The sequence below is a fragment of the Triturus cristatus genome, chromosome 7 (genome assembly GCF_964204655.1).
Source record: "Triturus cristatus chromosome 7, aTriCri1.1, whole genome shotgun sequence".
Taxonomy (NCBI): domain Eukaryota; kingdom Metazoa; phylum Chordata; class Amphibia; order Caudata; family Salamandridae; genus Triturus; species Triturus cristatus.
The window spans coordinates 595711150-595999507 of NC_140590.1; positions in this window are offsets into that span (position 1 = coordinate 595711150).

Sequence of the window (288358 nt, forward strand, 5' to 3'; positions counted from 1 at the left end):
CTGGGGATGACAGACACACAAGAAGTCAGGAAAAAGATAGTCATCCGCATGCATGGTAATGTACTCTACATGAATAAGGTTGACACCATGCTAGTTGAAAACTGAGTGTGTCAGCTAAAATGTGTGGAATGACATCATCACTCGAGTGACACATCAGAACACACCTCTAAGTCACTTAGTATACAGTCAGCTGGACACACACATTGCAACACATGCCACACAAGGCTCCAAGCGTGCACACTCAGACCCAGGGACTCACCATTATGAGAAGAAGTTGCGTATGAGCTGACTCCGGATGCCCTCCTCCTCCTCCTCCTCCTCCTCCTCCTCCTCACTTGCCTCGTGACCAAGGCCTTCATCCTCCACAGGTGGATGTTCCTGCTCATCGGGATCCAGGATGAGTGGCACAGCTTTCTCCACTGCCATGTTGTGCAGCATGCAGCACACAAGGAAGATTTTTCAGACCTTCACCGGTGCATATGGGAGGGACCAGCCTGTCTTCTGGAGGCACCGAAATCGGCTCTTCAGGAGATCAAACGTCCTCTCAATCACTCGCCTGGTCTGCCCATGGGCATTGTTGTAACGGTGATCTGCAGCTGTTCTGGGGTTGCGGAGAGGCGTCACCAGCCATGGCATGTTGGGATAGCCAGAGTCCCCTACATGGAAACATCATGTAAAGAAGTGGGTCAGGAGATGCCGGAACATACAAAGATACCGCTAAATACAGGACAAACAGAGTATACCCACCAACAAGACATTCTCGTTCGTTGTGCAGCCGCAGCATCATTTCTGGCACCCTGCTACGCCTCATGATGTAGGCATCGTGTGCTGACCCTGGAAAACGTGCACAGACATGGGAAATCAGCATGTTAGCAAGACACACCACAAGGGCATTGATGGAGTGATAATGTTTTCGGTTTCGATAGGCTACCTCCTGTGCCTGTGGTGGTACCAAAGCCACATGTGTCCCATCAATGGACCCAATTACATGGGACATCCCTCCAGGGCATAGAACTCACCATTGATACCTGTCAACTGCTCACGAGTTGGAAAATGGATGAATTCATCCAGGTGCTCCAACATGACTTCTAAAACATCATGCAGGACACGGCTGAACATGGTCTGGGACATGCCACCCACATCAGCTATGGTGAATTGAAACGTACCGGTGGCAAAAAAATGTAGGGCTGCCATCACCTTCATCTTGTTGGTCAGTGCAGTAGGATAACTGTGTCGCGGCTGGAGGTGTGGTGCCAGCCTGTTTGTCAGGTCCTCAATTAACTGTTGGGTGAATCTGTAACGGCGTATGCAGTCACGTTCCCTCATGACACCCAAGTCTGGCATTGGTCGGGGGAGAGGCGGTGTCCTGCGCTCTCTGGGGAACCAGAGGGTGTCGGACTGACCACCCCGAGAGCCACCGTTCCGTAGGAAAGTAGCCGAGCGCCGCTGAGAAGCCTCCTGGGTGAGGTCCTTCTCCTATGATCGTACCAGCCAAGCAACCCCACCACCACAAAGGGACACAACAAGGGTATCAATTCTCACAAGTCTTTATCGGTATGCAAAAGGCAGGTTTCTGTGGCAATATTTACAGGTGGATCGAGGGATCCCAAAGAGTCTCAGGATCGTTCAGGGACGGGGTAGCGGGACAGTCTCAGTACCAGCCTGGTACGGGAACACCCTGCGCCCAGCTCTCAATCCTCGAATAGGGGGGGTTTCCGGGAGCCGGGGCGTCGTCCGCAGGGCTCGGAGGGTTGCCTTGGTGAGGTCGAGCCGCGACGAGGTCAGCAGGGCTCTGATGGTTACTTATGCGAGGTCGAGCCGCGACGAGGTCAGCAGGGCTCCGATGGTTACTTCTGAGAGGTCGAGCTGCGACGAGGTCAGCAGGGCTCCGATGGTTACTTCTGCGAGGTCGAGCCGCGACGAGGTCAGCAGGGCTCCGATGTTCCGTGAGGGTCTTCTTCTCAGCAAGGGGGAGCCACGACGCAGTCAGCAGGGCTCGAGTTCCAAGTTCCAGGCAATGAGTCTCTCTCCGTAGGGTCAGCCGCGATCCGATCAGCAGGGCTCTCGACTCCAGGATACAACTGCCGTCCTGGTTTTGGGCTGCCCCAGATATAGGTCTGGAGCCCTTTGATGTCCGGACCCTCGCGCCTGGGGAGGTCGGAGGGGCCGGGAGAAGAGCGTCCAGACACCCAGCGGGGGGTGGAGCCAGCGCCCAGGGAGGCCGGAGGGCGATCGCAACCAGGCGTCGGACGACGGCTGGAGGCCCCATCGAAACTCTCCTCCTCCGGAATCTGTGGAGTGGCCACTCGACCCCCTCCGGTCAGGTCTTGGCGCCTTGAGGTCAGGGCTTCGCGGGGACCGAGGCCGGGGGCGGGTCGCGCCACAACGGCTGAAGGGTAGCGGGGTACAATCCAGGGGGACCCCGAAGGGTTCGGGTAGCCCCCGTTTTAGTCTGGTAGGAGGGTTCGGGACCACGCCACGAGGCAGGGTCCAACAGGCGTCCCCCCCAGCTGAAGGCAGGGAGAGTCACCCATCGTCTTGGGGGTTCTCCTCGCCGAGGCGGAAGAAGCGGGACAGGCCGTCGGCGTTGGCGTGGTCGTTGCCGGGCCGATGGTCTACAGTGAAGTCCATCCCCTGCAGAGAGATGGACCATCGCAACAACTTCGGGTTCTCGCCTCTCATCTGCATTAACCACCGCAAGGGTCGGTGGTCGGTTTGGACCCTGTCGAAGAGGTAGGGCCGGAGTTTCTTGAGGGCCCACACCACGGCAAAGGCCTCCTGCTCAATGGTGCTCCATCTCTGCTCCCGGGGCAGCAGGCGCCGGCTGATGAAGGCCACCGGCTGGTCAATCCCCTCAGAGTTCACTTGGGACAAGACAGCCCGACTCCGTACTCCAAGGCATCCTTCTGTACCACGAACTCTTTGCTGTAGTCGGGGGCTCGTAGCACGGGGGCGGTACACATCGCTGTCTTGAGGGTCTCGAAGGCTGCCTGACAGAGGGGCGTCCAGTGAACCTTCTTTGGTTGCTTCTTTGACGTGAGCTCCGTGAGGAGGCCCACAATGCTTCCATAGTTCTGAATGAACCGCCTGTAATAGCCCATGAGTCCCAGGAAGGCCCTCACAGCGGTTTGGGTGGTTGGGGGCTCCCAGGCCACGATGGCATCGATCTTTGGCTGGAGGGGAGCCACATGGCCGCTCCCCACTTGATGTCCCAGATAGGTTACGGATCCTTGGCCTATCTGACACTTGCTGGCTTTTATGGTGAGTCCGTCCCTTTGGAGGGCGGTCAGGACCTCCCCGAGGTGCCTTAGTGCTCGGCCCAGTGGCTGCTTAACACCGCAATATCGTCGAGGTAGGCGGCGCTGAACGCTTCTAGACCGGCCAGTACCTTATTCACCAGTCTTTGGAAGGTCGCCGGGGCATTTTTCATGCCGAAGGGCATCACTCGGAAGTGGTAATGGCCATCGGGGGTGGAGAAAGCGGAACGCTCTTGGGCGCCTGGGGTGAGCCCGATCTGCCAGTATCCGGCGGTGAGGTCAAAGGTGCTAAGGTAGCGGGCTGCTCCTAGGCGGTCGATCAGTTCATCTGCCCGAGGAATGGGATGGGCTTCGGTTTTGGTGACGGCATTCAATCCCCGATAGTCCACGCAAAACCGGAGCTCCGGGGTGGTGCCGGGGGCGGCAGCTTTCGGCACCAGGACCACAGGGCTAGCTCAGGGACTGTCGGAGGGTTTGATGACCCCCGGGGCCAACATCTTGGTGACCTCGGCGTGGATGCAGGCCCGCACCCGTTCGGGGACCCGGTAGGCTCGGTGTCGCACGGGGGGGCTGTTCCCGGTGTCGGCGTCGTGGACGCACCATCGGGTGACTCCGGGAGTAAGAGAGAAGAGAGCAGCAGTGATGCAGCAGTCCTTGACAATCTTGGCACTGCTCTGGAGTCAGGGTGGCGGAGACGATGACTCCCTCTACGGAGCCGTCCTTTTCTGAGGTTTTCAGGAGGTCGGGCAGGGGCTCGGAGTCGTCTTCGGCCCCATCGTCTGTAGCCATCAGCAGGCTACGTTCCGTTCGGGCAAAGTGGTGTTTGAGCCTGTTGGCGTGGAGGACCCGGAGGGGGTTCCTGGGGGACTCCAGGTCGACCAGGTAGGTGACGGGGCTCTTCTTCTCGACCACCTTGAAGGGCACGGTCCACTTGTCTTGGAGGGCACAGGGGTCGACGGGCGACATGACCCAGACCTGCTGGCCTGGCTCGAACTCGATGGAGGAGGTGTTCTGGTCATACCGGAGTTTCATTTCCTCCTGGCTGGCCTCGAGGTTGGCTTCGGCCAGTTCCTTGAATTTCCGGGTTTGGTTTCGCAGGGTCAGGAGGTACCGGTAGACGTCGGGGGGAGCATCTTGGATGGTGGTCTCCCAGCCTTCTTTGACCAGGCTGAGGGGGCCTCGGACAGGGTGTCCGTACAAGAATTCGAAGGGCTGAACCCCATAGATTTTTGCGGGACTTCCCGATAGGCAAACAGGAGGCAGGGCAGCAGGACGTCCCATTTGCATCTCAGGGGCTCCTCCAGGCCTTTGATCATTCCCTTCAATGTCCGGTTAAATCGTTCGACTAGTCCTTTCCCCTGGGGGTGGTACGGGGTGGTGAACTTGTAGGTGACCCCGCATTGTTGCCACAGGGACCGCATATACTTGGAGATAAAGTTTGTGCCTCGGTCGCTCACCACCTCCCGGGGGAAACCTACTCTGGAGAAGATTCCCATCAAGGCCCGGCCCACCATGGGGGCCGTCACTGTTTGGAGAGGGATGGCCTCGGGGTATCGGGTGGCATGATCGACCAGGACGAGGATGAAGCGATGTCCTTGGGAGGTTCGGGGGTCCAGGGGCCCCACGATGTCGATCCCCACTCGCTCGAACGGGGTGTTTACTATTGGAAAGGGCTGGAGAGGGGCTTTGACCCTTCCCCCACTCTTCCCGCTGGCTTGGCAGGTCGGGCAGGTTCGGCAATGATTGTCCACGTACTTCCGCATTCGGGGCCAGTAGAAGTGAGTCACCAGGCGGTTGTATGTTTTGTCTTGCCCCAGGTGCCCGGCGAGGGGTAAATCATGCGCCAGATTGAGGAGGAAGTCCCGGAATCGGAGGGGGACCACCAGCACTCGGCTGGCCCCCAATTCTGCGGTATTCTGCTCGCTGTAGAGGAGTTCATTGTCCCAATAGACCCAGTGGGTCCCTGTCTGATCTCCGGCGGCCTGGGCGGCTGCTTGCTGTCGGGTCCCTTCGAGGGAGGGGCAGGTCTTCTGTTCTTGGCGGAACTGCTCCCTTGTGGGGCCACCTTCTTGGCGTCATTGGGCGAGTTCGGGGAGATCGCCGAGCGCGGCGACCTCGTCCAGGGCAAGTTCTGGCGGCCCGGACTCGGCGTCGGCTTCTTCTTCGATGGAGGGAGGTGGTGGCTCGGGCCACTCCGGCTCTTCGGGGGGAGCAGCTACGCTCGGTCGGATGGCCCGGGCGGTCGTGGACCGGGTGGTTGCGCAGACCCACTCGGGCAGTCCCAGCATCCCCAGATGCTCGCGGCGCTCGACGTGGGCCCAGGGGGAACTCTCCAGGTCGTTCCCAAGGAGGCAGTCTATGGGGGCGTCGTCGCGGACAGTCACCTTCAGCATGCCCGACACTCTCCCCCACTCGAAGGGGATCCGAGCCATCTGGCACAAGCTCTCGGTGTTGTCTGCCGACCGGACGGGGCACAGTACATCCGGCATGGTCTGTTCGGGGGTCACCAAGTGGCAGCGGACGGCTGTCACGCTGGCTCCGGTGTCGAGGAGGGCTTCGGCCCGGCGTCCATTAATGGTGACCCACTGTTGGTACTTCTGGGTGTTGGTCGGGATGGGAGCCCGGGGTACCATTTCCCGGCTGCCCAGGCATACCAAGGTCATGGCGGCGGGTTCCCACTCGGTTGGCCCGGCGTCGTAGTTCTCTTCCTCTTCTCCCCCTTCCCCCAGGGCAGCGGCTGCCAACTGGCGGGGGGGTGGCCCGGTGGTCCCAGCTCATCGGTTCACGGGGCAGGTTGGGTCACTGGCATAGTGCCCTGGCTGTTGGCAGTTGTAGCACGTTACCGTCGGTCGAGGTCCTGGTCGGACTAGGGGGGCCCCTCTTCGGGCGAGGGTCGGGGACGTGCGGTTCGGGGGCGGTCCCCGGGGGGGACTCCGGGGCGGCCCTGCTGGGAAGTCTCTGTTCCTGTTCGATCCTCCTCCTCCGCCACGCTGGCGGGGGGGCCCCGTGGTGTTCCGTTGGTACTCCCCCATCGAGTTCCGAGGGACCTGGGTGTTCACCCATCGATCAGCCTCGGCGGCAAGCTTCCGCGGCTCGGTCAGCTTGCTGTCGAGGAGGTGCTGTCTCAGCTCGATGAAGCAGTTGTTGGAGAGGTGTTCCCATACAATGAGGTCGAACAGCTGTTCGTAGGAGGTGACCTTGCTGCCCTTGATCCAACCTTCCAGGGCTCTGCTGAAAAAGTCTACGTATTCCACCCAGGTGGTACCGGGGAGCTTCTTGCAGTCCCGGAAGCGCTGGCGGTACATCTCTGAGGTGAGACCATAGCGGGTGAGCAGGGCCTCCTTCATATGGTCATAAGAGGTCATCACCGCGTCTGGGAGCTGTAGCAGGGTGTCTCTGCCTTCGCTGAGGAACCGTCCCCATAGGCCGGCACCCCAATCTTTTCGGGGTCCCCGATGGGCGGTCATGGCGACCTCGTTGGCCTTGAACCATTGTTGGATGTCGTCGTTCTTGTAGTACTCTTTGACAACATCCTTGGGGATATGTACTTTCGCCTCGGCCGGCGGGGGGGTGTCCCTGTTTCTGGGGGTGCCGGTCTCCCCATTCTTGGACTTAATTTCAAGTTCTTTGAGGCCCCGCTCATGCTCGAGGGTTAGCCTCCTCTCCTCCAGTTCTCGGTGCCGCTTTTTCTCCTCTATTTCTTCTTGCAGCCGCAGTTGCTCTAGGGCCAATTTCTTTTCGGCTAGTAGGTGTTCGCCGTCCAGGCGGAGTCGGGCGAGCTCCAACTCGTGGATCCTGACCCTATCCCGTTCTCGTATCTCTTCCGGGGAGAGGCCGGTCTCCATGCTGGTTCTTCTCCCATCTGCCGGGGCTGCGGTTGGTTGCCGGTGCACGTTTGGCACCGGGTTTTCTTCGGTTTGGGGGAGGCCGCTTCGGACTCTACCCAGGCCTTTAGGGCTTTTTGCAGGTCCTCTTTTGTGTTTAATCCGGTGGTCGCGATGCCTTTGCCTTTAGAAAACTGTTTTAGCTCCTTATGGGTCTATTCCTCCAACCGTTCTTGTTGGAACTCCGCGGTTGGGGTGGTCTCTTGGTTGCTCATGGTTACTCTGTGTCTGGGTAGGTAGTGGGTGAGTTACTCGCTGTACGATCTGCGTCGGGCTCGGATCCCACTGCTGCCACCAATGTTAGAAGGGCGCTCTCTGGGGAACCAGAGGGTGTCGGACTGACTACCCCGAGAGCCACCGTTCCGTAGGAAAGTAGCCGAGCGCCGCTGAGAAGCCTCCTGGGCGAGGTCCTTCTCCTATGATCGTACCAGCCAAGCAACCCCACCACCACAAAGGGACACAACAAGGGTATCATTTCTCACAAGTCTTTATCGGTATGCAAAAGGCAGGTTTCTGTGGCAATATTTACAGGTGGATCGAGGGATCCCAAAGAGTCTCAGGGTCGTTCAGGGACGGGGTAGCGGGACAGTCTCAGTACCAGCCTGGTACGGGAACACCCTGCGCCCAGCTCTCAATCCTCGAGCTGGGGGGGTTTCCGGGAGCCGGGGCGTCGTCCGCAGGGCTCGGAGGGTTGCCTTGGTGAGGTCGAGCCGCGACGAGGTCAGCAGGGCTCTGATGGTTACTTCTGCGAGGTCGAGCCGCGACGAGGTTAGCAGGGCTCCGATGGTTACTTCTGCGAGGTCGAGCCGCGACGAAGTCAGCAGGGCTCCGATGGTTACTTCTGCGAGGTCGAGCCGCGACGAGGTCAGCAGGGCTCCGATGTTCCGTGAGGGTCTTCTTCTCAGCAAGGGGGAGCCGCAACGCAGTCAGCAGGGCTCGAGTTCCAAGTTCCAGGCAATGAGTCTCTCTCCGTTGGGTCAGCCGCGATCCGATCAGCAGGGCTCTCGACTCCAGGATACAACTGCCGTCCTGGTTTTGGGCTGCCCCAGATATAGGGCTGGAGCCCTTTGATGTCCGGACCCTCACGCCTGGGGAGGTCAGAGGGGCCGGGAGAAGAGCGTCCAGACACCCAGCGGGGGGTGGAGCCAGCGCCCAGGGAGGCCGGAGGGCGATCGCAACCAGGCGTCGGGGGACGGCTGGAGGCCCCATCGAAACTCTCCTCTTCCGGAATCCGTGGAGTGGCCACTCGACCCCCTCCAGTCAGGTCTTGGCGCCTTGAGGTCAGGGCTTCGCGGGGACCGAGGCTGGGGGCGGGTCGTGCCGCAACGGCTGAAGGGTAGCGGGGTACAATCCAGGGGGACCCCGAAGGGTTCGGGTAGCCCCCGTTTTAGTCTGGTAGGAGGGTTCGGGACCACGCCACGAGGCCGGGTCCAACACCTGTCAACTGCTCACGAGTTGGAAAATGGATGAATTCATCCAGGTGCTCCAACATGGCTTCTAAAATATCATGCAGGACACGGCTGAACATGGTCTGAGACATGCCACCCACATCAGCTATGGTGATTTGAAACGTACCGGTGGCAAAAAAATGTAGGGCTGCCATCACCTTCATCTTGTGGGGTAAGTGCAGTAGGATAACTGTGTCGCGGTTGGAGGTGTGGTGCCAGCCTGTTTGTCAGGTCCTCAATTAACTGTTGGGTGAATCTGTAACGGCGTATGCAGTTACGTTCCCTCATGGCACCCAAGTCTGGCATTGGTCGGGGGAGAGGCGGTGCCCTGCAGAAATTTGGAAGGAATAATGAAGATTGAGTACATTACAACACCAATGTCAATGAACTGAGCACATGTTAAACAGTGAATACACATCTGCTAAATACAGAGTCTGGTCTGTGCAATACATCCATGACACGTATGCCAGCCAGGTGATACTCCTACTAAGAGGCAGCTACAAACGTTGATTGTCAAGGTCTACATGACATGCCATGAAACTAGCTGTGGCACAGTGCAAGTGAACAGCCAGACACACTACAGGAGTGACATACATCCACATATCTGCATTGGAAGGATGTTATCTCATTCAGACAGCTTGCGGCAAGCTAGACGCACAGGTCACATGTCATTTAAAAATTACAGATCACACACATTGCCATGAAGGGGTACATGTCAAAACTCATAACACAGACATTGAGACAACGCAGATATGTCCTCAGGTCGAAATACCATGTTCGATGCATACAGACACAAGTTACGTGGGATTCCACATGTGGCATGATGTGCGTAATTGTGTGCCATGCCCATCTACACACAGACACATGTTGGATGCATCAACAGCAGATGCAGTTGACGGAACACCAACAGCAAGCTCATGGGAACACATGACACACACATGACATAGTCACATAGTGGCACGATGGTAGTTATATGTCAGGTGTAATTATCCGTGTACCTGGCATCAGGGGACAGTTGCGGGTGTTGGGGACTGTGCCATACCAGTGATGCAGTGCTTGACACGTTTGTACTACATGCAGACATGTGCAAAGTGTGAAGGGGAAGTGTGCAACATAGTGCCCCATCACACATGACATGTGTACACAGGTCACCACACATCTATTGTGCAAAAACATGAGGAGACATGTGCCACATCACTGCCTGACACACCTAGGCCCTGCACATGAAGGACTGCACTGACAATGACATGATGTACAGCCTTGTGTGAGTCTGACACCTCCATTCCTTTCCTGTGCGCCTCCTATCACCAGTGTAAGCTGTGAAACGCACCATGCACACGCTCTGAGGGCATGTGTACGGTCGTATCACTATATTGGGTTTGGGTAGGAGTACGGTGTGTGTACGGACCGTACACACGTATGTGTACGACCAGTGTGTACACGTACGTGTAATACGGTAGTACACGTACGTGTACGACCAGTGTGTACACCTAGGTGTACACACTGGTCGTACACGTACATGTACACACTGGTCGTATCCCTATAGTAGTGTTGGCGTAGGTGTACGCCATAGTGATACGACCCGTACACCTATAGTAGTGTTGGCGTAGGTGTACGCCATAGTGATACGACCCGTACACGCACGTGTATGGGCCTTATCACTATGGCGTACACCTACGCCAACACTACTATAGGGATACGACCAGTGTGTACACGTACGTGTACGACCAGTGTGTACAGCTAGGTAAACACTGGTCGTACACGTATGTGTACTACCGTAGTACACGTATGTGTACACACTGGTTGTATCCCTATAGTAGTGTTGGCGTAGGTGTACGCCATAGTGATATGACCCGTACACACGCGTGTAGGGGCCGTATCACTATGGCGTACACCTACGCCAACACTACTATAGGGATACGACCCGTACACGCGCGTGTACGGGCCGTATCACTATGGCGTACACCTATGCCAATGCTACTATAGGGATACGACCCGTACTCGCACGTGTACGGGCCGTATCACTATGGCGTACACCTACGCCAACACTACTATAGGGATACGACACGTGCACATGCGTGTACGGGCCGTATCACTATAGTAGTGGTGCCCTAGGGATACGTGTGAAACACACCGTACCTGTGTGGGGATTTTAAAATTACAATGGGGACACATAAGGGACAAGTATTAGGGCCTCAATGCATGCTGGTTGTCATGGATACCGAGTTCCAAGATCAAAATTTTCCATCACGTGGGCTGGAAAAAGCAGTTGGCCACATTATACATTGTTGCAAAGTGGTTGTTGACTTGATATGCTGCTGCAAACTTGAAAGATGCTAATGCTGTCACTGGTGTATGTTTAAAGGGATTGGAGGAAACGTAGGATGCAAATGAGTCTGACCAATCACTCTGTACTCCTGTAAATGAAATAGGCCAGCAAGGCAGATATAAGACAGCCAGAACCCATGAGAGGGCACTTGCCTGCACAACAAGTCATTGGACACCACTGCTGCTGTCATTGCATCCTCTGTCAACATGTCCAGGTCTGTGGAGAGGGCTCAGCCATTCACCCAGGAGGAGAATGAGGCGTTGCTGGACGGCATCCTCCCACAGTACCCCAGCCTGTATGGGAGACCAGGGGAGCAGGTGAGTGCTGACTCCACTAGCTTTGACTGTGCCCCTTTTTTGTGACTGTCACTTCTGGCATTGTGTCCAGGTGTGACAGACATGCAATGTTGTTTAGAGTGGGTCCCGGGGGGGGAATGCCTTATGTCTCCCATGCAGAGCATGATGTAGTTCATGTCTGCACTCCTCCCTTGCATTGTGCTTACTGTGACAATCACTGCATGGTGCATGGCACATTCAGCCTGGCTAATCCTTTTGGGCATTTTTGTTCTATTGTCCTGATGCGATTCTGTGGTCCCCCCGGTGTGACAGGTGACTGTACCCACAGATGTGTGTGAGTTGAGTGGAGCTGTGGTCAGAGTGTCCAAATGATGTGTACGCCCCCTGGACATTGATGTGTGTGAATGTTCCTTGTCATGTGGGTGAGTATCTATGTGGAGTGTAGCACCACAGCTGCATGGAGGAGGCATATGCTCTACCCATCTGATGTGAGAAGGAAGCCGTGCTGTGTGTCTGACTTGCTGGGCTAGCCCCACGCCTGTGACACCCACCAGGAAAGTGGCACATGTGCAGAGTGAGGTTTGTATCCGCTGTTGCCAATGGCAGGTGAAAGATCTGTGCCTGTGTGTGTCTGTGTACTCTGCTGAGGTTGCGTCAGTGGCCTGGGGCATGTGACTGCTTGGAGGTGCTGTCCATCAGCCGCGTGTTGCTTGTGATGCACAGTGTGTGCCATGATCAGGGAGTGTGTCGAACCCCTCATGCCACCTGTGTACTTTCAATGCCATGTAGTGCATTGGCGCTTACACAGAGGCGAATGTCCCTATGACAAAGGTGCTATTAGTTGGCAGCATACTATGCCCTGTTCAACAAATCAATGATGTTAAAATGTGTGTCTCTGTGACATGGAGCAGGTGTAGTGATGTAGTCTCACTTTGTCATCCTCACAGGTAACCGCCTACCAGAAGGGGAGAATTTGGAAGACGGCTGTCAGGGCTGTGAATACGGTGGAGGGTCGCAGTCGGCGCCTGCCCCAAGTGAGGAAACGCTGGCAGGACATCCGGTGCTGGACCAGGAGGATCGCCCGGGTCCTGCTGGGGGACTCACCACCACGCCCCCACGGCCGGTGCCGGCGCCTGACCTACCAAATGAAGCGTGTCCTGGCTAACCCTGGGCGTAGTTCGCGAAGTAGCACTTCGCGAAGCTACGCAAAGTGCAGTTCGCACTACGCGAGCTACGCGTAGAACTTCGCGAACTGCGTAGTACCTTGTTCACATTGTGCCAGATGTCGTTTTGAATGATTGCACAGTGCGGACAAGCAACCGGCACTGTGCAATCATTGAAAATGGCATCTTGCACAGTGCGAGCTGTAGTTTTCTGCTGCTCGAGTAGATTTTTACTCGAGCAGCAGTTTTCTCAACGCGAACTGGTAGTTTCTCATCGCGAGCGGTCGCGAGCATACGCGACCACTCGCAATGAGAAACCTGACCTCCTCGCATTGGGAATCTCGCCGGGAGGTTTATTTTCCATGCTCGCGATCACCAACTTGATTTTGCTGATCGCGAACAAGGAAAAAGTCTCGCTGGGATGTCATTTTGCTTGCTCGCGGTCGCCAACTTGACGTTGAGGACCGCGAGCAAGCAAAAAATGACCACAGCACTACGCAACACTGCGCTACGCGTGTTCGCACACTTCTCGTGGAGAAGTGTGGCTCAATGAGTGGAGAAGTGTGGCTCAATGATTAGAGCGGCAGACCCTGATGCAGAGGTCTAGCCCGGGACCAGGGTTCAATTCCCCGCCTCGGCGGGTCTTGGGCTCATAAATTCCACGGACATGATAATTCTCGCCTCGGTGCCATTCCAATCATGGAGTCCCACTCTGCAACTCTGGGCAATAGCTTGCTTAATATCCACAACGGCCCCCACAACGCTAAGGATGCCTGGCCTCCACCTTGGGGGTGCCCAGGAGTGGACGCCTCACAGGGAAAGCCAGGATGGGTTCCACAGCGGTATTCGTACAAGCGCCATGAGACCCTTGCGGGTGAGTAGTGCACTATACAAGTATCAATTTTCGCACTGTGCTACGTGCAATTCGCGTAGTGCGAAGTAGCGCGGACTTCGCAAACTACGCGAGCGTAGCGTAGTGCTTTGCTCAGGCTTAGTCCTGGCGGTGGTCTTCCCTGAGATGGATAGGCGGTTGCAGGAGAGACAGCAGCAGGTAGGGGGTAGGTACATGTGTGTTTGTTGTGTGTCACCAGCTTTTGGAAGTGCTCATTCGCCTGGATACAGTGCCAGAGTTTATATGTGCAGTGCATATCCTGCTCCCCCAAGTCAACCGGTGCTATTCTTCCTCCCTTCTCCTCCTTGACATGTGTTGCCTGGTCTGTGTGTAATCACTATTGCACATGGTCATCTAGGCTGCAAGTTAATCAAGGTGCACACTGCTTTCAGCATCATGGGTGGGGGTGGTCTGTGACATGTGTTGGTACCTTGCCTGTGCCCTGTCCTGTTCACTCATTTGGGGGTCCATTATTGTTGGCACTGTCCTGAGTCTCAACATAGGATTGTGAGGTTTCAAATAAACAGACTTGCAGCATGCATGACCGATGTAGTGGCCTCAGACATGATGTGCATGAGTGGGAGATATGCATAGTGCCGGGACGGTTGCTCCTGTTACAGTCAGATCATTCCAGGACCATGGAGCGGTGTGCCCACTCCAGTCCCCTGAGACACCTTTTCCTTGGAATCATATGTGGCATCAAACACTGTGCCCATTCACTGTGTGTTCAGCATAGGTTGACCTGTGTGGCATTGTTCCATGGCCTCATTTGTATTTACGTAAAGTGTGATACATGTCTCCACTGTCCATGCTGATCCCATTAGGCTTGTGCATCCTCACACTGGGCAGTGCCTGTGTGTCTATGTACAACTATCTGTTGATGGTTGTTTGTCACAAATGTGTGTGGTCAGTCTCACAAGGTGATGTTGAGTACATATAGGAGTTCTTGATGCACATTTTGTTCATCCCAGATTAAGAGGTGTAAGTACTTGCTCTGTCTCAATCACATTGTCTCAGGTAGGGGTGGTTTGTGCAGGCAAGGCCTACATGTCCAAACCCTATGTCTCCTTGCCAGGTCTGACCTGTGTGTGATAATTGTCTGGACAGACACTCTACGTGCAGTGACCCAGGCATGTTGTGCAGGGGGTAATGTATGTGCTTTGCAGCATGTGTCAGAAGTTAAAAGACATGTTTCCTGCTCATCCATTTTTGGCACCGGTGTGTGCTCCAGATGCTACGTAGTTTGGTATGTGTGTGCTGACATCTGTGTGGACATTCTTGGTTCCCATGAGGGTGTCTCCTCAGTGCAGGAGCTCCTTATTCCAACACAATTGCAGGGCCATTAGCTAATGCATTGTCCTGTGTCTGGACATGTGTGCCACTCCACATGACAGGTAGTGGTTCAGATGTGTTGCCAACTGTGTCATCATGGTACGGATGGCCATGTGACAGGTGGCATGATTCAAGTTGTTAGTCAAGATGTCTTGTACCTTGGCACTGACTACACTTGTCAACATTTCCCAATAGTTTATATGCTTGACATTGATATTTTGTTGTGAAGGACAATAATGTGCCTGCATGACAGATGTCTCCCAAGGAAGTGCACAAGAAACCACCTTTACACTTTTAGGGGACACGCTGGCACATTTAAAACAAAGGTACAGTTCTGTAATGAAATTGATTAGAGATTATCCATATACATGTTCCCACAGTGTGGTTGCATTTGGGTTAGTCCTCGGTTATTACTGATACCAACTTACGGGTGTCAAGTCATCCAGACCACATTTCTTCTTAACAGTGGCTTATTTGCATTAGGCTGGCAGCTCATACAATGACTGTGTAAAACTAGCTTTGTGTGCACCTCCTTGTGTGACTTCTGTTATCCAGGCACATGTGTGTTCTGTTCCAAAAGTGGCACATTCACACATTCCAAACATGTTGATTGTGTAAAGTGTTGTGATTCCCAAGGGATCACAATGTATTTCTTTAGGATTTACAAAGTACTCACAGGTCTCTGAGTGTGGGGACATCTTCAGCATTGGCGTCTGTCATTTGTCCTTGGGTGCACCAATACTGTTTCTTTCACAGTGAACAAGAGGTGGCATGCCTTCATAGTCTGGCTGTGCTCCACTGTTCACAGACACTAGCTTCTCTGTATAATTGGATATCGAGTTATTTGCAGTTGTGTCCTGATGTTCATTTTATCAGGTGGCATGGTGGGTGAACCAACTGGGGAGTGCATGGCTTACATATGTGCGGAGTATTCTAGATGTTACTCATGATGCATTTCCTGATAGGCACTGTGACCTATTTTGTTTGGACTCATGTGTCAGATGTACACAGGTGACTGATTATTTCATGTCTCTTCACCTTGCACACAGCATCATCGGGGGACACCGAGGGAGACACCTGCACGGACCAGGAGGAGGGATCGAGCACCGGTGCCACCACTGCTGGGGAGTCGGCGGAATCAAGTGGCACGGAGGGTGAGGGGAGTCAGGCGGAGGACCTGTCTAGTACCAACACCGACTACGACACTGACGGGTCCGAGGCTGAGCTCCCTGAGGGAGCAGAGGCTGCTCCAACAGCTGGCAGCAGCACTACAACTGTCACCGCCCCCTCCATTCCCATCACCGCTCTCCCACTTGCTCGGGTCCCTTCTGTCCGTGTAGGGCAACAACGTGTCTCCTTCGTGCCAGGCACCGCACCCCCTGCCCCTGTCTCCCCTGCTGCCCTCACTGCCGAGTCTGTCGACATTCAGCGGCAGTTGCAGGTTGGGCAGACATCGATCCTGACTGTCCTCCATGGCCACAACAGGCTGCTGACACAGATGGTGTTGTACATGGAGGGCATGTCATCAGCGATGTCTGACCAACGGATGTTGCTGAGGTCCATGTACTCGTCACTGACGGCAGCAGTGAGTCTCCTGCAGCGCTTCGTCCCACCCCTACCCCTGCACCATCCACACTTCCCACTCCCATGCCTGTCCCAAGCACACCCAGACATTCCCAGCCATGCACCAGACACAGGCAGTACACCAACAGGGTAGGGCAAGTGCACACCTCCTGTTATCCACACTCAGGGGTAAGAAGGCACACCCACTGGGTCTAGGGCCCACAGGCAGACACGCAGCCACAGTCCAAGTCTGCATGCCTCAATCCCCAGTCCCTCCAATGTCACTCCCCTCCCCCACAGTCTGAGAAGGAGACATACTTGGCTGTGCTGGGCCTCAGCCCCACTGGTTCACCATCACGCAAACGGGCAAGGCACTCCACGGGCGGGGGAGTTGAGCCCCCCCCTGTCCACCACCTCCCCCAGTAGCGCTGCAACCCATCGCTCCAACCCCCCCTCCTTGGGGCCTGTGGTTCCTTCGGGTGCAGGGGAGACGCTGGCCGAGCTTGCGGACATGTGCAGCGCCATGCTAACCGCCACCTTTGGCGCTGACCCACCCCCTGTGGTGGAGTCGTCCGTCCCTGCACCCACAACACCTACCCTTCCCCCTCCTGTCCCTGCGGTGCCTGGTCCTTCCCCACATGATGCCCCCCCAGTCGCTGAACCAGAGGTTTAGTATGTGCAGGCAAGCTCTGGGAGACGCGTGCATATGTGTCCCCCCCAGGACTTCACATCTGGACTGGCCTATGGCTTTTGTAAATATTGTCCTTTTATACCTTTTAATTTAATGCTGAATAAGGCATTTTGTTTTTCCTTTGACCAGGATTGGTTTTCAGGTATTGGTGTTGGTGCTGATGCTCCATGAGTTGGGGTGGTGATCATGTGTTAGGTGTCTGGGAAATGTTGCAGTCTGCTGCTCATGGGGTGGACCCTGCTATCTGCATGCCATCACAAGGTATCAGAAAAGAATATTTGGTCGTGTATGCTCTTTGTAGTTGGAGACATTGTCCCAAGGAGTGTTCCTTCCTCTGTGGCACCTGACATCTTCCCTGCAGGGAGTTGCACATTGTTGTGCTGAACCTGTGTCTACATTTCCTTTGTGGGTGACGGATCCCTTCAACTATGGCCATGCCTGCTCATCAATGTCTCCGGCTGCATTGTCTGTGCCATCCTTGGTAGTCACTGTACTTGTGTATGGAGTATGTTGCCATGCCATCATGTAGAAATTGTCCCTTTTTCGCACTATGCATGTGTGTACTCCCAGCCTGGCACACATATGGTACTTGTTCAGCAGGGTATTTGTTCACCTGACTCACAATTGTGGGCATTGTATCTGTGGGAAGTCCTCCCTATTCCTTTCATGGGAGACAACAACTTGGTGGCTGTCTCAGCACCTGTACATTCCTATCAGTCCTGGAATGTGCGTGACAGTGTGTGTTCCCTTTGGCTCTCTTAGTTTAGTAGGTTTTAACATGACTATACAGTCATGTGTGTATTGTGCTGCATCTGCCAGGGGTGGGTATGCATGTGTCATTTGTCCTCACACCCACATGTGGTGTGTCATGCAGTGGGGGAAGACATCCATCCTCATGGGAGTGGGACACTGCTGTCAGTGATGTGTTGTTATGGCACTCTCAACATAGTCGCACATTGGGGATGCGTTCATACACCCATGGAGTTGTGGTCATCTGAGGATGATGTACACCCCCCCATGTCTCTGTCCACTGCTGGTAGTGATATGCACCCACTCCTCATATGTCTGGACACTGCTGGGAGTGATGTGCACCCACCCCTCATATGTCTGGGCACTGCTGGGAGTGATATGCACCCACCCCTCACATGTCTGGGCACTGCTGGGAGTGATATGCACCCACCCCTCATATGTCTGGACACTGCTGGGAGACCTCTGCACCCACCCCTCATATGTCTGGGCACTGCTGGAAGTGATATGCACCCACCCCTCATATGTCTGGGCACTGCTGGGAGTGATATGCACCCACCCCTCATATGTCTGGGCACTGCTGGGAGTGATATGCACCCACCCCTCATATGTGCACCCAACCCTCATATGTCTGGGCACTGCTGGGAGTGATATGCACCCACCCCTCATATGTCTGGGCACTGCTGGGAGTGATATGCACCCACCCCTCATATGTCTGGACACTGCTGGTAGTCCTCTGCACCCACCTCTCATATGTCTGGGCAATGCTGGTAGTGATATGCACCCACCCCTCATATGTCTGGGCACTGCTGGGAGTGATATGCACCCACCCCTCATATGTCTGGGCACTGCTGGGAGTGATATGCACCCACCCCTCATATGTCTGGGCACTGCTGGGAGTGATATGCACCCACCCCTCATATGTCTGGGCACTGCTGGTAGTCCTCTGCACCCACCCCTCATATGTCTGGACACTGCTGGTAGTGAAATGCACCCACCCCTCATATGCCTGGGCACTGCCGGGAGTGATATGCACCCACCCCTCATATGTCTGGGCACTGCTGCGAGTGATATGCACCCACCCCTCATATGTCTGGGCACTGCCGGGAGTGATATGCACCCACCCCTCATATGTCTGGACACTGCTGGGAGTCCTCTGCACCCACCCCTAATAAGTCTGGGCACTGCTGGGAGTGATATGCACCCACCCCTCATATGTCTGGGCACTGCTGGTAGTGATATGCACCCACCCCTCATATGTCTGGGCACTGCTGAGAGTGATATGCACCCACCCCTCATATGTCTGGGCACTGCTGGGAGTGATATGCACCCACCCCTCATATGTCTGGGCACTGCTGGGAGTGATATGCACCCACCCCTCATATGTCTGGACACTGCTAGAGTCCTCTGCAGCCACCCACCCCCTTGGTGCAGTACACTGCTGTCCTGGCCATACACCCCCCCCCCCAAATGTACAGCTAATATGCTGCACCAGGCCGTAGTCCGACATTTGTGGCGTGTGTACGCCTTGTATCCATAATGTACTGGTGCCGTAGGGGTATGGGTGAGACGGACCGTACCCCTGCATTCATAGGGTGTGTACGGTCTGTACCACCATTGGAGTGGTGACATAGGGGTACACGTGGCACGGACCGTACCCACGCCCCCCAGAGCGTGGGTATGGTCCGTACCACCATTGGTCCGTACTTGCTGGTCCATAAAACGCTGCCTGACTCCGTCCGGACGTCACGTACGCGATGTCCCGGATCGGAATTGTGGGTATTTTTTAGCCGGTCTGTGTTTTGTACGACTCGTACGGAAATGGTACTTCTGTACGAATCGTACTTGCGGGTTTGTAAGGTGGTTTTCCTGGGTACGAGTCGGACGGAGAATACACTCTGTACGACCATTCGTACCCGGGTTTTACAGGATCGGAATCGGAATCGGCACCCAGTTGTGTAGAATTTTAGAAATTTGTTGTTCAAGACTTGGTGCTTGCCCCCTAAATGTACCCCACATTGTTAAATACTGTACGACGGGGAATCTGAGTTTGCACAGGGTACGGTCCCAGTCTACTCATTGGAAGTGCATGAGTTGTTGATATTGGCAGACATGGCTAGATGTCTAATCAAATTCAGAACATACTGTCTGTAAGTTTTTTTAATTTTGTCTTCTCAAAGAAAGTATTGGACTTAGACATTCCTGTGGCCTCAAAGTCCACTCAGTAAACTGTTGTTCCCCCAATCTCAAAGCCCACAGTGTGCCTTGTGACTCGTGAGGGATGATTATTTTATAATATAATTTGCTATAATAGCCCTGATTACGAGGCTGTCGAGCAAGGGTGGGATAGACCTATTTTTCTGGTCAATTTAGTAAGCCACACATCTCCTACTTTTCCAACTGTGTCGGTAACAGAGTCCCTCTGGCATGTAAGTTGAAATATACTAGACGGGAATGTTAGTAGGTCCTGCAGTAGGATTCAGTATGTTAGAATGTAGGTCCTCCTGATTCCGTATGGACTTGAAAGTCAACGTGCCCATTATAAAGTAGGCAGAGAGAAATTAACACATGATTTTATAAATTAATTTCACACCACCTGATTATGAGTCTGGTTTTTCATCACCCACTTTTACTAAGTGCAGGAGAACCAAACACAACTATTCCAGCTGGAAAAATCCCCTGGAAATTCACATGAGTAAACCCAATTAATCAGGCAATCAATCAGGATTTGTAAAGTGCGAGTAATCACCCATGAGGGTATCTAGGTGCTAATATCACTGCTGCAGGGGAGGGTTCAGTTGTGCAGCCAGGTCTTGAGTCCTTTCCTGAATTCCAGCAGAGGTGAAAGGTGAGGTCTGGAGTTGAAGTGGGAGGTCTTTCCAGGACTTTGTGGTGAGATAGGAGAAGGAGCGCCCTCCACTGTTGCTTGAGGGGATTCAGGGGTTGGGAGTGCGAGGGAGGGAGACTGAGTACAGGTGTCTGGAGGGTAGGCGGAAGTTCAGGCAGTGGTTGATGTATGCTGTTACATGATTGTGTAGGGTTTTGAAGGTGTTGATCAAAATCTTGAACTAACATCTTTTCTGAATGGAGAGCCGGTGGGGCTTCTTGAAGTGGAGGATGATGTGGGTCTGCTTAGGGAGGTCCAGGATGGGTCTGGCTGCTGAATTCTGTATGGTTTGCAGTCTCTTGAGGAGGTGCGAGGTGATTCATATGTAGAGTGCAGTGCTGTAGTCCGGTCACCCGGTGAAAAAGGGTTTGGGTGACTGTCCGTCTGGAGTCTATGGGGACCCACTTGAAAATCTTGCGGAGCATGCGAAGGGTGAAGAGACAGGCAGATGAGACTGCATTGATCTTTCTTTTCATGGTGAGCCTATTGTCCAGGATGATGCCAAGGTTGGCAGGGTGGTCAGTTGGAGTGGGGGAGGGTCCTAGTTTGGGTGGTCAGCATGAGTCATTCCATGGAGATATGTTGTCTTGTCTGCGTTGAGTTTTAGGCAGTTGTTCGTCATCTAGTCGGAAACGCTTATCACCTGCGGAAGATGGTCTGCATGGTGGAGGAGTCTTTTGACAGTGTGAGGATGAGCTGGGCATCATCCGCATAGGATATGATGTTTAGTCTGTCTGTTCTGATGACATTGGCCAGGGGGGTCATGTAGGTGTTAAACAGAGTAGGGCTGAGGGATGAACCTTGAGGGACAGTGCAGATGGTATTCTTGGGTTCCGAAGTGAAGGGACATAGGCATCTCCTTCCATTTTTTTTCAACACGTGTAATAATTAACGTGTAGACAAATTTTGCCTTCCTTCTCCTAATCTCCACCTGTGAAACAGCGTTTACAACGCTGTCATCACATTGCAGTGCCTTTACAACATGGTCGGTACAACGACCGCATTGTGAGCACGCAAAACCTTTACATCGCAAGTCATTAGAACGACTTGCTGTGGGGGGCTCTAAGGTATTGGATATGAAATCCAACACCTTCCCTGCTGTTGCGCAAACTGGGGTAGGAATAGTAAATAATACTATTCCTAAGTCCAGCTCACCCCTACAGCAAGTCATTCTAATGACTTGCGATGTAAAGGTATCACGTAGTAACAACGCGGTCGTTTTACCAACCACGTTGGAAAAGCATTTGATGTAATAGCATGCGTTTCAACATGGTATATTCTCTCCACCTCCACCCTCTCCCTCGCCCCTGCCCCTCACACCCACCCTTACATATATTTGCCACCTTCTCAGAGGAGATGTCTTGGCTGCACGAATCACTGATATGGCATGCTTAAGTCTCAACAGAAGGCTGTTATCGGGAGCGCATAGAAATGTTGTTAGATGCCAGCTGCCCAAATCTATGAGCCCCCTGGCATTTTAACAGCTCTGAAAATTGATCATGCATTAGTTTAGGACTTAAATTAGCTTAAAGTCCAGTCATGTAATCTTTTTCTGGGATCACTGACATAATATCAACGACAACAATATCAGAATATCGTGTCAAGAATGTCGATGTCCAGAATATCGACATCCTATCTACAGCACTGTTGGACCTGTCAGCCCTAGAATGGTCTCCCCATTTATTTTTCATCATGCCTCATTTTTTCCACCCTCATTTTGATGTTGGACTTAGGTCTCCGAGCGCCTTTTCATTGCCAATCAGTGTTAAGGTGCAGGTGCTCCCTTCTCCCAAGATGGCTGCCACAGACCCCTGCTACTGCAGAGTGGTCCTTATTAGTAGCACCCTAGCTTCCAGGAGCTGGCTGGAACCCCACAACAATGTTGCAACACCAGCCCGCCTTTTTTGTCCCATATGTAGAATGGGGAAGCTCCTGGAATGTGCTGGAACCTTCTAGAAGGGAGGTGTGGTTTTACTTTTGCCGCCTTGGCTAGAGGTCAAACAGAGGTCCGAGCTTTCCTCGGCCTCACTGGGTATTACCGCCGGTTCGTCAAGGGATATGGTACCATCGTAACCCCCTTGACGGAATTGACCTCGAAGAAGCAACCTCGCAAGGTCATATGGACAGCTGCATGCCAAGAAGCCTTTGACACGCTGAAACATGCGATGTGTACCGCTCCAGTACTAGCAACACCAGATTTCAGCAAGGAATTTATTGTGCAGACCGACGCCTCAGAGCACGGCATAGGTGCGGTGCTCTCGCAACTCAACACCGAGGGCCAAGATCAACCAGTGGCCTTCATATCCAGAAAACTCCTCCCTCGGGAACGGCGATGGAGCACCATTGAGAGAGAAGCCTTCGCGGTGGTCTGGGCTCTGAAGAAGTTGAGGCCATACCTCTTTGGAACTCACTTCCTTATCCAGACCGACCACCGCCCCCTTCGCTGGCTCATGCAGATGAGAGGCGAAAACCCCAAGTTGTTGAGGTGGTCCATTTCTCTACAGGGGATGGACTTTCGGGTGGAACATCGGCCCGAAGTTGACCATGCCAATGCTGACGGTCTCTCCAGGTTTTTCCGCCTTAGCGATGAGAACTCCCTAGAGGTTGGGTAGCTCTCCCCTCTTTTGGCTGGGGGGGATGCGTGTTGGACCTGTCAGCCATAGGATGGTCTCCCCATTTATTTTTCATCATGCCTCATTTTTTCCACCCTCATTTTGATGTTGGACTTAGGTCTCCGAGCGCCTTTTCATTGCCAATCAGTGTTAAGGTGCAGGTGCTCCCTTCTCCCAAGATGGCTGCCACAGACCCCTGCTACTGCAGAGTGGTCTTTATTAGTAGCACCCTAGCTGCCAGGAGCTGGCTGGAACCCCACAACAATGTTGCAACACCAGCCCGCCTTTTTTGTCCCATAGGTAGAATGGGGAAGCTCCTGGAATGTGCTGGAACCTTCTAGAAGGGAGGTGTGGTTTTACTTTTGCCGCCTTGGCTAGGGGTCACCTGACCTAGGGATACATAAGTGAGAGGGGGAACTTTTTCTAGTCAGTTGGCCAGTGGGGTAAAGCAGAGCTGGAGAATCCATGCAGGAGTGTAGGCGGTAGGGCCTAGCCAGGGACTTATGCCTCTGAGAGTGACAGGATTTAGGTGCTGCCTATTAAGTGAGTGAGGGATCCTGTGAAACCCACTGATCTTGCCCAGCAGTAGGAGGACCCAGGGAACCTCTGCCCAGCCTGACTAGGAAGGACCTAGTCGCCAACTCACCCCCTACCCCCCTGTAACAGAAGCCTTAAGGGCGCCAGATACATCTGCGCCATCAAGACTTTCAAGAGCAACTGATTGCCAGAACTGAATGCTGAGACTGCGTGTCCAGACTGAACCTTGAAACTACCTACCTAACCGATTGTGGTATCGCTGAGGATCAACCAGGTCTTAGCGCTGTGACCCCTGCGCCGCCTGACCTGGCCTGGGATCCCTGGCAGCGTGCTCCGTTAAGCGCGGAGCCCCCAGCTTAATTTGAGCCCCCCCCCCTGTGGCGTGGAGGCTGAAGCGCGCTCACCGCTGCGGCCCGGAGGCCGGAAGAGTGCCCCTCATCGTCGCGAGGCCCGAGGAGAAGCCCGGGGCCCCGTCGCTGCCGTCGCAGCTGTGGTGGAGGTGCGTGAGGCCGTGACCGACCCCCGTCGCAACAGGATCGCCTGCGGACTTCGGAGCTGGTTGGACGCCTTCCCGACGTCGAGCTAGGTAAGCCCAGAGGCTTGGGACTGACCCAGGTGTGCCACCTACAGGCTGGGAGCCACACCGCACCCTGAGCCCGGGTTCCCTCTCCGTGGGAGTCCCCTGGTCACCACGACAGAGAGACCCCTCCGAGGGATTCGCCCCTTGCTCCCCACTGACTCTCCCGGAACTTTGTGTCTCCCGAACTGCACCGGAGTACGAGAGGCTCGCTTCGCACAGCTCGTTGTGCTCCGTGAACTGCTCCGTTCTGAAGTACTCATTGCTACTGATTACGAGTAGCGCTATATTCTAAATGCTCCGTTCTGAAGTATACATTGCTAGTGATTACGAGAAGCGCTATGTTCTAAATGCTCCGTTCTGAAGTATACATTGCTATTGGTTACGAGAAGCGTTATGTTCGAATGCTCAGTGCTGGCGTATTCACTGCTTACTGATTACGAGTAGCGTCATGTTCCCATGCTTAGGGCTGACGTATACACTGCTTACTGATTACGAGTAGCGTTATGTTCTAATGCTCAGTGCTGAAGTATTCGCCGCTTCCTGGTTACGAGTGGCGCTATGTTCTAATGCTCTGCTCTGAAGGTGTTCGTCAGATTTGTCCCAAGGTAACGGTAGGCCCGCAAGGTCTGCCCTGGGTCCCTGCACGCCCCCAGGAGTGGCGCTACAATCCCCAAACCCTAACACAGGGAGTAAGATATACAGGGTACTGGTGAATATCATACTGGTGAATATCATAATGGTGAATATCATACTGGTGAATATCATACTAGTGAATATGGTGCTGGCGGATCAAACGCTGACATAAGTGAATTGCCATTGTCATCTCCTTAACTGAATTTATATCTCATGAAGTGCATATATATGTTATGAACTGCATGTATCTCGAACTGCTTGGATAAAACTTGAGTTATTTGCATAAATCTCTACAGGGTGGCGTCCCTTATTGTGTGCGTTCCTTGCTTCAGTGGATGCGTGTGTTGTATGGTCGCTTTACACACAAGCCTTTGGGTGCCCAGCCGCTCGTGTCACGTTACCCCCTTAGGGCCTGGAGACTCCAGGTCTTACATTGTTGGCGAGCGGTGGGATATTAGGACCTGTGACCATACAGCACCCTTCTGTGAAGCGAAGGGCGCCACAATTAAACGCCTGTTGTTTCAAAGCTCTGCAACTATTATTTGCTGTATTTATTGATTCCACTGTCCAGGCTGAGAGGGTAAAAGAATCCTGGTTAGCTGGTAACTGTCACCCATATCCTAGGAATTTCTTCCTTAGTATCTAGGTCCCCACCTGTCAAGATGGAATTCCGGTTAGCTGACCTCGAAGGGAACTCGGTGAAGCAACTGAGAGAGTTCGGGCAGGGGATGGGGGTGCCTGGGGTGCGGAGGGCCAAAGGACCGGAATTCCGTACCGCCATAAGGGCATGGGTAGAGGCCCACCCAGAAGGGAGAGAGGATGAGGGACAGGAGGCGCCAGATGCACCTCAGGAGGAGAGTGCCCAGGAAGTACTAGACATACTTAATTTGGATAGGTCTGAAAATGTGCCCCCAGGGAGACGTTCTGGGGCCAGTAGTAGGACAGGGTCTAGGAGGAGCGCGTCTCCAGAGGAGTACAGGGACAGAAGGGAAGAGAGGCAATTAAAGTGGGAGCTAGCGAAATTGGAACATGAAAGAGAGAACAAGAGATGGGCAATGGAGGAAAAGAAGCTGGCGCACGAGCTTCAGCTGAAAGAGTTGGAGCTGCACACCCTCCAATTGAATGCGTCCAATAAGGACAATGGTGGCAGCATACCTAAGGAGTCTCACGAGTCCAAATTCTACCTACCTAAGGAATTCATTGCCAATTACACAGTGGGGGACGACATTGCTAAATGGTTGGAGGCATACGAGGTAGCCTTGACTGCCCATGGGGTACCCGAGAGTAATTGGGGAGGTGGTTTATATCGGTATATACCTCCCAACGTCAGGGACACCCTGTTATATTTGGCCAAGGCGGATCAGGTCAGGTATGCCCCCATGAAAGAGGCTTTACTGAAAAAGTTTGGTCTTAACCCCGAGAGGTACAGGCAGAAGTTCCGTGGCAGCCATAAGCTGTCCACACAGACGTGGGTGGATTTTTTTGATTATGCGAGAAAGGCACTTGATGGTTGGGTGTGTGGCAGCGAGGTGAAGGACTACCAGGGGGTGTACAATCTTTTTTTACGGGAGCACCTCTTGGATAAGTGCTTTCCGGAGCTGCGCCAACATCTGGTGGACCGCAAGTTGATGGATCCCCGTGAGCTTGCGGAGGAGGCAGATATTTGGGTGAGCACCCGGGTGTCTCACAAGGGCCCTGGGGGAGATGGCTCGAAAGGCGGACAGGGTTTCCCCCAGAAGAAAGAGGGGGGAGATAAAAAGGTGGAGTTCTCTAAAGGCCCCCAAAATAAGTTTGGTAAGGGAGTAGGAACCCCACCCCCATCCAATTCCACAAGACCCACTTACCCTGACAGGAGTCAGCAGCCAAGGATTGTGCGGTGCTACGAATGTGGAGAGATTGGACACTACAAGGGAGATCCCAAGTGTCGCAAGCGACCCCCAGCTCCAACGGGCGGGAAAAGTCCCGGGGTGAGTAGTATAGCACTTGGGGTGGAGCTGCCCTTAGATAGGGAAGGGGAGTGGACAGGCCTGACCCTGGTTTCACTCGGGGATAGAGAGGTGGTCTCCGTAGTGTCCCTGCCCCCGAACACTGCTAAATATCAGCAGAGGGTGAGAATTAACGGGGAGGAGGTGGAGGCTCTGAGGGACACAGGAGCCAGCATGACCACTGTAGTGAGGCGGCTGGTGACCCCAGACCAAGTAGTCCCCGAGGAGCTCCATCCGGCCGTATTGGCTGACGCCAGTGTGAGTCACTATCCAGTGGCTCGTGTTCCATTTGAGTGGGGAGGAGTCAAAGGCCTACTAAGAGTTGCGGTGAGCCCTGCTTTGCCTGTGGGGTGCTTGCTAGGGAACGACCTGGAGCACACCAAGTGGAAAGATGTTGAGTTTCGAGCTCACACCGAGATGCTGGGATTACCAGGGTGGACTTGCGTAGTCACGCGGTCCATGGCTGCCCAGCATGGAACTCACCCGGGGTTGGAGCCTGGAATCAGGGCCCAACCCAACACCAGAAGAGGAAAGAAGAAGTTGGTAGAGGACACGCCCCGTGAGATGGATGGGGAGGCTGCAGAGGTGCCCCCGGAGTCCGTGGAGGTGGATGTCATTCCCGTGGAGGACTTGCCGACTCTTGCTGACTGGCAGGTGGGAGGAGGCCCTACCCGGGAGGAATTTTGTCAGGCACAAAGGGCGTGCCCCACGCTTGAAGGCATGCGGCAACAGGCCGAAGCCCAAGTGGCCAGTCAGGAGATGGGAGGATATCATGTGTATTGGGAGGATGATCTCCTATACAGTGAGCCCAGGGTGCCGGTACATGGATCTTCGAGGGCCATAGTGGTCCCCCAATGTTACCGGGCCTTCCTGCTGGAGTTAGCGCATGAGATACCCTTAGCCGGACATCTGGGTCAGGACAAAACCTTTGCACGGTTGGTCCCTCATTTTTATTGGCCCAGGATGAGAATCGCCTCAGACACCTTTTGTAAGACCTGTAAGTCTTGTCAGGCAAGTGGCAAGACTGGGACTAAATTGAAAGTCCCATTGGAACCGCTCCCCGTGATCGGGACCCCTTTTGAGAGGGTCGGTATTGATATTGTTGGGCCATTGGACCCTCCGACCGCAGTGGGACACCGGTTCATTCTGGTTTTGGTGGACCACGCCACAAGGTACCCAGAGGCTATTCCTCTGAGGACCATCACTGCACCGGTGGTGGCGCAGGCACTATTGGGGATTTTTATCCGAGTGGGATTCCCCAAGGTCGTGGTGTCGGACAGGGGCACCAATTTCATGTCGGCCTACATGCAGGCCATGTGGAAGGAGTGTGGGGTGACCTACCAGTTCTCCACTCCTTACCACCCCCAGACTAACGGACTTGTAGAGCGCTTCAATAAGACATTGAAGGGAATGATCCGGAGCCTGCCAGAGGGCTTGAGGCGTAAATGGGACGTCCTCCTCCCCTGCTTGTTATTCTCCTACCGGGAGGAACCGCAGAAGGGAGTCGGGTTCAGCCCGTTTGAGTTGCTCTATGGCCATCCCGTTAAGGGTCCCCTCAGTTTAGTGAAAGAGGGGTGGGAGAAGACTTCGCAGAAGCTTCCCCGTGACATTGTCAGCTACATGCTGGCATTCCGCAGCCAGATGGCCAAGCTGTGGAAGGCGGCCTCGGAGAACCTAGAGGCTAGCCAGACCGTGATGAAGGAGTGGTATGACCGCAACGCTCGGACGGTCGAGTTGGACGTTGGACAGAAGGTGTGGGTCATGGAACCTGGGGAGCTTTGCGCCCTCCAGGACCGGTGGACTGGTCCGTACGACATTGTGGAGCGACGAGGCCAGACCACATACGTAGTGGATTTGAAGACCCCCCGACAGCCCCTCAGGGTGCTCCACGTCAACCGCCTGAAACCGCACCATGAGCGATCAGAGCTTGCTCTCCTGATGGTGACGGATGGGAGCGAAGAGAGTGAAGCTCTTCCTGACCTTCTAGCGGTGCAAGAGAAGGATGGTTCGGTGGAAGGTGTAGTCCTCTCCCCATCCTTGACCACAGAGCAACAGAGGGACTGTCGCCATGTCCTGGGACGGTTCGCCTCGTTGTTCTCCCTCACGCCTGGAATCACTCATCTGTGTACCCATGATGTGGACACAGGGGACAGCCCCCCGGTGAAGAACAAGTCTTACCGGCTCTCTGACCGAGTGAGGGATAGCATCCAGCGTGAGGTAGCCAAAATGTTGGAGCTGGGGGTGATAGAACCTTCCAGCAGCCCGTGGGCTAGTCCAGTGGTGTTGGTGCCGAAAGCGGCCCCACCGGGTACGACGCCGGAGCTTCGGTTCTGTGTGGACTACCGGGGGTTGAACTCTGTCACGAAGACAGATGCTCACCCCATCCCACGTGCAGACGAGCTGGTGGACCGGCTGAGAGCAGCCCGGTACCTCAGCACCATTGATCTGACATCCAGATATTGGCAGATTGCCATGGCCGAAAGAGCAAGGGAGAAGACAGCGTTCTCCACCCCCGAGGGCCACTACCAGTTCCGAGTGATGCCCTTTGGGCTCAAAAATGCTCCGGCCACATTCCAGCGGTTAGTGAATCAGGTACTATCTGGTCTGGAGTCCTTCTCAGCGGCCTACTTGGATGACATAGCTGTCTTCAGTAGCTCCTGGGAGGACCATCTGCAACACCTCCAGGAGGTATTGCAGGCGCTGCAACGTGCTGGCCTAACAATTAAAGCCAGCAAGTGCCAGATTGGACAGGGATCTGTCGTGTACCTGGGACACCTGGTGGGCGGAGGTAAGGTGCAACCCCTCCAGGCCAAACTAGAGACCATCTTGGCTTGGGAGCCCCCCATGACCCAAACAGAGGTCCGAGCTTTCCTCGGCCTCACTGGGTATTACCGCCGGTTCGTCAAGGGATATGGTACCATCGTAACCCCCTTGACGGAATTGACCTCGAAGAAGCAACCTCGCAAGGTCATATGGACAGCTGCATGCCAAGAAGCCTTTGACACGCTGAAACATGCGATGTGTACCGCTCCAGTACTAGCAACACCAGATTTCAGCAAGGAATTTATTGTGCAGACTGACGCCTCAGAGCACGGCATAGGTGCGGTGCTCTCGCAACTCAACACCGAGGGCCAAGATCAACCAGTGGCCTTCATATCCAGAAAACTCCTCCCTCGGGAACGGCGATGGAGCACCATTGAGAGAGAAGCCTTCGCGGTGGTCTGGGCTCTGAAGAAGTTGAGGCCATACCTCTTTGGAACTCACTTCCTTATCCAGACCGACCACCGCCCCCTTCGCTGGCTCATGCAGATGAGAGGCGAAAACCCCAAGTTGTTGAGGTGGTCCATTTCTCTACAGGGGATGGACTTTCTGGTGGAACATCGGCCCGAAGTTGACCATGCCAATGCTGACGGTCTCTCCAGGTTTTTCCGCCTTAGCGATGAGAACTCCCTAGAGGTTGGGTAGCTCTCCCCTCTTTTGGCTGGGGGGGATGCGTGTTGGACCTGTCAGCCCTAGGATGGTCTCCCCATTTATTTTTCATCGTGCCTCATTTTTTCCACCCTCATTTTGATGTTGGACTTAGGTCTCCGAGCGCCTTTTCATTGCCAATCAGTGTTAAGGTGCAGGTGCTCCCTTCTCGCAAGATGGCTGCCACAGACCCCTGCTACTGCAGAGTGGTCTTTATTAGTAGCACCCTAGATGCCAGGAGCTGGCTGGAACCCCACAACAATGTTGCAACACCAGCCCGCCTTTTTTGTCCCATAGGTAGAATGGGGAAGCTCCTGGAATGTGCTGGAACCTTCTAGAAGGGAGGTGTGGTTTTACTTTTGCCGCCTTGGCTAGAGGTCACCTGACCTAGGGATACATAAGTGAGAGGGGGAACTTTTTCTAGTCAGTTGGCCAGTGGGGTAAAGCAGAGCTGGAGAATCCATGCAGGAGTGTAGGCGGTAGGCCCTAGCCAGGGACTTATGCCTCTGAGAGTGACAGGATTTAGGTGCTGCCTCTCAAGTGAGTGAGGGATCCTGTGAAACCCACTGATCTTGCCCAGCAGTAGGAGGACCCAGGGAACCTCTGCCCAGCCTGACTAGGAAGGACCTAGTCGCCAACTCACCCCCTAACCCCCTGTAACAGAACCCCTTTAGGGCGCCAGATACATCTGCGCCATCAAGACTTTCAAGAGCAACTGATTGCCAGAACTGAATGCTGAGACTGCGTGTCCAGACTGAACCTTGAAACTACCTACCTAACCGATTGTGGTATCGCTGAGGATCAACCAGGTCTTACCGCTGTTACCCCTGCGCCCCCTGACCTGGCCTGGGATCCCTGGCAGCGTGCTCCGTTAAACGCGGAGCCCCCAGCTTAATTTGAGCCCCCCCCGTGGCGTGGAGGCTGAAGCATGCTCACCGCTGTGGCCCGGAGGCCGGAAGAGTGCCCCTCATCGTCGCGAGGCCCGAGGAGAAGCCCGGGGCCCCGTCGCTGCCGTCGCAGCTGTGTTGGAGGTGCGTGAGGCCGTGACCGACCCCCGTCGCAACAGGATCGCCTGCGGACTTCGGAGCTGGTTGGACGCCTTCCCGACGTCGAGCAAGGTAAGCCCGGAGGCTTGGGACTGACCCCGGTGTGCCCCCTACAGGCTGGGAGCCACACCGCACCCTGAGCCCGGGTTCCCTCTCCGTGGGAGTCCCCTGGTCACCACGACAGAGAGACTCCTCCGAGGGATTCGCCCCTTGCTCCCCACTGACTCTCCCGGAACTTTTTGTCTCCCGAACTGCACCGGAGTACGAGAGGCTCGCTTCGCGCGGCTCGTTGTGCTCCGTGAACTGCTCCGTTCTGAAGTACTCATTGCTACTGATTACGAGTAGCGCGCTGTTCTAAATGCTCCGTTCTGAAGTATACATTGCTAGTGATTACGAGAAGCGCTATATTCTAAATGCTCCGTTCGGAAGTATACATTGCTAGTGATTACAAGAACCGCTATGTTCTAAATGCTCCGTTCTGAAGTATACATTGCTAGTGATTACGAGAAGCGCTATATTTTAAATGCTCCGTTCTGAAGTATACATTGCTAGTGATTACGAGAAGCGCTATGTTCTAAATGCTCCATTCTGAAGTATACATTGCTATTGGTTACGAGAAGCGTTATGTTCGAATGCTCAGTGCTGGCGTATTCACTGCTTACTGATTACGAGTAGCGTTATGTTCTAATGCTCAGTGCTGAAGTATTCGCCGCTTCCTGGTTACGAGTGGCGCTATGTTCTAATGCCCTGCTCTGAAGTATGCACTGCGTGCTGGTTACGAGTGGCGCTATGTTCTAATGCTCTGCTCTGAAGGTGTTCGTCAGATTTGTCCCAAGGTAACGGTAGGCCCGCGAGGTCTGCCCTGGGTCCCTGCACGCCCCCAGGAGTGGCGCTACAATCCCCAAACCCTAACACGGGGAGTAAGATATACAGGGTACTGGTGAATATCATACTGGTGAATATCATAATGGTGAATATCATACTGGTGAATATCATACTGGTGAATATGGTGCTGGCGGATCAAACGCTGACATAAGTGAATCGCCATTGTCATCTCGTTAACTGAATTTATATCTCATGAAGTGCATATATATGATATGAACTGCATGTATCTCGAACTGCTTGGATAAAACTTGAGTTATTTGCATAAATCTCTACAGGGTGGCGTCCCTTATTGTGTGCGTTCCTTGCTTCAGTGGATGCGTGTGTTGTATGGCCGCTTTACACACAAGCCTTTGGGTGCCCAGCCGCTCGTGTCACGTTACCCCCTTAGGGCCTGGAGACTCCAGGTCTTACAAGCACGGTAAGTACAAACATTATGAAAAAAATATATTGTTGTATAAAATATCGAAGGTAAATATATCGGGTTTTTTTCATGTTAAAATTTTTTGTAAAATAAGGAAAAAAATACTATTAACTTAAAAATAAATTCTTTTTATTTATTTGTAAATGTAAAAATGTATAAATATTAAATTTAATTAAAAAAATAAACATACATATTTACAATGTAATATATATATTTACCTTAAAATAATTAATACAATTCTTTTTTATTTAATTATAACATATTACAAATATATAAAAATATAATTAAATATATACACAAACACCTGTAACATAAATATTATAAATGCAAAATATATATTAAAATTTTAATATATAAAATATTAATTACATTTTAAATAATAATTTAGTACGAAAGTAGGGAAAGTGTTGTATAGCGGAGGAGTAAAAATTACTATTCCCACTCCAGTAAGTGCAACAGTAAGGAAAGTGTTGGATAGCGGGAGTGTAAAAATTACTATTCCCACTCCAGTGAGTGCAACAGTAGGGAAAGTGTTGGATAGCGGGTGGATAAAAATTACTATTCCCACTCCAGCGGGTGCAACAGTAGGGAAAGTGTTGGATAGCGGGTGGGTAAAAATTACTATTCCCACTCCAATGAGTGCAACAGTAGCGAAAGTGTTGGATAGCTGGGAAGTAAAAATAAATATTCCCACTCCAACAAGCGTAACAGTAGGGAAACTGTTGGATAGTGGAGGGGTAAAAATTACTATTCCCACTCCAGTATGTGAAACAGTAGGGAAAGTGTTGGATAGCGGGTGGGTAAAAATAAATATTCCTACTCCAACAAGTGCAAATGTAGTGAAAGTGTGGATAGCGGAGGGGTAAAAATTACTATTCTCACTCCAGTAAGTGCAACAGTAAGGAAAGTGATGGATAGTGGGGGGGGTGTTAAAAATTACTATTCCCACTCCAGTGAGTGCAACAGTAGGGAAAGTGTTGGATAGCGGGTAGGTAAAAATTACTATTCCCACTCCAGTGAGTGTAACACTAGGGAAAGTGTTGGATAGAGGAGGGGAATAATTTACTATTCCCACTCCAGTTAAATAATCAACATTAATTAACAAATAATTCATTATTCAAAAATAATTTGCCTCCCACCATATTCCTCTTTAAACAACACCACCAGTATTGTAAAACATGACAAAATTACCATCAATAACTGACAATTAAATAATTAACTAATAACAATTAACAAGCAAATTAAAACAATCACTAATAAATTAGTTCACACAATTAACTCTATAAAATAACTTTAAATTAATACTATATATTTTTTTAAATTAAAATTAAAGTACTCCCCACCCTAGTCCACTAGCAACGCACAACAAACTCTTAAAAGAACGACACAATTAACTTAATTATTAATTATCAATAATTATTAATATCCAAATAATAAATAATGAAAATAAATTAATAACCACATTTAACAATATAAAATATTAAAAACATAAATATTAATTGATAAAAAACATTAATTAATTGTAATTAAATTACTTCCCACCCCACTCCCCTATAAACCCACAACCCACTCCTAAAAAATGAAAATATTTACATATTTAACAATTAATTAATAATTAATCATAACCAATTAATAAATAATTAATATCAAATTAATTAACACAATTAATAATATAAATTATTAAATACATAAATATTAATTAATACAAATTATGAATTAGTTCATGATAATTAAATTACTTCCCACCCTATTCCCCTATAAACCGACAAACCGCTGCGGAAATAAAATGCAATAAAACGCAAAATGTCATTAGGAAAGAACTAATAACTTCTAAAAATTATTATTACATTTATTATAATTAAATTACATCCCACCCTATTCCCCTATAAACCCACAACCTGCTATGGAACTAAAAAGCAAAATGTTGCTAATTTTTTTTAACTTTAGTTATAAAAATGTAACATATATATTAAAACACAAAAGCAATACTTACACAAAAATATAGAACACATACATTTAAATTAAATACTAACATACATAACACTGACTAAAAAAATCATATTTTTAACATCGATATTTAAGAAAAAAAAGATATTTCTTACCTTCAACCCAATATTCTTGTCAACGATATTCTGACTGTCGATATTCTGGCATGACAATATTCCAACATCAATATTCTGGTAAATCGATAATTTTAACTCGATATTTTGTCTGTTTACCCTTTTTTTGGGATGTAATAAGATGAGGTATTGTTCTGAAAAGAACAATCCAGATACTATCCATAATCTGTGCATGGATTGACTCTATCTTTCACATCTGTTAGTCTGTGCTCTTGCCTCTTGTAGAAAGTTGTAAACCTATCCCTTACTGAATTAAAGGCATCAGGCATTCCTGAGATTTTGAAGTCCATTTTACTTATTAAAGTCTCAATGAGGGAAATCTTCATACTCATGTGCAGTGTTGCATCAGCAATCATTGACAATGGCAAGTTATGTGTTTGTTTACCGGTAGAGTCTGCTCCATATAACAAGAGCTGAAGTGATGTGTGTGGGAGGTGCAATCGACCCATCAAATGTTTGAAGACAGGGCAGTGTAACAAGGATTGATGTTCAGCCACAAATGAGAACCATCATGAGGAGTCATATCTATATTTAACGCAGCTGTTACCATTCCTGTTCAACTAGACCACCTCCCTTGTCATAGAATGCACTGGGTTTTTGTCAAGGCCACGTACTTATTCAAAGCGGTTATGTTGTCTTATTCTTGATTTGATTATATTTTCAGTACTATTTTGAACCCGCACTTTGCAAAATCACCTCATTATCCTTCCCAATCCATGCAATATGTGCCCATAGCCCACAAGTCAACATCCTCATACATGATGGCCTCTGTTTTGAGACTCTGGTGAGAATAAATACCTTTGCAGCCTCTGGACCTCTGTCATCTCCATTGGTGTTCTACATCTTCTGACTTGCTTATTTCTGGGCAGCCACATTTGATCTTCCCCACTGGCTATAATACAACCTAATTCCACAGAACGATCACTGATCCATCACTTGAGATCTCAACACAGAGACAAATTTCCATTAAAACTGCTTCCATCTGATGTCCGACCTCTAGTCAGTACCAGTTTTCCCCGGTTCTCATCCAGGTACTGTCCCTTCACCACTCTAAACCAAACCTGGAAGCTGATGTTGATACAGAAGCAGAGGCATAGTAAACCACACTGTTTGTCTGCCCCTGTTTGAAATTCTATGGTTGTCTATAAGTGCTAGGCCTGGGCGGTGGACTTCGCTTCATTCGCGGAGTTTGCGGAGTTTCTGCACGCCGCGGAGCTCGCGGAGTGCAGAAAACTCCATTTCGCGATGTGCAGTGGAGTTTTTTCCCCACTCGTGATCGCAAATGGTAAGTTCGAGAATGGTAAGTTTGCGAGCATGAGCTGTCGCTCGGATAGAATTTCTACACGAGAAGCAGGAATACCAGCACAAACTGCAGTTTGCACTGCACTCCGCCACTTGCAGAACTTTGCAGAGTTCTTTTGTAACTTCGCGGAGTTCCGCATAAAAAAAATTCCACGAACTACGCCCAGGCCTAATAAGTGCAGGAAGTAGAGGTATAGGGGATGCTTCTGCACCCCAAACATAGCAATGCTGGAAGTCTGAAAGTGAATGATCAATAAAAATGCCTTTAAAATTTGTTCTTATCTTGTCACATTTGCAGTGTGTTCAAAGTTATTGCTCAGATGTCAGACTATGGGGTCTATTAGGATGGCGGGCGTAAAATCACCCCGACCGCCATGGTAGCGGCAATCAACCGCCCGCCGGTACCACAGAAAAACCGGCGGCACAATTAGGATCAACCGGCCAAAAAATACCACCGTGGCGGAACGAGGCAACGAAAAAATGCCCTTAGCGGGCGGAGAAGGCTGAAATCCGGCCACGGTAGTCGGATTCACAGCGGAAAATCACCAAACCGTCACCATGACAGTGGAGACACCGCCCTGAAAATTAGGATATCCCCAATGTGACCGGGGTATGTTCCGCTGTTTCCAACCGCCGCGGTTGCTAACAGTGATGAACGGGAGAGCTGGCGGAAGAGCTGTAGCATAGCCACCACTGTGGACGCTCCGTGACAATTATGGCGGTCGACAGAAAAAACTCACTAGAAGGCCACAAAGTGCACATAGCAAACTAGCCATGCCCCCAAAAACACATAACACACCCCAATGACACAACCACATGGCAACTACAAAAATACAAATCCCAGGACAACCCACACAACACACCTGACAGCAATACCTAATGTGACACACCTACAAAGCTGAGTATAAAACCAGCCCCTTCCCTGACCAGAATCCTTTGCAATACTCCACAACTGAAGGTCCCAACACCAGAGTACAAAGGAGAGGCAAATCAACACACCAGCACTACTCACACCACACACAGCACCACCACCACTTACACCCCTGCACCTCTAGCCCCTTTCCATATCACACACCATGGCAACACAGAAAATGCCCAAATTCACAGAGAGTGAGTTGACAGTCATGGTAGATGAGATAATCTGAGTAGAACCACAAGTGTTTGGTATCCTGGTCCAACAGACACCATTAGCCACAAGAGCACAAATGTGGTAAAGGATAGTCAATAAGGTCAAAGAAGTAGGGACCACCCCGTGAACAAAAAAGGAAATCATGAAGCGGTGGAATGTCTTGAAGAGGGTTGTGAAAGAAAAGAGGAACAAGAACCGTGAGCTGGCTCAGAGTACTGGCGGTGGCCCTTCGATTGCCGCCAAAACATTCACTGCATGGGAGGAGAAGGTGCTTGCCATACCTCATCCAGAGAGTCTCACGGGAATAGCCGGGGGTGCAGGCTGGTAAGTACAAACAAATGTAGACTATTGCACAGCTATGTACTGTCCAGGACAACTACAAAGCTACATCTCAGAGGCCCAAGTATATCCATATGCACCACAATATCCAGCACATGCCCACAGATGTAACATTCACTCCATCTGAATCACCCCAAAGGTACCCAACATTTACAGGGTTGTATGTGTCCAGGCAAACAGATCTACAACTCCCATCATGCCCCCTGTCCCACCCCTGAGCAGGATGTAGCACTCAACACCAACCCAGGAGCAGTTAGCAGCCATTGTAAGGTTCACCCTCCCCTAACAGGTAGGTAGCCATCTTCCCAGGGAGGGGTGTTTGAGGGTGGGAGGCCAGCACAACAACTCCCACAAGGCCCCCTGTCCCACCCCTGAGCAGGATGGAGCACTCCCCCCACCCAGAAGCAGTTGGAAGCCATTGTATCACTACAAACAAACTTACAGGTAGGTAGCCATCTTCACAGGTTGGGGTGGGAAGACTGCACTACAACTCCCACCAAGCCCCCTGTCACACCCCTGAGCAGGATTTAGCACTCCCCCCACCCAGAAGCATGTGCCAGCTGCTGTATGGTTCCCACTCATCTAACAAATAGGTAGCCATCTCCCCTGGGAGGGCTGTTGGGGGAGGGGAGGCCAGCACAACAATTCCCACCAGGCCCCCTGTCACACACCTGAGCAGGATGGAGAACTCCCCCCACCCAGCCATTGTATTGTTTCCCACTCACCTAACAGATAGATAGCCATCTTCCCTGGGAGGGCTGTTTGGGGGTGGAAGGCATGTACAACAACTTTCACCGGGCCCCCTGACACTCACCTGTGCAGGATGGAGCACTCCCCCCCCCCACTCAGAAGCATGTGCCAGCCATTGTATGGTTCCCACTCACCTAACAGATGGGTAGCCATCTTCCCTGGGAGGGCTGTTTGGGGATGGGAGGCCTGCACAAAAACTCCCACCATGCCCCCTGTCCCACACCTCAACAGGATGGAGCACCCCCCCCCCCCCCGAAGCAGTTGGAAGCCATTCTATCACTGCAAACAAACTTACAGGTAGGTAGCCATCTTCACATGTTGGGGTGTTTGGGGTGGATGTAGCACTCCCCCCACCCATAAGCATGTGCCAGCCATTGTATGGTTCCCACTCACCTAAACAGATAGGTAGCCATCTCCCCTGGGAGGGCTGTTTGGGGGTGGGAGAACAGCACAACAACTCCCACCAGGCCCCCTGTCACACACCTGAGTAGGATGGAGCACTTCCCCCCACTCAGAAGCATGTGCCAGCCATTGCATGGTTCCCACTCACCTAACAGATAGGTAGCCATCTTCCCTGGTAGGGCTGTTTGGGGATGGGAGTCCTGCAAAACAACTCCCACCAGGCACCCTTGTCCCAAAGCTAAGCAGTATGGAGCACTCCCCCCGAGGAATGTGGCAGAGACTGAATTGCTCACATCAAACTAACAGGTAGGTAGCCATCTTAACAGGGAGGGGGTTTGCTCACATCAAACTTACAGGTAGGTAACCATCTTCACAGGTTGGGGTGTTTGGGTTGGGAAGACTGCACTACAACTCCCACCAGGCCCCCTGTAACACACCTGAGCAGGATGGAGCACTCCCCTCCCCAGAAGCAGTTGGAAGCCATTGTATCACTACAAACAAACAGGTAGGTAGCCATCTTAACATCATGGAATGCTCTACCACTAGCCCTTAGAAAGATGCCCAATCTTTTGCCTTTCAGAAAAGCATTAAAAACATGACTGTTCTCTAACTGATCCGGTGTCTCTTCCTTCCGCCACCCAAGCCTTCAGCAGGTCTTCACATAGCGCCGGGACACTCTCGGGTATCAGTTCGCACTCTATAAGCATAATTAACATTAACATTAAGAGGGAGGGGGGTTAGGGGGTGGGAAGACTGCAGTACTACTCCCACCATGCCCCCTTGTTCCCCAGCTCATCAAGATGGAAAACTCCCTCCCACCCAGATGCACGTGTCAGTCATTGCACTGTCCACTTCAAACTAACAGGTAGGTAGACATATTATGCTTTCTTGTCCCACCCCTGAGCAAGATGGAAGCCTCCACCACACACACACAGAGATGTGTCACAAATCCAAGCCAAATATGAAAATATAACTGGTAATTAGCCAGTACATGCACCAGCCATTCCTCTCAAGAAGCATGGTGCCATATGACAACACCAGCCCTCTCATCGCACAAAAATACACACAGATCCTATTGCCACTCACAGTGTGCAGACAGCCAAGCAAATTAAACTGTCACAGCAACCAAAGTGTGACACACCAATTCACATGGGAATACATGTAGAAGAAAGTCTGTGCACAATCATGCACAGCACTGAATGCCATGTGTAAGTGCCATGGGGCCAGAGCAGAAAGGACCATATGAAAACAAAGAAAGCACGGTTGGTGGTAAAAATTCAGATATGCACATGACATGACAAAGATATGCGTTAGATGACAATGGCCATTTCAGGCTCAGATGTAACGTCTGCCAGAGTAATCAACAAAGAGGCTTCACAGAAATTCTTTGTTGCTCTAGTCCTTAGATGCCAAAATGTCCCCGTAATCACAAAATATGTGTGAGACCGGCCTCACGACGTATGCCCTCCCGATCATCCAGCCAACCTACAACCACCCCCAAGACACGGCAACTCCGACTCCGGCCGCCCCAGCCACACAGACCCGAGGGCCGGCCAGAGCTCCCGACAGACTCAACACCCTACCACGCATGTCCGACCGAGGGAGCGGGAACCCCCGAGCCAGACCAAGAGGCCCCAGCCCAGTCACACCTCGGATCGCCTTCCCCCGGGAGGACTCAATCTGCCACCAGGCCCCTGGGGAGCAGGCGCCTCGCCTGCCGAGCGTCTGGGGTCCCTCCCAGACCCACCTGAAAAGACCCAAGAAACGAGCGGCAGGAAGTCCCGCCGAACCCCCTCAGTCACCAAGGGCCCCTCTCTGCGAGGACTCCGGACTTCAAAGGGCAGGGGGAGTATAATAAGGGGTGCCGGAGGGACAAATGGCAGAGAAGACCTGGAACCATCGAAGCCTGCTGACGCTGTCGCGGCTCCCGAATACCGAACCGCCTGCTGAGTGACTCGCGGCCTCCGACCCGCGAACCACCTGAGCCCTGCTGACAAGATCGCGGCTCCCGAACTCCGACTACCTGTGCCTGCTGAGTGACTCGCGGCGCTCCCCCTCGAAGAAGAATTGGTAAAAGATCGCCAAGAGCAACAACACCCTCCAGCTCGAGGATTGTGAGCTATCCGCAGGGACCTTTGCAGAGACACTACATTCAAAGACTGTCCCGCTACCCCCATTCCCCTATCACCGATTTGTAGTCTTTTGTGCCGCTGATGTACTACTTATAGCTTGGATCATAAAGATCCCTTGAAACCTTCGATAAAGAACCTACGAAGAATACGTGTGGTGTCCCTCTGTTCGTAGTGTAAGCTCAGGGTGTGCGCGCCTGGTTCGGCCTACTTAGGAGAGGTGGGTCAAAGGAGTGGGCCAGACGTGTATCGAACCTCCCCTCCAGCGAACGCCTTTCCAACAATATGCACGTGGTGCATGGTATGTTTTGAGACCTCACACCATGGACAAGTAATGCATGTACCTCAACATCATGTCAGGAGGCACAGTAGTGCATATACAAACAATGTGATGATTAGTCAAATGTGTGGTGTACAAACAGTGAATAATACACAGCTAACACAAAGCTTTCAAGGTGCACTACAATGACCATTTCCCATCTGACCCATAGGTGACCAAGAACTGACTGCAGAGGACCACACCAGCAACCTGCAGAGTCAGTCTCTCCCCCCTCCCCCCCGAACATGGACTCTTGGCTTTTGACTCCCGGGATTCAGAGGACCAGGAGCTCGGAGCTGACCCATCTGGTGTGCCAGGGCACAACAGGTCCCAGGACCCCATTATCCCCCACCACATCTGCAGCAACACCAACCTATCCGCAGACCCCCGCTGTTATGGCCTGTGCGTCCTCCACCACCACCACCAGTGCTGCCTGCAACAGTCTCCCTGTCCCAGAGGATGACCACTCCACACCCACAACTGAGGAGGGCAGGGAGAGGATGCGGGGGCCCACAATGGTGAGGCAACAGGTCCGTGGCAGCAGGACAGGTGGGAGGGGCCGGGTCAGTCACAGACAACCAGACTCTGGGACAGAAGCCCTGGAAAACATAAACAGAGACCTTGGGGCCTATGAACGGGCCCAGGGACAAACGGACCGGTCAGAAGAAGATTCCCGTGAGCTCTTCCTGCTGATGACATCCATGGACACCCACTTGGGCCAAATTGTGGACCTCTTGGGCCAGCTAGTGGCGGTATTGCGGGACAGGCCTGCGTCACAACCAACACCTCCACCTCCCTCTGGTGGGCCGCAGGATGACAGTTCAACATCCTCCCCTGCGGCCACAGGGAGGGGGCTGTCCCAAGAAATCCCTGGGAGTATCCCGTGTCAAAGCCCCTGCCAAACATCAGTTACGGAGCCAGCCATGATGGCAACCCTCTTCACTACTGCATTGACTATTTGGACTGTCCTTCCCCACACTGCCTTGTGAATGGCAGCTGTCTATTGGACTGGGTCACCACATCAATGTGGTGACTACTCGATTCTCTCATTTACCATAACTGTCAACTCACTGCTTCACTAATCACCTCAATGTAAATGTTCCCCCCTTACATGTCACCAATGTAAATAAATCTTCCTTACACACATGTCATTGTTTCTGCTCCGTGTTTATTCCAGGATGTGCAGGCTTCACCATAATTACAATTTACCAGGAGTATGGAATGTATGTAGGCAAGGAGAGGCTGAAGGGACCTAGGAAATCACAAGAGAACAATATTCACTAGTCTGGGTGTGGCATCACAGACATCACACAACACTTACCATCAAGCTAATTCATCATGCACACATCACAATGAGCAACAGTGCCAACATACACATCTTGTAGATGTTCCTAACTACCCTGTCCCAGAAACATTGTCAGCCACCACTGAGTCAACAACCGGCTGCAGTCACAAACCTCACATACACCTTGACAACAACAGCAATATCATCAGACAATGGGTCCGTTGTACATCGTTATTCACCTTCAAGTGAAGTAGCGGATGATGAGCTGTTGACGCAGGTCGACACCTTCCTCCTCTCCACTATCCTTGTCACTGGACACAGGTTGGTTTGCAGGTGGGGGCCTTGGCTGCTCATCAGCATCCAGGATCAGGGGGATCTCCTTGAGAATGGCCAGGTTGTGGAGCATGCAGCATGCCACTACAATTTGACACACCTTCCTGGGCGAGGTACATCAGTGCACCTCCGATCTTGTCCAGGCAGCGAAATCGTGACTTCAGGAGACCAAAAGTAAACCACACAACGTGTCCTCCCATGGGCATAATTGTAGCGGACTTCAGCTGGTGTCCTGGGATTCCGCAGTGGGCTCAACAACCAAGTATGGTTGGGATATGCAGAATCACCTAGGTGTGAGAAACACAGAGAAACCTTGTAATGTTACTGTGGCAGAGGACAGCATGTCACACACACAGCATGCTATTCGACTATGCATACTCATCCACAATCCATGCACGCTCAAGAAGAAGATTAGCCATCAGCTGTGGTACAATGCTGTACCGCATGATGTATGAGTCATGGGCTGAGCCTGGAAATTTGGCACACACGTGCGAGATGATCATATCCACCTGGCACACTACTTGCACGTTTATGGAGTGTAAATGTTTACAATTCCTGTAGATGTGCTCACGTGCCTGTGGTGGAACAAGCCCAACATGGGTGCAATCAATGGCACCAACAACATGGGGGATGTGTCCAAGTGCATAAAAATCTCCCTTCACAGCCGCCAATTCACGCCCCCTGGGGAAATGGATATATCTGTCCTTGTTGATAGCGGACAGGACATCACGCAGCACCATGCTGAACATAGGTTGCGACATCCCACCTGCGCTGGACAATGTGTACTGGAAAGATTCAGAAGCAAAAAAATGCAGGGCCGCCATTACCATAGATGTTGGTGTGAAAGCACCTGGATATGTCCTGCGAGGCTGCAGATGGGGCTCCAACATAGCACATAGGTCTTTGAGGGTGTCTCTATCTAGATGGAATTTCCATATGACATCCTCATACTCCATGTCAGCACATTTGGTCTCCTCCTAGGTGAGATGAGAGAGGACACACGTCAATGCAATTCACAAGGAGATGTGTCTGACATCTTACGTTTTGACTGACAGAACGTAAACAATGACTGTCATCATAGTTGAGCTTACAGCACACCTTACATGTAGGGATACCTTCAGCTACACTACTCGTACACTTGTCCGCCTTTCACACAGCAAGTACCTCAAAAACAATATCAGACTATGAGAATGCCAAAAGGGATATGGCCACATCTTGCATGAGCAGCCCTGAGAGTACCTCACACAGCATATGTGTGAAACAGTAACACGACTGTCTCATACCTAGCTGCAGTACCTGCTACACCCTCAGGCGTAAGTCAAACAGGTCACACATCAACAACACAATGAGCACAGTCTGTGCGAGATAAACAGGTGTGTGCATGAGCCAGAAAAAGTAGACACTCAAATCAGCTCATTGTTCAGTAAGACAATCATCACTGTGAGTTGCTCAGCACTTACACACATTGCCATGTGTATCCATTGGAGGGTCCATCACAACACTGTTCTAAGGGCATGCCCAGCAATATCACAAGTTACATGTGAGGGAGTACATGCCAATGTTCCAAAGCATAAACACAAACATTGCATGTGTAGTCAGCAGTGAGGTAAATGTGACATTTGCATTGTGTGCAGAATCATGTGCCATTGATCATGTGGCCACTGTGCACTGTTGAGAACTGCACATTGGCCTTTCACATATGTCAATAGGTGCTGTCAAAGTGCTCCGCCACCCAAATCACGGTCATACATAGCAATGTATGGCACACATATCGCAGTTGCAGCCGCCTGGCACCTGTGGTGTGTCACCGCCAATGCCCAAGAAATAATTGCGGTAGTGATAGGTATATACACATGGTCAAATGGTGGTTGGCATGCTCTGCCACCCAAATCACGGTCATACATAGCAATGTATGGCATACAAATCGCGGTGTGTCAGTGCCATGCACCATGCCCTTCCTGCCAATGGGAACCGCAAACAAGGTAGCACAATGCAAGTTTTGAAAATCGCGGTAGGCGTGCCCCGCCACTGCGGGGCCAGTCATTAGATGCAATTAAAAGATGCACCACTGCGGTAGCGCCCGCCTGGCCCCTGCTGTGTGTCACCGCCATGGACCATGCCCTTACAGCCAATGGGAACCGCAATCGCGGTAGCACAATGCAAGTTTTGAAAATCGTGGTAGGCGTGCTCCACCACCGCGGAGCCGGTCATTGGATGCATTTGAAAAAGGCAGACCTGGAACACCAATTGCAGCAGCTTAGCACCACTGAAACGGCCCCAGGGGGCTATACATGTGTGGGAGAGAGCCTCACATTTCCACAGCTCACAGAGCCTGCTGCCTGCCACCTCTCACCACCAACTGCTGCTGCTGCTGCTGACTCCAGGGCCTGCTGCCTGCCAGCCCTCACCACCAACTGCTGCTGCTGCTGACTCCAGGGCCTGCTGCCTGCCACCCCTCACCATCAACTGTTGCTGCTGCTGTCTCCATGGCCTGCTGCCTGCCACCCCTCACCACCAACTGCTGCTGCTGCTGTCTCCAGGGCCTGCTGCCCGCCACCCCTCACCACCAACTGCTGCTGACTCCAGAGCCTGCTGCCTGCCACCCCTCAACACCAGCTGCTGCTGCGGCTGACTCCAGGGCCTGGTGCCTGCCACCCCTCACCAACTGCTGCTGCTGTCTCCAGGGCCTGCTGCCTTCCACCCCTCACCACCAACTGCTGCTGACTCCAGGGCCTGATGAATGCCACCCCTCAACACCAACTGCTGCTGTCTCCTGGCCACAGTGATGGCGAGGACTGAGAAGGTCCGTGCCAGTCCCTTCACCACCGAGGAGATGGAGGTCCTGGTGGACAAGGTGCTCACACAGTATCCGAGGCTATATGGTGCTCCAAATGTCATGGCAAGTCTCTCAGAGTGGGAGTGAGAGTGCACGGGGGCACACGTGAAATTGATCTGTTGTAGTATGTGCCTGAGAGTGTGAGGTTGTGTCATGCACTACCTAGCATGCTGTCTCCAGGGGAAAGGGGTGTTTAGCCTATTTCACACGTTTCCCTGCCTGCACATAAAGATTTGAGGAACATGTATTGTCTTGTCAGCCATACAATGAGGCAGCATGTTGGTAATGCAGGAGTCAGGACAGTGATTGCTTGGGTGAATGGCTGTGTGGGTCCCTGATGTCCTTCACAGCCCATCTGTGGCCTTAGCTGGGGTTTTCGTCCAGAGGGTAGTGATGGAATTGTGTCTGGCTAAAAATGTACATCATCTCCAGTTCAGCACTATGCTCCGGACTACATCACCCAAGATTGACACTCTTGGTGGGCAGGCACCTACGACACAGCATGTTGGCATACTATTGTGCGCAACACCCTACATTTCCACCAGCATGTGTACGTACTTGCATGTGTATGCACTGTTTCCGCTCACAAATTGTCCCTTCATGTAACATTTCTGATGCACCATGTTGGACCTCAGTGTGAGCCCACCTGGCCTGCACAGTCACTGCCCAATCTGACAAGGACACATCACTGAATGTACAGAGTGTTAATGTGTGTTTTTTGCTGGACTCTCCATCAATGAGCCATCTCAGCTCTGTAGATTGCACACAACAGGCCTTTGTGAGAAGGGTGTGGATTTGTGAGATCATGTCCATCAATGTAACATTAATGACACACTGAGCCACTCAAGGGCAAGGACATTGAGAGCTGCGCATTGTTGGACACAGTGAGTCTTCCCCAAACATATATTGATATGTAATGTATGTCTTCCTCAACCTAAAAATGGACAGTAGATGTGGGCAGACTACACAGAGCTTTATGTGCTGGCACCCTGCATGTGTATGAGATGGGCAGGTACTGTGTTCACCCTCATTCCTGCATGCACTTTCGTGTGATTCTCCCATGCTGATGTTCCATCTAAGATGCATTCTTGCCTCTGTTAGGCATATCTGTGAATTTGGCCTGAGTTAGTATTATGCTCCTGTACTGAGAGATATTGGTACATAACACTGTCACTTATTTTTCACCCTCTTGTCTCCCATGCCTGCAGCTCAAAGTCCACCAGCGTAAGGCCGTGTAGAGGTCCATTGCATGCAAGGTGCGGGCTCTGGGTGTCTCCAACTGACGGCGCACACACTGCCACAAGAGGTGGAATGACATCTGCCGGCTGAGCAAGAACGTGGCGGAGATGACCATGGGGCTGCTCCCTCAGACTGGCAGGTTGGCGCGGCGGAGCATGACACCACTAACGGCCCACATCTTGGCCATGACACAGCCTGAGCTGGATGCATGTTTGAAGGAGCATCAGCAGCAAGCTAGGGGTGAGTATTCTTGGAAGGGTGACTTTGGCTGTGAATGGCTGCATGTGTTCACAGCCTGGCCAAGCGCTGGGCTATGTGATGTTGGTAGTGTGATGCAGTGGCTTGTAAGTGGCCTCTGTGCTGGGTGCAGCTGTCATGCATTTGCCCTATGTGTACTTCCTAATGTCATTTGAGTAATGGGCTGTGACATTGCATTCCGAGTCGTGTGAATCAGGTATCATCTGCATTGGAGTACTCTGGGAAATCCCATGGAAGGGAATGGAAGTGTGCATCATCTGAATGTGCTTTCATCAATGTGTGCATTGCCTGACCTCAGAATTGTGAGGATGAGACATCTGACACCAATGTGCAACAGTTGTTGTGCCCCAAAGTACAACATGGTGGATGGCATTAGCTCATGGCCATTGTGAACTGTTATATTGTAGTCTGTATCTGCGTTGTCCCCTTCTGCTCCCTCCAGATGTGACAGTGGCAACATGTTGTGGGGTACATCTTTACCCCCAACAGGGCCCTAGGTGTGCTCAGAGCTATTTGTGTGTCTGGTTGAAAGGAGCCACCGGCAGGATATTGTGCTGTGTGGGCATCACATGGCTCACTATGCCCCGTTTGCTTGTTGACACGCAAAATTTGATTTAAAAATTGAGGTTGCACAATGTTATTGCACATGGTGGTGTGCAACATGAAGATTTCATCATCTTTAGTGATGCTTTGCTTGCATATGATTGTTCTGTTGATGCCAATGAACTGACCCTACATCTCTCTCTCTCATGCAGTATCTCCCGTGGACATGGAAGGTTAGGGGACGGACACCAGGGGTGAGGCATCAAGCACAACTGCTGCCCACGAGCACAGTGACACAGATGTGACCAGCGTCTCGGAGGGGGTCAGGAATCTGCTTGAGGAATCACAGCCAGAGACGCAAACCTCTATGTCATCTGACACCAGCGGTGACGCATCTATGTTGGCGGGCACAGGGAACGGGGACGCTGCCTCCTCTTCCACCACACAGCGTGCAGTGCCGACCCTCCCAGCTACTTCCACCGTTGCTGCCCGTGTTTGCACCAGTAAGAAGGGAAGAGTGTCCTTCACCCCAGGCACCGCTGCCCCTGTCCCCCCTGCCATCAGTGCTGAGTCTGTGGACCTTTTGCGCCAGCTGTGTGTGGGCCAGACAGCTCTTCTCAATGCCTTCCTAGACCACGACAAAAAGTTGGCACAGGTGTTTGCTTTCATGGTGGGCATACATTAAGACGTCGGTGGGCTACACTGGACTGTCCAGTCTTTATCCTCTGCAGTGACGGCAGCCATTCAGCTGGCACAATCTCGGAGTCCAGCTCCAGTCCCTTTGTCCACCCCACGGCAAGTGTCCACATCTGATGATAGTGACCACACACCACATACCTCAAGGGCAAGATACAGCACACGCAGCACACAGCAGCAGCAGCCCAAGCGGTCCACAGCACAGACACCATCCCTACAGAAAACGCAAGCCACCCCAGAATGCAAAGACAAAAGCCCATCATGCGACACCAAGGGCCACAAAGCCAAGAAGCAGGCCTCAGGGTCACATGCCGCAGAGGCATCCCCAGCCAAGGACTCTCCTGTTCCAAAAGCGTCTCTCAAAGACAAGCAGACAGTTTCCATGCCCGCTGAGAAGGTGGTGAGTGCTAGAAGTCCACATAAGAAGAGCTCCAAGGCAGATTCACCCACAACCTCAACTCCCATCCAAAGACCTGTGAAGCAGGGAAAGGAGGGCACTGTAGGGGGTACACTTGGTAAACAAGGGATGGAGGGGCAAAAGCAAGGCCAGGCCAAGCATTCTGCTGGATCCAGCATGTCCCCAGAGGGAGGGCCATCGTCCGCACCTGATACAGCTTTGGTGGTGAGTGTGCCTGTTGTGTCCACACCACTTTCCATTAATCCAAAGATAGGGAAGCCATTTAGAGTCCCCAAGAAGTGGAAAGGCACCTCTCCACAATCTCCCACCCACAATGTGTCTCATGGCAGCATGACACTACACCACCTGGTCCAAGCAGCCCTCTGGCTTCCCAAGCCACTGAAACCTCTACCTCAGCTGGGCCTCTCTCTCCCCAGTCCAGTCCTCCAACTGTTCCCGACACAGAGCCACCTCCCAGTCCAACTGACAGCCAAGTCTGAGTGGAAATCCCCCTCACACACCTGTCTCGCCCACAGTAGTGCCTGTACTGCCCATTGTTAGCCCCTGACTGTGTTGCTGACCATGGCAGGGTACAGTCACACACATTCCCTGTGCAGCTTCTCATGGACTCACTCTGCACATTGGACTGGCCACTGGCCTTATTGCTCCCTGCTGTTTGCCCCTTGCCTGTGCAGGATCTCATGTAACTGCTCTGCACCTTGGACTGGCCACTGGATTTGTTGTTCCCTGCTGTGTGCCACTTGCCTGTGCAGCTTCTCATGGATTTACTCTGCACTTTGTGCTGCCACTGACCTTGTTGTTCCCTGCTGTTTGCACCTTGCCTGTGCATCTTCTCATGGACTTACTCTGCACTTTGTGCTGGCCACTGGCCTTGTTTGTCCCTGCTATTTACCACTTGCCTGTGCAGGATCTCATGTAACTGCTCTGCACCTCGGACTGGCCACTGGCCTTGTTGTTCCCTGCTGTTTGCCACTTGCCTGTGCAGCTTCTCATGGACTTACTCTGCACCTTGGACTGGCCACTGGCCTTGTTGTTCCCTACTGTTTGCCCTTTGCCTGTGCAGGATCTCATGTAACTGCTCTGCACCTTGGACTGACCACTGGCCTTGTTGTTCCCTACTGTTTGCCCCTTGCCTGTGCGGCTTCTCATGGACATACTCTGCACTTTGTGCTGGCCACTGGCCTTGTTGTTCCCTGCTGATTGCCCCTTGCATGTGCAGCTTCTCATGGACTTACTCTGTACTTTGTGCTGGCCACTGGCCTTGTTGTTCCCTGCTGTTTGCCCCTTGCATGTGCAGGATCTCATGCAACTGCTCTGCACCTTGGACTGGCCACTGACCTTGTTGTTCCCTGTTGTTTGTCACTTGCCTGTGCAGGATCTCATGTAACTGCTCTGCACCTTGGACTGGCCACTGGGCTTGTTGTTCCCTGCTGTTTGCCACTTGCCTGTGCAGGATCTCATGTAACTACTCTGCACATTGTGCTGGCCACTGGCCTTGCTCTTGTCTACTTGTTGTGCCTATCTGTGCAAAATGTGAATAAAGACAGTTTCTCCTGTTGTCTGTTTTGTCAGTGCCCTTACTGATTAAAGTGTTTTGTGTGTGGGTATGGTTTACTCTGACACATGCTCTGGATGCCCCTTCAACATTGTCAATGGCTTGTCTCACTCTTTCAAGTTTTTTACAGGGGTGACATATACTTCAGTTCTTCCTGACTCTGAAGCTTGTGGGTGCAATGATGGTGGTTTTAGATGGACTGCTGTTTTCATTATCATTCTTTGTTAATGTTAGCTATATTGTACACATGTCAAGTTTGGAGGCACTGCCAGCACGGAGTGGGATTCTATCCACAGGATTGCAGGCAGGCTGGCCAGGAACATCACGTCTGTGTGATCTTACTTTATGTGTGCCCAGCAGTGTTGGTGTTTGGTCATCTTGTGATGGGCAGTCATCCTAGTCACATGGGTGGATTTCAATGTGCAATGTGAAGGGGGTGACTTTGTTGGGAGTGTTGATGTGTGTGTGCTCCTGCAATGTTAGCTGCACACATGTGTCACCCAGGATGTGTGTGCCTGTTTGTCTGATTGTTCAGCCCTGTGCTTGTGATTGTGTGCACATTTGTGAGTAATATGTTGTGCACTGTGCAGTGTGTTGTTGCCTCCTTGAAGTTCTGGCTGACTTTTACTTGTTGTTGGTGCCTTTCGTGAGTATGCAGAGTGTGTGACTGTCTATTCAGTGTTGTGTTTTGTTGATCAGCCATGTGTCTTGATACTGTTTGTGGTGGCTGTGCAGACCTGCTTAGCCAGATTGATATTGTGCGTGTGTTTTCTCATGCATTGATGTCACATGGGGCTTTATTGCCTCCAGTATGGGATGTGGTGTGTGGTGTCATACCATCCCTATCTGTGCTTCTGATGCCTAGCCATTGTGAGTCTGCCCTCCATCTATTTGTGTATGGTACACTCCTGCCATGTCCACTACTGACATACACAAGACTTCACTTTCGTGTCAGCTGTCCCCTTGGGTGGCCTGTGTGTGTGCCTCCCCATCACTTCATTTGTGACACTATGCTTTGTGTTGCAGATCTGTGCACAGGAGCAATGTGGCACTCAGGACATTTTCCCAATTGGTTATATGTTATTTTCTGCTACTGTTTTTCAGTCATGTTTGCTCATATGCAGTACAACTGTTTGTGCTGCACAGTCCTCTGGTCATGTTGCTTTCACTTTGGGGTCCCAGGCTTGGGCATCTGTGGGTATTGGGTTAGGTGTGTGTGTGTTTGCTGCGGTACTGCTTGACTTCCTGGGTGTGGTGTTGTCTGTATGCTGTTTTGATTGTTGTTGTGGGTGTTCATGGTGTGTCACTCATATCTGTGTGGAACTGGTATGTTTGGTGTGCACACACTGCTTGTTGTGCATGCAGTGCTGTGAGTGTATGTTTCCCTGTCCTTGCCTGGTGTGCATCCACTGATGTCCTGCTGTGTTTGCAATGTGATTTACTGGCATGTGCATCTGTTGTGTGTTTGATGTGGCAGTGTGCAGTGTTTGGGCTGTGTTGGCTCTTTCAGATGACAGTTGCTCTGAGTGTGATGTTCTATTTGCGTGTCATTGTGTGAGAGTTGTTTTTGCATTGTGATACATTCTGATGTGTGTTGCAAGTGTGGTGTCCATTACTTGTGTGTCTGTCACATGCAGTAAGGTGTATTAATCTTACTGGGCTTGTTTTGGGTGCACACTCGTGCTATGTCCTCTCATATTTGAGCTGTCACTTGTCAGGATTGTGCATGTGCAAGCATGTGGCACACTATGACACCATGTTGACTTGATGGGTGGTGTGGTATGTCTGTCTGTGTTTTCTTATTGGCTCATTGCTACCAGTTTGTGTCCATGATTGGTTTGTGATGATGCACTTCTTGTCTGTGTTGTGGTATGTTGTCTGTGCATTGTTCCTGACTGATGAGGTTGTGTACTCCTGTTCCGTCCCATTGCCTTTCCACAGTTTTGCTGCACAGGTCATGTCTGGTCTTGTTGTAGTTCTGTGTGTGTTTTTATTGAGTTATGTGTTTGGCTGTTGTTTTTGTGCAAACATTGTTTCAGGCATCCCTGAGTGTGTGTGATGTTTGTGGATACCCCCCCGGGAGTTTGATTGTTTGTCAGTGTATTGACTTCACATTATTGGCACCCTTCTGTGTGTTTGACACTGGTGTTGTGTGCTGCAGGTGTGAGGGGGGAGGGGTATGTGTGAAGGTGCCTACTTGTGTTTGACAGTCATGGGGTGTGTCAATGTGCCCTGTGTGTGGTGCTGCTGACATACTCCTGTCAAGTAGTTGGACACAGATGTGTGGCTGTTCACTGTTTGACTTCAGAGTCTTCCTTTCATCCCTGTGCCTATACATGGATTGCCTTGCTGTCTCCCTGAGTTGTTGCACTGAGGTGACTGTGGTTTGACTTCACTCACTGTGCCAGCCATGTGTGATTTGATGGGCTGAAGGTGTTGTCATATGTTCCTTCTCTTACATGTGATGTACACTTGCTTGGTGGTTATCTCCTTGGCCTTCCATTTGTGTGCACCTCACTTTAGGTTTCCTATTTGTTGTCCTCCATTGCTGCTGGCATGTGGTCTGTGTATGTGGCTGTGTGTCAGTGTGGGTATGTCTGTGTGACTTGGTAGGCTGTGTGTCCAGTTGAGTGATTGTTCCTCATCTGTGTGTGTGTTCATTTTGTGCTTGGACTCAGTTGTGCTCATGTTTTGCTGCGTCTTCACCGCTGTGGTGACGTGACCGGGACATTACTTCAAGATCGCAGTAGATGGGTGACCTGGATGCGGAGGGGTGATTTGGTGACAGGTAAGGCATGTGTAGGTATACTTGTGGATGTGTTCCTGTCCCCACCAGGGGTCTGGTGTGGACAGGAACCCTATATCAGCCCATGGATTATGTGTCGTTGTAGTGTGTGGAGTTGTGTGATTGTGTACCTGTGGTGACGTCTGCGACGGTGCATGAGTTGCTGGTAGTGTATCAGGTACAGCACCGGGAAGACGTGTAGAGCTGGATCCATTGCGGTCGGGACTGGGTGGAGTGAAACGGGAATCAGGATTTGCTTCCGCTGTCTCTGGTTGGGCGGTTTCTGCGCTGCGGTGCGACTGGCTGTTTGGGGCAATCTGATTTGTACAGCAGACGGGACGTCATTCCGCATGGTGGTGTGTCTCCATTGGCTCTCACCGCCATGGTGGCAGGTGCACTTTGATGGCGGTTCGCGTCACACGCGGCGGATGGGAAATGGTCTATGTTTGGCCATACTAATATGGCGGGCATGAGGACCGCTGCTGGTGTGCGGAAAAAAGCATTTTCCGCAACCGCCAGCACCAGGGTGGTGCCTCCGCCCGCCATTCTAATGGGCCCCTATGTCTTCAGACAAATTGCTGCTTATTCTTTTAACATTGAGATTTGTGTTTTCTTTCTCTGACTCCAAAGTGAGAGGATTTTGTAAAGTGAACTATGTCCCAATCTTGCTTGCTTGAAAGGAAAGGCTAGAAGATGTATTTTTTGTCTAACTCACAACAAAATTCAAATACCTATAAATGAACCGTACAAATATATCAAAATATATAAAAATATATCAACAGTTAGGAAAGCAGTGGAGAGGTTTGGCGCAGCAGCCATGGCAGCAGATTTTGGAGTACAGGGCTCACGGTTCGATCCCTGGCGGCAGCTCAGCCCAGCACCATGTGCCTCTGGGCAATAGCTCACTTAATTTCCACGATGGCCCCCAGCGCCTTGAGACCCATAGGGGTGAGTTGTTCGCGCTTTACAAATTCCGGATTTATTTATTTGTGAACCTAAAGTGTGAAGTAAACAAATATTTAATAAGTACAAACAAATCAAGACATTTAGACATTTCAATTGGTGATGCACAAATGACAAATATGTGGTTAAACCCAGTTGAGAATATCATGGGGGTAAGTTTCAATGGGTACGCAATGTTTTACTATACTTAACTCCAAATATACATACCTTAATGATATATATGTATCTTTGATGGACGTAGATATGGAGTTAAGAATAGTAAATCTATACCTAACGTTTTCACACTTACCTTCTTTATATTTTGATCCTCGATATTTTTGACTCAGCATTCTGTCCTCACAATATTTTTGTCCCTAATATTTGGTCAGTAATTTAAGCTCACCCAACCCAGACAGAATTTCTTCTCCTTGCTACGGCACCAAAAACACACAGATTCAAGAGAGGTTATCCTAAATAAAACTGCATGCTGCCAGTAATGTAAAGTAATGTAAAGTCACTTAGAACCACCCTTGACACAGATCGCTACTTTAAAGAACACATCTCCAAGAAATGTAAGACATTATAATACACTTTTCCACCCTGGAGACATTGAAAACCATCCTTCCTGAATCCAACTTTGGAAAAAGTGTACAACCCTTCCCACTCTCCTGGATGGAGATAGTGCTCAAATTAAAACCACATTTATATGTTACAAATAAATCCTTCTTTGAAGTACTCTTGATCAAGGGCTTTACTAATTCAATCACATCACCCTAACTTTAAAGGGAATGCATTGGCTCACCCTCAAGGCACACATGATGTTCACTCACAGCATCACTCGTAAGGCCAGCAGAAATCACACCTTTGGGACAGAGATGCTCCCTGAACGATATACTAGTGTTCCCCCTTCCTTGAGTGCCCAGCTGCATGTGTTTCTGGTATACTGAGTTTTATTTTTGGTCTTGGTGTCATGCTAACCTAACGTGCACAGATCACTAGTCATGGCCATGATAATGGGAGGTTCAGGATCTGTTCTGTGACCTGGCGTGGCTCTAAAAGAATACAATCTGAGTGAACATAGGACTACTGTATCTGTCTTGGAATTAGCACATAACCTGGTGTTGGCACTGTTGTGTATTTTGTGATCTCATATACTTAACTAGACCTTTTTATTTGTGTCAGTGAGACTGTGATCAACTGGCCCCTTTCAAGTATAGATCTGCTGTTATGTAAAAACCCAGAAATTTGTAATGACATCCTGTGCAAATGTTGAGTGAGTGTGGTTGTGTAGTATGCATGTGGCACCTGTGCAGTAGTAGGACGCTGTGTGTATAAGTCTGAATACTGACCACCGTGGGATTGATTTCTGAGGCCCTTGGTTTACCATGGAACAAAGTGGCAGGAAAAGACAGCTTCCCAAGACAGTGGAAGGGTATTACCTGCATTCTCATGACTTGAAGGGTGGAAATCCAGACAATAAAGTAAGGAGGATGAAGATATGGTTACCTTTACAAATTCCAAGAAGACTTTGTAAATAAGGAGCTGCCTGTTAGTTCTTCCTTGTTCACTAACCAACCACATAATAAAGCTATCTAATAAAAAAAATACTTATTAATAATAATTACTGCTCAAATATACTGTTATCTATGTGTTTGTTGCCCATGGTAATTACACATTGAATATATCAAACTGACAAGTGTGTTTACATACACAAACAAACATCTTGCCTACTGTGAAAGGGAAGGAGTCTGTATAGCCCAGCACGAGGGGAGACTTTCCAGGAGAGGAAACAGATGCATTCCTAGCATGAGGAACATCCATACAAAGCAGACTGACCTCGGAGAGGGAATCCAGGAGCAACCCATGCTGCAGAACAGTTCCTGTTCTTTTTGCAGTTCCCAGAGAGAACTTCAAAAGTATTCATACATGTGCACATTGAACTAAGGCATGTAGCATCTGTCTTGCTGTGTGGGTCGGCTCAGCTCGGGCTGCATCTACCTTGCCATATGTATTAGCCCTGGACAGGTCTGCATCTACCTTGCAATGTATGTCAGCCCAGGTAGAGCGGCATCTGCCCTGCCACATGTACTGGCCTGGATTGGACTTTAACTGCTTGATTGTGTGGTAACGACCTGGGGTGCTCTAGAATTGCCTCATATGGGGGCATCAGCCAGGGTTGGAACTGCAATTATTGCGACAAACATCTGCACCAGCCTAGAAGTGGGCTATGACTGCCAGCAGCACCTGCATGGTGGTGCCAGGCCCTTTCATATGACGTCATTCAATACAGGACAGCGGCGCTCAGAGAAGAATTAAGTTGTGCCCATTCTCTTGGGGCCGCCACTGAAGCTGCACACATTTTCTGGAGGCCTTCACCTCTGATGACATAGAGCCACTGTGCCCGGGGTGAAGGAAGCATGGAGGAGAAAAGCCTGATTTCCTACCTACTTCAACACCAGGACTAAGAACCGAGGTAAACAGGGGCTGGTTGTGCATTCTACTTAACCTGTACCTGAGTCTTATTCATGCTACAATCATAGATTTACTGGGGGTCTGATCCAACTAGGGACACACAAATGGGAGACAGCATGGAAAGTGGGGACAAGAGGTGTATCACCTACAAGATAACTCTGTGATCAGCATTGCCACCTAGTATGGTGGATTGAAATCTATTGTATTCATTACTGCTTAGTAGCAAAAAAAATACGTTCTTTTTTTCCAAAAGATAAGCACTAGGCTGTATATTAACCTTATTGTGTCAGTTGGTTGATTGTTGAGTTCTGAGCTTGCTCCCTCCTTCTGTCTCCTTGAGAAGCCTGTTACTGCTCGCCCTGGATACCCTGAGAGTCAAGTGCTAGAAGCGTTTACCGGGCTCTGCTGCAGAGCATTAATATTGTTGTGTTTCCGGGGGCGTTGGACTGTTCCATCCATGCCTCCCGAACAAGGGGTTTCAAGGGAACACCCCGATATGTATGACCATGGTGTCCAGTGGCCATGACATAATGGGGCGAGAGAATAAATGACCCTGGGCCCGAGTCTTATAAAACTATCCATACTGTGTGGGCTTTGTCATTGATTTTAAAACCAACACTTTCCCATGCTAGGCCAACCGTCCAGACTCAACAAGCAGGACAGACCTCAAGTCGCAATTGGCAAACAACCTTAACCACCACATATGAGGCCCATTAGGCCATGCAAAGAGCAAAATCGGCTTTGGAATATGAACTTGGGGGCATATTATCAAGAACGGCGTTAAAATATTACCATGTTCTGGTGTCAACATGGGCTTCTATTGGAATTCTCACAGGCAAATTATCAAGCCCATTATCGCTGCTTTAGCGGCAGTTTTCAGCCGCCAAAGCGGCGATAATTTTAACGCCGTGCTTGATAATATGCCCCATAATGTTCATTGCATTGTTGTAAATCATCTTGAATCATATTCCAGTTCTTATATCCACTGTGCTAAACTGTCCTGCCCATTAGCAAGGATTGAAGTACATATATGTAGCCTTTCATATATCGTTCACAGCCTCACAGGTCCCAAGGATACAAGGCAGTGTTTGAAGCACAATCTCTGCACAGAACTTTCCAATGCCGATTGAAACCCTTCAATAAGCAGAACATGTTGACTTTCTAGTTTGGTTCCAGTCCTCTCTATGCTGATTGCCAAAAAGTCAAATGAACAGCTCAACCACTGTGTGATCTACAATGAATTCTAAGCAACAACAAAAAAATCTTCATTTCTTCAGCCAAGGTTTGCAACAAGGCAACTCAGTTTCTGGTCCAGATAAATGTATTGTCAGAGCGATCACAGACCCATTGGAAAAAATGGTAAATTATACAATCTTGGTTCATCCGTTTGTCATCCTCTCCAGGGCGGCCTAGTCTCTACCATCAAGGTAAATCCCCACCCCATGATGGTTTTGCCTCCGTGAGCCGGGAAAAGGCACCTTTTCCCAGGAAATCATAGTGTTGCAAGAGCTATCACCAAGAGATGAGACCTGAAACTTATTAGCATATCTCCCTCAAATGATGGCAGCCTCAGCTCTAGAGATGATGCGTGCAAAGGTGAGAATATGTGTGATAGACAAGAATACAGCCTCGGATGTAAATGCGTTCTAGAGAATCTGCAGTTCAGCTCCAAAATGATTTTATTTACTACTTGGAAAAATAAAAATAATAACATAGGTATTCATCATCAGCAATTATTCCTTATTTCAGTTATAATTAGGCCGTAAAAGAACCAGACAAAGATATGAAACATGATACAAACATTCCAGATTAACTGAGAATAAAAAGCCATACAATGGGAAAATATATATAAAATTGAACGCAAGAATTGTATATAAATCATGGCTTGCCTACAATGTTTACAGTTCGCCTCCTTCACGCGTGGTAATAAAAATCGTTTCCCACTATGTACGTAACATGTACAAAAAAACAGCGAAAGAGAGAATTTAATAGGCACACGGCAGGCTAGTGGCACGTGAAACTGGTTCAGCGAAGGCAACAGTAAGTAGAGGCCTATGATGGTTACTATAGACCCATTATAAAAGCCTGAAGTGCGATTCCATGCGTTTGACACGTTAGGCGTTGTCCCTATTATTTCCCACCTGGCCAGAAAATGGACCATTAATGTTTGTTTGCAAGTAAGTAGGAGGGCTTCCTGATTGCTAAACAATTCTGCAATATCCAGTCTGTAAATAATGGGGCAGATCTACAAGAAACTAACGCAGCGCGGTGCTGCAAGTCATTTTGCTGTGCCGCGCTGCGTTAGTTTCGAAGCACAGGGATGCAATATATTTAAAACAATATGTCACATCTCTGTGCTTCCCCCGAGCTGGCGCACAAACTGCTGCCATGCGCCGGCGCAGTCACCCTTGCACCTTGGTGCAAGGATGCCTGCATCATGGGGAGATTGTTTTTGTGCAGGAAGGGGCACCTTCTTGCACAAAAACAATCAATTGAGGTGATTTCCTCTTCCAATGTGTGCTGTAGAATGCAGCACGCATTGAAAGAGAAAAAAAACGAGGAGAAATTAAAACATTCCCCCTCGTTGCGCCTCGCTACGCCACCCCTAGGTTGGCGTAGCATTCTGACACATTTCCAGAGTTATGATTTCTCGTAAATCTGGAAATGCATCAGAGGACCTGGGTGTTGCGTGGGAACACTCACAGCAACACCCATGTCACGCCCCTAACACACAAAGGGGCTTATTTACAAGCCTCTTGCGCCACTTTTGCGTCACTTTTCCCATGTTAAAAGTGACGCAAAAGTGGCGCAAGGGGCTTGTAAATCTGTCCCAAAGTGTTTCATGAACAGGGGCAATATTTACAAGCACAGGGTAAGTCAAGCAGGGTGACAATACCTGTTCTTGTAAATATCACTTAGCAGGCTGTGCCACGGGTGCGTCAGGCAATGTGATGCACCGGCGGTGTAAGGGGCTTGTAAATCTGCCCCAATGTTTTCTATGTTGGCTAGCCATGGGGTCCTCATCGCCTTGTCAAGTTTCCTACAATCCACAATGCTCTTCGATTTAAACTGCTTTCTGGTTTAGTCAAAAATGGCAGCCAAAAAGGAGTAGGCTGAGTTTAATATAATCTGTAATGTAATCAAGCCCTTATTCTGTGTGGCATACATTTCTGGGAGACTGCCAGGAGTCTTTCCCATAACCCAGAGCCGTAAATTGCAATTGCTGAAATGTTGCTTTATAAACCTCCACCAACTCTTTGGGAGATTTTAGGCCTACATTTGATGCAATCCTAAAGAGTGTCACTACATTTCTCATACAATTTGCTGTCATAATACATCCCAGCCTCTTCCAGGTGCAGCTGCGTTCAAATAGGATCTTCAAGATATGAAAAGGTTGAAACAGGCGTCATTTTTGATGTTTTTATCACAGAGGACCTATCTCTGTTCCTCCATGGGCTGTATACCACTATGTAGGACTTTGAGTGATTGACCTATATCTCTAGATCTGCCCTAAAGATTGCAAATTAAATAAGCAATTTTCTTGAGTGCAATTGGGGTTCCGGAAATAAGCACTACGTCATCTGCGTAGAGTAGAACGAAAAATCCACATTCAGGTTCTTTAGGTCTCTTTAAAGGTCATTTATATAAAGGGTACACAAAAATTATAAGCAGCACACAGCCCTAACGTACTCCTCTTGAGAGGTTAAATGAATATGATGTCTCACCCTTAGTGCCATACCTCACACTTGCTCGTGTGAGCACCTCATTATGTAGCTGTCTTAAAAAAACTGAAAAACTGACAATGTTACCCTCCCCCCATGCCAGTCATAATATGCCAGAACTTCAGGTGGTTCACATGGTCAAATGCCCATGCGTCCATAACGGCTAGATAAACACTCCCAGCCTTGGCTACAGAGTATTTATTTATCAACAAGTGAAGATTAAGGCACTGCTCAACTGAGCTCAGACCAGCAGGAAAGCTGAGCTGTAGGTCTGAAATGATACTATTATCAAGGGCCGAAAGATCTAAACGTCCTAAGAAAATCCTGTACAGAATTTGAGTTAATGAGTGATATAGGGCAATACCATTCTGGGTCAAATTTAATTCCCTTTTTGAAGATGGGTACTAATGTAGCATGTGACCACGGCTTGTTTTACAGGAAGCTTTCAAGGCATTTTTTAAGAGCCCTGCGCATAATGTAATGTTCTCTTTAAATAAATTGGCAGGGTCCCCATCCGGTTCGGAGCTTTACCTTTAGGGCACCTATTTTTGGCAGCTCTTACTTCATGCAGCTCCACAAGAAGCATTTTCTGTTGTCCCATAGTGACTTCCCCCTAGCAGCTGATAATTCATCCGAGGGCGGAGTATCATCATAGACCATGGTTCACTGAAGTGTCAGGCAGAATCACAGACTCAAGGCCTGTCTCTGTGAAATTGCTAAAATATGGATGGGTAATTACTGCCTGAATACTCAAGTGTCTTTCCTGGAGCTGGGAACTAATTAAGATTCACCTGCATCGTCTCTAATAGCCTTTTTCCTACTTGCAAGTGCCTTCTTATAGGCCACCTGACATTTACGACCATTGTGGTATCCTGTTGGTATCATTTTGACGGCTTTTATTAAATCAGTGTGTGTTTGTGAATGGTGTGAGTCAAACCATCTACGAAGTTTCAACTTGCGCAATGGTTCAGGGGCAATCTGAAGCTCCCTAATTGAATGACATACCATTGCCTTAGAGCCCCACCTAGCGGCCTCTACCAGCCATTAAAGGCCCGCTCCAGCCTTTAACAAGGAAGTGGGCCCTTGATGGCCGGTAGAGCCCGCTAGGAGGGCTCTTATGCTAATAGAGCATTCAGCCCCTAGAGGGCAGAATGTTCTAATTACTAAAAAACAAAAGCCTCTCGGAGCCAGAGGAAGTTTAAATCCCGTCGGTTCTGCAAGGCCTTTGTTCACAGCAGCAGCTGTGAACAAAAACAACATTGGAATATTGCTCTGCGGGCTTCTACGGCCCTGTAGAAGCCCTGAGCACTCCATTGTATTCAATGGAGTGCTCCACATTCCAATGTTCTAATATACTATAGCACCTTGAGTTTTAGCAGACACCATTCCACTTTTAAACAATTCTGGTTTGATACATGCAATGATATTCTGAAGTAATTTGGGGGCATATTATCAAGCACAGCGTTAAAATTATCGCCGCTTTAGTGGCAGAAAACTGCCGCTAAAGCAGCGATAATGGGCTTGATAATATGCTGCAGAGATTTCCAATAGAAGCCCATGTTGACACCAGAACATGGGCTTCTATGGGAATTCTCAAGGGCATATTATCAAGCCCATTATCGCCGCTTTAGCGGCAGTTTTCTGCTGCTAAAGCGGCGATAATTTTAACGCCGTTTCTTGATAATATGCCCCGTGGATTTAATTACTTACTCCCATTTCCGCAAAACAACTATATTATTTTGTGGCAACTAAAGAGACAGGATTACATTGGAGTTCTAGAAAGGATGAGCATTTGTTGGCTAGGGTATGCACCGTAGTCAGGCAAACCCACCACTGTAGTCAGGGTAGGGGACTTACACACCCAAGATAACCCCTGCTCACCCCCTTGGTTGCTTGGCACAAGCAATCAGGCTTATCCCAGAGGCAATACGTAAAGCGTTTGTACAACTTACACACACACTAGTGACACAATAAAAACACCACAAAAGAGACATCAAACAGTAGTATGTAAAAATGCATATCTATATTGCACATAAACATAGACCAAAACAACATAAACCAATAATTATTTTGCCAACTAGGCAATTGTCATAACATGACAGTCAGCGCAATAACATAAAAACATATGTGTTGCAGATATCATAAAAAACACCATCACTGTACATATGGAGCTCCTGAAATATTACTCATTATCCTGTTCCTGCAAGGCATACAACGACACATATCATAACATCAGGGCATAAAAAGCAGCAGCTAGGTTAACGCGATCACATAGAATCATAAATGCGGTACCTACTAGGCAATCCTGCATTAGTATCCATTATCCTGACTGTGCAAGGCATAAACGCAACATAGTTCCTCATATCAGGGCCCAAAAATGCAACAGATTATGAAATAAATCCCACAAATCATCACCTGTCACCTTAACAGCATGGATCACCAAAAATCCCCATAAGAATATAGGTTGCAGCACACTTGCACGCCAAATATGGGCTGTATAGTTAACAATCACCAAGAGTACGGGCCCGAGCACCAGTGTGTCTATTCCATAGGATACAGTACTTTTCAACTTCTTTACTCAATGATGAAGGGTCCTCCGTCGAGGACCCTCCCTGGAATTGCCATCACTGCCAAACAAATGCCCAAAGGTAGGAGCTAATACGTGGGCACACCCATACTGTAGAGATACAAGAGGCCTCGCTTGGTCCTCCCCGCGAAGAGTGGTCAAAGGCAACTGCCCGCAAATGCACAGTGCAGCTGCTGCCAAATGCAGCTTTCACAGAAACAAAGCTGCTCACCTGGGCATAGTTTCTTGCAATGGAGCGTGGCACTTCCTAATGCCTCTTACAATGGGGCAGGGGAAAGCTACATAGGTCCGGGAGCTCCTTAGAGCCATGCACGAAGCATCAATGCGTCAGGCGGCCACAGGAGATGCAGGCCCAAAGTCATGGCGAAAGCTTTTGGAGTCGTGAATGCGATAATGGGGCCACCTAGCAGGTGCTGCGGCATCAATAATCTCTGCTCAAAGCAGAGTCTCACGAGCAGCGCTGGGCTTGATCAGGAGTCATCTGAGCATACTGCACACGTGCTGGCCAGGGCACCCTCCACTGCCAAGGAACTGCAAAGCGCTGGGGCACACGCTGCTCCAGTGCACTATGAAATGCCTAGCTTTGAGCAGATGGCCACCAATGAAGCAATTCACACGCACTGATTGCATGGAAAGTATAAAGGGCTCTCCATGCACTGATCGTGGCATAAGTAGAGTTATCAAATGCAGCTCTCACAGTGTGCTGATGTAGCAAGCGCCAACATGACCTTGAGAGCTCTGGGGGCACAAGTAGAGGGCAGGCAGCAGGCCAGCACATAAGGCAAAAAGTGCAAAGTGGCTGTCCCTTCTGCAGCTCAACGATCAGTAGGCAGCAGACAGTTCAACAAGGCAAGCAGTTCAAATGGCGGTTCCTCCTGACAGCACAGCAATCCGCTGGTGCAGTATGCAGAGCCAGCAGTTTCTGGTTACAAGTCCCAAGCAGTGCCAGAGCCCATGCACTTATACTCAAAATGTCTTTGATGTGGAAGTAACTTCAAACAAACTATAGAAGTGCACAATACCCCAATTCAATCACAGCCCTGGCTCCAGACCCATTACAGGGGGGTTGGAGACAGCACTGTAAGAAGACAGGCACAGCCATTTTCAGGTGTCAGTTCCAACTCCTCCCACCACTCTAGCTCAGGAAGGCCCTTTCAGCCGGGTGATGGGTCATCAGGATATGCAGGGCATATCTCAACTCCCTTTGTGTGACTGTCTAGAATGAATGCACATTAACATATAAAGAACACTTGGACACACTGAAATACAATGGGTGCGGGCAAAGTAATTCTGGAACTGAGACGTTAATGAAAACAATGATTATCGTGACTAATATCAATTAAACTTGTTTATTTTTCATAGAGAGGTAAAACATTTTTTTGTATTTGATCAGTTTTTGTCAATAATATTTTATATAAATAAGTGTTTATACTTGATACATATGATGAATAATTCAGACATAATACATTATCCACATCTGTCTTTGTTGTCATACTTCACATTGGATACATATGTAAAGACAAACATAAATGTATTGTTAAAAATTCATTACAAAAGAAGTTACATGATCCATAATTCAAAATTACAATGGTCAAATGATGTGCAGAGACTGGCGGTATGTTGTCAGACTACTCATGATTTAGCATGGCCTTCGTCGGGGCTCCGTCACAGAAATGGCTGAATAAAGTAATAGACAACATCAGGACTACAAGTTAAAATGCTCGCTATTTACAGCAAAATTAAATATTAGGGACAGGTAACATATAGGATAATTAAAGATGAAGACTTGTGTCAATCGTTGATGGTAGAGATTAAGTGGTAAAGGTCCAAGTAACCGAGAAGGGGTTTCGTGAGATAAGCATGCGTCAATGTGAGAATACCTAAAAGGCATGTAAACATATACACCATATGCACCTAAACCATAAGGGAATAGTGTATATCAATAGATAGAGTGCAGCACAGAAGCATCGTGTGTGAGGCAGATGGAGAAAACACTTAGATGCATGCAGGTGACAGAACACATTGATTCAATGTCCTTAAGATGTTACAGGAGTGAACCATACCTTTAAAATGAACAATGCTTATGAGCTCAGCAGGAATGGAGGGAGCATGAGACAGGAGATTTTCAAATATATATGGAAAGGAAAGACCCTTTCTGAAAATATGGCAGAAAGAGGGAATTAATATGAATAATACTTGTTCTATTTTTACTGGGGAATTCATGTGAAATGGTAAATTCACTGCAAAATTACCTTATAAATCTAAATATAATTGTGAGTTGTAGAGGACCCGTACTGTCGTGATTATCTTGATAGAAACACTGTATGTTGAATTACGGAAGTTAAGGCCAACAAATACCCCTACCCTGTTGTCGATGAAGCAATCAAGAAATGCACAAACAGTCCCTGTCAGTTTAAAGCAGACGTTGATTGGAGTCAGGCTGCATAGCACAAAGACTTGTAAGCACAGAGAAATGCCCACTTTCTAAAAGTTAGAAATATAAACTAGAGCAATGTGTTCTAGACAGGACATGTACAACCTAATACACTCGTGTGAGTGTGCATTATCAATTTCTCAAAAACGTAATTGCTTAACGTACTGATAAAACTAATGGAAAACCAATGTTGTACACTGTTAACAAACTATCAAAACAATGTTAATGTTCAAACAATAAAACCATGTACAGTATTCTTCTTCTTGATGTGCTTCTTTTATTGGCACGTCTGTTGAAGATCCAAATCCAAATCAATTTCAATAGTCCATACGACGAGTCAAAAACAATATGGAGAAACTCATTTCTCAATCCCAATGCATTTCGGGTGGATCCACCACCCTTCGTCAGGGGAAATCTACAAACAAAATTGATCTCATTCATTACATTCAAGAAACACTAAAGTACGAAGCTCAAACAAAGAAAAGAAGTAAGGTGATAAGCCTCTATTGTCCAGGAGGGTTAAAAGCTACAGCCTGAGTGAGCTGAAATAAGCTAGCTGGTAATTAGCCACAAAATGAGGTTTCTGTGAGAAAAGACGATACTGGGGCTCGAAGGAAATTCAAAAGTCCCAAATCACCACATGTGCAAAATGTGTAAAAGACGTTGTGCTTAATGTCATGCAAAAAAACGTATCTACCTAATAAAAAGGTCCAAATATGGAGATGAGTCTAAGCCCAGAACTGATATCCAAGCGGGTCAATGCAGACCTGTGAGATCAAAAAATGAAAATGAGCAAACACCATGAGATCGTGTCAAAATGTGAGGGAAGTGAAACGAGAGAAAAAAAAACTCACCAGGCGTCTAGGACGCCGAGAAAATCCAGCTTCCTGCTGTATAGCGAGAGCAATGAGGCACTGTAGGTGCATCAAATAATGTGATACCGAAGTTGTGGTATTGTTACTTAATAATAAAAAAGCTCCACGATCAAAATGGCAATTATTCACAATTATGTTCACATGACATATTCCTAAAATGGCAAGATATTAGATAACATACGTGATGAAATATTGGCAAGATATTAGATAAAAGCCTTTATACAGATGGCTAAGGCTTTCATCACGTAGGTTATCTTACTTTTAGGCGGCATCTCTTATCGGGTGGTCACACTTAGCGTTCGGGTTAATTTGGAGCAGACACCGCAAGACGGCATCTGTAAGTTTTTAAATGTTGTGATTTATCAATTCAGTATTTGCGAGGGCAGGCCAGCATTCTTATCAATTCAAATGCATTTTACAGATACACCTTTACATGTACCAGTGGCGTTCGTGAATAATTAACTGGAGTTAATTTTCTAATTGTTTTCCAGAACTTTGGTATCACGTTATTTGATGCACCGACAGTGCCTCATTGCTCTCGCTATACAACAGGAAGCTGGATTTTCTCGGCGTCCTAGACGCCTGGTGAGTTTTTTTCTCTCTCGTTTCACTTCCCTCTCATTTTGACACAATCTCATAGTGTTTGCATCATGCGGACACCTCTAGTTCATTTTTATTTTTTGATCTCACAGGTCTGCATTGACCCGCTTGGATATCAGTTCTGGGCTTAGACTCATCTCCATATTTGGACCTTTTTATTAGGTAGATACGTTTTTTTGCATGACATTAAGCACAACGTCTTTTGCACATGTTGCACATGTGGTGATTTGGGACTTTTGAATTTCCTTCAAGCCCCAGTATCGTCTTTTCTCACAGAAACCTCACTTTGTGGCTAATTACCAGCTAGCTTATTTCAGCTCACTCAGGTTGTAGCTTTTAACCCTCCTGGACAATAGAGGCTTATCACCTTACTTCTTTTCTTTGTTTGAGCTTCGTACTTTAGTGTTTCTTGAATGTAATGAATGAGATCAATTTTGTTTGTGGATTTCCCCTGACGAAGGGTGGTGGATCCACCCGAAATGCATTGGGATTGAGAAATGAGTTTCTCCATATTGTTTTTGACTTGTCGTATGGACTATTGAAATTGATTTTGATTTGGATCTTCAACAGACGTGCCAATAAAAGAAGCACATCAAGAAGAAGAATACTGTTCATGGTTTTATTGTTTGAACATTAACATTGTTTTGATAGTTTGTTAACAGTGTACAACATTGGTTTTCCATTTGTTTTATCAGTACGTTAAGCAATTACGTTTTTGAAAAATTGATAATGCACACTCACACATGAGTGTATTAGGTTGTGCATGTCCTGTCTAGAACACATTGCTCTAGTTTATATTTCTTATTTGAATTGGTGGTAGCGTGGAACCACCACAGGTATTGCACACCAAGTTAGAATAGTTGCAGTATAACAAGTTTAGTTGGAGCAACAGTTAAGTAGAGTGCACGCCAGCTGTTATTATTTCTTCACTTTTTAAAAGTGGCATTTCTAAAACATCAATGAAAAATCCACCTTCACCAATAAGCTGGATTTATCACCACTATTCCATACATATTAAACATGGCAGAGCTACTCCTTCCTTTCAAATCAGAACTTTGCACTGAACACCTATCATAGAATTTCCAATGCTAACCTATGAGAGGAGCAGCCTCACAGCAATGAAAACCAAATAGACTGTTTGTCACTACCAGGACACGCCACACAATGAAGCCATATGCACTACTTTTTGCCTACACAGCACCCTGCTCATAGGGCTACTGACTGAGGGCCTGCCTTAGGGGTGACCTATATGAAGTAAAAGGGGAGTTTCAGGCATGGCAAGTAGCTTTAAATGCCAAGTCACTGTGGCAGTAAACTGTGCATGCAGGCCCTGCAATAGCAGAGACCTGAGACAGGTTTGAAAGGCTACATCTGTGGGTGGCACAAACAGTGCTACAGGCCCACTAGTATCATTTAATTTACAGACACTGGGTATATAGGATTCAACTGTAAACGGGACATTATAGGTAAATCAAATATGCCAAACAGGTGTAGACCAAGCAAACCAAGTTTAAAGGAGACAGAACAAGTACTTTAGCACTGATCATTAGTGGTAAAGTGCCCTGAGTCCTAAAGCCAACAAAAACAGGTCTGAAAAAATGCAAGAGGAAGGTAAATAGTTTGGGGATAACCCTGCAACAAGGGCCAATTCCAACACAATATATTTGAAAAAGAAATACAACAAATCATTTGAGAACAAGATAAAACTAATAATAATACTGTAGTGCTCCCTGCCCATACATGTTGTCATTTAAATTAGATTATTGGTGAACGAGTTGAGAGCAAAGTAAAGAAATGATTTAGAAATGAGCAAATTAAGAGTGTTGGCATATGAGGTATGAATAAAGTGTGTTTGAGGTTCACCCTGGAGATCTGTTATACCACACATGATGTTTCCATACCGATCACAAGATCAGGTATAACAGTTTGCAAATTAATTAAGCAATATAAATAAACAATAGCTAATAAAATTAAGCAATAAACCCACAATATTGAAATAGGATCTTTGCATACAGAGTAGAACCCCTCAATTTCCTCACTCAGGGCATCTACGATATCAGTATCATTGTCATCAAAACAATTATTATAATATTAATTAGCAGGGATTTCTTAGAGCTTCACTCTAGCCACAAAAGTTGAAAGTAGTGCAAAGTTAGGCTTGTCTAGGTAACTATACCTGGAAAGGTAAGAGATACCAGGTACTGGTACTTTCACATTGGAGGTAATTCCTAGTATAGAGAAGGAGAATCTGACATATGGGAAGGTGGCAACCATGACAAAATTCTGACCCTGGCATACAGAGGTAATTTTTTAAATAAGTGTCACCTTGGCATATGGACAACATAAAATATAAACTTCTGGCACTTGCATATTAGGGGCATCTATGGAATATGGGGCGCCCATGACAAAATGTGGGCCCTGTCACAATGGTGGTCTTTTTTGACATATGTGGACCCCCATAGCACATTTTTGAAACAATGTGGTCAACACCTTGATAGCATCAGTTTTCAACAGCTTGGCACACCATGAAAGAAGTTAACTATTTAATGAATGTTCTTTCAAAGCCTATGGCATTTTAGCACATTTATGTGAAATTGTGCTTCAAAATATAATATTAGATCGATTTCTTTTCTAACTTTTCTAGGGGAACGAAACCCCCTAGGAGAGGTCTTGCTACTTGCTTTGCTTGCTCACTATAGCTCAGAGCAGGTATTATGCCCAGAACTTTCAAAGATCACTTCAGCCTCATGATATAGGTGGGATCTTGAATAGACATTTGTCTATGTTGTGGTCCATTAATCATTCAGTTATTATGGCACTTCAGCAATGCTAGTTATTGTGATGTCTTCAAGGTTAAGGTCATGTGACATGATTTCCTGAAACAAAATCAGGGTCTAGGGTCATATGATGCCACTTCCTGTGATGCCATTAAGGTCAATGCGTACATCCGCTTACTTCCGCTTCCTTTGGTATTTCGGTGAATTGATGTCTATACCTCGTATTTTGCTTACTCCCCTCCAACCATGCATCCCTGATCACATATTTACTCACAGGAAAAAGTCCCTGTGAGTAAATCTATTTACATGTGTAAACTCAACTTTTAAAATAAAAACAGTGGTGTTGCACTTGTAAATAGGACTATTTTCACTGCTAGGTCACACTGGCATGCACACATTTCTTGGAGAATGGACTATTGGATTGTACTACTGAATATCAGCACCAACAATATTGTAACATACTAATATGAAGGACAGAATATTGAGTGACAAAATATTGAAAGTCAATATAGGGATCTCTTTATATATACCTTTCCTAATTCCACACACGTACCTTAAAGATATGTATTCCGCGTAGGTACATATATGTTGAGTTAGGTGTAGAAAATCTGGAATTACTTACTTGTCAATACTTTATTTTCAATATTCTGTCCCACCGATACGGTTATCTCGTTAGAGGGGGAAGGGTCACAATGATCTCCCATCTATTTGTCTATTCAGGGGGCACACCAACCATAGGAGTAGCTGAAGTTAGCTGATCAGGCCCAAGCTACATGTAACTTGCAAAAGAGACATGTTTGTGTGAACAAAGATTCTGAACCATTGCACAAAGTTAATTTATAATGTGAAAGAGTGCATGGAATTTCCCCCCATGAACCTAAAAGTTTACATGTGCTAAACAGCTGATCTTTTCTGCAGTAAACTGCACGGCCTACCTTCAAATATAAAACACCAACTACAAAAAGCTACTTTGATAAACAATTGGAAAATAGAACAAATTATGAAAATAGTACAAACTTCAAATTCGCAGTGTATAGGTAATTCAGAAGGTTAGATAACGGAGTCCTAGCAGCCAACAAGGGGTCTGGGCGGAACTTCAGAGCCCTTTCTGCCCTTAGGAGGAGCTCTGGTGGAGGCTGCCTCCTGTGTATATGAATGAATGAATGAATGAATGAATGAATGAATGAAAGGGGATTTATAGAGCGCGGCTGCTGCCCCAAGGCGTCCAAGCGCTGAGTAGAAAAACTGATTCACTGAGGGAGTAGCTGAGGGAGAAAGGAGTGGAATTAGTTTCTGAACAGGAAAGTTTTTAATTCCTTGCGGAAGGAGGGGAGGCTGGGATTGGATCTAAGGGATAGGGGAAGAGAGTTCCATAGTTTCGCGGCATTGAAGGTGAAGGTTCTGCCTCCTGCTCTTGACCTCTTAATTCTGGGTACTGTGGCTAGAAAGGCATAAGTTGAACGCAGCAGTTTCCCGGGGAGGTAGGGAGTGAGAAGAGAGTGATTGATCTCCGGGTTTGCTCTGTGAAATGCTTGATGGGATATGCATAGGGTTTTGTATTTTATTCTTTCCCTCACCGGGAGCCAATGTAGTGATCGAATTCCCATTTTGGCAGATTCTTTTCTCGGTATCTTAAGTAGAGTACGTGCCGCGCAGTTCTGAATTCGCTGTAGTTTTATCAGCACGTACTCAGGGGCTCCCAAATAGAGAGCATTATTGAAGTCTATCCGGGACTGGATGAGGCCCTGAATGACCACCTGTTTAGCTTCAAAGGGTAGGAGGGGCAGAATTTTTCTCAGCATACGAATGATACCAAAACATGTTGCTGAAGTTTTGGTAGCCTGGGTATTCAGAGTGAGTGATTTGTCAAGCCACACTCCCAGGCTTTTGATGTACTCCGTCGGGGTAGGTGGTGGGCCTAAACTAGGAGGCCATAGCCGGTCAAAGGCAGTGAGGTTAGGGGGGCCGAGGAGCATGACCTCGGTTTTATCCCCATTTAATTTTAGTGAGGATGCTGTCATCCATTTCCTAACCTCTTCCATGCAGGCCGCTAGGTTATCTCGGGGGGACCCGCTGTTCTTCTGTGCGAGGGAGACCACCAGCTGGGTGTCGTCCGCATATGAAATGATTGTAATACCATGTTGGCGGACAACCCCAGCCAGCGGTCTCATATACACATTGAACAGCGTGGGGCTTAGGGAAGAGCCCTGGGGTACCCCACAATCCAGGGATTTACTAGTAGAGCAGGAGTCGCCATCAAAGACCTGGAAAGTCCTTCCGCTCAAAAAGGAACTTAACCAGTCAAGGGCGGCCCCGGCTAGTCCCAGATGAGATAGCCGGCTGAGCAGGGTTTTGTGGCATACAGTGTCGAACGCCGCGCTTAGGTCGAGGAGGACCACTGCCACTGATCCCCCTTGGTCCAGAATCCTTCTGGATTCCTCCGTCACGGCTAAGAGAGCAGTTTCTGTACTGTGTTTGGGACGGAATCCGTTCTGGGTAGAATCCAGTAACCGGTTCTCTTCCAGGAATTTAGTGAGGTGAATATTGATATGTTTCTCCAAAATTTTGGCTATCCAAGGTAGCAGGGAGATGGGACGATAGTTATTTGGGTCCTTCGGGTTGAGGGTCGGTTTCTTGAGTAATGCTCTCACCATCGCCTGTTTCCAGGTTGGGGGCACTACGCCCTTAAGTATTGAGCTGTTGAGGAGTTCCGAAATAGTGGGGAGGATGACTTGGCTAACCATGTTCATTGTAAGGGGGGGTGCAGGGTCGCGGGGGGAGCCAGACTTTATTTGTGAGGCCAAGGATTGGAGTGAGTCTGAGTCCATTAGTGGGAATTTGTTTAGCGTTGCTTGCACGGGGGATTCATTCTGCGTAGAGGAGCAAGGTTCAGTGGCTGTGGGTTCAGATGCCGGAGTTGAGAATGAAGAATAGATTTTATTTATTTTTTGGTAAAAAAAATCAGCTAACTCATTGCATCTATCGATGGGGTTTTCGGCTGGGACGGCCGGGGCGGAGATCTTAGACAGGCTTTTAACTATTTGATAGATTTCTTTTGGTTTAGACTTAGCGGACATAATCTTATCTCCATAGTAAGTGGATTGGGCTGTGTTGATTTCCAGTTTATAGGTCCTGATGGCTTCTCTGTACCTAATTTTTTCGACGGGGTCGTATCCCATGCGCCATTTTCTTTCCAATTGTCTGCATTGCTGTTTTTTCTTCCTAAGCTCCTCTGAGTACCACGGAGCGGTTACTCTCACTCTTTTTAGAATAGTTCTCCTCATGGGGAGAACGGAGTCGATGGAGTCCTCGATCCAATTGTGGATTTTGCTGTTGTCCAGTATGGGGTCTTGGGATAAAGATGGTCTTGTGGCAGATAGTAGATTGGACCATTGTTCCAGTGGAAGCTTAGACCAATTCCTCATTTTACGTGGTATAGGAGTGGGGGGAGTGAATTTGTGAGTCTTCCAGTTAAGGGAGATGAGGAAGTGGTCGGTCCAGGGGAGATGTGTGATAGTGCCGACCGAAAGGTTGGGGCAGTTGGTGAAAACAGGGTCAAGCAAGTGGCCCTTGTCGTGAGTAGGGGACTGGATAAGTTGCTCCAGTTGGATCGCAGCCAGGCTTCCGACTAGCTCCATGGTGGTGCCGTCATTGATGTTATCAAAGTGCATATTGAGGTCTCCAAGAATCGTGAAGTTGGAGGATGACATTACGAATTCTGCTGCTAGCGACGGGAGTAGGGAGTGAAAGTCGTTAAGTGAGCCAGGTGGACGATACACGAGGGCTCCTGTTAGACTGTTATTGGGGGTAAATTTCAGGCAGAAAGCCATGCTTTCACAGTCCTGAAAAGGGTCTGGGGTACAATGACAATGATACTGTGATTTATGAATGATTGCCAAGCCTCCTCCCTTACCTTGCGTACGATCTCTGCGGGAGATATTGTAGCCAGAAGGTAGTGCTTGGATCACATCGGGGTCACAGTCCGGAGTCAGCCAAGTCTCTGTTAGAAAGATGGCGTCCGGTGCCCGGTCTTCTATTAAAAGAGAGATATCTGCACTGTGTTTTGGCAGAGATCTACAGTTTAAAACTAGTAAGGAGTAATTTTGATGGTCCGATGTCTGCTGAGTGCTGTTTAGTCTGGCGTTGCAGGAGTGGCAGGAGGAAGGGAGGCTTAGGGGGTGGTAGCGGTGTAGGCAGCGAGCTTCCCTGGGGGGAATAAGTTTGAGAAGATCCGCCGGGTTATATTGAATCATGGGACGGGGGCCAGGGGGGGTGGCCCCTGTCCCCGTCCGGCCACGGACGGGCGCAGACGGGCTTGCCTTTGGCGCGCCTTCGGCGCGCTGACAGCGCGCCCGCTGCGCTCGGCCGTTGCGCGTCCTGTAAATGCACATCTTTTGTAGTGGCGGAAGGGGCGTGGCCTCCCGGCAGTGGGCGTGGCCTGCGGCTTGCGAGGCTAATGGCGGCTGTAACTTCTTCCAACCCGCGGCAGCGTTGTCACGAGCTGCGCGGGGATATTCCTACAGGACTGCGAGGGAGGGAAGTGCCCAGGGAGCAGAGTGTGACAGGTAAAAACAATTTAACAACAGCAATTTTTAAAACGAGCTATGTCTCCCGGCTTCCGCCTCAGGAGTCAGTTTCCTAGTGCGTGCTTGTCAGTCAGCGCGCCTTAAATAGAAAAAGGGGCGTGGCCTCCCGGCAGTGGGTGTGGCCTGCGGCTTGCGAGGCTAATGGCGGCTGTAACTTCTTCCAACCCGCGGCAGCGTTGTCACGAGCTGCGCGGGGATATTCCTACAGGTCTGCGAGGGAGGGAAGTTCCCAGGGAGCAGAGTGTGACAGGTAAAAACAATTTAACAACAGCAATTTTTAAAACGAGCTATGTCTCCCGGCTTCCGCCTCAGGAGTCATTTTCCGTCCCAGTGGCGCAGGATGCATGCGAGCTGTGCCTGTGTGAAGACCATCTGCAGCTATCCGAGCCTGGAGGTGGCAGGGCCATCACTCTCGGCTCTCTGATTTCACTCAAGCAACACCACAGTGTTGTATCAAACTGTTGGTGTGATGGGGAAAAAGCAATCCATACTACCCCTTGATAAGGAACGCCTTATTTTCAATTCCATGGCAAGTTTCTTAACCAACTAATAGGAGTTTTATATCATTAAATTGTTGTTGCACAGCAGCTAAACAACACGGAAGGGGCAACACAAGGGCTTCCCACCAGTAAAATTGTAACTCTGGTAATACATTGCTTTTCCCTGCGCCTCGCCTGCGTAAACCTCCGAAGAGGGCAAAATGGGTTAACCCTTGTGTCTCCGATGCCCTGTTACTCCTACAGCAAGAGGATAACTTGGGCTCTAAGTCAAATATTGACTCACTGTGTACTCCGTCCCCAGCTAAAAAGGAAAAGTGAGGTAAAAGTGCATTATGCAGTAAAGCGAAACAAGGCCAACGCTCCCCCAAGCCCTGGGTTTTTCATAGTTGTAAGGCTCTCATTGGGGGGGAGAAGAGTCACAATAATCTCCCCTCCATTTAGTTATGCTGCAAAAATTAGAAGGGTGAATAATGGCTTTTATGAACTCTGTCTCAAAAAGACTGGGTGCAATTGAAATCCATTTATTGGGACAAAGTGTAGGCAGAGACCATAAGTTAATTCTACTAAAGAAAGATGTATTGACATCAACTCCTGAAGGATTGAGTGTCCCATAATCTAGGACTTTGTATCCCAGCCACTGCTGATAAGGAATGGATTTTGTCCACTCACATTTCCAATTCTGCTCCTATAACACCTCTAAAGGACAGGGACTCACAAGCCACTAACGCCTCAAGTCCATTACGAGGGGTGAGCTTCAGATTTACCAGCAGTCACGCTTGCATATAATGTCAAGATACACTATACGACAAGCAATGGGTATGAGAGGGGCCTAAGGAGCATTGGAAAGGGACAGGAATGCGGATTGGTAGGGGCTCTAAGTGAGAGAAAACAAAATATTTTCTAAAATAACGAACATTTTTGAAGAATTTCAAAACAGTGCAAGAGAGAATATGTGTACTTTTTTGTCTGTGTGTATGTAAAAATTCCTGTGAAATAATAATAATCCACATATGTAAAGCGCGAACAATCACCCGTAAGGGTCTCTAGGCGCTGGGGGCCGTCGGGAAGATTAAGCAAGCTATTGCCCAGAGTCACATGGTGCTGGGCTAATCTGCCGCCGGTGCCGGGGATCGAAACGTGATCCCCAGATTCTGGAGGCAGTAGCCCTGGCCGCGGCGCCTCACCTCTTCCTCTGACACCTTACCTGACATAAATCACCTGTACCATATTATTTACCAAAAACTACATTTATTAGGGGGCGTAACACCTCAAACACTCCCCTTCCTGAAGCTACACCTCTGATTACCAGTAGTGAATGTGTTTGATACAACTTCCACTTAAAGGTACGCCTTACACCATAGTTCTTAAGGACATTAATCAGAACAGCTGGAAAGACATGACCAATTTGTCAACAAAGTCACCCATTGGGTTAAAGGATAATTGGGGGACAGAAACACACTACACAAAGAAATAAGAATAGTTCGGAGATTAGCATTGATTTGAAATGGTCCTAATAAAGTCGCTGACAACTGTATGGTTGTCAACTTCAGCTTCAAGCCATTGTGAGAAACATTTTTCCAGGCTCAGTTTCACCAACAGGGAACAGGGACTAGAGCAGGATAGAGGCTGAGGGATGCATTTGTCTCGCCCCAGCAACATGATGCAGGAGTTTCCTCCTCTTCAAACTTTTCACTTGCACTTACAACAAATATGCTGTCCTTGCTCAGCCTGAGGCCATAGATTGATAAACAAATATCCCTGCATTGGCTTCAATGTGTACTGGGGGGTTTTGTGGGGCAGTTATCTCCATTGCTCCTGAAGGTCCATCATATTCGACTAGTGTAAATAGTTTAGCGGATGCCACACATATTATTAATCATGATGCCACAATTTCAAACAATGATAAGCACACCTCACTTCAATCATCAAGGAAAATTACTAGTTGGAATCTTGCAAGTCTGAGCTCAAAGACGAAAAGTCCAAAAGGGCTGGACTTTATATGTTGGTATGATATCATTTGTTGCCAGGAAACTTGGCTATATACATCCCCTTATGTTCAGGGCTGTATGACATATTTTACATCAGCTATCCTGGAGCTCTCAGGTAGAGCAAAGGGCATGCTTTTAACCCTGGACTTGTCCCAAAAGAAGAACTTCGAATATGCTAACATATTTCCACGGGTGCCTCATTTGCAATTATTATCACTGGTGTGCCAGAACTAGTAATTTACCCTGGGCTCCCATCATGCCAAGAATGACTGCCAGTGTCAGTATTTTGACACGGGTCTGTCATGTTTAAGAATTGCCTCAAGTATGCTAGCATCATGGGTGTTTCTGCAAGAGAAGCATTACATTCAGTGTGCCAGAGCAAACGACAGGCTCACAAGTATGAGATGACATTATCGCTCATTCACCCACGCTCTCTAACATCTCTTACACTCATTCGTATTCTTTCTCAGACATTCTCACTTACCTGTCTGCCGCTAGCTCGCACTCACTTTCACTTGCACACTCATGCTTACACAGACAAACATACTCACACCTAGACACACATGCACACATACACGCTCTCTCATGTAAACAGACACCTGCAAGCACGCACGCAACATTTACTTAACAGCAGGTTTTTTTTACTTACTTCAGCTGGCACCAAAAGTCCTGTTCTAGCAAATTATGCTCCATTATTATGCTAATACTGAATAATAAACTGTTATTCGCTATTAGTATAATGAAAAATTAAGAGAAAACAAGTTGTACTCAGCCGACCCCTGTTTTTGGCATTGATTGTGCCTCCTGTGAGGCCGGGGTCACAAAGGCAGTGCCAGGGATGCCAAGGAGCAAGCCAGCAGTTGCGGCTGCGACCCCTGGCAACCCCAAAATGGCGTCCATAATAGGGAGACTGACCTGTGAGTTTTTAGTTATTGAAATCTATCAAATTGTGGGGCTCTCCCTCACTTTCCATATGAAACGTCAGACATTTACTCTTAACAAGGGCATGAGTAAGTCCCTTTCCAAGGTGGGAAGAAAAGAGGCACCCTGCCAACATTGGTGGGTTGTAGGCGAGCACCTTGCTCTACAGGGAAAAACGATTTTCCTTTAGAGTGAAACAGAACAATTTGTCACGTGCATTTGCTTTGGTGCTGCTGATTTTCTGTGGCGAAAAGGTATGTATCAATATTTTCGCATGAGAAAATGGAAGTTACAAACGTTTTCCAGAGTACACTTAGAAACGTTGCAACTGTTGTAACACATGCTGAAAAACATTTGTGAATTTTAAAAGTCACGAGTTTGCACCCAATCAAGGTCAGAAGCCTGTGACATAAAGATATACACACATGCCCCTCTTTTTCATTAAAGTGGCCCTCCAAGCATCACATTACACACAAAAGATATACTTGGGGCATAAACACACAACATAATCTTTTGTCCCTCAAACCCAAACCTCTTGCCTCAGGCACTTTAGCATACACCTTCCTCCAAGCACAGCTGGAAATCAAGTTCGCGATTGACCAGGGATGTGAAATACCCCCCAAAGAATTCACCCAATGGAATCTGGCAAAGAGATCAAATTATCAGATATACCTTAGTGAAGTGCTTTCGCTGAACATGACATTCAACTGTAAAGCAAACTGCGTAACTAAAAGGGGAGATGGGAAGTGTAGTGCGAAGAACGTGAGAAAGAAATGGGATTAGAATTAGTAGTGAATAAGCGTTATGCCGCTCTGGCTTGTTCTCTAAACATGCTTTATTATTTATTTTATTTTGTTTTTTTTTGCAATTTTATATTTCCAATCACTTTTGGAATAATGTCAGCTCTCTCATTACGAATCTTCTGTTATTTCTTGGACAGTTTCTGCCTTCGGTATTCATCCCACCGGTTCATTTAACGTGGCATGAATTATTCCAGGCAGCCCTCCTCCAGGATACAGTCAAAAGGGAGGATGGGATAATGGTACATATGAGATTCCCAGGAGCCATGCTCAGGGTAGAGGTCAATGTAGAACATGCCTCCGTTTCACATCCACAAAGCACTTGGGTGAGCCTATGCATGACTAAACCCAGAAGAGGGCTCTGTGCAGAGAAGGAAGACGAATCAATCCAAGCGACTTTACTTTCGGCACCAGAACAACCGCATAAACAGAGGGATTGTAGTGCATTCATGCTTTTATACAGAGCACCAAACCCACTTTAGAGCACATGGTGATAGAACAGCCATTCTAGCACTCAACGCACCAAAACAGTCTCTTATGGTGGGGCCGTTGTGCATCGAGGGTTTCATACAAAGCACTAAAACACACTCATAGGGTGGGGCCGTTGTGCATCCACGGTTTCATACAAAACACTAAAACAAGCTCATAGGGCGGGGACGTTGTGCATCGAGGGTTTCATACAAAGCACTAAAACAAGCTCACAGGGCGGGGACGTTGTGCATCGAGGGTTTCATACAAAGAACTAAAACAAGCTCATAGGGTGGGGACGTTGTGCATCGAGGGTTTCATACAAAGCACTAAAACACACTCATAGGGTGTGGCCGTTGTGCATCCACGGTTTCATACAAAGCACTAAAACAAGCTCATAGGGCGGGGACGTTGTGCATCGAGGGTTTCATACAAAGCACTAAAACAAGCTCATAAGGTGGAGACGTTGTGCATCCGCGGTTTCATACAAAGCACTAAAACACGCTCATAGAGCGGAGACGTTGTGCATCCACGGTTTCATAAAAAGCACTAAAACAAGCTCATAGGGCGGGGACGTAGTGCATCGAGGGTTTCATACAAAGCACTAAAACAAGCTCATAGGGTGGAGACGTTGTGCATCCACGGTTTCATACAAAGCACTAAAACACGCTCATAGGGCTGGGACGTTGTGCATCCACGGTTTCATACAAAGCAATAAAACACGCTCATAGGGCGGGGACGTTGTGCATCCACGGTTTCATACAAAGCACTAAAACACGCTCATAGGGTGGGGGTGTTGTGCATCCACGGTCTCATATCAAGCACTAAAACAAGCTCCTAATGCAGAGATATGGTACATAAATTGTTTCATACAAAGCATCAAAGCAATCTTCTAGAGCAAGGATGTGGTACATTCATTAGTTTACACACAGTACCAAAGCAGTCTCATAGTGTGTGTGGGGTTGTGTTACACCCACAGTTTCATACACAGCACCAAAACAACCTTCTAGTGCGAGGATGTGATTCATATAAAGGCTTACACACAACAGCAAATCATGTGCATAGTGTGATGTTGTGGTACATCCGTGGTTTTGATCACAGCACCAAAGCAATCTCACAGTGTCGGAATGTGGTGCATCCTTTGTTCCATGAACAGAACCAACTAATGGCATTGTGTGGGGATGTACTTCATCACCTGTTTCTTATGATGCACCAAAGCAATCTTCCAGTGCAGGGATCTAGCACATACATTGATTTACACACAGTACCAAAACAGTCTCATGGTGTTGGGTTGTGGTCCATTCAGGCTTTCACACACAGCACCAAAACAGTCTTGCAGTGTGGGGATGTGGTGCAAGCCTTGTTCCAGAAACAGAACGAAAGGAATCTCATAATGTGGAGATACGGTGCATTCATTGTTTCATACACAACACCGAAGCAATTTTGCATTGTTGGGAGGATGTACCAATATGCTGGCATACTGAAGGACGTGACCCGAATGGGCCACCCTGGTCACTAGTGACCACCTCTGCCTTCCAAGAAATGAAGAGTTGAGAAGATAGTAGAGAATACAAACCAAAAAAGTTTATTAGTAATGCTCTGCAGCGGAGCCCAGTTTGACCACTCTCCTGAGATGATGGTCAAGGGACTGACTCCTCCCAACATAACATCAGATATTATACATTTCCAGCTCCCTAAGAACACACCCAGACTTTAAAATTCCAGCTCGGGCACTGATGAACAAAGGAGGCACAGAGAGATGAGATACCACATGCAGAACGGGTACATCTTATCACATTCTCAAGATTGACTTGTTTGAGCTCAGTGCTCTTCAACGTGGGAGCGGGGATAGGAGAGAGGAAAGGCATGCGGGGGCAGAATAAACCATTCATTAGTACATTAGGATACAGCCTTGAATATGATACAGGGAAATAACTCGAAGCTGCCTCCTTGGTTGAGGCAGGCAAGCAATGTGACAGAGTATTACTCTCGATCACAGTACAAAATGGCGCCTACGTACAAAATGGTGCCACAAATGTTAATTTAACGCACAAAATGCTACAAGGAGTCAGCTAGACGCATTTTCAGTCCAACAGACCCTCCTTTTAGCATTTGCAAACACTTTTCTCTATGCTAACATGACAGGAAGATCAATAGTTGCAAGGTGATAAATAACACATGTGCATACTAATATTCAAAAATGCCTTAATCGATATTCATGAAGTCATTGACAGTTTGCATCATCATAACTGAGGACTTATTATCCTGCCTTGGGGCCTGGGGTGCAGGTGTTAACTTACTAATACAATATGTACAGCATGTTGGGAGAAAATTAATACACAGGCAACAAGCGAAAACAACACCTGCAATGGCTACTAGGAAAAGGAGTATTTTCCAAACCCAGGACGCTGTCATGCCCCAAAACCAACCAGAAAGCGACCAGGTGCCATTCTCTTGATGAATATCAGATGCAAGTCAGTGTAACTTTTGTATTGCTGCATAGAGATACTGGGCATGATCCGGTATGTACACACAGCAACTACTTCCGATGATGCGACATGCCGCACCCGATCAGCAACGATGACGTCTAACACCATCCGGTTTTGAAGGGCAACAATTCTCGTAGCCTGAAGCTCAGCTGTGATATTTGTCAGTATTCCTGCCGTTGTGTTAATAACTCCCTCTACAACTCTTGTTAGTCTGAAATGTTGAGACTATTCGACATAAAACACCCGAAAGGCAGAACACCTTTCATGGCATCTGTGAACTGCTGCAAAGTGGTGTCTGTCTGATCAATGTCTTCAGTAATAATAACCCTTCTGTTGGACTTGGCCATTTTTTCAGGGTCATCCCATAACTTTTTGCCTCTCTCCTAGCCTTTTTATTTCTGACATGGTGTTGGTGGTTTTAGGACTCTGGGCACTGTATCACTGCTGTCCAGTGTAAAGTGCGTATGCTCTCTGTGGTAAACATGGTAAGATTGGCCTACACCTGTTTGGATTATTTAATTTACCTGTCAGTCCCTTGTAAAGTGGTATCTGATATACCCGGGCTGGGAAATGAAATGCTACTGGTGGGGCTTGCAGCGCTGATTGCACCACCCACCAAAGTAGCCTTTCAAACCTATCACAGGCATCTGCCATTGCAGGGCCTGTGCGTGCAGTGTTACTGCCGCTGTGACATGGCACCTAAAGTGTGTGCCATGTCTGTGACCCCCCTTTTTACTGCTTGTCAGTCACCCCTAAGGTAGGCCGTAGCTAGCCCTATGGGCAGGGTGCATTGTAGGTAATTCGTAGGACATGTACCTAAATGCGTGACATGTCCTGGTAGTGACAAACAGCCATTTTGGTTTCTCACTGCTGTGCGGCTGCCCTCCCATAGGAATGCATTGGGAATTCCCTGATAAGTGTTTCAATGGTAATCTCTGATAAATTAGGAGCAGCATGATCAAGTTTGGTATGGTTGGAATAGTAATAATAAATGCTGCGCAATGGTGTGCACAGATTTATTATCACTATTTTAGAAATGCCACTTCTAGAAGTTGGCATTTCTGTGTGCTATGTGTCTGCCTGCCTGATGTCTATTGCATGTCTGGCTTTGGAGGACAGGGGCTGATGAGGTGTGTGTGGCTCCAGGGCGGGCAGGGTGAGTCAGCGCTAGGCTGAATAGGGGATCTGCATTTGGAGTAGAGGGAGGAGTAGTCCCCTGACCCTGAATAGGTCTGTGCCTGCCTGGTTGAATGCTGGTTCCTCCCTCCTGTGGTTGTCTGATGACAGAGCCCTCACCTGACAATGAGGAAGAGGAGCCCTGTAAAGAGAGTGCTCCAGAACCCCCCAGAACCAGTTCAAGTTGGTTCCCCAAGCCTTGTTCCAAGGGCAGAACAAAGGAAAATGGGGTATATATGCTGGGGCTGTGACCCCATGAAGGTGTGCAGCTGGGTGCTTACTGGAAGCCTGCCGCTGGCAGGCAGCTGGACTGGCAAGAGCAACCGCCACTGGAGGACTGCCCTGGCCCCAGGCTTGGAGCGACTCAGGGCACCCAGTTGCTCGAGCCCCTGGTAGGGATTCGTGTTGCAGTAGCATGTGGTGAGCGCTTCTGCCTACTTGTAGTGGGATTAACTAAGGAGGTGTTTTCCTGTGTCCCTGTGGCATAGGGACGTTGCTGTGTCTGCCCGCTAAAGGCGTGGCGGGGAGGACGCTGCCTCGTCTCTCATGCTGAGACCAAGGTGTTGGCTCAACCCAAATGCGGCGTGAAGCAGAGAAAGATCGCCACAGGAAGTCAGGCTGAGGACGCCTGACTTTGGGCGGGACTCCCATGTGAAGGGGAGAGCCCCGCAGGTGTTGTATGAAGGCCTTTAGAGGCGAGACCAACTACAAAGAAGGCTGCTGGAAGTCTGGTGGCCCGCCTCCGTATTCTATCGCCCAAGGCAGGGAAGCCCATCAAGGTGGTGATTGGTCTTCCCTGCGTTTTGGCTGGAAGGGGGTTGTGTTGGACTTGGCCCTTTTTGCAGGGTCATCCCTGAAACTTTTGCCTTCCTCCTAGCCTTGTTTTTCTGACATGGTGTTGGTGGTTTTAGGACTCTGGGTACTTTAGCACTGCTGTCCAGTGTAAAGTACGTGTGCTCTCTGTGGTACACATGGTAAGATTGACCTACACCTGTTTGGCTTATTTAATTTACCTGTCAGTCCCTTGTAAAGTGGTATCTCATATACTCGGGGCTCTTAAATTAAATGCTACTGGTGGGCTTGCAGCGCTGATTGCACCACCCACCAAAGTAGCCTTGCAAACCTATCACAGGCCTCTGCCATTGCAGGGCCTGTGCGCGCAGTGTTACTGCCGATGTGACGTGGCACCTAAAGTGTGTGCCATATCTGCGTCCCCCCTTTTTACTGCATGTCAGTCACCCCTAAGGTATGCCCTAGCTGTCCCTATGGGCAGGGTGCATTGTAGATAATTCGTAGGATATTTACCTAAGTGCGTGACAAGTCCTGGTAGTGACAAACAGCCATTTTGGCTAGTCACTGCTGTGAGGCTGCCCTCCCATAGGAATGCATTGGGGATTTCCTGAAACGTGTTTCAGTGATAATCTCTGATATGAGAGGAGCAGTGTGGTCAAGTTTGGTATGGTTGGAATAGTAATAATAAATGCTGCGCAATGGTGTGCGCAGATTTATTATCATTATTTTAATAATGCCACTTCTAGAAGTTGGCATTTCTGTGTGCTATGTGTCTGCCTGCCTGATGTGTATTGCATGTCTGCCTTTGTAGTGACAGGGGCTGGTGAGGTGTGTGTGGCTCCAGGGCGGGCAGGGGGAGTCAGCGCTAGGCTGAATAAGGGATCTGCATTTGGAGTAGTGTGAGGAGTAGTTCCCTGACACTGAATAGGTCTGTGCCTGCCTCGGTGAATACTGGCTCTGCCCCCCTGTGGTGGTCTGATGACCGAGCCCCCACCTGACAATGGAGAAGAGGAGCCCTGTAAAGAGAGTGCTCCAAAAAACCCAGAACCAGTTCACGCTGGTTCCCCAAGCCCTATGCCAAGGGAAGAACAAAGGAAAATGGGGTATATATGCTGGGGCTGTGAACCCATGAAGGTGTGCTGCTGGGTGCTTACTGGAAGCCTGCGGCCGGCAGGCTGCTGGACTGGCAAGAGGAACCACCACTGGAGGACCGACCTGCTAAACTGCTGGGCAGCTGAAGGGGCGGCTGCTCTAAGGGACCCAGTGTGCTGGCCTGCCTATGCCAGCCTCTTCCTTTGCCTCTTTCCTGGAAGAAAGTGCTGCACGCTCCCTGATGGTATTTGGAAGTGGGAGGCTGGCTGAGCACTCACGTTTTACTCACTACCATGTCCCCAGGCTTAGAGCTCTACCAGGGCTCCCAGTTGCTGGAGACCCTGGCAGGGATTCGTGTTGCAGCAGCGTGTGATGAGCGCTTCTGCCTACTTGTAGTTGGATCCCCTAAGGAAGTGTTTTCGTGTGTCCCCGTGCCATAGGGTCATTGCTGTGTCTGCCCGCTAAAGGCGTGGTGGGGAGAATGCTGCGTCGTCTCTCATGCGGAGGCCAAGGTTTTGGCTCAACCCGAATGCGGTGTGAAGCAGAGGAAGATCGCCACAGGAAGTCAGGCTGAGGACACCTGACTTTGGGCGGCTCACCCGTGTGAATGGGAGAGCCCCGTGGTGTTGTATGAAGGCCTTTAGGGGCGAAACCAACTACAAAGAAGGCCGCTGGAAGTCAGGTGGCTGTTGCCTGTTTTGGGCGATGCTCCCTGTGACGAGAGGAGAGCCCAGCTTGAAACCCATGGAAATCAACTCGGGAGAATTGAAGTCAGGCAAGACTCCTGCTTGTGGTGGGCGGGGCCGGCAGGGATATCCCATCGGAGCCTCGTGGACCTTGGGCGCCCCAGCGAAGAAGACAGAGTCAACTCGAGTTCGCCCCGTACCGGGATGACCTTTGCTTTTCCGTAGTCATTCTTGGAGACCACGGCGGTGGTCCTGCACGATTGCAGGTAACTATCTTCAGTGGGAGGCCCCCAATAAGGATCGCGTAGCCTTCCTGGTGGCCATGCCGCCACTTCATGGAAGTGCGTCAGGGGCTCCACTTCGATCACGTAGAGCAGTTGTCCCCAGTGGTAGTGGGCAGCTGCCCGTGCAGGAGTCACTTTTGTGTGCGCTCCAAGTTTGGAGTGAGAGAGCCCAACAGAGTCCCCGATCTTAATAAACGCTGCGTATGGCAGCATCTGCTCATGTCAGACCACACCTTGGGGGCATGGTTTTTTACTATTGAGGAGAGCGGACAGTGTGTGTGCATTCCGCCCTCAGTTGCCGGTACAGGCTGTATTTGTTGTGGGAAGTCTTTTCCCCCACGCATGCCTGTGGGACTGACGGGTCCATTAAGAAAAAAGGGTGAGAGGCACCCTCCGCCCCCTGTGCATCACGCACTATGTTTTTATTGATGAGGCATGTAGAGGGGCCTGTTTTAAGGCTTCATTGAGAAAGGAGCATTTTGGGGGAGAGTCCGGGACGGGACCCTAGGCACCCCTGTGTGACAGCTTGCACCCTGTGAGGGTTTTAGGAAGGTGTGCCCCCTTTTACCAGTGTATGCTGTGGTGCTCTGCTCCTGTTGCCACGGCATATGTATTGTGCTGAGCACCCCTGTGTGTTGTGATTACTATGGTGCTCTGTTGCCAATTATGATGTTTTGAATAATGCTTCATACTGAGGGGCATCAGTAAATTAGGATGTATGCCTAAGAGGCATAATGTGTCTATGCCTAGTGTTCAGGCCTAATGTGTTCATGCCTAAATGTGACTGATGCATAATGTGTTGGTGCTAAGCAATTACTGGTTGTTTTATTACTTACCAGGTCTGATGGTCCTGACAGCGGTCCTGTATATAATCCCTGTAAATGACTACTTAGTGCAGTGTATATTTGTGATTGTGATCTAATGTGTTTATGAGTAATACAAAGGCTATTTTCTTATATAGAACCTTGTGTGGAGTTTCTTTTGTGGTGTGCCTAGTGTGTCGCTGCTGTGTGAGTGTGTTGCGCAAACGCTTTACACATTGCATCTGAGATAAGCCTGACTGCTCGTGCCAAGCTACCAAGGGGGTGAGCATGGGTTATCTTCAGCGTGTAACTCCCTTGCCTGACTAGAGTGCTGGTTTCTGCCTGGCTTAGGCGCAAGCCTTAGCCAACCAGAAATCGCATTTCCAACACCTTCTAACTCTGGATGAGGATAAACTTCTGTGTTACAGTATATGATCCTGATGGTAAGTGGACGGTGCTATATATACTGAGGGAAGGAGGAAAGAAACATAACAAATGCCAGACCATCCCCAGGGAAGCCATACATAAGCCTGAGAACCACAAACAAAATAGACATTGTGGGGTGGAAGTAAAGGCGGACTATTGATTGTGTTCAAGTCAAAAGTATAATTGCAAACACACTTTCCCACTTTAACATTTCCAAATCCTTGGACACAGAAACTAGCTGTTGTGTTAACTATTGGCACAGGCATCACTTTATCCTGAGTAATATTACGCATGTGGAAGGACCTAAAATATTCAGTAACATTGAAGTCATGAAAATCCACTATCTCATTCTGGAGCCATGTCATTTTTTTTTTACCTCAAACACATTCATACAGGCATCTGGAATAAAGGTATCGGGACCCCCCGTTTCCCAGGCGTAAACCCTTGGTGTAAAGTAATATACTTTAACACAGTCTCATAATCACTGTACGTTATGTTCATTGCATCAGCATGGTAATGGATATACACCATAGAAAACAACTGGAACCAGGCCTCACAGCTCCCTAAATAGGAGAAAGGTAGGGACATCAATAAATCATTCTTGTGCATTACAGATGGTAGCAGGCCATAAACCCAGCAGTCAGTAACATTAGTAGTATGATGAGCCTGATGAAGCATCTGCAACAAAACATTTTCAAATTACGTCTGTCTATGCCTCTCCTTGTGAGGGGCCAAGGTAACAAATACATGCTCAGGGGGAACAGGAGTCGTACCAATCAAAGAATGCACAGGATGCTTCTCTTCAAGGAACCATATGATCCCAAACGCGACTACCAAAGCGATTAAAAAAATTATTAGAAAAGCTGCTTTTATTTTGGTAGACCAGCTCGACCAACTGCGACTATTTTGCTCAAAACGGGGCGTTGCTAAGGGCTGTTCTTCATCCATAACAAGGTGGCCAAATGGGTACATTTTTTAATAGTATTTTTATAAGTATCAAAACTACCAGAGGAAAGTTCGTACTATGGAGCAAAAAATTGTGTAAAATGCACACAGTCCAGTGTCCGTCCGAACCTCACTGGTAGATTCCTATTGTTCATCAACAATGGTGCTATTGAGCACTTCACGGTGTCTCTTCGCTCAGGATAGGGCACCCCCTTCCTGGGAAGTCACCCCCAACTTATCCTGTCCAGTGTCTCGGACAATGCACCAATCTCCCTTTCCCTAATCCATTGTTGGTACCATAAACAAGGCACATACACCCTATTCTTCATCCATGAAGTCCATCCCTACTAATCTGACTTTTCCTTTGGTGCACCGTCCCTATGCCAAGGAAGTAAATTGTACCTAGCCACTCCAGGCACTGTATCATCACGGACAAAAATCTTAAACTCAGAGGGGGCAAGGGATTGAGACTCAAGCTTTTGGGGGCCAGATAGAGAGGGATCCTGAGCAGCCCTTATTTCTGGGGGGACAGCCTCATTCAAAGCATCTTCATTCTCCTCCTCTGTCTGGGCCCATGTCAGTTTGGCGTCAGAAAAAGGAACAAAATGCGGCACCTTCTTTTTTTCATGGTCCCCTATGCCATTAGGACCCACCGGTTGTAGTGGAGGGAGCAGTGAGATCTGCCGGCAATGCGATGAGTGGATCCAGTGTTTCTGGCCATCCAACTTTACCGCCGTCTGGGTAGCGAGAAGGACCTGCAGAGGTCCTTTCCACCGTGGCTCCAAGCACCTCTTCCTCTGGAAGTTGTGAATCAGGACAAAATCACTGGGTTGAATCCTGTGCCCTGGCCCCTCAGGTATTGATGGCAACGCCTCACATATCTGTTGATGAATAGAACGCAAATGTTTGGTCAACTCTCACAAATAGTCCACAAGTAATGGGTATTCAATCTCTGAAAAGCGGCGGGGCCGCCGCAAACATTTGCAGGACAGCCAAAAACAACCTCATATGGGGACAATCCTGTTCAGAGTGGGCCGTCGCCCTTGTGGACAACAGTACTAGGGCTAACACATCTAGCCATTGCAATCCTGTGCTCTCCTTAATCTTTGCCAACTTCAGCTTGAGAGTACCATTGTACTTCTCAACCAAACCAGCTGTCTAGGGATGGCTTGCTGCATGAAACGTTTGCTGGATGTGCAGACCGTCGCACACTAGCTGGATAGCCTTTGAATTGAAGTGACTTCCTTTATCACTCCAAATCAAATGGGGCAAGCCAAAGCGCTGGAAGAATTCCTTTAAAAGGGCCTTTGCAGTTGCTATGGCTGTGTTCTCTTTAGTGAGATACGCCTCAAACCATTTGCTGAATGCACAAACAACCACCAGCACATATTTCAGGTTGTTAACTCGTTCCATTTCCAAATCCATCTGGAGAACCTCGAAAGGGAAAGAGGGTGGTGCAAAGTTATCAGAACGTGTAGGGGTACCTTTCCCAGGGTTATCTATCATACAGACCACACAATACTTCACCAGATGAGCAGCTACCCTAGGAATGTTATCATACTGCGACACAGGGTCCAGTAGTCTACATATTCCCTTCACACTAATGTGAGCTGGCCCATGCCCCGTAGTGACTACTGGGAGTACATACGCATATGGTAACATCCATCTCTGCTTCTCCTATTTGTCCACCCAGCACCCCTCATCGTCTAGCCATCCTGTTCTCTCCTGCTACATTGTTGCCTTGCTCTGAATTTCCTTCACATTTTCTAATGTATCTTCAAACATTGCATTATTAGGTACCCATCTAGCAGGACCCGCCACAAACATTCTTTTCATTTTCAATCCGGCAGTCTCCTTAGCTGTCTGGTCTGCAAACGCATTTCCCCTCCCCACAACATCAGTAATTGTCTTGTGGGCACTACACTTTACCACTGCTAACTTTTTGGGAAGTGTAAGGGCTGACAAAAGTCTGTGAATCAGTGGGCCGTTTTGGATCTTTGACCCGTATGAAGTCAGGAAGCCTCTCTCTGCCCAGAGCTACCCAAACTTATGAGTGACTCCAAATGAGTACTGCCTGTTGGTGTAAATGTTGACAGCCAGTCCCTCACTCAGCTCACAGGCATGAAGGAGAGCAACAAATTCTGCAGCTGGGCCAAATGATAAAGGATTTGCGATGTCTCAACCACTGTTTGTAAAGTGGTGATGGCGTACGCCGCAATTGTTGTGCCATCTGGTAGTTTGCAACAAGAGCCATTGACATATAGTTCCTCTTGGGGCTCAGACAAGGAAACATCGTCAGGTCTACCCGTCCCTTCATCTCTTCTTAAGTGCCGAAAATGCAATCATACACGTCTGCATCCTCATTCGCAGAAGTAGGGGTAGTAACGTGGCTGGGATCAGAGTGGCACATATTTTGATGGTGATGTATGGTGCAAACAGGGTCAATTAGTAGCCAGTCAGACACGCTCTGGTGAGGTGATGTGCCTTTATTCTGTTCAAAAGTGTGTCCACAGAATGTGGTAACATGACTGTGAGATCAGTATCAAGGACAAGCCCTGCCGATTGTCGGATTGAGAAGGCCATGGCCGCGACTGCTCTTACACAGCTCAGGAGGGCCCTGGCGATGTTATCCAAAAGCACAGGGAAATAGGCACACAGCCTTTGCTTACCTCCAAAGGCTTGAGTTAAAACAGACTGTGCAGCCAGCTGCTTTGTGTACATACAACACAAACAGTTTCTGGTAGTCTAGAGTGCCAAGCACAGGCACAGAACAAAGCGCTGATTTAGTTGCTCAAATGTTTGCTGGCATTCATGCGTCCAAGGCAAAGGTTCATGCACATCCTTAGTGGTCAATCGTAGGAGGGGTTTTGTTAGTAGGAAATAGTTAGGAATCCAGTGGCGGCAATTCGAGGTTAGACCTAGAAAAGCACGCACATCCCGCTGCGTCTTGGGGATGGGCACTTTAGGAACAGCTTTAATGTGCTCAGGTGTTAGTCTCCTTCGGTCCTTCGACAGTAGGTGACCTAAATAGGTGACCTCTTGTCGACAATATTGGAATTTTGAAAGGGACACTTTATGCCTGTGACGTGCCAAATGCAGCAATAATTTAACTGTGGTGTCTTTGCAACCTTCTTCAGTGTCAGAAGCTATCAGTAGGCAATCGAAGTACTATAGCAATACATTACCTAAGGGAAGTATAAGGCAATCTAATTGACTTTTTACAGCTTGACTATATATGCTAGGACTTTCAGTATACCCCTGAGAAGCGTGACAGAATCGGAAGCTTTTAACGGCCAGAGTGAACCCTACAAGATGCCGGCTATCTGGGTGAAAGGGGATGCTAAAGAAAGCATTTTTCAAATCAATCACAGAAAATAATTTTGTAGTGGAATGAATCATTGGTAGGAGGGTAGTAATGTCAGGGACCACCGAGAACTGGGGATCCACTATTTTGTTAACTTCTTGCAAATCAATAACAAAACTATAGACATCAGGATGGGCATCAGGGAAGTCCGAGGGTACCTTCTTAAGGATGAGGAGAATAGGGCTGTTACACACATTCGCTGCTGTCTTCTGAATCACTCCTGACTTAACCAAAGCCTGTATAATTTGTAAAAAAGCTCGCTCCCACGCCTATGGGAATTTGGACTGGGGGATACCAGGCAACACAGCAGTGTACTTTACCTTAATAGAGACCAGAGTTATGTGCAACAATCCCACATCGGTGTCACCTGTGGTCCACAACGCGGACGTCACATCCTTGAATTCAGTGGGAAGCAGCATATCTTTGGAAAAACACTGTTCGGTACTAGTCACATTCGGTCCTTTTGTCATACAGACACCATCCGGGGAACAAGAAATGGTGGCATGCAATGCCTTCAAGAGATCTAATCCCATTAAGTTCACTCCACGATCTTCTGTCAGTAAAAATGGGGAATCTACGGTAAAGGGGCCAATAGTCAAAGCAAGGGATTTGGAGATGGGGCTCATGACCGGTACGCCTGAAAAACCTACTGACACTTTATTTTGGCCAGACAGAGCGGCCCCAGGGACCAGTGAACGAGAAACAGAGCTATTCAATGCACCCTTATCCACCAGAAATGTTTTCTCCGAGTCATGCAAATCCGCTGTGACATAAGGACCACACTGATCTACAGGTATCTGTACTCGTCCCTCACCCTGTCCTTGACTGTCCTAGCTATAGGTCATCCCTGTCACCTCATCCATATCATAGTCATCATGATAGTACTGCTTTCCTCGAGGGCCATCAAAATACTTTCAGTCAGGGCGACTCTGCGAAGTCTCATCTGGCCGAACCCCATCACGACCACCTCCACTGTGACCTCGTCCTCTAGAGCCCCGGCCTCTAGGGGCTGCCACTTTTTGTAACAATACGGTACACTCACTTCGCCAATGCTCCTCCTATTTACAATACGCACATTGATTCGGCCACACAGGTGCACTATTCCTACTAGTGTGGGGAAACTGGTGAGCCGAACCGAAACCACGTCCTCTACTGTACCCCCTAGCTGCCTGATGCATCAGGACCTTTGTCTTCAACTCTTTATTCTTCCTCTCTACCTTCTCCTTCTCCTCGTTTTCTCTATGCTCATAATTCATAATATTGGGCCAAACTCAATGTAACTAAAGGAGAGGATGTGGTCCAAGTGTTTTCTGAAGCCTGCAACTGAGCCGCAATCTCAGGAAGCAGATTCGTAACAAATCTATTAACAAACAATCAGACACCTCACTCAACTGATAAATCCTGACCACTAAAGTCCAAAAACACACCATCGAACCTAGTAAAAAAATCAAATACACTTTCATCCTTCTTCTGACGACATGCTGTTAACTTGTCCCAATCTACCCGTCGAGGTGGGATGAGAAAATGCATATAAGTAATAATACAATTTGGCAAGCCCAGTATCTGAGCCCTAGGCTTCTCGCCTGGTTTCCTCTCCCTATCCCACGCCCTGAACTCATCCCAAGAGCCACCCAACTCCACAATGTGGCCCTGCGTATGCATCTGTCTCCAAATGTCCATCGGTACCAACAATCCGAAAAACATCTCAATGTCTGCCTGCGTCATCACTGTCTACGAGGCAGCCTCTGTCAGTTCCTTGTAATATGCAGTCGGATTTTTCCTAGGGTCGGGCAATTGGCTCTTTAGGAATAAAACCTCACTCCTTTTCCATGGAGTGTAAACCCATTGTTCTTGAAAACGGGCCTCTACTCACTGCCTTACAACAGCGTTCTGCTGATTACGTAGCTCCGGTATCTCGAGGTGAAAAATAGGATGCACTTCCCTCATCGGAAACTGAGACCCTGTTGTCGGTGTGTTATGATGCAGCCTACTTCGATAACCTACCAATGTGGCAACATTACTAAATACATCATTAGGAGCCAGGTCAGTGGCATACGCACGGTCCTGGATGTCATAAACTATTTGAGGTGCAACACCATTAAAACATTGTTCCCGCAACCCTATTAATGTGGCTGACATATGCTTGAGGGCGTGCTGCTGCAAGAATGGCTCATAATCTTTCATCACACTCCACACAACTTCCACAATATAAATCGGACTTCAGGTCTACTGTGCGGCCTGGTCCGCCACCATCTTTTTCTCCTCATTTCCCATATCTGATCAAATCAGCACTCGTCCCATTTGTTCTCGAGCTGCTGCCCAATCACCCTCATCTGATCCGTGCACCAGAGTCCCAATGTTCAACAATACTGGTGAGGAACCATTCGAGGAAGACACAATAGGTTGAGGGGCAGACACAAGCTTTAACAATGGCTGCATTGAGGGTGTGCGTGATAGAGAGAGAGGATAAACGGAAACTATAGGCATAGCAGGGAGACTCGCAGTCACGGCATCTGCAGCCTGTGAAGCTAGAGAAAGATCGGTGGTGCTGTGGCCAAAGCAGACGGGCCAGGGGCAGGAGAGCCCGTGAAGGAAACAGGAGGGGCAGAAGACGAAGACATGGGGGCAAATGGGTATATTCTCTCTGGGTCATAGGGAGGAGGAGGTTGAGAGTCTCACAGCTCCTTTCACCCTCCTCTCGAGCAACATAGGATTTGTCGCATTGCAATTGAAACTTTCTATCAGCGCAATCTATCCCTTTTTCTATCTTTTCTCTATCATGAGCTTCTGCCTTCTGAGTCACTATCTACATCTCTCCTCCCCTAGCCACATTTTCCGCTCTTATGCGCCTCTGCCTGGCTTCCTTTTGCAATTCCTGGAGAGAATCAAACATCGACTGTCAGTGTCTACACCATTTGGCAAACAATTTATTCTGCAAGAAATTCAATTTTTGCTCAAAGGTACCTGTTAATGGCCACTGAAGCTCAGCATTGTCCCTCGTATATTTGTGCCATAATGTACTAAACATAATAGGGCAAATACCGTGCTTCACATACATGTTAAAATTCAGGGTGCCTTCCGGAGGTGCAGGTTGACTTTCCTCCAGTCGAGCATCAGTAGAACAACAACAGCACCCCAAACACCACATTTTGCTCAGACAAGGCATCTTAATATAAGATATGTTCAATATTCGCACCAGACGATTAACATAAGCAATTTGGTTCTTAGACCACCCCAAACAAAGGAAACAACAAGTCAGTCTTCAGACTGCACCAGAGAGACAGGCCCAAGCCCCAGGCATTTTCAAGAGTAAGCCAAATTCACTAATTTGCTTGGCAGAGTGTCCACAGACCCTCTGTATCTAAACAGTCCTCAGACCAAACAACTTCAAGCAAGCCAAGAAATGGTCTCCAGACCACACCCAAGATTATTCAAGTTGGTGCCATATTTACCAAGAGTCGAAACAAACTCACCTGATGGACACAGGTCGAACAAGCTTATTCTCCACTGCCGACTCTTCAGACCAAACGGTCAGATCCAAGGATTTTGCCTTTCCAGACCCCAGCCAGGATGACCACTAGGCGAGGCACCACCCGATCAGACAGGCAGAGCAGCTGCAAGAACTAAGCTCTATTTGTGGGGATCTCCGATCCGCCCATCCGACCGGATGCCACCCGTCCTCCCCACCCATCTTCAGATGAAGATGGGTCACCTGGTGGGGTCCCTGTTCGGGTGCCAACTGAAGGAAGTGACCTGAATCGGGCCACTTGGGTCACTAGTGACCACCTCTCTGCCTTCCAAGAAATGAAGAGTCGAGAAGACAGTAGAGAATACAAACCAAGCAAGTTTATTAGTAATGCGCTGCAGCAGAGCCCAGTCTGACCAGTCTCCTGAGATGATGGTCGAGGGACTGAATTCCCCCCAACATAACATCAGATATTATACATTTCCAGCTCCTTAAGAACACGCCCAGACTTTAAAAATGCTTGAGCATTGATGAACAAAGATGTCACAGAGAGATGAGCTACCACATGCAGAATGGGTACATCTTATCACATTCTCAAGGTTGCCTTGCTTGAGCTCAATGCTCTTTAACGTGGGAGCAGGGATACCAGAGAGGAAAGGCATGCGAGAGCAGAATGAACCATTCATTAGTACATTAGGATACAGCCTTGAATATGATACAGGGAAATAACTCAAAGCTGTCTCCTTTGTTGAGACAGGCAAGCAATGTGACAGAGTCTTACTCTCGATCACAGTACAAAATGGCACCTACATACAAAATGGTGCCGCAAATGGTAACTTAACACGCAAAATGCTAGCAGGAGTCAGCTAGACGCATTTTCAGTCCAACAATACATAGCACCAAAGTAACCCCAAAGAGCATGGTGCAGTGCCTTCATTCATGCATGAACGTCACAAAAGCAACCTCATAGTGCATGTTTGTAGAAGCGCCATACTTGCATACACAAAACAATGTAACCTTATAGTGCATGCTAGTAGTACAATTATGCTTGCGTGCACAGCATCACAAAATTCTCACCATGCTTGGCTGTTATACATACATGTTTTCAGACACAGCACCAAAACAATCTCACACTACAAAGTTGTAGAACGACCCTGTTTGTAATGACAGCACAAAACAGTGCAACCATGCCTATGTGATATGATATTTCGTGTAAGGCGCGCTAGTGCCCCTTGGGCGTCTTGGTGCTAGAGAACAATCATGGACAAATTGTAACCCTGAGGGAAGCTATTGGTTGGAGAACAGCCAGGCCTTGAGCAATTAACTCAAATGAATAAGGTTGGTCTGAGTTTTTATAAACAAAGGAAGCCTTTTTCCAAAATTTTCCAGTGGAAAAGGGGAAACTTTTGCCATCACATGATGTCCATTAAAATGTAAGTATCACCAAATAATTTGTGAAAGTGGAGCGCAGCGTTCTTTTCGGGACATTCCATTGGAATCTGACCGTAATATATTATGGACCGCAGTCTTAAAGAGCCTTATGGGCAGGGCTACTGGAATTATGTGATTGTGTTGCGATTTTCGCATTATTATAGATTTGCCGCATTTGCCACATAATGCAGCATCTGCAACATAATCTGCAGATTTTAACAAAAAAAATGTTTCTAGCTCAAACGGTTCAAAAGTTTCTAAAAATGCAGCGGCATGAGGTGCTATGTAATGGAAGGGCCTTTGCAAACCTGGACTGGTCACCTTTCTTTTGCCTATTGCAGTGACGGCTCCTTCCCTAAGGCGGAGGAGGGCTGTCCACTGCATTTTTTGCCCTCGAAAATGGAAAAATAAAATGATATGTTATTATAAGTTTATTTTCCCTATGTCATGCAGCTTTACGGGGCAGGGTAGGGCAGGGCTTGGCTGTCGTCACAGCCAGCAAAGGGAGGAATGGGGGTCATTTAAGTGAGTATGACGGTTTGGCCAGCCCTCTTGGGCCGGCTAAGCAGTCCTGCTCACTTTGCATGTTCGCCACCAGGCTGCATTACACAGCCTGGTGAGGAACATGCACAGGCTCCCATTACCCGTCTGAGAGCTGATCCACATCGCTTCGACCAATCACAACACTGCATTGCAGGGTTGTGATCGACTTAGGGGAGGGAGTCTGTGCTTCCTGCTTCAGAGGATGGCACGAGGCGAGGCGGTGGTCCAGGGGTCTGGCAGCAAAGGTAAGTCTATTTAATTTAGAGAATGAATCTTCATGATTTGATAGCATAGACTGGGAGTAGTCATAGGGGGTTTGAGGAGGTGTGGTGTCTGCCATGATTGGCAGTTGTTAGCTGGGGTATCTTTGACTGAGTAAGGCGGATGGTTTAATGAGTGACTGACGAATGCAGGTATTGCGGTGTGACTATGTATTGCTGTATTCATTGCTACTGGCAGGCCACATTTTACATACCAACGTGGCAACGTTAAAGCAGCAGAACAGGCATTTCACCCGAATCCCGAGTGATACACGGCCTTACCTCGTGTGGTGCCCCATAAAAGCAGACAACAGCCAGAGGGCGCTCCTTCTCTGCATGACACACTTCACGAGGCTCGAAAGCAGCTGACGTGAGCAAAGATCTGCTTTTGGATTCCACCCTGACAAGCGCATTTATCAAGTTAATTGTACAGAGCTTGATATAGCGCGTGCCAGTTTTTAAGTGCTGCCAATTATAGTACATGTAACTTAGATTTAGTGTAGGATTCATTACTTGCAAATGCAAGATCTAAATCCATTATTGTATTGGATTCATTGCCTTTATTGATAGGTGGCCGCGTTTTTACAAGGAACCTTGAACATAGTATACCAACAATGCTTTAGATCAAGGTCAGAATGGGTAGCTGCATTAATTAGAGTGATTAAAGGTAATGTGGATGGTGAGTTTGGCGCAAAAACACAACACCTACATTTTTAAATATACGATTAGAAATGTTTCTAGGAAGATGAGGCTTACCGGAAAAGTAAAGGGCACAATGGGGCCCAGGAAAGAGCAGTAAGCAGCTCAATTAGCCACTCTTGAATTCAAGGTGGAAGGGGCGTGCTTTGTGGGCGGCCCTGATCTTGTGGCACGAGGGCTGGCCAATACAGTGGTTCGAACAATTAGAAGGCCCAGCGTCAAGGCACGGAAGTAAATGGCTTTATTAAGAGTTTTGTTTCATAAGGTGTACATTGTGTTCTTTGGGTGTGGTGCCAAAGACATTCTAAAAAAAAATAGGGCCAGTAATTTAAATATAAAAAAATTTGACGACAGGAGGCACATTTTAAGCAACGGAGAAAAGAATTAGGGTGATAATCTGCTCCGGAAGTTGATTTTCGTCATAAACAATACGTTGACCAAGGCTTTTTACAGGATAGAACGGGAGCATTGTCACATTGTTCATATATGTTTTTGTACTGACAGGTAGTAAAGGTGCTGATGATACAGATGCATGCAGCTGTAGAATGTATTTAAAGAGCAATCTGGGGTTTTAGTCCTGGAGATAGGGTCAAGGTGTTGGGAGGGAATAAGATTTACCTGGGTTAAGTTTTGGATGCAAAGTTTTAGACCTGGCATCTTTGGCATTGTTTTTCCCCTCACTTTTTACCTTCAACCCTCCTGTTTTGCTGACTTCGTTTTTGCTGGCCTTAGGACTATGCACACTATACAACTACTAAAAAGTGCTCAAGTGTTTGGTCTCTCTCCTTAAAACATGGTCAAAATTGCTTATACACAATTGGCATATTTAATTTACTTGTAAGTCCCTAGTATAGGGGCACTACCTGTGCAAAGGGCCTATAAGTTAATTGCTTCTAATGGGCCTGCAGCACTGATTGTGACACCCACTTATGTATCCTCTTTAAGCAAGTCTCAAGCCTCAAGTCTGCCATTGTAACCTGTGAGTGGAGTTTTAAATTGCCATTTTGATTTGCCAAAATTAACCTTTTGCGGGCAAAACCTTCCCTTTTATTAGGTCGACCATTCGAGACCTCTTGTATCTACTTTAGCATATACTTATATCTGTATGTACATTGTGGGCTCCGGAGATGCCCTAGGACTTGTCTGCTTCCGCTTAGGGACTTTTTTTTCTGTTCAACAGCCTCTATTTAACTGTCTTGATAGAAAACGAACAGCAGAGGTCAGTAAAATATCAGAATTGTTTTCTGCTTAGGGACTTTCTTTTTTTATTTTTCTGGCAACTGCCTCTATTTAACTTTCTTGATAGATAACGACCAGCAGAGGTCAGTAAAATACCAGAATCACTTTAGCATGCTCTAGATTCCAGTCCATAGAAACTGTCTGCCACGAGCACCCATAGACAATAATGTTTTTTTCAAATCTTGTATTTTCAGTGATATAACCACCGAAGGCTCTGATTTCATATTACAAACAGAGTTTTGGACTATACCATTTCACGCTGAAAGACAAGATTTATCTCCATGTGTTCCCATACCTGGCGTGTCACACAGTTTGGTGCTTATTTTCCCTCCATGTTAAAGAACCGTAGACGTTTTAGCACCCAGGCTAATGTGCTGCATAGCTAAATACATACAAGGTCCCAAAGGCGAGACCAATTGCATTGCAAATGCTTGTTACATATAGGTGCAGCCTAAAACTGAATGGAGAAAAAACAGAACGCATGTTCCTGGGAAATAAGTCTGTTCCTAGAAACTTCATTTTCTGGCCTTCAGAACTAGGCAACCCCCCTGTCCCAAAAGATTCTGGTAAAAATGTGGGAATATGGTTAGACCACAGCCTTTCTATGGAGACACAAGTCAAGAAACTGGCAGCCACATGTTTTGGAATACTCCGCATGAACCAGAAGATCTTGCCTCTTATCCAGGAACAAACCCGGAGAGCTGTGGTTCAGGCCATGGTGATATCACGGCTGGACTACGGCAACTCCCTCTATTTGGGCTCTCCGAAATATGTAATGAACAGACTACAGCTGGTTCAGAAACTGCTGGCAGGATACTGGTAGGCATTCCGAGACAAAATAAGCGAAAGCCGCACTGAAAATACTGCATCGGCTTCCGATCTAAGCCAAGATTAAATTTAAATTGCATTGCCCACAAAGCGATGAACGACAAAGGCCCGGTCCTAATAAAAAAGCTTGTAGCTTCTTATGTTCCGGGTAGATCTCTAAGATCTTCTTCAGATCTGCTCATGAAAAAGACAAGAATAAAGAAATCAAGATTGAGAGAAAGAACCTTTGCACATCTGGCCACGAGCCTGTGGAACTCCCTACCTAAAGAAACGCGATTGCTAAGAGATGAACTAGTATTTAGGAAAAAACTTAAAAACATTGCTCTTTCCCCGACAACTTCTTCGACCTGACTGCAGCTTCTCCTCAGCGCTGGAAAGCCTTCGGGCAACCATGCTTTTTTATAAATCCATAAACATAAACACATATAAGGCACCTCAAGGCCAGGCCCTGGGCAGCCCAGAGGGCAGGGTGCACTGTATTTAAAAAGTTGGACATGTACTTATAAGTTTTTGATGTCTTGCTAGTGGAAAACTCTTACATTCGTTTTTCACTACTGCAAGGCCTACCTCTCCCATAGGGTAACATTGGAGTTACCTTATTACATTTAATAAGCTGTAACTTCCAAATAAGAACCGGTAATCAGTTCATGCTTGGTGTCTTTGAAATTGTAATGGAAAATCCTCTCTTACGGTAAAGTCGGATCTTAAATTGCAATTTTGAAAATGCCACTTTTAGAAAGTGAACACAAGGAGATGATGGGCGGAACGCTGAAACTTTTCAGACACTCACCCCTAGTCACAGATCTGGGTTGAATCCATCATCCTTCTTTAGCTCACTTCACCGCCCCAGTTCAGACACAGCTATATGCAAATCAGTCTTGACCCTCTGCCTCATGGGAGCAGTCCAGCCCCAACTGCCAAGCCATGTATTCCCTGGACCAGAAACAAACATCCTGGGACTGGTTTCGGACTAACAGCCCTCATCAGCTAGGCTAGCTTGAATTCAGTGGCAAAGTGAGCAAGGGACCCACGTCTGGGCATACCCTGCCAACTTAGGGAAAACTGGGGTGGCAGAGTGAGCTAAAGAACGATGATGGGTTTAACCCAGATCTGTGACTGGGGGTGAGTGTCTGAAAAGTTTCAGCGCTCTGTCCATCATCTCCTTGTGTTTGCTTTATTCACCCTAAGTTGGCTGGGCATTCTTGCTGCTCAGACTGCCCACCAACATGAAGGTCTGTCAGTTCGACCCTTTGTGCTACAACATCGACTGCTTTCAGGGAGTGCCACCACTAAACTCTGACCCATACGTCCATGACAACAGGATGTTTGTGCATCAATGACGACTGTCCGCAAAACCTGGTCTGCTCTTTCACTGACAACGACGACCATCAATGATGCTTTCCTGCTCCTCAAGGTCCCCCTACCGCAAACAGGACTCTTTGCTTTGGACTGAGAAGGTAAATTCTCATCAGGACTAACCTGGTCCCTATATCTCGCCTGCGCTCCATCGCAGTTGGTCTGAACTTGTGACCTTCTCCCAGTCTTGCATGACCAGAGCAGCAAGTGGCACTGTGGCCTTTTTGGCGCTATTGTCACTTAAGTCTTTAGAATTGAATATCTTCAGGTTTACTGATTGAATATTTGTCATTTTGGTTTTGCATTTATTTATTAAACTGTAGTCTATGTCTGTAAATTGGTGTGGGATTTTTCTTGTGTTGTGTTTTCATTTTATTACTATTTGAAGTGCTGCATAAATACTTTATACATTGCCTCTAAGTTAAGCCTGACTGAAAGGGAGACTAAGGAACAATCAAGAACTGATCGATTAATATCAAATGATGCTGCTTTTGGCAGTAATGCTGGTAGATGATGGTGTCAAATATCAAAGAGAGATTGTCGAGTATGAGGTTATATAAGAGATGGTTATGGTGTGCAGAATTAATGCATGTTGGCATGTAAGTAGGAGTGGTTTCTGAAGAATGAAGTGCTTTGAAGATATATTGTAGAGTGTTTAGTAGATTGTGCACAAAAAGGTAATGAATGGGGTCCTGATTCACGAGTATTATCTGCACAACTGTGGAGTCTCCACATTCATGGTGTCGATTCTGCACATAAAAAGATAGGCAACTGTAAAGATACTACTAGTAAAATGTCTTTATGGATTGCAAAAAAAGTGTTCACTGACTCAAAAGTGTACGTTTATTTTTGTGAATCAGGCCCAACGTTTATTGAGTCAAGGTGTTCATGAGTTCCCACAAAGAAAGGGATTTAAGAGACAAAACAATAGTGGAAAGAGAAGGGTTAGCATTACTTTTCATGAGCATTAGTTTTACAAATGCAGATAGGTGCCAGGACTGAGGGAATGATTGAAAAATAAGGTTAGCAGACAAATTTCAGCAGGAGATCCGCTGGGAACTGGTTGTTTAGAGGCTGGAGGGCTAGACTAGGTCTATGATAGGTTTATGGTCTCAACCTTTGAATCAGGTCTGTGAGAGACTAAGGCCTGTTTGACCGGGTAAATATAAGAGAGAGGGTTGTACCTCTGAGGGGTTGCGGGCAGAAAAAGTTTGTTAGACTGGATCATTCATAGATATTGTTATGAAAAAGTAGGAGGCAAAAGCAATATAAAAGAGGATAGTGTTGGTAGGGGTCATGTGGTGTGGAGCAGTTGAAAGCCATTTAAAGTGGAACCAGAGGAGGAAAATGAGATCAAGAAGATTTTGCAAAATCTAGGGTTGACAAGATGCAGAGCGTTTGTTTACAGGCACCTTTAAGCAGGTGACAAACCCTTGCCTTATAAAGAGATCAAACGACATATCGTCTACTATAGTTGATTTCTTTTGTTTTAAGCAGTAGAGTCCGAGGGCGAGGTTCTAGTTAATGCAGAGCAATTATATTTGACAAAAGGAGTAGCAGAAGTTGCCTGACCTCACTTGGGCTGAAAGAGCTCTCTGAGCCGCCTCATCTCTTTCATGAGAAATCTCATGCAGGCTTTAGAATTTGAGAGGTGTATAAAACTGTATGGGAAATGTGTAGTGCAGATTGTTTGACACACGCTGTTAGGGGATGAGTGATCATTAGCCCTCGGCACATTCACTTGCTCCAAATGGGATTCATGTAAATTTCGAAGTAGTTTAGATGTGCGCCGATCAGTGTTGTTTACAGTCAGCCCTGCTGCCATGGGCTTTTCTTACATCTATGCAGAGCAAATGTTTTGCTTTTAGATTCCTGCAGAAAAAGAGGAACCCCCACAAGTGCAGTGCACCATTTCTATTTGAATTTAGAGATCCGAGAAGGAGGGCACATCTGTGTCACATTGCATTTCTGAGAGTGAAGCATGCTATGTTGTGCACAATAAGGTGAGCAAGGGTTTGGGTATAAATGTCCTTTCAAAATACTAGATATTTCTGTTGTTCGGCTTATATACTAGATATAGATCTTTTTCTAGTGTAAGAGGCAGAGGTGTTTACCGGGGTCTGGAGGGCATTGTTCAGTGTGTCATGATCAGAGAAGGCAGCAGGGGTATGTAGGACAGACAGCAGGCAGTGAGTGACTGTTGACGATAAAGTCTTAAACGAACCTTTGGATTGTTACTTCAGGATTTAGTTGATTTTGAAGAGGACGCTTCAAGACATTCAACCAGTATAAAAGAAGCACTTTTTGACAAATTAGGCAAGAGATAAGGATGCCAAGGTCGTTGTCTTGCCTTTGGAATGTTTTGGACAGGTGATAAGACAACTTGGTTTCACCAAGAAAATGCTGTCTCATGGTTTTGTTGTTGTAGTCCATGGTGGGTTACAATAGCCACGGTAGGTGTAGTGAGAGTGAGATAATTAAGCTGAGGAGCTAAAATCACAGATGCCTGCATTGAAATGATTGTTGTATCTGGTGGACTCAAGATGAGACAAAATGTTTTGGGGAGGACGGGTGTGAAAGTTAATCTGGCAGAAAGGCGCTCAAAAGATGAGAAGAAGTATGAAGATGAAATTATAACATAGATGACGATTCGGTGGATGAAATTGAAGTCACACCCAGTGTTGTGTGTGCATGGATGGTGTATGATTGGATAGCTTTCAAGAAGGAGTTCATTCATAATGAGGGCTGATGAGATTAAGAGAAGTCCTTAATCATAAAGAATAATGGTGAGACAAACAGTTTTGTGTAATAATTGATAAAAGAGATAACAGAGATCTATCCAAAGACAAAAAATTTGATTTGTTGCGTGTGCATGGATGGTGTATGATTTGGATAGCTTTCAAGAAGGAGTTAATTCATAATGAGGGCTGATGAGATTAAGAGAAGTCCTTAATCATGAAGAATAATGGAGAGACAAGTAGTTTTGTGGGAGAATTAATAAAAGAGATTCCAGAGATCTTCCCAAAGACAAAAACATGTAATTAATTAAAGTGCAGCAGAAAAGAGAAATTTTATATAGACCCATTCTTTGTTAAGCAAATTCTAGTGCATACTCTAAGGTTCCTTGTGAAAGACAACATTTAAGAAAAATCAAGCAGAAAGAAAGAAACAGTGTGGCATTAGCTAATCAAGTTTATTTCTAGCACGATGTGAGAACAGGAGTTAGAATGAAGATTAGCTTTTAATCCTTTTAGGAAGGTTGCACAGGATTTACAGATTAAAGCATTATGGGCCAGACGTAGATAATGCATAAATACCGAATTCTTAATACCGAATTTTACTGATTCGGTATTAAGAAATCGGTATTTCTTATGTAGCTAATGAATCGGTAAAAAATACCGATTCCTTAATATTCCTTATTACTGAATCGGTAATACAGATTCGGTAATAAGGAATACCCACCCATTCATTCCTATGGGCTTGGAGGTCCATAGGAATGAATGTAAGGCCATTCTGTATTAGCGATTCGATACCGGGAAATATTTCAAGGGTGCCAGGGTGTCCAAAGGACACCCTGTTGCACCCCTGAAATGTGCCTGTGTGCACATGTGGCGCACATACATGTCCTAAGGGCATGGATGTGTGCCACATGGCACAAAAAAAAAATGCAAAAGTGGATTTTTAAAGGAATTCGTTAATTACCACAAACTTGAAGTTGGTGGTAATTAACGAATTCTTAAAGCATGTAAGCACTCTTTTATGTTCTTTCTAGATTGCATATACTGATTCGGTAAATACCGATTCGGTAAATACCGATTCGGTATTTACCGAATCATCACCTACATTAGGAATGGCTAAATACCGGTCGGTAACCCTGAAATTTACCAAATTTCGGGGTTACCGACAGGTATTTAGCCACCTACATCGGCCCCTATATGTCTCCCCTGACTTTCAGAATTTCAGTCAGCAAAGAAGGCAAACCTGCTGCGTTTGGTTGAGAAGAAGTGAAAATGCAATGCCTCTAGCTGATTTTAAAAATGAGTAAAAAAAGAGTCATATTAATTATCTGTGGCTTGTTTATAATACGCATCATGTGCTGTGGTATTATATTTCTCATCTTCATCGGACTGAGTGTTAGCCTCTAGTCCCCCTTCAGGATAGCGTTGCAATGCCCTAGCTCGGCTCTTCTTTGACATAGTGTCATCCATCTATTCCTCTTTCCCTGAGGCTTCTAGAGACCATAATTCTTGGTTCAACCCTCCAGATGACAGCTCGGGGCTGTAACTCTTTAAACCCATTGAACCTGGATTAAGGAGTGGTAGCAGTAGTACATGTGCTCTGTGATCTACATCTCCTTCAGAGTGGGCCAGGATCCACAGTGATGGAAACATGCTACGGTGGTCCCACTCTTTCAAAAGCTCCTTTTAGACCCATGTAAGCCTAAAAATGATAGGCCTATTTCACTGCTCCTGTTTTCTTTTAATGTTGCAGAGAAATATGTTAGCTAGCAGCTTTCGACCTTTATTGAGGTGAATGGGCTTCTTCACAGGGTGCAGTTGGGCTTCCACCCTCTCACAGTACAGAACCCACTTTATTGCTTGCCTCTGAGTCCATCCACCAAGTTGTTGACAGGAGTGATACTGCAGGGCTGCTGATGGTGGAACCTTAGAGCGGCTTTCGACACCGTACCACACAACCTTTTACTTGAACAGTTGTGGAGCTGCAGTGTCAGTCATAAGGCCTTTTAATGGTTTGCTTCTTTTTTGGAGAACCACATCTTTCAGGTGTCCCAAAAACATTTTCCATCTCAGGTTTTCGCACTGTGGCTGGGGTGCCTCGGGGCTCCTCCCTGAGCCCTACTTTATTCAATCCGTATATGTGCTCTCTGGCTAATATCATCAAGTGTTACTGCGACCAAGATGGCCACCTGGCTTTGAAGCTCAGACGGGCTCACCAGCTTCTTCACGTATTCCTCCTACACTAGCCCTCCTGATGCCGCGAGAAACGAAGCGCTGCTGAGTGGAAAACCACCGGACCCATCCGGTCGAGAAATGGAATCCCGAGCTGCCCCTCAACCGAAGTTACAGTGACGTGAGGAGCACACTGGTGCGGCCTCCCGAAAAGTGAGCTGCGCCACTGCTGCGCTGGTAGAACTACGCGGGCGGATACTCGGCGGACCTGGGTGAGCGGGCCTCAGCCCGGGGCGGCGGTGTGTGGGGGCGCTAGCGGCAGGACTAATTTTTATCTCCCCCACTCACAGTGGTATATGGCACACGGCCTCACTGCCTTGGCTGACTCGTGCCCCCTTTGGCTGCAGGCTGGAGGCGAGAATGGGGCCCGTCCTCCGGCTTCCTCTCTGCCTGAACGGAACGAGCTGAGGCGTCTGGTGGGGGGGGATCGCATGTAACGTGCCGACTGCCCGCTGTATCTGGCATCCCGGTGCGAGGTTGCAGTGCTTGTTGAGAAGGCTTCACCACTCCTTGGCGGGACAGCGGCCTCCTCCTCCACTTGGTGGCCCTGGCGGAGGGCAGAGATCATAGCTGAGACCTACGCTTTGGGACACACCTGGCCTGCTATCTGCCTGACCCCTGGGGTGGGCTTTGGCCCTGCTTCAACTGTTGATCTCTTTGCTGTGGGAGCCTCCTCTTTGGCTGGAGTGATACGATAGTTGTATTGGGGCGCTCACTGTGTGGCGCAGAGGCCCGGTCTGCAGGCTAGGTGCATCCCTGCACGCTGAGTCTGCATTTACATTTTGCTGCTGCCTCGGCTGTCCGGCGCTGGCCTGGCTGGATCCCCTTGCTTTGGCTCTGGGCTCCGCACTTTCCTCCCTCCGAAAAACGGCTTCTGCTCCTTCTCCAATCTACCTTGGGGCACCACTTCTCACTTTCTGGTCCCACAATCTAGCTCCCTGCACTACGGAGTGGCGCAGAGCAGGATCATATACGAGGATCGGGTGTCTCTTTCTGTGCCAGTTCCACCCTGTTACCTGCCCTGCTCCCTCGCTGCATGGGACGTAAGGACCCCAAGCAAAGAACGCTCCCATTTGAAAACATTGTCGATGACACTCCACCTCACAGTTCTAGCATGGCGGACAACGCGCAAACCGCAGACCGTGCCGATGGGCACCCCGAAAGGGCTGCCTCTCTTCTCCAGGAAATGAAGGCCGGCTTCAAAGCACTGGATAGCTGGTTCGATTTGCTTGATCAAAACATCGCTAGCCCGGGGTCTAAGATTCAGGTTCACGAAAAGAGGCTTGATGTTGCTGACGCCTGCATCTCTGACATTGAGGATGGAACAGCTCAATCTGTTAAGAGGCTGGAATGTGTAGAGCGTATACTCAAGGAAGTGGCGATCAAAAATGAGGACCTCGAGGCTCGCAGCTGGTGCAACAACATACGCATCCTTGGTGTTCCGTAGACCACCTCCACCGGTCGCATGGAACTGTTTGTTGAGACTTTGTTAACGGATTTGTTCGGCAAAGAATCGTTTAACCCTGGCTTTGTGATAGAAAGAGCACACAGATCATTGGGACCCCGGCCCAATTCTGGCCTCCCCCCAGGCCCATTGTCGCATGCCTCATGAACCTCAGAGACCGAGACTCTGCATTTAGGCTTGCTAGGGAGCATGGGGACATTGACTGGCAGGGTTCCAAATTATCATTTTACCCAGACTTCACAGCCATGGTGCAGGATACCCGCTGTAAATTCAATGGGGTCAAGGCTACCCTTAGGAACTTGGGTTTGCGCTATGGCATGTTGTACCCTGCCAGATTGAAAGTTGATGTGGGTGGGAGGGCTCGCATTTTCGACACTCCTACTGAAGTGCAGGAATTCTGTCAGGCTTATAAGCAAAACAACAATCACTCCTTGAAAGGCGGTGGGAATCCTTTTCCGCCCCATAGTGAGTCGGACGCTAGTGCAGACCTGTTCTCTGGCTCCGGCTTGGGTTAATCTCGTCATAAAGTTAATTTCTTTCTGCACATTGTAATACTAGGAATATGTTCTCTATCCTATGATATAATATTCTAGATAGCTGGTTAGTGCCTTAGCGTTGCCACCCCCCATGGTGTATCCTTTGGATTTGTTTCTTCTCGTTTTAGGGTACCATTTTTGGGGACTGTTATGCATGCACAAGGTTGATTAGTAGTTTAGGCACAGTTTTCCTTTTGGGATTGGCCACACTCCTTTTGGGGTCTGGCTGGGTGAGGGGTGGTGGGGGTTATACATGGTTGCACAAAATGTTTACTGATAATGCTATACCGTTCACTGTCGCACGTACTGTTTTATTGTCGCTTGCTTAATATGACATGGTTGATGTTCCGCCCTTATGGCCAGGTTGGGTAATATAGCTGGCACCTCAGACCTGTCCCTGGTGTCCTGGAATGTGCAGGGTCTCAATGACACACACAAAAGGAGGCAGGTTATCCATTACCTTTTAAGACACAATGTTGATTTCTCCTTCCTACAGGAGACACACCTCCCCAAAAGACTCAGGACACTGCAGTGCCAGCTGAGGGGCGCACAGATAGTTCGCAAATTTCAGTAATTATGCAAGAGGGACAGCCATTTTGATTCACAGAAGGATCCCTTTCAGTTTCGGTTCAATCACCGGGGGTGAGGAGGGCAGATATCTTATCGTTACTGGGTCCCTGTTGGGCTTCAGAGTCGCCCTGGTATGTGTGTACACCCCTAACACTGACTCCCCAGACTTCTTTCCGCTCTTCACACTCAACTAGCTAGGTTGGCACCACAGACTTTACTAGTGGGAAGGGATTTCAATTTGCTATTAAGCCCCGACCTAGACAGCACTTCTACTGCTCCAGACACTAAACCTCGTGCACGTCATGCCCTTCTGGAGCTCTGTGAGCAATTTGCACTTTTGGATGTTTGGCGTACACGCAATCATGCCATTACCGAATACACACATTACTCAGGCTACCACAACACCTGGACTCGGATAGATTTTTGGTTGCTCACCCCCAACGTTTCTGGTTGGTGCACCTCACATAAAACGCTCACTCTGACGTACTCCGATCACTCCCCAGTCCTGCTACACCTACTGATCCCCCACACTGAGGGCTTTGAACGTCAATGGCGCTTCCCCAGCCGCGCATTACACAACAAATTGTTTAAGGCAGAAATACGTGAAGCTATTGAAGTATAATTTTCCATTAATACCGATACGGTAGACTCCTGGGCTGTCCTTTGGGAGGGATTCAAAGCTGTCATCAGGAGCGCTTGTATCGCTAAACACGCCAGGATCTCCGAAACACTCTATCACTTATCGAATGTGAACTCACTGTACTAGACGGTGCCTCGGCTCAGTCGTGGAGCTCGGCGGATGAGGGGCAGCGCTTGACTCTGTTGGCTGATTACAGGGAAACAGCAGAGCGGGAAATTTTATACTTGGGCAAACACCAGACTGCTAGGCGATACGGGGAAAGTCAGAGACCTGGCATGGTTCTGGCCCAGATGCTACGTCCGCCTTATAATGAAGCATCTATCACTGAGATTTGAACTGCTGACGACCGCCCCCTCACTTCCACACTTGACTTCTATAACAAATTCAAGGCTTACTTCTCAACCCTGTATGCTTCCAAGCTAGGGAGCTCCCACGAACCCCAAGAACAATATCTTGACAAGATCGCTCTGGTTTACCTTGAAAAACATATGCAAGATTTCTTGGCAGATCCCATATCCGTAGCAGACGTACTAGGAGCCATTGATACCCTTCGGAGTATAAAGATTTACTTGCACCGCAACTCACAGAATTGTACGCGGAGGCTCTAGTAAAACAGCTGCTTCCCCCCACACTCCGTGAGGCGGTCATAATCCTCCGCTCCAAACCTGGTAAAGACCCTTCACAGCGTGGATCACATAGGCCTCTGTCCCTGCTAAATTTGGACTACAAAATCTTAGCTAAAATCATTGCAAATCGCCTGTCCCAACTAATGGAATTTATTATATCTCCGGCTCAATCTGGCTTCGTCCCTCACCGATCCACCCCCCCTTAATCTTAGAACACTTTTTGCCATCATTCACAGGATAAACCCTGAGGTCCCTGCAGCGGCGATCCAATTAGATACAGAGAAGGCTTTCGACTCCTTGGATTGGCCCTTTTTTGTTTCTATAATGTGCTGCATGGGCATGCCTAATGTTTTCATTTCCACCACCACTCTGTTATACAGTAAACCCATGGCGAGACTTTGCTTAAATGGCGCCCTCCCTCGGCCCGTGGGCTCTCCCGCAGGACACTTCAGGGTTGTCCTCTGTCCCCTCTATTATTTATCTTGGCAATGGATCCGTTAATACTCCACTTCCAGGAGCACCACCTACATCATGGTCTACAATTCAATACTGGTCCTCTTCTGGTCTCGCTTTACGCAGATGATGCAATCCTATATGTCAGGGAACCTCAAGAAAATTTGGACCCATTAATAAGAGAGATTCTTAGATTTGGCTCCTTCTCTGGCCTAGGCATTAATTGGCATAAATCTTTCATATTTCCTCTAACTTCGAGCACGAAGCAGTGGGAGTGTGAATTCCTGCTAGAATGGTGTAATGATTTGGTTAAATACCCAGGGAATACATAGTCATTTGGACCCCGCTCAGATCATCAACTTGAACTATGGGTGGGCCGTCGACGCATTTGAAACGCAAGTGGACAAATGGCTGCGGCTGCCCTTATCACCAGCGGGCCGAGTAGCGATCCTAAAGATGGTGGTGCTTCCTAAATTTTTATATTATTTTAATAATATCCCAATTCCCCTCACAGTTAGCTTTTTTCGAACGCTCCGCACACTCCTTACAGGTCTAGTTTGGGGCGGCAAACAGGCTTGGGTCCGCTGGTCAGTGCTCACACTGCCGTATGACAGAGGTGGTTACAATGTTCCAGATCTACAGTTATATTATTTAGTGGCCCAATGCAGCTATTCACACTCCTGGTTCCATCCTGATGCCCGGATACCATATCTCTGACCGGAAGCGGACTTTGTTCTTCCAGAAACGCTTTCCACGGTTCTGCCCAAAGGCATCCCCAGGGACCCCTGTGACATCCAAACCGTTTCTACTACGAGTTGGGCTTGGGAAAGGCTGAGACGACTGGCTGGCGCTACCGCTTTATACTCCTCGTCATTGCCCATACCCAACGCTCGTTGGATCCCAATCCTGGGCGAACGTTTAGTTCAGCTCACCCTGACTAAATTTGAAATTTCCACAATGGGCGATCTATACCCCGGAGGCCATAGCTTCTCCCTTTTGGAAGCTGCCCGCTTCCAGGATAGTAGTGTAATGGATAGATTTGTCCTGGGCCGTATTAGGTCTGCACTGTGCTCCACCCTACCTAACTTCCCGGTCGAACCTGAATCCTCCCCCCCTCACACTGATACTCGAAAACACAAGTAGCGCGCATTTACTCTCCAAACTATACAAGTCTTGTGCTAATATATGGCCCGTAAATGACAATAAGATTCGCTGCAACTGCGAAGCTGATTTGGGACATCTGATAACAGATGAGCAATGGGCCAAATGCTGTGCAGTCATGCAAGAGGTTTCACGTAACAGCAAACACAAACTCCTTACTTTAAGTTTTTGCGTTGCATTTATTTCACACCTGCTAAAGCGCATAGAATCAACCCATCCAAACCACACAATTGTCGCAAATGCGCTGCGCCATACGCTGACTTTGCTCATCTCACTTGGACATGCCCTATACTACTGGTATACTGGGAACACATTCATGACATTCTTGGGAAAATGATAAACCTACCCCTGATCCCTACACTGGAAATGGCTTTGTTGGTATACACTGTCAATTTTCCTAAGAAGGTTAGGCGATTGGCATCACTGGGGCTTCTACTAGCAAAGCGGGAGATTGCGATCCATTAGGGCCCTACATCAGCACCCACTGCCCAGGGCTGGCTCCGCAGTTTAGTGTATTGTAATATTCATAGCAAAAATTATGCAAGCATAATGCCCAGCACAGCCCGTCCCAAAGATATATGGGGTCCATCTCGTTCATATGTGGAAAACATGTCTCGCACATCCAACTCTCCCCTAGAGCAGGGCATTGTTCCGATGGTCGGGGGTAAACCTCCTGACCTGATCCTCTCTTGCAATCAGTTACCATCCAGCTATTGTGATAAGCCCTGGTGTAGGAAGGACGAGCCTGCACGATTGTCTATTGGAATGCAATTGAAGGTTGTGGTTCCGGGGTCGTCAATTATGCTCGTTGTAAATGACAAATGTTCCTTAGATGTATAATTTCTTTTATTCCAGCCTGGACGGTCATATCACCTGTACTATTTTTTCTCCTTTTGTATGTTGGACAGCGACAATGTATAACAATTAATGAGTGAACAGATTTGCATATGTGTATCCTTTAAATGTACGTAAATGGAAAATAAAGTTTTTTTTAAAAAGTGTTACTGTTTTCACATCATATTGTAGGCCGATGATACTCAGCTGATTATCACCCCATCACAGAATACAGGCAATATGGCTGCTTTACGGACCTGACTGTCGGAGGTTGCTGTCTGGATGGAACTCAATTGCCTCAAACTAAATGCTGGTAAAACAGAGGTCCTTATCCTAGGCAAGCAGCCTTCAATGTGATCCTCTGCCTGGTGGCCAGATTCACTCCAAAGACTAAGGTCAAGAACCTAGGCATTTTGTTTGATGCAAAGCTCACCTTTGATAGCGAGATCACAGCTTTAGCAGGAAAATCTTTTGGGATCTTTGAAAATTCTTAAAAAATCCTCGGTCTTCTCCCCAAATCTGCCAGGAAGAAAGTAGGGCAGGCTCTGGTCATGTCCAGGCTGGACTATTGTAACGTTCTGTTCTTGGGAGTTTCACAGTCTGAGCTGACGAGACTTCACTGTGTGCAGAACGTAGCAGGCTGCCTGCTGCTGAATCTCCCCAGACAGGCTTCCATGGGATCGGGCCTTTTAGAACTGCATTGGCTACCTCTGAAAAAAGGCTCTCTTTTAAAGTCCTGTGCTATTGCTACAGGTTCTTTACAAACAAGGGCCCTCACTACCTACACTCCTTTAGTAAGCCCTATTCTCCTGTAAGGAGCATCAGATCTACAGGGGCACTGTTGGCTTGCATTCCCACTGAAAAGAGAACTCACACCGGCGGCTGATCTTTCAGTTTTTTAGCAGCCAAGCTGTGGAACTCCCATCCTCTTCAACTGAGGAAGGCGCACACTGAATCATTGCTCCACAATCATTTGAAAACCTGGGTGTTCAGGTCGGCTTCATTGTTTTGTTCATTAGCTGCTGTATTTTCCGATCTCTGGGAGCTAGACCCTAGCTCTGGGACACTTTGTGCGCTTTACAAATTACTTTATTATTATTATTAGTAGTAGTAGTAGCAGTAGTATTGTAATTATTAATATTTAGGATTTCTAACAATGTTATTGGAAGGTGGGAATGTGTATAATTAATGTAAAGTTCAATGGGTGAAAAATGGAAGATATTGAAAGGCACATTGATAGATGTATGTGTTGTTCTGTTAGTTGCTTTGTTGTTTTGGATCCTGAACATGGTGCTGGTGGGGGTTCTCTCTTCAGTGATAATAAAGTATTTACCCTCATTCGTTTTTTAACCCCATTTACTTCTGAGGCCCCAACCCAAGGCTGAGACTTCTTTTGATGCTTGGGGCACTTCACTCACATGCTTTTATAACTTTTTTTTACAAAACATATCCAGGCCAAATTTTTACCTGTTGGGGATTCTAATGGTATCCAAGGTTTGTGGATTGCTCTGGAGGGAACCAACAGAATGGCCAAATTATAGCATATTTTCTTTAATGGAAAAAATGCTATAAAGAAAAGTAGTTTTTTTTTTTTTTAACTGCATCAACTAAAGCTTTGCTGTCTTCCCAGCTTTCACAAATATGCAAAGATGTAAAATAAAACTCCGGAGTCTACTCGCTGGTTTACTATAACGTGAGTAAGTACTTTAATACATTCACCTTTGGTGCTGCCAAGATTGAGTACTGACTTAATATATATCCCCATGAACCTGGTATGAGGTGAATATTGGTTTAGGTACCCGTTGTTTATGGATACCTAAAAGTGGCCTGGCCTCACGAATGTGACTCTAACATCGTCTATCTTGATGAGACCATGACACTACAAAGAATTTGAAACGCTGATGACTCCTTTTTAATAGCAAACAAACTTTGACACCAAGGATTTAGTCCTAATGCGGGAACATTTAAGCTCTACATTTCAAATGGATTTACAAATTATTTGTTTCTATACAAACAGGCATATTAACATAGGTTTTGCGTTGCCCTGCATCATGCAAGGCTGCACAAAAGCTACAATGAGATTTCTCAAGCCACGCAAGGCCACCCTGCTTGGCCCTGTGTGGTTTGGTAAATCTAGTGTAACGCAAGGCAGCGCAAGTTGCTGCCTTGCGTTACACTGTGTGGTGAAGGCGTTCCATGAGTGGAGCGTGGGTGTTATCATGCATCCAGCCATGTATTCTGACAAATTTCCAGATTTAGCAAGAGTGGTAGACCTGGGAATGCACCAGAATTGTATCCCTACGTACCAGAGGCGCAATGAGGAGAATTATCTCTATTTCTCCTCGTTCTTTCCTCTATCTCCGAGTGGTGCATCCATTCCTGCACACAAACAATCCTGCTTACAATGCAGACACCCTTGCACCATGGTGGAAGAGTGCCTGCCTTGGCACTAGGCAGCACATTGTGCCCCAGCTCAGGAAAAAGACAGGAATGCGCTGCACAATACTAAGTATGGTGCATTGCCTCCTTTTCTCCACCACGCAGCTAAGCAAGGAAACTTTCCGAGCTGCGCTGCTTGATTTGTTAATAAATATGCCCCACAGTGGATACTGTTTTCCACTTTCTTTAGCTGCAGCGTTGCTTGTGGTTTTTCTTTACATTGGGGACACATTGCACATGTTCTCCTTTCGGAGATAATATAACACCTATGCGAATGTTTTAAGTGAGTTTATGATCTACCATGCATTAAATGATCTCGCTTTAAAAGCGATTTTCATGGTCTTAGTGTATAAATAGGCATGATTGCACACAGTGATTTCACTGTATGAATAATATAGTATTACTTAAAGGAAATCCATGAGCACCAATGTTTTATAGTATTATTCTAAGCCCAGGTTCGGATTGGTGTATGAGGTGCTCTTGTTGCTTAAGAATGAACTCTAAAAATAGCCCTGATGCTTAACCCACGGAAACATACTGAAGAGATGAGCAGCAGTACATGTCCAGAAGATCAGGCAATGATTGAAGCACGTGCATGAAATTAAGTGTAAGTCTAGTTGTATTTGTAATGTTTTATGGAAGGTATAGTAACCTGATACTTTAACAGGTCGAGTAAACACAACGTGGCAGTAGTTTATATATTGAATGCATTATTTACAGTGCAAGTACTTGTGGACATTAGATGAAAGCTTTTACAAAATTGTGTGGGTACATTAAGAGGCAGATTAAAAGGGCATTTAAAGAATTACGTGTGAGGAAAAAAGCGTGCATAAGAGTACTGCGCACTTGTAGATGGCAGTAGACAGTCTACTGATAACCTGTACGATAAGAACATAGACAAATGTTTTGTTTTGAGTCTTTTTTTTAATTCGAGAGAGTCCTGAACGCGTTCTTGCTTTTGTTCATGGAACAAGAAATGCTGTACTCTTAGTATTTCTTTTTGAAGTCGTTCAGAAAACTGGGAGGGAAATGAAGAGAATCTATGGAAAAGCTATCACAGCTAAATGTTGGATGCGTTTGGAACTGCAACATGCTCTTAATGGATAATAGTCCATCCGTGGTTCATTACTGGATGGGTGAGCTCCTTTCATGATCAGGAGATGGTTCACTGGATGCAATCAATATGCTATTGTTACAGACACTGAAGGGCCTGAGCACATAATGAACTGGAGCATTTGACTCGGAGGGTTAGAGTAAAGGTCAGCACTCTAATTTGGAGCTTGGCCCTGCTATGAGCTTATTTAATATATCAATGGTCTTGCCCGGCATGAGAGCTGGTTTCAGGCCCACCGTCTCCTTGTTATCACATTATATTTAATATGTGGAAGTACTACTTCACTGACGGTTTTTATTTGGGTTTCTGTATGTCATTTAACAGTGTGTCAGTTAAATCTACAGTCGGGGGTAACATGTGACCTGTGGATGCTGGGTCGTTTTAAAAGGGATTTATTCTACATAAATGGAATGGACACTCTGCCAATCAATTTACCTGAGGCTGAGTAAAAGAAACAGAGGATCTCTTGGCTTGGGAAAGTAAGCGATGAGACTGGGATATGCAACTCAAACAAGAGGTATGGATTTTTTCGTCCATTGAAAGGTGGGAATTCTCTACATTAAAATGGATATATTGAGAAGTTGGGTATGGCTAACAATTCTAATTAATTGTAATGAATTGATTGACAGAATATCAAGGAGAAAAATATTGTGTGGCAAAAACATTGAGGACAAGAATATCAAGGAAGTAAGGGCAGATAGATGAGTATAGATTTACTATTCTTAGCTCCGCATCCACGCACCTTGAAGATATAGATCATCAAACAGCATGTATGTAGAGTTAGGCATAGCAAAACGTTGCTCACCCATAGAAGCTTACCCTACTGATATTTTTGTTCTTGATAGTCTTACAACAATAGCTTATTTTCAGTATTTTAGACAATTGCCATTTTAAAGACCTTACATTTGTGAATGCCCCAGAGGCCCATGTCTGACTGAATAATGTTTCAGCTGCTTATTTGTTAGGTGATGCTGGGAGGATCAAATGCTAGGTGTGTGCTGTGAGGCTTCAGCATGTTCCAGGATAATTATTTGGTTAAATGTACGCACAGGGATGGGGTGAAGTCAAAAGGAAAACGGGCACTAGAATCACTGCAATGCATGATTATATTTAGGTATGTGGTGTTTGTATTGCCGAACCAAACCAAAAAAGGTTGAGCACTTTACAGGGTCAAAGGCAAGTATACAATTCCAGTTTAGGAAAGAAAGACTGTTTTGAAAGAGGATAATCTTACTGCATGAGATCTTTTCTAAAACTTTTTTTCACACCTTTTCTCAAATGGAATATTTCTTAGTTGATGAGTGGTAGAAATGGGGTTTTTAGTTGAGAGGAGTGAATACCCTTCTCAAGCACAAGCAACAAAACCTGTCAAGGTGAACCACAAAAGTCCCTAAATTAAAACAGTGCGTGCCCATCTGGTAGCTTGGCCCAAAATTAGTCAGGCTTACTTAAAGGCAATGTATAAAGTATTAATGATGCACCACACAAACTGCAATAAAGTAAAAATAGAGTAAAATTGAATATATTATTTAACATCAAAATACAAAAATCGCTTCTCCCCTTTAACATAAGTAAGACCATGGGGGATGGGGTCCCCAAAGCCTAAGGAGGCTCTGGGAGGAGGCCCACATGGCCCACCTTCCTTTAAAATATATGTGGTCCTGGGGGATGGGGTCCCCAGGGCCAGGCCCTGTGGCCAACCTTTTACCTCACACAACTGATGGCAGCGCATGAGGTGCATCCACAGCATTGTGGCGGCCGGTGCTCACAGCTGTTGTGGATGAGGGATGCCATTGTGGCAGTCGCATCCTAATTGCCGGTGCGGGACCGCCGCACCACTGGCGGCCGGTCCCAGCACTGCTAGGGTCGTCCGCCCGCCATCCTAATAGACCCCTAAATATTTAACCCAATATCTAAAATGCAATTTAAGACGCTGGCTTGTTTAAAATCTGTGTATATGTGTATGAACTATTGATTTTTAGCTTCTTAAATCATGTTTTAATTACATGCTAGTCTAAATTTGTAATGGTCACTTTAAATTATTGCTTTATAACTGTTTTTAACATTTTCATTGTTGTCTTTTAAATCATGTTTTAATTACATTTCAGTCTAAATTTGTAATGGTCACTTTAAATTATTTATGTATTTATTTATTTTTGCATATCCTCATTCAGCCTCAGAAACACCATACCATCGCCTGTTTCTGGGTTTTCCTGCCCTTTTGCTGGAAATGAGAACAGAGGGGTAGTCAAAACCATGACAGGCCTTGGAATGTGAAAAAAAACTTCTCCTGACCGCTGTTCCCACAAGCATTATTAGACCGGTAGTGTATGCGCTAGGGGAGGCAAATAAAGGCTTAATCATTGATCCCTCTTCTAACCTGTTTCGTCTTGCATTCAACCACCTTATGAAAGGTTGCCAACAATCATGACTCTTCTTTCTATTATCAGATATATACACGGTGACTATGCTATTTATAGCCAATATCCAATACTCATAACGGGGGGAGGGGGTGGAGACTACCCATTTCTTACATATTTCCCTACGTGCAAATAACATGGTATAGAATAATAGACTCGGGTACCCCTACCGCCTTTTAGCTGAAACTCTAAGTTTCCAAAGAAAACCAAATGGACGCTTACCTGAATTCGGACATTCAGGATATCGGACAAAGTTCTACTCATGTCTTCCCAGAACTGCTGAATCTTAGGGAATGAAATATAGAAATATATGGAGATCGTCCACCTTCAGTATCCTGCACTTCGGGCATGCCACGTCTCCTCCTTTACCAAATTTAGACAGCCTTAGTGTGGTCCAATACTCTCTATAAGTGTAAACAAATGTTTTCTCCTTAAATAGGCAGGTTTAACTCTGTTGTAAAGTATAGACATAGATACTTGCCAGAAGTTCTCCAGCATGGACTCCGGCAAGCACCTTCCCCATAATTCTGAAGGCAGCGTGAACTCCCCATTTTTCTGATCCATCATCATCCAATACCAGGTGGATATTTCTTTTTTCGCGGGTACTCCTGATATCAACCTCTATTTGAGTTCATTTGGCGCCCCAATCAGCATGCTGGACGCGTGATACCAGCTCTGAATTTGTAGAAACTTGAATCTTGATATTCGATTGGCCATCTTGTCCCTACACGTTTTCCATGATATCAAATAGCCATCCTGGGTCAGATCTTAGTATGCCCGCTTCCCTCAACGGTTCAGCCAACTTATCTCTAGGTCAATCCGGAGAGCCCGGAGAGTTCGAAAATGGAGCTAAATTTGCAAATTATTGCAATTTGAGAGATCTCCTGATACTGTACCAAGTCTCGGCCATACCTCGCAGGACTTTTAGTCTGACTTTTTGGAAATATTTGGGGTCAGCGTACTTATACAGAAATCCACAGTCCCCACCTTACACCTCCTTCAACATCTCAACAAATAATTGGCCTGTGTCTGAATACCCCGGCCTGTTTTCCCAATTTTCAAAAAGAAAGCCCAAGTGTAAAATTGTAAATCAGGTAACGCAAGCCCCCTTTCTCTTTTCTTCTTCTCAGCTTTTTCCATGCTATACCGGGACCTTTGGAGGCCCATAAAAAACTGTAGATATCATCCTGTACCTTTCCCAACCACTCCTTCTTAAAAGGAAGCGGAATGGAGTAAAAAAGAAAGTACATTTTGGCAGGATAGACATTTTTATCAAATGTGCCCGGCCAAATATTCTTAATTAGGAGATGTGACCATCCCCCATCAGGTTAAATACTTCCTTCTTGGTTTTCTCAAAACTTACTTTAGCCTGCTCTGAAATATCTCGGATTACCATGATACCTAAGTACCTCATTTATCTTTTTTACTGCTACTCCTCCTTCCTCCAAGTTCCAGGCCATTATCTCTGTCTTCTCACTGTTGATTTCTTAACCTGATATCCTTCCAAATTTCAATGTTGTTTTCATAAGCTGGCTCATAGACGTCTGCAGGATTGTTGTCTAAATCAAGAGATCATCTGCATACAGAGCTGGTTTCTTTTTCCAGTTCTTAAACTTAAAAGGTAGGATCTCAGGTCAATTCTGATTTTCCTTGGTAAGGGCTCAATGTATAAGTCAAAGAGTGGCGGTGATAGGGGCCCCAATACCCTTGCTACTGGAGAGGCATAGAGCCCAGCGAGAGTTCTAATAAAGTTTACTCCCAAATTCAAAGATTTCCGAACTGTTTGTAGAAAGACCCAGTTGACCCGATCAAACAATTTTGTGGCTTCTGGCACAATTACTGCAAGGGGGGTATCGTTTGTAGCAGAAAAATCTATAGAGCCCACCAAAGCATATGTTAATCATTTTAAATATCTCCCTTGTATAAACCCTTTCTGGTCCTCGTGAATAAGATTTGACATGACCCCGTTCAACCTACCCGCTAAAATGTTCGTAAAGATTTTATAATCGCAATTTAATAGCGAGATCGGTCTATAGGCGTCACAGTTATTTGCATTTTTCTTAGGCTTAAGAACTAAGATGATAATGGCCTCCTTCCAAGACTCTGGCATCCTAGCCTCTCTCAAGAATAGCTCGTTAAACATCTCCGTTAATATTGGAGCTAGCGTACCTGCTAGTGCTCTATATACTTTGTGTGGTAACCCATCAGGGCCGGGGGCTTTCTCCAGTTTCCCCTCTTGAAGAACTTGTTCAACTTCCCTTATGTTTATCGTCATGTGTAGAGCTCTGCTCTTTCTTCTGCGAGAATCTGAAAATGCTCCTGTTTCAGCCAGTCTCCCACCTATTCTTCAGTTGTCTTTATCTCTCCCTTATACAAATTTGCAAAATACCTGTGAAAGGTTTTCTCGATCTCCATTTTGCCACTCAAAACAGCCCCTGTTTGCTCACATTTGATTTGTTTAACAGTGTTCTTCACCTGATCCCTTTTAATGTTCCATGCCAGCAATTTACTGCAACTCTCTCCATATTCAAAATGAGTTAACCTACTTGCCTCCCATCTTTTTTTAAGTCTGCCCTCTATCACATTTACTAAATTATTTTTGACCTCAGTTGTTTCCATCAGTAATTCCTGGAGGATTTTCTGGTCTAAATTTGGGGTAACCAGTTTCTTTTCTAATTCACGGATTTGCTCTTCCAACTTTGTAACTTTTTCTCGATAGGTCCTCCTTCTAGCCAGCAATATGCTACTAATTTGGCCTCTAAAATAGGCTTTATGTGCGTCCCAAACCACCCTTATTGAGGCAGAACCTAGATTAATCTAAAAAAAAATCTTTTGGTTCCTTATTTAATAACTTCACTACCTGCTCCTCCATTAACAGAGTGCTGGCCAATGTCCACCTGGTTCGAGTATTCCTTGCAGTGATGTTTAGCTCTAACAGCACTGCTGAGTGATCTGAAAGATGTGCCCCAATATGTTGAATATCCTGTACCATATCCTTTAAATTTATATCAATTAAAAAATAATCTATTCCTGATTGATGGCGATATTCCCTATTATTATATGTGTAATCTCTCTGTAATCTTACCCTATGACGCCAAGTATCGCATAAGCCCATTTGCCCTATGATTCGCCTTACTTGTCCCGCCATTTTCGTACTTACCGCAGCTCTACTGTTCATGGATCTATCAAGAACATTATCAAGGATTACATTAAAATCTCCTGCCATAATAATTGGATATGAGAAGTTTAATAACTCTGATAAAACTTCCTCAAGGGGAGTAATATCATCTTTATTTGTTCCGTAGTAGCCACCCAATGTAAAAGCTTGCCCCAACACCCTAAGTTTTATGTTCCTGCGTTATCTGAGACACATTCACTGATAGTAATTTTCGCATCATGTTTTACCAAGATGGCCACCCCTTTGGTGACAAAAGATTGTTTTGTGCAGACTATCTGTTGCACCCATCTTTTTGCCTTGAAAACTTCTAGACACTCTTTTTCTGTTAGATGTGTCTCCTGTAAGATTATCACCTGTGCCAGGGAATCCTTTATGTACTGCAGAAGCCATTCCCTTCTACCCCTTACCCATAAACCATTAACATTCCAATATAAGATTTTTATAGCAACTGTTTGCATCTCACCCATTTCCTATCCTGACTAAGTGACTGTAGCTACTGTGCCTCCTGACGACTATTTATTTTGTTTTCTATCACATGCTCCCCACCCTGTGACCCTCACCCCAAGTCCCCCTTGGAGAACCCATACCAGACTCACGTTGGCTCATGCCTAATGTGAGCCCCCCGAGTGTGCCCAAATTTAGTTTGAAGAAAAAAAAGGATGGTAAAGAAAGCCAAATATAAAAGTGTAAAAGAAAAATATATAGGGCTGGGTTCATTCTGATTGCTCAAACCCCAGACTGCCTACTCTCAACAAACTCATCCACTTCCCTAACTGATCGGCAGTTAAACATTTTATTGTTCAACATCATTTCTCAGAAACACTGGGAATTTTAGCTGAACTGTAGCTTCCAATTCCTCTAATGGTTTGATCCTCTTTCTTAATTCCCATTGTCAATTGGAGGTGAGGTTTGACAAATCTGACCTAATTTAGGGCTAATTTGTCCAGTGCCGAAGTGCAAGTGCTCCCTGTAAATTATTGTTATCGATTGGTGATTCCGTGATTGACATGTTCGATTTACTAGTCAGATCCTAGTATAGTGCACTGTGGGTGCCCAGGGCCTGTAATTTAAATGCTGCGAGTGGGCCTGCAGCACTGATTTTGCCACCCATATAAGCAGCCAGTATATTTAACTCAGACCTGCCACTGCAGTGTCTGTGCACATCCAGGACCCACCACTCCGTCTCACAATCTCTTCCTTAAACTCTAACACTGAACCCATATCCAAATATGTGGATTCTTTTTTATGTCTCCTTACCTTTACCTATCCTTCATTCATCAAGGACACAGGGGATCTCATAAACAAGATAGAAAACATGCCTTTTAACTCAGATTGAAAGATTCTTGTAACATTAGATATCGAGGCACTCTACACAAATATACCCCAAAGAAGAGCTGTAGAGTCAGTAGCATCACTTCTCAGCAATACAGTGGGTGATAGGCCAGATAGGTTCATCTTAGAGTGCCTTGAGGTGGTGCTATGTAACAACTACTTTTGAATTTAAAATTGATCTGTATCAACAAATTAAGGGGACCAGCATGGAAGCTTCATGTGCTCCCAGTGTGGCAAATATTTTTATGGGAGAGTGGGAGCAGAAGCACATTTTTGACAAAGCGGCGCCATTTTTTGAAAACGTAAAAATGTGGCATTGTTTCATAGATGACATCTTTTTTGTCTGGGAGGGGGATAAACAAGCCCTCTTAGAATTTATCTTCTTTCTCAATCTAAGTGATGTGAACCTGAAGTTCACAGCTAATTATAGCAACCAAAAAGTAGAATTCTTAGAAATAGTCACTTTGGGTCACTCAGGGTCATTGGAGTTCAGTTTTTACAGGAAACCTACTGCAAATAAAATACCATCTTGCAGCAAGATAGCTTCCATCCGAACAGCCAAAAAAACTCAATACCGTTTGGGGAGTTCCTCAGAGTAAGGCGTAATTTCTCAAGTCTTTCAGAATATGACAAACATGGAGGGCAACTCAAACAAAGATTACTAGATAGTGGAAATCCAAAACGTCTAGTTAGGACTTCATTAAAGAGAGCTAGAGTTTGCAATCGTGAAGCCCTTCTGACAGGATCACAACGCAAAAAAAACAGATAAACTAGTGTGTGTCATTAATCACTCCCCTTTGAATTTTAAGATTAAAAAGATTCTGGACAAAAACTGGAACATCCTCAATGCTACTGAAGATCATGATGCGTTGGAGAGGCCCATACTAGCATACCGTAGGAGAGCCAATCTAAAAGACAAATTAGTTCATTCTAGGGATCACCCAAACAGGTCCATCACAGACAGGTCAATCACAGGTCTACCTTTGATTCGAGGCAATCACAGATGTGGCACCTATGTGGCGTGTGAAACAGCCATAGTTACTGAACAGTGGACCTACAAAGGTCACTCCGGTAAATTACTAGACCAGACTAACTGTAGGAGCCATAATGTTATTTATTTCATCCTGTGTCCCTGCAACCAGGGATATTTCGGGGAAACAGGAAGAGAGTTCCGCATATGTTACTCTAAGCACAGATTAGTTATCAAAACAAAGAAATTGGTATCTCCCCTAGTACAGCACTGCATTGAGAATGCACATACAGAGAAAGACCTACGTTGGTTGATCCTTGAAAAGGTCAAAGCCAAACTAGGCAAAAACAGGACAGACATGCGCAAATTGAAAGAGACGTACTGGATTTTCACTCTCAATACTGTTAAGGAGGGATTGAATGAAGAAATAATATGGAAAATCAGTTGAGTACTCATTAGTTTGATGTTGAGTATGAGTTATTGTCTTGCCCTACTAGTGAGTCCTCAGGTTTCAACAAATAGACACCATATACTTAGAAAACAATTTCTTAATTGTTATTACGTTTTGATCTAACAATCATCACTATATGAAGATAAATGGTGCTAGCAAGTTCATAATATCTACTGTTAAACAAGCACATGAGGCTTATGTTTTGATTTTTTTTTAAAAAGGTTACCCCTTTCTGAGCGTTTCTTGGCATCACTAACCCATTAGCGAGTCCTCAGGTTTCAACTGAGACGTAATATACTCAGATACTATTTCTTAATTGTTATTACGTTTTGATCGGACAAATCATCATTATATGAAGAAGAATGGGCCATTATCCACTGTAAAATAAGCACATGAGGCTTACGTTTTTAAAAAAGGTTACCCTTTCTTGATCACTTCCTGGCATTACTAACAGTGTGCCTTCGTGAAAATATTTTTTTATATCAAATAAAATACAATATTAAGGGAAAATCACATTATCAAACAGAAGATATTTCACCAGTTTCGTCAATAGCGACTTAGCGATAGGCTTCTTAAGCCACACTAAGATGAAGCTTGTGTTGAGCCAGTTTACCAATAGAGATATTATGACGTAAAACATCACGTGCCTATGGCACGTATATTATGCAGACGCTCAATGGCATCTAGTTTATTTCTCTCCATGTGGTGGGCCAGCGGCAGTTTGGGAGTCCGGTGAGGGAAGACATGACTTTCTAAAGGTAGGAAGATTAAAAGCTGATGACACTGGGGTCTCTTTGATAGCGTTATATGTACATGTAACAAGTTAGATGTGTTTGCGGTAACACTGAGGCTCTAGCTATCAGAACACTCTAGCCCAGACTACAAACCTAGGATTAAGGCGGGAGGAGGTCACAGGTTATTGATTTCCCCCATCAGGGTCTTGTTACGTACATACTCAGCAGCTTGAAATAGTAACCTAAATGTTTGGTAACATTTCACTTACCAAATATATCTCGTACACACGTAGGAGTGGGTTTTTGATTTATAGGTGTGATGCAGCGCGGAAACTTGGGTAACAGGGAAACAGGACAAGAGCCGTACCTAATATCCTCCCTTCGTCACGACCAAATATCACATTAACATATTCACTCCTACAATCATTGGTGGGGCCCATAACACCAACATTCACACTTCACTTCTCATTGGCCTGTACTTACAGGAGAGATAAATGTTCCAAGTGCTGACATGAAAGGAATACCTTATAACCTATAGAGAGAAATATATTTACACATTTATACACTAATATCCTTACCCCTACAGATCTCAATCCTAAACATTAAGATACTCCTCCCACGTGATCAATGGATCATTTAGTTGGATCAGTATGGTGATCTAGACCAGCTAAAACCCACCTTTCTGATTTAATCTATCCTCCCTAATAAATGACAAACACATTTACTCGTTAATCAATAGTTGTTTATCTAATTATAGAAAGAATTTTAGTTCCATTTATTAAATCTCTTAAAGTTGCAGAACATCATATTTACCTAATCTGGCTAATTGTCGTCCTCTAAGTCATCAAATTTAGTCGTCAATCAGTCGGAATTCAAAAGTTCTTCTTACGGCATGCTACGGTCCCAAAGATGGACTGGGACCAGAAACGTGAAAGCATCTATCAGTGCCCATGAATTTTATAAAGTTTGGAGTTCATCAAGGAAATGGGCAGCATTCAGTCTGTCGAAGGTTCAGGAGCGCAGCTGTCACGTAGCGTCACCGTCGTCTCCATCAGCAAAAGAAAAGATAGCATCAACTTCAAACCTCTCTCTATTCTACCGTCATTTTTATAATAAAGTAAATTCAAAAAGTAACATTTTTGCAGGGTTTGGGTTTCTCTCATTGGTCAATTGGGATCGTCCAATGAGGTTTCACACAGTTCAGGAGATGATGTCATCCAACATGATCTTTCCGGTTCCTTGTGTCTGTCCATTGTCAGTGTACTTGGCGGGCTTCCCACCGTGACCTTGCTTGGGTACATCAAGAGTAGGGTCATGAGTAGGCCACAGGAACAAGTCGAGGCGCAGGCGCACTTCGCCCAAAACCTCGTGAAATGGTGGTCATTGCGTCGAGTTAGTCGGCGGCCATCTTTACTTTAGGCCCAAAGAACAACTTAAGCGAAACAAACACAAAAGAGTAATTAATACATAGAAATAATGAATAAAATGTTAACCCCTCACTAATTCCCTTATGTGCTTGTAATTATCTAGCGTATATCGACATTTAAAGCGTTCATATTCACCCATTGATGTCATCTGGTGCGACATTACGAAAACATCACAAAAGCAACATATACCATGCAATATTCTATTTTCTACTGTTAGTATGCGTACATATGTTAATAATAACAATTATTCAGCCATGCAAAATGCAAATCCCATGTATATTTCTTATATTAATAAGGTTGATTAATTATCATGCAAACACATTAATAGTATTATAATTAATAGATTATTCTAATTAGTATAGGCATGCAGATTAGTGGGGGTATACAAAATGTTGTACTACCCGCTCCATCAGGTGCTTTTCATTACTCACCATGCTTAAATGAAATGCACTATTTGCAATTGATATTACCAGAGATATTTTTCCTTTGTGACAATAATAAGGAAAAACAAACCACGAGCATTAGCCCCTGATATCTCTGACATGTATCTAATTTTTGCAGTATAATATTGGATCCACACCACTGTGTATAGAACCGCATTCGTCCTATCCTAAGCAAGCCTGCCAGATTTAAATAGATCTTCTATATGTTTTAAAGCAGGTCTCTGCTTAGAGGCAGATGCAGCTATTAACCTGCTACCAACAAGTGTATTTCTTATAGTATTAGAGATATTTCCCTTATCGTAAGCCTCAAAAAGGAATATTAGACTATGAATATTAATCCTCTACATCTTGAGCATGGATTTTGTTCAATTTAACTTGTACAATATACGCTTACCCATGTGTTCTGCTTGGGTTTTCGGATCAGATAGAACCTGCTCATCAGAGCCTCACTAACCCAGCCAGAACGTTACCCCCTCCCTAGAACCTATTTACAATAGTGCAACCACATATATCTACCACCTAAGGACAGGGGATTCCTACTATACATACCAAGACCTCTTATAATCGGCGGCCTCGCAATCCCATACGGATCCAGACCTCTCTGCCCATACGACAGTATCACAAGAGGCGGCCTCGCGATCCCACACGAATCCAGACCTCTCTACCCAGACGGCAGTCTCAGCACAATCGGCGGCCTCGCGATCCCATACGGATCCAGACCTCTCTGCCCATACGACAGTATCACAAGTGGCGGCCTCGCGATCCCACACAAATCCAGACCTCTCTGCCCAGACGGCAGTCTCAGCACAATCGGCGGCCTCGCGATCCCATACGGATCCAGACCTCTCTGCCCATACGACAGTATCACAAGTGGCGGCCTCGCGATCCCACACGAATCCAGACCTCTCTACCCAGATGGCAGTCTCAGCACAAGTGGCGGCCTCGCGATTCCATACGAATCCAGACCTCTCTGCCCATACGACAGTATCACAAGTGGCGGCCTCGCGATCCTATACGAATCCAGACCTCTCTACCTAGACGGCAGTCTCGTACGACAGTTCATCCTATGATCACCATAACATACAAACAGGGAATCAGTCTCACTATTCATCAGATCACACAAGGATTGCCAGTTCAAGCCTAGCCGGTTCTCAGGTTCGAGGGGCTCCTCTTTCCCTTATTCAGTTACCACTTACCTGATCAGGGTTAACATCTGTTCATGTAGCCACAGCTGACTAGAAGAATAGGCTACCCTCTCATACAAGAACACGCAGCACATGTTGATTCACTACAAACTGGGTACTTTATTACTCATTACATACACAATCACATAACATTACGATATAACACATAACCTGCAAAGAAAAGTGAAAGATTAAGTTGTACACTCTAATAAGAAAGGGTCGACATCACCTTAGTAGTATGTAGCCTGCACTCAGTGGTCATCTAGGTTCCCTTCTCGTCTGTGCCTCGGCTCGCCTGGAATCACCCTTCTCCGAGTCACTGGGACCTCTTCCTTATCGGCTACTCTCTCCTCTCTGGCTATTCTGCTAGGAGAGCATCTGTCTCTCGGTTCTTCTCCGCCTTCAAGATGGCGTCTGTCTTCCCTGGAATAAGTAGTAGCTTTTCTGCTAACGGCTAGATGCCGCCTACGGACTGAACTTGTAACTGCCTCAGACTTTCACTAATATAGAGGTGCGTTTCCTCATGGAAAATTCCGGCCCGTAACCTGCCGCCCACCAAATTCTTGTACCTCCCCGTACCAAGGACACTTTCCCAGCCGGCCGGCCTGATGTAGTGTCTTCGGCATGAAGAAAAATACAATCCTTCGATAAGGGCCGGCCTGAACCGGTTCTCTCCAAGCGAATAACACCTCATAACTAAAACATTACATTTGACCTAGAAGCATCCCAAGCTGCCGGAGCAGAAAGAAAGATGGAGTCTCTCCCATTTGAGGCCTACCAGGCCTGAATTCAGCACGGCTCCATGAAATACCCTCACTACAGGACAGGTTATCCCTAATACTAACGAATCTATCCCCTAGGCTATGTGTGCAAGCCCTGATCTATGGGGAAGAGCACAGAATCATGTCGAAGTGCCTAGTAAATAGGCTCCATTCACTACTCTAACCCTTAGACTTGAATGATAAGAGACTGAAGTCACATTCCATCCTTGTGCCTCACAAGAAGGCCGGGAAAATCGAGCAGAACATTTCACCCTTGACTTCAGTCTATTATGCATTCATTAAACAGAACTAATATCTGTGGAAGAATAATATGAAACAAGACTAACTGATCTATGTCTAGTACCAGGTGTGCAGAATTGAAGTAGTGAAGGAATACACTGAATAAAGCAACAGATAGAAATCAAAATGCCGATAGCAATCAGAATACCTCCTAATATCTGACGTAACATATGTAAATCAGGTAACCAATTAAAGAGCCAGTCAAACCAGCCCTGGTCAATGTGTTTTCTAACTTCTTCTGTCAAGTCATGTAGTTTATCAATGTGAGCTTGAATGGATTTTGTATGATCCGACAAGTTAAAACAACAAAGACCCTCAAAATCAGAACAATCGTGTCCATGTTTAAGCAAAAGATAATCAATGGCCGCTCGATTTTGCAAGATAGCCCTACGTTCACCCTGGGCGTCTAATAGCATGTCAGACAGGACTGTAGAAGTATGATTGATGGATTTTACCATCCAACAGGCCATTTTCCCAATAGATTTGGCATTATAAACTGCCAAAGCAGGAACACCAACAATTGAAATAGCCAGGCTAAGGTATTCAGACTTGGAATATAAATGCAAAGATGAGTCACAATCCTCCTGTAACCTCACTGTATCTCGAATCACACGAGAGTTGGCATTCGGATGTGATGAAAACATGAGCAAGCTCATTCTAGTAATGGCACAAGGGCCTCCAGAAATATTTGCGGGTATATATGGCCAGGAAGTATTACCACATGAGAAAAGCCATCCGGCAGGCAGTAACATCGTGCGATAGTGACTGGGGGTAACTACCATACTCTTGCAAGTCATGTTATTCTGAACAGAAGTACATGTTTTCGGTGTCCTTTGAAGGCACAAAGTTCGTTCATGAGCGGTGAATGAAGTGGCACCTTTCAATCTTAAACGCATACATTCAGAAATCACCCTAGGATCACAAGTAAGGAAAAAACATAAATCACCCTGTGTGATATTATAGGTAACTATTTGGGACTGGATGGGCGGTATCGGGTCTGACAGTACAGTACACAAGGGGCAATACTCATGGGCAGCGAAATCGCCCAGAAGAACATTGGGGCGAGCATTTGATATATTAAAAATATGAGTCAAAGTCTCCAATGAAGCAGGGACAGCAACTAAACAAGTTGCCAGAATGTCCGTCACCGATCTCATCGGTGTCAAGCAGAAATGAGGGGCTTTAGTCACTTGCTTGGCCAATGTAATCCAAAAGTTCGACGACGAATCCCACGCAGCGAAGGAACGCGACACTCGGGTTCTCAACTCAGCCCGGGTTGATGGGATCCCTCCTCTCTCGTCGTACCAGCCCAAAAGGAGTCCAACGCCGACACATCCTGCAGCAACAGTCCAAAGAATGATCTGAAAGAGAATCAAATACAGGCATTATTCATTCTCGTAAGTAACATTTGTCAGCCGGGACTGCTTCCCAGCTATCTTTCCCTGGTCTCATAACTAAAATGGTGTTGTCTTGACCGGTTGCAATGACTTCTGCTTGTTCAGGGGGATTCTTAGGCGACTGCACCCAAACTCTGGCCCCAGGATTATCTGTGGAGCCAAAACCTTTCTGGCCTCGTACAGTTAGCAACGTTGGGGCAGTGCCTTTTATGATCTCACCACTGAAAACAGGCATTATTAGCAATTGAGCCACTCGGTCAGTTTGATGTATCAGTAAGTCAACCTCACTGCTATTCAGCAGGAGCACCTTAATCTCTCCCTGATAATCACTATCAATGATTCCTCCAAGCACCTGAATGCCTTTTACAGCCAGCCCCGATCTAGGGGCGATTAATCCGAAATTTCCAGTTGGTATATGAACACCAACACCAGTTTCAATGATGACTCGATCCTTACTTTTTATAACGGTGTCATCCATGGCATGCAAGTCTAAACCTGCCGACCCTGGGGTCGCTCTACATGGAGCCAAAGCCCCGGGAGTAATCTCCCAGTACATCACGGTCTCTCTGATTTCATTGGGCTTAGCATCAACATTCGGAGGAAACAAACGCATAAGTGGGGATTCAGCATTTAGAAAAGGACGGTTATTTAAAATCAATAACGCTTGAGGCAAAAAGTCTCGCCAATTCTTATACTTGTCATCTGTTAATTTGCGCAATTGGTCTTTCAGCAAGCCATTCAACCTCTCCACAAGACCCGAGGCCTGTGGATAATATGGTATATGAAACACCCATTCAATATTGTTTTCCACACAGAATTCCTGTACCAATCTTCCACGAAAATGGGATGCATTATCAGATTGAATTTGGAATGGCACACCATAATACATCATAATCAATTCCAATGTTTTAATAGTATTCAATTGGGTAGCTTGCTTACAGGGAAGGGCCACCAACAGGCCACTGTATGTATCAACAATGGTGCAAACATATTGACAATTCCTACTCATAGGAAGTGGACCAATGTAATCAATCTGCCAAATTTGAGCGGGCAATTTCCCGCGATGTAAATGACCTTTAACAATTTGGGGCACTTTGCGCTGTCTGATATGCTGACAAATGGGACAATGTAGAATAACATTTTTGATTAAATCTAGGGGAATATAAATTCCTCGATCAGCAGCCCACCTGCTAGTGGCTTTCTCTCCAAAGTGTCCTGCTTTCTGGTGGGCCCATTTAGCCAATCCCGCAATATCAGAATCTTGCGTGTCCACCACTGCCTCAGCAATTTTAGATTTCTCATCTGCAATATTATGAAAGAATTTGTCAAGAGAGTCTATCGGGGTATGAGCATCCACATGGAAGATTGTAACAGTACTCTGTGGGAGCATTTCCCAAATCTCCTGCCATAATTCTTTTCCCCACAGTTCTTTTGAATGGATTTTCCAACTATGGGAATGCCAAGTCGGTAACCAAACTGCCAGTCCATTGGCAGTAGACCAAGAGTCGGTAAAAATATGACATATGCCAGGTAACTCTTGTTTCAGAACCTGATAAACAGCATAGAGTTCAGCAAATTGACTGCTCTTACCCTCACCAGTTGTACTCAGCAATTTTTGTGTGATCGGATTATAGGACACTGCCTTCCAATGCCGTTTCGTCCCTATGAACCTTGCTGAACCATCCGTAAACCAGACATGGTTTCTGTCCTCTGCGGACAAATCATCAAAAGGTCTACCCCACTTAACAGGAGACTCCTGTACTAAAGGTACGGAACATTCACTCTCAGTCTCAGTTGATGGCGCCCGTGCCACCTGCTCATGCAAAGATGCAACTCCTTTTTGTCCCACACGTGCCCTGTCTTGTATATACCATTTCCATTTAATCACACTCGCCTCTTGAGCGTGTCCAATTCGGTGAGTTTTCGGCGAACTCATAACCCACTGCATGATAGGAATTCAGGTCGCAAAACTATATCATGTCCCAAAGTCAATTGCTCGGTATCCACCAGAGCCCAATAACATGCAAGTAACTGTTTCTCAAAAGGTGTATAACGCTCACCAGCATCAGGTAACTTTTTAGTCCAGAAACCTAACGGTACTCTACTCTTGCCTTGTTTCTGGCACAAACTCCAATTCGCATAAAGGCCTTGTACAGACACATTCAAATCCACCTCACCATCACATACAGGCCATAAATCCAGAGCATGCTGAATTGCTTATTTTGCCAGACTAAACGCATCTTGCTGTGGTTTACCCCATTCAAATGCATTCTTTTTTCGAGTGACCTGGTACAAAGGGGCCAATATTTGACTCAAATGAGGAATATGCTGGCGCCAAAAACCAAACAAGCCAATGAAGCTTTGGGCTTCTTTCCTATTCCTCGGAACTGCAAAATCAAGAATTTTCTGTTTAACCTGAGGGATCACTTCTCGGTGCCCCTCATGCCAATTAATGCCCAAAAATTTCACAGCCTAGGACGGACCTTGTAATTTATCCGGGTTGATTTCCCAACCTTTCTCACGCAAGCACTCAATGACTCTATCTAATTGGGTCTGAACTTCCTCTTGTGATTCGCCTTGGATCAAAATATCATCAATATAGTGACATATCTGAATTTGCGGATGAACCGGTACCTCAGCCAGATGCTCTGCCACCAGCCGGTGACATATCGTAGGACTATGCACATAGCCCTGGGGAAGACTTCTAAACGTCATCTGACGCCCGTTCCACGTAAAACTGAATTGTTCCTGACACTCAGGGGCAATCGGAATCGAAAAGAAAGCATTAGCAATATCAATGGACGCATACCATGTACCTGGATGTTTTTGGATTCTTTCAATTAGGGTAATAACATCCGGTACTGCAACAGTCAAAGAGGGTGTGTGTTTATTCAATTCTCGATAATCAACAGTCATGCGCCAAGAATTATCACTCTTACGTACAGGCCAAACAGGATTATTCCAAGCAGAAGTAACTGGGGTTATAACTCCTGCATCCACCAACTCCTGAATAGTGGTACTAATCTCTTCATGACCACCTGGAATACGATACTGCTTCTGACGAACCACTTTTGTCGCCTGGGGAACTTTTATGGGGGGCATTCTTAAACGACCAACCCGTACAGGCCTGGACTATATATAATGTTTAGTTCCAAATTGGTAACATCCATCATCTAAGTGCAAAGTCATTCCTTTCAAAATATCAATTCCAATTATGAATTCTAAGAGTGGCACCACTAATACAGAGTATTCTTTTCTAGGAATTCTACCTATTCTCATTTCAAATAAAGTTTGAACTGCGGGAGTTTCCTTTCCACCTAATCCGGTAATTGTAAAAGGCTGACCTTTAAACTTCTTTGATTTTCCATGAATAAGAGTGGCCTCCGCTCCTGTATCTACCAATGCTCGGGCCCTTTGGATATTACGATGTCTCCAATAAATATCAATATCTACATAGGGTCTATTATCTCTGTGAGCCCATCTGTGTACTGGAGCTTGACCTATTTCCTAGTCCTTTTTACTGCGTTCTGTGTACCAGGATAAATCAGGATAAAGACTCTCACGTTTCCCAGGTATCGATACCTCCTGTTCATATCCATCTCCATTACGAAATGGATTACTGTTCTCTGCATTGTACTGCGGGTTTCGATCGGCCAATATGTGTCGATCCTCTCTCCTTCTCAACTCAGGGGATTGATCCCTATCATCTCTACGTCTGCTGTTAACATAATCATCTCTCCCCCTCTCTCTTTCCCCCTCTCTCTCCCTGCCTCTCTCACGACGGGGGGACAAATCACGTACATAACGTCGATCATCACGACGATCAGAGCGCCCACGGCGGTCGTCATCACCGCTACCGTCAGAAAAATCACGATCACACTCAGTTGTCCGAACACGCCGGGCACCCTCCTTTCGATCCAAGCCACGATTGCGAAACATTTCCCACAAACGAGAAGTAGTCTCACCATCAATGTCCTCCTTCCGCACACCATCGGCCATAAGACCAAAAAACATATCACGTCTAGTAAGTTTATTGTCACCAGGAGTACGAGTGTCAGGCCGGAACTGCCGTTCAGGTTTAAACCACTCACCCAACTCACCGAGTTGGCGTACCGATTCCAGCACCACAGATAACATGTTACCAGTCTGATTAATCAATAAAGTCATCATGACCTGCTTATAAGCGACAGGGGAAGAACGAATAATACGATTCCGCACAGAAGATGTCAAGAAACCATCAAGCAACCTGTCAGCAGTATTCAGAAAAATTGCCGTTTTCATCACCTCCTCTTTGAGACGTTGTGCAGCATTGCGCAAAGTATACCACGGTTTGTCATTCATAGGCCAGTCAGACTCAGTAGGATATTTTTGATTACAACCCTCAGTCGCCAATTGAAGCAAAGAAATTTGACCACCAGCATTAAAGTTACGAAAATGATCCTGTACAGTAGAATCCGAACTCAAGGAACAAAACTTCAAACAATCGCCAGCATCCAACATAATGCCAGCAGCGCCCAGTTCATAAAGGCGCACCATCCATGTGAGTAAGGTCTCACCAGCTCGCTGCCGAAATCGCTTCAAAATATCACTAATTTCTTGTTGAGTAAAATCCTCCAAAGAGTCTAAAGCAATACCATTCGGAGCACCGGGAGCCTGCTGCACCTTCCGCCGAAAAACTGGATGCACCGAGACCGCGGGACGAGCATCACAAGGAGCTCGACCAGTACACGTAGAGGAACAATCAGTGGAAGCAGCATCGACCCCGCTCGAAGGACGAGCGCAATCACGGGGTGCACCATCAGAGGCGCAAGAAGCAGACTTACAATCACGGCCGGAGCGAGAGGACTCGCGCTTGGCAGACTCCTCACCCGAGGAAGGAGAATCACTCGAGTTCCAGATATTACCATCCCATTCATCAGGATTCCAATCCAGTCCGGCTTTCGCCACGACCAGACGCACCTTTCGCGTCGAAACCCGACCACGCCGATTCTTGTATTTATACCGAGCAATTCGCACAGCCGCCCTTTCGGCAATAGTTTGGTACGTCTCAAGTTTGTCAGCAAGCAACTTATTCTGACACCGCAACAAAGTATGAGCATTCTGAATCTCAACAAAGTTCGCTTCCAAATCCTTATGCAAGTTCTGTAACTTCAACAACCTCTCATGCAGAATTCTGTACGCAGACAGAACAATCCAACCTCTGCGCCCCAAAACGGGAAGCTCATCACCCTTAGATACCGGCGCCTTCTGTAAACAAGTAATCACATTAGCCGGCTCCGCCAGCTCCAAAAAAGAATTCCAATTCTCACTCAAACCAGTAGAATCAGCCCACTCACGGGCTAAGGCTTCATAAGGCGTCGAATCCCAACCGGGAATATCAACGGGCAACTTAAAAGTAGATTTCGACTTTCTAGAAAACATCTCGGAAAAGAAAGAAAAAGAGAAAAAGAAAAAGAAGAAAGAGAAAAGAAAACTACACACAATTATATACGAACAATATTCAAACGAAACCACGCACGCGCCGAAAGCAAACACGATACAACCACAACGCACACAGGTTTCGTAAACGGTTCGTGACGCCAAATGTTCTGCTTGGGTTTTCGGATCAGATAGAACCTGCTCATCAGAGCCTCACTAACCCAGCCAGAATGTTACCCCCTCCCTAGAACCTATTTACAATAGTGCAACCACATATATCTACCACCTAAGGACAGGGGATTCCTACTATACATACCAAGACCTCTTATAATCGGCGGCCTCGCGATCCCATACGGATCCAGACCTCTCTGCCCATACGACAGTATCACAAGTGGCGGTCTCGCGATCCCACACGAATCCAGACCTCTCTACCCAGACGGCAGTCTCAGCACAATCGGCGGCCTCGCGATCCCATACGGATCCAGACCTCTCTGCCCATACGACAGTATCACAAGTGGCGGCCTCGCGATCCCACACGAATCCAGACCTCTCTGCCCATACGACAGTATCACAAGTGGCGGCCTCGCGATCCCACACGAATCCAGACCTCTCTACCCAGACGGCAGTCTCAGCACAATCGGCGGCCTCGCGATCCCATACGGATCCAGACCTCTCTGCCCATACGACAGTATCACAAGTGGCGGCCTCGCGATCCCACACGAATCCAGACCTCTCTACCCAGACGGCAGTCTCAGCACAATCGGCGGCCTCGCGATCCCATACGGATCCAGACCTCTCTGCCCATACAACAGTATCACAAGTGGCGGCCTCGCGATCCCACACGAATCCAGACCTCTCTACCCAGACGGCAGTCTCAGCACAATCGGCGGCCTCGCGATCCCATACGGATCCAGACCTCTCTGCCCATACGACAGTATCACAAGTGGCGGCCTCGCGATCCCACACGAATCCAGACCTCTCTACCCAGACGGCAGTCTCAGCACAAGTGGCGGCCTCGCGATTCCATACGGATCCAGACCTCTCTGCCCATACGACAGTATCACAAGTGGCGGCCTCGCGATCCCACACGAATCCAGACCTCTCTACCCAGACGGCAGTCTCAGCACAATCGGCGGCCTCGCGATCCCATACGGATCCAGACCTCTCTGCCCATACGACAGTATCACAAGTGGCGGCCTCGCGATCCCACACGGATCCAGACCTCTCTGCCCATACGACAGTATCACAAGTGGCGGCCTCGCGATCCCACACGAATCCAGACCTCTCTGCCCATACGGCAGTCTCAGCACAATCGGCGGCCTCGCGATCCCATACGGATCCAGACCTCTCTGCCCATACGACAGTATCACAAGTGGCGGCCTCGCGATCCCACACGAATCCAGACCTCTCTACCCAGACGGCAGTCTCAGCACAAGTGGCGGCCTCGCGATTCCATACGAATCCAGACCTCTCTGCCCATACGACAGTATCACAAGTGGCGGCCTCGCGATCCTATACGAATCCAGACCTCTCTACCTAGACGGCAGTCTCGTACGACAGTTCATCCTATGATCACCATAACATACAAACAGGGAATCAGTCTCACTATTCATCAGATCACACAAGGATTGCCAGTTCAAGCCTAGCCGGTTCTCAGGTTCGAGGGGCTCCTCTTTCCCTTATTCAGTTACCACTTACCTGATCAGGGTTAACATCTGTTCATGTAGCCGCAGCTGACTAGAAGAATAGGCTACCCTCTCATACAAGAACACGCAGCACATGTTGATTCACTACAAACTGGGTACTTTATTACTCATTACATACACAATCACATAACATTACGATATAACACATAACCTGCAAAGAAAAGTGAAAGATTAAGTTGTACACTCTAATAAGAAAGGGTCGACATCACCTTAGTAGTATGTAGCCTGCACTCAGTGGTCATCTAGGTTCCCTTCTCGTCTGTGCCTCGGCTCGCCTGGAATCACCCTTCTCTGAGTCACTGGGACCTCTTCCTTATCGGCTACTCTCTCCTCTCTGGCTATTCTGCTAGGAGAGCATCTGTCTCTCGGTTCTTCTCCGCCTTCAAGATGGCGTCTGTCTTCCCTGGAATAAGTAGTAGCTTTTCTGCTAACGGCTAGATGCCGCCTACGGACTGAACTTGTAACTGCCTCAGACTTTCACTAATATAGAGGTGCGTTTCCTCATGGAAAATTCCGGCCCGTAACCTGCCGCCCACCAAATTCTTGTACCTCCCCGTAACAAGGACACTTTCCCAGCCGGCCGGCCTGATGTAGTGTCTTCGGCATGAAGAAAAATACAATCCTTCGATAAGGGCCGGCCTGAACCGGTTCTCTCCAAGCGAATAACACCTCATAACTAAAACATTACATTTGACCTAGAAGCATCCCAAGCTGCCGGAGCAGAAAGAAAGATGGAGTCTCTCCCGTTTGAGGCCTACCAGGCCTGAATTCAGCACGGCTCCATGAAATACCCTCACTACAGGACAGGTTATCCCTAATACTAACGAATCTATCCCCTAGGCTATGTGTGCAAGCCCTGATCTATGGGGAAGAGCACAGAATCATGTCGAAGTGCCTAGTAAATAGGCTCCATTCACTACTCTAACCCTTAGACTTGAATGATAAGAGACTGAAGTCACATTCCATCCTTGTGCCTCACAAGAAGGCCGGGAAAATCGAGCAGAACACCATGTGACCCATATTATTGTATCTGGCTAATTTTAAGCAGTGGTTGTCGTAACTGATAATCAGTAAACAATAGTAACGTAGCAGTGAGTAGCAAGCTTGTATAACGTCATCCTTCAGAAAGAGTAGAACATAGGGCATTCAAATTTTGCATTACTATTCATGGTGTTTTATCATTCTTCCAATAGCGCAAATAAGTGCAGTCTAACAACAATACTGGACCCTGCATAGCTGCCACAAAATATATATTGGCTCATTCATCCCATAGTGGGTAGCACTAACATTGCCAATGCGTCTCCAAAAATAAAGTGCACTAAAGACCTTTAAGGTAAAAAACATCAGTCTGTGATATTAGAATTTTCATCATTTACAAGAAACTAGAAACAAGGGTAACTTATGCTGTTGTTATATTGTTATAGTGAACATTCAAGTTGGAGCCACAACAGCACATGGAAGCATTCTTACCAATTGGAAATAGCCTCAGAGGCATATTTGTCGGATAAATGGGCCTACCATTGTGTACTTAAAATTGACCAGATTCAGACTAATTGGTTAGTCACATTATCTCAGTTACTTTCACAAATCAAGTAAATGGAAAGGTGTGCTATAAGGTACCAACACACTAGTTTGCATTTTTTGAATCTAGCATGCTATGAGATAGTCAGGCCTCAGGCAAGTATTTGGCCTTTTAAACTCTTTTCCTTTTTTTCTCTCTCTCAAACTTTACCTAATGCACTGTGTGGTATGTTCATCATGGTCTCGACTCTTGCTATATTCATTAGATCTTTACTTACAGAGCAGTAGATGCCATTAATACTTCATCAAAGGAAATTAATTCAGGACGCCATAAATGACTTTGATCCCTTTCTGCTTTTAGATCCCCCATCCAACCTCCGCTGCGTAAATTTCAAGAAAGCAACCGGTCCTGAGGAAGGTGGATTCAAGTATCTTTATCCACTGAAACGTGCGACAGTCTGATTACTTTCCAGCTGGCCGCATAACCATGGATAATAATGAAGGACTTTCGCCATGAGTTTTTTGTTGCAAGCCATTTTTAGCTGGAAAACAATGAATGTGATGTGTGTATGTGTATGTCTGGTATGCACGGAAATGACTGTATGTGAGGTTAGCTTAATTGTGATAATGGTCAATATCACAGTATGGGGACATGTTTTAAATATGTTACTTTGTATGGATAAATTGCAAAATTGTGCTTAATTTGCACATTTAGGAGAATTGGATTCATGTTGAATTATTTATCATCTGCACTGTATAAATGAACACAGAAAAAATCATGGTTTTATAATATCTCTAAAAAAATTCAAATGAAAAAATATGGTTTATAATGTTTGCGATATACCTACAAAAGTGGACAACATATAAAGATATTAACTAATGCGTCTCTATTGTACCTATTGATATTCACAGTAAAGGGACCCGTTAGAGCTCATTATAGCCACTGTATAATAAACGTTGGTCGAGTGGGAGGTTGTGTACATATATATATATATATATATATATATATATATATATATATATATATATATATATATATATATATATATTACCTACTGGCGGTCGCCAGTAGGTAGTTATAGTTAGGACCACGTTTCCATAGGAAAACCTCAACATTCTATTTTGAATAACTTTGGCGCCGGTCGACGAATCCTCGCGAATTTCTCAAAATAGGTGGGGCGCTACGCTCCGCTCCTACCCTGAAAGTCTCGGGGGGATTCGTCAAGCGGGGGCTGAGATAAAAGGGGGGTCCCAAAACGCGTTTTTCCCATGCATTTTTCCATAGGACCTTTAGAACGAGCTACAGCCCGAACGGCTGAACAGAATTACTAGAAATTTGGCAGAGAGGTAGTCCCTAGGTCAAGGAAGTGCCTTTTGTAGGTTTGGTGTAAATCTGTTCAGTAGATTCTGAGAAAATAGCCTTTAAATCAATATATATATCTGAGCCCGCTTACGGTACGCTTACCGTACGCTTACCGTACGCTTACCGTAAGCTTACGGTGGCGTGCGCGAGCGCGATTCTGATTGGCTCTTAGATCTTAGTAAACATTCGAATCGGCCGAAACCAGGAAGCGGCGTCCGCCATTTTGTCTCTCGCACTGAATGTTGTTTATCAAACATGATGGCCAAAAACATGTTACGGGGCTGTTTTGACAACTCCCTCCCACATAGTCATGTTGAGGGAGTCCCCAAACATCCCCCAAGAGCAAAAACGGTTTTATTTTTTTTTCGGCAATTTCGCGGGGTACGCTTACTGTACGCTTACCGTACGCTTACCGTAAGCTTACCGTAAGCTTACGGTAAAAAAATAAAAATAAAAAAAACACTATCCACACTTACCCCACCCCCTGTGCTTTTGGTGGCCGCAGGCCACCAAATGTGCAGGGCTTATTAATAGAGAAAAAAAACGTAATTTTGGCAACATGAAATTATAAAATCGAAATAAAAAAAACACTATCCACATTGACCTCACCCCCTGTGCTTTTGGTGGCCGAAGGCCACCAAATGTACAGGGCTTATTAAAGTTGATAAAAACCGTGCACGGAACGAACTGCGTTAAGTGGGCGCGCACGCCACAAATGGCGTAAAGTAACTTAGCATTTAAAAAACCGTACAAATTCACTGAAAAAACCATAGGTTTCACACACGTTATAGTTAGGAAATAGCATTTAAAAAACCTTGCTAATTCAATGAAAAAACCATAGGTTTCACACATGTTATAGTTAGCTGGACATTTTACTGATAAAAAACCAATGAAATTCCCCCGTTACTGTAGGCAACTATAACTCACGCGACCGTAATCCTCTGCTGATGACATATGTGTCTTTATGAAAAAAAAATATTTGTAATATATGTATAGCTAAAATTTAATGGAAGAAGATATGGGCAAATAAGTGTCTAAATACAGTATTAGCATCAGCAGAGGATTACGGTCGCGTGAGTTATAGTTGCCTACAGTAACTATAACGGGGGAATTTCATTGGTTTTTTATCAGTAAAATGTCCAGCTAACTATAACATGTGTGAAACCTATGGTTTTTTCAGTGAATTAGCAAGGTTTTTTAAATGCTATTTCCTAACTATAACGTGTGTGAAACCTATGGTTTTTTCAGTGAATATATATATATATATATATATATATATATATATATATATATATATATTTCTGTTTCCCCCTTTTCTCCCAGACCACACAATCAATTATTAAGGGGTACCTCTGGCCTTGTATGGTACTGCCATGTTGACTTGGCAAGTGCACCCACTGGCCATGCCCCAACCTTCCCTTTTCTTACATGTAAGTCACACCTAAGGTAGGCCCAAGGTACCCCTGTGGGCAGGGTGCAGAGTACGTGAAAGGTAGGACATGCCCTGATGTGTGTGACATGTCCTGATAGTAAAATACTGCCAATTTCGTTTTTTCACTATTGTAAGGCCCTTTGTCCCATAAGACAGAATGGGGAGTTTGCTCACAACATTTTATGAGAATTACTACCCCTGGAATCAAGATAGAAAAATAAAGCTGGAACTAAGAATGTTAAGATGCATCTTTTAGGTGATTTTGACATTCTGGGTTTCAAAATACCACTTTTAGAAAGTAAGTATTTTCTTGCCTAACTATGCAGCGTGCCTCTGCTAGGTTGTGTATTGACTGTCTGGGCGATGTGCATTCTGTTCAGACAGTCACTTGGGGGTTGAGGTGTGTCCTGCCTTTTCAGGGTGAGTCAGTGCTGGGCTGAACAGACCTGGGCTGCATTCAGAGTAGGGGGAGGAGATTTCTTTCACACCTGAATGGGCCTGGTCTGCCATGGACAATGTTGTCTCCACCTCCTGCCAGGAAGCTGCACCAGAGAGGGCAGAGCTGGTTTTGCCTTGGCAACGAGCTTCTCTGCCTACAGAGAACAACGGATTTTGGATTATAAAAAGAGGAGCCCATACCCCAGACTTTTAGATCACTTCTGGGAAATCAAGAGGATCCTTTGCTAAGGACAAGAGCTGTGTGCTGTCTGGGATTGGCTTGCAGTGGCGGTTTCTGCCAAGGAAAGGACAAGGACTTTGCCGTGTGCTGTGTCCCCTGCTTGAGGAAGGTCTCCAAGGGCTTGAAGTAGAGCTTGCCTCCTGTTTATCTGTCTCAGGGATACAGAGACTTCAACCCCAGCTCCCACAAACTCCCTTGCTGAGAGTCCTGACCTGCCAGGAGGTGCCTGTAGCTGTTCTGGGCCTCTGAAAGTTGTTTTTGCTGTTTGGTGCTGGAAAAGTAACTCCACAAGGAGAAATGCGACACATCCATACCTGTTTCCGACGCATCACCAAAGAAACCACTGCAACATCTGTCTGCGGCTTAAGAAATCACAGCACGCTCCATCGGGTGCACCAATTCTTACGTAAGCCCTGCTGTGTGGCTGCAAGAATCCACACATCGTCCTGGATCCTCACGCATTGCATCGAGGTGCCAGGTCTGTCGCATTTTTGGGGGACACAGTAAGAAACAGACGTATCACCTTCCTATACAGTAAGAAACTGATCCATCACCTCCTCTCCAGTAAGAAACCGACGCATCCCTCCCCTACGCAGCAGGAAGGAACCAACACATCACCACCCCTAAAGCAAGGAACCAATGCCTCACCTACCCTTTTTGTTTGTGCGCGCAATGCATCCAAGGTACTTTGTGTGAATAGTGTTGCATCTGCAATTTTCTTTGAACAGAACTGTTTCTACCATTTAAAAGTCATATTTGTATTACTGTATTGTGGATTTGTGTCGTTTTGGTCTTGTTTGGTTTAGATCAAGATTACCTATCTTTCTAAAACTGGTGTGGTGTCCATTTGTAGTGTTTTCACTGTACTACTGTATGTGTTCACAAGTGCTTTACACACTGCCTCTGACATAAGCCTGTCTGCTTGTGCAAAGTTACCAAGGGGCTGAGCAGGGGTTATTTTTAGAAGTGTACCCCCCTTACTCTGACTAGGAAGATGGGTCCCTACTTGGACAACGGTGTAAACAATTGCCAGCTAGATACCCCCATTTCTAAAAGCAACAAAATTTGTTTTGAAGATACACTGATCATTTCTGAGGAATGGCTTTGTGCACAATACAGAGTGATTGAAAATTATCCTCTTTGGCCCCGGGAGCCAGTGTAATTTGTTTAAAGCTTTGGATGCTCAAGATCAATAAGATAAAGCCAAGGCTAACCTTGCTGCAACAGTATTAATCCTAGACAGAAACTTGTGCTTGTAGTCAGGAGATGTAAAAAACAAAGCATTTCCATAGTGTAGTCTGTTCAAAAGAAATGCATGCATGACCCTGGCCTCAAATGAATAGGCAGAAATGAGAGAATTTTCCACCATGGTTTTATTAAGGAAAAACAGGTGGAAGGCAGCCTAGTCATCTGGTTGGTTAAGGAGAGATTGTTATCAAATTGAAAGCCCAGATTTCTTACTGTGGCTGGGGCTCAAGGGGGTCACAACCTCAGACAAAGGTTAAAAAATTTAGGGAAGTGGGCGAGGTATTTTTCCAGTGAAGGAATAGAGGAGCTCACTTTTGTTTCAGTTGATCTTATACGTTTTTGCTGTACGCCAAGGAGTTATATCATTTATGCAGAGAGGGAAATTCTCAACATGTGCTCGATTGTCATAATCAATGGAAACAATTAACTGAGTGTTGCAAGTTCTTGAAGGTGAGTCCATGACTACAGATCAGTTATGCAAGTGTGCCTAGATATTTTTTAAATTAAGTAGTGCTTCAGGGAAGAGCCCTGTGGACCCCCTTGCCCGATATTTCTAAAATCGGACTGGAAAGGAGGAAGATGGACAGTTTGCCATCTTTCGAAAAGATCGTCTGTATAGCAATTCAGAGATGACCCCCAGACACCAGTTTCGACCAACATAATTTAGAGTTTCTGCTAGGATTTTATAATAGTGGGGTTGTCGAAATTGGCCAACAATATTTTTAATCGAATGCACAAAAAGGACTGATTAATTTTGTTCAACAACATTTAAACTTGTATTACAGGCATTGTTAATAAAGTCTACAAGTGTTTAAATCTGTGAGAAATGGGGTTACTGAGGGGGCAGGGGGGCTGAAACCCTAAGCCAGCAGCAACCACAATTTTTGTCAGGGTGAAACACAACCAAACCCCAAATTAACGTGTGCTTAACCTTCCGGCAGCTTGACACAAAAGCAGTCATGATTAACTTAGGGGCAATGTGTAAAGGATGTATACAGCACTTAAACAGTGATAAATGATAACTCAACACAGGAAAAATCCCACACTAACTTAGAAAAATGAAATAACATTTCATAAATATTTTCACACTAAAATGAGAAAAAGAACAATCAGTAGAACCAGAGATATGCAATTTTAATTGTTTAGTTAAAATAGTGCTTAATACCACAAAGCCCCAATTGTGGTTATCTGGTCACGTTGAACCAGGACAACGTCACAAGTTTAAGCCGACCGTGACGGAGTGCAGACCAGATAAAGGGACCAAGTTAGTCCCGTTGAGTCAGTGGACTAATCTTGAGCTAGTGACGTGTCTGTCACGGAGGCACCAAGTCATAGTAACACCAGATCACAGTTGCCCTTCCCTAGTTAGCTTGCTCAATTGTTGCTAAATTTTCATCCTCTGAATCATGAATCACCAGTCAAGTCATGACAGTCTTGGTGGGAAATATAACACATTAGGGCTATTGATTTTTTAATTTTTTTTTTAAATAATTATTTAAAAACTCCTCTTTCTAATTAGTGAAGGGAAAACAACACATTAGGGCCATTGTTGTTTTGATGTTTTTTAATAACAAACTTCTGTTTTTAAGTCTGGCGATATCCCAGAGATTTTGAATTTGGTAAGTTTAAAAATACATATCACACTTGCTTTTAGTGGCTTTCAGCAAGCCCTCATCATTCAATGATCTTGCTGAGTGCTATTCACAATTTTCTTCCACCCATCACAGCATATAACATAGCATAAACAAGCAATCAACTTAAACCATTGTTTCCCTTCTCTGTGAGGGACGCCATCCTGCCAAATAATACTGGTGTCACCCAGACACAAGTAGTGCCTTTTCCGTGCCAGGAACTTGTGGGCTATTCTGTTAAAAAAAACTTTTTTCTTCACTTATTTTAAACACAACGGGGCATATTATCAAGACAATTATCGCCGCTTTAGCGGCTGTTGTCGGCCGAAAAGCGGTGATAATTCTATTGCAGTATTAACAAGGACATGCTAGCAGGCTTTAGCGAGTGTTTCCTTGTGTTAGCTCCCGTTTCACTAACGCCTTGCATCTCATCGCTAATGAGATGCAAAGTAGGCGTTCCTCACATTCACTATATGGGAAACCATCGCTAACGCAGCTTCGCGCTATTTACAACGATGCCCCATACCTGCAGAGCGACAATGAAAATCGTGCTATGACCCCATTAACGCTGGATTGTAACGTCAGAAAAATTTCGGACTTAGCTATATTACCCTATGGGAGGTGGATTGTCAGGCTAAATCCACCATGGCTTATCATCAAGGAATTCCCTATCGCAGAAATTTTATTGGTGGATTACCAGCGATATTCCAGCATTTCGCCTCTATCGCTGGAATTTTTATCGCCTTGGAGAAAGCCGTTCATAATACCGCACTATCTCAGCGATAAAATCCAGCGCTAGCCGGCGAAAACTAAATTTGCGCTAAGCAGGCTTAGCGATATTTATCGCTGTCATTTGATAATATGCCCCCCGCAAGTGCCCAGCGCTGCCCCAGTCACTGCTACCTGAAGCTCGCCACTGTTTCTAGTGCACAATATCCCCTGGGTGAGCTGCTTGCAGCCAACAGGTTTGAAAATGGGCTTTCAACCCATTCCAAGCTGGCCAACGTTGGTTGAGAATGCGCATGAACAGGTCGCCATCTTTAAAAGGGATTCCATCCCATTACAAAAAGCTTTAAAGGCATCTACTTGATGGTGTGTATGAATGTGCTCGGTAACAATCTTAAATTGTTTTGTAACACTTTATTGCAAAAATATTCGAAGAAATATGTCTGCACAAGTGTGTACACCAGGGACCATTTTAAAATCTTTGCGATAAGGACTTTGACCAAGCCAATAGGCTGCCAGCCAATGCCAGTTCTATTAGATTTGCTAATGCATATTAGTTTGTTTTTCACACAAAAGGGATTAGAAAATGGAACGAAAACAAAAAATAGCTTTTTCTAAAAACTCTTCTAGCTTCACAGAATCCTCAAAGTGCTTGTGGTCTTTTAACATGGTATACCATTCAACATTTCACAAGTGTTCCTCCGTTTTTTAATATCTGAGCACCCGTTCGGGCCCAAAAAGTGTTTTTGCTTCTGAGGAATCTATACTGTACTGTATTGTGTGATCTTAGCCCCAACCCTTTCTTTTGCCCCGACTGGAAGGTTCAAGTTAAGGCATATATGACTGGATTCTATGTAGCTAAGCATACTTTAAATTGTTTCCGGGTCTCACTGACCAGTTTTGTTTTCCAGTTGATCACCTTGTTCAACCACACACAAACCTCGTTCACATAAGATGTGATGTCTAGACTTTATGAAATGTTATTTGGAGCAAAGCACAAAGTTTTGCACATTTCATGTGTTCTCATGGGCTTTTTGTACTATTAATTTTTAATGTGTTGCAGAATATGATAAACTAATGTAATGTGAGGCAAAAAAGGTCTACATGTAGTTTACAGTTTAAACAGGAAGGTTGCAATGTATATAGATAGGGTATAATGTAGAAAGAGAGTGGGGTACTATTGCGCAAGTTGTGTCCAAGCAGCTTACACTGGTACATTTTACAGATGATATGGCGGATTAGCCGTTTGTATAGCCAACAGTTGCAGTCAGATCATCCATGTCATTCACTACATTAACTATCTTTCAAAAAGTAGATCTTTCACACTCTTCTTCAAAGCCACAGAGGAGGGCTATATGCAGATTTTCGGCACGAGAGAGTTACCATATCGTCAGTGCACTACCAGTAACAGAGCAAGAGTAGATGCTTTCTTTTATAAACTGGGGGTTTTAGGAATAAAGAGTTTGAGTTTCTCAGTGTATGGAAGCCACCTGACAAGGCGAAGTTCTGGGCTCGTTATTTGGCGGTTCCATTATGTAGTTCTTTGTGTGTGATACTTGCTATTAGTAGGATGCAATGTGCACCAATAGGTAGCCATTTTAGTCTGATCAGCGAGAGAGTGAGAGAGTGATCTGTTAATAATGTGTTGTTCCGGCCACTAGTCTACTGGCCATGTTGAGTGTTGCCCTCAGTGGAACTAGTTGAGATTTAGGTGTACCGGCAAACACTGCATTACCATAGTATAGTCTGAGGTTTACAAGAGCTTGAATCACATTTTGGAGGTCAGGTAAGGCACTGAAAGGCTTAATTTTCCTAAGAAGCCTGAGCTGGTATAGTGCACTTTTGGTGGTGGAGTTCATGTGGGTGATCATGCTTATGTGTTTGTCACTGGAGATTCTGAGAGAATTAGTACAGTCAATGGTTTTTGGAGTGCAGTTGAGATAGTTCAGGTGATGGAGCCAGTTGTATATTGGAGGAGAATTGGGCAGGGGAGAGATGAAATGAAGTCAGCCTTCCGTGAGGTTAGTTTAGGTGGTTAGTTAAACATCAGTGTTCTATTTTAGCCAGAGTTTGGCTGAGTTTTATTATATCCTCTGGGGAGTTGATTTTGAGGGACATTGCATGCCATTAGAACGCGGTTGTTACAACAACCGTGTTGTTACATCGCATACCATTACAAAGCAAGTCATTGCAATGACTTGCTGTAGGGGGCGCTGGATGTTGGAATAGTATAATTTACTATTCCAACTCCAGTCTGTGCAACAGTAGGGTAGGTGTTGGATTTTATATACAACACCTTCTGCCCCCTACAGCAAGTCGTTGAAACGACTTGTGTTGTAATGGTTTGCGATGTAATAACGTGGTCGTTGTAATGGCATGCGATGTATTGCATGAAATGTAAACCATGATTCCCGTGTTCTCTGTGTTAAGATGGTACAATATCTTGGCCTGGTGTAAAATCACAGTTAGGGATTCTGTATAGAGATTGAAAAGAGTTGGAGGTAAGATAGAGTCTTGATGAACTCCTTGCTTGACATGGTATGGATATGCTTGAGAATATTATTGAGATAAGAGGAAAGCTATTTGAGGACTTACTCACTCATATCCATTCATGATTTCAGGGTATTTCGTGGGATTTTGTGGTTGACGGAATCAAAGGCTGAGGAGCGTTTGAGAAGTGTAATCAGACAGGATTCTCCTTTGTCCAATATTGCGAGGACTTAATTCATGATATTGAGAATGCCTCTTTCTGTACTGCTGCCAGCTCTAAAGTTAGACTGGTAGACATCAAGCAGGTAGTAAAATATGAAGTGTTGATTCAGATGAGACACAACACATTTTCAATGTTTTTCATCTGGAAAGGAAGGTTGGCCACAAGGTGAAAATTGTTCAGATATTCAACATTGATTTCAGGCTTGTTGAGGTGTGCGATTTGCCCCATTTTCAGGCAGTTTGGGACTACACCTTGTGAGGGGCAGCACTGATTATCATGATCCCAAGGGCGGGGTTGAAATGTCTAAAGCTCGTTATTAAGGCTGCCAGTCTGGGGTCTGCGATGTGGGTGGCAGGTTTCTTGTTGGCTAAACTCATATTGAGTTTGTCCTCTTTTGGAGCTCTGAAGTTCAACCCTGAGAAATTGTTTTTGGGCTCTAATGGTTTCTGCATGTTGGTTGATGCACCCATCAGGGATGGCGTTCAGATGTGGCGTTGTGTCCAGCTGATTTTTCAGATATGTATTTGGTGGTGAAAGTTCCATGTTCTCGATCTTGCCCATGAAGAAGTTAGCAAATTCCTCACATCTTTCTCTTGAGCAGTCCATGTCTGGTTCCTGTTGGGAGAAGATTGTTGCTTAATGGCGTTGAAGAGGTTGTTTGGTCCATTCATTGCTACAACTTGTTGGGACTTAACGGAGGATGCGTTTGCTTTAAAGATATATTTCTTGTATCTGTTTCTTTCTGCACATGGAGGATAGATGTGGGGTGGAAGTGTCTTGTTTCCACTTTTCTTTGCTATTCTAAGCTGTCTTATTTCTTCATTTAGACCCTTGTTGTACCAAGAGCAGGAGCGTTTGCTTTTTCGCCTCCTGAGTTTCAAAGGTGCTACTTCTTGGATTATGTTTGACGTGGTTGTGTTGTAGGATGAGGTTAGGTCAAACAAATAAACCAGCAAGAGCAAGGAAACATTGATAAGGTAATAATGCACCCATTTAACACGAGTCAAAAACACAAACTCTATACCAAACATAATTAGCAAAAAGAACAAAAGAACATCAGTAGGTACATGAATATTAAATATCTCACTAAACTAACACATCAATATGATATAACATGCTCAACTCGCAAGATATCCCCCAAAAAAGAATCTTTCAATCATAATCAACCAGCACTATTTACAATAAACTTTTTTTTATTGCAACATACCGAAAAATACAAAGCTTGTGTTTTGACTCTAGCATGAGGTCAGGCCTCATGCAGGGTTGTAAATAAATGTAGGTGGTCGCAGACGGTTGTATATTTTTGCTGAGAGTTCAGATTAGTTAATTGTTTTAGTGTCTCTAGTCCAGAATTGTGGCTCGTATGTTTGACCTCTGACTGTTAGTGTTTTGAATTGATGTGGAAAGTGAGCATGCTGTGCTCAGATAAGTCAATCAGTAAGTGGATGATGATCAGTTCTTCTTTGCCTAGGAGATGGTCTACGGTGGAGCATTTGATGCTTGTTGGACCAGTGCAAAACCTTTTTGGGTCATTATTTCTCAGAAGTTCTTTGCGATGGGCAGCTTGGGCATTAATATTGCCATTCCAATGCGGGTTGAAGTCTCCTAGAAACATGCTATTTGAAGGTAGAAGCAATTGCTGGGTGATTAAATCAATTATGTTCAGTGAAAAGTTAGTTTTTACCTGAAGGGGCTGCCGTGAGCTGGTGGAAGCCCCGCATACACCGGAGGAAGCCTTGCTGCGGGCAGAGCCAGGGAAGGACTGGGCGAAAGGGACAAGCAGCACTGCACTGGAGGCGAGGCAGGGCTCCTGTGTAGTGAGGAGAGCCTCGCGTGCAGTCTACAAGCCAGCCAGGAGTCCACCAGAGAGCCCGGTGAGTGGTGGTACGTTGGAAGAGGCTGGGGGCGGTTTCAGGCACATTGTCGGTGCCTGAGTGGTCCCGCAGGAGAGCGGCCACTCCAACGGTCGGGGCTGTAACGGGGGCATTTGTTGGTGCTCCCCCCCAGGCACAGTTAGTGCCAGTGCCGGTTTCTTTGCCACAGCTGCACCACAAGCACAGGCAGCTGCAACTTGGGGGCGATTTTACTCAGAGTCCCAGAGGGGCCTAAGGGGCACAGTTGTGCCCGGCCTCATTTCCTCAGCTGCCCTGCCGGACAGTGGGCAGTTGCAATGTGTGGGGGCATTGTGTTGATGAAGAGGGGGTTGAGTTACACTTCACCAGGCCCCAGTGCAGTGCACACTTTGGTGCCGATCACGATCCGGTAAAAAATGTCCCCGTACGACTCGTATCGGGTCTTTTTACCGTACGAATCGTACAAATGCCGTACGAACTGGCAATCACGATTCGCATGGTAAAAAGTCCATACGAACCGCACTGGGAATATTTCCCCACACGTCCTCGGGTCGGAAAATGTGTCCGACACGTCCTCGTACGATTCACCGTACAAACGTGAAAGGTGAACTCCGACCGGGGAATCACGATCCATCCCGGGCGTCCGAATGTACAACCGTATGGTGAAAAGACCGTCCGCACCGAACTCCCATAACAACCATGGAGACGTCCAAACAGGTGCCCGGTACGTGCCGTACCCCCCCCAGCCCCCGTAGGTACGGGCCGACCCCCCCCCAGCCCCCGTAGGTACGGGCCGACCCCCCCCCAGCCCCCGTAGGTACGCGCCGACCCCCCCTGTGTGTACACCCGTGTACGGTGCGTACCCCCCGTGTACGCTCGAGTCGGACCCCCCCGTGTACGCTCGAGTCGAACCCCCCCGTGTACGCTCGAGTCGAACCCCCCCGTGTACGCTCGAGTCGGACCCCCCCGTGTACGCTCGAGTCGAACCCCCCCGTGTACGCTCGAGTCGAACCCCCCCGTGTACGCTCGAGTCGTACCCCCACCCGTGTATGTACGGTGCGTACCCCCCCGTGTACGCTCGAGTCGAACCCCCCCGTGTACGCTCGAGTCGTACCCCCACCCGTGTATGTACGGTGCGTACCCCCCCGTGTACGCTCGAGTCGAACCCCCCCGTGTACGCTCGAGTCGTACCCCCACCCGTGTATGTACGGTGCGTACACCGTACATACACGGGTGGGGGTCCGACTCGAGCGTACACGGGGGGGTTCGACTCGAGCGTACACGGGGGGTTCGACTCGAGCGTACACGGGGGGGTCCGACTCGAGCGTACACGGGGGGGTTCGACTCGAGCGTACACGGGGGGGTTCGACTCGAGCGTACACGGGGGGGTCCGACTCGAGCGTACACGGGGGGGTTCGACTCGAGCGTACACGGGGGGGTTCGACTCGAGCGTACACGGGGGGGTCCGACTCGAGCGTACACGGGGGGGTCCGACTCGAGCGTACACGGGGGGGTTCGACTCGAGCGTACACGGGGGGGTACGCACCGTACACGGGTGTACACACAGGGGGGGTCGGCGCGTACCTACGGGGGCTGGGGGGGTCGGCGCGTACCTACGGGGGCTGGGGGGGGTCGGCGCGTACCTACGGGGGCTGGGGGGGGGTCGGCGCGTACCGGGCCACCTACTCTGGTCGATTCGCGCCGTACTTCGCTTTTGCGGCACTTTTTGGGTGCCGTGAAAATATTGCCGTCCGGACTGCTGTCGGTTCGAATCGTAATTCCTGGTTCGTGAAACGCTGCCTGAAAGCGTCCCGACGTCACGTCGCAGCATTCCCGGATCACATTCGTATGTATATTTTCGTCGGTCGGTGTTTTTTACGATTCGTACGGAAATGGTGTTTCCGTGCGAATCGTAATTCCATGTTTGTAAAGTTTTACAACCGGGTACGATTCGGACGGGGAATTCGCTCCGACCGACGGTTCGTACGCGGTTTTTAACGGATCGTAATCGGCACCTTTGTGTTTGCTGCTGAAGCAGTGAGGGGGCCCTTTGCGAGGTCCCTCTTAGAACCCTGACATTTCTAGACAGGTGGCCTGGGGTCAGTTTAGGGTGTTGGTAGGGCGCAAGGCCCTAATGTGATACCAATGCATAATGTGTTTATGCCCAGTTTTCAGGCCTACTATGTTTGCCTAACAGGTTCAGGCAAGATGCAATGTTACTATTCATGACTGGTTGTTTTACTGGAATGTGATGTGACGTGTGTCCAGTGTTTAGGCATAATGTGTTTAGGCCTAATGTGATGTTGCATAATGTACCTATGGTGATTCCTATGACATAATGTGTTTATGTTTAGGATGTTCATGCATAATGTGTTTATGCTTGTGAGGCCTAATGTGTAATGTGTTTATGCTAATGAGGTGTGGGCCTAAGGTGATTTATTGTATAATGTCATGCTATGCTATTTTAGGATGGTGACTAATGCTAATGTGATAATGCTTAGGTCATTATGGTACCAGTAGTTACTGGTTGTGTTCTGCATTTACTTACCTGTTCTGATGGTTCTGACCGTGGTCCGATTGGCTTGGTCCTGTATTTAATCCCCTGTGAATATTGCCTAGTGTCAGTTGGCACAGTGTATGTGTGTGAATATGATTCTAATGTGTGATTATGATTCTAATGTTTTTATGATAATACAAAGACTATTTTTGATATAACCTTGTGTGGAGTTTCTTTTGCAGTGTGCCTAGTGTGTTGCTGCTGTGAGTGTGTTGCGCAAATGCTTTAAACATTGCCTCTGGGATAAGCCTGACTGCTCGTGCCAAGCTACCAAGGGGGTGAGCAGGGGTTATCTTTGGTTGCTCCTGTGAACCAGACTGGAAAGCTTGGTTTGCCACAAGATCTGTTTCCACCTGACAACGTGTCTCTCAAGGCTAAAAATTTGGGAGTGATTGTGGACAGTGAATTGTCCTTTGGGCCACATGTTTTGTGCCTCTCAGGTAAATGCTTTGGCATTTTACGGATGCTGAGGAAGTTTCTTCCTCTAGTGTCTTTCCAGCATAGGAAGATTATTGTTCAGGCCTTGATCGGATCTCGACTGGACTACGCAAACGCCCTTTTCTTGGGTCTACCAAAATATCTTTTGACCCGTTTGCAAGTGGTCCAGAACTCGGCAGCCCGTGCTATTTACGGGCTCCCGAGAAGAGCAGGTGCCACGGCTTTACTGAATTCTTTACACTGGCTACCGATCGCTAAAAGAATTCTTTTTAAGTGCCTGACTTTTGCCTTCAAAGCTTTACAAGGATCTGGCCCTAAGTACATAAGGAAACGTCTCTCCCGATATGTACCCAGCAGGTCTTTGAGATCATCTTGTCTATCCAAAATGACAGTCCCGGTTATCAGGCGTGCAAGGATGGGTCGATCGTTCCGCTACCTAGCCCCGAAGGAGTGGAATGAACTACCACTTTCTCTCAGACAGGCTCCCAGTCTCCTTGCTTTTAGAAAGAGCTTAAAACGTGGCTTTATACTAAATAAACTTTTTACTAAATAAACTTGATCCTTCTCTTCTGTCTGCTTTTTTAGTTGTTATGTCTTGTTTTGCCTGCCGATATTCTTCATCAAAGCGCCGGGATGCTCCTCGGAGTAGCCGAGCGCTATAGAAGAAATAAATTAACATAACATAACATCTTCAGCGTCTAACTCCCTTGCCCTGACTAGAGTGATGGTTTCTACCTGGCTTTGGCGCAAGCCTTAGCCAACCAGATATCCCATTTCTAACACAATCTAAATCTATTGCTTCCTTTTTTGTGATCCATTTTCTTGATGGTTATGCTGGATTATAACCATAAAACGGGGGGAGGTAGAGGTTATGGCTAGGTTTACCCTCCTTACTGTATATAGTTTGACAAAATTCAATTATTTTGACAAAAATTAAACTATGGGGGAACAAGGAATAATTTTCCGAGAAAAAATATTATTTTTCTAGAGACCCTTCACCCACCAGGGTTTTCCCTAGGTGGCATGCTTCATCGTTGGGGTTCCTCTCAATCCTCTACGGATTGAGGCGTGCTGCGCCTTGCGAACTACGTAGGAGCACTCAGTTTTGAACTATGTGAGGTGCAGTGATGTGGAGTGGAAGGAAAAAAGATTTAAAATACCTGACTATTGAGCTACTACTTTATTCCCGCCCCTAGCTGGTATGGTTAAAATCAGGGGTTGACACCAGGGAGAAACTTAACCTTAATGAGTTTCATTCCCCTAGTATTGCGTCTGTGTCAACATGTTTCGATCTGTCCCCTAAAATCTCTTGATCAGGACTACACGGGGAACAGCCCTCCTAATGGATCCTCTAATGAGGATACAGTGAAGTGCACACCTAATGCGTATACAAAAAATACATACGGTTTGTAATGATACTCCTTATTTTTAGTTAATCAATACTATTGCCTCATGGTCAACAACAGGGGGAGAGTGGCGTGTAGTCCCACCTTTATCAAAGCACGCCTCTCGGTCAGTTACCTACTTCTGTCCCTTCAGACCGCATATTGGTTATCCTGGATTGCCATTTCAAAGGGTTGTGCTTCATTGTGTATGGGCCTGCTCCACTCCTGTGAACTCCTTGTTCTGCAATGTAGAAAGACCGATGTCCTGATTATGATTTCTGAAAGTCAAAACATTTTTTTAGTACACTTGACCCTAAGTAACTTTCTTGTTTTGAATGGTCTGTGGACAGGCTTTTTCAGCTGTGATGTGCTTGTTGGTAGTTGTATTAGGTTCACCTTACTGTTCCATTAGTCGGTGTTAAGCTGGCCAGGGTGCTGCCATCTGGGGTGCCCCTTCCTTCAGCACCTCTTTCTACTCTCACTGAAGAGATTGCCTCCTCCACAAGGTCAGGAAATGGGATGCAAAATATGTGGACCGGCAGACTGAGCCCTTTCTACCATGAACAAGCCAGTGTTGTGTTAATGTTTAAACAAAATGGGAGATAAGATCATGTTTTGAAGATGTAATCTCCCTTCCCCCACAAATGTTTTTGGTAATATCCCATTTAAGATAATTAGAGTTTTGTTTCCTTTGACCCCTCTCAATTATTGTTACTAACAGAGGCTTTCATATGCAAGCTGAATCTCTCTTGATAGGAATTGGAAACAGACAACAACTGCTTAAGGCTCTCTTTCGACTAGAAGCCAGCTGTTCTTCACCCAACCTCACACCATCAGAGAGGTGGAATGTTGGCTTCTGGGTCAACTATTTGTTTGATACCCATCCAAGGTTGTGATTATAAGGCTAGGCCTTGCTAAGAGCTTTTTGTAACCTTTGCTGGGGAACTGCTGCTGGATGTTCTCTTCTGCCATTCCTGTGAGTTGTTCTCAAGAAATAAGTTACTATGGTAGGTCAAAAACATAAATGGCTATGATTCTCAGTATGAGCTAACTTTGGTGCACTCTATTGAGGAAGGATCTTCCTGAGTATCTTTTCTTCAGACAAGTCTTTTTTTTATATTTACTAAACCAAAAGCTATTATGATGTTCCATGACATGTGAACACTACACTGTGTGCTTTCTGAATTAAGTATTTACTCTTAGTAGGGCTTTGCTTACATGTTTAGAATAGCAGGTCATCAGGGTTCAAACCAATCTGTTTGTCAACGGAGACCTGTGGTGTTACCAGGGGTGATATAATTCACATTCACTGCTGTGGATTGTACAATACTGGATCATTACCTCAGAAGTTTGCACATGATGTGCTTGAAGACACTTTCATGATCATGTTTTCAGATTCAATACATACATTTCTTCATTTTTATTTCATATTTTCAATGAATGGATGACACATGGACAACATTTTAAGGACATAATGAATGCATGTTAATAATTACATCAGTCAAGGTAGAGGGTTAGCAATGCATTGATACCTAACACTCTGATTGGCCTGTTAATTAGGGATGAGTGGAGATGGTGGAGTCCCACTACGTGGAGTTGCATAAAAACTCCACCGCAGTACGCAGAGCTCCGCGCTTAGGTGGAGTTTGCTGGCGCGCCCGTTCGTGTTGAGTTGGGAACGCGGAGTGCGTCCACACACTCCAAAATCTCAAGTAAACGGCACTACGCGGTGCTAAAGTGTGCTTGTGTTCTAAGTCACGCACGAACAGCACCATGAGGTCTGCATGGACATGGCCATCTTGTTTTTCTGCTCTCTGTTATGGTGCAGGGCCTAATTGCCATCCTCATCCTTTATTACTTTTCTACCCCTAATTTGTATTTTTTGCAATAGTGTGCGTCTTTGTGTATTTTAAATTTTTGCTTACATTTTTGCCTGTTTTTCTGACTTTTTGACTTAGTTTTCTAAGTTTCTTAGTTTATTTTCCCTTCTTTCCTTATTTCTTACTTCTTTACCTTCCCTTCCTTTCCCTTCTTAATTATTTCCCCACCCAACGTCATTGCAGGTGGCGATGCCGCCAAGGTGTGCAGCCCCTGGCGATCTTTGGAGAGTAGGAGGTGGCAGCACTAGTTTTTTTGTGCAGCACCACTTCCCCTCTGTGATGACAGCAGGTGGCGGGTCTGGTAGCGGCTTCCTTCTGCTGGATCATCGGCGGCACTGGGGGCCAGAGCACCGGTGCGTGTGGCACACCAGCCAGGTTTGCTGAACCACCCAGCAGCTGACGCACTGCTGGGTGGACATTCTCGACTGGGAAAAAGATCTGCTCAACCTGCTAGGTGTCGACGTTCTGGGGCTAGGTGAGTATTAATTATTTGTTGAGTTTGTGTTCTAAAATGCTAAAAAAAAAAATCCGAATAGCATGCTCCTCACACTCAGAAGTAAGTTATGTTTAGTAAAGTTTACACTGGTATATTATTGTGTGATCCAGTTTCTAGTTTCTGCTAGGCAGGTGCTGCTACCTAATCACATTCATCAGGCGCTTGCTTTGGCTGATTAATTAAGAAGCCATTGCAGACTGTTTTTTTTTGTCACTATAGTGAATCACTGAGTAGCGCGTTCTCTCTGTGACTTTGTTTGTGTAGCTCATACAGTTCCAGGTTACTTAATTGAATGCACAGTGATGATGTGAAGTATGTATCTATGCATTGAAAAAAAGGGAGACTGACTTGGCTCATCAAGGGTGATGAGGAATAGGAATAGAATAAAATCAAAGATCATTAACTGCAATACATTAGTTAGAAATGTAGTTTTTGTTAAGGAAATTTGAAATATGGATTTAACGACTGTCGATAGACTTGAGTCAAAAGAAACTAGTTGTACTATATGTGATCTGTTTTAGCGACTACGTTTGCTTTTGATAAAACATTTTATGGCGATTATTAACAGAATCACTAATCTATCTTTATTTATCTTTTGAATTTCTTTCATCGGCACCCAAGGGGAAGGAGAGGGACGATGCAGAGGGTCTGGCCCAAGCTGGTCAGCCGGTGCCGATCACCAGCTAGCTGCTGAGGGCTCTGCAGATCCCAGTAAGTTCTTTTATGATTGTTGTGAACTTCTTAGGGCAGAACCATAGAATCTTGGGGTACTTTGTCTATTGGAATGTTGGTGCTATCTACCGTGATTCGTGAAGATTCAGATAGAAGTTCCAAGTAAGCTAGTATTTTAAATTAAAAAACTCACCTTGTATGTTTGTTCAGAAGGCTTTGTTTTTCCTGCTTATGCCTAGCTCTAACACTGCCAAGTTCATGAGACAGTGGCCATGGTCATCATGCTCCACCCCCCCTAGTGTGGTGTGCTGCAGAGTGCAGATGCATTCATTTATAGTAACAGACCATCACCAGTTTCCAATGACAGTGCAGCAAGGTTGGATATAAAAGTAGGAGTTCCCACTCGCATTGCATTTGCAACCCAACATCATAGGTTTTTCATTGAGCGTTATTCCATGCCTGGTTTGTCTAACTTTGTGAACCAACCAATCAAATGCCCAGAGTGATATTTGGAAGATATGTGCTAACTGAGCTGTAATGCTGCATTGCTGTTGTATGTGGGGTTGCGTATCTGGGATCTAAATTATGTGTAATGTTTTATGTTCTAGCCACAAAGAATATCGATGATGCTGGCTCCAATGCCACTGTAGGAGGAGATGGTGATGGCTCAGTTGCAGGGGGAGAAGTGGCAGCAGGAATGGGCAATTGGAAGTCGCATATTTCTTGCAATTACTATGCTCACTAGCTATTGCCATGTTGGCGCTCATAATCGTCATCAAAAATGACTGAGAGGTGAAACCCCCCCCCCCCCAGCTATACCAGCCACAGTGGTGGTTGAGTTATTTGGGACTCCTCTATCTGCAATGCAGCAAAATCTCACATAATGAGCTTTTATGGCTTGAGGGAAACATGAAAGAACAGAAGGTAACCTAAAAGAAAGGAAATGGTATATGAGTTAACGGGTGGGTGGGCCATTCTTGGCATGTGCCACATTTAATCATGTGATACCCATGTGAAGGGATTCCAGAACATATATTGTGGTTTCCCATAACAGATTAATTTACACTTGTTCAGATGTTTCCCTTGTGAACTTAACCTTGACTGAATAAGCCAAAGATTATGAATCGATGATCAGTGTTGTGGCCCCACTATTATATATAAAAAAAAGCTCTACCCTACCTGCTAATCCCTCTACTTTAGCCCCCAAAGTAGAGAAAATCAATTTTACTTTCCTTGGTTCTTGTCCAGCAAATACATTTGTTGGAAATTGTCGTGGCGGGCGAGGTCACAGAGTAAAGTGAGAGTAAGTAATTTGACATCAAGTTTGGCATATGGGATACACGGTGACATTTAAAATCTATATAATCTGTTCCTTTATCTGTAGTGCAGTTCATTAGATACATTTTCCTCAATGTCTACTTTACGGCAGACAGGATAATATATTAATATCAGCACTTCATACATGGGGTGTGCAACTTAGGTAGTATCTTATTCATTATGCACAAGCCTCTTTGGAAACAGGGTAGAAAGAGAAATGCATTTGGCAAAGAGCAGGGCCATTGGAATTAGATCATTGTCAAGTAAAGCTGCATGCAGTAGGAAACTAATAGAGACGCTGGCTAACAACGAGCATGGCTTCATTATTTTAGCACCACACACGACTTGTACTCCATAATAGTGCATAATGCCATACTCGTCAATTAGAAGTCATTTATTTTTTTACTCAAAGTGTCTGACTCTGTTTATAATTACTTGAAAAGCCTTTAAAAGAGAAAAATAATCCAATCACAGTTTTTTAATCCTGTGATGTGATTCTCTGCCAGTGTGCCTATTACTTTTCTGCCACACAGTAACTGCATTTTAATGTTGGGTAAAAGAAAACATAAAATTGGCCTTGTGATTTTCCTAATCATCACATCAAGTAAATTCCAATGGCCCTAGGGGACCAGCAATGTACTGCTACTGTGCCACGCTGTTATTTAAAACAATTGTTTTCACAAAGCATTATTTACAATTTGTCTTTTTTGTTTTTCTCAATACAGCTGCTCCTGCTGATTCCATGATGACCACCAGACAGGCAAGAGACAGCGGCCCATTTGTGGCAGCATAGGCTGGAGAGCATCCAGCAGGAATACCGGTTTCTGGTGGTCCTGGAAGAGGAGGAGGAAATCCATGCTCAGCTACCAGGTCCCAATGCAGCCAGTCCCCCTCAGCCTCCAACCTCCCAGCCATCCCATCGCCTCCATCAGCCAACTGCTGCCACCCCCACCAGAATGGCAAAAGGCCTTTGCTGCACCACATCCTGCAGTGGCTAGACACTATCGAAGGACGGCTAACTTCGATGGAGCAGAGAATGGACCAGCTCCAGACTGACATGCATAGCCCTTTTTTAAATATTTTGTTTTGCTGGGAGGGATTTGTTGCTTGGAGGGGCTGGGTGGAGAGAGTGGGAAGGGAGGTGGGAGTGGGACTCACGTCAGGAGACTTTATTGAACATTTTGAGTTTTTGGGCTTGGGACAGTTTTGTTTGGGAGAGGGGTGGGCATGGATGTTGTTTGGGTGGAAAGAGTGGGTTGCTTTGTAAATAAAGGGGCAATTTACTTTTTGATATTCTAAATTTATGCCTGAAGTTGTTTATTGTACTCTTGCTTTGCAGTGCTCCCATCAAGTAGTTTTATGCAGCCTGTTTATGTGCTTGTAACTTAAGACAGGAGATAGGGTAGCACTTATTTGTAGAGTCTAGGCTTATACTTCTCTAATTATCTTGACCATTATGGGGAATGCTGCCATGATGAGATGACCTAGGGTATATTATGTGGAGGGTATGAACTATCTAGATAAAATCTAGTAGCAGTTAATTAATTTCTTGCTAAGTTAAATTACATCCATACTAATTGTCTGGCTTACCTGACTAGATGCAGCAATAACAGGGGAGGCATTACAACTTCACAAGTGAAGTCCCTCTTCCATTTCCAACCAGGTGAGCTCCAACTATAGGATTGATCTGAATAATTGATTATTATCCTTCAAAGGCAACTAAATTGAAGTAGAAAGACTGAGTAAGTGGGATATATATTTATCAAAGATTTAGAAACAATTGAAACCACGTATGTACTATGTGATGATGATGAAAAAATTATAATGTCTGATTGTGCTAAAATAGAGAAAAATAGAAAGACAAGTAAGTTTTGGCTAATGTGGAGCTAGCATTATTACTTGTGAAATTCACAAGTTATGAAAAATTGACTCGAAGTCTGGAGTCGACAAGCTTAGGTTAAGCGTTTACAGTTAGGCAACAAAAGGCCTTAATGATGATGATGCTGATGACTGATGTTCTTCATTGTATATCAAAAACGTGAATCATTTTTAATTTGCGGGTTGGTAATGGGCTGCTGTGGGCTACTGCTTTGAAGATTCTACAGTAAGTTGGTGTTGCTTTCACCACATCCGCCCCACCAAGTGTGTGATCCATTGGGGGTGTAATTTAAGCCACACCTCAATACATCACACAGCCCGGGAGTAGAAGGTTAGGGCTTTGATGAATGGATAGGTAATGGGATTTGGGGAAAGGTTTGACAAAGACAAACACTACATCACAAGGCCAACATTAATCTGGGCAATAAGCAGCAGCACACCATTCCCCATCATTCTGTTGTTAGAAGGAAACAAAGGAATGAGTATGACAGAGTGCAGGTACATGCATTGCAAACAGACCTTCTGCCCCTGAGACCCAATTTACCATTGTTACATTGTTATCTAAATGTTCTGTCTTCTAGGTTAGGGAGTGAACCCACCTACCCACTTCTCTTAGTTAATATGATTGTTAAAAGACAAATGATACTGTATTGCAAAATTGGGTGATGAGTCTGCATTCTCCTAGGGAATGTCTACTCGTTGTGGCCTCTCTGCACTGGTCCAGTAAAGCAGCAGTGTTGTTGACCTCAGCTACCTTTCTCCTTTTGTTTGTTAAGGAGACTATTTATTTATTTTTATTTATTTTGGAAGTTTTGTATAGCGAGAGCATGACTCGATAGTGTATCTCACATATGAGAGGGGGCAATCATGGCAGAATCATAGCAATAGACAAAAATAGCAATATTTACATGACGACATGATAGACAAACATAGCAATAGTTAGATAACAACGTTATAGTGGGCAAAAGAATTAGTAGGATAAGGCGAGAAAGTCATCTGCGTGATAGAATATGAGGTGACTCAGGACCTCTACTGGACTTTACTGGACTTTAGGACAGGCAAGAATTCATCAGTAACGCGGCCATTTCCTTTTTGAAGGACACTGTTGATGGACTCAGTCTCATTTCCATTGGAAGGGCGTTCCAGATTCTTGCGGCGATTCCTGAGAAGGAATAGTTGTAGGTTTTTTCAATCCTAAATTATACCCTCTCAATCCTAGATTATATGATCAGCAAGATGGAGTCATTTGAGTCCGCTTCACATCTCCGCATCTACTTCACTGAAGAGAGTGACCACGCAATCCTGCTATTACATACGCAATGGAAGATAAGCACCTGCTCTCCTAGTCAAATTATGTATAAACATGGCACTGTGGAGGCAAAAACAAACCAAAGGAGGCTCTACTGGAATTCATCTATGTTAGATAAAATAACTACTCTAATTGATACATATCATCTTCTAACTATAGAATTCTCCGCTGATGTAATAACAAACTTTGAATCCATTATCGAGAACTTAAAGCAATTTTTTCGAAACAAATTGCAACAAGTCGTACCAGTAACGAATAAAAACAAAAATAAAACCTCAAATTCTGCAACTGCAAAAAGACTAAACAAACTTATCAGAGCACAATATGTGGACCACTCAATTACAAGACAGGCAGAAATTAACAAACTGAAAAATCAACTCAAGCTAGAAAAGTGTCGCTTAAAAAGAATAACACAGGACAAAAACTGGGTCGATCTACAACTTGCGGCAAAACAGCGCAACCAACGATCATACTGGTCATTAATCGCAAAGGAAACCGGAACAAAAAAGGCCCTGCACCCCATTCCAGTTCCACCTCAAGAATGGGAAACCTACCTGACAGCTTTGTACAGAGCAAACACGAACAATGAAGAGGCTGTAAACACCGGGAATAACAGCGAAGGAAACAACGTTCAGATCGGAACCGCCTCCCCGTTCTCAATAGAAATGCACATCCGAAAGGCGAGATCCACAGGAGCCTCTGGCCCAGACCAAATTCCAATCAAGGTCCTACAGGCAGATCCTAAGGGTTGGAGTAAGATGCTCTCTCCCCTTTTTAACTTCATCTTTAAAACAGGATTAGTGCCAAAATCCTGGAAGGGGAGTATCCTAATACCGATCTTCAAAAAAGGGTCAAGACATCAGGCTGGCAACTATCGCCAAATAGCATTACTAGATGCTACGGGGAAAATCTTCGCCGCTGAAGTGTTGGACCAACTTAAAAATTGGGCATTTTCTCAGGATCTAATCCCCTTATATCAGGCCGGCTTCAGGCCTAACCATTCGGTTATCGATAATATCGCGATACTACAAACAATCCTCGACAAATACGTTGTAGGAAAATCCCAACCGGTATATGCAGCATTCATCGATTTTTCCACCGCATTCGATCGAGTAGACAGACCATCACTCTGGAAAAAACTGAGGAAGTTAAGAATCCCTGAACAATTATTACAAATTATAATTACACTGCATTCGCACACATGGTGTCAAGTGCAAATGGGGAGTGAAAAGGGCCTGACCAACATAATTCCAACAGCAAATGGTCTTAAGCAGGGGTGTCTTCTAGCCCCCTTGTTATTCTCACTATATCTTAGTGATTTGCCTCAGCACTTGCAACAAACGCCAAGTCTGCCTCCAAAGATCGCAGCCCATAATATACACGCCCTCTTATATGCAGATGATATCGTAATGTTAGATCTTACGCCCTTTGGCCTGCAAAGACTTCTAGACACTCTGAACAAATATAGTCAGGAAAACTTCCTAATTCCGAATCTCACCCAGACAAAAATAGTCTCCTTCTCAGGAAGAAAAAGAAGCACCAAATTCTGTTGGAGACTCGGCGCTGGAACAATAGAAGAGACAGAGGAATATACATACCTGGGCAGGATTTTCACTAAGACATTAAAAAACAATTTACAGGTTAATAACCTGACTAGGAAATCCGAGGTGCATGCCGGAGCCCTTCAAAGACTATACGCGGCTTCAGGCAACAGACATTTTTCATCCCTTCTCAAAGTATATAGTACAAAGATACCTCCAGTTTTATCATTTGCTTTGAAATATATTCCAATAAAACAGTGGCCATTCCTGGACCAAAAAGAAGGGAAGATACTGAGGAAAATGCTGAAGGTATCACACTCCACCCCGGTGAAAGCCCTTCGCCTCGAATTCTCTATCACGAGCTCCTACTCAAGAGCTATTGCAAACGTCATCAGGTGGGCATATAATTTGCTGCACGCAAAGGCTGGAACTCTCCGTTCACTACTTAAAATCGAGACCTTTGACTGTGACGCTCCGAAACAAGTATTCTTCAGCAATATGTCCACTGCATTTAAACTAGCTGAGATCAATGTTAACCTGTTGCTCACGTGGACTCCGTCACAACTGAAACTCTTTTTAAAATGTTTCACCCCCAGACTCAGTTATGACCTTGATTTTTCACACTGTGCGAAATTGACTCTGTATAAAAGTTTCACGGAAACAATCGCACCTAAGCAAGTACAACAATACATATACTTCAATCTCTCGCACGGAGCAAGGAGATCAATTATCCTATTAAGGCTCGGCATTTTACCAGTGCTAACCACAACATCAAGATGCCACCCAAATGGATCTTCATTATGTAACTTCTGCCACGGAGGGGAGCAGGATGTAGAACATCTTTTATTCATATGCCCTAACCCAAAAGTAGTGGCAGCTAGGACAAAACATCTGTATCCTATATACATTAACTGCCGTATCACCACCGTAAAGGATTTGATCACAGTATGCAAATTTCCTCCAAATGAACTAGTTTGTTATAACTTTTATACATTTTCAAAACCTTTTTTAGCTTTGTATTAATATAAAATTCTAAAAGTATATGTAACTGAATTTTATCGTATAAAATTTGTGGTCCTCAGTAGAGTACCAAAACAAATAAAATAAACTTGAGACTTGAAACTTGTAGGTTTTTTATTTTTTTATTTATTTGGTTGAAGTAGGAGGGTGCTAGAGCTCCTGGAGGTACGGGTACCACCCGACAGTGCCAGTTTTTTTGCAAGGTAGTGAAGTGTGTTGAAGTGAAGGGCTTTGTGGGTCATGCAGGCACGTTTTAGGTGTATCCTTGCTTCGAAAGGTAGCCAGTTTAGTGTTTTCAGGTCCGGGGAGATGTTCTTGTATTTCTTGGAGCCTGTGACAAGCCTGGTGGCCGCATTCAGTGTGGCTCTGAGGTGGGCCAGTCTGTACTTCGGCAGACCGCAGAGTGTTGCACTGCCATATTCCAATCGTGAGATGACTAATGCTTGTACTGCGGACTTGACGTCATCGGGGGGAAGGAAAGGTTTTAGTTTCCTTAGGATGCTCAGTTTGAAGTTTGCTCTTTTGGTAGAAACACTAATGTGATCCTGCATGCTCAAGTTCCTATCCAACACTTTACCCAAGGATTTCGTAGAGTCTATGTTATGTGGTGTGCAGTTGTGAGCAGACAGATTTTTCATGTATTCCTCAATGATGGGTGCTTGCTTCGGCGGGGAAATAAGGAGGAATTCCGTTTTGAGGGCGTTTAGTTTGAGATGGTTGAAGGTAAACCAGTTGAGGGTTTTGTGTAAGGTTCCGTTGAGTGACTTGATATCGTCAGCCGAGGAGATTTTCATGTACAGCTGGGTATCATCTGCATACATGTGGTATTGGATGTTAGATGCTTTGAAGATTTCAGTGAGGGGGTTCAATTAATAGGTTAAAAAGTGTGGGTGAAAGCAAGGAGCTTTGGGGCACCCCCAGGGTGCAGGGACTGGGATGGGAGAGGGATTGGTTGGATTTAATTCTCTGTGTTCTATTATGGAGAAAGGAGGCAAACCATTTTAGTACTGCGCCAGACAGCCCCATCCTAGCTCAGGAGGTTTTCATGTTTGAATGCTGATGAGAGGTCAAGTAGGATTAATAGTCAGGATTTGTTCTGGTCAAGTAGGGTAAGCATGTCATCAACTATGTGAGTGATGGCTGTTTGGGTGCTGTGGCCTTGACGGAGGCCCAATTGAAATTGATCTAGTAGCTGGAGTTCCTCAATGTGATTACATAGATGTACCTGTACACATTTCTCAATGAGCTTTGCCAGACTAGGGGTGTTAGTGATTGGTCGGAAGCTATTCAGATCCGCAGGGTCTGCCGTAGGTTTCTTGAGGATGGGGAGAACTAGCCCGGACTTTAGACAGTCAGGGATCTCACCTTGAAGTAGGGAGGCATTTACAATCATGGTCCAGAGCGTAACTAGAGGCCTTATCATTTCTTTAAAGAAATATGAGGGAAGGGGATCGTTGAAGTGATTCGAGGGTTTCAGGGTAGAGAGAATATTGAGAATGGTAGTGTCATTGAAGGTTGACAATTGATTCCAATGTGCATTGTTTTTAGGGGAGTGGTAGGTAGGAAGAGGGGACTGGGGAGTTAGGTGGGAGTCTGGTAAGGATGATAAATCGAGCACGGCAGACCTTAGATCAGATTCAATTTTGTTGGATTTTTAGATGAAGAAGGCAGCAAAGTCCTTGTAATTAGGTTGGGGACTGGCGGTGATTGTCGATTTAATAGGTGTGTTGTTGGATTGCCATTTGATCAGTTCAAACAGCATTTTGGGGCGATTTCTAGATCTGTCTAGTTGGCTTCTGAAGGTCGCTTTTGCAGTTCTGATGTGTTTGTTGTACAGACTCCTTCTCACTCTCAAAAGTTTGAGGAGTTTTAGATGGAGAGGATCTCCAAGCTCGTCCCGCTAGTCTTAAGTTGCGCCTGTCTGAGTTTAGGCAGTCATTGAACCAAGGATTGGAGTCTTTGTTGGATTTTCTTTTGAGTTGAAGGGGGCCAATTGCATCTAGAACATTTAGCATGGAGATGTTGTAGTGATCGGTGAGTTCATGGACATCTGCCATGAGCATGGGTGCAGACAGGGACAGATTGCTGCATGATATGAGGTCGCCCATGTTAGCGTTTTGCATTGATCTTTTCCAGTGTTGCAATTTCTTGGGTTGAAGTCTTTGGGCGTTCCATCGTTCAAGTATGAGGAAGGTGATAAAGTGATGATCTGACCAGTCACAGGGGGCTATCGATTCAATCCGAATGGTGTCTGGGTTGGAGATGATTAGATCGAGGGTCGAGCCCAAGTTGTGTGTTGGGCTGTAGCAGAATTGAGTCAGGTTGTGGTCAAGTAGGACTTTTTTAGGACTGTTCACAGCTAGGTCATTTGGGTCAATCCAATGTAGATTAAGGTGCCGATCACAATCCGGTAAAAACCGGGTACGAACCGTCGGACGGAGCATATTCTCCGTCCGACGCGTACCCGGTCGTCAAAATATACAAACATGGAATTACGATTCGCACGGGTACACCATTACCGTACGAATCGTAAAAAAGACCGACCGAACAAAAAACACCTACCAATGCGATCCGGGAAAGCGCCGACCTGACGTCGGGACGCACGCAGCCAGCCATTCACGACCCAGGAATCACGATTCGCACCGACGTCACCCCGCACGGTGAATATTTTGCGGCAGCCAAAAACTGCCGGGAAATCAGGACGACGCGAACAAGGACCACCAGTACGCGACGGACAGATGACGACGCGAACAAGGAGGACCAGTACGTGACGGACACACAGGACGACGCCACCAAGGAGGACCCGTACGCGACAGGACGACGCGATCAAGGAGGACCCGTACGCGACAGGACGACGCGAGCAAGGAGTACCAGTACGCAACGGACAGACATGGACCCGAACCTACGAGTCATCCCTGCCCTCATAGCAGTACACCTCCTCTACAGGTTACGACGCAGACGCCGCAGAAGGTCAGAATAACTAAGGGAGGGGGGAAAGTGGGGTGGGGTGGGGGTGGCACGACCAGGGCAGGCCACAAAACAACCACATGAGTGACACACTACACATGGCCTGGACATACCTGACTCCCATGCCCTGGTCACCACGAGGGGGTGGGGGCGTGTCCTGATAATCCAGCGACCGCCACAACGGAAGTCCGTCACCACGCGAACCGGCAACACAACCAGACAGGTACGTCCCGTACCCACGCCTGAAGAGCGTGGGTACGAGTCGGACCACGCCCACACACGTCACCCCAACAATGGCGGGACGGATCGCACCCACGTGGCAAAGGCCTGGGTACGGGCCGCACAAACATCACATAGCGTGGGGACGGATATGTACGGACCCTACCCCCACCCCGTATGCAAGGAGCGTACCCCCCACCCCAACAGTGAAAGTACGACCCGTACCCCCACCCGCGTATGCAAGGAGCGTACCCCCCTGCCCAACAGTGTAAGTACGACCCGTACCCCCACCCGTGGACGTACGGAGCGTACCCCCAGCCCAACAGTGTAAGTACGACCCGTACCCCCACCCGCGGACGTACGGAGCGTACCCCCAGCCCAACAGTGTAAGTACGACCCGTACCCCCACCCGCGGACGTACGGAGCGTACCCCCAGCCCAACAGTGTAAGTACGACCCGTACCCCCACCCGCGGACGTACGGAGCGTACCCCCAGCCCAACAGTGTAAGTACGACCCGTACCCCCACCCGCGAATGCAAGGAGCGTACCCCCCTGCCCAACAGTGTAAGTACGACCCGTACCCACACCCGCGGACGTACGGAGCGTACCCCCAGCCCAACAGTGTAAGTACGACCCGTACCCCCACCCGCGGACGTACGGAGCGTACCCCCAGCCCAACAGTGTAAGTACGACCCGTACCCCCACCCGCGGACGTACGGAGCGTACCCCCAGCCCAACAGTGTAAGTACGACCCGTACCCCCACCCGCGGACGTACGGAGCGTACCCCCAGCCCAACAGTGTAAGTACGACCCGTACCCCCACCCGCGGACGTACGGAGCGTACCCCCAGCCCAACAGTGTAAGTACGACCCGTACCCCCACCCGCGGACGTACGGAGCGTACCCCCAGCCCAACAGAGTAAGTACGACCCGTACCCCCACCCGCGGACGTACGGAGCGTACCCCCAGCCCAACAGTGTAAGTACGACCCGTACCCCCACCCGCGGACGTACGGAGCGTACCCCCAGCCCAACAGTGTAAGTACGACCCGTACCCCCACCCGCGGACGTACGGAGCGTACCCCCAGCCCAACAGTGTAAGTACGACCCGTACCCCCACCCGCGAATGCAAGGAGCGTACCCCCCTGCCCAACAGTGTAAGTACGACCCGTACCCCCACCCGCGTATGCATGGAGCGTACCCCCCATGCCAACAGTGTAAGTACGACTCGAACCCCCACCCACGAATGCAAGGAGCGTACCCCCCTGCCCAACAGTGTAAGTACGACCCGTACCCACACCCGCGGACGTACGGAGCGTACCCCCACCACACCAGTGTCAGTAGACTCGTACCCTCACCTCTAATGCAGTGTGCGTAACCCCACCGTGTATGTGCCAAGCGCACATATCCAGAAATCGGAGGTGTGTGTGCAGAGTCCACCCAGCAGTGCCCTGAGACAGGAGTGGTGGGTGTGGAGTCCTCCCAGCAGTGCCCTGAGACAGGAGGGGTGGGTGCCCATCACTCCCAGCAGTGCCCAGAGACAGGAGGGGTGTGTGCAGAGTCCTCCCAGCAGTGCCCTGAGACAGGAGGGGTGGGTGCAGAGTCCTCCCAGCAGTGCCCTGACACAGGAGGGGTGGGTACAGAGTCCTCCCAGCAGTGCCCAGACACAGGAGGGGTGGGTGTGGAGTCCTCCCAGCAGTGCCCTGAGACAGGAGGGGTGGGTGCAGAGTCCTCCCAGCAGTGCCCTGAGACTGGAGGGGTGTAACACATGTGTGTGAGGCCAGAATTATCCACATGCATACTGGCTACAAGGGAACATGTCCCCATGAACTCATGTCAACAGACTCCACACACAAGTACAGTGATCACCAAGGATGCCACGATTGTCGCAGGTGGAGACATGGCCCTGCATGCATGGCCAAAGTAGAAGGGCTCCGTCACACACACAGCTCATGTAGACACAGCTCTGCGCTAAACATTGGGAACACCCTGCAGGGAAGAAAGCTGGGTACACAGAGGAAGGAATACACCCTTGGACAAGTGCACCATGCAGTAACTGCCTACATGAACAAAGAAAGTTAGCCAACACCTTGTGATGGCACACAGATCACAGGGTCCCACCAATGAGCAGTACACTACTACATATCCCACACACCCAAACCCTTACACACCACCCAAAACCATGTAGCAGCCCCACCAACACCAATACCAGCATAGCAGTAGTGTGATAATGAAAACAAAATTAAGCTTTATTCTGCAGGAGCACAATGTCCGTGGATCGCAGGCAGTTCAATCTTCACAAAGCCCATAGGGCAGTCAATGATTCTCAGCTGGATGGGGGACACAGTGGGATGCGTGTCCCCTACCTTGCCTGCACAGTCAAATGGCATCGTCTTCCACACTGGTGAGGGCATCAGGGGGGGGGGGAGCAACAGGCACCGCAGGGACATCAGGGCAAAGGGGCGGCGTTGTGGGTGCAGGGATGGAGGAGTCCACCACAGGGGGTGGGTCAGTGCCAAAGGCGGAGGCCAGGATGGCACTACACACCTTTGCAAGGTCATCCAGGGAGTCCCCTGCACCCGAAGGGACCTCAGGCCCCAAGGAGGGGGGGGGGGTCAGAGGGATGGGTCGCAGCGCCACCGGGGGAGGGTGGAGACAGGGGGGGAGACTCAACCACCCTGACCGGGGACCTCCGTGACCGCTTGCGTGGTGGTGTAACTGTGGGGCTCAGGGACAGAGCGGCCATGAAGGAGTCCTTGGGGGAGATGTGGCCAGGAGAGCTGAGGGGAGGGGATTTGGAGGGAGTGGACTGGGTGGAATGCGGACTCCCACTATGGCTGCGTGTCACACGTTTGCCCCCCGACCCAGTGGGTGTGCCTACCTCACCCTGTGTGTGCGTGTCAGGAGGAGTGCGGTGGACCTTCCCTGCTGGTGTGGTGCCCGTGTCCGTTGATGTGGGTGCATGCCGACGTCTGGGTGTACGTGTGACAGGCATGGGAGTGGGAAGTGTGGATGGGGCAGGGGTAGGTGGGGGGAGGTCGCGCTGCAGGAGACCCACTGCTGCAGTCAGTGTGGAGTCGATGGACCTCAGCAAGTTGCGTTGGTCAGCCTGCGATGAATGAATGCCCTCCAAGAAAGCCTCGATGTTGGTGAGGGTTTTGCCGTGGGCATGGAGGACATTAAGGATCGCAGCCTGACCAACCTGCAGTTGCCGCTGGATGTCCACAGACTCTGCATTGGCGGCACCAGTGGAGACAGGGGCAGGGGGCGCGGTGCCTGGCAGGAAGGAGACATGCGGTGACCGGGCACGCTGGGAAGGGACACGAGCAAGTGGGAGGCGGCTGGTGGAAACTGAGGGGGCGGTGCGAGGTGTTGTTCCGCTGTCAGCTGCTGGTGCAGCCTCCGCCCACTCGGAGACATCGTCCCCGGACCTGTCAGCTTCGTAGTCTGATGTGCCAGTCGACAGGTCCTCGGCCACACTCTCCTCCGCCTCTGTCCCACTCGATGTGCCAGCCCCGATGTCACGGCTGGCACTGGTGCTCGGTCCCTCCGCCTGGTCTGTGTCCATGTCTCCCTCTGTGTCCCCCGACGATGCTGTGGGCAGGGTGGAGAGACAGAAATTATTCAGACACCTGTACACATCTGTCACATGAGTCCAATCTACATAGGTAACATTGCATGGCCTGAAAAGGAAGATCCCTAACATCTACTGAACAGGGTACCGATGTAGGGCATGCAACACACAGTTGGTTGAGCCACCATGCCACTGAAATACCATGGAGAGCATGAGACAATAGCTAAACACAGGAAAAGGAGTCTGACATAGCACCCAGGTCCTGGGGACAATCCAGCACTGCATCTGCATCTGCACCACACAGCGTTTGCGAAAATACCGATGACCAGGGACCATATCCATGAACTTGAGACACATGCTGCATAGGTAATGCTGAAAACATGCACAACATGACTCGGTCACTGCACATTGCGTGTGTGTCCAGGCACATCACACACTGCCCAGACCCAGCAAGTGGTAATCAGGATTTAACACATAGGCATTGCCCGCCCCAACAAGACCCTACACGAGGCAAATTGTGGAGACACAGGTGGCACCAACATCTCATGGTCTGGGTGATACACACAGGGGCAGGCAAAAAGCAAGATTGGACGCCAAACAGCCAAGGTGCGCCTGTACAAATAATGAGGTACCAGTGCCCATCCTCAGATGAGTATAACAAGACACACAGGCACTGGCAACTGTGAGTATGAAGAAGGACAATCAGGTCAGGCTGCACAGTGGACACCTGTACAAATTAGCACGTCTATATACATGGTGACAGGGGACAATGGCACAGAGCACAACTTACGCTGTAGACACTGACAGTGGCCACGTTCATGATGACACATACACCACTGAGGAAAAGGTGCCCCAGGGGACAGTAGTGGGCACGCAACTACATGCTACTGAATGGTAATGACAGCAACACACGTCACCATCCCTGCACTATGTGTATCGCACAGTCATGCACATCATGTCACAGGCCACTACATAGGACATGCGCGCTGTAAGGCATGACACATGAGAGACCAACTCCCATGTCTGGAGTCAGCATCAGTGCCAACTGACATGGAACCCACATGCAGTGAACTTGACAGTGCACAGGCAAGGTCCCACAACCTGTTACACACCACCCCCACACATGATGCTACAGACATTGTTCCCGTGGACAAAGCGCCAGCCTACATTACCCTGGGAAGGAGTGACTACACACAGACCAGGGAACACATTGCAAGGAGGGGAAGGGTGGCAGGGGCACAGCGCTATACTGGGCCAAACAGGATCTGCACAGCACCTTTAAACCCTGCCAGTGGATTCATGCTACTGTGCCCTTACAAATGCCGGTGACACACAACAAACACACATGTACCTACCCCCTTCCGGCTGCTGCATCGCCTGTAAGCGCCTCTCCAGGTCTGGAAAGACCACCGGCAGCACACGCCTGTGGAGGTGGCTCAGACGGCGGCGGCCGCGGTTCTTGTGGCTCTCAGGTGAGTCCCCCAGCAGGAGCCGTGCAATCCTCCGCGTCCAGCACCGGATATCCTGCCAGCGTTTCCTCACCTGGGCCAGGCGCCGCCTCCGACCATCCACACCCCTCACGGCACTGACGGCGGTCAGCCAGATCTGCTCCTTGGCAGTGGCGCCTACCTGTGAGGAGGAACAAGTGACACCACATCAATACACCAGCCACATGTCACAGAGAGACATATGGGTACAAATTAGCTGGTAACAACAAGGCATGTCATGCAGCCAACGCATTGCACCTTTGTCATAGGGACATCATCCCCTGGTGAGGGAAAAAGCAGTACGTGCCACAGTGGGTACACAGGTGGAATGATGGCAATGTCACAATCAATGATCTAGGCTCACACTGTGCATCACACCCACCCCTCCTGGCTCAGGGCACTGCTGTGAGGACTCCACACCCACCCCTCCTGTCTCAGGGCACTGCTGGGAGGACTCTGCACCCACCCCTCCTGTCTCAGGGCACTGCTGGGAGGACTCTGCACACACCCCTCCTGTCTCAGGGCACTGCTGTGAGTGATAGGCCCCCACCCCTCCTGTCTCAGGGCACTGCTGTGAGGACTCCACACCCACCCCTCCTGTCTCAGGGCACTGCTGTGAGTGATAGGCCCCCACCCCTCCTGTCTCAGGGCACTGCTGTGAGGACTCCACACCCACCCCTCCTGTCTCAGGGCACTGCTGTGAGGACTCTGCACACACCCCTCCTGTCTCAGGGCACTGCTGGGAGGACTCTGCACCCACCCCTCCTGTCTCAGGGCACTGCTGTGAGGACTCCACACCCACCCCTCCTGTCTCAGGGCACTGCTGTGAGGACTCTGCACACACCCCTCCTGTCTCAGGGCACTGCTGGGAGGACTCTGCACACACCCCTCCTGTCTCAGGGCACTGCTGTGAGTGATAGGCCCCCACCCCTCCTGTCTCAGGGCACTGCTGTGAGGACTCCACACCCACCCCTCCTGTCTCAGGGCACTGCTGTGAGTGATAGGCCCCCACCCCTCCTGTCTCAGGGCACTGCTGTGAGGACTCCACACCCACCCCTCCTGTCTCAGGGCACTGCTGTGAGGACTCTGCACACACCCCTCCTGTCTCAGGGCACTGCTGGGAGGACTCTGCACCCACCCCTCCTGTCTCAGGGCACTGCTGTGAGGACTCCACACCCACCCCTCCTGTCTCAGGGCACTGCTGTGAGGACTTTGCACACACCCCTCCTGTCTCAGGGCACTGCTGGGAGGACTCTGCACCCACCCCTCCTGTCTCAGGGCACTGCTGTGAGGACTCCACACCCACCCCTCCTGTCTCAGGGCACTGCTGTGAGGACTCTGCACACACCCCTCCTGTCTCAGGGCACTGCTGGGAGGACTCTGCACCCACCCCTCCTGTCTCAGGGCACTGCTGGGAGGACTCTGCACACACCCCTCCTGTCTCAGGGCACTGCTGGGAGTGATAGGCCCCCACCCCTCCTGTCTCTGGGCACTGCTGTGAGGACTCCACACCCACCCCTCCTGTCTCAGGGCACTGCTGTGAGTGATAGGCCCCCACCCCTCCTGTCTCAGGGCACTGCTGTGAGGACTCCACACCCACCCCTCCTGTCTCAGGGCACTGCTGTGAGGACTCTGCACACACCCCTCCTGTCTCAGGGCACTGCTGGGAGGACTCTGCACCCATCCCTCCTGTCTCAGGGCACTGCTGTGAGGACTCCACACCCACCCCTCCTGTCTCAGGGCACTGCTGTGAGGACTCTGCACACACCCCTCCTGTCTCAGGGCACTGCTGGGAGGACTCTGCACCCACCCCTCCTGTCTCAGGGCACTGCTGTGAGGACTCCACACCCACCCCTCCTGTCTCAGGGCACTGCTGTGAGGACTCTGCACACACCCCTCCTGTCTCAGGGCACTGCTGGGAGGACTCTGCACCCACCCCTCCTGTCTCAGGGCACTGCTGGGAGGACTCTGCACACACCCCTCCTGTCTCAGGGCACTGCTGGGAGTGATAGGCCCCCACCCCTCCTGTCTCAGGGCACTGCTGTGAGGACTCCACACCCACCCCTCCTGTCTCAGGGCACTGCTGTGAGTGATAGGCCCCCACCCCTCCTGTCTCAGGGCACTGCTGTGAGGACTCCACACCCACCCCTCCTGTCTCAGGGCACTGCTGTGAGGACTCTGCACACACCCCTCCTGTCTCAGGGCACTGCTGGGAGGACTCTGCACCCACCCCTCCTGTCTCAGGGCATTGCTGTGAGGACTCCACACCCACCCCTCCTGTCTCAGGGCACTGCTGTGAGGACTCTGCACACACCCCTCCTGTCTCAGGGCACTGCTGGGAGGACTCTGCACCCACCCCTCCTGTCTCAGGGCACTGCTGTGAGGACTCCACACCCACCCCTCCTGTCTCAGGGCACTGCTGTGAGGACTCTGCACACACCCCTCCTGTCTCAGGGCACTGCTGGGAGGGCTCTGCACCCACCCCTCCTGTCTCAGGGCACTGCTGGGAGGACTCTGCACCCACCCCTCCTGTCTCAGGGCACTGCTGGGAGGACTCTGCACACACCCCTCCTGTCTCAGGGCACTGCTGTGAGTGATAGGCCCCCACCCCTCCTGTCTCAGGGCACTGCTGGGAGACATCAGGCACCCCCCCCCCTGGGACCCCCCCGACAGTACATGGCATGTGTGTTACACCTGGACGCAATGGCAGAAGTCACAGTCACCACATAGGGACAGTCTGTGGCAGTGGCCTATGCACTCACCTGATAACCTGGTCGCCCATACAGCATGGAGTACTGTGGGAGGATCACATCCAGCAGAGCCATGTTCTCCTCCAGGGTGAATGGCTGTGTCCTCTCCACAGCCCTTGACATGGTTCCAGGGAATCAGTAGCAGCAGCTGGGTCGACGAATGCAAAGATGTGCAGGCAAGTGCTCCCTTATGGGACCTGGCTGCCTTATATGTGCCCTTCTGCCCAGTCTCATGCACAGGAGTACAGAGAGATTGGTCACTCACATTTGCATCCTATGTTTCCACCAATCCCTTCAAACCTAGCAGTCTGTGGGTTCTCTATCGGTTTCATTCTCCTGCATGATGTCAGCCCCACAAACACATTGCAACAAAGTAGACAAATCCCAACTGACTTCTGCTGTGCACCTTCCTGAACAATTTCCAATTTTGAACTTGGTCTCCATGACAACCAGCATGCATGTAGGCCTTAATACTTGTCCCCCATGTAATTTGGAGCATCACACACAGGTACGGTGCGTGTGGGGGCCCTAGGGCACCCCAAATGCATGGCAACGGCCCGTACATGCATGCCTACGCTCTCCATCACTTTTGGTCTGCACGCGTATGCGTACTCGTAGTGGTACGGACCGAACACTCGCATCTACGCTCACTATCACTACGGGTACGCATACGCGTGCAGACCCATAGTGATAGTGAGCGTAGATGCGAGTGTACGGTCCGTACCACTACGGGTACGCATACGCGTGCAGACCCATAGTGATAGTGAGCGTAGATGCGAGTGTACGGTCCGTACCACTACGGGTACGCATACGCGTGCAGACCCATAGTGATAGTGAGCGTAGATGCGAGTGTACGGTCCGTACCACTACGGGTACGCATACGCGTGCAGACCCATAGTGATAGTGAGCGTAGATGCGAGTGTACGGTCCGTACCACTACGGGTACGCATACGCGTGCAGACCCATAGTGATAGTGAGCGTAGATGCGAGTGTACGGTCCGTACCACTACGGGTACGCATACGCGTGCAGACCCATAGTGATAGTGAGCGTAGATGCGAGTGTACGGTCCGTACCACTACGGGTACGCATACGCGTGCAGACCCATAGTGATAGTGAGCGTAGATGCGAGTGTACGGTCCGTACCACTACGGGTACGCATACGCGTGCAGACCCATAGTGATAGTGAGCGTAGATGCGAGTGTACGGTCCGTACCACTACGGGTACGCATACGCGTGCAGACCCATAGTGATAGTGAGCGTAGATGCGAGTGTACGGTCCGTACCACTACGGGTACGCATACCCGTAGTGGTACGGACCGTACACTCGCATCTACGCTCACTATCACTATGGGTCTGCACGCGTATGCGTACCCGTAGTGGTACGGACCGTACACTCGCATCTACGCTCACTATCACTATGGGTCTGCACGCGTATGCGTACCCGTAGTGGTACGGACCGTACACTCGCATCTACGCTCACTATCACTATGGGTCTGCACGCGTATGCGTACCCGTAGTGGTACGGACCGTACACTCGCATCTACGCTCACTATCACTATGGGTCTGCACGCGTATGCGTACCCGTAGTGGTACGGACCGTACACTCGCATCTACGCTCACTATCACTATGGGTCTGCACGCGTATGCGTACCCGTAGTGGTACGGACCGTACACTCGCATCTACGCTCACTATCACTATGGGTCTGCACGCGTATGCGTACCCGTAGTGGTACGGACCGTACACTCGCATCTACGCTCACTATCACTATGGGTCTGCACGCGTATGCGTACCCGTAGTGGTACGGACCGTACACTCGCATCTACGCTCGCCATCACGATGGGTACACATACGGCAGCACTCCCACAGTGATTTGGGAACATGCACAGGCCCTCTCAGCAGCAGTACGGCGGATTTTACACATCACTGTGGTGATAGGCGACACACATGTCGGAATAGGGCGGACATACTTGTCCATGGATGGACATACTTGTCCAGGAATGGACACCAAGGCATCGTCTGTGCATTACCACATGTGTTGGGCACAGGTGTCACAGGCTGTGATGTGGAACATGCCTCCTGAGTGGAGAAGGCACCAGATGTATGATGAGATGTGTACATGTGTACTGTGTGAGGGTGCAATGTGTGCCAGGCATGCCCTTGACTCCTTTGACATGTGTGCATGTGGGACTGCGCACTTGGGGTGAGCGTCACTGGCATGGCACGGACACCAACACACGGAAGTGTCCCATGATGCCCGGTACAGGGGTCATGACACATGACTCATCACTACCCACAGTGCACAATGTGACTATGCCATATATGTGTCCGGGATTTACATCGGGTTGATGTTGTTGCACCCTCAAAAGCTGCAGCCGTTGCAGCAACCAACATGTGGCTGTGTGTAGATTGTCATTGCACACTGTTCCCAACACCATGCCACATGTGTTACCGGATGTGAGGTGCACATGTATGCAAGGGACACGGAGTAGCGTGACAAGGCCATGTCAGCAAACTCACAAGGAATGTGTGGGGAGTCATGACATGTGCACCTTCATGGCAAGGTGTGTGGGCTGGACTAGTGTAATGTCATGTGACCTGTGGCTCAAGTGTTCCGCTGCCAGTCTCTGCAATCAGCATCACACTTCTGCTGATGTGTGGGTGTATGTCACTCCTGTCTTGCGTCGGGCAGTGCACTTGCACTGGGACACAGCTATTCCCATGGCGTGGCATGGGGAGGTTCTCAATCACCGTGTGTAGCTGGGTCTTGGAAGGAGTGTCACCTTGCATCCATACGTGTCCTGGGCATGTAGCACATGCCTGACTCCCTATGTGGCATGTGTGTATTGGCAGATTTACATGTGCTCAGTAGACATGAGTTGTTCTCGTAGTGCACTCACTCTTCCTTGTCACTTCCAAATTACTGCAGAGCGCCTCCTGTTGCCCGAAGAATTCCAGACTTGGCCACCATGCAGGAGAATGACAGGATCCGGCTCTACCGCTTCACCCAACCGTTGATTCTGGAGCTGACGGCGAGACTGGCACCACACCTGCAACCGCAGCACAGGTATCCTACGGCACTGACACCCCAGCTGAAGGTAATGGCTGCCCTACATTTCCTTGCCACGGGTACCTTCCAATATACCATAGCTCATGTTGGTGGCATGTCCCAGAGCATGTTCAGCGGTGTGCTGCATGATTTCTTGGAGGCCATGTTGATTCACCTGGATGACTTCATCAAGTTCCCAACCCCTGAACAGATGACTGAGGTCAAACGTGGTTTCTATGCCCTGGGAGGGATGCCCCATGTCATTGGGTCCATAGATGGGACACATGTAGGTTTGGTACCACCACACGCACGGGAGGTGGCGTACCGCAATCGGAAGCACTACCACTCCATCAATGCCCTTGTGGTGTGTCTGTCCAACATGGTGATTTCACATGTCTGTGCTCGTTTTCCAGGATCAGCACACAATGCCTACATCATGAGGCGTAGCGGGATGCCTGATATGATGATGCAGCTGCGCAACGAACGTGCATGTGTTGTTGGTGGGTACAGTCTGTCTGTCCTGTATTCTGTTTGGCCGAGCAGCACTACCGCTTCGCCAGTTCTAACGATATCCATGTGCTTTCCATTTAGGGGACGCTGGCTATCCCAACATGCCTTGGCTGCTGACACCTCTCCGCAACCCCATCACGCCGGCCCAGCTCCGCTACAACACCGCCCATGGCCGGACAAGGCGAGTGATAGAGAGGACGTTTGGCATGCTGAAGAGCCGATTCCGGTGCCTCCACAAGACCGGCGGCGCACTCCCATATGCCCCGGCGAAGGTCTGCAAGATCTTCATGGTCTGCTGCATGCTGCACAACATGGCAGTTGAAAGAGCTGTGCCCCTCATCCTGGATCAAGATGACGAGGACCATCCACCCGTGGAGGACGAAGGGCTTGGCAATGGGGCTAGTGATGTGGAGGATGTGGAGCCGCAAGAGGACATCCGGACTCGGCTCATACGCGACTTCTTTGCTTAGTGGTGAGTACCAGGGTCTGAGTGTGCACGCATTGGTCCCCGTGTGGCATGCGTTGTGATGTGTGTCTCCACCTGCATGTATGGCACGTGGGTCAGAGGTGTGTGTGGGTGTGTCACTGGAGTGATGGTGGCAGTGATGGTAGTATTTCCCCAGGCATAATTGTGACCTAGCATGTTGTCATACATACATGTGTCGAGTAAATGCACATGCAAGTGGCTGTGCTTCTTGTGGCTGACTTCTTGTGTGTCTCTCTTCCCCAGGTACCTGCGCATGCCGTTTGCTGGTTGCATTGTTGTGGCACTGCTATTCCTCATGGACATGGCATCGTGGGCTGACTCAGCGTTACAGGCACGGACACGTTTGGAAGTCTCCATGGGGTAAGGGATGCATCTGGGGTGTATTGGGTGTGGCAGTTGTTCACGATGTGTGCACACTGCCCCGGTCGGGGTTTGGGTCCTCTGCAGACATGTGGCATCCCCATGGGACACGACATGCAGCTGGGTACACCTGAATAGATGGGCTGCCTGGTTGTCAGTCATCAGTGATGGGAGGGTGGATTGTGATGAAGGCATCAATGTGTGTGACACTGCCCTCGGACACATACGGTTAACATTGTCTTGACATGGCGTGGGACTTCCACATCAGCGTATGTATGGTGTATGGCAGGCTCTCCGTGAGCAGCTGTGGGTATTTAGCTATTATCCGACACTTGTGTGCCAGTTCCATGGCTATCACGCATTTGTGCTGCAGAAGGGGGGTGCCAGTGTTGGAGCCACATGTTACTCCACATGATGTGTTCATGTGTACTTCAAGTTGCCTCTGCAATCCCAAACACATGACTATTAAAGGTGTCCCTATGCCTCCAAGGTGCCTCTTCTCAGTCAATGCTGGTGTGTTGGCACGGTGCATCCTGCATGTCTGGCATGGTATTCCCTGATTGTGGCTATGTGTCAATGTGTCGAGTGGCAAGATGCAAGCTGTGTGTGTGTGCTGAGACTGTGTAATGGGCATGATGTCCATGACTGTGTGGGTATTGTGACATGTGCCATCCCCATGCATCCAACGTTGTCCATGACCCCATTCTCTGCATCCACCGGACTCAAGCTTGCAGGACATGGTTCTGCCACCTGTCTACACGTACCTGGGTGCCCCCCAGGACACGGGCCAGGATCCCTGACCTCTGCGCATGACTGTTGCTGTACTCAATGTGTCTGTCAGCACGGTTGTTCGGCCACCCCCTCAGCTGGTTCTGACCATCACGGGTGTGTATGGTGCTCCATGTCTGTCTTGCCTAGCAAACTGTGACCCATGTGTCCTGTGCCAGACTCAGGCCCCAGGGTGTGGATGGTTGAAGTGAACAGATGACTCAGGCATGTTTAGACTGTACAAGACACATGTTAGGTAATAATGCTACCAGCAGGCATCTACTCTTAATAGTGTGATTTATTATTGGGGGGGGGGGGGCCAAGTGAGGGCCTTTCCGGGATTAGGGAATCCAAAGTTCAGTAGGGGAGTTGGTGTCCTTGCCATTGGAAATCCTCAGAGTCCATGCCACAGTCTTTGTCAACATTGGTCAGCCAGTGACCAGCAGGGCCATGTGGCAGAGAATGTCTCTTGATGCTGTGATGCTGTTGCTCCAGTGGGCCAGGTGCCAGGCCAGGTGTCCTGGGAGATGGTGATGTAGCAGCCACCCTCACGGTCCTTTCCGTGGACGACCCGGCTTCCTGCGGGGAACCTCAGCAGCAGGCCGTGACGACGTCTGGGATGCTCCGTCGGATGTTTCCTCCTCCTCCTCATGATCCCTCCCTGTGGGTGGTGATGTTCTCCGCCTTCTGGCACAGGGAGGGTCGGCCATGGTGTCGGCCATCCGACGGAGTTCAGCGTGAATCCCCTGGGACGCCGTCACTTGCTGAGCCTGTCTGTCCTCCATCCTCCGTTGGTGTAGCTGTAGACAGGCTATTAGCTCCGCATGTTGCTGGGCCTGCTGGACCTTGATCCCCTCGAGGACGGACACAACCTGGGCCATGCCCGTGGTGTCCTGCCGGTATGAGTCCAGGATGTTACGGACATGGGAAAATACCGGATCCCCAGCCAACTGGTCAGGCTCGCGCCTCCGCCGCTCTCCACTCCCACCACCCCTGCCCACTTGCGTCTGGCCTGCACTTGTGGGCACATGGGGTCTCCGGGACCCCTGAGGGGTGGCATTGGCGTTGTCGCCTGCCTCCTCCTGGGTGCCCGGGACACCGTGTCCCTCCTGGCGAGCCTGGCTGCATTGTGGTGTTGGGGCAGGGATCCTGGGTGTCTCCTGGGATGTGGCAGGAGTGGGGGTGGTGGTTGGCACGGTTGTACCTGACGCAGGTGCTGCAGGTGGTTGGACACCAGAGGGGCCAGGTCGGTCGGGGTCGTCCGCAGAGTGGTGAGAGTGGTCGCTGCCGGTGGGATCGGTCTCCTGCAGATCCGGGTCCTGTGAGTGTTCCCCCCCAGTGTTGGGGGGTGCAGCACGACGTTGACCTGTGTGTGAGAGAGACAATGTTAATTTTGATCCATGCAACATCCATGTTTCATCCGTTACAAAGTTGGCACATTTCCTCTTGGAATTAGGATCTGTCTTGCATTCCACTCACAGTGCACTTGTGCATGTGTGTGTCCCTTGGGCGCCAATTTGGCCCCTTTAACTATGTGTGGCACAGTCTTACTTGCTGCGTCAAGTGTGACTGCAGTCAGCAGTGGAGTGTGCATGTGTGCCGAGCTATGCGTTTGCGCCTTCCTTGTAGCACTGTACATGTGCACATGGAGTGGATCCACACACTCATATGATGCAGGTGGCTGTCCTTGTGCTCGTGTACAGGTTGTAACATGGCCCTGCGTTTTGCCATGATGAAGAGGGGGGGTTCTGGCACTGGGCACCCTTGTCTACATGCACGCAGTCCACCTGCTGACGAGCAGACATTCCCACACACCAAAGGACTGATTTGCTCTCCCTGTGTCTCCCTCCTTCTCTGTCCCCCTCTCCCTCCCTCTCTGTCCCCCTCTCCCTCCCTCCGTGTGTCAGCCTCCTCCCTCTGTCCGTCTCCCTCCCTCTCAGTCCCCCTCTCCCTCCCTCTCTGTCCCCTCTCCCACCCTCTGTGTCCCCCTCTCCCTCACTCCGTGTGTCAGCCTCCTCCCTCTGTCCGTCTCCCTCCCTCTCAGTCCCCCTCTCCCTCCCTCTCTGTCCCCCTCTCCCTCCCTCTGTGTCCCCCTCTCCCTCCCTCCGTGTGTCAGCCTCCTCCCTCTGTCCGTCTCCCTCCCTCTCAGTCCCCCTCTCCCTCCCTCCCTGTCCCCCTCTCCCACCCTCTGTGTCCCCCTCTCCCTTCCTCCGTGTGTCAGCCTCCTCCCTCTGTCCGTCTCCCTCCCTCTCAGTCCCCCTCTCCCTCCCTCTCTGTCCCCCTCTCCCTCCCTCTGTGTCCCCCTCTCCCTCCCTCCGTGTGTCAGCCTCCTCCCTCTGTCCGTCTCCCTCCCTCTCAGTCCCCCTCTCCCTCCCTCCCTGTCCCCCTCTCCCACCCTCTGTGTCCCCCTCTCCCTCCCTCCGTGTGTCAGCCTCCTCCCTCTGTCCGTCTCCCTCCCTCTCAGTCCCCCTCTCCCTCCCTCTCTGTCCCCCTCTCCCTCCCTCTGTGTCCCCCTCTCCCTCCCTCCGTGTGTCACCCTCTGTCACCTTGGCCCAGCTTCCTGGGCACACACTGTTAGCAGATCTTTGAGTGGCCCTTGGCCTGTTGATGTGAGTTTGTTTCTGATCTCCAGGCACCCATTTTGTCTGCTGTGTGTCTGTGCGCTGCTGCTGTGGTGGTGTGTGCTGCCACTCTTTCACACTGTTGGCTGTTCATTAGCTGCTGGCATGTGCAAAACAGTGCCTTCACCCCCATGTGTTGATGCAAGGCGTCCGCCATTTGCTGGCAAGTCATTCCTGTGTTGGGACACAGTGTTTGTCTGGCTGTGACCTAGGCCATATGGGCAGAGGGCATTGTTGTCTGCTTTGGAGTCGCACTATGTGATTCTTGGTGCCCAGCCTCCCGCCATCCGGGTTACCGTGTCATGTGTTGTTGTCTTCTGTGGCCTGTGACTTGACATTGTCCAGCTGGGTGCATGGGGCATGGTGGCAGCAGTGGCATGTGCCTGCTCATGGAGTGTGGTTGAGTAATGCGATGGCTTGTGGTGGTTGCGTGCCTGTTATTGATTTTGGTTGTGGTTGCAGTTCCCCCCATGTGAGGTGCGTTGTTTGTGTACTCACCCGGGTCTCGGAGTCCTTCTACTCCTTCAACTGCCTCCACCGGCAGTATGGCCATCACCCTCTCCTCCCAGGGATGGTACTGTACGGCTCTGCGGGAGGGCCCTCCTCCGGTGGCGTTGGCCTGGTCGTGTTCCTCCTGCCTCTTGGCTCTGACCCTCCTCCGCAGATCGTACCACCTGTTCTGGCAATCCTGCTTGGTCCTCCTGGTGTCCGCAACAGCATTCACAGCATCGACGATGGTCTGCCACATGGCTTTTTTGGCTGCCTGGCTGGTGCTTCTGACCAATGTTCCAAAGATCTGTGGCTCGACTCTTAGGATTTGATCAACAAGGACCTCCAACTCTCGGTGACTGAACTTTGGATTCTTGGTAGTGGGCATGGTGAGGGGTGTGGGTGGGGATGGTGTGGGTGTGGGGGGGGGGTGTGGATGTTGGGGGGGGGTGTGGATGGTTGTGTGTGTGTGTGAATGTGATGAGAGGGTGTTTGTGAGGGTGGTCGTTTGAAGGTGTGCAAGTGTAAGGTGTGGTGTAGCTTGTAGTCTGGTTCTGTGGTGTCTGGCAGCAGTGAGTCTGTTGGAAAGGCTCATGGTTTGTGTGTGTGGGCCCTTTTTATTGGTCCATGGGTGGGTGTGGCAGTTTTTGAATTTTGGGTGGGTGTGTTATAAGGAGTGGTGGTGTATTGGGCCTCTGTTTGTTTTTGGCAGTTGCAGGTCAGTGATTGTGTTATTTAAGTGGTTGTTGGCCATGTTTAGTGGCTGTGTGCCTTTCGACTGGTGTATTCTTGTGTTGTTTTATTTTGTCCTGGTTGTGTACGTGCGTTTTGAGCGTGTGTACGGTGTGTACATGGGCCATTTGGTTGTACGATTTTGTCCTTGTGTGTGGCTTTGTAAGACTCGTACATGCGGTTGTGATGTTGGGGCATGGGGTGCGCTCCGTACTTAGGAGGTTGTGTTGGGGGTGCGCCAGGAACGTACTGGGGTGGGGGTACGACTGGAACGTACTGGGGTGTAGGTACACAGGGGGTACGACACGTACAGGGGTGGGGGGTGTACATTGACGGTGGTACGACACGTACTGGGGTGGGGGTACGACTGGAACGTACTGGGGTGTAGGTACACGGGGGGTACGACACGTGCAGGGGTGGGGGGTGTACATTGACGGTGGTACGACACGTACTGGGGTGGGGGTACGACTGGAACGTACTGGGGTGTAGGTACACGGGGGGTACGACACGTACAGGGGTGGGGGGTGTACATTGACGGTGGTACGACACGTACTGGGGTGGGGGTACGACTGGAACGTACTGGGGTGTAGGTACACGGGGGGTACGACACGTGCAGGGGTGGGGGGTGTACATTGACGGTGGTACGACACGTACTGGGGTGGGGGTACGACTGGAACGTACTGGGGTGTAGGTACACGGGGGGTACGACACGTACAGGGGTGGGGGGTGTACATTGACGGTGGTACGACACGTACTGGGGTGGGGGTACGACTGGAACGTACTGGGGTGTAGGTACACGGGGGGTACGACACGTGCAGGGGTGGGGGGTGTACATTGACGGTGGTACGACACGTACTGGGGTGGGGGTACGACTGGAACGTACTGGGGTGTAGGTACACGGGGGGTACGACACGTCCTGGGGTGGGGGTACGACTCGAACGTACTGGGGTGTAGGTACACGGGGGGTACGACACGTCCAGGGGTGGGGGTATGACTGGAACGTACTGGGGTGTAGGTACACGGGGGTACGACACGTACAGGGGTGGGGGGTGTACATTGACGGTGGTACGACACGTCCAGGGGTGGGGGTACGACTGGAACGTACTTGGGTGTAGGTACACGGGGGGGTACGACACGTCCTGGGGTGGGGGTACGACTCGAACGTACTTGGGTGTAGGTACACGGGGGGTACGACACGTACTGGGGTGGGGGGGTGTACATTGACGGTGGTACGACACGTACTGGGGTGGGGGTACGACTGGAACGTACTGGGGTGTAGGTACACGGGGGGTACGACACGTCCTGGGGTGGGGGTACGACTCGAACGTACTGGGGTGTAGGTACACGGGGGGTATGACACGTCCAGGGGTGGGGGTACGACTGGAACGTACTTGGGTGTAGGTACACGGGGGGGTACGACACGTCCTGGGGTGGGGGTACGACTCGAACGTACTTGGGTGTAGGTACACGGGGGGTACGACACGTACTGGGGTGGGGGGGTGTACATTGACGGTGGTACGACACGTACTGGGGTGGGGGTACGACTGGAACGTACTGGGGTGTAGGTACACGGGGGGTACGACACGTACTGGGGTGGGGGTACGACTGGAACGTACTTGGGTGTAGGTACACGGGGGGTATGACACGTACTGGGGTGGGGGTACGACTGGAATGTACTGGGGTGTACATAGACGGTGGTACGACACGTACAGGGGTGGGGGGGTGTACATTGACGGTGGTACGACACGTCCTGGGGTGGGGGTACGACTGGAACGTACTTGGGTGTAGGTACACGGGGGGTACGACACGTCCAGGGGTGGGGGTACGACTGGAACGTACTGGGGTGGGGGTACACGGGGGTACGACACGTACAGGGGTGGGGGGGTGTACATTGACGGTGGTACGACACGTACTGGGGTGGGGGTACGACTGGAACGTACTGGGGTGTAGGTACACGGGGGGTACGACACGTACAGGGGTGGGGGGTGTACATTGACGGTGGTACGACACGTACTGGGGTGGGGGTACGACTGGAACGTACTGGGGTGTAGGTACACGGGGGGTATGACACGTACTGGGGTGGGGGTACGACTGGAATGTACTGGGGTGTACATAGACGGTGGTACGACACGTACAGGGGTGGGGGGGTGTACATTGACGGTGGTACGACACGTCCTGGGGTGGGGGTACGACTGGAACGTACTTGGGTGTAGGTACACGGGGGGTACGACACGTCCAGGGGTGGGGGTACGACTGGAACGTACTGGGGTGGGGGTACACGGGGGTACGACACGTACAGGGGTGGGGGGGTGTACATTGACGGGGGTATGACACGTACTGGGGTGGGGGTTCGACTGGAACGTACTGGGGTGTACCTAGACGGGTGGGGGTATACATACACGGGGGGTACGTGTCGGACGTACGGGGGCTGGGGGGAGTGTTGGGCGCGTATGCGGGCACATGTCTCCATGGTTGCTATGGGTGTTCGGTGCGGACGGTGTTTTTTCCATACGGTTGTACGGTCGGACGCACGGGATGGATCGTGATTCCTCGGTCGGACTTGGCTTTTCACGTTTGTAAGGTAAATCGCCCGAGGACGTGTCGGACACATTTTCCGACCCGAGGACGTGTGGGGAATGATTCCCAGTGCGGTTCGTATGGACTTTTTACCATGCGAATCGTGATTGCCAGTTCGTACGGCACTTGTACGATTCGTACGGTAAAAAGACCCGATACGAGTCGCACGGGGGAATTTTTTACCGGATTGTGATCGGCACCTAAGTCTCCCAGGAAGATCTAGGGGCAATGAAGACCTAGATTGGACGAGATGGTTTCCATGGTTTGTTCAATCAGAAGGAAATTATCTCCTGGTAGATGGTAGAAGATGTGTAGGTTGCATAGGGGTCTTTGTTTGCTGCAGATGTTGATGCTTAGGTATTCACAAGATGAGAGAGAAGCAAACAGATTGTTTCGCTTAGAGAGTGTTATAGTAAATACAGGCAACGCCTCCCCGTACTCTTAGCTCTGTCACGTCTGATAATGTTGTGAGTAGGAGGAAATAGGATGCTCAGGACAGGACCAGAGGAGACATTAAGCCAAGTTTCAGTGGAAATCAGGAGGTCAAGTTCCTGATCAAGGATGAGGTCAGCGATATCCGCGGCATGTTTCACTGCGGATCTGCAGATGAGAAGGATGCATTTCAGGTGAGGTTTGGAGTCAGTGAGAGTAGACTGTGCAATGTGAACTTGCATGAGGTTTGCGGTATTTAGTGCATTGGAGTTAAATGTGGGGCTTCTATGCGGGTTTAGTGTAATTGTTTGAATGGTCTTCGGAGGCCTGTCTGATTACTAGGATCTTTAAAAGGGGATAGGGGCATAGCTTGAATAGGTCTGGATGTGACTGGGATATCAGGTTGAGTGGTGTTGTAAGTTAGAAGAAGGGAGAAGATGTCCGGGCCAGAGAGGTGGTTCTAAAATCGAATGGGTCTGGATATGACATTTGGGTAGGGAGTAGTGTTCCAGGACCGGAGGGGGGATGTAGCTTAGGGTCCCTCCTCATCTCAGCAGGAGGAGTGGATGTCTTAGGGTAATGGTTGGGCATTTGCAAGTACGACTGCGGGATCTTGTTGGGCGATAAGTCTGAGACCACCTCCGAGGCGATGGTTATGAGCTTCTGTATGCCATTTTTGAGTTTTTGTAGCTCCCAGTTGATTTCCTTTAGTCTAGAGGCCTCATAAGGCTCAGTGTCAGTCAGCTTGGGGGGGCGGGAGAGGGGTCAGTCTCGGGTGTAGTAGTAGTAGGGATAAATATGTGAGGATGGGGACAATCCCGGAAGGGGAGGTCTGTCAGTGTTCGCCAGGTGGGAGAAGATGGGGGTAGAAGTTTTGGAGTGGTTAGGAGGCTTGGGATGCAGAGGGGTTTGGTAAGGGGTGTGAGCTGTACAAGGTAGGAGGTGGGAGAGGAGGGGGGTTGATGTTTTGGGGTGTTTAGGAGGCATGGGAAGCAGAGGGGTTTGGTTAGAGGGGTGTGAGCTGTTCAAGGTAGCAGGAGAAGTTGTTAGGTGATGTAGGATGATTCCTTGAGGGGCCGGAGGTGTGGGCAAAGGGCTAGAGTTCCAAGATGGTATGGGAGGGACATTGTTAGAAGGAGAAATGTTCATGTTGGCATTGGGCAAGAGAGTGATGTTCAAGGTCTCAGGTGGAGTATTATGGTGCTTAGGATTTAGAGTGCAGGCTTCATGGTGGTTATGCAAAATGGGTGAGGGATTAGAGTTCTCTGGAGTTTTTAGAGGGGCACTGTTGTTAAGGCAATTCTTAATGATTTCTAGGTTACAATTAGCGGCTTGTATGAGGATAATCCCATTATTATAAATGGATATGGTAGCAGTCGCTTTGAATGTGGGTGAGGTGATTACAGAGAGTCTTAGGCCATGAAGAATTTTCTTAGAGGAAGAGATACTGAGTAGTGAGTAGAAGGCATTTCTCCATTGTGCCCTTCTTTTAGAGTAAAAGATCAGATCCTTTGTGATAGTTCCTTTTTTATGGCAGTAATAAGGGTCAGAGATTAGGGTTTCTGGGTTCAATTTAAGAAGTCTGTGTTTAAGGGATTTAGCTGCATTTTTAGATAGGTTTGGTGGGTAGTTGATTGTGTAGCTATTCTGATCTAGCCTCATAAGACTGGAGTCATGACTGCTCCGTGCATAGGAGGCCATGGTTCATTGAGATGTTGAAGGGCCTGCGTTGAAGAGACTCAGACGTAGGGTAGCAGAGGGGTGTCGGAGTCTAGTGTGAGTCCGTAGTGGCGTAAGTGGGCGCTGGTATTGTCTGAATAAAAGGATCTACTGGTGAAAGGAGGCTTACAGAGGAGCCTGTTACCCGGGTGGATAGCGTGATTCGGGGGGCAGCAGCAATGAAAGGGGTCAGGGCGTTCTAAAATGGTCGCATAGTGGGAGCAGTGTGAGGAAGGTAGGAGCAGACAGAAAAGCAGTGTGTAGTGTGTTAGGTCATTCACAGAAGGCCACCACAATGGGAGATTGAGGCGTCTGGGCGAGTTTAGAATGGTGGGAGTACGAGAGGGCAATGGGAGGTGATTAGGGAGTAGGAATTTGAGCAAATCTCTATGATGGTCATATAATGCGAGTAGTGTGAGGGGCTGAGGGAGAAAGCTGAGATGGCCACCTTGTGAGAGCAGTGTGTGATAGGTAAGGAGCAAGAGGCTAAGCAGTTTGCAGTGATGCAAGAAGTTCTAAGAGGGCCGCCGCAAAGGGAGAATCAGTGGTAGAGGAGCAGATCTAAAATGGCCACAATTTGAGGGCAATATGAGGGAATGAGGGAGGAAGAAATGTAAACCTAATCTGAGATCTAAAAAGGCAGTCTAGAGTGAGCAAAGTTAGGTGAAGTAGTGAGCAAGGTCAGACATCGGTTAAAAACAAGGAACACTGCGCCTCCATATAGATTGGATAAATCCCATGATGAGGCAATGGCAATGGTAGGGCTGAACTTTGCCCTCGGTGTGGTTGGGCCTCTTCTAGAGGCGAGAAACCCATCTGAGATGCTTTAGTGGTAATGGGAGGGGCAAGGGTACACCCTTACCTTTGAAGAACTTTGCCACAACCAAGAAGATCATGGAAGTCGGGCCCCACCGAGAGGAGGTGCAGCAGCTCGTAGCACAGTGGGAGCCCTCCCAGGGCAAGACTCGATGCCACTTGCGAGACGAAAGGCTCCCCCACCAAGCCCTAGAGTCGGATCTCAAGCGGCGGGTGGGGTGGATGTCAGAGGGCAGAGGATGTCCCCATGAAGGTCGTCGTCCTGTGATTCAGGCAGGATGAGCGGCACCCAGCCAGAGGGCACCACCAATGTGAGGCGGTCCCCAGAAGTCAGGAGAAAGTCGTCGTGTCACGTTGAGGCAGGGCTCATCAGGAAAACTTCAGGCCAATGGTGGCGTGCACCAGGTGGGGAGGTGTCAGGCCCTCGAATGGTGAAGCCCCTGCAAGATGAGGAGGGCACCCCTCATACCCCAGCAGGTTGGCAGCGATCGGCGCGACCTTTGGGGCAAGATCCAGCTCAGCCTCGGTTCTGATGGCAGAGGGCGTCTACGTGGGCCGAATTCCTCCTTTGGGGTCAACTTTCATGGGTGACTGTGACCCGGCCTGCGGGTGAGAGAGTAGCTTCGGGAGCCAATTCACCAGTACAGGAACGGGTGTGGCGACCTCCGAGATCGTCATCGGATCCGATGGCAGAGGGTGCCGGGTGCGTCTCCAGGGCCTGCCGTCTCCTTGGGGCCAGCTGACGTGTGAGACGGTGACGGATGGTGACCCGGCTCGTAGGAGAAAGAGGTGCACCGTGGAGCCCTGCAAAGGTAGTCCAGCGCAGGCCCGTGTGTCGAGAAGTCAAGGATCATTGTCATAGTGTGTCCGGAGATGGTGAGTCATCACATACATCCTCCGCAGTGTGGGTCCGGCAAGTCCAGTTGCAGGTACAGATCAAATTATATTAATTTATTTGTTTCATTTAGCTAGTGGCTTGGTTTTAGGGTTGATGGGCCGGGTTTTCAGGGGATTTACGCCGATGGCAATCCCTTACTCTAGGAGCCCCCAGGAAGAGCTCCTTCCTCCATCGGCCATCTTGGAATCAGAAGAAGGCCTGTGATTGCAAAAAAGTAACTGTATTTTAGAGTCAAGGAGAAGAGCAGAAGGAATGTTAAGCTTCATGAGGAGTGTATCAAGATAAGTAGACTCAGAGGCAGAGCAAAGAAAATAAGAGGAAGACTCAGAGTTTTACTTTTGTTGCAAGTATAACACACACATACACATACACACACACACACATACACACACACGCACACACACACACAGAGCAGCATTTCAGAAACACATCTCTCTGTTCCAAATAGCTTGGTAGTACTAAGCTTCAGACTGTTGGTTTACCTTTTAAATGAAGTTGATACTTGATAACTTCTTGCTTCTTGCTGTTGATGAGGTCGTCTTGCAGCTCTCAGTCCCGCCCTGAGTTCTTCCATGATACTCCCCCAGTCCTGAGTGGCTCCGAGTAACCCCGCACCAGGCCAGGCTTCATCATCATGAATCGTATGGACCCGAGAAAAATAGACGTGGAGTGCAGTGCACTGCTGTTGAAGAACAAGTACAGAATGAAACTGAATAGCAGTATGTTGCATAGGGCTTTGTTTGATAACTAAAGAGACTGTTCTGGTGTCTGAAGAACAAGAAAAAAAGGGGAACACCCCCCAATTAATTTAATCTGGCTAAGTGTGAAAGGGCTGATCATCAACTACAGGGAAAAAACATAGCGCCTATCACTCAAGCCCCAAAAAATACAAATCAATAATCATCTTTAAAAATTTCCCATTTTACAGTTCAACACTCAACCTCCCTAAATGTCTGCCACCACATGAATCATCATTCATGCAATTAGTCACTCACCATTGCAATAGTTATAGTTACCTCATCCAATTCAAGGCAAGCATGGGTAGTTGACGTATTTGGTATTTAATCATCTTTGATGCAGGCAACTCATTGGAACTTGGTATTGGCAGGCAATCCTGTACATGATATACGATTTTATGGGGGCGACCATTCTAGTTCGAAGTGATGCAAAAAGGGACAGGCATTAGGCAATAGGCATGCGAGGGGGGCAGGCATTGTCCCCAATGTTATGAAGGAATTGTGGAGGCTTCTTTAATGCACACAAGTCCAACTGCAATCCAGCAATATATGTGACTAATAAATAAAATGTGGGGCAGCATAAATCTGACAAGAATTTTTTTATGTTACTCTACGTAATTTTTTAAATAATTTTTGGGCAAAGAAAGAACCAAGTTCAACAAGAACAATTTAAATGTTCTATGGGGGCATGGGCATACTTTGTCCGGGAACTGGAGTTTGTCTTCAAACATCAACTAACACATTTTATTCAATTTTGGACCACTCACCCTCTTCCTACGCTGCTGTTTCAGGGACTGTGTAATTGTGTGGCATAAAATGTTGGTTAATTTTGATCATAGTTAATCTCTCTACATTTTGACATTAGAGACTGGTCCTTCTCACTGTGACGACCGCACCAGCTACTCTGAACACACGTTCAGCAGTCACACTGGCGAAAGGACCAGCCAGATACTTTATTGCCAGCCTGCTGAGCTCTGGCCATTGGCACATATTCCCATAACAATACATCAATTTTGATCCACATAGACCTCTTTTGGATCATCCAGATACTCCAGGAACACCCATTGGTGCTGCCACTTGCTCTACCTGTTTTGCCATCACCTCTGTACTGGACTTGAGACCTGCCAATTGATACCAATACAATGCAGAGGTTGGGTCCAGTCCTTCTTTAGCTGTTGTTGCCGGTGTTCTGGTTGATTGTGTTGTTGGCTGCTGTAAGACAAGACTGCCCTCTCTGGAAGTTGAAGGCAGAACACAGAACTGGAGGGGGGACTCGAAGTTCCAGCGGTTCTTCTTCCAAGTCTCTGGCTTGCTCTACAATCTACCTCTTGTATGTTAAAAAATTCCCTTATTGAAATGGGATGAAAGTGGGCACAACTTTTTTGTACCGTAGATCAAGTAGTGTGGAACATATGTACTCTTTGGACTCGATGATGTCATGTTGCAGCCTTATATTAGAAATCAAGCGCAGGACTAAGCTTTCAACCAAGGAATGTGCTTATGTATTTTCATTCACACCATTCAGGGGTGAACCTTTCAGACGCCTTCTTTTCCTGGTCTTGTAGGAGATGCAGCAACGGAATACCTTGGCCCATCGTACTGTCCTCCTTGCTAACTTTCTGCATGAAAACCTCAAAAGGGAGTAGCATCTGTGTCAGGCATTTGACTAGTACCCATTTGTCCGCATCCATGGTCATAGCTAGTGTTAGACCTGGCTTCTTTGGCGTGGTTTCCCCTGACTTTTTGCCTCTACCTCCTGTATTTTTGACGCTGTGCTGGATTTTGTTTTTACTAGTTTAAATGCTTTGGGCACTTTGCCACTGCTGATCAGTGTCAAAGTGCAAGTGCTCCCTAGGTAAATTGTTATATTGATTGGTTATCCATGATTGGTATATTTGTTTCACCTGTTAGCCCCTAGTAAAGTGTACTGAGTGTGCCAGGGCTGGTGATTCAAATGCTACTAGTGGGCCTGCAGCACTGATTGTGCCACCCACAGGAGTAGCCCCAAAATGGTGTCACAGGCCTGCCACCGCAGTGCCTGGTTGCAGTTGCTAACTGCCATGCTGATCTGACCAGTGTCCACACTCGCCAGGCCTAACCCTTCCCTTTCTGTACACATTGGACACCCCTATGGAAGGCCCTAGGTACCCCCCTGGGCAGAGTGCAGTGTATGTGAAAGGTAGAGCATGTATTGGTGTAGGTGACATGCTCTGGTATTGAATTACAGCCATTTTCGTTTTTCACTATTGAAAGGCTATCTTGCCCATAGGCTATAAGGAGGAATGCTGAGTATAATGTTTATCTGCATATCTTCCCATAGGAGCAAGTTAGAAAATTAAAGTCTGCTATCTCTGAACTCAGAATGTAATAACACATCTTTTAGGAAAGATGGTTTTTAAATCCTGTGTGTGAAAACAGCACTTTTAGAAAGTGGCTGTTTCATTTTCTGCCCTTTCTGTGTGCATTGGCCTGTTTGTGAATTGACTGTCTGGTTTGTGAGTGACTGGGACAGGGGTGGCTCCCAGAGGCTAAAGGAGTCAGCCCAGGGCTGAATAGGGAAATTCCCCTGTAGATGGGTGGGAGGAGTAGCACCTGGATAGGGCTCTGCCTGCCTTCCACAATGCTGGCTTTACCCCCTGCTGGGCGGCTGACGACCCTTCCCCTCTCACTCAAAGGAAAGAAGAAACCAAGTAAACAGAGTGCTCCAGGACTGGCCAGAACTGGTTCTGACTAGGCTAAGGCCCCTCTGCCTTCAGAGGACAAAGGATTTTGGGGTATAAGTATTGGGACCCAGACTACAGAAAATTAGATCGTCTTGGAATCAAGAAGGAACCTCTGCCAAGGAGAAAGCTGGAAGACTGAAGAAGGACTGACCTGCTGTAATGCTGACCTGCAGTTGCTTTGCTGCCAAGGAGAGGGGAAGGACTTTGCTGTGTGCTGTATCCCGTGGCTTGAAGGAATCTCCAAGGGCCTCAGTAGAGCTGGCCTCCTGTTAAGAAGTCCCAGGAACAAAAGGACTTCACCCCCAGCTTCCCCCTGAACTCTGCTGTGTGAGTTCTGCCCTTCCTAGAGTACTTGATCCAATTGTGGGGCCTCTGGAAGTGGTGCCTGCTGTTGGGAAGCTGACCAAGAGAAAAGAAGTAAAAGATCTGCAACTTTTTCACGCACCGCCGGCTTAGCGAGAAAATTTCCGTCGCCGCGAAGATCGCCGCAGCGCCTGTCGCCGCTGCAACGTCAACGCCGCGTTCATCTTCGGAGCGCATTGCCCCCGAAGCGGGAAGATTCCCGTCGCTGCAAGTATCGTCACAGAGCCTGCCGCCGCTGAGTGAGATCGTCGCACCGCTTGTTAGCAGGCCGCATTTCGTCGCTGCGAACATCGTCGCAGAGCCATCAAAGATCGTCGCATTGTGTTTTTGCGAGTAAATTTCTACCGGAGAAGCTACGCCTTGGAATCCATACAAGTATTGCCTCACTCCCCATACAGACCAGATACATCACACACGCCCGCTGCATGCAGCGGGGTTGTCGCATCGCCTCCCCAGGGTCTCAGGACTGATGCTGTTGCTTGTTTTTTGACGCCTGAGCGCCGCTAGGAACTTTTATCGCATCACCAGGTACTGTTGGCTAAAATCAACGCTAATGTGGATTATTTTGCTGCCAAGCTAAGAACTCTTTTGAAACCATATTCTTGAACTGTGTATGTTGGATTCTTGTTGTTTTGGTCTTGTGTAGTTTATATAAAAGTACTTTATTTATCTACCCTGGTGTGGAGTCCATTTGTGGTCTTTTCACTGTGTTACTGTGAGTGTTGGTACAAATACTTTACACATTGCCTTTGATAAGCCTGTCTGCTTGTGCCAAGCTACCAAGGGGGTGAGCAGGAGTTATCTAAAGAGTGTATCCCCCTTACCCTGGTTAGAAGCAAGGGTCCCTACTTGGACAGTGGTACCTACCTCTGCCAACTATAGACCCCCAGATCTAACAGCTAGCCTAATTGCATCCCCTCCTACCTCTGCCAACTAGAGACCCCCAGATCTAACAGCTAGCCTAACTGCATCCCCTCCTCTTTGAATAACATAGTCATTGATCTATTTGTAGCAGGGCTTTAACTGGTGCTCTATTACTGCACTGAATAATCCACAGCTGCTTCTGGGCTTTAAAAGAATGGCTGAAATGGGAGCAGATTATTCTGCAGGTGGCCAGTATTTTGCTGACTTGGGTGCCAATTATGATCCGGTAAAAACCGGGTACGAACCGTCGGTCGGAGCGTATTCTCCGTCCGACTCGTACTCGGTTGTAAAACATTACAAACATGGAATTACGATTCGCACGGAAACACCATTTCCGTACGAATCGTAAAAAACACCGACCGACGAAAATATGCATACGAATGTGATCCGGGAATGCTGCGACGTGATGTCGGGACGCTTCCAGGCAGCGTTTCACGACTCAGGAAGTACGATTCGAACCGACAGCAGTCCGGACAGCAATATTTTTACGGCACCCAAAAAGTGCCGGAAATGCGAAGTACGGCGCGAAACGACCAGAGTAGGTGGCCCGGTAAGCACCGTACCACCGCCCAGCCCCCGCATGTACGCGTTGAACCCCCCCACCCCCCGCATGTACGCGTCGTACCCCCCCCCAGCCCCCGCATGTACGCGCCGTACCCCCCCCAGCCCCTGCATGTACGCGCCGTACCCCCCCCAGCCCCTGCATGTACGCGCCGTCCCCCCCAGCCCCCACATGTACGCGTCGAACCCCCGTGTATGTACACCCGAGTACGTGTCGAACCCCCCCGTGTATGTACACCCGAGTACGTGTCGAACCCCCCGTGTATGTACACCCGAGTACGCGTCGAACCCCCCCGTGTATGTACACCCGAGTACGCGTCGAACTGTACGTGTCGAACCCCCCGTGTATGTACACCCGAGTACGTTCGAGTCATACCCCCACCCGTGTATGTACGGTGCGTACCCCCAGCGCTACGCGCTACGCGCTGGGGGTACGCACCGTACATACACGGGTGGGGGTACGACTCGAACATACTCAGGTGTACATACACGGGGGGTTCGACACGTACAGTTCGACACGTACTCGGGTGTACATACACGGGGGTTCGACGCGTACTCGGGTGTACATACACGGGGGGGTTCGACACGTACTCGGGTGTACATACACGGGGGGTTCGACACGTACTCGGGTGTACATACACGGGGGGTTCGACACGTACATGCGGGGGCTGGGGGGGTACGGCACGTACATGCGGGGGCTGGGGGGGGTACGGCGTGTACATGCGGGGGCTGGAGGGGGGTACGGCGCGTACATGCGGGGGCTGGGGGGGGTACGGGGCGTACATGCGGGGGCTGGGGGGGGTACGGCACGTACATGCGGGGGCTGGGGGGGGGTACGGCACGTACCGGGCACCTGTTTGGACGTCTCCATGGTTGTTATAGGAGTTCGGTGCGGACGGTCTTTTAACCATACGGTTGTACATTCGGACGCCCGGGACGGATCGTGATTCCCCGGTCGGACTTCGCTTTTCACGTTTGTACGGTAAATCGTCCGAGGACGTGTCGGACACATTTTCCGACCCGAGGACGTGTGGGAAATCATTCCCGATGCGGTTCGTATGGACTTTTTACCATGCGAATCGTGATTGCCAGTTCGTACGGCACTTGTACGATTCGTACGGTAAAAAGACCGGATACGAGTCGCACGGGGAATTTTTTTACCGGATCGTAATTGGCACCATAGTCTTCCTTTTTGAGGCAGTCTTGCACCATCAGGCTGATGCAGGGGCTAAACACAGGACCCTGAAATAGCCTCCACCTGACATGGCCTTGACTATGTTTCTGCCATTGTCCATGGCAACCAATGCAATTCTAAGACCTCTGGCTCTCAGACATTCATGCACTTTGCTGTTAAATTCCTCCAAGATCTTTACAGCTGTATGCGATTTCTCCATGGTGAACATGGCCACTGTTGCATCCGCGGAACGCTCTTAAAACCTTCTTCTGAACCAAGACTTGAAGATATCTTTTGCTTTACCCCTGCAAAAGAGATCCAGTGTGCACTGATGCACATGTAATCAGTCACCTGACAACTGGTCCATATGTCTGCCATTAGGTGGATGGTGTGAACAACACTTTGCTGCAAAGCTTGTCCAACCAACTTCAGCACATCGTGATGCAGCACTGGAACAGCCACTCTGGCAAAATAGGTCCTACTTGGTACCTTCCATTTTGGGCAGATGGATAGCACAAATTTTTAAAATCCCACTCCTCCACAAATGAAAAAGCGAGGAGGTCCAGCGCTAAAAGTTTTGCCAGCTTCCCATTGTACAAACGTGCGGTTGGGTTGTTTCGCTCGTGGGGCCCCTCTTGCCTAAACATGCCCGTAATAGGAGCCTGGATTCTCTTATTTCCTTGTGGCACTGATTCAGGGTGATGCACACACGTGTGTGGTTTTTTTTTTCTTCGAATTAGTTTTAATGTTTGACATTTAAATCATACAAATTGCCTGGGGGTCCTCAGGAGTGAAAAGTTTGGGAACCACAGTGTTCATTCGTAAAACAGAAAACTACACCAACATAAACTTTCATGGTGATGTTACACTCAGGTAGGATTAGAAAGAGCAATAACAAAACAATACAGCTGCAACTGTTCACTTTATGATGCATCACTTTGGATGTGGCACACAGGGAGGTGCAGCTGACAAATGTATTGATAATCAAATGATCCTTACAGAATGATTGCTGCTGTGCACCTATAGCAAACATGGGGTTGATTCATTGATACCAGATGTTATTAAAATAGTTTTTTTTAAATAAACAAAATAAAATAAAATTAAAAAATATTTACAAAATAAACAAAATTACAAGTAAAGCTGAAAAAAATGAACATAAAAAAATTATAAATAAGTGACATTATCCTCAAGCATACCATTTGTTTTAATTTATTAAACTGCTATCTCATTGCTCAAACATCCATGGGGCATATCATCAAGAAATTGCGATAATTATCACAAAGCGCTGTTAGCGCGAAAAATGTTATCGTCGGCAAAGTCCTGTTTTTATCGCCGCAGTAGCGACGTATTAGCAAGGTGCCACTACCCAGCGATAGCTAGCAGTTCCGGCGCCAATGGATGGCGATAAAATCTTAGTGCCGGCGATAAAAAAACACACGTTAAGCCGAGAAAAGTCGCGCCAGGCCAATTATCGCCAAAATCAGCCCGACAATTGCCAACAGGCCTGCATTTTGCATGCAGCAAGTGGGAAAATGTACTATAAAAGGCCCCCAAGCAGGGCAAAAAACAAAAAGAAAAACAAAATGGAGACCACAGAAGAGAGCAGAGACATGGAGGAAGCTGGGACAAGTGTGGAGCCTACAGCAAACCCCACAGCCAGCCAGGAGGATCAGAGAGAGAGGCAGGGGAAGGCCAAGAGGAGGAGGAACCCCAGGTTCAGCCACCAGGAGAATCAGGTCCTGTATGGCCTGGTGGCTGAACATCAGCAGGAGCTATTCATCAAGAGGACAGTGCCATTGTCCAGGAAAAAAGAGATCTGGGAGGACATCACAGCAAAGGTCAATGCTGTGGGAGAGAGGAAGAGGAGGACAGTGGAGGAGGTAAAGAAGCGCTGGAACAACAGCAAAAAGAACACGAAAGAGAAGATGGCAGCCAACCGGAAGGCAGCCATGGCGAATGGAGGTGGTAGCCCTGGGCCCCTGCTGGAGCTGGATGAGCAGGAGGAAATGGTGGTGCAAGTCATCACTGAGGAGAAGGTGGTTGGAGTGCCGGGTCGGGACATTGCAGAATGTGAGCAGACACAACCACAGGGTGAGTACAAACTATGGAGTGGGTGGACGGGGGTGGATGTCCACAATGGTACACATGTACAATAAATAGGATTGCATACCTACAATCACTGTGGTTCAGGTCCCAGATAGCCCTGTGCATGGTGGCATGGAAACACATCAACTGATCCAACATAAACATTGCTAGACACACTTTGACGGACACACTGACATTGAAATGTGCACTGAAAAGTCGAGGGTCCAGGCCTTCGAGGAGTAAAGCAAGATGGCGGGTTGAAGCCGCCTCTAGGAGTAGACTGCTACGGCTCCCAGTAATCTGACCCCCCTCTGCCGAAAAAGATACTAAAAAACTACGATACGATGGAATGAGGATGCGAGGCTTAGACGTCTACATACATCGAGAAATTCTGAAGGTGGTTGATTTCAGAGAAAACGCTAACCTCCAAAATTCAAAATATTTGAGCAAACCCTCCGCTGCAGCACCGACCGGATGCAACTCCTCCTACGGCCCCGACACAGCTGCTTGCTATTAACTCGATACCTTGAGCGAGTGCCGGTTTGGCGCTCGGCTTGGCGGCTGACATCTCGCTCTCCCAGCAACATTCTCTGCGGCTACAATAAACTGGCTGATTTTCGAATGGCACCTACAAGAAGCAGCCGAGGAGCGAACCGCCAACCTGCAGAGACACCTGCAGCAACAAATTCATCGTCCGCGGTGAGTGGGAGTGATAGCGGCAGCACTATTACGGGCTCCGGCGATGATAGAGTTCTGGTGGAAGGGGGGTCTGCTGTGAGACTACAGGAGAAAATGGAGGGAACGGAGGCCCCTGCTGACACTGCCCCCCCGAAGCTTGGTCGACATGTGATTCAGTACTTAAAATCTGGAAATATTTCCGAGATTACGGAAAATGTGCCACTTTTGGGGTATAGCGACTTGGCAGAGACAATAATTAATGCTATAGCCAACAATTCTAAACAAAGCAGCGCCGATTCAAAACTACAAAAAAGTACTAGCCTTGGTATTCAATGTATTCAAGATACCCAATATCAATCTGACTCTAGATGTCTTAATACAAGAGCCAATAACATTAAACCACAGCCTGAAACTGATCCTAAACCACCGCTCGGTCTGCTTATCAAAGAAATAAAGGCAAAATCAAACAATGACGGTCCCAGCGTACTAAGGCATAATATCAATGACAATGGCAGCAATAGCCAACAGCCTCTCACTCCTCTAGATGGACAAGATACTAATATACTAGCGGTACAGACAGAGAGTCTAGAGGGTTTGGATGGCTCTATCAAAATAGCGGACAATGCAGTATTAAACAATGGGCATATGTATCAAGCACCTACATCTTCAAGAGAGCAGCTCCTGCCAAGAGAATCTAAGAAGAAAACAACAACTAAGATAGATCCTCTGAAAAAAGCAAAACATATTAAAGAACTTAAAAGGATGCAAGGCCCACTCAATATAGGAATATCATCTGAAAAATACACGAAAGAAGTTTTAAAAATAGTCCAATGAGGAAGTGGGTTCAGTCCAAAGGCGGGATCAAGAAAACCATCGCCAGTCTATCAGGAGCGGGGCTTACGGACGGGAGCATATTAGCCGTCCCCATACCAGCAACAGAAACATCGCCGATCGACAAGGGGGATTATCTATACTCTGGCTTGGCACAAGATTTTGTGAAAGAACCAAACACTCAGGACCCTGTTGCTAAGTAGGTTCCTACTCCTGGCAACAGCGAAACTGCTTTCTCCACCAACCTCATCTATAGAACTACACCAAGATTCACCTCTGGCTTCTTGCTCCCCTTCTTTAGAAGATCAAGCTTCTGTGGGACATGGCCATTATAATGCTCCGGGCCAGGGCCAGGAAACAATTATGCTTGCTAAGATATTGCAAGCTTTAAATGAACAGAGGGAAGAAACAAGGGCGCTCTTTTCACAATTCCGAGCTGACAATGGAAAAATCCAGCAGACTATGAAAGAGGTAGTGGAGAAAGTGGGATGTGTGACGGAAGAAATGGTCGAGCTTCAACAAAGAGTTGCTATTATAGAAGAGGTCTCATCAAAAAGGGATTGCTCTGTGGAGAGACAAGAAGTACAGCTAAGGGAAGTACAGGCTAAACTGGAGGACTTGGAACATAGGCAGAGACGACAGAATCTTAAACTATTTGGTATTCCCGAAGGTTTGGAGGGGGCGTATTCTAGAGCGTATATCGTCCAGATTATGCAGAAGGCTTTCCCTGAGCTTGGGGATTGGGACTGGGATTGGCAGATACAACGAGCACACAGACTACCAATAATACAACGTCAAAAGAACCCCCAATATTCTAGACCATTTCTAATCTATTTTGGCAATTATCTATTGCGCCAAGCTGTCTCCCTAAAAGCTGGCCCTAGGTCGCCCGTGGTAGTGGTCTCTCTTTCCCTGGTCTTCCGATCAGATTTTTGCAAATTCACGATGGATAAGAGATGGCAGCTAAAACAGCTGATTGACTCGCTAAAAGCACTTGGTGTCCAAGCTTATTTGCAGGAGCCTGCCTGGCTCAAAGTTATTAAGAATGGGCAGAGCTACCTCTTTTTCTCTCGAACGGAGGCAGAGGAGATATTGCAGAAATGGAAAGGGGAAGGTTCTGGCTAAAATAGACTGAACTAAGACCCCTGAAAATGACCTTTAATGTGTCCTAACATATACATATAGCTTATAGACTTGTTTGGTCTTTCTATTTTCTATTTTCTATTATCTATTTACTACTTAATATTTCTTCTACTACAACGGTTGGGGGGGTTTCTAGACCGGGGGCTGGGGGGCGGTTGAGTCCTAGTTGACTGCCATACCAGCGGCAGTTACTAGAAGAGGACGACTCCTCCTCCAAAGAACAGGGTGGGTGGGAAGGGAGGGAAGAATGGGAAGGATGATAAAGGTGTTAGGGGTTTGGGGTGGTTTTTTATGAGGTATAAAATGATTGCTGTTGTAAAGGATAAAAAAACCAACATGAAAGTGATTTCAGATGATTTTGGCAATATATTGTGTGCTACTGATATAATACAAGCAAGGACGTTTTTTTTTTCTTTTCTTTTCTTTTTGAATGGCTGAAATAAACATTTTAGCCTGGAATGTTGCAGGCCTTAACGGTAGGAATAGGAGACGCTTGGTGGCAGAGGAACTACTGATGCATAACCCGCATTTAGTCCTACTATCAGAAACTCATATTGCATATAAAGATAAAGGGCTCCTTAAACAACTGGGATATGAAACTGTTATAGCTTCGGACCAAGATACCTCAACTAGAGGTGTAGCTATCCTTAGGCACAAACATCTAAAGTGTATAATTGAAAAATCACTGACGGATAAAAGTGGTAGATGGGCCATTGTGCAGGCACAGATTGAAGGTACAAAATATGTTTTATGCGTAGTATATGGCTCAAACAGCGATAACTGTCAAATAATTGATAGATTGAATATTGAACTGCTGAGCTGGGAAGGTGATAAAGTTGTGATGGGGGATTTTAATTGTGTAATGAACTACGAGATAGATACTACAAGACGTCATGCATTTCAGAGGATGAAAAAGACACGTACAGCAATCAATGAGCTAGCACGAATACACGTTCTCAGAGATGTTTGGCAGACAGTATACCCCAATATACCGGGCTATACCTATTACTCTGCTGCGCATAAACTTTGTTCTCGCATAGATATGGCCTGGGCATCAGAAGAGATTATAAAACTGTGTACTATGGAGATATGCCCTAGGGTCACTTCAGACCATAACCCCATCCTTCTGAGCTTCAAGATATCAACAGCAAGGAAACAGATTAGGGGCTTCTCATTCCCTAGATATCTCTTAACAGATGAAACCTATTTATTTAACATTAAGCAACACTTGAGGGAATATCTAGAAATTAATAATGGCTCTGCAACACCAATAATAGTCTGGGATTCATGTAAGGCCAGCATTAGAGGATTTACACAGCAATATATTTGGAGACAGAATAGGCAGCGTAAGATAGAGATAGCTGAGATCCTTAAAGATGTTAAGATCATAGAGAATCAACACGCAGAAGCATTACTAAACGGTTCTTCAAATCTAGAATCTATAGGATATGAACTAATAAACTTAAAATCAACATTAAAACAAACAATCAGGGAGAAAATAGCGGTTAAAATCAACAAATATAAAATAACCCAATACGAAAGCGGGGAAAAAATGGGAAATTTCTAGCCTTTAAAGTAGCCGACGAACAAGCTAAGACACAAATAAAGGCTTAAATAGCGAGATATACGAACAACCAAATCAGATACTAGCGCAGTTTGCCACATATTATCAAAATCTATATACACCAGAGGCTCAGCCACAAATGCTTGATATCATAAAATATGTTAAGATGTATGTTAAAAAAACATCGGTAGCTAATGAAATATCAGAAATACTGTTGGATGATATCCAGCACGACGAGATCAGAGCAGCCATCTTTTCTTTGCCATCAGGAAAAGCATCTGGAGATGATTCAATCCCCTTAGAATTATATAAAATATGCTTAGATGAGCTACTGCCAACTTTTATCCAACTTATTAAATATATTGAAGCAGGGGGGAATGCTCCAGACTCTTGGAATATGACTCGTATAATTTTTTTTTTTTTAAAGAATAAGCCTCCAGAGGAATGCGGGTCTTATAGGCCGATATCACTTATAAATACGGATGCGAAAATTTATGCTAAAATTTTAGCAACTCGCCTAGCACCAATAATGCCGAAACTTGCTTCAGCTCAACAACACGGGTTTATCGTAGGATGGGATACTACATCCCATGTGAATACGGCTATAGCAGCGTTTGATGTTGCCAAGGTCAAAACCACCCCACTCGGTATGATATTACTAGATGCAGAGAAAGCATTTGACCGAGTGGGGTGAGATTTTCTTTGGGTAGTACTATCTGCATTTGGCATCAAAGGTAAATTTTTACATATGATTAAATCTCTATATCACCATCCTACAGCCAAATTAGCTTATGCAGGATTACAATCTGATGTGTTTCCAATATCACGGGGTACCCGTCAGGGGTGCCCTCTCTCACCTCTCCTATTTGCACTATCAATAGAGCCATTTATATTAGCATTACAAATGCAAACTCGGATTATACCTTTTATACTTAGCCTAAATGAATTAAAAATTACGGCATATGCCGATGACATCGCTTTATTTTCAACGGATGTTAAAACAGCATTATATGAGGTAGTTAAGGAAGCGGAAAGATATGGTCTGGTCTCTGGCTATAGACTTAATATTAATAAAACTCAAATATTAATGAATTATAAAGATGCTGGAATAACAACAGGGATATGTAACACGGCTACTTACCTAGGGGCTAAGCTAACTACTAGAATAGATAAAATAATAGAAATAAATTATGAGACTCTTCTTAAGGAGACTGCAACATTGCTCAAAAAATGGCATAAGGTTCCTATAGGTATTGGGGGCCGCATAAATATAATTAAAATGAAAATACTGCCTAAGTTTATTTATTTATTTCGTTCTATTCCGCTAAGATTAAATATGTCCTTTTTCAAACGATTAGATGGTATTTGTGGCAGTTTCATATGGGGCTATAAAAAGGCTCGCAGAGCTATTCGATTACTTAAACTTCCATATCATCAAGGGAGTCTGGACTTTCCGGATTTCAAATCATACTTCTGGGCAACTTTTTTTAAGCGGCTACGAAGCTTAATACACCCCGTAGGATGTAACGCACCTTTTTTCTTTAAGTTTATGCTTGGTAAGGAACATGAAATGTTTCTGTTCAGAATCAATTATCTGAACTATTTCAAGAGGGTCAGATTCAAGGATGCACGAGATGTTGCTAATATATGGCTTGCAATTATCTCTAACTGTAATACATCATTCTACCACGATAAATTGCCCATATGGGGCAACCCAGGTTTGCCAGAAATTTTTCAGGATATGGAGGGTAAACGATGGGCTAGCCTGGGTATAAAACACTTGGGTGATATATATGATCAAAATGGGTTTATGACCTTTGAGAAAATACAGACTATATATAAGATAACGCCAGGCATGCAATTTAAATATTTTCAAATTCGAGATTATTTTATTCGTAGCATGCAATTGACAAATATCTCAGGCTCGCTTATATGGGATTATATGCATAAGGATAACTCAAAATCAATTATTAGCGCTGGTTATAAAGGTGCCGATTAGGATCCTGGAAAAAATTTCCCCAACCCAATTGAATCTGGACTTTTTTCCATACAAATGGTAAAAGCGCCGTACAAACTGCCAAGTACGATTCGTATGGGAAAAAGTCCATACGAATCGCATTGGGAAAATTCCCCCACACGTCCTCGGGTCGGGAAAAGTCTCCGACACGTCCCCGGACATTTTTACGTACAAATGGGAAAACTAAAGTCCCAATGCGCAATTACGATCCGTCTCATCTGTACCCCCCCCCCCAGCCCCCCGTATGTACGGAGCGTACCCCCCAGCCCCCCGTATGTACAGAGCGTACCCCCCATCCCCCAGCCCCCCGTATGTACGGAGTGTACCCCCCAGCCCCCCGTATGTACGGAGCATACCCCCCAGCCCCCATACGCTCCGTACATACGGGGGGCTGGGGGGTACGCTCCGTACATACGGGGGCTGGGGGGCTGGGGGTACGCCCCGTACATACGGGGGGCTGGGGTGTACGCTCCGTACATACAGGGGGCTGGGGGGTACGCCCCGTACATACGTGGGGCTGGGGGGGATACGGCACGTACCGGGCCCCCTAATCAGCTCGCATCGCCGCGTACTTAGCTTTTCCGGCACTTTTTGGGTGCCGTAAAAATATTCCCATCCGGACTGCAGTCGGTGCGAATCGTAATTGCTGGTACGTAAAAACATGCCTAACTCCGTCCGGACGTCACGTCCGCGGTGTCCCGGATCACATTTGTATGTATTTTTTTGTCGGTTGGTCTTTTTTCCGATTCGTACGGAAATGGTGTTTCCGTACGAATCGTAATTGCATGTTTGTAAAGTTTTACAACCCGGTACGAGTCGGACGGAGAAAACGCTCCGACCCACGGTTTGTACCGGGTTTTTCCAGGATCGTAATCGGCCCCAAAGTCTTATGCACATTTAAGACAGATTAGCTGAGCGCTTGGGACCTAGCGCAGGGGCATTAGTGACAGCCAATACCGTATCACGTGCTTTCTCTAGGCTTAACAACTCTGTATACTCTTCTAATCTTAGGATACAACAATTCAGAACAATTTACCAACTATATTATGGATCTCTGACATATTATCGAAAGACACATTATCGAAGTACACAAATATCACTTCAAAAATATCGACATCAAAATTAGCGACATTGTATACTTAATTAAAAAACGACACTAATATCGACACTACAATATCGTAATACAATTATATCGATCACACAAAAATCGCACACATCAATATCGCAATACTTAATATCGACATAAATAAATAAATATAACACATGTAACAAATATCGATAACCACAATATAGACAACAATAATATTGTTTTTTTAAATATATCGACAATTCTAATACTAATAAAACCAATACTTTAAACAACATAAATACAATATTTTCCGAAAACATACATTTTCCAATTATATTCTACTTAAACATAAACATAACATTTATAACGATAAAAATATTTAACAACATAATGAAAAAACACTGAAATAATTATCACATAGGCATTTCGAACACATTTTAAACAATTAAAACACATTATAAACAATCATTTTCTATATAATTATTTAAAACTCTCCTCCTTTAAAACTAAATATACTCTTACTTAGCATTTTCCATAAAAGGAAACCAATTAACTAAAAAAAATTCAAAACATCCAATAGAAAGGCCACATACAGAAAACAACCAATAACATTCAAGAAACAATTTAAAATCACTATATAAACCAATTAAAACAAGTCTTCTACTGTGCCTTAAACCAAAGCATTGAACGAAGAAGAAACTCTGCTAAACAGAAGAAACCTACATCCTACTACTATTCTAAAAACGTAAGTATATTATCTTTTCTAACTAAACTGCCAAATTAAACTAAAACACTAATTTATCTTTACTCAAATAAATAACTAACTTATATATTCCATATCTTTATGTTTCCACTACAGATATTACTCAAAACAGCTAAAGAAAATATTGAACATTGCCAGAAAGGACTCACTAAAAAAGTAAGTATACTATCAAAATACTTTCTAAAATATTAATTAAATCCTACTCAAACCCCAAAACATCCTAAACCCCTAAACAAATCCATGTTCTCTTTTTTAAGTTTTTAAAAACCTGTATAAATTAACACCTATAGTCTATACCACTCGGCATGAGGTAGGGCTCCGTTTGCTTAGGGAGAGGTTGGGCTCCTGGATCTTATTTATTAGGGAGGAGGGGCACATCGGAAGACGGGTAGGGGACAGGGGTACACTGACATGGGGTGGGGGAGGGGGGGGGGGTAGAGGACTGGGTGGGAAGGTTGTTCCTTCTCCTGAATAATTGGTCTTGATGATAAATGTGTGGTACTTCCAGTACGGGTGAAGGCGGGGGGATGTTTATTGAGTTGTTGATTTGGAAAACAATAAAAAACGTTTCAACCAAAAAAATATAGTCTATACCAAACAGCAATACCACCCCACTTAAAAAAACTAAACCAAACAAAACAATATGGTGCGATTACGATCCGGTAAAAAAATAGCCCGTACGACTCGTATCCGGTCTTTTTACCGTACGAATCGTACAAGTGCCGTACAAACTGGCAATCACGATTCGCATGGTAAAAAGTCCATATGAACCGCATTCGGAATCATTCACCACACGTCCTCGGGTCGGAAAATGTGTCCGACACGTCCTCGGACGATTTACCGTACAAATGTGAAAAGTCAAGTCCGACCGAGGAATCACGATCCTACCCGTGCGTCCGATCTCACAACCGTATGGTAAAAACACCGTCCGCACCGAACTCCCATTGCAACCATGGAGACATGTCCCCGCATACGCGCCCAACACTCCCCCCAGCACCCATACGTTCGAGTCGCACTCCCCGTTAATGTACACACCCCCCCCTGTATGTACACCCGTGTACGTGTCGAACCCCCACCCGTGTATGTACACCCCTGTATGTCCGAGTCGTACCCCCACCCCTGTACGTGTCGTACCACCGTGTATGTACACCACCTCAGTACGTCCGAGTCGTACCCCCACCCCTGTACGTGTCGTACCACCGTGTATGTACACCCCTGTACGTCCGAGTCGTACCCCCACCCCTGTACGTGTCGTACCACTGTGTATGTACACCCCTGTACGTCCGAGTCGTACCCCCACCCCTGTACGTGTCGTACCACTGTGTATGTACACCCCAGTACGTCCGAGTCGTACCCCCACCCCTGTACGTGTCGTACCACCGTGTATGTACACCCCTGTACGTCCGAGTCGTACCCCCACCCCTGTACGAGTCGTACCACCATGTATGTACACCCCAGTACGTCCGAGTCGTACCCCCACCCCTGTACATGTCGTACCACCGTGTATGTACACCCCAGTACGTCAGAGTCGTACCCCCACCCCTGTACGTGTCGTACCACCGTGTATGTACACCCCTGTACGTCCGAGTCGTACCCCCACCCCGGTACGTGTCGTACCACCGTGTATGTACACCCCTGTACGTCCGAGTCGTACCCCCACCCCTGTACGTGTCGTACCACCGTGTATGTACACCCCAGTACGTCCGAGTCGTACCCCCACCCCTGTACGTGTCGTACCACCGTGTATGTACACCCCTGTACGTCCGAGTCGTACCCCCACCCCTGTACGAGTCGTACCACCGTGTATGTACACCCCAGTACGTCCGAGTCGTACCCACACCCCTGTACGTGTCGTACCACCGTGTATGTACACCCCAGTACGTCAGAGTCGTACCCCCACCCCTGTACGTGTCGTACCACCGTGTATGTACACCCCAGTACGTCAGAGTCGCACCCACACCACAACCTCCTAAGTACGGAGCGCACCCCAGGCCCCAACATCACAACCGCATGTACGAGTCGTACCAAGCCACACACAAGGACAGCACCGTACAACCAAATGGCCCATGTACACACCATACACACGCTAAAAACGCACGTACACAACCAGGACAAATCAAAACAACACAAGAATACACCATTCGAATGGCACAAAGCCACTAAACATGTCCAACAACCACTAAAATAACACATTCACTGACCTGCAACTGCCAAAAACAAACAGAGGCCCAATACACCACCACTCCTTATAACACACCCACCCAAACTTCAAACACAGCCACACCCACCAATGGACCAATAAAAAGGGCCCACACACACAAACCATGAGCCTTTGCAACAGACTCACTGCTGCCAGACCCCACAGACAACCTACAGCACCAAACTAGAAGCTTCACCACACCTTACACTTGCACACCTTCACACAACCACCTTTTCAAACACCTCATCACATTCACACACACACCTGCACAACCACACCCACACACCCACAACCATCCACACCCCCCCCCAACATCCACACCCACACCCCTCACCATGCCCACTACCAAGAATCCAAAGTTCAGTAACCGAGAGTTGGAGGTCCTTGTCGATGAAATCCTCAGAGTCGAGCCACAGCTCTTTGGAACATTGGTCAGACAGACCAGCATTGCAGCAAAAACAGCCATGTGGCAGACCATCATCGATGCTGTGAATGCTGTTGGGGACACCAGAAGGACCAGGCAGGAATGCCAAGCCAGGTGGTACGATCTGCGGAGGAGGGTCCGAGCCAAGATGCTGGAGGAACACAACCAGGCCAACGCCACTGGAGGAGGGCCCTCCCGCAGACCCGTACACTACCAGCCCTGGGAGGAGAGGGTGATGGCCATACAGCCGGTGGAGGCAGTCGAAGGATTAGGAGGACTCCGAGACCCGGGTGAGTACACAAACAACGCACCTCACATGGGGGGAACGTCATCCACAACCAAAATCACTAACAGGCACGCAACCACCCCAAGATATCGCATGACTCAACCACACTCCATGAACACGCACATGCCACTGCCGCCACCATGCCCCATGCACCCAGCTGGACAATGTCAAGTCACAAGCCACAGAAAACACCAACACATGACACGGTAACCCGGATGGCGGGAGGGTGGGCCCCAAAATTCACATAGTGCAACTCAGAAGCAGACAACTATGCCCTCTGCCCATATGGCCTAGGTCACAGCAAGACAAACAGTGTGTCCCCACACAGGAAAGACTCGCCAGCAAATGGCGGACGCCTTGCATCAACACATGGGGGTGAAGGCACTGTTTTGCACAGCAGCTAATGAACAGCCAACATTGTGAAAGAGTGGCAGCACACACCACCACAGCAGCAGCGCAGAGACACACACTAAACCCAATGGGTGCCTGGAGATCAGAAACAAACTCACATCAACAAGCCAAGGGCCATTCAAAGGACTGGAAAAAGTGTGTGTCCAGGAAGCTGGGCTGAGGTGACAGAGGGTGACACACAGAGGGAGGGAGAGGGGGCCAGAGAGGGAGGGAGAGGGGGACAGAGAGGGAGGGAGAGGGGGACAGAGAGGGAGGGAGACACAGGGAGACGGACAGAGGGAGGAGGCTGACACACGGAGGGAGGGAGAGGGGGACAGAGAGGGAGGGAGACACAGGGAGAGCAAATCAGCCGTGTGGTGTGTGGGAATGTCTGCTCGTCAGCAGGTAGACTGCGTGCATGTAGACAAGGGTGGCCAGTGCCAGAACCCCCCCTCTTCTCCATGGCAAAACACAGGGCCATGTCACAACCTGTTCACGAGCACAACGACAGCTACCTGCATTATATAAGTGTGTGGATCCACTCCATGTGCACATGTACAGTGCTACACGGAAGGCGCCAATGCATGGCTCGCCATACCTGCCCACTCCACTGCTGACTGCAGTCACACTTGACGCAGCAAGTAAGACTGTGCCACACATAGTTGAAGGGGCCAAAGTGGTGCCCAAGGGACACACCCATGCACAAGTGCACTGTGAGTGGAATGCAAGACAGATCCTAATTCCAAGAGGAAAAGTGCCAACTTTGAAACTGATGAAACATGGATGTTGCATGGACCAAAATTAACATTGTCTCTCTCACACACAGGTCAACGTCGTGGTTCACCCCCCAACACTGGGGGGGAAGACTCACAGGACCCGGATCAACGGGAGCCCGATCCCACCGGCAGCGACGACTCTCACCACTCTGTGGACGACCCCGACTGACCTGGCCCCTCTGGTGTCCAACCACCTGCAGCGCCTGCGTCAGGTACAACTGTGCCAACCACCACCCCCACTCCTGCCACATCCCAGGAGACACCCAGGATCCCTGCCCCACCACCACAATGCAGCCAGGCTGGCCAGGAGGGACACGGTGTCCCGAGCACCCAGGAGGAGGCAGGCGACAACGCCAATGCCACCCCTCAGGGGTCCCGGAGACCCGATGTACCCACAAGGGCAGGCCAGGTGCAAGTGGGCAGGAGTGGTGGGAGTGGAGGACGGCGGTGGCGCGAGCCTGACCAGTTGGCTGGGGAACCGGTATTTTCCCATGTCCGTAACATCCTGGACACATACCGGCAGGACACCACGGGCCTGGCCCAGGTTGTGTCCGTCCTCGAGGGGATCAAGACCCAGCAGGCCCAGCAACATGCGGAGCTACATGCCTGTCTACTGCAACACCAACGGAGGATGGAGGACGGACAGGCTGAGCTCGTGACGGCGTACACGGGAATTCACGATACACTCCGTCGGATGGCCGACAACATGGCCGACCCTCCCTGTGCCAGAAGGCGGAGAACATCACCACCCACAGGGAGGGATCAGGAGGAGGAGGAGGAAACATCCGATGGAGCATCCCAGACGTCGTCACGGCCTGCTTCTGAGGGTCCCTGCAGGAGGGCGGGTTGTCCACGGAAAAGACCGTGAGGGTCGGCGCAACATCACCATCTCCCAGGACACCTGGCCTGGCACCTGGCCCACTGGAGCAACAGCATCACAGCATCAAGAGACATTCTTTGCCACATGGCCTTGCTGGTCACTGTCTGACCAATGTAGACAAAGACTGTGGCATGGACTCTGAGGACTTCCAATGGCAAGGACACCAACTCCCCTACTGAACTTTGGATTCCAAACTCCCGGAAAGCCCCTCACGTCATACCCCCCCCCCCCCCCCCCCCAAAATAAAAAATCACACCATGAAGAGAAGAGGCCTGCTGGTTGCATTATTACCTTACATGTGTCTTGTAAAGTCTAAACATGCCAGAGTTCTCTTTTGACTTCAACCATCCACACCCTGGGGCCTGAGTCTGGCACAGGACACACGGGCCACAGTGTATTAGGCAAGACAGACATGGAGCACCACACACACCCGTGATGGGCCCAACCAGCTGAGGGGGTGGCCGAACAGCCGTGCTGACAGACACATTGAGTACAGCAACAGTCATGCGCAGAGGTCAGGGATCCAGTCCAGTGTCCTGGGGGGCACCCAGGTATGTGTAGACAGGTGGCAGAACCATGTCCTGCAAGCTTGAGTCCAGTGGATGCAGAGAATGGGGGCCTGCCCAACGTTGGATGCATGGGGATGGCACATGTCACAATACCCACACAGTCATGGACATCATGCATAATACACAGTCTCAGCCCACACACACAGCTTGCATCTTGCTACTCAACACATAGACACATAGCCTCTATCAGGGGAAACCATGCCAAACATGCTGGATGCACCGTGGCAACACACCAGCATTGACTGAGAAGAGGCACCTTGGAGGCATAGGGACACCTTTATTAGTCATGTTTTCGGGATTGCAGAGGCAACTTGAAGTACACATGAACACTTCATGTGGAGTAACATGTGGGTCCAACACTGGCACCCCCCTTCTGCAGCACAAATGCGTGATAGCCATGGAACTGGCACACAATTGTCGGCCAACAGCTAAACACCCACAGCTGCTCACGGAGATCCTGCCATACACCATAGATCCGCTGATGTAGAAGTCCCATACCATGTCAAGCCAATGCTAACCATATGTGACCGAGGGCAGTGTTACACACATTGATGCCATCATCACAATCCACTATCCCATCACTGATGACTGTCAACAAGTGTGACCATCTATTCAGGTGTACCCAGCTGCATGTTATGTGTAACATGGTGATGCTACATGTCTGCAGAGGAACCAAACATCAACAGGGGCAGTGTGCATACATCGTGAACAACTGCCACACCCAATACACCCCTGATGCATCCCTTACCCTATGGAGACTCCCAAACGTGTCCGTGCCTGTAACGCTGAGTCAGCCCACGATGACGTGTCCATGAGGAATAGCAGTGCCACAACAATGCAACCAGCAGACGGCATGCGCAAGTACCTGGGGAAGAGAGACACACAAGAAGTCAGCCACAAAAAGCACAGCCACTTGCATGTGCATTTACTCGACACATGTATGGATGACAACATGCTAGGTCACCATTATGACTGGGGAAATACAACCATCACTGGCACCATCACTCCAGTGACACACCCACACACACCTCTGACTCACGTGCCATATTTGCAGGTGGAGACACACATCACAACACATGCCACACGGGGACCAATGCGTGCACACTAAGCAAAGAAGTCGCGTATGAGCCGAGTCCGGATGTACTCTTGCGGCTCCACATCCTCCACATCACTAGCCCCATTGCCAAGACCTTCGTCCTCCACGGGTGGATGGTCCTCGTCATCTTGATCCAGGATGAGTGGCACAGCTTTCTCAACTGCCATGTTGTGCAGCATGCAGCAGACCATGAAGATTTTGCAGACCTTTGCAGGGGCATATGGGAGCGCGCCGCCGGTCTTGTGGAGGCACCGAAATCGGCTCTTCAGCAGGCCAAACGTCCTCTCTATCACTCGCCTTGTCCGGCCATGGGCGGTGTTGTAGCGGAGCTGTGCTGGCGTGATGGGGTTGCGGAGAGGTGTGAGCAGCCATGGCATGTTGGGATAGCCAGCGTCCCCTACATGGGAAGCACATGGACATCGTTAGAAGTGGTGAAGCGGTCGTGCTGGTAGGCTATGCAAAATACAGGACAGACAGACTGTACCCACCAACAACACATGCTCGTTCGTTGCGCAGCTGCATCATCATTTCAGGCACCCTGCTAAACCTCATGATGTAGGCATCGTGTGCTGATCCTGGAAAACGAGCACAGACATGTGAAATCACCATGTTGGACAGACACACCACAAGGGCATTGATGGAGTGGTAGTGCTTCCGATTGCGGTACGCTACCTCCCGTGCGTGTGGTGGTACCAAAGCTACATGTGTCCCATCTATGGACCCAATGACATGGGGCATCCCTCCCAGGGCATAGAATCCACGCTTGACCACAGTCATCTGTTCAGGGGTTGGCAACTTGATGAAGTCATCCAGGTGAATCAACATGGCCTATAAGAAATCATGCAGCACACGGCAGAACATGCTCTGGGACATGCCACCAACATGAGCAATGGTATTTTGAAAGGTACCCGTGGCTAGAAAATGTAGGGCTGCCATTACCTTCAGCTTGGGTGTCAGTGCCGTAGGATACCTGTGCAGCGGTTGCAGGTGTGGTGCCAGTCTCGCCGTCAACTCCAGAATCAACCGTCGTGGGAAGCGGTAGCACCGAATCCGATCATTCTCCCGCATGGCAGCCAAGTCCGGCATTGCTCGGGGAAGAGGCGGCGCCCTGCAGTAATTTGGAAGTGACAAGGAAGAGTGAGTGCACCACAACAACAAATCATTTGTACTGCGCACATGTTATTTTGTCTATACACATATGCTACATACAGAGTGAGGTATGTGCCACATGCCCTGGACACGTATGCCTGCCAGGTGACACTCCTACCAAGAGCCAGCTACACACGGAGATTGAGAACCTCCCCATGCCATGCCATGGGATTAGCTGTGTCCCAGTGCAAGTGAACAGCCAGACGCAAGACAGGAGTGACATACACCCACACATCAGCATAAGTAGGAGGCCGATTGCAGAGACTGGTAGCGGAACACTAGAGCCACAGGTCACATGACATTACACTAGGACAGCCCACACACCGTGCCATGAAGGTGCACATGTCATGACTCACCACACATTCATTGAGAGGATGCAGACATGTCCTTGTCACGCTACTCCGTGTCCCATGCATACATGCGCACCTCACATCCAAAACCACATGTGGCATGGTGTGCGGAACAGTGTGCGATGTCAATCTACACACAGACACATGTTGGTTGCTGCAACAGCTGCAGCTTTTGAGGGTGCTCCAACATCAACCAAATGGGAAGCCCCCACACATACATGACATAGTCACATCGTGCACCGTGGGTAGTGACAAGTCAGGTGTGGTAACCCCTGTAACGGGCATCAGGGGACACTTCCGTGTGTTGGTGTCCGTGCCATGCCAGTGTCGGTCATCCCAAGTGTGCAGTACGACATGCACACATGTCAAAGGAGTCAAGGGCATGCTCGGCACACATTGCACCGTCACACAATACATCTGTACACATCTCATCATACATCTGGTGCCTTCTCGACTCTGGAGTAATGTGCCACATCACAGCCTGTCACACCTGTGCCCCACACATGTAGTAATGCACAGACAATGCCTTGATGTACATTCATGGACAAGTATGACCACCCATGGACAAGTATGTCCGCCCTATTCCTTCCTGTGTGCTGCCTGTCACCACTGTGATGTGTGAAAACCATTACTGCTGCTAAGAGGGCCTGTGTACGTTCCCATATCACTATGGGAGTGCTTGAAGTACTGGGTATTTTAGACCCAGCGGTGCAGGGGCACACACCCTATGACTTCGGGGTTTCACCCTGTTCCGGACCTACAGAAACACAGAGTCTTCTGGGTGAAGTCAAAGAATCGTTTATTGGCTGCAGACCAATGACAGATATCCTAGAAGTACAACAGCGTGTATGTTCTCAGGAGACTGCTGAAAATCATAGGAACGGACTTCTCCTTAAGTACAAAATATCATGCTCCAGGCATACATTCCTTGGTTTACGATATGGTCATATAAAGGTATACATTACAAACGAAAAAGCAGAGTCATGATGACCATCCCACATTCCAGTTCGGCCAGCCCACAATGATTTACACAGGAAGGTTCAGATCCCATGTTTGAAGTAAATAGACCCCCCAATAAATATGAGCATCTCCTGTTTTGAGAGACAAGTCATAAAGCAAGAACAAGCAGGTGTGGAAGAGATTAGCCGGGGGATTGTGTAGAATGAAAGGGTTTTATGACGGGTCAAGCCCTGATACGAATCACAGGTGGAAGGAGGAAGGGGAGCTCGTGAGACCGGTTTGACCCGGGGCAGCAGAGCCAGCTGCCCAGGTCACAGAGAAGTCAGAGGGAAAGCCCGTGTACTGTGAGGCCCGTATTAACTCCATCATAGCCTATGTGAGGGCAATGACAAGATGGCCACTGCTTCCAAAATGGAACCCGCGTAGTTGAGCAGAATACGTGTACACAGTGCATTCGTAGCTGGAACGGCACATAAAGCACTCGTACGTGCCGCATTTACCATTTGCGGTTCGCTAATACCAAAATAGACAGAGGTAGGGCCCTGTCCCCTACGCGGTTCCGAATACCAAAGTACGACAGACCCTCACTATACTCATCTTAATCCGAGTCTAGGTCAATGTTCACGAAGTCATGGAGATGTTGCTGTAGCATCATCCTATTACTTAGCTCGTCCCTCGATACAGGTTTCCTTACACATAAGGTAGCACAGAGGCCACATATCGCAGGAGCACACTGTATGCATAGACAGAACAGGAAAAGAATGGCTAAGATCATTCCAATGACCATCAGAACTTTCCAACCCCAGGCAGATATCAATTCCCAGAACCATCCCATCAGTGACCAATCTCCCTTATCCACGTGTATGGCTTCAGATATTTTATGGAGTTTGGAGATGGCTTGATACACTGTTGGAGCATTATCTGGTATGAAAATGCAGCAACTGGATTGGATGACCTTGCATACCCCACCGCGGTCTGCAAGAATAACGTCTAGGACCATGCGGTTCTGCAAAGTCATAAGGCGATCCGCTTGGAGCTCAGCTGTCAAATTACTAAGGGCACCAGCCGTTACATTGACGGTGGATTCAACCACACGAGTCAGCTGTCTCAGGTTCCTACTATTGACCATAGGTCCCCAAAACGGCAGGAAACCCAGGAAAAAGTCTCCTGCTTCCTGACCGGCAGTGTCCTCCTTACTAATCACGCCTCTCACAACTCTGGTCCTGTGATAGTCAGAGGCGGCAGTAAATGTCGGCGGTAGCAAGTTCGCAATATAACATGTGCCCGAGAAATCAGGGGGCAACCATGTATATGCTCGGTCATGACAGATGAAATATGTACCCTTAGCAGCCAAAAACGCAGGGGAAAACTGTGACGGGAAAGTGTACGTTTCAGTACAGTCACTTCTTCCCAGTTGAGCCCTAGGGTTCTGACCATTACCCTGTAAGCAGAACCGACCCAGGTGGGGTACGACCCAGATTGGAGATGAGATTTTTCGCTGTCTTTCACCCAGACTAATACTATACCCCGTCGCGTTCCATCCTACATAAGGTCTCAGCTCTTCTTTGGGAATGGACGAGTATGCATTAATATCCCTACTCATATCGGCAACTCCTTTCATCAAAGCCTTATTATTGGTGATGGGTCTGATGGAACGCGGTGGGCGAGGGGAGTATGTATCTAGGGCGTAGAGAAACATGGTTTGGAATGCCCATGACGATCCATTGTAACTGTACGGTAGCACCAGGTAGGGAATACCCTTGTTAGTGGTATGGGGCATTAACCCACAGACCCAGCAATTGGTCGTATTCACTACCAGTTGGTGCTGGTGCAAGAGTTGGATAAACGAGTTATTTACGAACTCTGATCGTCGGGTCTGTTCGTGCTCAGGCAAAGGGTGAAAAGAGTGAGAGGAGGCAGTAGAAAGAGATATAGGCTGTTGAGTGGGTGCAATGGGTTTTGGAGCAAAGGAAAACACACATCCTACGATAAACATCATGATACTACACAGTGTAACAAAGCACAAAAAGACAAAACATTTACGTTTTACAATTCTACACATCCTTGTTTGAGAGTTCATTTCCTCAATCGGTCTCTCCATCCTACAAAACTCCATCCTCTACTCGGGCCGCTCGCGGTGGATGAGTTTCTTCTGCTAAGGAGTACGCCTGTCAGTCCAGGGAAACGCCCTAGACCAACCAGAACCGTTGACCTAGCGTCTTCGGCCTGTACCCCAAAGTCTTGGCACCGCGACCCTGCGGCAGAACCCGGATGGTGGTTCGAAAAACAAAAATCAAGAAAGTCCTTCAGATGGGAGAGCAAAAAATGTCAAAAGGGAAATAATGAGGAAATCTTTATTTGTCCATGGGCCTAGGTCTCAAGTTATAGCGGAGACGGCCAGGTGCTGTTTGGTCTTGAAACAAAAGTTCAGGCTCAGTGGTGTCCAGTCGATTTGATGGCGGCACAGCTTCCTGCAGAATATTGTCACTCTCTTGGACTGAAGCTGTGTCTCTTAAGCGGGCGTCACTGAATGGTACAAAGCGAGGTACAATGTCTGTCTCTGAGTCGGCGATACCCTCGTTGACCCACTGGTCATATGGCAGAGGCAAGGGAACTACCTTGCAGTGAGTACCATGAATCCAGTGCTTCTTCCCTTTCACTCGCACTGCTGATCTTGTCGAAAGAAGAACAAGATGGGGGCCGATCCAGCGAGGTTCGTCGTTGCCCTTACGCTGGAAATTCCGGACCAGGACCCACGAGCCAGGGTTGATGGGGTGTCCAGGAGGTTCAGAGGCTTGGGGAAGAGTATCATGTACCTGTTGGTGCAAAACACGCAGTTTAACAGTCAAATCATACAGGTAATCGAGCAGTACTGGATGCTCTATTTCACTGAACTTCGTAGGCCTTGGCACACCCCATACGTTGGCCGGGCGGCCAAAGACTACTTCATAAGGACTAAGTCCCACTCGTGAGTGTATCGTCATTCTGGTGGACAAGAGTGCTAGAGGCAGAGCGTCAGGCCATTTAAGACCAGTGCTCGCCTGGATTTTGGCCAACTTGAGCTTTAAGGCTCCATTGTAGCGTTCAACTAGTCCAGCTGATTGGGGGTGATTTGCAGCGTGGAATTTCTGCCTTATGCTTAAACCTTCACATACATTCTTCATCACTTTACCCACAAACTCACTTCCATTATCACACCACACCATTCTCGGCATTCCAAACCTGGGGAAAAACTCCTTCACAAGGGCTTTGGCTGTGGATAGGGCAGTGTTATCTTTCAGAGGATAAGCCTCAATCCATTTTGAGAAAGCACAAACAACCACTAGTACATATTTCAGGTTGTTGCATCTTTCCATGTGAATAAAGTCCAGCTGCAAAACTTCGAATGGACATGATGGGGGTGCAAAGTGACCAGCCGGAGTTGGGGTTCCCCTACCAGGGTTGTACTTCAAGCATACTATGCAATTCTTGACCACATTCTCTGCACACTTGGGAATCCCAACATTCTGCCATACTGGAGCCAACAACTTACAGATACCTTTCGTACTGATATGCGCCATTCCATGTGCCATAGTAACCACTGGAAGCACATATGCATCAGGCAACAACCATCGCCTATGTTCTGTCAGGTCAATCCAACAACCATTCTCATCCAACTTACCCATACTCTCTCTCCACTTGCTTAACTCTTCTTCTGTAGCTTCAGCCTGAAGCGACTTCACAGTCTCTATTGTGTTCTCACACATTCCCACATCATTAACCCATCTTGCGGGGCCTGCAACATACATTCTAGTCTTCACATTCTGTGCTGTTTCTCTCGCGGTCTCATCAGCAAACGCATTCCCACGTCCAACATCATCTGTGACTTTCCTGTGCGCACTGCATTTCATGATCGCAACTTGCAACGGTAGGGTCAGTGACTCAAGGAGATCATTCACCAACTTGCCATTCTGAATTTTAGCTCCATGCGACGTCAGGAACCCACGCTCTTTCCACAAACGCCCAAAATTATGAGCCACGCCAAAGGCGTACTGGCTATCTGTGTATATGTTCACTCTCATTCCTTCAGACAACACACATGCTCTCGTGAGGGCGATCAATTCTGCTGCTTGGGCCGAATTATGTGGCACTCGCGCAGTTTCCACAACTGTGTGTAAAGTCGTGATAGCATATGCAGCAGTCGTGTCACCATTAGGGAGCTTGAAACATGACCCATCTACCCATAAAGTGCCATCACATTCAGTCAGGGGAGTATCTTTGAGATCTACTCTCCCTTTCGTCTCTTCTTCTGTCCTGAACAGACAGTCATGTTGCTCAATCTCATCTGAGTCTGCTGGAATCGGCAATAATGTGGCTGGATTCAGCGTATTGCATCTTTTTATGTGTATGTGATTCGCTAACAGTGTGAGTTCATACCCTGATAATCGCGCACTAGTCAAGTGTTGTGTCTTGGTTCTATTTAATAATGTGTCTACAGCGTGTGGAACCATGACAATCAATGTGTTGTCCATTACCAGACCAGCAGATTGTCGGATAGACATCGCTGCAGCAGCTGTCGCTCTCAGACAGCTTGGCAATGCCCTCGCTACAGGGTCCAAGGTGGATGAAAAATACGCGCATGGGCGCGGTCTGTCGCCAAAAGGCTGTGTTAACACTGACAACGCACATCCATCTTTCTCGTGAACATACAATGTAAAAGGCTTGCTATAGTCAGGGGTGCCCAACACAGGTGCTGAACACAACGCATTGCGCAATTCCACAAAACTTTTCTGGCACTCTTCAGACCATGGGATAGGATTCGGTGTGTCTTTGCATGTTAATGCTAATAAAGGTTTTGCCAACAAAGAAAAACTAGGGATCCAATGCCTACAGTATGAGGTGATTCCTAAGAAAGCACGCACTTCTCTCTGTGTCTTTGGCACACTCAACTGTGCAATGGCTTGAATTCTTTCTGGGGTCAGTCTCCTTCCCTCCTTCGATAAGAGATGACCTAAGTAGGTCACTTCTTGTCGACAATATTGCAGCTTAGAGAGAGACACTTTGTGATGGTAAGCGGATAAATGGCGCAACAGTGACAATGTGGCTTCTTTACAGATCTTTTCAGTATCCGCAGCGATCAGTAAATCGTCCACGTACTGAATCAGGATAGTGCCACTGGGTAAAACAAGTGCATCAAGCTGCGCTTTCAAAGCTTGACTGTATATGGATGGACTCTCGCAGTAGCCTTGGGGAGCGCGTTTGAAGCGGAAGCTTCGGCCTCCCAGACTAAAACCAAAAATGTCTCTGCTCTCTTCTGCAATTGGGATACTAAAGAAAGCATTCTTTAAATCGATCACTGAAAACCATGCAGCAGAGGCTGGAATCATCGTTAACAAGGCAGTTATATCAGGGACAACCGGAAACTGAGGAACAACAATCTTATTAACCTCTCTAAGATCAATCACAAATCTGTAAACAGGTGGCTGTGAAGGGTCCGTTCGTTTTAAGACAGGCAAAATCGGACTATTGCAAACGTTGCCTCTTGTTTCTTCAATCACACCCTTATTAATCAAGTCGCTGACAATGTCTAACAATGCTTTCTGGCCTTCATTAGAGATCTTGTACTGGGGAATACGTGGCAGTCTGACATTAGCCTTCAGAGTCACCACATATGGTGGTATTTCCAAGAGGCCCACATCATTGGGACCAGTAGCCCAAAGGGCATCCGGAAGGGATGACAATTCAGGTGGCATCGTGTTTTTAGACAAATACATTGGAGAAACCACTTGCTTGCCTAATGTAAGTTGTACTCCTGAAGGAGAACAATACAGTGTAGCGTGCAATCTTTTCAACAAATCTAATCCCAGCAAATTCTCACCACAACCTGTTGTCAGGATCAGGGGCGCTTTCAGCTCGCAAGGTCCAACAGAAAGTGACATGGGACTGGAAATCGGGTTCCTAACTGGGGCGCCAGAAAAACCTACTGAAACATTTATATCGCCAGACAAAGGTGCGCCAGGGAGTTTGGAATGCATGATTGAACTCTTTGCAGCACCAGTGTCTAGCAGAAAAGGCTCCGTTACATTTGCTGTAGTCACCTCAACATACGGTCCACTCTGATCCACTGGCACTGAAACAACTCCCTCTCTCTGTCTATGGCTATCCTAGTAATCATTATTCTCTGCATCACCATCTTCTGCATAATAATCATTATTGTAATACTGAGCCGTATTACTAGTCGCATTAGCTTGCTGATCAAAGCCATTAATGGCGCTTTGGGGCGGAAGAGGACGCGCGTTTTGTGGAACACTTCCACGCCCTCTGCCTCTAGGAGCTTGCTGACCACCTCTACCTCTTGCGCCATACATATTACCGTTCCGTTGCATTAATTTAGGACAACTATATTTAAAATGACCTTCCTCTTTGCAGTATGAACATTGGTTGGGACCTACAGGGACACGTGGTTGATAATACCCATTCATTTGCTGATTAGTCTGAAATTGTTGGGGTTGGTGATAGACACCTTGGGGTTGTCTATAATTATTACCGCCGCCACGTGGTGGATAGGCCTGCTGTAAAAGGACCTTTGTCTTTAGTTCCTTCGTTTTCTTCTCCGTTCTATCTTTCTCGTCTTTATCTCTGTTTTCATAATACTGTGCAGTAGCCAGTATTTGCGCTGAAGAAGAAACGGCCCAAGAACTCTCTGAATCTTTCAACTTTTTACACAGGTCAGGGAGTAAATTCTGCACAAACTTATCCACTAACAACCGTTGGCCACCCTCAGTACTCATATCTTGCCCACTGTGGTCAATAAACGTTTCCTCAAACCTAGTAAAGAAGTCTGACACTGTCTCATCTTTCTTCTGCTTGCATGCAGATAACTTGTCCCAATTTACGCGCATCGCAGGCATTATTGTCTTCATATACGTGATGATTCTACCAGGCAGTTCAGCTACTAAAGGTTCTGGTTTCACGCCACCAGGTTGTCTAGCATCAGCAGCAACAATGTTAGCCCAGGTATCCCCTAGTTCTGCATTGTGATCTACATTACGAATTGATCCCCATAGAGGCTGTGGAACAACATTACCAAACAACATGTCTATGTCGGCCAGATTCATAATGCATGACCCTGCCGTCTGTGACAACTCTTTATAATAACCTGCTGGGTTTTTACGGGGATCAGGCAATGTCTGCTTAAGTGCTAACACCTCAGAGCGCTTCCATGGAACATGCACCCAAACACGTTGGAAATGCGCTGGCACAGCGGGGTTATTGCCGACAGCTGCAACTGCTTCTTTCCATACCGGGGGAACTTCTCTCATAGGGTATTGTCGCGCTTTTGCCTTTTTCCCCACAAGGACCTCGTGTTCAAACAATGACTGTTGGCAATCGTCATTCCTTAAGGACAATACAACCGCAACTGCTTTATCTACTTCGCGGTCCACAATTATACCAGTTCCAAAATCGAACCTCACTCTACACAATTCCTGCGGGTTCGGATTTCTACCACTATCCTCCAATTCTTCACAGAGAATTTCGCACATTTTCTCGAATACATATCTCTGTTTCGGGGCATCCCATTGATGGAAAGTGTTAACAACCGATTCCACATCATACAGTGAAGGAAAAACGATCCATCTACGCGCCATGTGATCTATTACCTTTTTCTCATCGGGGTTAGGCAATTGGCTGCGCAACTGCTTACGCTGTACACCAGGAGTTGCACCAGATGACCCAAAGAGAGGCGACATTAATGTAGTAACCACATTAGCTAAACGCTGTCGCGCTGAAGGAGAAGCTGAGGCGAGAACAGGGGGAAAAACAGAGGGAAGAAAAGAGGATGTAGAGACAGGTACTGGAGTGGTAGAAGGAAGAGTGTTAGGGGAGGCAGTTACTGGATTAAGCAAAGTCGCAGGAAGTGCGGGGGTAGTTGGAAGCACTACTGGAGGCGCTTGGGAAGACTGCGCTACAGGAATAGGAACTGGTTGCAAAGCAACTGACGGTTGCGGCAAGGCTTGCAGTATATGCACTTGAGGTGGCATATTTACAAGCTGGGGAGGCGCCGTGGCAGTTTGAGCATACGGGGGTGGCGAACTCAACAAATGCGACATTAAGGGATCTTTCTCCTTTTCTTCTGACTCATCCTGCTTAGAATGTGGCAAAGCTGGGTAACATTTGTCAATCCCTAACTTACGCTGCCTGTGCAATTGCTCATTCATTTGCTCCTCTTCATTATCTTTAAATTGTACAGCTGCTTGCATTACTGACATACCTCTCTCTCTCTTATTCTTTTTCGCTAGCTTAATTTCCTTCTGTTTGGCTTCCTTTCGCCATAAGCGGAAAGAGTCAAACATCGCCGGCCGGGCTTTCTTCTTAAACAATTTAATTTCCAGATTATCTAAAATATCGGTATCAAAACTACCATTTTGGGGCCATTTTAAAACACCGTCTTTCCTGGTGTAGTGGATCCACACTTCGTTATATGCAATGGGGCCTACGCCATGTTTCACATAGAGCTCATAAGTTGGAGTTCCAACCGGAGGAACCGGACATGATTCTTCCAGCTGGAAATCTTTTCCACAACCCAAACAGAATAATCTACCAAATAGTCCAGAACCAGGCATCTTCGCTCACTAGTCTAGATCCAAACGTCAAAGGATTATCGATTACGATATTCTCGTGAATACACGAGTCCTCTGGCTTTGGGGTTTGCAAACACCAAATCACCAATTACCAAATCAAATCAAACGATCCCGAGGGATACCAAAACAAATGGGAGACGCTCCACTTATACTTAACTGAATATTGCTGATCGATGACGTCACCAGAAGACTCTCTCGATTGTTTCGCTCTCTCAAACTCGTCAAGGGTCCAAAACAGGTCGATTAATCAGGGCAGCAGTCCTTCGTAGCCGTCGGGACGCGGAGAACCTCGCAGAAAAGACTTTCGGACCACGTCGACATGCAGGGGTCGATGAAGTGGCGGCCTTCCTCCGGAATTTCCACACGAAGCTCCTCACGAACCTCTGGCTTGGACTGGTACCGCTGAAATCGGCCCCACGTTGGGCGCCAAACTGAAGTACTGGGTATTTTAGACCCAGCGGTGCAGGGGCACACACCCTATGACTTCGGGGTTTCACCCTGTTCCGGACCTACAGAAACACAGAGTCTTCTGGGTGAAGTCAAAGAATCGTTTATTGGCTGCAGACCAATGACAGATATCCTAGAAGTACAACAGCGTGTATGTTCTCAGGAGACTGCTGAAAATCATAGGAACGGACTTCTCCTTAAGTACAAAATATCATGCTCCAGGCATACATTCCTTGGTTTACGATATGGTCATATAAAGGTATACATTACAAACGAAAAAGCAGAGTCATGATGACCATCCCACATTCCAGTTCGGCCAGCCCACAATGATTTACACAGGAAGGTTCAGATCCCATGTTTGAAGTAAATAGACCCCCCAATAAATATGAGCATCTCCTGTTTTGAGAGACAAGTCATAAAGCAAGAACAAGCAGGTGTGGAAGAGATTAGCCGGGGGATTGTGTAGAATGAAAGGGTTTTATGACGGGTCAAGCCCTGATACGAATCACAGGTGGAAGGAGGAAGGGGAGCTCGTGAGACCGGTTTGACCCGGGGCAGCAGAGCCAGCTGCCCAGGTCACAGAGAAGTCAGAGGGAAAGCCCGTGTACTGTGAGGCCCGTATTAACTCCATCATAGCCTATGTGAGGGCAATGACAAGATGGCCACTGCTTCCAAAATGGAACCCGCGTAGTTGAGCAGAATACGTGTACACAGTGCATTCGTAGCTGGAACGGCACATAAAGCACTCGTACGTGCCGCATTTACCATTTGCGGTTCGCTAATACCAAAATAGACAGAGGTAGGGCCCTGTCCCCTACGCGGTTCCGAATACCAAAGTACGACATGCTGCCGTATGTGTACCCATCGTGATGGCGAGTGTACAGGCATGTGTACGGTCCGTACCACTACGAGTACGCATACGCAAGAACCCCCATAGTGGTACGGGCCGTACACACGCCTGTACTCTCCGTATCACTATGGGTGTCCTCGCGTATGCGTACACGTAGTGGTACGGGCCGTACACACGCCTGTACGCTCACTATCACTATGGGTGATCTCGCGTATGCATACTTGTAGTGGTACGGGCCGTACACACGACGGTACGCTCACTATCACTATGGGTGATCTCGCGTATGCGTACTCGTAGTGGTACGGGCCGTACACACGCCTGTACGCTCACTATCACTATGGGTGTCCTCGCGTATGCGTACACGTAGTGATAGTGAGAGTACAGGCGTGTGTACGGCCCGTACCACTACGAGTACGCATACGCGAGATCACCCATAGTGATAGTGAGCGTACAGGCGTGTGTACGGCCCGTACCACTACGAGTACGCATACGCGAGGACACCCATAGTGACAGTGAACATAGGCACGCGTGTACGGGCCATTGCTATGCATTTGGGGTGCCCTAGGGCCCCGGAACGCACCGTACCTATGTGTGAAGCTCCAAATTACATAGGGGACACATGAGGGACAAGTATTAAGGCGTACATGCATGCTGGTTGTCATGGAGACCAAGTTCAAATTTTGATTTTGTTCAGGAAGGTGCACAGCAGAAGTCAGTTGGAATGAATCTACATTGTTGCAATGTGTTTGTGGGGCTGACATCATGCAGGAGAAAAAAAATTATTGAGAACCCACAGACTGCTAGGTTTGAAGGGATTGGAGGAGACATAGGATGCATATGTGAGTGACCAATCACTCTGTACTCCTGTGCATGAGATGGGCCAGCAAGGCAGATATAAGGCAGCCAGGTCCCATGAGGGAGCACTTGCCTGCACATCTCTGTATTCCACGAACCAGCTGCTGCTACTGATTCCCTGGAACCATGTCAAGGGCTGTGGAGAGGTCACAGCCATTCACCCTGGAGGAGAACATGGCTTTGGTGGATGTGATCCTCCCACGGTACCCCATGCTGTATGGGCGACCATGTTTTCAGGTGAGTTCAGTGTCCACTGGCACAGACTGTGTCCCTTTTTTGTGACTGTGACTTCTGCCATTGTGTCCAGGTGTGACACACATGCTATGTACTGTAGGGGGGGTCCTGGGGGGGGAATGCCTGATGTCTCCCAGCAGTGCCCTGAGACAGGAGGGGTGGGTGCAGAGTCCTCCCAGCAGTGCCCTGAGACAGGAGGGGTGGGGGCCTATCACTCCTAGCAGTGCCCTGAGACAGGAGGGGTGGGGGCCTATCACTCCTAGCAGTGCCCTGAGACAGGAGGGGTGGTGGCCTATCACTCCTAGCAGTGCCCTGAGACAGGAGGGGTGGGTGCAGAGTCCTCCCAGCAGTGCCCTGAGACAGGAGCGGTGGGGGCCTATCACTCCCAGCAGTGCCCTGAGACAGGAGGGGTGGGGGCCTATCACTCCCAGCAGTGCCCTGAGACAGGAGGGGTGGGGGACTATCACTCCAAACAGTGCCCTGAGACAGGAGGGGTGGGGGCCTATCACTCCCAGCAGTGCCCTGAGACAGGAGGGGTGGGGGCCTATCACTCCAAACAGTGCCCTGAGACAGGAGGGGTGGGGGCCTATCACTCACAGCAGTGCCCTGAGACCGGAGGGATGGGTGTGATGCACAGTGTGAGCCTGGAGCATTGCTTGTGTAGTTGCCCTCATTCCACCTGTGTCCTTTAAATGGCACGTACTGCTTTTGGCCTTCCCCCAGAGGATCATGTCCCTATGACAAAGGTGCAATGCGTTGGATGCATACTATGCCTTGTTGGAAACAGCAAATGTGTTATGATTTGTGTCCCTGTGACATGTGCCAGGTGTATTGAGGTAGTGTCACTTGTCTATCCTCACAGGTAGACGCCTCTGCCAAGGAGAAGATATGGCTGGACGCCGTCAGCGCCGTGAGGAGTGCGGATGGTCGGAAGCGGCGCCTGCCCCAGGTGAGGAAACGCTGGCAGGATATCCGGTGCTGGACGCGGAGGATCGCACGGGTCCTGCTGGGGGACTCACCTGAGAGCCACAAGAACCGCGGGCGCCGCCGTCTCTCCCACATCCAGAAACGTGTGCTGGCGGTGGTCTTTCCTGACTTGGACAGGCGCCTACAGGAGATGCAGCAGCCGGAAGGGGGTAGGTACATGTGTGTGTTTGTTGTGTTTCACCAGCATTTGTAAGTGCACTGTTCCATGGATACACTTCCAGGGTTTATGGTGCTGTGCAGATCCTGTTGCCCACAGTGTTGCAGGCCTCTCCTGCCTCCCTTCCCCATCTTGCAATGTGTTCACTGGTCTCTGTGTAGTCACTCCATCACAAAGTTATGTAGCCTGACACATTCTCCAAGTGTCCAATGCCTGCAGCATCATGTGTGGGGGTGGTGTGTAACAGGTTTAGTGACCTTGCCTGTGCCCTGTCCAGTTCTGGACTTGTGGGTTCCATGTCAGTTGGCACTAATGCTGATTCCAGACATGGGAGTTAATCTCTCGAGTGCGAGGCCTTCCAGCAGGCATGTCCCATGTGGTGGCCTGTGACATGATGTGCATGAGTGTGCGTTACGCATAGTGCAGGGATGTTAGCGTGTGTTGCAGTCATTTCCATTCAGGAGCATGGAGTTGTGTGGCCACTACTGTCCCCAGGGGCATCTTTTCCTAGGTATCATGTGTGTAATCCGAGAATGTCGACAATGCATAGGTTGTGCTCTGTGCCATTGTCCCCTGGCACCATGTTTATTGACGTGAGATGTATTACAAGTGTCCACTGTCCAGCCTGACCTGATTTTCCAAGTACATACTCACGGTGGCCATTGCCTGTGTGTCTTGTAGCAATCATCTGATGATGCCCATTTGTACATGATTCTTTGGACAGGCGCACCTTGGGTATTTGGTGTGCAATCTTGAATTATTGCATCCCATGTGTATTTCACCCAGACTAAGAGATGTAAGTGCTTCCTGTGTCTCCACAGATTTGTCTCATGTAGGGGGTGGGTGGGGCGGTCATGGCCTACATGTCAAGACCTGTCATCTCCTTGCTCGGACTGGCCAGTGTGTGATGTTTGTCTGGACATACACTCAAGGTGCAGCGTGCCACTCAGGGTGGGCATGTTATCAGTATTACCTATGCTGCATGTGCCTCTAGTTCCTGGATTTGGTCCCTGCTCATCCCAATTTCCTGCCACGCTGTGTGGTGCAGATGCAGTGCTGTATTGTCCCCAGGGCCTTGCTCCTCAGTCAGAATACCATGTCATCTCATTTGCTATTGTGTCATGCTCTCCATAGTTTTTCCATGGCATGGTGGGTCACACAACTGTGTCTTGCAGGGCCTACATATGTACCTTGTTTTGTAGTTGTAACTCATCCTTTGTTTCAGGCTATGCACTGTAACCTACGTAGATTTCACTCATGTGACATATGTATACAGGTGTATGATTGATTTCTGTCTCTTCACCCTGCCCACAGCATCGTCGGGGGACACCGAGGGAGACATGGACACAGACGGTGCGGAGGGACCGAGCACCAGTGCCAGCGGTGACATCGGGGCTGGCACTTCGAGTGGGACAGAGGCGGAGGAGAGTGAACCCGGGGACCTGTCGACTGGCACAACAGAGTATGAAGCTGACGGGTCCGAGGATGATCTCTCCGAGTGGGCGATGGCTGCACCACCATCTGACAGCAGCCCTACATCTGGCACCGCCCCCTCCATTGGCACCAGCCGCCTCCCACGTGCTCGTGTCCCATCCCAACGTGCCCGGTCACCACATGTCTCCTTCCTGCCAGGCACCGCACCCCCTGCCCCTGTCTCCACTGCTGCCGCCAATGCTGAGTCTGTGGACATCCAGCGGCAGTTGCAGATTGGTCAGACTGTGATCCTTAATGTCCTCCATGGCCACAGCCAGGTCCTCAACAACATGGAGGCATACTTGGAGGGCATTCATTCATCGCAGGCTGACCAACACAACTTGTCCACATCCTCCCCCAGTGGCGCTGCGACCCATCCCTCTGACCCCCCCCCTCCTTGGGGCCTGTGGTTCCTTCGGGTGCAGGGGAGTCCCTGGAGGACCTTGCTAAGGTGTGCAGCGAGATACTGGCCTCTGCCTTTGGCCCTGCCCCACCCCCTGTGGTGGAGTCCTCCATCCCTGCACCCACAACGCCTACCCTTCACACTCCTGTCCCTGCGGTGCCTGTTTCTTCCCCCCACATGATGCCCTCACCCCTGTGGAAGACAACGGATTGTAACTGTGCAGGCAAGCTAGGGGACACGCATCCCACTGTGTCCCCCATCCAGCTGGGACTCCTGGACTTCCCTATGGCCTTTGTTAATATTGGACTTACGTCATACTAGTTTTTTGCTCATGCTGAATAAAGCTATTTATTTTTTGTCCTTGGAACACTCCTGCATTGCTGGCATTGCTGTTGTTGGGGCTGCTACATGGTTGTGGGTGTTGGTCATGTGTTGGGTGTGTGGGAAATGTAGTAGTGTGCTGCTCATAGGGGGGACCCTGGGATCTGTGTGCCATCACACGGTGTTAGCTACCTTTCTCCATTCATGTAAGCAGTTGCTGCATGTTGCAATTGTCCCAAGGTGTTTTCCTTCCTCTGTGTACCCTGACTTCTTCCCTGCAGGGTGTCCCCTGACTTTAGCGCAGAGCTGTGTGTCCATTAGCTGGGTGTGTGACATAGTCCTTCACCTTTGCACATGCATGCTGAGCGATGTCTCCACCTGCATCATTCGTGGCATCCTTGGTAGTCATTGTACTTGTGTATGTGGCCTATTGACATGACTTCATGTGTACATGTTTTCTTTTTGGCGCTATGCATGCGTATACTCCCAGCCTCGCACACATGTGGTACATGTACTGCAGGGTCTTTTTGCACCTGACTGACATTAGTGGGCATTGTATCTGTGGCTACTCCACCCTTTGCGTTCCATGGGCACTGCTGGGAGTGATGGGCACCCACCCCTCCTGTCTCAGGGCACTGCTGGGAGGACTCTGCACACACCCCTCCTGTCTCTGGGCACTGCTGGGAGGACTCTGCACACACCCCTCCTGTGTCTGGGCACTGCTGGGAGTGATAGGCACCCACCCCTCCTGTGTCTGGGCACTGCTGGGAGGACTCTGCACACACCCCTCCTGTCTCTGGGCACTGCTGGGAGTGATAGGCACCCACCCCCCATGTGTCTGGGCACTGCTGGGAGGACTCTGCACACACCCCTCCTGTCTCTGGCCACTGGGAGTGATAGGCACCCACCCCTCCTGTGTCCGGGCACTGCTGGGAGGACTCTGCACCCACCCCTCCTGTCTCTGGGCACTGCTGGGAGGACTCTGCACACAACCCTCCTGTGTCTGGGCACTGCTGGGAGTGATAGGCACCCACCCCTCCTGTGTCTGGGCACTGCTGGGAGGACTCTGCACACACCCCTCCTGTCTCTGGGCACTGCTGGGAGTGATAGGCACCCACCCCTCCTGTGTCTGGGCACTGCTGGGAGGACTCTGCACACACCCCTCCTATTTCACAATATGTACGCTCATGGCATACACGGATGTGGGTACGCTCCATGCATTCGAGGTGGGGGTACGGGTCGTACTTACACTGTTGGGGTGGGGGTACGCTCCATACGTCCACGGGTGGGGGTACGGGTCGTACTTACACTGTTGGGGTGGGGGTACGCTCCATACGTCCGCGGGTGGGGGTACGTGTCGTACTTACACTGTTGGGGTGGGGGTACGCTCCATACGTCCGCGGGTGGGGGTACGGGTCGTACTTACACTGTTGGGGTGGGGGTACGCTCCATACGTACGCGGGTGGGGGTACGGGTCGTACTTACACTGTTGGGGTGGGGGTACGCTCCATACGTACGCGGGTGGGGGTACGGGTCGTACTTACACTGTTGGGGTGGGGATACGCTCCATACGTACGCGGGTGGGGGTACGGGTAGTACTTACACTGTTGGGGTGGGGGTACGCTCCATACGTACGAGGGTGGGGGTACGGGTCGTACTTACACTGTTGGGGTGGGGGTACGCTCCATACGTACGCGGGTGGGGGTACGGTCCGTACATATCTGTCCCCACGCTATGTGATGCTTGTGCGGCCCGTACCCAGGCCTTTGCCACGTGGGTACGAGCCGTCCCGCCATTGTTGGGGTGACGTAGGTGTGGGCGTGGTACGACTCGTACCCACGCTCTTCAGGCGTGGGTACGGGACGTACCTGTCTGGTTGTGTTGCCGGTTTGCGTTGTGATGGACTTCCGTTGTGGCGGTCGCTGGCTTAGCTGGACACGCCCCCACCCCCTCGTAGTGACCAGGGCCTGGGAGTCAGGTATGTCCAGGGCATGTGTGCTGTGTGACTTTGGTGGGGGGTTTGTGGCCTGCCCTGGTCCTGCCACCCCCCACCCCACTTTCCCCCCTCCCTTAGTTGTTCTGACCTTCTGCGGCGTCTGCGTCAGAACCTGTAGAGGAGGTCGACTGCTATGAGGGCCGGGATGACACGTAGGTTCGGGTCCATGTCTGTCCGTCGCGTACGGGTCCTCCTTGTTTGCGTCGTCCTGTATGTCCGTCGCGTACTGGTCCTCCTTGTTCGCGTCGTCCTGTCTGTCCGTCGCGTACTGGTCCTCCTTGTTCGCGTCGTCCTGTCTGTCAGTCGCGTACTGGTCCTCCTTGTTCGCGTCGTCCTGTCTGTCCGTCGCGTACTGGTCCTCCTTGTTCGCGTCGTCCTGTATGTCCGTCGCGTACTGGTCCTCCTTGTTCGCGTCGTCCTGTCTGTCCGTCGCGTACTGGTCCTCCTTGTTCGCGTCGTCCTGTCTGTCCGTCGCGTACTGGTAGTCCTTGTTCGCGTCGTCCTGATTTCCCGGCAGTTTTTGGCAGCCGGAAAATATTCACCGTGCGGGATGACGTCGGTGCGAATCGTAATTCCTGGTTCGTGAATGGCAGGCTGCGAGCGTCCCGACGTCAGGTCGGCGCTTTCCCGGATCGCATTTGTAGGTTTATTTTGTTCGGTCGGGGTTTTTTACGCTTCGTGTGGAAATGGTGTTTCCGTGCGAATCGTAATTCCATGCTTGTATATTTTGACGACCGTCCGACGGTTCGTACCTGGTTTTTACCGGATCGTGATCGGCGCCTATATGTTCTTTAACTTTCAGAGACTACATCAACTAAACAGTATTTTGTCTACAAAGAACATCTTCATTCAAATACAACCAAAAACACTTGGGTGCCAATTACGATCCGGTAAAAAAAATTCCCGTACGACTCGTATCCGGTCTTTTTACCGTACGAATCGTACAAGTGCCGTACAAACTGGCAATCACGATTCGCATGGTAAAAAGCCCATACGAGTCGCATTGGGAATAATTCCCCACACGTCCTCGGGTCGGAAAAAGTGTCCGACACGTCCTCGGACGATTTACCGTACAAACGTGAAAAGCGAAGTCCGACCGGGGAATCACGATCCGTCCCGGGCGTCCGATTGTACAACCGTATTGTTAAAAGACCGTCCGCACCGAACTCCAATAGCAACCATGGAGACGTCCAAACAGATGCCCGGTACGCGCCGTACCCCCCCCAGCCCCCGCATGTACGCGCCGTACCCCCCCCCAGTCCCCGCATGTACGCGCCGTACCCCCCTCCCAGCCCCCGCTTGTACGCGCCGTACCCCCCGTGTATGTACACCCGAGTACGTGTCGAACTGTACGTGTCGAACCCCCCCGTGTATGTACACCCGAGTACGTGTCGAACCCCCCCGTGTATGTACACCCGAGTACGCGCCATACCCCCCGTGTATGTACACCCGAGTACGTGTCGAACTGTACGTGTCGAACCCCCCGTGTATGTACACCCGAGTACGTGTCGAACCCCCCGTGTATGTACACCCGAGTACGTGTCGAACTGTACGTGTCGAACCCCCCCGTGTATGTACACCCGTGTATGTACACCCGTGTACGTTCGAGTCGTACCCCCACCCGTGTATGTACGGTGCGTACCCCCAGCGTGTATTTTTGTCTGTTCATATATTAATGACCAAAATATACATTAAACAAATATATATCCATTATAAAAAAATTAATACAATAATACAAATGTTAAATATTAATTATTTTAATACATGTTTCTTTCAATGATTTAATTCTTATAATATGCGTAATAATAAACAATATTTTCTCCGTAATTAATATACATTCCAACAACTATAAAACAAATTTTATTTTCCTTTCTACTATTTTATACAAAAATTTCAAATTTGCATTCTGATATAACTTCTATCTTTTATCCAACCAAAACTAAAATCTACAGATTTATAGTAAATTAAAACAAATTAATTTAACTGTTCCTATTCAACTCTATATTTAATTATAATAATTGCTATTTACCAAACTTAATTAACATACTACTCCCACTACAGACTGAACGTAATTAATTTACTATTCTCACTCCAAAATATATTTAATTAGGGTAGGTGCTAGACACTGAACTGAATTAATTTGCTATTCCCACTCCAGTCTATATTTAATTAAGATAAGTGCTGGACACTGAACTTAATTAATTTACTATTCTCACTCCAACCTATATTAAATTAGAGTAGGTGCTGGACACTGAACTTAATTAATTTACTATTCCCACTCCAGTCTATATTTAATTAAGATAAGTGCTGCACACTGAACTTAATCAATTTTCTATTCTCACTCCAATCTATATTTAATTAGAGTATGTGCTGGACACTGAACTTAATTAATTTACTATTCCCACTCCAGTCTATATTTAATTAAGATAAGTGCTGGACACTGAACTTAATTAATTTACTATTCTCACTCCAATCTATATTTAATTAGGGTAGGTGCTGGACACTGAACTTAATTAATTTACTATTCCCACTCCAGTCTATATTTAATTAAGATAAATGCTGGACACTGAACATAATTAATTTACTATTCTCACTCCAACCTATATTAAATTAGAGTAGGTGCTGGACACTTAACTTAATAAATTTACTATTCCCACTCCAGTCTATATTTAATTAAGATAAGTGCTGGACACTGAACTTAATTAATTTACTATTCTCACTCCAAACTATATTAAATTAGGGTAGGTGCTGGACACTGAACTAAATTTATTTACTATTCCCACTCCAGTCTATATTTAATTAAGATAAATGCTGGACACTGAACTTAATTAATTTACTATTCTCACTCCAACCTATATTTAATTAGAGTATGTGCTGGACACTGAACTGAATTAATTTACTATTCCCACTCCAGTCTATATTTAATTAAGATAAGTGCTAGACACTGAACTTAATAAATTTACTATTCTCACTCCAACCTATATTAAATTAGAGTAGCTGCTGGACACTGAACTTAATTAATTTACTATTCCCACTCCAGTCTATATTAAATTAAGATAAGTGCTGGACACTGAACTTAATATATTTACTATTCTCACTCCAAACTATATTTAATTATAGTATGTGCTGGACACTGAACTGAATTAATTTACTATTCCCACTCCAGTCTATATTTAATTAAGATAAGTGCTGGACACTGAACTTAATTAATTTACTATTCTCACTCCAACCTATATTAAATTAGAGTAGGTGCTGGACACTGAACTTAATTAATTTACTATTCCCACTCCAGTCTATATTTAATTAAGATAAGTGCTGGACACTGAACATAATTAATTTACTATTCTCACTCCAACCTATATTAAATTAGAGTAGGTGCTGGACACTGAACTTAATAAATTTACTATTCCCACTCCAGTCTATATTTAATTAAGATAACTGCTGGACACTGAACTTAATTAATTTACTATTCTCACTCCAACCTATATTAAATTAGGGTAGGTGCTGGACACTGAACTGAATTAATTTACTATTCCCACTCCAGTCTATATTTAATTAAGATAAGTGCTGGACACTGAACTTAATTAATTTACTATTCTCACTCCAACCTATATTAAATTAGAGTAGGTGCTGGACACTGAACTTAATTAATTTACTATTCCCACTCCAGTCTATATTTAATTAAGATAAGTGCTGGACACTGAACATAATTAATTTACTATTCTCACTCCAACCTATATTAAATTAGAGTAGGTGCTGGACACTGAACTTAATAAATTTACTATTCCCACTCCAGTCTATATTTAATTAAGATAACTGCTGGACACTGAACTTAATTAATTTACTATTCTCACTCCAACCTATATTAAATTAGGGTAGGTGCTGGACACTGAACTAAATTAATTTACTATTCCCACTCCAGTCTATATTAAATTAAGATAAGTGCTGGACACTGAACTTAATAAATTTACTATTCTCACTCCAACCTATATTTAATTAGAGTATGTGCTGGACACTGAACTGAATTAATTTACTATTCCCACTCCAGTCTATATTTAATTAAGATAAGTGCTGGACACTGATCTTAATTAATTTACTATTCTCACTCCAACCTATATTAAATTAGAGTAGGTGCTGGACACTGAACTTAATTAATGTACTATTCTCACTCCAACCTATATTTAATTAGAGTATGTGCTGGACACTGAACTTAATTAATTTACTATTCCCACTCCAGTCTATATTAAATTAAGATAAGTGCTGGACACTGAACTTAATTAATTTACTATTCTCACTCCAATCTATATTTAATTAAGATAAGTGCTGGACACTGAACTTAATTAATTTACTATTCTCACTCAAATCTATATTTAATTATGGTAGGTGCAAAACACTACACTTCATTAATTTAGTAATCCCACTCATAAATATATTTAATTAGACTAAATCATGTATACTGATCTTAATTAATTTTATATTCCCACTCCAATATGTATTTAATTACAGTAATTGCAATACAAATATATAAATATATAAAAAAAATATGTTTTAATCACTATTAAAAATTTTACATAAAAAAATACCCACACTTATCCTCTACAAATCCAACTCCCCAATCTAAAATTTATTCCAAAATATTATATTATAATATATTTTTTTTTAATATAAATTACTCAATATTACTAATTTAAAATAAATTTTTAAAACACTCCCCACCCTTATCCCCTATAAGCCAAAATCCCAATCCCCCAAAAAAATTTAAATTGTACAATCAAAATCAAAATTTATACATACTTTTTATACAATATTACCAACATTTTACAAATTTTTATAAAACTCCACACCCTTATCCCCATAACACAACATCCCACTCCTAAAATTAAATATAACTTTCGAAATTTTATTCTAATATTCTAAATTTTGTATACAAATTATTCCTACATAACTCAAAAAATTTTAAAACACTCCCCACCCTCATCCCCTATAACCCAACATCCCACTCCTAAAACATAATATAAAAAATATATTTTTATTCCAAATTTCAAATTAAATTTATTAAATATTCCAAATTAAAAAAAAAATGTAACAACACTTCCCACCCTTATCCCCTGTAACTCAACATCCCACTCCGAAAATTTAAAATAAATTTCTAAATTACATTTAAAATTATAAATTTATTTTTAAAACACTTCCCACCCTTATCCCCTATAACCCAACATCCCGCTCCTAAAATTAATGTTAAATTTCTAAATTAAATTTAAAATTTCTACATTAATTTTTTTAAACATTCTAAAATATATAAACATTTTTAAAACACTTCCCACCCTTATCCCCTATAACCCAACATCCCGCTCCTACATTTATTTGTAAAATTCTAAATTATATTTAAATTTTCTAAATAATTTTTTTTTTAAATTCAAAAATATATAAACTTTTTTAATACACTTCCCACCCTTATCCCCTATAACCCAACATACAGCTCCTAAAATTAATTGTAAAATTCTAAATTTAATTTAAAATTTCTAAATAATTATTTTTAAAAATTCAAAAATATATAAACATTTTTAAAACACTTCCCACCCTTATCCCCTATAACCCAACATCCAGCTCCTAAAATTAATTTTAAAATTCTAAATTTAATTTTAAACTTCTAAATAATTTTTTTTTTTAAATCAAAAATATATAAACATTTTTAAAACACTTCCCACCCTTATCCCCTATAACCCAACATCCCGCTCCTAAAAATAATTTTAAAATTCTAAATTTATTTTAAATTTTCTAAATAAATTTTTGTAAAAATTCAAAAATATATAAACATTTTTAAAACACTTCCCACCCTTATCCCCTGTAACCCAACATCCCGCTCCTAAAATTAAATATACATTTCAAATTTGAAATAAAATTTACTAATTAAATTTTACAATATATTAAAAAATAAATTAACTTTTTTAAAACACTCCCCACCCTTATCCCCTATAACCCAACATCCCGCCCCTAAAACAATATAAATATTTCTCATATTATATACATTTTAACTATTTATACAAACAACTTCAAAATATTTACTAAACATACAATAACGATATTTTAACATGTCGATATTATTACTAACGATATTACTTACATCGACATATAATTAAAAAAAAAAAAAAAAACGATATTTTTCACATCGATATTATCTATTTCGATATTTTGTACTTTAGATATTTTTGACTCGATATTTATGTCCCTCGATATTAAAAAGTCGATATATAGACTGCTCACCCTATATTACACTCCAGAAAGGATATCAAAATGGTCTCCCCATGGTTCTTCTAGCGAGCGCACAAAATGCCCAAAATGTAATCTACAGGCTGCTGATTTAAAACATATGTTCTTCTTATGTCCTGTATTAGAGAATTTCTGGTCAACGATAACTGATCTGATTTCTCAAAAAATAGGGAGCGCAGTGACGGTCTCAGCAATAGAGGTACTAGTTGGAGCCCAGAGTATTACAAGCAATTATGCGGATTTAATCTCAATATTATTGGTTAGCGCAAGATTAACAATCGCTCGTGCATGGATCTTACCCACACCTCCATCGGCTATAGAATGGTGGGGATTAGTTAAAGAAACATACAATATGGAATTAGCACTGGCAAAAACGAGAGGGATAAAGGCACTCTGTAAATTAAATAAGATATGGGGTGTATTATTCTGAAAGCTTCAAGGTATAATATACATGTAGATATGAAGAACCAGATATTTACAGAATTGATATACTTGCCTGTTCCAATGTTTGTATTTATCTGTTTATAATTTATCTAATTGTACAATATGTACTAATCTTTTTTTTTCTTTCTCCTTCATGTTGGCAATAAAGAATATTTAAAAAAAAAAAAAAAAGAAAAGTCAGAAAAACACAGTCCAGTTACATCATCAGACCACAAAATAAGTGCCACATCACATAGTAAAATGCCACATCACATAGAGACGCAGCATGCTGCCAAAATGCACCCCTTGCACCATCACAACCCATATCCAAATCATCTTCACAAGGCCGCAACTCCCATGTGCCAAAATGAGTATGCAGTGTGAATGTGACTGATCACGTGCACGAGTAAGCATGCCAACAACAAGACCAGCACACCTGCAAAATAGCAGATGTGTCTGACTTGTGTGCCAGGATGTGCGTGGCCAACAAGGGTGACTTGGAGGGCCACACACAACCTTGCACACGAGCCAGATACATGTGCAATGTTGCAGGTGTGCTGAGCTTGTTACTGGCATGCTTACTCGTGCATGTGAACAGTCACATTCACACTGCATACTCATATTGGCACATGGGAGATGCGGTCTTGTGAAGATGATTTGGATAAGTGTGGTGATGAGGCAAGGGGGACATTGTGACAACCTCATGCATGTTCTACAAAAATGCCCCCTTGCCTGTACATGCTATGCAACACTGGGTACAGCAAGATGAGAAAGTAACGAGTGACTCTGCATACCGACAACACATGTAATGTCACACCAAAAATACGGATTTAGTTGTGTGCCCTCCATTGCAAAATGCGATGCAGGGCACACCATGAAATCCATTCAGTCATCCAAAGTCTACTTACCTACATTCACACATATACCTGTCCATACTAACTACCACCCGCCCCTGCCCCACGTCAACGCATGGCATGTACTATTTCCACTTGCAAATTCAAAAACTCTTTATGTCTGAGAAAGCTAGATCTTCAAATCTAACAATAGCACCAACCTAGTCACTCTCCCCTCACTATGATTTACAAGTGTCTGAGCATAGGATCCTTGGCTCGTTACTATGACATTTCTCCTCTATGACCTTTAATATGAAGAACCATGTAAAAAGGGGAATAATAACCAAATTTCAACACAGGCCATATAAACAAACATCATCACAAATAAATCCATCCGAAAGTCTATTTCACAATCCCTCAAGGCATGTCACTACCCATGTTGCTCTGTACTCTTTGATAGCCATTAGCAGTGTGTCATCTGTGGTATCCAGAAGGTAAACACTAAAAACACAATATACAGGCTGCCGCTTTAGATTCACCCATCATGCATGTCTACAATGGTGTCGAATGGTTACATCTACGTGCTATAAAGGCCCTACCCTGGTACCAGCTCACCTGGCACAGTGTTGACATTGCTCTCGCTGTCTTGGTCTACCAATGGTCCAAAGAAATGGTCCCATGCCCTAGCCGCCTCAAGTGATCCCTTGCTCACTGTACCCTTGAGCAGTAGTAGCCTAACTATCCCATCACACTCTGCCCATTTGGTGAACTCTCACTCCCATTGATCTAAACATGTGGCCCCACATGCCTTCCAGTGCATCGTAATTTCCCCTCATGGCCACTGATAATCCCCTATCCATAAACTTGCTTCAATCCCACTTTGAGCTGTGTGTGGGAAGCAATGTAGAATACAAGTCCCCAACGCCAGATCTACCTCCCTGTCCGTCAACACCTTCAATAGTGCCATCACTACGGTCCAATAAGTATCCCAAAGTGGTCACCCCCAAATCATGTGAGGGAAGTTTGCCCCCTCTCCCTAAACCCTTGGGCATTCGTATGAGTCAGTGTTGAAACATGCATTGACTTTTTGCCGGTGTGTGGTAAGGCGATGTAAAACATTAAAAAGAAGCCTTTGAACGGGGCGTGCCTGGTGCACCTCCACACTTACTCGACAATCTCAGAACAAGCCCTTTCCGGTATCTCTCTCCCTACATCTACCTCCCATTTCAATTAAGTATGTCCAAAGGGGGCAGCTCCTCAAGATTCATGTGCATGTACAGGCATGTGACTGCCTTAAACTTTACAGCTACTGTCAATATGTAATGGCACCCTAAAGAAAGCTCAGGTCCTGCTTGGTCCCCTTTACAATGCACACGAATATCCGCTGTGATCGCTGCATGGAGTAGGAAGTCCCCCCCTTCTAAAATCAAAGCGCTTATGCAGAGTACAGAAGGTCACCACCTGGTATGATGCACAAAACGGCCCACCACTGCCACACACACTCCACATGTGGGCCCAAATCTGTGGGTAATGGGGGTGGACACAGTCTGCTCAGACAGCAATAACAATTTCTATACATGCTGCACCATACTCTGAAAGCGTAATCCAAAAGAAGTGCAGGAAGCAAACCATGCAAGATTAAATATGACAGACGCAATGCACACAACACAAATCACAAGGAGCCAAAGCGACTTAGAGGCACATGTGTCCTACACAGTGCAGCTCTGTAGAAAAAACAGGGTGGATATAATCAAGGACGTTCTTAAAATTATCGCTTCTTCAGCAACAGGAAACTGCCGCCAAAGCAGTGATAATGTGCCTGATAACATGCTGCAGAGAATTCTAATAGAAGCCCATGTTCACACCAGAACATGTGCTTCTATTGGAATTCTATACGGCATATTTTCAAGAACATCATCGCCGCTTATAGCAGAAGTTTCCTGCTGCTAAAGCGGCGATAATATTAAGGGCGTCCCTGATAACATGCACCCAAGTAGGCTCCCATTGCCAGTGTGCCAAAAGTGGGCCCTCATCACACATAACTAATAGCACACAAAACACATGCACATGTGCAAGCCCCTACAAAGCTGCAACACCTTGAGCCACACTGATAAGGCAAGTGATAGGGCATGATGGATAGCATGCCTGCAGGACAAAGAGATTTACATGGTGCAGGACACCTCACTGATGTTGCAGAGTGTGGAACACATCCTCAAGGGAGCATGTGACACCCTGTCACAACCTTATGTACACACAACCCCTGATGTGAACAAGACACATGATGACCTACTATGCACAAGTGTCACAACTCTGACAAGGACACACAATCCACCCCGCTTTCCACATGTCTGCATTGTACATACACAGAAGTCAAAGGCCCATTTAATGAAAGGGACAAGGGGCAGCTAAACAAAGGCAGCAGGTGCCACCATCACACAATACAGTGTACACACATACTAATCTGAGTACATTAACATTGCCCAATAGGTGTTCAGGACTGCATTAGTCACAACACAAACAAGGACACAACATGTAGCATTTGTGTGTAGACAATGTCAAGACACATTTCTCACATAGGTAACTTGTGATATTACAATGTACAAGTACACCCTCACATCCATGATGTCCCTGAAATATTCACCATCCAGAAAATAACATGCATATTGTACAAAATATCTATAATGTACAGTCTCCCTCAGTCTGATTGTTAAGTCAAATAATGCATGCCAATACATGGATACCACTGTTAAACTGTATCTCCCATGAACATTTCAGAGGGAGAGACAACACATCCTGGACAGCAGGACGACCCACTCAGCCACGATGACTTGTCTGAAACCCCCACCATCAATGTGGATGAATTTCAGCATCTCCTGGATTCCTTTGCCACACCAACTCCAGCAGCAGGGCCACCCAGCAGCATTGCGCCAAGCCCACCCCCTGCACAAACCACCCAGCAGCAAGCACCTCCCACCACAGCTGCCTCACAGGACCCTGGTTACCCATATGTGACCTTTCACAGCATGGTGCTTGAGGTCCAGCGTGAGACACGGGACTATGTGCGGGTGGGGTTGGAGAGCCTGGCAGCCAAATTTGATGACCTACGTGGGTGTCTGAATCGCCTCGACAACCACATGCAGAGAATGTCAGACATCCACATACCCCTCAATAATTACTAATGCACCCTGGATGACATTGCTGGGGTCCTGATCCGGAGAACTGACACACTGTCCCAGCAGGATAGCTCCAGTAGTGTCTGTGCCACATTATCCAGACTATCACAGATAACGGAGGCCAGGGAGCGGAGGGGAATCCAACAGATAGCTGCCACGGCTGAACACCAGCGCAAGCTTGAAGGGACATGGCAGGCCCTGCTACATCATATCACATCTGCGCCTCCCCACGGTCTTGCACCAACATCTGCTGCTGCTGGCGCATCCACATCCTCAGCTCCGCACCCTGATGTGTCTGTGCCTCACAGTGCTGCTCCCACCATACCACCACCCACATGTGAGACACATGACACATCAGAGGACGAATCTGAGGATGAAACTGCCACACTGGTAACGCGCAAGCACACCTACCAGTGACGTACAAAGGCCTGTCTCACCATTGGATTGTACATACCATCATTCCACTGACCTTCCCCTTCCACTGTCTTCTGACGTCCACCAACACTCAGCTTGGACCCACACATGGACCTGCAGCAAATCTCTTTTTTCCTTGACAATGGCACTGCAAACTCCGCCTCTTCCCCTGGCTCTGTCACTCACAATGGACTCTGCCTGCCACTCCAATGGGCATCCAGCCAATCCTGTGTCGTATGGGCCACCTCTGGCCAAGTCTAAACCTTTTTTTTGTTTTTAATCTTCTGTTTATTGGTTTTCATCCAAACAAAGAACATTCCAATCGATATTGCGAGCATTAAGCATTATAACAGTAGCATAGTTGTTTCCCCAACACTGACAGTAGTAGACCAGTTTACCAAATATAACAATACATCACATTATAATGCCATCACACTATGGAGTAGACAGTCCCCCCCAGACTCCATGGACTCATCTCCTTTCCCTGCTAGCCAACCTTTCCCACCAATGCAGGTAAGGCAGCCTATGTGTACTCCAGCACTCTGTATGCATTTGGTATGAATTGTAACGCTTGCAACGCACTATGAGGTATATCAGAAGGTCCCTCATTCAGACCTATGTATTCCGGACCTTCACCTCGCCTCCTTCTTACATTCAGCAACCAAGCACCGACTCCATAACTTCCATACATATCTCTATTTAGGAACTCGTACCACCAACCCCAGGACCTCTCTCGGGAAATGTCTGTCTGGTTATGGGATAAGTGCCGCCCAGGGGAACCCGCCTGTCCCTCCCAACATAGTGAGCAGAGTCACTAGGAGGAAACGTCTGCGTCAGAGGACGCTTACCCCTGCCTACCCGACAATAAGTAGCATGTCAAAGGGGCCCATATATCCCTAGGTCTAGAGGCCCTGGGCAACATTTCAGCATATGTGATAAGTCTTTCTTGGCAGGTCACCAAGTCCGCAATCCAGGTCTTGAATTTGGGTGCCCGTCCCCTACCCCAGCGACAGGCCAGCCGTCTCTTGGCCATAAGCAGGGCAAGAGCTACGTACTTACAATGCACCGCCTGCGCTGGTTTGAAGTAGCCAAGCAACGCCATCAGTGGTGTAGGTTCAATGCATGTATTCGTGATCAGAGCCAAAGCATCAAAAACTTGCCCCCAGTACTCATGCACCCCCGGGCAGTCCCACGCCAGATTAAGAAAATCTGCCCCAGTAGCGTGACACCTATCACATCTGTCCGAGTCCCGCAACTTATACCTGTGCATCTTAACTAGAGTGTAGTATAGTCTATGGAGAAGATTATAATGAAGTATGCGGAGCCTGCTGCTAGCCGAGACCCTCTCAGTTTGCAAGCAACAATATTCCCATTGTTCATCTGCAAAAACAAGGCGCAGTTCCTCGTTCCACCGCATACGAGAGAGCGTGCCCGGCAGTACACTCTGCGCATGCACCGTCCTATATATCAGGGAGACAAGGCGTTTATTTGAAGTTCTTTTCAGCATTAATTGGAGCGGGGCTAGCACCTGCGGCTCCGCCGGGAAATCCAGAATTATAGACCGAATTCCAAGATGAAGGCGGATATACAGGAAGACATCCAACGGGGTCTGTTGCAGACCCTGATAGACATGTTCGAGAGACCGGAAGAGTCCATTATGGAAGAGGTCCCCCCAAGTGTTAATACTGGTGCGCTTTTTAAAATGATGAAATATTGTTTCTTGAAGCAGGGGTATACTCAGGTGGTAACTGAGAGGCAGCAAAGGGGAATAAAGTAGAACAACACTCAACATTCGCCTTATGCGCTGCCAGGCCCTTGCTGTGCATGTGATTGTGGTCGGATCCCTGTCTCTGGGCGTAATCAGGTCATACACCACTCCCTCTAATGGGGTAGTATGTGCAAGCCAGTGCTCAGCCGCTACTTGCGGCATATATCTTGGCTGCTTCACCCAAAACCATGCAAAGTGAGCTTGCGCGCTGAGGTAATAGAGTTCTAAATTTGGTATTCCGAACCCACCCTGCGCATATGGTCTAACAAGTATCTTCCATTGCAGTCTCGGCTGCTTCCCTCCCCACACAAGACGCATCAGTTCTGATCTTAACATCTTGAGAAAAAAAAACCCGGATAAAACGGGATGTTTAAAAACATATAGAGCCGTTGGGGAAGTATTATCATTTTAATTAGGGAGGCCCGCCCCGCCATGGAGAGGGGTAGTGTTATCCAGCAATTAACATTTTCCGATATATGAGTCATAACAGTCCCATAGTTTAAGCGCATAAGTTCCTCCCTATCTTTTGTGACCCGAATGCCCAGATACTTCAGCTCATCCTCGCACCACTCCAAGGGGTAATCCAGCGGCAAGCGTATCGTCGCTACTGTCAACGGGAAAATGCAAGACTTCCCCCAATTAATTTGAATTCCCGATAGAAACCCGAATGTTATAAATTCTCTCAGTACCGGGTTCAGGTTTTGCTGCGGGTCTCGTATATATAGCGTAATATCATCGGCGTATAATGATATGAGAATCTGCCGCATATTACACCGCAAAGCCTTGTCGTTGTGGTTCTGTCGCAGCTTTGCCGCCAGGGGCTCTATTGCCAGAGCAAACAGTAATGGGGATAAGGGACACCCTCTGGTAATTTGGAAGGCTGGGGATGTGTGTCCATTGATGAGCACTTTAGCTACTGGCGAGTGGTATAATAGTTTAATCCAGGATAAAAAAAGTGTTGAGAAGCCCATCCGTAGCCTCACCCCAAAAATATAGTCCCATTCAATGCAATCAATTGCCTTGGTGGCATCTAAAAACACTGCAGCCAACGGCAAGTCCGGCGACACATTATTTAAAATGGCAAAGAGCGTTCTCAGATTGTGCGAGGTGGCTCTCCCGGGCATGAAGCCCGACTGATCTGGGAGAATCAAATTCTCCATGAGCAGACTCAGGCGTGTAGAAATGAGTTTAGCCAGAATTTTAGCATCACAGTTGAGGAGAGAAAGCGGCCTGTAGGAGTCACTCTGCCGGGGCGGCTTCCCAGGTTTCAAAAGAGAGACAATAATAGCCTCCCTCATAGATGCAGGCAGCCTGCCCACCTCGAGGGATTCCTCATACACCTCTCGCAATATGGGGGCCATTAGATCTATATACGTTTTGTAGAATTCTATCGGGAGACCATCCGACCCCGCGGCTTTCCCTGATTGCATGCTCATGATAGCGTCCTTAACCTCATCCAGCTCAAATGGTGCACATAAAAAATCCCGTTGCCTATCACTCAGCCAGCCTAGCGCTACGTCCCCCAAGTAACTCTCCAAGCTGTGCCTCCCTTGGGTGGTGTATAGTTGCTGAAAATGCTGCATGAATGCCTCCCGAATGCGGTCAGTGTCACAATATGCCATACCGTCTGTGTCCTCCAATTCCATAACGTAGCCAGAATAGCGAGACTTCCCGACCGTCTGTGCCAAAGCCTTACCAGGTCTATCACCCTCCCCGCAACAGCGCGCCACCCAGAATCTACCCCGGAACCGAGTCTCCCTCTGTGCCATGTCCATATATTCCGTGAGTGTCTCCCGAAACTTGAGTTGGGTGTCGCTGCTCGGGTCTAAGACTAATTGCGCTTCCAAGGAGCGAAGCTTCACCTCCAATCTATTCAATGTATGGGTTGTGTCCTTCAACACCCCGGCCCCTTTTGCAATACAGAACCCTCGGAGCGTGGCCTTGAACGCCTCCCAAATAGTCTCCTCACTATCCACTGAGCCTTTGTTACGGACAAAAAAATCTTTAATCTCGTCTCGCAGCTCAGTCTGGAACACTGTGTCTAGTAAGATGGAAGCCTGTATGCGCCAAGCCCCACGAGGGACGTAAAATGCTGAGGAGGCCAGCGTGAGCTTAACAGGGTTGTGATCAGAGTAAGCTCGAGCCATATGTTGCACTTGAACTATCGCTGAACCTACACCTCTGGATACCAACCAATAGTCTAGCCGCACCCATGACGCAGCCTGTGTCGTTTAATGCGTCCCCTCCCTGGCGTGCGGATGGGTATGCCGCCAAGCATCGATTAGGTGATAGGCATGGTATCCTGAATAACTGCACGCGCCTTAGTGTAATGGTGAGGCGCAGTATGAGATCTATCTTGACTAGGATCATACACTACATTAAAGTCCCCTCCCCAGATTATGTGACTGGAACCTACATCAAATATCTTAGCCCAGAGCGAAGTGAAAAAGTCGGGTGCATCCACATTCGGACCAAAACAACATGCGAGTGTGACCGAGACCGAACCCATTCTCCCCCACGCCAGACAGTATCGCCCCTGCAGGTCACAAGAGGTTCCAGCTAATTAAAACGGTACCTGTTTTTTAATAAGGATTGCCGTCCCTCTTGCATATGTTGAATAGGAGGAGAAAATCCTATACTCCGCCCATCTATGCGCAAAGTTGCTAGGGCGATGGGGAGCGAGGTGTGTTTCCTGCAACATGGCAATGTGCACTTTGTGCCTATCTAAATATGCTAATATTTGTCTTTTCTTCCTCGGGTCCCCCATGCCTCTGAAATTCCATGTGATGACATTTAACGTTCCAAGGTCACTATCAGTCATATTCCGAGACATCCTCCCTCAACTGGTACAGTACCCTCTAAATATTCATCTATGCTCTGTTCACTGTAATACCTCGATCTCTGAGATTGCGTAGCATGCTCACATTCCAATACAGTAAGTAATATCTCTAAATCCTCTAAGTAGGAATCTTGTGTGAAGATTATCAAACAAATGACCGAACATAACCAGACCCTACCCTCCCCCACCCACTGAAGCAACCCCAACCTGCCAGAAGTAGTCAAACACCCGCCCCCCCAAGCCCCACGCATACAAAAACAACACTAACATCCCCACATACATCATGCAATGTACTTTCCCTGGGGTACACCCACAGGGGGACGTTGCTAGTTGGCGGCACAGGTACCTCACCCCCGCAGAGCCCATCGCTGGCCACCACTCAGGGCTCGTACAGGCAGAGGGTGCCCCATGCACCGTTGATAGTGCTCAAAAAACATTGGTCCCCGCCTAGATAACAGAAAAAGATTCATGTCTCTGCATGTGAGTCTGCTCCCTATTTTCGCTTACGCATCTCACTCTGCACGGAGTACAGGTATGCCATGGGGGCCGATGCTCCTACTAGGCCTCTCCCGCTCTGGGCGATGATGATTGCTGCGGCGCTTCCCCACCTCCCTCCGTGCGATTCCCGCACTTCAGTCGCCTGAGGAAGTCCTCCAACTGCTGCGGCTTAGTAAACAAATGTTGTTTACCTTGGTGAGTTACTCGGAGCCGCGCGGGATAGAGTAGCGCATAGTCTATTTCTGCTTTCCGCTGCTTACCCTTCACTTCCACAAACTTGCGCCGCTCCTCCTGAACCATCGGTGTAAAATCAGGGTAGATGGTAAACGTATTTCCCTCAAAAGCCAGAGTCTGTTGCTTCTTGCTACTCTCAGGGCTAAATCTCTGTCTCTATAGTTCAATAGGCGCGCTATGATTGGCCTCGGTACACTGCCGGGTGGGGGGCGAGGCCCCAGGGATCGGCGAGCCCATTCTACAATAAACTGATTGGAAAGGGACTCGGCTCCAATTGTAGATAACAGCATTTTCTCTACATACTCCTCCATTTACCCTGTGTTGGTGGACTCGGGAATACCCATAACGCGAATATTGATGCGTCGACTGCGCGCTTCCAAGTCCTCATTCTTTGCGGCGATAAGCTTGGGGAGATTATCCATGTGGGCTAGCTGCGTTGTATGGCTGGACGTCGCGTCCTCTGCGTCCGAGACCCGCCACTCCACTTCCTTTAAGCGGTCATCATGCCCCTCCAATTTATGTGCTGTGGCGTCCATACGGGTCGACATTCTGTCCACCTTATCGACAATGGTGGCGAAGCCCTGCCATACCTCCTGCAGTATACTCTGCACATCAGAATTAGTTGGCGCCGCTTCCCCTTGTCGATGTCACGTTCATCCGGCAAAGCTCGAGGGGTTTTCTTCGCCGCTTCGAAATTCAGCTTAGGCTGCCTAGTGTCCGATTTACCCATGACTGTATGGACCGGCTGCAATGGAATGCACCACCAAGCTGCTAGTGTATACCGTCCTTCGATTGCAAGGTCTGGCAGCGCTCCCCGCCGCACCCCACGCTTATGCCACCCAGCTCCAGGATGATCGATCCGGCTCGGCTGCGGGACCCCCGCCTCCTCTCTTAGAATTGTGCCACCAAAAGCTCAGTCCTCCCGAGCCTCGTGGTTAGGTTCTGCTACTCCTGTATATGCTCAGACACTAGTGAGGCCGAAGGGCCATCCTCAACTCCCTTCACTACTAGGTAACCCTTGTCGCACGTGGCACTGTAGGCAAGCGCGTCATCAAACAGGCAGATGTCACCAGCCCAGCCGACATCGGAGTGCCCCTTGCCGTATGTGGGGGGAACACCAAGATTCAGCCCGAGTGCGGCGTGCGCGCCCCGTTGCAGCGTGGGGAATGTAGTCCCCTCTCCCCCGCTGTGGCAGGACAACTGGTGGCCAACAGAAATGGTGGCGGGAAGCAGCGGGCAACAAATTACAAGTGAAGGGTGAAGTGAGCTCCCCAGGTTGCTCTATTATTTCATTGCATTGCACCAGTAGACTGACCACCTCCTCCGGGCTCTATCGGCTCCTGCGCTGTCCACTAGTGCCCAGTTGCAGCACAGGCCTGGCGGGGCCCCCAGCCCGTCATACACAGCGTAAATCGCGCTGCCTCCCAGAGGCAACTGCCGCCTCTCGATGCTGCCACGTGGGTCTCCACTGGGGCTCGGGCTGTCCTCCGGGGGCTCGCGCCGGTGCAAGCAATGCCACAATATCCCCAGTCAGTGCGGTGTGCAGATGCAGATAGATCACGTCCGGGTTCCGATCACCGTCCGACTCCTGGCAGACCTCTGGGCCCCGTCTTCCCTCGGCGCCACAATCAGCCACTCAGCACACCTCCCTGCCCTCACCGCGGCACGGACCGATGGCTCCCCCGCCGATGCCGCAACTAGCAGAGAGACTCACCCTCAGGTAGGCCACCGCTCGCGGCACTGCGCGATGTTCTCCTGGGCGCCAGCAGATCCACACCTCCGGGCCTGGGCTCCACGTGTACAACCGCGGCCTCGCGTTACAGGTGAGGCCGCTCTGGGGCACCGCGCTGCTCCGTTCGCCCGCCCAGTCAGATGTTTGTGAGGTCCGTGCAGGAGCAGAGTCCGTCACACAGCTCCGCGATTCACAGTGAGTCTGCAGATGCCCAAGACGCGCCGAAATGCCACATTCCTAGGCAGGCAGAGACCAAATTGAGCAAGATAATTGACAAATTAATTCACTGGGCTGCCAGAGCCTCACATTTGTGCGGCCATCTGGCGTGCGCGCCCTCTATCGCCCCCATGGTTTAGTCTAAACCTTGTCTTGTAAATAAATCCCCTAAAATCACACAGATGCGTGTTTCCATGACCAATCAAGTATTTAACTAAGGCAATAAGTAAAGGGCTGTAAATTCACAAGAAGGTCCAGCAAGGGAAATACAATTAATGTACATGTGTCACCTGACACGGATAGGCAGTGAGATGACCGTGTATGTGCAAAAGCAATCAATCAATTTTTTCTATCACAACATCTTTAAAGTGCACCACTAACCCGTGAGTGTCTCAAGGATCAGGGGTGGGAGTCTGCCACTGCTTGAAAATCCCGTTCTTGAGGAGTCTCATTAAGGTTAGCATGTCCTGTGCCTGCTGTAGGAGGGTGGGAAGAGTGTTCCAGTTCTTAGCGGTGAGGTGGCATAATGATCTTCCGCAGGAGGTCGCTTTTCAGATGCGGGGGACTGTGGCGAGTGCAATGTCAGCAGAGCGGACCTGCTGGTTTGAGGTGCAGGAGCTGAGTCGTCTGTTGAGGTATGCAGGTCCGGTGTTGTGCAGTGGCTTGTGTGCATGGTTCAGGAGCGTGATCCATTTGTTGGCGGTGAGCCAGTGCAGGTCTCCCAGGTGGGGTGTGATGTGCTGTCGGCGAGGGATGTTGAGGGCCAGGCATGCAGAGGTGTTTTGAATGCGTTTAAGTCGTTTCCAGAGTTTGGTCAAAGCTCCTGCATAGAGGGTGTTTCCGTATTCCAATTTGCTGCTGATGAGTGCCTGTGTGACTGTTCTCCATGTTTCGGTGGGAAGCCACCTGTAGAACTTGCCAAGCATCTGGAGGGTGATGAAGCAGGAGGACGAGACGGCGTTTACCTGCTTTGGCATGGAGAGAGTAGAGTTGATGATGAACCACATGTTGAGTGCATGGTTGGTTGGTGTTGGATCTGTTCCCAGGGTGGCCACACACCAGGAGTTGTCCCAAGCAGAGGGGGTGGATACGAGGATAAGCATTTCTGTCTTGTCCGAGTTTATCTCCAGGTGGCAGTTCTTCCTCCACTCGGCAATGGCTTACAGTCCTACATGGTGTTTGGTTGTGTAAGTGAGGGTGGCCATGGTGAGGGAGAAGATCAGCCGGCTGTCGTCGTAGGAGATGATGTTGAGGTTGTGCAGTCGGGTAACGTGTTCGAGCGGTGACATGTACATGTTGAACAATGATGTGTGAGGGATGAGCCCTGGGGTAAGCCGCTGAAGATTAATGTGGATTCTGAGCAGGAAGGGTGGAGGCGGGCGGCCTGGGTTTTGCCGGAGAGGAAGGTGGTGGTCCAGTCTCGAGCCTTGTCTCCGATCTTGTTGTCGTGTATGCGTGTGCATAGTGTGCGGTGCAAGACAGTGTTGAAGGCGAATTACAGGTCCTGGGCAATGAGTGCTGCTGTTTCGCTGTTGTCCATCCGTGGCATTATGTCATTGGTGGCGGAGATGAGGGCAGTTTTGCTGCAGGAGTTGCCACAGAAGCGTGAATGAGACGGATCCAGGATGCTGTTCCCATAGAGTTAGTGAGTCAATTGTCTGTTGATGGTCTTCGCAATGATTTCTCACAGGAATGGTAGCAGGGAGATGGGACGTAAATTCAGGATGTCCTTGGGGTCAGTCTTGTGTTTGTGGAGTAAGCGGTTGATCTCGGCGTGCTTCCAGCTCTACGTCAATGTTGAATTTTTGAAGGAGATGTTGATGCTTATCTGGAAATGAGGTGCAATGGTGGTGCTGGCTTTGGAGCAGATGTAGTGTGGGCATGTCTCTGACGTTGATCCGGAGTGGATGTTGTACCAGATTTTGATTGTGTTTGTGTCGTTTATGTTGGTCCAGGAGAGCAGGGGGTTGGTGCGGATGGTGTCCGTGGGGATGGAGGTCTCAGTGCTATTCGTGGCAGTCGTGATGTTGTAGCTGTCGTGGATGTTTGCACTCGTGCGATGGACGAATGTGTCAAGGGAGTTGCACAGGTCTTGAAAAGGTGGGATGTTGTTGGTGTTGGAACTGGTGTTGGAGAGTTCATTCACTAGGTTGAAGAGCACTTAGCTGGTGTGTGCGTTGTTGGCTATGCGGTCTTTGAAGGAGGCCCGATTGCGGATCTGATGAGGTGATGGTGTCTACGGGTGGCGTCTTTGTGGTTTGAGTAGCTGTCCAGTGTCTGTTCACGGTGCAATTTCTCCACTAGCTCATGACAGGTCTGCATTGAGGCCTGGTGGCCTGCATTGAACCAGCTGGCTTGCTTGCTGGTGTGTCTGTTGGAGTGTGTCTTAATCTGGGCGAGGGTGTTGGCGCAGTCGCCGATCCTTTGTCTGAGGTCCTGGGTGGTGGAGACAGTGTCGGTGGGTGTGCTCCAGGCAAGGCTGGTGGTTGGCTGGGCTTCTGTGACTTTGCTCCAGCAGTGCCGGTGGATCTGTTGGGTGTGGTTGTCCGTGGTGTCTTTATGTGGTCAAGCGTGTGGCTGGTGTGGTGGGTGGGTGTTGTGATGAGTTGTATGAGTCCGAGGTTGGCAAGGTTGGCGATCAGGGTGGTGGATATGGTGCTGTTAATGTACAAGAGGTGGAAGTTCAGGTCAACGTGAAGGATGGAGTCTGTGGATGTGAGGGCGTGTGTACTGACAAAGTTGGAGATCAAGTTGCAGCACTGTGTTTGGGGTCTGGAGGCTCTGTAGACGAGGGTTACTCTGAGGGTTGTGTTGGGATTGGTGTGGATCTGGAAGTGCAGGTGTTCGGCGTTGCTGAGGATGTTGTCGTTGTTGGTTGAGACTCTGAGAGTGTTCCTGTTGACGATGGCAATTCCTACTCCTACTCCGTTGGTGCGGTCCCTGTGGTTGATCTTGTAGCTGCACAGGATGGCTATGGCGAGGTCGTGTTCTGAGGAGGGGTACAATCAGGTCACTGTCATGAAGGCCATGTCTGGGGAGGTTGAGTCGAATAGGTCCCAGAGTTCACTTGCGAGTTGGAATCCGTGGCGGGTGTTGAGGACAATGCATCTGAGGTAGTTGGGTTCCTAACCAGTGGGTGGATTTGCTGATCGGATGCTGGTGACAATGCTGTTCCAGCAGGAGAGGTGTCCTTATGTGTGTTTTGGTCTGGGCAGGAAGCAGGTGTGTGATCGTCCTATGTTGAGGGCGTTGAGGGTGCTAGCATCGTAGTGGCAACGTGTATAGTTGCGTTTGTAGTCCCAGGATGTTCTTGCACTTTGTGCGGTCCCGGCGTGGATGTACACCAGAGGAAGGGGAGGTGGGAGGATCAGCCTGGCGTGTGGGTGGTACGAATGGGCGTGTTGCTGTGCGGGTCAGCAGGGAATACTGTGGCAGGAAGGGAGAGGGGAGGCGGTTTGAAAAACATGTGTCCGAATACAGGGTAAGAAATGTAAATGAGCAATACAACTAAACCCGGCAGAAGGGGGCACAGTGGGCCAAACTAAATTACACTTGCGATGCAGGTACAGATGAGACAAGGGGCACAGGGGGTCATACGAGATTAGACGGGCCAAATTGCACTGCCCACATTGATCAGATAGCACAATCTAGCAATATACCAACTCTGACCCACGTCCATGTAGGACATATGTGTGAGAAAGTGCCATCTTTCTTGCATGGTATTCCCCCACTTTTTGCTGAATTGCTGAATGTACTTTGACTGAGTGTGCCCAGGGCCTATGTTCCTTCCCTAAAAACTAAAATCCTAAATTGGCAAACCCTGGCCACATGTCAGCCCCTGGTAAATGGTACCCTAGGTACCCAGGTCCCTGTTACCATGGAAGGCCTCTAAGGGCTGCAGCACTTATTGTGACACCCTTAGAGGCCCTGTACCCTAACACAACCACACTACCCTTGCAGGCAGAGTGTCTGGGTACAAGGCAAAACAAAGAGACGACATGGCACACATCCCTGTGTGCCATGCCCACAACCTACACTGCCCTGGCATACATCAGCCACCCCTCTAGCTGGGTGCCCTATGCCAGTGGTGTGGGCACAGGAGCATGAGCCCTGTGCACCCACAGTACCCAGGTCCATTCCTGGGCACTGTAAGTGCAGTGCTGCCATTTAAGAGTATATGGTGCTGAGAGCTCGTCGAACACGAACTCCACAGCACCATAATGGCAACACTGAAGACTGAGAAGTTTTGTATCAAACTTCTCAGCACATTCAACCTGCACTGATGCCAGTGTGGGATTTAATGTACAAAGCACTACAGAGGGCATCTTAGAGATGCCCCCTGAAAACTAACCTACAATCCCCGTCTGGTCTGGGAGGTTGCCACATAGCAGACATGTTGCTGGACCCCAGGGTGGAGAGCCCCTGCTCTCCTGGACCTGCAACAATGCACATCCTGGGCGAGGTGCTAGGTCTCCTCCCCCAGGATGGGCAGGGGGAAGCTTCAAAGGCATGCCGCCTCTGTGAGCTTCTCCAGGCCACTTGCTGTACCCAGCAAACTGCCCCCCCCGGTTCTGACCCCCACTCTTGTGGGAAGACTGTCTGGAAACCCCAAGTGAGGGCCAGCCTGCCCACCCCAACCCTCAGGTGGGGGAGGCGAGGTGAAGCACATCTCCGGGCGCTCGCAATCTTGAAGATTGTAAGCCCTGCCCAATCAGGACTAGGCTACTGCCCCCCTCCCACAGGAGAGTAAATGTAAATGTAAATGTATGTGTCTTGTAAAGCGCACTGCTGCCCTGAGGCGTCGTGGCGCTGTAGACCGCTGGGGAACCCGTCCTGGCTATCCCTGTGAGATGGTCCCTCCTGGGTATCTCCAAGGTGAAACCAGGCATCCCCGGCGAATGTGGGGGGCCGTTGTGGAGATGAGGCAAGCTAATGCCCAGAGTTGCCGAGTGTGTTCCTGGTTAGAGTAGGTACCGAGGCGAGAATTATCGAGTCCGTTTTGACCCTGGTCCACGACTGGCAGGATAGGGGGTATACCCACTCCAGGGCAGGGACCCATTGGTCCCTGCCCTTTACCTACCTGTAACGCCCCTAAATCTAGTATTTAGAGGCACCCTTAACCTTCCTTCTCCAGATTCCAGATTCCAAAAAAGCAAAGAATAGCAAGAAGAAAGAAGACCTGCCGTGCAGCTGCTAAGAAGAGGAAGACACCAACTGCTTTGGCCCCAGCCCTACCGGCCTGTCGACCCTCGAACCTGCTCCTGTTAAATCCTGGCCCCACTTGTGGCCAGCAACCTCACAGACCCTGGAGGACCTGGCTACCTTGTGACTCTGAGCACCTGGGACTCCCATGAGAAGTTGCTCTGCTCAAAGCAAGTTTCTAACCCCTGGCATCATCCCGGAACCGCAAACCCTGCACATTCTGCACCCACCAAGCCTGGCCTGTGCCGGAGTGGACAAAGACCCCGATGACGTCCCCCCTGGTGACTGTGACCCCGAATCTGGCCCCCAAGGACTCACCTCAACGCTCATGACGACGGCTGCAGCCTCAGAACCAGGGACTCCCCAACCATGATCAACAGAGGGTAAGATTTCCCGACACCAAAAGGCACCCCTGCACCTGGTGCCCTGCGGCCCCCTGTGCCCGACTCCTGGGTACCTACCCATCCTCCAACTACCCAAATTACCTCCCGAAGTGGTGGTGGCACCTGAAGCATCTTCGTCCCCGAGCTTGCAGCCTTTGTTCGTCTTGGAGCTTTCCCATTGCAATTCTGTGAGCGCCCGAAGGCTCAAAACCACCCTGCACCCAGCCGCCCAAGTGGCCCTGGCCGTGTAACTTCTACTCCTACCTACTTCCCCATTTGCCCTGAGCAAGTGACCAGGAGCCCAGCTCCCACAGCCGTGTGGCCTGCTAGTCAGCAGGCACCGATCAAGGCCCCCCTGCCTCCCATAGGATAACATTGGGCCTAACTCACTCTGCACACGGCCGCCACAGTGCCGCAGAGGGTGTAACAACTGTACCACCCTGACCCTGGGAGACCCCTGAGTCTGTGCCCAGAACCTTAACTCTGCCAGTCGAGTACTTACCCAAAAGCCGATAACCCAATTTTATTCCATTGGGTAACATTGATTGATTTCATCTGAAATTTCTTCTAAGTGTGGAGATTCTAAAACTTAAAATATTCACCTAAAATCAACCGAGTAACAAAAACGGAAATACTCACCTGCTATTAGGAGAGATCCCAGTGCTGGATCTTGGTGCTCATCACTGACCTTGAAAAGTACTCACAACCGTACTTACCACTAACCCAATTTTCTTCCATAGGAAATCATTGACTGTTTTTTCTGTGAAATTACTTCTGTGTCAACTTTTGAAATAGCAAAATATTGCCTAAAAATCACAACAGTAACTAAAACGAATTTACTCACTTGTTTCCAAGAACTTTCCCAGGACTGAATCTAGGATCCAGTCCTGGAATTAGAAAAGTAATCCTGGAAGTAATCTATTGCAAATAACTTAAAACTCACATTGAGCTCAATGTATTATTGTGTTTGAAATTGTGTTGCCTATTGCAGCAACTTGTAACTATTACCTACCAAAGTCAATTGCATATTGCAAAAGTGTTTAACTAAAGCCTCGCATTCTGAGGAAGCATATTTGGATACCTATTGTTGGTTCTAAAATAAAACAACCATTTATTTCTTATATAAACCATTGGCCTAGAGTTCAGTTCTTGAGTGTGTGAGACGATTTCCTGACTGAGTGTGTACAGCAAATGCTTTACACTGTCCTCTGATATTGCCTGACTGCTTGACCAAGCTACCACTTTAGAGAGTACGGTTATATCTAACTTTAACCTCTGCCAAACCTCTGGGGACTGTGGACTCTGTGCACACTGTACCTATTTGGGAACAGTATATACAGAGCCACTTTCTCACAATATGCATGTGTGACAACATGTACAAGTCTGTTGCAGGACACAAGTAGTGTCACTAAGAAGGATAGTTATGTAGTCTCACACAGGAGGATCAAAGGAAGAATAACGCTACTCAATATGATGTTCTATCCTATATCTCTTCCCACGTATATAATGCTCACACTAAATATAGGGTAGCGTATTCAAAATGGCAACTGGTAGTGCACTAATATGGGTTGGGCATAACAAATGTTATGGACGAAAACCCTCACTCACCCGAGGGTGACATGCTTCATCATTGGGTTCCTCCAACACACGGGGACCGCAAGGTACCCCGTGTGAGCTACGACTTTACCCAAAGGGGAAGGAGCAGGAGTGCAAAGCACGTGTTTGTTCTACCAACTCGATATGGTAAGGAGGGGCAGAGTGCAAAACTAATAATAATAAAGTGTGATTAAAAGACTATCTATCTAGGAGCATCAACTTTATTCCTCCTGCCTAGGTAGTAGTATATTAAAATGCAAGTGAATGTAGGGTTAGAAAAATATATACCCTATCCAAAGATCAACATGTTTCTGCCCAGGTGACGACCATATCGAGTTGGTAGAACCAACACGTGCTTTGCACTCCTGCTCCTTCCCCTTTGGGTAAAGTCGTAGCCCACACGGGGTACCTTGCGGTCCCCGTGTGTTGGAGGAACCCAATGATGAAGCATGTCACCCTCGGGTGAGTGAGGGTTTTCGTCCATAACATTTGTTATGCCCAACCCATATTAGTGCACTACCAGTTACCATTTTGAATACGCTACCCTATATTTAGTGTGAGTATTATATTATACTAAGAAGGATAGCAAAGCATAATCTCCTGCCATATCGCCTTACACAGGACGTGTTGGTCAAAGATTGTTGTGATGTAGCACATTGCATGTCACAACTCTAGGTGTTCACAACAGATTCATATTGCTGATGAGACCCAAGGGCACAGGTCTAACATACATACATGGAACTACAAAGTAAGCCACACTGAAGTTGAGTCTACAATAGTTACTGAATCCAAAGTGCAAAGTGGCAGTCAGCCCCTACCTGTGCACAAACAATGCCATACCAACATCAGAGCCCTGCCATGAAGTGCCCACATATTGGCCAATGTGGCCACGGATGTCAGTTGAACTGCACTTAGCATATAGTCTGAATCAGCGGCAAGATTACAAGGGTGTCATCACTATGAGCCAATGCAAAAGCTACAGCTATGGCACTGTTGGTACAGGGAGCAATGGAGCATATCACCACTTGTGTGCAGCAGTACTGTGTGCCTGCAACCAAACATCATCAGGTCCAAAAGCATAACTCAAATGATTAAGGGTGCCACAAAAGCAAGAAACTCGAAGTTAAGTCTGTATTCCGAACAGTGCAAATCCAAAGAGACACCTGTGAATGACCTCTATTCCAAAGTCATGACTCAGTCTCATATAACTCATGTGACTCACTAACACTGTCGTGCCATGTGACGTTAACAATGGACACACAAATGACCAACAGCATGCATGGAATGGAAATCGATTGGCCATGCCCAGGAACATGTGAAATGTTGGAGGTCATAATAAACTGTCACCAGAGTAGGCCGTAAACCATATTTGCTAAACTATCAGACTTGCAAGGTCATTGTGCTCACATCTAAGGTATCTGGCCTCAATCCATCCAGCTGAGTGACAGGTCAGGACCATAGTTACACATACAATGATTACTCCAGTGATGGTATGAGTTGCACACAATGGAGCAAGCCCCACTACCCTGCATCAGCCATGATATAAGTGCAAGCAGTAATCTAAAATTAACAAGATTTATTCAACAATATGAAAGATACAAAAACCCTACACTAATCTATGACCCTAACTCTAGACCTAAACTAACTACAAATATTTTTACTAACAAAAACTATCTACCCTAACTATTTATAAACACACAACATGAATAAAGACATCAACCCCCCACCCAAAGGTAAATGAAACCTATCCCCAAATCCTATAACATTCAAGAAGTAAAAAAGTCTAAATCTACAACTAACTAAGCCTACACTAAAACTATTCTAACTAATACACACAACTATGACATAACACAACATAATACAAAAATAGGGACATTGTGGGAAGGGAGAAGAGGGGGAAGGGTGAGAACAGGGGCAGTCTTTATTGCAGTCCAAGGTGACTCCGGCTCTCGTGGAGGTGCCGGTTCAGGTAAAGAAGTTCGCGGCGAATGTCTGTCATTATGGTGTTGTTGCTGCGAACCATCTGCAGTAGTTGTGACAGGACCAGATCCATGGGTGTAGGTGCTGGTGATAGTGCTGGTGCAGGTGCAGGTGGCGGTGCATGTTGGACTGGCACCTGTGCGGGTGTTGCGGCAGGGGGATTGACCATGTGGGAGCCCACACTGGCATCTGAGGTCGAGGGGATTTTGCTGCTGCCGGTCAGGACACATTCCGGCAGCGACTTCCAGGTCCCTGCCTTCTTCTCGGCCCGGTGCCTCCTTGCCATCATTCGATAGCCCTTATGGACCTTCCTCACATGGAGGTACCAGTCCTTGGCAACCTAGAATCTGTGCTGCTCCTCAGGTGTCATGTTGTCTGTAAAAAAAACTCAATGTCAGTTTTATGTCCCCTACACTATGTAAACGTCCAACATGATATCTGCATCACAAGTTAAAAACAACATCGGAGGCAACACACCCGCTTCACCCTGTTAAGTCAAAGACTGACCAGTTAAACCCAATGTCTACACATGATTCAATCACTACATGCTGTGGAGACTGACATGACAGTGCATGGCATGGTACATGTCTGACACAACTAAAAGCTAATGACACGCTACAAACATGGCACCATTGGACAACCGGGCTGTGGGTGACATGTACAATTGACTTCAGTCGGGAGGCATAACCCCTACGTGCACAGCACAACCCTCTCCCATCCTGTGACAGACAGCTGCATCAAAAGTACAATGCACATGTGCAGCCATGTGTGTCCCCCAGGAACTGTGTGCAGTATATCAAGTCAGTGCCAAGACAGGCACTCTTGCACAAGCGTCCAAGGGTGTATGTGTGCAGGTGTGAATAATTACCTATTGTAGTCTCACACTACATGCACAATAACAGGACTGGGACTGCCCTACTCACACTTGCAATCATGCTGCATCATGCCGCACACATGGAAACATGTTTGGTGTATGAATGCTGACTTAGGCACTTACTCACTCCACCATTACTATGCAATTGGAGATAGTCATCCACTGCGAGGGGGAGACATCATTGACCCACAACTGCCCCTCATGCATGTGTTGTAACCACCAATCTCACTCCATAGTAGAGATGAACACGCATGCATCAACTACGCAAACTGTTACAATGGATTACACATTGTAATTGCACCGTGGGGTCATGAGGGTTGTGTAATTATTAGGGCTAATGCGTACACACAGATATTGTTGCCGCAGGCTGGATTTGCAAATCTATGTGACATCAAATGATGCATAGCTAATGCATGCGTATGAAATGTGTGTTGAGTAATGTCACCAATTGTGTCAGCTGAGTTGGTACACATGATCCTGACTCCAGCATGGAATGTCCACATGGACATAGCCTGTCAACACCTTTGCAGTGCACAAATATCAAATTTCAATTGACGTACACATCTATAGAATGTTTTTGTGTAACACGCCATTGACAAATTTGGATCTGAGCTACACCCTGCCACTTCTGGTTCTGTGTTATGCAGCATACCTTAGGGATCACTGTGCCAAGATGTCTGACCTTGTACGGATATAAATGCACTGCCTCAGTGTGCACAATGCTACACCCACTGCACACCCCTTGGACGATGTTTACAGCATGTAAGTGTGCCATCTTGACTAGGCTGCGCAAATGAACATGGGAGAAAATGCTAGTGGCCTATTGCCAACACAACTGCAGTGTAAATGCCTAGTTAGCAGCATTAGTTGCTTGGAAATAGGCACATACATTGACATGTGTATCACTGACTGTTGATGGACAAAGTCACAACTCTGAATAAGATGCATTGTACCCCTTCAAACTATCATATTTGACACAGATCGGAAATGCTGAATACCTCTGCACATCGTAGGCAATTGACATGCGATACACACCCATACTGCTAATCAACAATGTGTTGCATTTGGCACAGACACTCATGACCCCGCAACATGGCAATATTTGTTGTCACTACTCACCAGTGGCGTGTGGGTCCCGGAATCAGTCAATGTCCCCCACGGTGATAGGTTGGAGTCCATCTGAGAGAGGACACACGTAAATAGATGTTGTTACCAAACCCCAGCAAACGTGGCATATTCACAATGTGAATTATTACAGTGACAGACAATGCTACATCCCTGTGGTGTTGACTTCATGTTGGCCACATGACTGGGCCTACTTTGAATGGCATCCACACACGAACATGTGGAAGCAGAGGTTGCACACCCAAAACATCACTGCTGGCAGACCTGCACATATGAGTTGTGTCACGCAATATCAAGGCACCTCATCCACACGGAGCGCAAAAAAAACAGTTGCACCTCATCATCCTTGACCTATTGCTGCGTCGTTCACCACTGTCTCTCAAAGCCCATCAATATGCAGACTCCACAACAAAGGGATCCAAGACAAGGCTCTCAACTGGATCTGTTAATTCCTCAACAGACATACGCTGTGGGTCAGACACCCCCCTTTTGTCTTGGAGCCTACAACAACCACCCGTGGAGTCCACCAGAGATCCTCACTCAGCCCTACAATCTTCGACATCTACATGGCTCCGCACGCCACAATCGGGATTAGCTATGGACTCAACATTGTATCATAGGCATACGACTGACAACTCCTCCTCGACACATCCAACTAACACAACTCCGGCAAACACAAGTATTGAGAACCCATGGCAGAGCTTGATAAATGAATGTCAAACAGCTGCATACAAGTGACCAACAACAAAGATAAGTACCCATCATGCTCCAAAACCTCCACGCATGGAATTACACAAGGTCCTCACACGGCATGGGGAACCCACACCCCAACACGGACAAGGCACGCAACATGGAATCCATCATGGACTTCGATGTCCAAGATAATTGCAAGATCTATCCGGTCTCATCATCCTGCTTCCACACACTCTGCCTCCTGTGTCAGACAGTCAAATGACTCCTACTCAAACACACATAGACACTCACTCATGCCCTGTGTGACAGCTCACCCTACTACAGCACCACAGTCCATGACGGAATTTACATGAACCACATCCGCAAGCTGCAGGACATCTCAAATGCAACCACAGGACTGATCCTCACACTGCCAGGACCCTGTCACACCTCCCACCAACTGCGCACACTCCACTGTCTCCACATCAAAGCTAGAGTCACCTTCAAGATGTTCACCCAGGCTCACACAGCCATCCACAACACTGGGCCAACATACCTTAAGGTACAACTCTCTTGCCATGGCACATCAAAGAACCCTACGATCAGACCAGCTAGCTAGTGTATGCCGTGTTCCCCCACCCCAGAGAGACCAGATCGTGAGTCTGCTCCTTTTCCTACCTTGCAGACATAGCCTGTGGCAACCTTCCGCTACACCTCTGACAGGTAACGTTGCTCCCGATCTCCAAGCACTAACTCTGAACATTGCTCTTCAACAGACACGCCCCTTGCTATACTTCAACATGCAAACACCACCACACACCCTGCAACCCTTCCTGCTGAGTATACGCTCACAATAAGCATGTGTATTTTGAGATGATTAACACCGGAGATCTCCATTCCTATGTGGTATTTCCAGTGGCAAACTTAATCTACGCGGTCATTGCAACGCCAATCGTCACTGCAACTTGCACTGTATGGCTCACATCAATAATGGATATTTGGATTGACTATTCCAACACCTTCCCTAGTGTTGCACACACTGTAGTGGGAAGAGTAAGTCATACAAATCCAAAGTCAAGGTCATCGTGCGCAAGTATTTTTGCAAGTAGCATTGCATTAACCACGTTGTTACTGTGTCATGGTATTGAGACAGCATAAATACATCATATCGTCTTGTCAGACACGTCACTCATATATGTACGTAACATTAGTCATGGACAAAAAGGGAATTGGTACTTACCACCCTGGATGCCAGGCATGACTCCTGTGTAGTCGAGCAGGTCGGCCTCCCACGCCAGCATGTCCTGCCAGCGGTGCTTCCACTGGCGCACGGTCCTATTGACTTTGTAGCAGCGGAGCATCTGCACCCGCACACGCTCCCACCGCAACTTCCGCACTGCCACACTGTAGCACTGGAGGATTCTTCCTCCCCTCTCCAACATCATTGGCAGGTAGCACCGCACCAGCCAGAGGCAGCCCCCCAATGCCCCCTCTGACATCTGCCCTGACCTTCCCACAGCCGGCATCTCCCAGCACCCCAGTTCTCACCCAAGACTAACAAAAGAAAACCCTCTAATGACAGAAAACTAAAATAACCCACTACAAACACAACAAGACTGAGGACAGTAGACAGTAAAAAGTAATAAAAATGTTAAATAATTACAAAAGACACTTTAGACAGGACACAGCAACACAACAACACTCCAAAATCCACTCTCCAACACCAAAATCCACAAGACACCTCCTTCACTCAGCCAAATCAACCACAATATGCTCAAAAGAGAAAGTGAAAGTGAATGCCACACCCAAGGGAGACAGGAAGCATGCATTCATCACTTCCTGTGTGTTAGAGGTAGTTTTTGTACAATGCGACAAAAATCTGCACGCTGAGGGGCCGCTAATGTACTCAGGCTGATACTGTAATGTGCATGCGGCCCATTTTATTAAATGCAATCATAATTTGCACGCGATGGGGCCGCTAATGTACTCAGGCTGAATAAATGCGATTTGAATCTGCACGCTAAGGGGCCGCTAATGTCCTTAGGCTTACTGTAATGTGTATGCGGCCAGTTTTATTAAATGCAATCAGAATCTGCACGCTAAGGGGCAGCTAATATACTCAGGCTGAATACATGCGATCAGAATCTGCATGCTAATGGGCCGCTAATGTCCTTAGGCTTACTGTAATGTGTATGCGGCCAGTTTTATTAAATGCAATCATAATCTGCACTCTAAGGGGCAGCTAATTTACTCAGGCTGAATACATGCGATCAGAATCTGCACGCTAAGGGGCCGCTAATGTACTCAGGCTTACTGTAATGTGTATGCGGCATGTTTCATAGATTGCAATGGGTTTCTTCACGCTAAGAGGCCGCTACTGTCCTGATGCTGATACAGTATTGTGGAGTGTGTCCAGACATGTCCTTTCAAATGCGCAGGAGAAATATCATCGTGTTTGAGATAAAAAATATCACGCCCCGCCATTTTTCAGACAATGATGGACAGTCAGGCCAAAACTTTGATCACAGCACAATAATACAAAGTGAAGATAGGTTTGCACAATGAAGGCAGACTCCATTTTAGGGTTACATCTTTTTATAGAAAGGCAGACATATTTGGCAAACACAGCTTGCTGCCTACATCCAGAGGCCGGCCGGGCAAGCATTGTGAGCATTTACACAGCGTTTAAGCTGCAACCCGGAGGCTGGCCGCATACCGGAAGAGCAAACAAGCCACTAAGAGCGTCTTCCATTTTCCAAAGAATAAACATGTAAAACAGACAAGTGAAACAATCAAGAACAAGGGAGAAAAGAAACCCCTCCCCCAATAACCCTCCCACAACCCTACCTTCCGTACCGGTTGCAGCCTCCCTAGATGATAGTAAGCATACACAATATGTGTGGAAGGGAGCTCCCTCGTCACTCCACTGGGTGAGCGGCAGCGGATGATTGCTCCATCGGAGGAAGGTGTCAGACCTGCAAGTACTTGGCATGTGACTTCCCTCATATCTCGGGACAATGAAATAACAAAGGGGCAACACAGAGTTGCGAAATCTCTCATCCTTCCCTCTGCACCCCGAGAGAGATGCTCCATAGCTAATAGGTTCCTTAGATGTTGTAACCAGGACAGGAGCCCTGGAACTGCCACTGTACCCTACTGTGCTAGGATAACCTGCCTGTCCGCCAGCAACGCTGGGACTATTTGCCTACCCCTGAGGGATGTTAGTGTGAAGGCCTTCAGATGTGAGAGGCCAAGGAGAGTGTACTCTGGTACGCCAGGCATTGCAATGTCACACGCTGTATCTATGTTATCTAAGGACTCACCCCAATATCTTTTCAATTTCGGCCAATGCCAGAGTAAGTGCACGAGGGTACCAGTCATTCAGCATCCCCAACAGCAGCGATCTGGCTTGCTTTTATCCCAGACATGTAGTGTGCAACACCAATGAGAGAGAACCTTAAAGGAGGTTCCAGCCCCCGCTACACTGTGCGCAGTGTGGTGTGCGCGATGCAGGATACGTTCCCATTCCTTGGAGGAAAGCGGCCTCCCCAGCTACATTTCCCACAAAACCTGCGCTTTTGTGCACTGACCACTCGGACTGGTCGAAGACATTTTGTTCAGCTCAGATATGAGGGAGCGTTTGTCCTCCTTACGCGCTAACCACTTCTCATATGACGTAAACAACCTCGAGTCCTGTGACCCAGTGTGTTATTTGGCGTTTGAATAAACATCAGCAGCGGGCAAATCATAATCCTGTAGGGGCCGCAGATATGGCACAAGCCCTTCTAGATCAAAGATAGACCCTATGCTCTTGCAGCCCTGTTCTCGCCGGGGATGGAATATCGCTGATTCCTGACCCGGGGGCAAGTCCGGGTTATCCACACTGGAGTTCATCGGTGAGGGGAAAGAGGTCCAGCCCTTCCGTACTGCCACCCTGTCCAAAACCTTGTGGGTGGGCTCCCTAACCTGTGAAGAGTACAAGCCCCAGGGCCATCGCTTATGGGCTAGCCACAGTTATATCCAGATGTTTTTGCCCGCCACAGACTGGTCCATGAAGTTCCAGTGCTTCTCCGATAGCAGCCTATTCCATTCCACTATATATCAAAGGCACGTGGCTTGGTAGTAGCAACCAATGAAGGGCAATCCCAGGCCACCTTGCATTTTCGGGCATGTAAGCTGCTCAAGACAGAGGCAAGGCTGCTTGCCCTTCCTGACAGACTTATTAATGAGGGCTTGCAATTGTGTGAGTGCACGGGGGTGGGACACCATGTGTCCAAATTGAAATACATAGGGAATGCATGGTAGAATCAACATTTTCACTCCTGCTATGCATCCAAACCATGTGAGGCGCAGTTTTGAGCAGGCGTCCAGCGCCTTAGCCATCTCATCCAACAGTGTTGAATATTTGAGCTTCACTGTACAGGCAAGAGTCAGAACCAGTTGGAGACCCAGGGACTGTGTATCCCCCTGCACCCAACGGAATGGGAATTGTTGTTTTATAGCCAACACTTCCTCAGGGGTATACACAGACTACCTTTTATGTTCCAAGACAGTTGACACCCAAAATGGCATGTAACATTACTCATCCCCACCTCTTTTGCTAATTTTACAGACATTCATTCAAAAAAAAAATTTGAATTGTAAGGGCACTACTCACCTGGGATGGTCTGTAGGTGATGAGTATGAGCGCAGATGAATCCGACAATAAGGGTGGGCATGATGTGCCCTACTCACACGTGAGGCTCACAAGTTGCTGTGGGGGAGTGGGAGTGCAACTCTGTCTCAGCCAAATAGCCATGTCTTGTCGTTCCGCATGTAAGCGTGCTGGGTGTGAGATTGTTTGATGTTGACTTTCATCTCGTCCATGGCTTTGCTGGTGACGTAGGTGGCAGCTCTTCCTCAGCCTCGTGGTTTTCCCATCCCGGTCGAGTCTGCAAGGGCAAGGTTGTCAGAGCAGCAGTTCCTCTTGGGGATGTTGAGGTTGACTCTCCCGTGGATGTCTTTGTGCCTGATGATGTGTAGTGAATTGTAGGTGTGTGTGTGAGTAGTTTGAGGGTTACTTTCTCCTTGTCGGTGCTACATTGGATGTTCTGTATGTGTTGCCTCTTGTGTTTGGGACGTGGGTTTCTGAAGACAGGTGTGTCTGCAGCTTTCAGTCTGTGTTAGAACTTGTGTAGTGGTGTTTTGTATATACCTGCTTTGAGTTTGTTGCAGTAGTCCAGTTTGCTGGGGATGAGTGCGTTTTTGACAATTTTAATGCATCCTGGGGTTATCCATTGTGATGGATTAGGTTAGATCAGTAGACAGCTGTAGCATGCAATGGAATAGGTCTGGCAGGGCAGGATGATGGAGGATTTGGGATGATTCCAAACTTGCGTGCGTGGTCTGTCAGTGAGGGCAGGCTCACAAGGGCAGACAACCACCAGAGGTTGTCCCATGCGGATGTGGATGGACCGGAGATGAGGAGGTCAGTCTTCTCACATTTGAGCTTTATGCAGAGGTTTGTCATCCAATATGCTAGTTCCAACATTCATTCCTGGGAGCTGGCTTTTGTGGCTTCTGCGTTATTCGTGAGGGGGAGGATGACCTGTATGTTGTCTGTGTGGGATGATATGCTTACCCCGTGCTGTCTAGCAATGTCAGTGAGTGGGGACATGTGTATATTGCAAAACGTGTGTCTTAGTGACGTTCCATGTGGTACTCCGCAGTTGTTGCCTGTGGTTTTGGAGATAGGGGTGGGTGATGGTCCTTTGTCTTACTGCGGGGAAGAAGGAGTGGATCCAGGAGAGGGCTGTTCCTCGTATCCCCTTGTGGTGATATCTGGCATCTGGGGTGTGGTGTGAGAGGGTGTTTAAGGCTGCATAGAGGTGTAGTAGGATGTGTTGTCCGCATTGTGACACAGGTCAAGTGGCATGCATATGTAATCATTGGCAGCATGGTGTACGTTCTTGGTGCTGTGCTTGATGCCAAAACAAGACTGGGAGTGGTCCATGATGGAGTTCTCTTCAATATAGTCAGTCAGCTGGGTGTTTATGGGTCTCTCAGTGACTTTGTCCACCACGGGGTGCAGGGAGATGGTCAGATAGTTCGTCTTGTCTGTTGGGTCATACTGCCAATGAGCCAATTTGTTAAACATCGTGACCGGTCTTGACGGCCTTCATGACCGTGTCTAGGGATGGTGTGCATGTGAGCCTTGCTGTTGGCTCATTCAATGTCTTGGATGCATGCAGAGTTTATTTCCCCCATTTGGCACCATTTCACACCCAATTTACAGCTTAGACCCACAGTTCACACTCACTTTTCAGATTTGCACCCAATTTAGGACACATTTTCCAAATTGAGCCCCAAATTCACACCCATTTTTCTGCTTGGACACACAGTTCGCACCCACCTCTCAGATTTTAGCCCCATTCCACACCCACTTCTCAGATTAGTGTCCCATTCCACACCCAATTTTCTGATTTGTCCCCCTTATCATGGCCTTAACAGTTATATTTAACAACGAAAATCAATGAAATCATTTTTGGCACTTAAAAACCTATACATCCTAAATTATCATGTCAAGTACACCCTGAGAATCATGAATTACATACTATTTGACACAACCATTGATGAGTTGTGTGCCTGATTTTACTCATTGTAAAGTCAGCTTGCGCACGATTGACGCACTATTGCATCTCTGGGATGATGAAACATACACAGCATGATTTTACTTTGGTACTCTTACTGGCAATTATTATACAATGGTAACATTTCATAGTGATATACTGATGCAGGAGAGTAACTTGCAGACAGGGTATGTGTGTTGAGTTTGTTTATTGTCACAAACAGTACTTGAGGTCCTTTTCTACATACATGTATTTGCTTTATTCATTCACAATGTGATGTGCTCATGTGAAGAAAATGTTTATGATCCTGTCCCTTCGGGCAATTCCAGCAGCAGTGGCTGTGGTGTGTGGGCCACCTCGCTGATCCTCGTCATCATCCTGTCCATCGCCCGGTGCTGTAGGCACTTGTATCCAGGGGGCATTTGTCCGGACACAAATGTTGTGCAACACGCAACATGCCAGTATTATTTTGTTCACCATTTCTGGGCTGTACAGCAGTTTGCCACCTGTAATATCCAGGCAACGGAAACGTGACTTGAGCACGCCAAATGTACGCTCCACGATACCACGTTTGCGTCGATGTGCAGCATTGTACTGCCTCTGTGCCTGTGTGGTGGGGTTTTGTATGGGTGTCATCATCCACGGGCAGAGAGCATATCCTTGATCACCTGTGACATGTGCGGGATAGATGGGTTCATGATTCATTAGGCATACTATGTTGGCAGTGTTGACAGTTTATTATCTTGTGATTGTAGACATTTTTAGACTTAGGTTAGACATGTGTTGCTTATCGCTATATAGCGGCATCAATGCTGAGTACATTGCCTCAGTGTTGATCGTCCAACCATCCATTTTGCTTGTGTTTGCTGCACAGTTGCATACGTGTCACTACAAATGTACAAAATGGGAATGAGACCTGCCCAAAAACCACAGACACCAACAGGCAGCCTGGCTCTCCTGACATCTAGCCAGGGCGCTGATCCACACTCCTCGCAGTTACCCCCATGTGAATGTTAAAATGACATCGGCCACGCATGACACAGCCCACATTCAGACATGCATCTCATGCTGATGGCAGACCTGTGACACCACACAAGCCATGCAATTGTTCCGTGAGAAAACGAGGGACAGTCCGCAGCCACCTCACGTGCAGGGCCCACTGGAGACAGTGAAGGTTTGAAAACACCATCAACAATAACTTTTTTTGACACAGCGTAAACTTCATGGCCTGGGTCATCTGTCCCTAGCAGGGCATGACACTCACATGACACCACTTCTCCAAATCATTTACAGTATGTGGTTTATTTGACCAGATCAGACTGGCCACACACTTCGCCAAGCTGATACACATGGCATGGCTCACCTTTGCACACTTCTTAGCATTTTTAATTGTTTAGCATTTGACCTATCTATTTCAACACACAAGTAGTGGCTGAATAGACATCCACTTACTCATCGGGCAACCACATGACACACCATATCACAGGGGTGAGAATGAGAAATATGTGTGGCAGAGTGAGAGAGGAGATGCTACTAAACACCATCAACAGCAGCACCAACGAGACTGCAGTCAACACCAATGGCGCTGTATGGTGGTTTCATGACACATTTTCCGGCCTATGCATGCACATTTGCCCCACAATGCACTTCCTACAATCAAAGTGCATTGTTACAACCTTGGTCACGACAAACCTCTGAATTGACACACTGATTGTACATGTGTAAGTACTTATGCAACGTTGGGTCACCCTAATAGGTCACCAGCAACAAGAACTGCAACATGATCATCTTCATCAACAATGCGACCACACACAGGACTGGGATACCAGTGAGGATGACTTTGATTAGGTACATAGCTGGCCAGGTGCTAGGGGTTACTCTACACCATGGGTACTCACATACTTTCTCTCTGGTCCCAAATTTGCACTGTGGTTTGTGGCAGTGTGCCGCACGGTGGGTGCGGGGTCAGTGGGGAAGGGGGCAGGGCTAGTGAGACAGGAAACTGACCATGTGGTTGAACACAGGACCCTGGGGCGGACACCCTCATTCACTGAGCCACCAGACCTGGCATACACACATCTCTCTCTCTCTCTCTCTCTCTCTCTCTGCCTCCCTCCCTCTCTCTGCCTCCCTCCCTCGCTCTATCTCTCCCTCCCTTGCTCTATCTCTCCCTCCTTCTGTCGCCCTCTGTCTCCATCCCTCTGTCTCCATCCCTCTGTCTCTTTCCCTCTCTCTCCCTCTGTCACCTCCCCCCCTGGCAGCCTTGGCTGAAACAGCTTCCTGGGCACACACACACAGCCACACCCCAGTACTTCACAGGTCTTTCATGGACCATTTACTTGTTAATGAGTTCATGTTATATTTCACCTCTTGGCTCACATGCATCTCCACTCTGACTATTGCTGGACTTGCACAGCCCCCATGGTGCAGAGTCTCTCGGAGTCCGCGCTGGTGCGGCAGTGTTTGGTGGCACTCTTATAAAATCTGCAGACATGGCACACAGGTACAATGTCTGCAAGGTCCGTGGCCCAACAAGAAAGGCTTGCCAGGCCGCTGGCGGCACGTGGGCCATACTATGAGTACCCGTGCTGTACACAGTGGAGCCTGGATACCTCATCCTCGTACACAATACATCAGCATGTTGCACGTAGTGGTGTTCCCATGCATTTTGTGCCCCCCCCAATCAGTACCTAGGCAATGTATTTACATCCTCCCTCTTGATGGGTCAACATGATTGTGTTTTTTGGGCATGTGGTGCGTTGAGTTGGTACTTACCCACAAGCAATGCATTTCCATATGTGCCATCCTGGAAGCGCTGGTTTATGATGCAGTGTCGGAAGATTAATGCATCATGCACACTACCTGGAAATTTGACAAAGACATTTGTGAACAGTCCGCGGTGGTCCACTATTGCCTGCACATTCATTGAATGGGTGTGCTTCCTGTTGTGGTATATGTGTTCGCTGTCCATAGGGGGCACAAATGGTATATGTGTGCAGACAATTGCACTGATCACCTGTGGTAAGCCAGCAATGGCATGGAATCCTTGCTTGATGGCAATCTTCTCCTGCACAGTGTTGGGGAAGTGAAGGTGCTGGGGAATCAGACTGAGTATGCCATCCAAGATAGTGGGGAGGAAGGTTGAGAAGGCTGCCTGTGATACTCCACCGACTTTGGCTGTTGTTGGTTGGAATGTCCCAGGGGCCAAAAAGTGCAGCACAGAGAGCAGTTTTGTCTGCGGAGGGATGTTGGTTGTCCGCTGTGTTGGTGGCATCAGCCTGTGGGCAATAAGGGTCAGGATGTGCTGGATGGATGTCCTTTTGAGCCTGTAGTGGGCTATGACTTCCTCTGGCCTTAAGTCTGCGAGGTAGACACGTCTGTGCAGTGCCCGCTGTCTTCTTCGTCGCTGCATGGGTGGTGGTGGTCCTGGGGGTGGTGGCATTGGCAGTGGTTGTTGTTTTGCTGCCTTGTTGGGACTCCAATCTGCATGATGACTACCTCCATGGCTTCTGTGGCTGTTCTGGGGAAGCTCGGGCCTACTCTCCCTTATATACACCCACTTATCTCCAGTGTAAGTCAGGTCTTTATCAGGTGTTAATAACAGGAGTTAGCGGGAGTTAGCGTGCATTTTTTTGTAGCTAAGCGGGTTGGCGATATCCTTGATAATAGTGAGAAGCTGTGTTAGCGACTTTTTTCGTGGGATTTCAGTCAGGAACGCCTACTTTGCATGTCATTAGCGTTGATTATCGCTGGCTTGAAAGGCGATAAATTTCCGGTCGCTATCGGCGGAAAAGTAACACTAACAGGGGTTAGCGGCGCCTTGTTGATAGGGCGATAGAATTATCGCTGCTTTATCGACGAAAACTGACGCTAACGTGGCGATAAGTCCCTTGATGATATGCCCCTATGCAAGCATATGGCAAAGGGCTACACTGGCTGGACACACAAAATGGCTGCCTGCCATTGCCACATGGTCATCAACAACAACACAGGGCAAATAGGCTTTGGAAATGGGAACAAAGAGAAGAACATATGCAGGCCTATGGCAAAAGCACACTGGATGCCTACACGAAATGGTCACTGACTGACCACATGGTGAATCAGCAAGCAAGGAGGCATGGCCACAACAAAATGATAGAAGAACAACACATGCAAGCCTATAGCAAAAGCACACTGCATGCCTACCTATGCAAAATGGCCACCAGCCACATGGTCAAAAAGCAAGCAAGGAGGCATGGGGAACAAAGAAAAGATATGCAGGCCTATGGGAAAATCAGTAGCACACTGGCTGGCTACACAAAATGGCCACAGCAAGGAGGCATGGAAAACAAAGAACACTTGTAGGACTACTGTATCCTGGGACCGCAACGGGGGTGACTAAACTGCCGAGATTTGTTTTGCCTGACGTGGTGTGGGATGGATCCAGTCCATGCTCAGCGCGCCGCAGCCATTGTGATGTGGATGTCCTGCGCTGCCGCGAGTGCACGCCAACATCTGTGGTGAATTGTCTGGAGCTGTGGCTCGTTGTGAGGGCCGTGGTTGTCCTGTGTGCGGTGCAGCTCGAGATCGTGGTGGGTGGTGAGCTGATCAGGTCATTGGGACTCCGGCCATTGGGCTGGCTGCAGCCGCCATCTTGCGGAGCTGGAGCGGGACGTTCGGACGATCTGAATGTGGCACTGAATGCCTCGCCGTGAGGCAAGCTGTGGCGGAGCTGCCCGCTGGGATGACATCGGCTCTGGAGTGAGGTATGGGGGGAGCCGCTGGGAGGGAAGGATCCCCCATACTCCTGGGGCTAGCACGGACCTTTCTCTACAGCGAGCCCCCTACAACGGCTGCGAGACGGACAGCAGTTTTCCTTTCAGCCCTGACGTTGATCTGTATGCATGTATAGGAGCGGGCCCCATAGGGACCGTGCAGCCGCGCCCAAAGACACACTACGGCTTTTGTGGGGTAGAGCTTGTACGCAACCCTAAGGGCCATTCTGGTCTTGAAGTCCAGCAAACATAGACACAAGGACGACAAAATGGGTTGGGGGACAGTGGGCGGATGCTGAGCTCATTTCAATCCCTTCCTTATGGCACCAAGCTGGGGTGCAATCTGCCAATTCTGTTCAAGTGGGAACCAGTTTATCCCGCAATGTATCTCACTAAGGATTTCTTTAAGATGGCCAACAGATGATGGGCATCCACCAGGAGCCCCTCTGCCAGGGACTGACCATTAGGCGCTATTCCCCCTGGAGCTGAGCTGAGACCTCAGCAACATGGCTGATGCCCAGTGGAGCTGCTAGACAGCTATTGAGGAGATTGGCCCTGGTTTTCCCCTTGACCGTCACCTACCCAGCCGGACATTGGACACAGTTCTTCCTTGTCTCCCTGCTATGGCTCTTTCCTCCCCTCCTTTCCTACGAATTCTCTCAACTTCGTTTTTGTTTACTGTACCTTACTACGCTATTGTAACTGATGTAACTTGTAACACAATGATCCACTGGTAAAGCGCTCTGATACCTCCGGGTCTAGCCAGCGCTATTTAAATCCTTTTAGATGTACCTTGTAATGCAACGATCCTCTGGTGAAGCGCTCTGATACCTCTAGGTCTAGCCAGCGCTATATAAACGCCTCGTATCAAATCAACTCAAAACTGGTTTTCCTGAACGCTGAGACCTGAGCAACATGGCTGAAGCCCGGTAGAGCTGCTAGACAGCTATTGAGGAGATTGGCCCTGGTTTCCCTCTCGACCGTCACCTACCCAGCTGGACATTGGGCACAGTTCCTCCTCGTCTCCCTGCTATGACTCCTTCCTCCCCTCCCTCCTAAGAATTCTCGCAACATTGTTTTTTGTGTACTGTGCCTTATTATGCTCTTGTAACTGATGTAACTTTTAACGCAACGATCCTAAATATAAAGCGTTCTGATACCCTCTTGAGTCAAGTTCACGCTATATAAAACTTTATAAATAAATAAATAGAGTGGACACTGACTATACAAAATGGCCCCTGGCCACATGGCATAATGATTCTTGAACAACAAGGCAAATGGTGGCCTATGCCACACACTCATACACACACACAGTGACCATACAAAATAGGCATGTTAACACAGAGACGCAGAGTTCAGCAATGCCAAAAACAAAAACTAACAGGGCTAATAATGCTCACAACAACACACATCCTCCAGAGGCATTACCCAACCTAAACACTGTTTGCAGGGGAAAAAACGTGAAAAACCACAAAAAAACTAATTCTGTATTTTAATCCAATGCCATCCATGGCCTAAATGATATTTCAATTCTATAGACACAACAGAAACAATTGTTTTATGCACCCATCTACAGTACAGGGCCTACTGACTGGAAAGCCCATATGCAAACTAGACCAAATTGTGAATTAAATCAATCATTATTGCAAACATTAAAACACATGAAGAAAATGTACTAAACTGTTCAACATTTTTCCTTTACAAAAGAAGATACATTTCAGGCACAAACATCACTAGGCCCTTACTAATACTGCAGGCCACCCACCACAATAAGTTTTAAAAATAAAATAAAAGTACAAATAAATTCAGGTGCATGCCCCCAGTCAAACAAACAACACCCTTATACACCAGTTTTTCAACTTACTTGTGAGATCTCAAAAACACAGTCCTTACATCCAATGGTATATAAGCAGCAGACAAGGAGAGTGATCATTCAAGCTGCAAATCCCAATGAAAAGTGGCCAGAAAGGGACAAAGTACAGGTAGGAGCCGGCTGGACAGGAACAGAAAGTTGAAGTCTCTGGGGCACTTCCTTCTGGTTTGAAAAAATATTAGTTTTTAAAAAATGGCTTTTCGCACACAAAAAATTATCTCTGTTTGCGATTGCAATCGGCTCTTAGAATGCTAGATTGGTGCCGTTGTGGCCGGAAGCCGTGCGAGTGAGCGCAGTGTCTTGCGGAAGCTATCTAGTGGTGTGAAAATTCTTGCACGTGGTTGCAAGTGGCCTGAGAATCTTAGCGCCAAAAGAAAACTTGAGCGCGTGAACAGAAAAAAAACTCTACTTCATGCCCGAATGTCGGCATTCAGAAATTCCGTGTACCTCCACGGAGCAGGGAGTGCCTGATTTCCGCAACCTCAGCAGGCGGAGTTTACCGGCCAAGGTTACTGTTCAACTATGAGTCAAAAATATAAATATTTTAAAACTAGTTTGAAAACTAATCATAAAAGACACTGAGTCAGATATACTATTTACTGGTAGTAAACACTAGTGCACTGTGTGACCAGGAATTTTGGGACCAGTAAATAATATGTGTGCCAATAGGTCAGTTTGGAAAATTCAGATTCGGATCAGATCACAATCCAACCTTCCAAATTAAAAATCATGAGGTAGGTCGAAAACTGAGACTCACGGTATTGGGAGGCTATCACAGGGATGTTGTCCAGCTGCAGTCAGCAAACTACCATGTCTGTAATTAACTTTCAATAAAGGTAACTTTTATATTAATGCAGCCCACTTTCCTGAAGGGAAATCCGGATGCATTAAAAAAGAAAGGCTTACTTATGTTTTTTGTTAGTTTGTGAGTTGGTAGTGGTCCAGTGGACCAATGTTTGCTTGCCAACAAACTTTTTCATTATTAACAAAGGGAAAGGGGCACTGACTCTTAACTCTTTTGCAAATGGATTACCACGCTAACTGGAGGGTTATCAAAATGTCAATGTTTTGCATCTTGATTTCGGAAAACCTCTTTTGACTCCTAAACAAGGATTAGTACATAGCGGGAAACATTTTAACGGCCGAAAACACCGTATAACCACCAATAAGGATTCTTGCCACTAGGGCAGCCCTTACATATAGAGAGACAGGCCAGACAAAACATTTTGGACGCATTGGAAGATCTTCACATATTTTATGTCACGAACCTAAAGACATGCACAGCACAGCGCTTCTGCTTAATATGCGGTCATTCAATAAGGAGAATCACCGAACAGAGACAGCAATAGGGTTCAGACCGAGCTAAGGGATCAGATAAACATGCTGCTCAAATCTCATAGAGAGAATTATGCACTGGGAAAATGGACTCCTCAAAAAGGCCCTGTTCAGTAAGGTCCCGTTTATATTTTGAAAGGATGAAACATACACACCAAAGAAATAAGTGGGAGAGGAAACTGTCCTTACAGTGCAGGCTGAGCCACGTGTGCCATTTCCCTGTAATAGTAACAACACATGCTTGAGCCACGTGTCTGCCTTAACATGCATATGTGTGGTTAAGGCAGACAGTGGTCTAGTGTCCGGATGGGCAGAATGTGTCAGAACAGGAAGCTCCAGATGCAGACAAGTAAATGGGGCTGGAGCAGGGTGGGGGTCATTTTTAGGGGTGGGGGTCAGTTTTAGGACTCAGGGCAGTGGGGTCAGGGTAATTTTTTGCAGGGGTTCATGCTTTTAGGGCTCCGGTAGGGAGGGAGGGTTGGGGATAGTTTTAAGGGCTGGGGCTGGGTTTATGGGTGTATTTTATTGGGGTGGGCGTCGGTTTTAGGTCTCATGGCGGGGGTTGGGGTAGTCTTTTTAAAGGGGGAAGGGTTTTAGGGCTCAAGGCGGGGGTCAGGTAGTTTTAAGGGCAAGTTGGGGTAGGTTTTAGATCTCAGGGCAGGGGGCAGGGGTAAGGGTAGTTTTGGAAACCGGTCCTACGATGCTTGTTTCCGGTCCAGGGAGGACCTGGCTTGGCAGTTCGGGCTGGACTGTTCCCATGAGGCACAGGGTCAGGACTGATTTGCATATGGCCAGGTCTAAACTGGGGTGGCAAGGTGAGTAAAAGAATGATGGATTTAACCCAGATCTCTTGACTGGGGGTGAATGTTTTGATGTGTTCTGCATTCCGTCCATCAATTGTGTCTTTTGCTACTTTTGGGTGGAGGACAGGGTTTTTTTAGACCTTTCGACGGGGGAGGGTAAGAGGTAATTAAGGGCAGGGTTGGTTTTAGGGCTCAGGGTGGGTCGTTGGGGTCGTTTTTTAGAATGGGCAGGGTTTTAGGGCTTAGGGTGGGGATAGTGGTAGTTTTAAGGGTAGGGTGGGGGTACGTTTTAGGGCTCAGGGTGGGGGAGGGGAAGGGGTAGCTTAAAGGGCAGGGTGAGGTTGGTTTCAGGGTTCAGTGAGGGGGGTAAGGTTAGTGCTAATTTACCATGCATACCCCTTTAGTAAACATGCCTTTACAATGAAATTCCTTGTCAGGGCATGCGTGGTAAAGGTATGAGTAGTAAAGGAATGCATGGTTAACTCACATTTGTTGTTGCCACCACGTTGTTAGAGACACACGTGGTTCAGCCATGCATGCTTCTGTCATACAGTCATTCAACCAAGTGGGTGTCTAATAAACCGAGCTTATGTGACCGAGATTGCGAACATCATTAACGATTACTGTGAAGCACCCATACTGCTTATTTACCTTTATAATCAGCAGCTTACAATGTAAAATCTAAAAACCGTGATGTTTCCTAAAGAAATGGCTAAGCATACTATGCTTCGAAAGCCCCCCTCCCCGTAATGCAATTAAAATTAGGAGCACTCGATTTGGAAATTTTTACATGCAAAAAGCACTTGATCTAGCAACGGAGAGCACATCAAAGAATTCTGAACAACGCATTGCTAGAAGGTGCGAAAATATCAAAAGGTGACATTAAAAGATGAGCTAACAATGGGAGATGGAAGGCTTGCTGGCTCTGACTACAAGCGTGGGCTTATTCACGCGGAGTCATTACCTGATTAAAATTGTCAAGCAGAGAGACTCAGAACACTGTAGAGAATGTATTCGACTACCTCAAAATGGGATTCAGATTTGAATGGGATATTTTTTATCTTAATGGCAATATGACCTTCAACCAAAATCGAATGGATTGTACAATTGTGGCAAGCGTCAAACACCGAACATTGTGATCCAAAGATACATCACTTTCAATCATCCAAATCTGAACCAAAGGTTCCTAATTACTACATTTTCAAAGTAAAATATCATATTTTTTGCTTACAATTGATGCTTATTCACAATGCCTATTGCCCTTCATCTGGAGGGTAGTGCCCGTTCAGTTCGTCCTATAGGAGCTGCATTGCCTATTGACATATATGTGTAATAAAACTTAACAAAGGGCATCCCATCAAATGCAAGGGGACATACCTATCATACAGGTTTGGCGACGCCCTCTTTTGAATGTTCTACCAGACTGCGGATGAGGCCCTGTGATACCTTCTGTGGTGTAAATGAAGGGCAAATGAAACACCATATCATGGGCAGCTCCTTCATAATGGCGGAGGAGCATCGCGCCATTTGTCAGAGTTAGTCAGCGGAAAAAAAAATGACAATAAAACAATATTATCATTTTTCACTGACTGACTGAGCCAGGGAATCTGGGACAGGGCCGGGCCAGACATGGCAGGGAGGAGGAGTGATGGGCACTGTAAAGAGCGCATGTGATTTTGGCCAGTCATCTTAGGCCGGCCAAACAGTCATACACACTTAGATTTCTCCAACCCAGTTGTGCCTGAGCAAGTGTTAGACCAGCCCGCTCAGGCCAATCAACATGCTATTCTCATGACTGGTATAGCATGACAGCAGCATCTGGATTGGGTGAGGAGCCTGGGCTTTGTGCCCCAGAGACTGCTGGGAGTAGAGTTGCACCAAGGCGGCTGGCAGCCTCAGCAGCAGGACAGGTATATTTGTGTTATTATTATTATTCCCCTGATACCCTGTCCCCTCCAACCACCCCCTACTTTAGTTTTGCGGTGTCCACCACTACATCATATCATTTTTCTGTGAGAAATCATAATCTGGTTTACAGTGTTTATACAAGGATTTTTTTATTTTAACTAAACTGATAATATCCGCCATCACTCATAATAATAAGTCTTGATAAACCTCAATTAAATGTGCTCAGTTCCACCTATCTGAATAACCCTCATTGTTGCACTTGGATGTCATAGTCCAAGGCCACGCTTGTCTCAGGCAAAGTTCTCTGGATCTACGCTCACCCTGTGGCAGCTCCTCTGCTAAGCCGGCGGAGCGTAGCTCCACTGTACTTTGAGCAGTGCAAAAAAAGACAAAGAAAATGATAATAACAAGATGTAATCATGATTTTCTTTTTCTGAGCAACTCAAAGCAATTTTAGGGCGTGGCTGGCTTGGCTTGCTGCTGTCAGAGGGAGCAGGAGTGGTTTGCTCTCCCTAAGTGCACATGACTGTTTGGCCAGCCCTCGTGGGCTGGCCAGTCACGCACACGTAGCAGGATATCCACCTGGCTGTGTTGCACAGCCCGGTGGAGAACATGCCCAGGCTCGCAGGCACTGCTTGAGCAGACCAATCACGATGCTGCTGATGCAGCATTGTGGTTGGGTGGAAGAGTCCGGGAGCCTAGGTGCTTCCGGTGTGCAGCAGAGTGAGAATGCAGGAGAGGCCTGCAGTGGAGGTCAGAGGAGAAGCGTACAGCGGCTGCGAAGGTATGTTTATTTTCTATTTAATGTTTTCATCCCCTGCCTTACCATCCCTGTTCCGAGGCAGCCGCCACTGCACTAACCTAATTCTGAATCATCAGAACATCTAGAAAAGCCCCTTTATTTATGAAGCCAACAGTGTGCTTTTATTGTTGCAAATACCACACTGGACCATAGCAAGCGCTAAAGTAGACACCTCATTCTTTCCTACTGGAAATGACATGGAGCGAGTGGTGGAATGTGCTCACATTGAGATACATCTACTTGACTTAATACATTTGCACATGCTCTGAATGGACAGAAAGTGACCTATGCCCGAGATGCTGGTCACTGGAGAGAAGAATGACCCACCTCTTACTCATTGCCGACACTTTCTAAAGTCACCTGCATCATCTTGTGACTTGTGTTGCCGAATCAGGGTGTCAATGTATGAAAGGCAGGTGACTTAAAGACAGGTTATTAGTTCAAGACACCCAAATGGGAATATCTTTATTAACACACTGTTCCAAATACTGTGCTGGCAGGCTCAAAACACTCAAAAATACATATGATTCCTCACAGCCCCACGCCTGCTTTCCTAATGGCAGGACTATACTCACATAGTCCGAATTCCTACCCTTCCACACTGTGATCCTGGTTCACAGAAAGAACTCCTATGATCCATGAGGTTTTTACTTGGCAGGTGGACTGGAGCACGCACACAAATATACAGAACTATAAGTCAGCTCTTAAATCATTTTCCATCCTCAGACCCACTGAACCAGTTCCTACCCAGTATCATATTTCTTTTTACCAAACACGCACAGCAGAATGAATTGTTTTATGAATGTGGGTATGGAATCCTAACAACGCCGTATTTTCTCAGTGTTCTCAACCACGCAGCATAGATTTTAATTCGAATCAGTACTATGTGTTTTTGTCGCGGTGCCCTTAGCCTACTTACGATTTTGCCCGGTGAGTTCTTGCTATTGGGTAACCGACGGGGATATGGGATTTTATTCAATCTGCTACTCTTCCCAAGGAGTTATTTGTACTGTTTTTGTGGGACCGCAGCAGAGTGAGTTTCGGATCACCAGGCAGGATCCCAGCATCCCTGCAATGCGATGCTAACCAGGCGCCTTAAGAATTGGATGAAAGAACAGCTGTGCTCTAAATAGTCTAAAAGGATAAATATAACACGTCTCACGTTGCACTGTGTTTTGTTCGGCTTATTCGTAAGAAATATGTTTGCGACCAGACAACGTTTGTGTCCAATTATGCACAACAATTAAGCCCAAGAGACCCCCGAGCCTGGTGTCCCTGAGTGGAAACCCCTTCCTGCCGCCCCACTTCATTCCAACCAAGTGATGACCGGGACACCTTCCCTGGACAGACGGAGGCGTCGTTTGCGTTCCTTCTGTGGAATAGCTCATCATAAAAGGACACGTCTATTCGTCATGTGTAAAGGTGCCCAAGCACACTGAGAGGTGAGGCTTTGTGTGTTTAAAGATGGCATATGGGCACGTGTGTTTCATCTACCTACAAACAGAATATAAAATCATGCGGCGTTTGATCATCCTGGGCGAATAGCTGCCCCTTTGCAGAGTGCCAAAATTCCATCTGCAATGGTTTGGCGTTTGAACCTGTTACAGATAAAATGATTCTTAAAATACCTGCCTCGCTCAGATAGCAGTGGGGCAACACATCTAATGCTCTGTAAGGAAACATGCAAAAAGGCGCTGTCTCTTTCCTCAGGCAGCGAGCCCCATTGAAGTAAACCACTGCCAGACATGTTCTGTGCGGCCAGACAATGTCATTAAGGGCAATTGACTTAATATACCAGTACCAACAAATGTATAATGTAGTCTTGGTCTGTTGGAATGCGCTCGGCTAAGTTTGTGCTGTAAAAAAAATGCAAAAAAATAAAAATGTCATAGATTTACATGATGAGAATTGAATTGTCATGTAGTAGCATATGAAAAAAGCCTTAACTAAACATCTTGGCGAGTCAATGATACACTAGAGACGCCACTTGAAGCCGCTGGGCCCCATTTGCACCCCTTGCCCGTTTGATGGTCTCTCAGTCTCCTATTAAAAAATCAATTGAACACAGATCCAGTCCTATATTACATAAATAATCGATCATCCTTGTCACAACCCTGAATTAGAAACAGATGCTGCATGTCACCAGCGAGTGCGACTCACTTCGGAATTAGAAAGGGAGCCTGTAGTTGTGCATAAATCACTAACCAGGTCAGGCATTCGTGAGAGCTACAGCAGCTCTCCGATATAAATCTCAGAATAACTCACAGTCCCATCCCACCCTCCCTGAGAAAGAGAAGCTGGAGTCCAAGGGTGGACTCAACGCAAGCGGCTTTTAACAACAGATGCCGCAATACACAAATCAGATGAAGACTGAAGCAGTGGTTCACGTTGCAGTGACAGCAATTAAACGCAAAGTTACAGGCACACATCAGCATGAATTATTCATGCTGGGCGATGAATGGCAGAGGTACTCCAGCACACACCATACCAATAAAACAGGGTGACAGTGTATGAGAGTGAAAGTAGGCCACACAATGGACTGTAATGTATGACGAATAGAGAGGTAACATCTTCTGACTGAATGAAGTTTACATTGCAACCGACTTAATGCCTTTCTCTAAATGACGGAAGCCCAAAGAAAATACTCCTTCTTTGCTGGTGAGCTTCTGCACGCTGTCCTTCCGCCATTTTGTTTAATCCTTTTGAGTCGACCAATAAACACAATTAGGTGTTTTGGTTGTCTCACCTATGCACAGTTCGGACTCAGAAATGCAACACAAAGAATGTTACAGTGCACAAAGTAAGATGACAAACAAAACTATACTTTTTGAGCAGCAATTCGTACAGCGTTTGTTGCTTGCTTTCAGATTGTGCAGGAAGAGGGCAGATGAAGGCCCGGCTCAGCAGATGCCCACAGTCCCACCTGTGCTATCGCACAAAGCTTTGGCTTTGCTGTATTTTATGCCTGGGTTTTGCACGTTTGGTGTTTTGGGGATTTGGTAGTGAGTGGACTGTTAGGATAGGCACCGAAGCCTGTACACTCCATGAAACACGTACCTGTGCTACAGGTACACCAAGTCCCCGCATCCCATCAGCCCCTGCATGACCAACTTTTATTTGGGAAGGACATACTAGAAAATTCCAAAAGTAACTTCCACATACAAATCACTTCTCACACTTTTGCCTTATTTGCGAGTTATAACTATACTCGCACACTTCTATATTGAGCAAACCTGGGGTAGATTTGGGGTCACTAGGTCCTGATTAATGCCGTAAACCCTGACTGGGCTATTTGGCAAGAAACATGTCGACCAATTAATGGATTTTTTGAATAAGTTAGGTCCAGTTAAACCATCTTTTCTTTTAAGATTATCGTGGATTTCACAAATGATCAATAAAGTAAGTTCCTCTGGTAATCTATAGAAACATTTCTTTATTTCTTTTCCCCGAAATATAACTCTTTTACTTCTGTGACTTAGAGTGGAGCATATCCTGACGATAAAGCATCTCACCTTGGTGGGTGTGTGGGCCCAAGCATCCTGAAAAGGAATTTTGGGGGACCTAGATGTGGTTAGAATAAACAGTGCCTCATCTGATTGGCTGGGGTTAGGGCAAGAGTTCCCTGCTCGCTATTTAACCTTAGGGCTCAGGATTTCTCAGCCCGGTCGTCAAGGCTAAGGGTGGAGAGAACAAGGGCATTGCCTTTTTGGGCCTGTGCCAGCTGGGTTGGGCCTAGGACCAGAAATGCTGCCCTTTTTCCAATTAGCAGCTGTTGGACCTGGCATCCTTGCATATTTTTCCCTTGTCATTTTTGTTTCTGTCTCCCGTTATTGGCTGTGTGTTGCATTTAGTTTTTGCTGGTTTTAGAACTCTGGCCAGTTTACCTTTGCTGATCAGTGCTAAAGAGCAAGTGTTCCCTGTGTAAATTGTATTTGTGATTGGTTTGACCGTGATTGGAATATTTGATTTACTAGTAAGTCCCTGGTAAAGTGCACCAGCCATGCCTAGGGCCTGTAAATCAAATGCTACTAGTGTGCCTGCAGCACCGATTGTGCCACCCACATAAGTAGCCTTGCAAACGTGTCTCAAGCTTCCCACTACAGTGTCTGTGAGAGCAGTTTTACACTACCATGACGACCTGGCAAGTGGACATACTTGCCAGGCCCAAACCTTCCCTCATACTACATGTGAAGCACCAATAAAGTAGGCTCAAGGTAGCCCCATGGACAAGATGCAGGGCATGTGTAAGGTAGGACATGTACTGGTGTGTCTTACATGTCCTAAAAATGAAATACTGTTAATTTCATTTTTCACTATTGTAAGGATTTTCTCTCCCATAGGTTATAATTGGAGCTGCCTTTTTACCTCTTACAAGTGCACCTTCCCATTGAAAAGAGATAAAGATTTGGAGTTTGAAGGCCCTGAACGCACAATTTGAAAATACATCTTTTGGTGAAGTTGGCTTTTAACCCCTTCACTGCCCATGACGAGCTGGACTCGTCATGGGCCGCGGTGGCGCTGTGCCCATGACGAGTCCAGCTCGTCATAGACCCCGCCCGCTAATGCAACGGCCGGCACTGGGCGGGGAAAGGGGCGGGCACTGAAGGGGTTAAATTGTGTGTTTGAAAATGCTGCTTTTAAAAAGTGGGGAAGAGATAAACAGCTGGCGTGCACTCTGGTTTAAACAGTGAACTCAAATAGGTAACGTGTTCCAATAATTGTATTAGGCTTGGTGTGCTGACCCTGAGGTGGTTCCACCCTGCCACCTTGATTCAAAATTGCGTGAGAAACTGGAGCGAAACGCTCTAGACAGGGACTGCACTACCACTTTACACTCAATAGTGAGTATGAAACAAATTAAACGAGATTTATCTGTTTGACATAACAGAAAATTGTAATCATCATCAAACCATCATGAAACATTTACGAATATGAAAGACGAATCATAGCTTCTTCTTATTGAAGTGTTATTTATTCACACTTCTATCATGATGTAAGAAGTTCATGTTGCAAAGTACTATAACAAATGAAACATAGCTTGATCTTCCCACACCGCTTTGCCCTCCCGTTTGTACACCACACAGTCAACGGCTGTTCTTCAGTAAAGTGTCCATTAGCGTTCCCAGAACGCTCGGTGAGTTCTCTTAACAGGCTTTATCCTGCATGTTCGACCAGTGTTGAAGCACTTAAATTGCTTCACAGAGCCGCTGTCAATATTCACGGGACATGTACCCTTTTTTTATATTTCTTCGCAGATCACCTCACTTTATCGTTTTTATTCTCAAGTAGAATCCAGCTATATTAGCTTTTTCAGGTATTCCAGTTTCTATTATTCGGATATGTCTTGGGTCTAATTTTTCACGCACAATAATTTTCGATTTTCTGCACACGGTGACTTTTTTCCTTTCTTTCTTTATTTTGTGCTCTCATGCTTTGGACCACCCTTCTCCTCCTCATATGCTCAACAGATTTTTTCTATGACATCTTGGTGACGTGCTTTCACGTTCCTATGGTTCAATTCAGTGGCCTTAATCTTTGATCTTGTCTGTATGTCCGTGTGACGTCGTAATAGCCTTCCACTCTTTCATTTTGTTATCAGTTTAAAACCATTGAATGTAATTGTTTGATGTTTTATTCTTAGACTCCCCTGAAGAAGGGCGAACACTACGCCCGAAATGCATTGGGAAGATCAAGCTATGTTTCATTTGTTATAGTACTTTGCAACATGAACTTCTTACATCATGATAGAAGTGTGAATAAATAACACTTCAATAAGAAGAAGCTATGATTCGTCTTTCATATTCGTAAATGTTTCATGATGGTTTGATGATGATTACAATTTTCTGTTATGTCAAACAGATAAATCTCGTTTAATTTGTTTCATACTCACTATTGAGTGTAAAGTGGTAGTGCAGTCCCTGTCTAGAGCGTTTCGCTCCAGTTTCTCACGCAGCTTTTAAAAAGTGGGCATTTCTTGCTTTACCATTCTGTGCCTCTGCCTGCCCTTGGAATCCACATCTAGTTTGGACTGACAGCTTGTTTGTGCATTCACTCTAGACAGTCACACAAAGGGAGCTGAGGAGTGCCCTGCATATTCTGATGGCCCATCACCAGGCTGATGGGTCTTACTGAGCTAGAGCGGTAGGGGGAGTTGTCTCTGACACCTGAATAGGGCTGTGCCTGTCACCACACTAAGCTTTCTCCACCCCCCTGTAGTGTGTCTGGAGCAAGGTCAGGGAAAGCCAGGGTCTTGTGCACTACATAGACTTTCCTTTGAAGTTTGCCTACTTCAAAGATAGAAACTGGTATAAGAACTGGAGCTGTGACACCATAACTTCAGAACACTTCTGGACTAAGAGGACAATCTGCCAGGGAAAAGAGTTGGAATCTGTGAGAGGGGAACTGCCACTGATCTTCTTGTTGCTTGTTGTGCTATCCTACTGCTTGCTACTACTGTCTTGGCCAGTGAAAGAACTGGGCTTTTGCTTTCTACATCCTGCTTGTCAAGATTCTCCAAGGGTTTGTGTGTGCTTGCCTCCTGTTAAGAAGTCAAAGGGCCATCAAAGACTTCGCCTGCAGCCCCTGAACTCTTCTGCTGGGAGTTTCAACCTGCTAGGTGCCAATTCCAGTTCTGTGCCCTTGGAAATGGTTTTGCTGCAAAGGACTCAATAAAATCCACACATCAACCTCCAGCGACTATTT